Source organism: Trachemys scripta, chromosome 1 (assembly GCF_013100865.1).
Source record: "Trachemys scripta elegans isolate TJP31775 chromosome 1, CAS_Tse_1.0, whole genome shotgun sequence".
Lineage (NCBI taxonomy): Eukaryota > Metazoa > Chordata > Testudines > Emydidae > Trachemys > Trachemys scripta.
The window spans coordinates 146,082,264-146,337,713 of NC_048298.1; the positions used below are offsets into that span (position 1 = coordinate 146,082,264).

The 255,450-nt window shown below is 46.3% G+C and overlaps 3 protein-coding genes across 4 annotated transcripts in view; 1 reads left to right on the forward strand and 2 right to left on the reverse strand.

Annotated features, from left to right (window-relative positions):
- Positions 1 to 180, reverse strand: part of UPK1B (uroplakin 1B) — a 16,596-nt gene extending 16,416 nt beyond the window's left edge. The window contains exon 1 of the mRNA XM_034758582.1: positions 106 to 180. The gene's annotated coding sequence lies outside the window, so the exon portion shown is untranslated. The remainder of the gene's footprint in view (positions 1 to 105) is intronic.
- Positions 181 to 32,169: 31,989 nt separating this feature from the next.
- Positions 32,170 to 36,830, reverse strand: TEX55 (testis expressed 55). The gene is made up of 4 exons (XM_034788985.1): positions 36,738 to 36,830; positions 35,197 to 35,622; positions 33,577 to 33,639; positions 32,170 to 32,582 (listed from the first exon to the last, which is right to left on the reverse strand). The coding sequence occupies exons 1-4, from the start codon at positions 36,753 to 36,755 to the stop codon at positions 32,475 to 32,477; spliced, it is 615 nt and encodes a 204-aa protein (XP_034644876.1). The 5' UTR covers positions 36,756 to 36,830; the 3' UTR covers positions 32,170 to 32,474.
- A 62,805-nt stretch (positions 36,831 to 99,635) lies between these two features.
- IGSF11 (immunoglobulin superfamily member 11) lies at positions 99,636 to 243,565 on the forward strand. 2 transcript variants are annotated; one of them, XR_004648086.1, is made up of 8 exons: positions 99,636 to 99,878; positions 235,274 to 235,437; positions 237,113 to 237,320; positions 238,168 to 238,323; positions 239,472 to 239,594; positions 239,832 to 239,982; positions 240,995 to 241,923; positions 242,093 to 243,565. XR_004648086.1 is itself a non-coding variant. In XM_034788999.1 (7 exons), the coding sequence occupies exons 1-7, from the start codon at positions 99,779 to 99,781 to the stop codon at positions 241,440 to 241,442; spliced, it is 1,350 nt and encodes a 449-aa protein (XP_034644890.1). In that variant the 5' UTR covers positions 99,636 to 99,778; the 3' UTR covers positions 241,443 to 243,565. The 2 variants fall into 2 exon arrangements, 1 of the variants encoding a protein (XP_034644890.1); XM_034788999.1 differs by having other exon boundaries at positions 240,995 to 243,565.
- The last annotated feature ends 11,885 nt before the right edge of the window (positions 243,566 to 255,450 follow it).

Genomic DNA, 255,450 nt, shown 5'->3' on the forward strand with positions numbered 1-255,450 from the left:
TGCTAGAGAACTAAAATAAACCATTAACTATGAAAGCCTCCTTATTTATTGTCACACAGCAGTACCTTGAATATCTCATTAAAAGGAATACAACAATTTACTCACCTTCTTTACTGTGCTGCTATCCCACAGAAACTCAACCACACCTGTAAAGCTAAGCAAGCCCCCGCTGTAGCTCAGCCTGTCTTTAAAGGGCCCTGAGTGCTTGGGAAAAGTGGTTTTGATTGGTGGGGTGTGCAACACATGAGAGGAACCTGTTTCTAGCCAAACCTGTTCCTGGGTTGGGATGGAAGCAGAAGGTGTCTCTTTGATTCTGTGATTGTACTGGAATGTGGTTGTACTGAAAATACACACACTAAAGTGTTTCCATTATTATTGTCTATTGGGGTGGACAGGTGACTCACTCCTATGAGATCTCTGAACTTTAGAAAGGATGGGTGAATAAGTACATAAATGTGAATATTACTGACTGACGAACTGTTGTTTTAATGACTATTCGGTGTCTCCAAAGAAAATGCTCTGACTAGAAAAGACAGAAGAGTTTTTTAACAAATGTCTTCACGTAATCCTGTCCTGAAAAAAGAGGGGTGGGGGAAGAAAGAAAAACCCCACCAAATTGGGCTTGCACCCTGCTCTGTTTCTTTATGGTCCATAAAGAAGGCATGAAAGATAGGTGTGTTTGTTAGATCTTTTTTTACATTAGAAATTCAGGTTTTACCTACCCTAGAAGACTCTAGATGCCAGAAGCTGGGAATGGGCAATAGGGGATGGATCACTGGATGATTACTGTTCATTCCCTCTGGGGCACCTGGCATTGGCCACTGTCGGAAGACAGGATACTGGGCTAGATGGACCTTTGGTCTGACCCAGTAATGGACGTTCTTATGACTCTATGGATGACTAGAGAACTAGTAGGATTATGATATCACACTTGGGCATTGATCCTGCACATGCTTAATATTGCACACGATGAGTAGTACATAAAGTGCATAAAATTAAGTATGTGTGGAAGTCTTTGTAGGATCACTGAGGGGGCGAAAGTTGGTTCACTGGGAGAGGAGAGGGCTGAGGAGCATTTGAGACAAAGGATGTCTTTGTTTAAGATTCAAAAGCCCCTTCCATTCCACTCGGTTAGGGTCTGTGAAAACTCACGGTCTACATTTCTGAGATCGCCAGCTACTGGGATGACTATACTTGACCTTCTTCATATTTTTATGTTAAAAAACAAATGGGGTGGGGGTGGGGGTGGGGGGGGAAGAACCTTAGGGATGGGGGTGCATGGGGTCCTAATCTTTCAGGACCTCTTTATGCATCAAAAAGTGCATAAATGGGCACAAACTAAATTTTTGAATAAATCCTCAGTAAGTCACTTTTAAAGTGCCTTAAGGAATGAGAATTGTGAAAGGTCTTAACATTCTGGGGGCCTCCCCTCCAGATATCTAACCAGGGTCTCTAAACAACCAAAGAAAGCCCAGCTCCTAGAGAATGAAGGCCAGGTTTTTCACAGAGTCCCATGCCTGCTGGACAGGACTTTGGTAGTTTAACCTGGGCTCTGTGGATACCTACCTATTGCTGTCAGGAGAACCACATTAGATTGTCACAAGGCCAAGTGAAGAAGTAACCAGCTGTTCCATACAACCACTGTTCTTGTGACACCTGGGGTAGATTGGATAAGGGGGAACTGGGGAAAAGAAAGCATTAAGGAGAAGTGTCTGTCACTTGTCTTGTTGGGGCGATGAATGTGTGAGGAGATGGGAGTGTTTGGTTGAGATAACAGTCCCCTAGAGGTATGAGGCAAAGTCTGCACTTCATCAGAGAAAGTTTCCCTGGTTAGAGGACACTTTAAGTGGCATTGGGGTTTATGCTGTTACTAAAGAATTCATGGCAAGATTTAAAATATTTACGCTCCCTAGAAGCACAGATTCTAAGCCCAACTGAGTTGATTCATCCCCCTGGTTCTTTTGTAGTACTGGAGAGAAAATGAGTGGCATGCAGTTTACTGGTCTGCTCTGCTCTACTCTACTGGACATGAAAGATCCCTGGGTTACAGGCATGCGTCTTGGCTTCACAGACCTGCCAGGCTATATGTGCCACAGCAGCAGCTAAATGCAGGGGTCCATCTTTTGGCTGCAGTGGTGATAGTTAGGGTTACCATATCTCAAAAATAAAAAAAGAGGACCCTCCACGGGCCCTGGCCCCGCCCATTTCCCCAACCCACTGGCCCCGCCCCAACCCCACCCCTTCCCCACCCTAACTCCGCCCCCTCCTCCCTTCCACTCCCAGCCAGGGGGAAAGGGCTGCCCCAGTGCTACCGGCTTCAGGGTTTGCCGGGCAGCCCCCAGACCCTGCGCCCCCAGCCGGCGCTTCCCCAGCGCAGCTGGAGCCCGGGAGGGGAAGCGCCCAGCCAGGGGCGCAGGGTCTGGAGGCTGCCCAGCAAACCATGAAGCCGGTAGCGCTCGGGCTTTGGGCAGCCCCTATGCCTCCGGACCCTGCGCCCCCAGCAGGGCACGTCCCTTCCCAGGTTCCGGCGGCGCAGGGTCCGGAGGCACGGGGGCTGCCCGAAGCCGGTAGCGCTCGGGCAGCCCGGCTCTTAAACGGAGCCGAAGAGGATCAGAGCCTCCCGGCGCAGTGGCTCTGTGTAACTGACACTGTGTCAAAGAGGAGCAGAGCTGCTGCGGCTGGAGGCTCTGCTCCTCTTGGGCTCTGTGTAACTGACACCGTGAGTTACACAGAGCAGAGCTTCCCGGCGCGGCGGCTCTGCTCCTCCCCAACTCTTTGGCTCTGTTTAAGAGCCAGGCTGCCCGAGTGCTACCCGCTTCGGCCAGCCCCCTTGCCTCCGGACCCCAGCCGCCGGCCGGGCACTTCCCCTCCCGGGCTCCGGCGGCGCAGGGTCTGGAGGCACGGGGCTGCCCGAAGCCGGTAGCGCTCGGGCAGCCCGGCTCTTAAACAGAGCCGAAGAGTCGGGGAGGAGCAGAGCTGCCATTTTCCCGGACATGTTCGGCTTTTTGGCAATCCCCCCCGGACGGGGGTTTGAGTGCCGAAAAGCCGGACATGTCCGGGAAAAAGAGGACGTATGGTAACCCTATCAGATAGTTTGCTACAGACCGAGAGTGTGTGTGTGTGTGTGTGTTGTGTATTTGGTTGTCGTGGTAATAGATACCCCAGCAGCTTTGGCTGGCTGTTGGTTAGTCCTGAGTGTGGAAATAAATGGCTGCTACAAGGTTACAGCTCTCTGCGTCTCCAGTGATTTCTTCCTAAAACTGTTGCCCCCAAGGATATAACAGGGGAATACAGGAGGGACAATAATGAGGATAGAAGGGAAATGGAAGCCCCATCTCTTGCCAGAATGAGGCAGAAAATCTGGCTGGGAGAGCAGGTGAGGAAAGCGCTCGCCTAGGAAAAAAGGAGGAGAGGTCAGCATTGTGGAGAGCTGGGGCCAGCCAGTCACCAGCATGAAGAGAAGCTTTCAAGAAAGTGCTGGTGAGTGTTTGTTGCTTAACATAATCCCCAGTCAAGGGTTTGCAGACTGGTTGTAATCTTAATCCTATCTTGAGTTGGAAATGAGGGGAGAGATGGAATTCAGTCCTTTGCTGTCACTGTTGTTTGTCTAGTGACAGCTTTCTGTCAAACTGGCTTAGCAGGCTGATAGGGAGATGGTTGGGGCAGATCAGGAAAGAATTTTGGTGTCCGAAGAAGGAGCAACAGAATCCTTTTTTTAAAAGCAAAGCTCAGTTTGAGCATGCACAGACACAGGCATGTACATACAAACACATACACACAGGTGAGTGCACATAGAAATATATGCGTGTGCATGCACACACGCAGCCCCCCACATGCACATACTTGCTCAGATCCAGCGATCCACACACATGCATATGCACACACACAGAGATCCATACCATACATACACACACATGCACATACACACACATAGGTAGGTGCACACACAGGCATGCACCTCTGCATGGACTAATACATGTGCGACCCACGGGGTGAAAGTGGGTTGTAGGTTCCCTGCAGTGCCTGGTGCACAGAGGATATGAGTCTGTTACAGTGCCAGCTGGGTAGCGATGGCTCTTTAGCTCAAGCTGCAGCTGCTTGTGTTCTTTCGCGTGGGAGGTCCCTAATTCAATCCCTGGTGTGCTGGCCAAAAAGACAGCCCTCACACGTGCGACACACACACTGCTGTATTCATAGGCACGTAACATATTGACCTTCAAACTGGGAAATCTGCAATTGACTGAGCCCAAGATTGCTCAATGTCCCAGCTCAGTCCCTTGGGGCCACTTTAACTATCTCGTAGCCAATGATTTTAGTTTATTGTTCATTTATTGTGTGATGTGATGGTTAACTAACGTGTTATGTCATATATAATCATTGTATGCGAACTAGATTTAAATGATAGGATTATAGAAGTATAAGATTGATCAGTAGTTAGAAGGGATAATTATGTATTAGCTATGTCAGTAAGCTGGGCTGAAATGCAAGGCCTACAGGCTGAGGCCTCTAAGATTTTAGCTTAGCGCAGGGGTGAAAGTGGGCCGGTACGGTGTACCAGTAAGAAGCCAGTACTGGCCCGTACGCAGCCCACGTTAAAGCGCTGCTACAGCAAAGGTCCCTGCTTAAAGTGTGCTGCCCCTTCCCCCTCCGCCCCCCCGTCGGCGGCCCTGCCAGAAGGGATCCTACTGGCAGGGCTGCCAACGAGGGAGGCAAAAGGGGCAACAACGTTAAAGTGCTGCCGCAGCACTTTAATGTCATTGCCCCTTTTGCCTCTCCCGGGCCATTGACAGGACGGGGCAAAAGGGCAGCTGCTGCGGGACTTGCGATTTAAAGAGCCCTGGGCCCTTTTAAATCGCTACCGCAACCCTGGGTGGTGGGGGCCAGGCGGTGTGAATGGGCTGGCTGGGGGAAGTTGACCTGGCAGCCCCGCCCGAGGGCTTGCCCTTTCCAGGGGCCAGAGCTGCCTCTGGACCGGTAAGAATTTATTATTACTTTCACCTCTGGCTTAGCCATACTAGGCCTTAGGCTTAAGAAATGCTTGACATAAGTAGGGACCAAAGAATGACCCTGTGCCACAAGATTATGGGAAAAGATCTACCAATGGATGATATTACGAGAAATTAACAGCAAGAGTAATTTTTGCTTACACGCATGGGCAGTGGGTATAAGAGGCTTGGGGAAAAATGGGGCAAGAAATGCCAGCTGCAGCGCACCTCCCTTTGGAGGCATGCCAGCCCACCACCTTGGGAGCGCTGCTGGAGGAAGATCCCACGAAGTGGGAGGGCCACTAGTGCCCAGACTGTGGCCCCACCACTCCCGCTCCACCCTGCGGCCCTGCCCCTACTCTGCCTCTTCCCACCCCCGCTCCGCCTCTTCCCTTGAGGCCCCACCCCACCTGCCACCCACTCCTCTCTGCTGCCTCCCCCGAGATCTCCCTTATCCACTGACTACAGCAATACTAGCAAATTTTCAAGATTGGCATATGTGCACAGGTTAGGTGCAGGGTGTGTTGCATGTGGGGGAGGCATGAGGTTGGACTGAACAGTGGTTGTTGAAAAGGGAAGAAAAAAAGTGAAATATTTGAAAATTGTTTTCTTTTTGCAGGGTTTGAAATGGACCCTCCTTTTCTTTTCTTTTTTCCAGTATTTCTCCCCATTTTTGAAAAATTTCCATTTTCAAAAAAGACAGGAAAAGAAAATACGAGTTCAGTCATTTTTGAAAGGAAAAAGTCAAAGGAAAAAATGAAAAATAAAATAAAAGACGGGAAAAGGAAAAACAAGAGAAGAAGACAAAAGGAAAAGATGGGGGGGGGGGAAATGAAAATCTAAAATCTCCAAAACATGGAAAAAATAACTAACAATCTAGATATTTTCATTTCTGATTTGCATCTAAAAAAATTAAAAGGTTAAAAAATATCAAACATTTTTCACAAAAAGGTCATTTAAAAAAAAAAAGCCATTTATCAAACAATAACAACAAAACCAAACAGGAAATCACACCAAGCCTTTTTGTAGAACAAATTTCAACCAGCTCTATTACCTAAGGGTTTGTACGCGGGACATGAATGTGCTGTGTACAGAGCATACTTCTGTATTAGGTGGAAGCAGAAGGAAGTGCCTTGTGAAAGTGAAGTCTGTCACTGAGAGAGGAAACGTACTGTGTGGGCAACAGGATACTGTTAAGAGGTGCCCCAGAACTTGGTATTGCCTGCCTTTTAAAATTTGCTTGGGGAAGGGAGGATATCAGAGAATGTCCTAAACTGAATATCCAGCCAGACTATCACCTTGCTACAGATCAACCCAGGCGGCACTCAATCTGCAAGGAGGCTATGTCTCTTTGGGATTTGTCATGATGATGATGATGATGACTTATAATACTTAGTTCTGCCTTGAGTGCAGGGGACTGGACTAGATGACCTCTTGAGGTCCCTTCCAGTTCTATGATTCTATGACATAGGTGCCAATTCCGTGGCGCCAGTCCTGGAGCACTCACAGAAAAAAATTAACGGTTGCTTAGCACCCACTGGCAGCCAAGCTCCCCTTCCTCCCTCCCACCCACCAGTGGTCTTGCCGATCAACTCCTCCCCTTCCCTTCCAGTCCCTCCCACCTGCTGCGGATCAGCTGTTCTGTGGTGAAAAGGAGGCACTGGTAGGGAGGGGAGGAGCGGGGATGGGGCACGCTCAGGGGAAGGGGTGGAACTGGGTGGGAAGAGGTGGGGAATAGGCAGAGTGGGGGCGGGAAGAAGTGGGGTGGGAGCTTAAGGCCAGGGGTGGGCAAACTACAGCCCACGGGCTGGATCTGGCCCATGAGGGCTTTGAATCCAGCCCGCAGGATTGCCATCCCTGTGGTACCACGGGCCCCACGTCGCTCCAGGAAGCGGCTGGCACCACATCCCTGCGGCCCCTGGGGGCAGGGGCGGGGCAGAGGGCTTAATGCACTGCCCTCACCTGTGGGTATCTCTCCCAAAGCTCCCATTGGCTGGGAACGGGAAACCACGGCCAATGGGAGCTTCAAGGGAGGTACCCACAGGCGAAGGCAGTGCGCTCAGCCCTCTGCCCTCCTCCCCTAGGGGGCCGCAGGGACGTGGTGCTGGCCACTTCCCGGACCAGTGCTGGGCTGGGGCTAGGGCAGGCAGGTAGGGAGTCTGCCCTGGTCCCGGTGTGTGCTGCTGCCATCCCAGAGCCATTCCAGGTAAGCAGCGCCAGGCCAGAGCCCGCACCCTGAACCCCTCCTGCACCCCAACTCCCTGCCCTGAGCCCCCTCATCCACCCCACACCCCTCCTCTGCCCCAACCCCTTGCCCTAAGCCCCTTCCTGCACACCGCACCCCCTCCTGCACCCTGTACTCCCTCCCGCACCCCCAACCCCCTGCTCCAGCTCTACATTCATGGCCCTGCATGCAATTTCCCCACCCACATGTGGCCCTTAGGCCAAAAAGTTTGCCCACCCCTGGCTTAGGAGAAGGGGTGGAATCAATGGGGGCGGTGCCTGGGGCAGAGCAGGGATAGGAAGAGTGGGGGTGGGGGTTTGGGGGAAGGGGTAGAGTTGGGGCGGGACCTGGGGCAGAGTGAGGGTTGAGCACTCTCCGGGGAAATTTGGAAACTGGCGCCTGTGAATGATGATCTGCAGCAAAATGAAGATTACAAACACTACCCGTGCAGTCTAATAGGGTTTATCAATGAGTCGGTCTTGCTATGGAGAGATGGACCCTTCCTCATCCTCCTGCCACCTTTGCTTCCATGCCATGCAGTGGCTTAACATCCAGAGAGTGTGACCTCACAGCAGGAGAATGGAAGCCACTGGCCAAACTAATAAGACCTCATGAGTCTGCCTCACTTCCATGTTAAGAAGAGAAGATGAACCATCACCTCTCCCCCCTGGTGTGGATTACATTTGCAGCTCTGCATGGGAAGATAATAAGGATGATCAGATCTTATCAGGAAGGACCTCCTTTGCCCCAACCCCGCACACAATGGCCCAGGTACATTATAGGTTTATCTTCAACTGCTGAAGCCTTAGGTATTGGCTAACTCAGAGGCAGGATAGGAGACCTCATGGACAAATGGTCTGATGGGGTAAAGGAAATCCTATGTGCCTACGTGTGTAACTCCAGTGATTACTGATCACTTACACAGGTTAAACTGGGCACCATGGCCAGGACTGGCTCCAGGGTTTTTGCCGCCCCAAGCGGCAAAAAGAAAAAAAAAAAAAGCTGCGATCGCAATTGCGATTGGCGACACTCTGGTGGCAGCTCCACCATGCCGCTTTCTTCTTCAGCGGTAATTCGGTAGCAGGTGCTTCCCGCCGAGAGGGACTCGCCTCTGAATTGCTGCGGAACAGCCTGATGTGCCACCCTTCCCCTTGACCGCTCCAAGCACCTGCTTGCTGGGCTGGTGCCTGGAGCCGGCCCTGACCATGGCTGAGTTTTCCTGGGGCTGGGTGTGTGTGTGTGCTTTTTTGCTTTCCTCTGGGGCACTGAACAGAAGTCACCTGTTAGGGCCACCTGATGCTCCAACTAAAATCCACTAGGGAAGATTATGAATTGAGCTGTGTTCTCTCTATAGAGCCTTCTCATCCTCATAGACTAAGGCTTCCCTACAATGCTCTAGCAGGGTAAAGGACTTCAGATATCCGGGGAATAAGGCCAACTTTCTGGGTCACCATGTCACCTAATCGTGTTCTGAAAGATCTGAGAGTTGCAGACTTTGTCAGCAGAGTTAACATGTTGTTAAGTATTTCAATCACCTTCTCCAAAAGGTGGCATTACAAGGGATCCCCAGACTCAAATTCCTTCTCCCCAAGTGGCTCCGGCTCCCTGCTCACATCTCCAGGCGCACTGAGGACAGCTGTATCCAGCCCAGTGCTCACCCTTCCTCCTCTAATCCAATTTCATTTTGAGGCTGCATCTCATGATTGTCCTGCATACACCAGCCAAATGTCATGGCCGTGTGCCAGTTCTTTCCAGAGAAGAGGGGAATTTCTCACAGCTGCCTCTGACTCTCTCATTGCATGTGTGTGTCGAAGGTGAGGATGTGGGTTTTTCTGAGAAAGATGCTTACGGAACCAGCTAGAATTCAAACTCTCCCTGGCCTGGCTCCAGATCATCCTCTAAGCTCATATCCACTCATTCCACTCGTCCTATCCTGGTTTTCTCTCTGGCCTCCTCCCCAAGGCTCTCCGTAGTGGGCAGGGTCATACTTTCACTTGAGTTGCCCCTCCTTTTGGAAAGATCACCACTTCTGTATCTTCTAGCACTGGAGACAGAGAAATAACTGTAGTGCATGGATGATATATGAATGAACACCACCCAGGGAGATCAGGGGAACATGATTCCATCCCTAAAATGTTTACCAAACACTACTGAGTGCAGAGACACAAATAGCATACCATTAGCAATAACTATGAAGCTAATTATACTGAACTGGAATAACCCACTGGATCTAGTTCAGTTTGCAAAAATACATTCTGAAAAGCAGAATTGTATGCAAATACTTAGAATAATATGGAATGCAGTTAATTAGTTCCAAGATCTCAGATACACTTGTGAGGAGGGCTGTACGAAGCTTAGATAAATACACCTTGGTGATTCCATATATCCTGGTATTTTGGACTTGGAGATAGAAAATCCCTCCTGGATGTGGCATTGCATCTTCATTCCTCAGCAGAGCTGAATAATGGAGACTCTCAAGGTTTTGTTTCCTCTCAAAAAAATTCAAACTTTATTTTATGAACTTGTATCAGGATGGTTTCACAGATGGACAATACAGTTGTGTTCATAAATATGATGGGTTTTCAGGGTTGCCAATACTCACAATATTTGGTGTTCAGCTGAAAGCCTCAGCTCCTGGAGTCATGTTATTACACACGAATCTCAGTTGTCGTTCAAAAACTGGAAAATTAACATTCTCCAAAAAATAATTCAGTTTCTAACCCCGAGGGTGGCAGAGGAACATTTGAAAACAGGAATCCTAAAGCCTCCAAAAACAAAAATAAAAAGAGCCCCAAATGTATTCTTCTTAAAATCTGAATCTTTTAAACCAATCTCATGATTTTGGGGGTCTTGGCTCATAATTGTTGAGTGCTTGGGGTTGGCAATACTCAATTTTGCTTTTATTCATTTTTTTTAAATTTTTCCTTTGCCTGCCTCATATTTCCATAAATAATTGTGGCAGTGTGTGTTACTTTTGTTAATATGAAATTTCCCACATTCTAGAGATCATTTTTTAAAATTCAGAGACCAAAAAGCCATAGATAGGGACACCTCAGCAGCAGAGCAGAAAATGAAGAGTTTGATCCTGCTCCATTAAAATCAATGGGGTATTTTCATTTGACTTGAATGGGAGCAGGATCAAGCCTTAAGTCCTGTATTATTACTAACTTAGCATCCAGATTCTCATAGACTCATAGACTTTAAGGTCAGAAGGGACCATTATGATCATCTGGTCTGACCCCTGCACGCTGCAGGCCACAAGACCCTTCCCTGGACTCTGCCGTTGAAGTCCCCAATCCTGTGTTTTAGTGACTTCAATCGGCAGAGACCCTCCTGCTAGCGATCCCTGCCCCATGCTACGGAGGAAGGCGAAAAACCTCCAGAGGCTCAGCCAATCTTCCCTGGAGGAAAATTCCTTCCCGACCCCAAATATGGCGATCAGTAAGACCCCGAGCATGTAGGCAAGAGTCTCCAGCCTGACCCTTGTTCGCCATTATACTATTTACTTACCATTGCTTGGTTTTCCTTGGCTACTATGTTTTACCATTAAACCATTCCCTCCATAAACTTATCTAACTTAATCTTAAAACCAGACAGGTCCGTCGCCCCCACCGTTTCCCTCGGAAGGCCGTTCCAATATTTCACCCCTCTGACGGTCAGAAACCTTCGTCTAATTTCAAGCCTGAACTTCCCCACGGCCAGTTTATATCCATTCGTTCTCGTGTCCACATTAGTACTAAGCTGGAATAATTCCTCTCCCTCCCTTGTATTTATCCCTCTGATATATTTAAAGATAGCAATCATATCCCCCCTCAGTCTTCGCTTTGTCAGACTAAACAACCCAAGCTCCTCTAGTCTCTTTTCATACGACAGGTTTTCCATTCCTCTGATCATCCTAGTGGCCCTTCTCTGTACCCGTTCCAGTTTGAGTTCATCTTTTTTAAACATGGGAGACCAGAACTGCACACAGTACTCCAAATGAGGTCTCACCAGCGCCTTATACAACGGAAGCAGGACCTCCTTATCCCTACTAGATATACCTCGCCTAAAACATCCCAAGACCGCATTGGCTTTTTTCACCGCCACGTCACATTGTCGACTCATAGTCATCCTGCGGTCTACAAGGACCCCTAGGTCCTTCTCCTCTTCCGTTACTTCTAACCAATGCGTCCCCATCTTGTAACTAAAATTGTTATTAGTCATCCCCAAGTGCATCACCTTACACTTTTCACTATTAAATTTCATCCTATTTCTGATACTCCAATTCACAAGCTCATTCAAGTCTCCCTGCAGAATATCCCTATCCTCCTCCGAATTTGCAACTCCTCCCACCTTCGTATCATCCGCAAACTTTATCAGCCCACTCTTGCAATCGGTTCCGAGGTCAGTTATAAATAGATTAAATAAAATGGGTCCCAAAACCGAACCTTGAGGCACTCCACTAGTAACCTCCCTCCAACCCGACAGTTCACCCTTTAATACGACCCACTGCATTCTCCCCATTAACCAATTCCTTATCCACCTCTGGATTTTCATATCGATCCCCATGTTTTCCAGTTTAACCAATAATTCCTCATGGGGTACAGTATCAAACGTTTTACTGAAATCCAGGTATATTAGGTCCACCGCATTTCCCTTATCTAATAAGTCCGTTACTTTCTCAAAGAAGGAGATCAGATTCGTTTGGCACGATCTGCCCTTCGTAAAACCATGTTGTAATTTATCGCAATTGCCATTAACCTCAAGGTCCTCAACTAGTTTCTCTTTCAGAATCTTCTCCAGCACCTTGCACACTACAGATGTTAAACTAACAGGCCTGTAGTTACCCGGATCACTTTTTTTCCCTTTCTTGAAAATAGGAACCACGTTGGCTATTCTCTAGTCTAACGGGACCACCCCCGAGTTTACAGATTCATTAAATATTATCGCTAATGGGCCTGCTATTTCCCGCGCCAATTCCTTCAATATTCTCGGATGAAGATCATCCGGTCCTCCCGACTTAGTCCCATTAAGGCGTTCAAGTTTTGTTTCTACCTCGGATGCGGTAATCCCCCATCCTGTAGGCCCCTCTGTAATGGTGCTAGTATCCCTAATACCTTCATTGGCCTCATTAAACACCGATGCAAAATATTCATTGAGATATTGCGCCATGCCTAGATTATCTTTAATCTCCTCTCCCGCTATAGTCTTCAGCGGTCCCACTTCTTCTTTCTTTGCTTTCTTCCTATTTATATGGCTGTAAAACCTTTTACTATTGCTTTTAATTCCCCTCGCTAGGTCCAACTCTACACAGCCTTTGGCCTTTCTCACTCTATCTCTACATTCTCTGACTTCACTAAGGTAAGTTTCCTTACTCATCCCTCCCCTCTTCCACTCTTTGTACGCTTTCTGTTTTTTCCTAATCGCCCCTTTGAGTCGGTCGCTCATCCAGCTCGGTCTAAATCTCTTGCTTAGTAATCTTTTTCCCTTTTTGGGGATACAGGCCTCTGACAGCTCATGCATCTTTAACTTAAAGTAATCCCAGGCTTCTTCTGCCTTTAGATCCCTTAATACGTTTGCCCAATCCACTTCCCTTACCAGTCCCCTTAATTTGTTAAAATTGGCCTTTTTAAAATTATAAACCCTAGTCTTTGACTTAATTCTGGTACTCCTTCCATTTAGTTTAAACCGAATTAGCTCATGATCACTGGAGCCCAAGTTGTCCCCCACTACCACTTCTTCAACGAGGTCCTCACTACTTACCAGAATCAAATCTAAAATGGCCTCCCCCCTCGTCGGTTCAGCTACCACTTGATGAAGGAATTGATCAGCAAGCACATCTAGGAACATCTGAGCCCTATTATTGCTACTAGCGTTTGTTCCCCAATCTATATCCGGGAAGTTAAAGTCCCCCATAATTACACAGTTTCTATTAGTATTTACTTCCCTTAATACATTAAATAGTTCCTTATCCATATCCTGGGTCGATCCAGGCGGTCTATAGCACACCCCAAGCACTATCCCCGGAGAGGCTCTAGTAGTCCTTTTACCCAGTGTGAGTATCGCCCAGACGGACTCTGTGTTATCTATTCCATCCACTATTATTTCTTTACAGCTTATTTCACTATTGACATACAATGCCACCCCCCCACCTTTACCTTTGTCCCGGTCTTTCCTAAACAGCGCATACCCCTCCATACCTGTGTTCCAGTCGTGACTGCCATTCCACCACGTTTCAGTTATTCCTACGATATCCGGTTTCAGTTCTCGGACCAAGAGCTCCAATTCCTCCATTTTATTACCTAGGCTTCTCGCATTGGTGTATAAACACCCTAATGTATGTCGTTTAGCCTGTCTCCCATTAGTAGCACTGTATGTTGCGAGCCTCCTTGTGTCCGTCCCCCTATCCTTCCTATGTCCAATCTCATCTCCCCAGCTATGTCTCCTCTTATTTCACTCAGCTTTTCAATACTGGAATCTGGCGTGGAGATTAACTGTGCATCTCCCAACCTTCTCCCCAAACTTCCTAGTTTAAAGCTCTTTTGATAAGATGAGCCAGCCTCCCTCCCAGAAGTCTATTTCCTTACCTACTCAGGTGAAGACCATCCCGCAAGAACAGGTGTCTGTCCCCGAAAGCCTCCCAGTGGCCATACATCCCAAAGCCCTCCTTATAGCACCACTCCCTTAGCCAACTATTTATTCTCACAATCCTATCAGCCCTTTGCTGCCCTTCCCTCGGAACAGGCAGAATCCCACTAAAGATAATCTGAGCCTCTATCTCCTTGAGTGTCTTCCCCAGCCTGGCATAATCTCCCTTGATTCTCTCTAACGAGAACCTAGCCGTGTCATTCGTTCCTACATGAAGGATTATCAAGGGGTTCTTACCTGCTCCTTTTAGGATCCTTTTCAACCGCAGGTCCACATCGCGTATCTTTGCGCCCGGTAGACAGCACACCCTTCTGTTCTCCGGGTCCACCCTGGTCACAGGCCTGTCCAGTCTCCTCAGTAAAGAGTCTCCAATTACATACACCTGCCGTCGCCTCGCAACAGTGCGATCTAGTAATCTAGTCTCTGATCCCTCTAGTCCTGACCTGTGTCTGTTCCTATCTTCCCTTATGCTCCCCCTTATGCCTTCCTGTATCCTCTGGTGGCCCATAATTGGTGCTGTCTCCATCAACTCCTCCCCTCTCTCTCTCGGACTAGCTGCTCTTCTCTTCTTCCTCACCCTCCCACCTTCAGTCACCACCTGCTGCCCCTCTACCTCGTTATCCAAACACTCAAACCTATTCCTGAGTTCTATTCCCCCCTCACTGGCCCTCCTTTTCCTTGGCCTGCTTCTCACAGTCACATGCTTCCACTTACCTTGTTCTCCCCCTTCCATTCCCCTCTCGCTGTCATCTGCACTATAGGGCTTAAAAACAAAGAGGAGAAATAAATGGAATACATCTTCCTCTATTTAAATCTCAACTTCAACTGTCTTTTGTTTAGCTAATGAACACTGCTTTGGATGAAGTAGATTGTAGGAAACTAGAAGTGTATTTTATTAATTGAATGGATTACACCATCATGTCAGTTTCCAGTGCTCTCCTATTACTGAGAGTTGAGCAGAGTCAGTTACCAGTACTTTGCCCTTTGATTACAAAGGGCTTTAGATGAACTGCACTAATATTAATCAGTGCTCATAACTCACCCTGTCAGATTTAAACTGGTGCATATTAACAGAAATTAGCTGCAAGGACTGTGGCTCAAAGGTGTTGGGAGCTCCGTAGTGCACAGCAAATGGATGCAGCCAGAGTAAGCAGTTCCCCTCTATTGAACAGGGCAGACAGGATCTGTTTGTGTAGGTTCCCCTTAGCTCCATTAAAATGCAGCTAGACAGTCCAGAGGTACCAGGTATCACAGGGGTAGCTGTGTTAGTCTGGATCTGTAAAAAGCAACAAAGAGTCCTGTGGCAACTTAAAGACTAACAGACGTATTGGAGCATAAGCTTTCGTGGCTGAATACCCACTTCATCAGATGCATGAAGTACCAGGGGTAGGCACTGTGCTTGGTCTCCCTCTATGTGCTGTCATGGAATGATCTGGAGGGACAAGCTGAGGTGCTCTGTATTGGGAATTGGAAGCAGAATAAAGGTGAGTCTGAAGTATGTTCACAGGATTCCGGCATTCCTAAGAAATACGGCAGTCAGGAGCACACTGGGGAGCCTGGATGATAGTGGCTCTAAAAGATATTAAAGAGGAAAGGATTGTTCCTTGATAAACATGGACCAAAGTGGAAATCCCAGGGAGTGTCAGACAAGTCCAAGACACCCCTTAAGGGAGCCTTGGCAAGCAGCCATTCCCTAAAGCATCCAAGAGAACATGCTTATCAGAAGACTGGCTCAGAGCAGATCCTCTGGAAAACAAGTTAGTTTCCTGTGAATGGGAGCCAGACCAAAGGGAAAAGTTAATGGATGGTCAGATGGTGGCTAAGTGTGCCTCAGTGATACACAGCATTATTGCAACAACTCACCCATGCCAGCCTGTTTCTTTTCCTGTAAAGAGAACTAACACCCCTTTGATTAAGAATTTTTCCTGTCCAAACTTACATTGGGATGTGGCAAAGCATTACCAGTTATGATGAAAACCACAGAGCAAGGAAAATGGGTGTCAAGGAGACAGAGCTCTTGTGCTCATGCCTTAGACAGTCCATTTCAGAGTGTGGCATTGGATCCAGTAGAGCTGCTGAAAGGTATCTCAGATGGTCTATACTACAAACTATTGTGTAACTCCGGCCTTGTGGCCTGCAGGGTCTGAAAGGGTTGCAGGTGCCTGGATGGGCCAGCCAGTCAGGGTGTGGTTCCAGCACTCAAATGGCCCTGGAGCTGGAGACGGTTCCAGCTCTGATATTCCAATGGAGATCTATTTTACAGATTAGGGCCAAGCTGTGATATTTGGATCTAGCGATGGCCCTGCTCTAGCCACACAAAAATCTGTTCACAAAAATGACCAATGTGTTGCCCATGCAGCACTGTCCAGACCCATCACGTTGAAAACTGGACTCTTGTTGTGTCACCTCTGCCTCTGGCTCTTAAGGGAACAAAGGGATTTCTTGTTCATGTGAATCGGCACAACCAATTCTCTTTATGTTACATGTGGGGAAAAGACCGCTGTAACTGGTGTGCACTAGCTACTAGTGCATGTTAGCTATTCCACATTGACGCCCAGTGTGGACACTCTTGCTGAGCACTAAGAATGACTTTGTGCGCATTAGCTTAATGCACTTTGGAAGTGTATTAAGCTAAACCACCCGAGGGCACGCTTAGTGCACAGTAAGGATGGCCAGTAAGGGAGTGAGTGCAGAGTAGCTAGTGCACTTTAAATTCACACCCTTGCTTACTGTGCACTGACTTGACAAACTCTGTGCAATTACACATTTGAAGGCTATTTGGGGATACCTCGTTCCCTCAAGCCCTTCTGGTTTGCCTCCCTTAGCATTAGCTGCTTCTCTTCCAGAAAGATGGGTCAGAATGGAAGGGGCCCCTTGCCAGCTACATATGGTTGCCTGTCCCCATCTAATTTCAGATGCACTTATTGGAAGCCAAGTGTAACGAGCATCACTGTAATCTAGCTCGGTGCCTATACCACGCTCTTCTCCACGAGATCTGAGCAGTTCCAGTAATACTAAGCACAACCAGACAGTTGCAGAATGAGAGTCCTGAGGAAATGAATGGGGCCTGTGTTGGCTTGAGCAGAAAGTGGAGCTCTGAGCATTGTGACAATCTGTAAGCTGAAAAATGGGTCTGACTGGGACAAATCCCTCCATGACGCCTTCCACATTGGCAAGAGGGTGGTTGGCAACTCATCTCCACACTGTCATTAGCCGGAGGTTTGGGGGCTGTCCAAAATACTTTTCATGACTTTCCAGAGCAGGTGAAACGGCCCCATTTTAGGAGTTTGACAACCAATCTGAATCTCAGGCCAGGTTCCCTGGGAATTTCATGAGGTTCGTAAACCTTGGAGTAAGCCTGGTGCCAGGTTTTGGGCGAGCCAAGGGTATCATTCTGGTTCCAGGTGGATGACATATGGAACTGCAGTTTGGCCTGCAAGGCCCTGAACGTATTCATTGCATTCCTATTTGTAGCCACGCTGCTGTGCAACTGGATTCAGAGCCAAGCTCACAGCTTGCTTTCATAATCTGAAGAAATCTCCATAAATGTGTACTGCCCCCTAGCGGACACATATGGAAATAGCTAAACTGTCCACAAAGGCCAACAGGTGGAACTTATTAAAAACACCTGAGATACACTGTGTCCCTCTATAAAGAAACAGTTGAGCTTTCACCATCACAACTTTCTCATGTATGGTGCCAAATTCACACCAGCAATATGTTATCAGTGCAGCGGTTCTCAAACTTCATTGTACCTCGATCCCCTTCTAACAACAAAAATTACTACACGACCCCAGGATGGGGGACTGAAGCCTGAACCCCACCGTCCCAGGTGGGGGGTGGGGGTATGGACAGGCAAAGCTGAAGCCCAAGGGCTTCAGCCCCAGGCAGGGGGCCTGTTACCTGAACCTCACCACCCAGTAGCCCTCCACTGGGGTTGGGCCCTGCCCCCCTCTGGAGCTGCAAATGCTGGAGGAGCAGATAGCTGGTGTGAGTTCCCCACCTTCCCGGGGGCTCAGGCATCTGGCTTTAGTCCTGGGGTGGCGGATGGCAGGCTCTGGCAGTACAGTGGCCGGCTCCAGCCAGAGGGTCTGACTGTGGGCCTTCGGCTGCGTAGCAGCGGGCTCCATCCCCCGTTCACAAGGCCTAGCAGGCTCTGTCCCCCAGCACCAGGCTCACCTCCCCCGTCATCTCCCCTGGACCCTGCTTCCTCCCCCAGGCTCACCACTCTCCTCATCACCCCTGCTGCCTCCTTACCCACCTCCCCATCCAAGGCTCAATTTGTCCCCCAGCTAGACAGGACTGAGTAAGTCTGCTGTGAAAAATGATATTTGTATGTTTGTTAATATCGCTTTTCACTGCCTCTCAGCTAGCTAACAAGTCTGCTGCTGTGAAAAGTGATATTAACAAACATACAAATATCACTTTTCACAGAAGTAGACTTACTAGCTAGCAAGTCTAAAAAAAATGCAACCAAAAAAGCAAAAGAAACAATAAAAAAAAGACAAGGACGTGCAAAGCACCTTATTTGTGTTTCTATTCTGTTTAGATCCAGTAAAGAATAGAGACAACTGTATGTTATTTTTATTATTAAATCTGCAATAAAACCCTACATAAATAAATTACTCTAATTTGGACATGTAGATGTGCGTATTTATTTGATTCTCCTAAAGTTAATCAAGTATTTTAGGAAAAATTGTCAGCATGGCCACCAGCAAGAGTTGGTGGCCCACAAAAAGTTTGTTGTGAGAACCCCTGCACTGTGGGGATGTTTGTGCCTTCCTCTGACTCACCTAGCACAGGCCATTGCCAGAGCCAGAATCCCCAAAAAGATGGGCCACAGGTGTCACTTGAACAGTAGAATAGGTCTAATAGGCTGCATGTTCCTATTGCGGATGTGGTTTGTCTAGCCCAGGAAGTGTGTCTGGGACCCTTTTGGTACTGAAGACCCCTGTCCTCTCTTCAGTCCCTTTTTGAAAACTGATGGCTGCCGTGCTGCCTACAGGGAATGTCGTTAGTTTGTATTTAAAAAATCCCTTTGTATTATTCCCCTGCCCTAACCTCTGTCTACCTGTCCGCCTATCCTGAGACTGTGAGCTCCTCAGGGCAAGGACTATCCTTGGAAGTATGGAAACATCTAGCTCTATGTGAATGTTACCAGCACCAGAAAACAATAGTAATAATTTCTATGTGCTCCCCTATCTGTCTGTATCCACCTGGATCTCTTGTTTTATATTTAGATCGCAAGCTCTCTGGGGCAGCTGGTTTTTTTTGTGTTCTGTGTTTGTGCAGCACCCAGCACAGTGGGGCTGTGATCCCCTGGGACTGTCTGTAATACAATTAACAACATTCCTAATAATTTGGAGTGTTTCAGCCCCACTCTTTCATTGTCCAGAAGAGCTGCTATAGCAGAAGTGGGCAAACTACGGCCCACGGGCCACATCCGGCCTGAGGGACCATCCTGCCTGGTCCCTGAGCTCTGGGCCGGGGAGGCTAGCCCCCGGCCCCTCCCCCACTGTTCCCCCTCACCCCCAGCCTCAGCTCGCTCGCCCCGTCGCCGGCACAACGCTCTGGGTGGTGGGGCTGCTAGCTCTTGCCAGGCAGCAGCTGCAGAACCGTGGCCTGACCCGGTGCTCTGTGCTGCGCAGTGGCATGGCTGGCTCCAGCTAGGTGGCACGGCTGCCTGTCCTGGTGCTCTGTGCCGCCAGCCACCGGTGCTCCAGGCAGTGTGGTAAGGGGGCAGGGAGCAGGAGGGGTTGGATAGGGGGCAGGGGAGTTCAGGGTGGTGGTCAGGGGGCGGGGGTGTGGGTAGGGGTTGGGGGCAGTCAGAGGATGGGGAACAAGGGTGTTGAAGGGGGGCTGGAGTCCCGGGGGGCAGTCAGGAAGGAGAGGGGGAGTTGGATGGGGCGGCGGGGGGCAATCAGGGGCAGGGGTTCCAGGGGCGGTCAGGGGACAGGGAGCATGGGGGCATGGATGGAGCAGGGTTCCAGGGAGCACCATCAGGAATGAGAGGTGGGGTTGGATGGGGCAGGAGTCGCAGGGGGGCCGTCAGAGGGCGAGAAGCAGGGGGGGTCAGATAGGGGGCAGGGTCCAGGCCATGCCTGGCTGTTTGGGTAGACCCAGCCTCCCCTAACCAGCCCTCCATACAATTTCAGAAACCCGATGTGGCCCTTGGGCCAAAAAGTTTGCCCGCCCCTGTGTTACGAGTGCTGCAGAGACTAAGGCTATGGCTACACTGCACACCTTACAACGGTGTGGCCGTGCTGATGCAGCTGCGCTGCTGTAAGAGCTCTCCTGGTGACAGAATAAAACCACCCCCAATGAAGGGTGGTAGCTTTGTCGACAGGAGTGCGGCTCCTGCCCACAAAGCCCTGTTCACACCAGCGCTTTTCGTTGGTCAAACTTTTGTCGTTCAAGGGGGTGTTTTTCACACCCTGGAGTGACAAAAGTTTTAACGATGAAAGTGCCAGTGTAGACAAAGCCTTAGAGTGTTGGCTCTACATCTCCCATCTCCTGCTGCCTTGAGGAATGAATGACTAGGAGCAGGAAATTAATTAAGGTCTCGCCACAGGCAGTGCAGGGCAAAAAGCAACCACAAAATGTTTGATTCTTCCCTGGTGTAATTCCACTGCTGCTAATGAAATTACACCAGTAATTACTCTGCCCTTTTATGTTCTGCATTTTCAAGTTACATAGCTTACCCCAGCCTCTCCTGGATCCTGGCTGGAAGTGCCACTGAGGTAGCCTTCTTAGCTTCTGAAGGACAATAAGTGCCTTACATTAGTCACTGGTGAGCCCTCCAGCTGGAGAAGTAGGGTACTAGGTGCTCTGAACATAATCACATCCAGTTCTTAGTGGGATGGACGAGAGCAGCTATCTGTCCATTTATTCATCTACAATATTTCTGGTGCACCCATCATTGCACAGTCAGTTTCAGATTCAAGATGAAGAATGCATTGAAACTGCTCAGAAAAGGCTCCCCTTTCTTATTCCTCCTGCTCTGTCCATAGGTCATTCTTCAGCTTTCGTTACTGAGAGGAGGAGTGATGGATATGGCAATTTCCTGTAATATCTTGGAGGAAATCTTATTGAATGAAGGTTAAGCATCTTTCGAGTCCATTGTATTAAATGCAAAGGGTATGTATTATTGTGGGCCTGGATACTCAAAGGACTATATTGAACAATGTAGCAGATAAGAATAAACTTTTGGGATAACACACTTGAAGTGGATTTCCTGTGAAATAGCTGTAGGGAGGTGAATGCAAATTCTTCTCCCCCCACCCTACCTCTAGTTATGCAAAAACCCAGCTTTTGAAGCTATGTCCTGAGGAGAGAGTGATTGTCTGCTGATAACCTGTTTTAGAGCCCCAACATCAAAGGCCCAAACTGTATAAAAGAGGGATTCACAGATTCATGGGGATGCTTGTTTCGAGCTAACACCTCCCATGAACTTGTAACTACAGAACAACCCTTGGGGTATGAAGGATTGCTCCCTTGCTGGAGCCCTTCTTGGAGTTGGGGGTGATCTCTGGTAAGCATACTAGCCTGTGTGTAGGTTTGGCTATTTTTTTAATGTTTTCTCTGGAATGCTTTCACCTGAGGCCTGGTCTACACTGGGAGGGGGTGGGAGGGATCGATCTAAGTTACGCAACTTCAGCTACGTGAATAACGTAGTTGAAGTCGATGTACTTAGATATACTTACCACGATGTCCTCACTGCACTAGGTCGACTGCTGACGCTCCCCTGCTGATTCCGCTTCCACTTCTCGTTCTGGTGGAGTACTGGAGTCAATGGGAGAGCGCTCGGCGGTCAATCCAGCGCGTAATGGAGACATGCCCTTAGAAATGAATGTGATGCTTAGAAAGGGCTGTGTGGTAACTTCTAACTGTGGGCAATTTCACTGTTTATAGCTGCTGGAGTGCAAGCAAAGGGCAGCCATTGGCCTGCTTAGGCAATCTGTCTTGCTGGGGAACTCACAGTGTGGGCAGGGAACTGTGCAGCCCGGAAAAACCCTGGTCAGGAGGGAAAGAGATGTGGTTCTCTGCCCAAGAGAGGTGATAGCTGAGGGGCCAGGAGCCTAGAGTGGGTACCCTGGCTACAAATGTGGGAATAATACAAGTGCAGTTGCCTTAAATTGTGACAGAAGGCTTTTGAGAAATTATAGAATATCAGGGATGTCATCTAGTCCAACCCCCTGCTCAAAACAGGACCAATCCCCAGACAGATTTTTGCCCCAGATCCCTAAATGGCCCCTTCAAGGATTGAACTCACCACCCTGGGTTTAGCAGGCCAATGCTCAAACCATTGAGCTATCCCTCCCCTCAAAAACTGGGTTTTGCAGCTTGCTCTGAAAATGGTCCAGACAGGGCTCATTCTTGCTTTGCACCCAGGTTAAAATGAAGGTGTAAAAGGGAAAATATTGTGCCTAAAGGAGCTCAGCAGCATTATGGATGGGACATGGGCCCATTGTCCTGCTATATTTTCATTGTAAGCTAACATGCTCTGACTCCACTCCCAATAGGGAATACACACCAAACTTACCCCCACTCTTAGATTTGACTTTAATATTAACTTAAATAGCAAGGTAACACAAAACTCATTCTCCTAGGCTTGGCTGTTGCCACGGTTTTTCCATGCAGGACTTTTCTGTCCCTGATTTTAGTTCCTTCTGTTTCAAATACATTCCTACTCCGGAGTTGGCACAAATAGGATGCCACTGATCTGATAACAGAATAAGACCATGTCTACACTACCATTTTTGTCGGTGTAACATATGTCGCTCAGAGGTGTGAAAAAACACCCCCCGCCCCTGAGTGACATAAGTTATACCAACAGAAGCGCCGGTGTGGACAGCGCTATGTCAGCATGAGAGCTTCTCCTGCTGACATGGCTACCGCCGTGGAGGTGGTTTTATTATGTTGACGGGAGAGTTCTCTCCCATTGGCACAGAGCAACTACATGAGCAATCTTATAGCAGCACAGCTGCATCGGTACATCTGTGCCGCTGTGAGCTTTCTAGTGTAGACATGGCCTGAAAGTCAGCATAAATAATCTGTCTCCAAGGTTCTAGCATCTGACCTCAGGGTGACTCAGTAGAAGAGCTCTGCACAGTCTTATAATATGCCAACCTACCAAACACCTCTATTGCCTTTTCATTATGTCACTGTTGTGTGTGCGCACCCACCCACCCACACACACACACTTTCCCACTTACTGGCTTGAATCTGCAGCCTATACCTATGTTCAGACCTGTGATGGGATGTACCCCCCACCTGCCCTGCAAGAGCTGAATTAGGCCAAATTAGCCAATTAAGCTGCCTAGGCTATATAGAGGGGGCTAATCAGAAGGAAACTCATCTGTGAAGGAACAGCTGAGGCTTCTATAAAACCAGGAGGCCAGCAACAGTGTGGGGAGCAGGATGGAGGAAGCCTGTGGGCCCTCTCCCTGAGGTGGTGAGGCATAGGAAGGAAGGAGTCAGTCAGTCAGTCTGTCTGTCTGTCTGTCTGGAGGTGAGAGCAATAAGGTTGTGTAGATGCAGACCTTAACTGTTCACTACAGAGCAGAGGGTGGGCCTGGGTTCCCCTACCAACCACTACAGAGTGGTATTGCTAAGGGCAATAACTAGGAAGGCTGCTGTAGTCACTGCAGGAGTGACACAGTCAGGACAGTGGGGGTGAGGACTGCCTGTGGAGGGAGACTTTGAAAGACACCCTGGAAGGGAAAACCAAATAGTGATCTGGCTGAAGGACTGAGTCACAAAGAGGACGCTACAGTTCCTGGAGTGACAGAGGGGTTGCAGAGCAATAAAGAGACAGTGATGGAGGGCAACTGCAGGAAGAGGTTGGCCTGTCAGAGCTAATCCCCAGAACAGCCAGGAGGAGGTACCAACCAGTAGTGAGTAGAGTGCTCTGTCACAAGATCCCAAGAGTACTATTCATATGTGTAAGGGCTACTGCACAAGGCCCTAACTTTGGCCCCAAAAGACTAGAGACCTGACTCACCACTGACTAACCAAAGTTTGTTACCTGCGTAACACCTTTGAAATCAGTTGAGTTAGGCCAGCTTTAAGAAGTGTCTGACAGTGATTATTCCATTCCAATGAGTCTTTATCAAGCAGTAATGTACCATGCCATAAGCAGTTGACCATTGATGAGAGAGCCCATCTATACATTCTGCCTGATGTAAAAAGCACAGCAGAGGGTGTGGCTGATCTTTGCAAAAGAACTTTAATCAACAGAGTGATAACATTTCTATGCACACAATCAGAGGCCGTACTCAGACAACACTTCCATCTTGTTGGGGAGTCTGGCTCATTTTAAATCCCATGCAGAGATGTTGCAAAAAATTCTGTTCTTGGCCTCAGATCTAACCAATCAATGTGGAGGCTGATATTTCTTTGTGTGCAGTCCCTACAAGTTCTACTCATCCTTCTATCATTAGCAAGAGTCCGTGGAGCAGCCACTCCTATGACCATGAGTCCCACCAGCTCTGTATCATGCCAGTGCTGAGTGTCATGCCTGTATGTCAGTCAATGGACCTCTCTGTAACAAAGATAAAGCTCATCTGTGCAGGTGACAGAGCTTTCTCGGATGCTGGTCCTAGACAAAAACAACGAAAAGTCCTTGTGGCACCTAACAAATTTATTTGGGCATAAGCTTTTGTGGGATATAACCCACTTCATCAGCTGCATGGAGTGGAGAATACAGTAGGCAGGTATAAATATACAGCCCATTAAAAGATGGGAGTTGCCTTACCAAGTAGGGGGTCAGTGCTAACGAGGTCAATTCAATTAGGGGGGATGTAGCCCATTCCCAACAGTTGACAAGAAGGGTTAAAGCTTATGCCCAAATATATTTGTTAGTCTCTAAGGTGCAACAAGGACTCCTCGTTGTTTTTACTGATACAGACTAACACGGCTACCGCTCTGAAACCTAGTCCTAGACAGTGGTATGAACTACCCCAGGAGATAAGGACAATTGCAAACCTCACCACCTTCCGCTCCAAGTGCAGAGGAGTGTGTACATTAAAACAAAACCAAAAAACCCCTACCCAAACAAGACACTCCATTGCACACACTTCTCTCATTCTCTCTGCAGTGGGAGAACTAACAATCAGACATGCCAAGCCCACAAAAAAACCCAGAGAAATTGGGCTTGTTTTTGGCTTAATTGGCTTGTGAGTTGTTTGTTGCCTAGTTTTTGGCTTGTAGCTTGTTGCTTCTTTTTTTTGATCGGCTCCCGGCAAGCAGGGGCGGGCAAGGGGGGTGGGGAGAGTTGGGGTGCATAGCAGGCCCACCACAGTCCTAGACTGTACGCTGGGGGAATCTAGTCACATAGAGTGGTGGGGTTCTTAGGGATTGGCTTGTTTTGGCCTTGTTTTGAAATGGGATTAACTTGATTTCTGGCTTATTGTGAAAGTCGGAGTGCTAATTTATGGCGTGAAAGTTGGCAACCATGCTAACAATGTGTGACAGATGTTAGTCACGTTGCTTAATACACCACTGGAAAGCACTCAGATACTATGGTGATGAGCACAGTTTAAGAACCTATATAGAATAGTCAGATTTGTATATGAAATAGTCTGAGGGATGGTACCATGTCCCACAGTGAACTGAGAGTTCCTTCAGAGCATTGAAGACAACAAGAAGTTTGCCAGTTGCTATTAGAGACAGTTGTGCCACTCTGTATCCACTTATCAACAGGGAACCATGGCTTAGGGGGAAACATTACAGAACAGGGACAGTCCTTCCAAAGGCAAGACTGCAACTAAGTTTCCATTTTAAACTCCGATTTGCTTCCTCTTCCCCTTGATAGAACCCCCTCCACCCCCACCCCGCAAGGCCTCAAAATATCACCCTCAAAATTATATGGTTATATCTGGGGCTAAGATAGATTTTAATTTTTTTTCTAACTTTGAAGCAAATCGGACAAGGGGGTTCTGATTTATGACATCCTAAATAGAGATGTCCAGGGTTCCACATAATTCTTCTGATAGAAAGGACAGTGATAAAATCTACTTTACTGGACTCCCTTAGCTGATTTCAGAGTAGCAGTCGTGTTAGTCTGTATCCGCAAAAAGAACAGGAGTACTTGTGGCACCTTAGAGACTAACAAATTTATTAGAGCATAAGCTTTCGTGGACTACAGCCCACTTCTTGGGATGCATTTGGTATGCATTTGTTCTTTTTCCCTTAGCTGAGATACCCAGGTCCAAAATATAGTTTTTAAAGTTTGATTTTAAAAGTTATTTAAATTTCATTCTGTAATGCTGTCAGGAAGGTCAGCTCTGGCAATCTGAATACAAGACATCACATGATTGCTGGAGACCTTAACTTCCTTTTTTTTTTTTTTTTTTTAAATGTGAGTCTCCAGCCCTTTCCCTTGCAGAGAGAGAGCTAAAAGTGTAATGTGATCTACTTGGAAGGCTCGTCAAAGGGGGGGGGGGGGGGGATTTTTCTATTGGAAGGTTCACAAGTGGGTCTCCCTATTTCTGTGGGTTGCAGGAGGTTCAGGGGAATGGGGTAACGGCTACCCCCATCAAAGCCCTGTTCTCAGCCAGTCCTTTCTCCTAGTGGACCTCCTGAGAAACAAGAAGGAAGTTTTTCTTAGTTCTACAGTCCTCACCCCAACTCTCTTGCCAGCCATAGGCAGCCAGCTCCAGTCCTTCAAACATCACGCAGTTGAAAGGAATGGGGCTGTATTCCTGTGTACCTCCTGGTCCCTGCAGGAGAGGAGCCTTGTTCCTGTGAACCTACGGAAGTTTGCAAGAGTTCAGCTCCCTCTATGTGCATGTGCACCCATGGGAAGCCTCTCCTCCAAGAATGGGTGGAGCTGTTAGTAGCAGGAGTTGATGCAGTCAGCAGACCAAAGAGGTATTCTTTCCCCTGGACCTCCTAAGGACTGCCAGTTTGAGCCTCCCCTCTTGAAAACTCATAGGATTTTTGGGAACAGGTCAGGGCTCCTCTCCAGCCAACCTTAGGGCCATTTAAAAGAAACTGAGGAAATTCCCCCCACAAAAAACTTCAGTAATGTGAAGTTACGGCTGCAGGCTCATCAGTGGTTTGAGTGCATATGGCCTTTCAGGAATGTTAGAAATTAAAAAACAAACAACAAAACACAATGCTTAATTAAATGTTAGAAACCCAGTCAATTCAGAGTTAAAGTTGCATTTTTTAAGCCAGGTACCCCAGGCATCTTAACTCTGTTTCACAGCAATATCCTGACAAAAGAATCAGAATGACACACTAACTTATCCATCTCAAATAAAGTTTCCCTTGATAGGTAGGCACAAAAAGCTAGAAAACCTCAGTCTTAATCAGACAGTAATGCTGCTGCTTTCCAGCCTTCCTAACAGTCGTACTCAATGCACATCAAAGGGTTTTACAAAAAGTCTTGGTTAGACAAATACCACAAGCCTGAAAACAATCATTCCCCACATTTCATTAAGAGTCCAATTCTCTCAGGTGCTGAGGGCACTCAGGGCCAGATAGGCACCTAATGGGAATTTCAAAAGCACCTAAGTGATTCAATAGGAGTTAAGTACCTAACCTGCTAAGTTTCAGAGTAACAGCCGTGTTAGTCTGTATCCGCAAAAAGAAGAACAGGAGTACTTGTGGCACCTTAGAGACTAACAAATTTATTAGAGCATAAGCTTTCGTGGACTACAGCCCACTTCTTCGGATGCATATAGAATGGAACATATATTGAGGAGATATATATACACACATACAGAGAGCATAAACAGGTGGGAGTTGTCTTACCAACTCTGAGAGGCCAATTAATTAAGAGAAAAAAAACTTTTGAAGTGATAATCAAGCTAGCCCAGTACAGACAGTTTGATAAGAAGTGTGAGAATACTTACAAGGGGAGATAGATTCAATGTTTGTAATGGCTCAGCCATTCCCAGTCCTTATTCAAACCGGAGTTGATTGTGTCTAGTTTGCATATCAATTCTAGCTCAGCAGTCTCTCTTTGGAGTCTGTTTTTGAAGTTTTTCTGTTGTAATATAGCCACCCGCAGGTCTGTCACTGAATGACCAGACAGGTTAAAGTGTTCTCCCACTGGTTTTTGAGTATTTTGATTCCTGATGTCAGATTTGTGTCCATTAATTCTTTTGCGTAGAGACTGTCCGGTTTGGCCAATGTACATGGCAGAGGGGCATTGCTGGCACATGATGGCATATATCACATTGGTAGATGTGCAGGTGAACGAGCCCCTGATGGTATGGCTGATGTGATTAGGTCCTATGATGATGTCACTTGAATAGATATGTGGACAGAGTTGGCATCGGGGTTTGTTACAAGGATAGGTTCCTGGGTTAGTGGTTTTGTTCAGTGATGTGTGGTTGCTGGTGAGTATTTGCTTTAGGTTGGGGGGTTGTCTGTAAGCGAGGACAGGTCTGTCTCCCAAGATCTGTGAGAGTAAAGGATCATCTTTCAGGATAGGTTGTAGATCTCTGATGATGCGCTGGAGAGGTTTTAGTTGGGGGCTGAAGGTGACAGCTAGTGGTGTTCTGTTATTTTCTTTGTTGGGCCTGTCTTGTAGGAGGTGACTTCTGGGTACTCGTCTGGCTCTGTCAATCTGTTTTTTCACTTCAGCAGGTGGGTATTGTAGTTTTAAGAATGCTTGATAGAGATCTTGTAGGTGCTTGTCTCTATCCGAGGGATTGGAGCAAATGCGGTTATATCTTAGAGCTTGGCTGTAGACAATGGATCGTGTGGTGTGTCCTGGATGGAAGCTGGAGGCATGTAGGTAAGTGTAGCGGTCAGTAGGTTTCCGGTATAGGGTGGTATTGATGTGACCATCGCTTATTAGCACAGTAGTGTCCAGGAAATGGACCGCTTGTGTGGATTGATCTAGGCTGAGGTTGATGGTGGGATGGAAATTATTGAAATCATGGTGAAATTCCTCAAGGGCTTCTTTTCCATGGGTCCAGATGATGAAGATGTCATCAATGTAGCGCAAGTAGAGTAGGGGCGTTAGGGGACGAGAGCTAAGGAAGCGTTGTTCTAAGTCAGCCATAAAAATGTTGGCATATTGTGGGGCCATGCGGGTACCCATAGCAGTGCCGCTGACTTGAAGGTATATATTGTCCCCAAATGTGAAATAGTTGTGGGTGAGGACAAAATCACAAAGTTCAGCCACCAGGTTAGCTGTGACATTATCAGGGATACTGTTCCTGATAGCTTGTAGTCCATCTTTGTGTGGAATATTGGTGTAGAGGGCTTCTACGTCCATAGTGGCCAGGATGGTGTTTTCTGGAAGATCACCGATGGATTGTAGTTTCCTCAGGAAGTCAGTGGTGTCTCGAAGATAGCTGGGAGTGCTGGTAGCGTAGGGTCTGAGGACAGAGTCTACATAACCAGACAAGCCTGATGTTAGGGTGCCAATGCCTGAGATGATGGGGCGTCCAGGATATCCAGGTTTATGGATCTTGGGTAGCAAATAGAATACCCCTGGTCGGGGTTCTAGGCATGTGTCTGTACGGATTTGTTCCTGTGCTTTGTCAGGGAGTTTTTTTAGCAGATGGTGTAGTTTCTTTAGGTAATCCTCAGTGGGATCAGAGGATAATGGCCTGTAGAATGTGGTGTTAGAGAGCTGTCTAGCAGCCTCCTGGTCATATTCCAATTTATTCATGATGACGACAGCACCTCCTTTGTCAGCCTTTTTGATTATGATGTCAGGGTTGTTTCTGAGGCTGTAGATGGCGTTGTGTTCAGCATGGCTGAGGTTATGTGGCAAGTGATGTTGCTTTTCCACAATTTCAGCCTTTGCACGTCGACGGAAGCAATCTATGTAGAAATCCAGTCTGTTGTTTCGACCGTCCGGAGGAGTCCATGCAGAATCCTTTTTTTTGTAGTGCTGGTAGGGAGGATTCTGTGGGTTAGTATGCTGTTCAGAGGTATGTTGGAAATATTCTTTGAGTCGGAGACGTCGAAAGTAGGATTCTAGGTCACCGCAGAACTGTATCATATTCATGGGTCTGGAGGGACAAAAGGAGAGGCCCCGAGATAGGACAGACTCTTCTGCTGGGCTAAGAGTATAGCTGGAAAGATTAACAATATTGCTGGGTGGGTTAAGGGAACTACTGTTGTGGCTGCTTGTGGCATGTAGCAGTTTAGATAGTTTAGTGTCCTTTTTCCTTTGTAGAGAGGCAAAGTTTGTCTTGTAAATGGCTTGTCTAGTTTTTGTAAAGTCTATCCATGAGGAAGTTTGTGTGGAAGGTTGGTTTCTTATGAGAGTATCCAGTTCTGAGAGCTCATTCTTAATCTTTCCCTGTTTGCTGTATAGGATGCTGATCAGGTGGTTTCGCAGTTTCTTTGAGAGTGTGTGACACAGTCTCTCAGCATAGTCTGTGTGATATGTAGATTGTAATGGATTTTTTACCTTTAGTCCTTTTGGTATGATGTCCATCTGCTTGCATTTGGAAAGGAAGATGATGTCTGTCTGTATCTGTACGAGTTTTTTCATGAGGTTGATGGATTTCCATTCCATACGGCTAAATGCAGTGCCTTGCATAATGACAGGTTTCAGAGTAACAGCCGTGTTAGTCTGTATCCGCAAAAAGAAGAACAGGAGTACTTGTGGCACCTTAGAGACTAACAAATTTATTAGAGCATAAGCTTTCGTGGACTACAGCCCACTTCTTCGGAGTCCACGAAAGCTTATGCTCTAATAAATTTGTTAGTCTCTAAGGTGCCACAAGTACTCCTGTTCTTCTTTTAACCTGCTAAGGACACTTTAAAAACCCACTGGGTACTTATTAGCATCTTTAAACACCTAAAGACCTGTAAAAATCTGGCCCTCCATGCCTTACAGGATCATGGTCTATTTGTAAAAGAAAGATGGTACTCACATGCCTCTAAAATGGAATACAATAGATTAACTAATAGTTCTGAGTGCTTGGAGATCCTTGAGTGGAAAGGACAGGCATTAGGTAACTATTCAAATACCATTAGATACAGAGCTAGCATGTGACTATATACAAACCTCAAAGACCTAGATCATGATATTAAAGCACTTACCTAAAAAGAGAAAAGGTCAGTGTGGTGCCAAAACAGCATACTAAGTACTGGAGATAGGTATGCATGAAATAAATTATAAAGCCAATGTTCTACAGTGCACATTTTCTATACCTGCAGTGTAAACAGACATTTCTAAGGGGGTGGAGACAGGCACTCATATACTATGGTGATGAGGACCATATCAGTAGGGTGACCATACATCCCATTTTGGCCAGGACAGTCCCTTTTTTAAGCCTTGTCCCGGCCATCCCGACTTTTTTGGAAAAAGTGGACTTTTGTCTCGTTTGGCCTTGCCAACAGAAAACAGGACAAATGCCCACTTGTGTCAAAAAAATGGGGTGCGGAGGAACATGTGTGTGGGGGGAGGGGCGAGTGGCAATGCCAGCCTGGTGCAGGGGGCGGGAGGCAGAGCTCTGGCGTAGGGCCAGGTAGGGCTGAAGCAAGCAGTGACACCAGCCCCATATGGGTTGGGGAGAGCAGGACTTGGGTGAACGACTCAGGCCCTGTGGGGAGGGGAGGAAGGCTCGGGTGAGTTGCTCCAGCCAGCCCTGGGGTGCGGGGTGCTTGGGCCAGCCCTGCACGGTGTCCTGTTTTCCTTTTGGGAAATACGGTCACCCTACGTATAAGTAACTTGAATGATAGATAACAGTAATTTGCGTTACTTGTTTGAGAAGTACCCTTTAATTCTAAATTTCCTGGGTTTCTATCACTTGTTTTTGTTTTTTATTCAACTAGTATTTTTAAGAGGTGATATGCTCTGAAGCCACACATATGTCCCTGCAACCTTAACTTCACCTTCTAGTTGTGTGTGTATAGGAATTGTACATGCCATGACAGAGAGAAGAATACAAAAGGACAGAGTGATCTGAACTCAGCAGGGAGAGCTGAGGGGAAACCGTCCCTTCCAGTGTGGGGCAAGGGAGTTCTGGAAGGGAGAGGGACAGAGAAAGTCCTCTCCCAGTGTGGACACTGGAGTTCCAAACTGTTATACAGTGGATTGTTATATGACAGCTTGGGACAGACCACCCACCAAAACAGAACAGAGAAGGTAGAGACGTGTGTAAGTGTTCAAGGGCTGGTTGGGTCAAGAGCCATTAAGTCTGATTGCTGTGGGTTTGTGCTGTTGTCTGTGCATGTGTGAGATCAGAGCTGTAGGGTCTGTGTGCACAGAAATGTAGCCTCTGTGTGTACAAGCTGTGTAGTGGGTTTGGCAGGAGCGCCGCCAGCTTTTCCGCTGCCCTAGGCGGCGGAAGGTCCCGCCCCGAAATGCCACCCCCCACAGAGGCAGTGGAAGGTCCCGCTGCCGAAATACCGCTGTGGTCGCCACCCCCCAAATCGCAGTGCCCTAGGCGACCGCCTAGGTCGCCTAATGGGTCACGCCGGCCCTGGGGATAGGCAGGAATGTTCAGGGGGTTGTGTGTGTGTTTCTTAGGAGGTTTGTGTATCAATGATAACACGCAGTTGCATAATTTACAAGCAGTTGGAAGCACAGCACCCAGAACAAGAGAGGCCAGGAAGCTCAGTTACCATCAGACCTGTTCAAAACCATTTCCACCAAGCATGAGAGTGCAGTGCTAGCCAGAGGCCCTGTGCTAACAACCATGTTGCCAAGGTCACTGTTGGCCACCAGGAAAGTTCTCTGCTGTGTAGAAGCTGTCACCGGCCAGCTCCTCCTCTTCCTCCTCCTCCATTTCCAGTTGCTTGTTCATCATGGACTGCACCTGTGGAGGAGAAGAAAGTGGTCAAGTCACCCTCCAATGCCATAACACTGGAGCCCAGAGATAGCACCACAACCGCTTCTGCCAGCTCTGAAAACTGAAGTACAGGACAAGACTTGGGTCCCCTTTAAAAACAGTATCAGAGGGGTAGCCGTGTTAGTCTGGATCTGTAAAAAGCGACAAAGAGTCTGACGAAGTGCGTATTCAGCCACGAAAACTTATGCTCCAATACGTCTGTTAGTCTATAAGGTGCCACAGGACTCTGTTGCTTTTAAAAAGCAGTTGGGGGAGGGATAGCTCAGTGGTTTGAGCATTGGCCTGCTAAACCCAGGGTTGTGAGTTCAATCCTTGTGGAGCCATTTAGGGAACTAGAATTAAAATAATAATAAAAAAAAAAAGTCTGGGGATTTATCCTGCTTTGAGCAGCAGGTTGGACTAGGTGATCTCCTGAGGTCCCTTCCAACCCTGATATTCTATGGGGTCTGTTTCCCTGGGAGAGGGGAGTGATGAAAGGGATCCTCTTTCTGCCCTTCCTTCTCTTTTGTCTTTACTGTAATCCCTTCCCATCTCTTGTTGTGCCCCCCAACCCCTCCCCCATTCCCACTGTCTCTCACTCCACAAGCTTTTAGTTCTCTGTATTTTAAAACCCTCCCATTGCTGATAGATCATTCTCTGTCCATGATCTTTCCCTCACAATTCCAGACACTGTCTTGTAAGACCTATGTACCCCACCGTCTCCTGCTGTATCCTTTCCTTCTACACACTGACCCTACCCTCCAGCCTTGTTTCCCCAACCTGCCATGTCCTGCCCCTTTAAAACACACTCAGACCCTGTCATCCAGGCCATTCTTCCCCTGTCCTATCCTCCTCCTTCCAAGTATCAAGACTCATGGCGAGAGGAATATTCATGGCTTCACTGTGGCTCTGGCCTGCTCAGCCACAATTCTGCTGCAGACCTAAAAGACAGGCTCGGTGTGTGTACCCAAACACTCCATACCTGCAGCAACATGAACTGCAGGGGGTCATCGGGCTTCTCATACACCAAGTTTTCAGTGATCTCCTGAGAAAGAAAGTAGGAGTGTTGTTAGATTTTCCTGCTGAAGGCAGGTAATAGGTTCAAGGATGCAGAAAGTTCTGCCGAGGGCAGGGATGCCCTGTCTTTGGGATGAGATTACTGAGTATTTGGGATGTGGTACAGGATGGATGGAAAAATAAAGAGATGTGAACAAGTAACGGGGAGCTTGTAAATACTGGTATTGATAGAAACAGGTAGAGGAACATTTGGAAAATGTGAACAAATACAAATGAGCTGGACAATATGTCATGGGAATCAGATACTAAGTTGACTCAAATGCTGGCAATTATTGTTCAGAACCCATGGGAAATGCTGGAGGCACTAAGGATTGGAATAAAGCTAATATGTTACTGGTCTGCTGAAAAGGAAAGAAGAGTGATCCAGGCAATTAGCTCTGTAAGTCTAACTTCTGTTCCTGGATTTTAATGTGTTCTGTTATTTTTAGCTGTAAACATTTTGGAGCATAACAGGACCATGAGCGATAATGCAGGACCTGGGCTGATAAAGACAAAAAAAAGCTAGCTTTGCTTCCTCTGCGGGTAGCCAAAGGAGATGAAGAACCCGCCTTACTCCCCTTTCAAAAACACTCACTGCCTTCCTTCCCAAGAGCCAGGAGAAGGAGGATACCCTCCCTCCTGGCTCAGTGGGGGCTGGGGCACCAAAGAAAGGAAGGCTAGACTCTTGGCTAAGGCTCTGGACTGTGACTTAGGAGACTTGGATTCAATTTGTGCTTCTTCCCCTGTGATCCTGGGCATGTCACATAGACTTGTTGTACCTCAGTTCCCCATCTATAACATGGATTTAATAATATTTCGTTTCTCCTACCCTTGACAGTCCCTGCCCTAAATCTAGATAGACAGTCACAGGACAAGGCCCTGATCTTGTCTTGGCCCTCCAGGTACTACTGGAGTAATAAATAATAGATTATGCATAAAAGTACTTTCAAATGGCTTCAGTGCAGGGACTTTTGGGGGAGAATGAGAAAGGAGGATGGAGAAACAGAATCCTCCTTGCCTCTCATTTGTGTTGTCACATCAATATAGAGTCTCCATTCTGGTCAATTGTACATAAGCCATTTGCAGGAGTGGAAATGGAGAGCACCAAGGATGTGCTGCCCCCAGCTCCACTAACTGCATACAGCATATATCCCCCCTGCCCTCCTGCCACACTTTGCTTGGATATGGCCCTGCTGCTTGGGGATGGGAATGCCTGTCCGATACATTTTTTTGTCCCAATTCTCTTCCCCTTCCTGCATGCTGTCACCAGAAGATGATGAAATGCTGCATCACCAAATAGGATCATGACCTGGGGTAACAGCTCCTTGCTGGTCAAGTTCTTTCCCATACTTAGATCTGCTTTAATCACTGGAAATGATCAGCCTTCCAATTTCCATGGTTTGGCCATGAGCCAATACGAGGCAAGGAGCGGAGGGAGCCTGTGGACAGACATTTGACTCAGTACAATGCTGACAAGCTAACTTTAGGCTCTGTTTCTCAAGTGAGTTACTGGGAGAAGAGGAGGAGATGGAAAGGAAAAGTTCACCTGAAATATCTGCAGAATGTTATGTTTCTCCATGTACATAAGGGAAACTTCAAAGGGGTCTTCATACACCATAGGCTCTTCAGCTTCTGGTGATTCAACCTCTGCTGCTGATTCAACCACAGGTGCTTCGACTACAGTCTCTGCTGATTCAGCCACAGGTGGCTTGCTCACAAATGGTGACAATTCATACACAGGTACTTTGACCACAGTTGTTGGCAATTCAGCCACAGATGATTCAGTCTCGGACTCTGGCAATTCAACCATGAGTAATCCAGCCACAGACTCTGGCAATTCATCTGTAGGTGACTGGTCCACTGATGTTGGCAATTCGACTATAGGTGACTGGTCCCCAGGTGACTCAATCACTGCTGCTGGTGATTCAACAGGCTCTTGCACTTCAGTCATTCTTACTTCTTCAGGCTCTGGCTAAAACGTTTAACACATTTTAAAAACTATTTTAAATGCATAGAGTTGTGCACTAGACCCATTATGTTACTGCACCCTTTTAGATGAGAGTGGGATGACGTCCAGTATTCCTTTGTAGCTACAGCTCCTACAGCAAGGGCTCCTCCACCATTTGCTATAGCACATATTTCTGGGAGAGGATGGCACTGGTGTAGGCCTCATCTCTTTCTAGTATGAAAAGGGGAATATGAATTTTCTATTCCTCATATAAGAGATGCTACTTTCTGTCTGAGATCCTGGCTCCATAGAAGTCAATGAATGACAAAACTCTCATTGACTTCCATAGGACCAGGATTTCAGTCTTTCTTTTCCAGCTCAGAAAGGTTTAAGCAACATATGGCTCTGTAATCCTACCTTCTCTAAGAGGCTTCTGCTTTAAAAACTCTGCGGCAAACAAGACTATCCACAGAACTGAGAGCTTATACAAAACAGTGCTTTTCATCCTTGGATAGCAGTGTGCTTCAGCAGGGAGTAGAGTCTTGGTGCGGGACTTAGGAGACTCAAGTTCCGCTCACTACTCTGGGTGACTGGAGGCAAGTCACTTGACCTTTCCCTGTCTCAGTTACCCTACTGGTAAAATGAGGATAATTATATTGCCCTGCACCTCTCTTGTGCAGCGTGTTGAGCTCTATGGATGATAAGGGCTAGGTATTGTGACAATGAGTGAATATCACTCTGCCAGTTTTATGGAGGGGAGGGAAATGAATGTACAGAGAGCAACGATTTGCCCAAATTAACACACAGCCAGTCAGTGTGACAGGCTGATAGCTGGTAGCATGGCTCCATGGTGTAGTTTTGGGATTTGCATTTTATCAGACACACATTGTGCAGAGTGCGAGTGTAGAGGGTGCAGCAGATGTGTGTGTGTGTGTGAGGGGGTGATAGGTTGAGCAATGTGGGGGGGCAGAGTGTGTGTGTGGAGGGGGAGATGTAAAGGAGGCAGCAGTATGTGGAGGGGGCCCATGCCAGGGGACACAGTGTGAGTTGGGCACAGTGCCTGGGGGGCGCAGGGGCTGCGGGAGGGTGTCCTACGGGGGGGGGGCTGTCTGGGGAGGCCTAGTCTGCTGGGGTCTCACCTGCCCCGGTCCCTCCATCCCGGAGCAGAAGCGCGTTTCATCGCCCAGCCGCCCCGGCCTCTTCTGTCTCTCGGCGCTCTCCGTATGGTGGGGGGGAGGAGAGAGGGAGGGGGACAGACGCTAGCGGCGGTCGGCATGGGAACAGCAGACCTCTAGCTCCGCCCCCTTTGTCCGCAGAGAGCAGGGGCGGGGCCGAAGCCCGGGGAGGTCACGTGGCTGCCCGGCCTTACGGCTCCTGCCGGCCATCTCGGAATCGGGCGGAAAGGGCTGAGTTCTAGGGCTGGGCGGACACGTGCTGCAGGAGCTGGGCTCGTGCCGGCGCCGGGAGCGGGCAGCCCTGCGCGGCCGGCGGCTACAGCATCCCCCGCAGGGGGCGGGGGGCGAGGGCAGGGTTGTGGCGCGCGCTGGCTGCACGAGGAGTTGGTGCGGGGCGGGATGCCGGGGGTCGCCCGGCGGCTTCGCATCAGCGCCTCGAGATCGGGCAGCGGCCGTGCTGCGGCCGGCCATGGGCTATGCACCCGCCGGGCTCCCAGCGCCTCAGGCTGGAGCCTGGGGTGGTTCTAGTCTGCACGGGCCACCTGCGCAGTGCGAAATAGCTAGAGCGCTGTGTGGGCCCCAGGAGGTGGGTAGCGAGAGAGCTGGGGCAGAGCTTAGGGAAGGGGTCGGCAACTTTTCAGAAGTAGTGAGCCTAGTCTTCATTTAGTCACTCTAATTTAAGGTTTCGCGTACCAGTAATACATTTTAACGGTTTTAGAAGGTTTCTTTCCATAAGTCTATAATATATAACTAAACTATCGTTGTATGTAAAGTAAATAAGATTTTTTAAATGTTTAAGAAGCTTCATTTAAAAATTAAATTAAAATGCAGCGCCCCCCCCGGACCGGTGGGCAGTGTGAGTGCAACTGAAAAATCAACTCATGTGCTGCCTTCGGCACGCGTGCCATAGGTTGCCTACCCCAGCTTAGGGGTTGGCTGGCTCAGACACCGAACCCAGCCTTATCCATTGTGCTGTTGGTATAAATTACTATCTACTTTGTTCACTGACACCTGAGGCTCCATGTGTTGTCACGAATACTGCTCGCTATTCTGGTGGTACTTTTCTCCACAAGGTACGCCCACCGATGAGAGAGCACATACAATTATGCTATTGTATACACATTAATTGTGGCCCTTGGGCTCCTGCAAGGGTAACCGTATTTCTCTAAAGTGAAAACGGGATACCCAGAAGTGACGATGCAAGGGGCCGGCCCAAGCTGCCTGTTATGGCCGAGTTGCCTGGCGTCACTGCTTGTCACTCGCCCTGCTCCGTAGGGCTGATGATGGCCCAAGCCACCTGGTGTCATCACTCGCCCGAGCCATCTCGCATCGGCCGAGACCCGCTCCAAGCCCAGGCCCTGCCGCATGGGGCTCAAGCCACCATCACTGACATCACAACTCTTTAGGCTAAACTGGGAATTTGTCCCATTTGCTCTTGCCGAATGTTCCTCCGTGTCCCCATAAGGCAAGAGCAAACGGGACAAATGCCCAGTTATGCAAAAAAAGTTGTGATGTCTGGGACAGAGCTCAAAAAGGGGACTGTCCTGGCCAAAATGGGAGGAGATATGGTCACCCTAGTTCCTGCCAAAGTGCCCTTTTGTTTGTTCACACATCTCATTGTGGAAGCAGAGCAAGGCCTGACAGGGTTTGGAAGGGAATTTCAGATGCAAACAGTCTTTGTTAGCAAGAGTCAGGCTAACTGTAGCCCTAATAAGGGGAGATTTGTAGAAGCAAGGATTGTGTGAGGCGAGTGGGAAAGAACTGTGTGAGAAGTTGTTACGACCTTGTGTAGGTAATGTGTAGATAATATGGTAGACTAGAGTCTAAATAAGTGAGAAAAATAAGATATCAGGATGACCTATGTATAAACAAAATGCAGCTGTTGCTCATTATTGTCTGTAACAAAAGGTATAAATGCTTGCTGTTTACCTATTGAGAGACCTGCCTAGGAGGGGGAAGACCCTGAGTCCTAGTGCACTCTCTCCCTCTACGCAATTGCAAGAGAAAATAAAGTATCTGTCTTTGCTGTACCGAACCAAAAGAGTGAGAACTCTCTGTTTCTCTGACAATTTGGGGGCTTGTCCGGGATAGCAACACCTGCTGAGACAGTGGCAACTGCTGCGGACCGTTCCCCTTCGAACCCCATGGCGCCACAGTAGAGGTAGGAGACCTTTTGAAATCTCTATTGAGGTATTGGAGGAGGACTGTCTGTGGGGCCGTCTGTCCCTGTTGGGCTTACGCCATCCGAATTTATTGACTGTGCAGCAAGATTAGATGCAGAGCGGTACTGGGGACTATAGTTTGGCCGCCCCCAATAAGGTTAATGCATAAGGGAAATGCATTAGGTATGCACCGGTGCTGAGGGGTTGTTACCGTCTCATAGTGTATTGAGTCCGGACATAAGGTACAGCTGCATCGTGGTATTTAGAAATAGAGGCCTTGGTGTGTGTGTGTGTGTGTGTGTACACCAGTGTGAGTGAAAGTTACCGGAAGACGCCCAGAGTATTCTGCGAAGTCGTTTGGCTCGTGACCAGAATTACTCTAACGCAAGCCCGGTAACTAGAGGATCTATAGAAGAACCGACCCACGGTGGCTGACTTGGCCTGGCATTGTCCGGCGAGGAAGCTGCCTGGGTCTAGGAGTGTGTGTACCCATCTTCCCTCCCCCTTTTTCCTCCTGTGTGAGCCACTGACAGTCTGATCATCTCACTGGATGGAATGAGAGTGAGCGGTGCCGTCTCTCTGAGACTAGCCGATGCCCTTTGCTGAAGGGAGGTGTAGGAGGGTTGTGGCCATCCTCGTTAGCCTCTCCTGTGTGAGTACCCTGTAGGGAGAGATCCTTAGTTTATGGGCTGCTAGCGCGGACAGGGCATCCTCCCTGTGTGTGTGATTGGAAAATGGGTGGGGGACAGTCTAAGCATTCCCTCTCACCCCCTAAGGGCACCCTTGCGTATTATATGTACATACATTATGGTCCTAGAACCTGCAGGTATTTAGACAATTGGAATCTTTACACGTGTGAAAATCCATTTAAACAATGCCCACTAGAAGGTACCTTCAATCTAGATAAGATCATACATCTCAGAGGAGCTTTTAATCACCAAAAAGCCTCTGACACACAGTGGGGGCAATTTGTCTACTGAGGAAAGGAATGGGTTAATTTGAAATTCCCTTCCAATACGTGTCAGGCCTTCTCTGCTTCCACAACCCCCCGTTTTGTACTACTAGTACAACAAACATTCTCAAATCTCTATTTGCATTAAGTCTTGGAATTCAGATTCTACCTCAGATGCTTCAACTTTAGGGGTTTTGATTGGATGTAATGACAATGCATGAATAGCATGGACATGAAAGGTGTTACTATTATTACGTCCTTTACAACAACAATAACATAATCCTAAACTAACTAATAACAACACAAGCAATAACATTCCCATAGTGGTAGTATGATGGGGTTATTGTACAGTTTTAGTCATAAAGAACTATACATCATACTTAGTGCATAAAGTAGACACTCTGTAAGCTGTATGAAAGGCATACTTTTCAACTTGATATATATTTTGAAGCATGTGAATTTGCCCTTGTATTTCAGAGATTCTCTGAACCTCTGGTAACAGTGAAAGCAAATTTTGAAATCGATCACTAAGCTGGTCCAATTAAAGGGTATCTGGAACCTAAGGGCTACTTGCAAAATTTTATCTGCAGGCCAGGAAATAATATGATTGCCTGCAGTGGTAACGAGATTAAAATATATGTCTCGCAATGTGGTGGCTTTAACATACACACAGCTATCATTAGCTTGAAAAAGTACTTCTTTGGGAATTTCACTACTTTCAAGCAATTTAGCAGGTCTGGACCTCTCACCTCCTTTGTCATATAAGTGCTTCAGTACTGTTTCCCCCCTCAATTCTATTGCAAAACTGTAGGTGTAGCTCTCTGCATCCTGTGGGATATTAACTAGGATAGCCCTGTTCTGATCCACATCTCAGGTAATACTGCCTGGAGAACAGCTTCATTTAGTGAATCAGATATGTTTACATAAATCCAAAGCAACTCCGCTGCCTCCAGATTCATACTATTGTATCCAAGAGCACAACTTGGCTCACTATCTTCACTGTGAATAATTCTCTAGATATTTTTAATTGTATTTTGGACACCAGAGGGCAAGGCAAAACCAAAATACTTTACAGTGCAACCCTGAAAGAAATGGTAGAGCAGGGATCAGCAACCTTTCAGAAGTGGTGTGCCGAGTCTTCTTTTATTCATTCTAATTTAAGGTTTCACGTGCCAGTAATACATTTTAACATTTTTAGAAGGTCTCTTTCTATAAGTCTATAATATATAACTCAACTATTGTTGTATGTAAAATAAATAAGTTTTTTAAAATGTTTAAGTAGCTTTATTTAAATTAAATTAAAATGCAGAGCCCCCGGACCAGTGGCCAGGACCTGGGCAGTGTGAGTGCCACTGAAAATCAGCTTACGTGTGCCGCCTTTGGCATGCCATAGGTTGCCTACCCCTGTGGTAGAGCCATCTTTTAGGACTAAATTCTATCTATTCATCCAACCAGGTTCTTATAATAGTACCTCTCATCTTAATACCTGAGCACCTCCGAGTAGTAAAAAAATATGACGACCTCTTTCTCCACCCCTTCCTTGCCAGCGAGTGGAAGTTTGGATTTCTTTATTCTTAGTAGTAGTAGTTCTTTATTAATATTTTTGACTAAAAAGAGTGGGAGTATTGGTGTGGCTGAGGGATCTATTATGGAAGAGCTTGGGTGAAGAGGTGGGCTTTGTATTTAGTGCTGACTGTGGTGACCATTCTTATTTCATCTGGCAGTGTGTTTGGTAGTCCTGATCTAGCTTCTGTGAAGGTTCAGTCTCCCATATTCATGAGCCTTCCCCACTGTTGACATTTTTGTTGTTTCAGACACAATTCCTGCCCTGAAAAGTTCTGTGAAGAAGTAGAAAACATACAATCAATGTTTTTCTTTTAAATTGACTATCCACATCATTAGATGCATGCATCACAGTGGCAGTGGGTCTTTGAGGAGAGAGTTGAAGGAGCAGAATGCAGGGGCTCTTACAGATCAAGATCAGGGAGTGTTCTCTGTAGGGCAGTGTGGAAGAAAGCACAACGGTGTTTGTAAGAGAATTGGGCAAACGAGAGATTGAGGTTAGCATCTGTAGTGGAGAGGGTAGGGGATACAAAGCAATACAATATGTATATAGGTATATATAATATAGTGCACATTTATGTGAAAGAGAGAGTCTCTCTCTCATATATCTCCTCCCCTGCTATACAAGCCCTGACAGTTGACTCATTGCTCTACGAACCTCTTCAGATGGCACAAATAAACAGATTGCCAATTTCTCCCAAAGAACAGATGAAATGAATGGAGATAAAAGCTGTGCTGTGTTACCACAGTAACCAGCCTTCTGAAGTAGTTCAGTTTGTACTCCAGTGTGACAGAGGTGGGATTGGAATACAAGAGGCTGAAGATGTAGCTGCTGGGAGAAAGGGAAAGACCCAGGACTTATAAAGCATGTTTAACTGAGAAACAGAAGTTAAGTTCCGTGCAGTTCAGTTTGGGTGTGTTTTTATATGAGACTGTTGACTTTTTAAATTTTAATATTTTTTTTAAAGCTGGAATTGATTCGGAACATTTCAGCACTGCAGACAACCAAGAGTCTGTCACCACACAGCTCCGCTGTCTGCACTGGCTCCGTGGGGAATACTAGTTCAAATTCCAGGTTTTGATCCTCATCTCCAAAACCTTTTCAGGCAATGGTCTAGGACAGGTTACATGAGGGACTCTCAGACTGTGATCACGATAGCCATGTTCCACTGAAAAAATGGCACTGTGTCCAGGAGATAGAGCGTTTTCGATAACCGGCCTATGAACCTGAAACTCGCTCCTGGAAGACATCAGGGTGAGCATGAACCTAAGCACCTTCAGAGCAAAAGCAAACCCCACTTCTTCAGCTGAGCCTTCTCTCAATAAACCCACCAAAGTCACGTATTTAAAAAGCAAACCAGCAAGTCAAGGTCCTTTGAGGGGAACAGACAGAGAACAAGCTTCTTGATTTTAATTTAATACATTTATAAGACACTTGGGCTGGAATTGCCAAATGAATTAGGTGCCCAACTTGTATTGAATTTAGCTGCCTAACTTCTTTAGTCTTCTTTGAAAATCCCATCCTCAGATACTGTGGTGAAGCATACGGTATAAGAATCTACACAGATAGGTAATCTTAAAATCCAAGGTCTCACTTGCTCTACATAGATGTTACAGATCCTTTTGTGCTTTTATTTAAAAAAAAAAAGTTTCTAACCCTTTTGGTTGCAAAGGAAACCTGACGAATGCAATTTGCTGTCCCGCTTTCAGTCTGCAGAGGAGGAAAGAGCCTGAAACAACAGAGTTGTGAGAGGTGTGAAAGGTTTGCCTTTGTTGCAATAGGACATTCACTCTGAAACCTAAGCTGACAAGATAGGGTCTGTCTGCACTACAAAAACAAATAAAAAAGAAACCAAAACTGCTGCTCCGACTCTCAAGTAAAGTCTACATTAGATTAGAAAAGCTACAGTGGGAGAGTTCAGTGCAGACACTGCAGCGACGAAAGATGTTCTTCCATTGCTGTAGGAAATCCACCTCTTTGAGAGGTGATAGCTAAGTCGATGGAAGAAATCTTCTCTTGACTTAGTGCTGTTTACATGGCCTTAGGCTGGCTTAACTACATCTCTCAGGGGTGTGAATTTTGGCTTGACCTAACTTTCTAGTGTAGAGCAGCACTCAGAGCCCAGGTCTACAGGCTCAGGCTCATAGGACTTGTGCTATGGTGCTGAAAATAGCAGTGTGTAGACATTCCTGCTCAGGCTTGGAAACCCAGTGAATGGAGTGGTTTTCAGAGCCCAAGCTCCAGTCTGAGCTGGAAGGTCTACATAGCTATTTATAGCACCATAGCTTGAGCCTTGTGACCCCAAGTCTGTCAACCCAGGCTCTGAGACTCACTGCTGCGGGCGTTTTTTGCAGTGTAGATGTACTCATAGATGCCCTCATTGTTAACTATTTCTATGATGATCATTTTTGTAATAAAAGTGAAGATCATAATATCTGAGTCACATGGCATGGAGTAGTATCATAGGCACCGATTTCCCCTCTGTCCCCAGGGTGCTTGACTCCCTGCTCTGACCTCGGCCCCGCCCCCACTCCACCCCTTCCATGAGGCCCTGCCCCGCCTCTTCCCACCCCGGCCCCGCCCCCATTCCAACCCCTTCCCCAAAGTCCCTGCCCCAACTCTGCCTCCTCCCTGCCCCTATTCCAACTCTTTCCCCAAATTCCCACCCCAGCCCTGCCTCTTCCCTGCCTCCTCCCCTGAGCGCACCACGTTCCCACTCCTCCCTCCCTCCCGGAGCTTGCTAACACTGCCAAACAGCTGTTTGGTAGCGGCTGGACAGAAAGCGCTGGGAGGTAAGTGGAGGAGCAGGGACGTGGCGTGCTCGGGCGGGAGGAAGAGGTGGGGCGGGGGATGAGGGGAGCTTGGCTGCCAATGAGTGCAGAGCACCCACTAATTTTTCCCCGTGGGTGCTCCAGCCCCCGGAGCACCCACGGAGTTGGCGCTTGTGGGTAGTATCTACGGCAGTTACTACCATAATCGTTTTAGCTGAAATATGCAACTACTCTGGATTTGTGGGTGGATTGGGCAATGGTGGGTGGAGCATACTAGCTCTGTTTCGTCCACAATACGACTCCAGTGTCAGACTCACTGGGTGCAATTTCATCCTCCACCCACTGTTGTGCAGTCCTGAGCAGACCTCTACCACCTGTTGGCCTCAAGCAGAGCCCAGCCTCTGGTAAATCCTGAGCCCCATGTGACACTTTTAGCATGTCTCTTCAACTCAGCCTCATTGGTAAATAACAGATCTCTCTCTTTGCAACATTATGTCTCCTGCAGAGATCTGGCTGCTGGGTCTGGAAAGCTAGGATTTTGTACAAGGAAGCACGATGAATTACTCCATTAAATATACATCACTGCTCTGTTCATTCTTTCAAAAGAACAGATTACAAAAAACAGAAGATGCATTTTAAATGCATTACAATTCTAAGTAAAATAATGTCTTAAATACAATGGTCATGTTACATAAATCATATGGCTTTTCTACTCAGAAAGCAAAACTGTATTATTATATTATTATTTATATCACACCATATGCTAGGTCTGGAACGTAAACACTTTGAAATAGATAAGAAAACACCAGTTGCAGATTAGCAACACTCTCCGTTATTGTGTCCCTATGGAGTCACGGTTTAGCCATGGCCATCCTTCCCACTATTAAGTTGAAACTTAAATAGATTATCAAAGAAATTAGATAACCATTATAGATTCAGTCTCTGTCTCGGAACACTTCTTTAACAGCTGCACCATAGCTCTGCTGCTGGTTTTGTCCTGTCTGTGTACTAAGTCACTGCTAGCATTTATCCTTGTGTGATCACACAGTTGTTATTTAGACAAGTTGGTTGATTTATTTATTATGATCATATTGGCTAGCAAAGTTGCCACCTTTTTGGCTAGCAAATTATGAACAAACTACTCCCTAGTTGCTTTGAAAGTATTTGTTACTGTAAGTATTCAGTGAAGAGTTTGAACAAATCGTTTTCACAAATTGTTTCCTTTGAGTCTCTCTTATTTATGTTGTTGATTTAGTGAGATGTACACAACACAAACCCCAGACATGCCCATCCCAAACCCCAGACATCCTTTACAAAACTGAACATTCATAATATTGACTTTTAAAAATGACATTAAATCACTTGCATCCACTCCAGTACTACACAATCTGAGTCAGATCCAGCCTGAAAACATTCTGAGCCCAGGGGGGCATTAAAAACCCCATCCAGCCCTGATTCCAGCCCTTCCCAAATACTGGATTACGAATGAGTGACTTTGCAGTGTGGCTTTAGAGGGTCAGTGAGAAAAGTAAGAGGAAGGGTGGTCCAATGGGCACTAGCTTATTACTTCCGAGACCTATCTTCAAATCCCGGCTCTATCCCACACTTCTTGTGTGACTTAGGCCCAGATTCTCAAAGGTCTTTTGGTCCCTCTGTCTCAGTGGACTCATAAGCATAGGGCTGGGTCTGGCGGTGTATTCTCCCATACCTTTTGTAGTATGTTCCCCCCCACAATACTCCCCTAAGGTTGCAAGCACATATCATTTGGGTATCTAGCTCCCATTGAGCTCAATGGGAGCTAGGTGCCTAAATGCCTTTGTGGATCTGGGCCTTAATTCCTCTGTTCTTCATCTATACAATGGGGAGAATAGCACTTCCTGACCTCACAGGGATGTTCGGAGGATACGCGTGTTGCAGTCTGTGAGGTGCTCACATACTGTGGTGTTGCTTCAATATAAAATACTATAGACAGAGACCAATGCTGAGCTCCCAAAGGGAGAAAGAGACTGCTCTTGGGTTAGAGACGGGAGAGGTTCAAGGGGGGAGAGAATATAGCTGAAGCCAGGGAGAGGGGAAGGAAAGATTTAGGTCGGGAATGTTACCACATGTGAGATCCCCTGGTAGGCTGGTTCTGAACAGTGTTCCTGAGGCATGCTGCACCTGAGGCATGCTGCACCTGAGGCATACAGCTTTTGAAAGGCTGTAACACGATAAGAACATGATTAAAATAATATTGTCATGGGGGCTGGGGTGGGGGGTATTGCACTGAACTGTTATGTTTTCATACATTGGTGTGACTGTTTATTTGTTGGGGGCAGATGGGGCCTGAGCATGAGTGTGGGGAGAAACCCAACTCTTCTGTCAGGCAGAAAAATATCCACTTGCGGTGTCCCTTCCTGCGCTTCCCACAAGAGAGCAGCATAGGCTCAGAACTGCAGGGTTGGTCTGACAATGTATCCTTGCATAGCTTTTATAGTGCAATTACTCCACAAAAAATCTTTGCTAAGGTTGCAAGCAGATATTGTTCCTTTCAAGAATATTGGTGTGAACAAATAAGCAGAAAACACACTCTAGAAAGAAAGTCAGGAAATGCACACCTAAACTGGACAAAAACATTCCAACCTTTCAAGTGTAGGAATGTGCAGAAGAGGCACCCAAGCTACCTGAGCTCTGACCTTTGAGCAATGCCAGCCTCCCAGTTAACCTGCTTTGCATGTAGAGTATCAAAAATGGGTGCCTCCAAATGTGGCTTCTGCAGCCAAAGAAACTCCTCCAGCCCACAGCATTGGGAATGTTTTTCAATGAATTCCATGAACTTTGTTGGATGGAGAAGGTTGGGAAGCCCTAATAGTTCCCCTTGTCCTCTCCTTCTGCACCCCTGAGCAACTCTTGAGCATCCCCTCACCCCACAAACAGGTCTTTGTGGTGGTACAGTATTGTGTGACATATGTGCATCATCATTCCTTGACTCCCTTCTGCCTTAGTCCTGCAATACCCAGTCTGTGCTTGTGAGTGCAGATTCCGTTGATCTCATGATAGCTAACCAGAGCCAATGTTCCCTAGCAACATTACTAAAGAAAATGTTGTTAACTTTTGTGTTTTCAAAATAATTAAATAAATGTTGGTCCTGGGGACTAGATCTCAGCTAGAGGAGGCCTGTAAAAGTAGGTTTAATCTGTCTTCTTTTCTTCTTTTTTTTCTTTTTTAAATTTTTGCTCCAAAGTGGGGGTGGGAAATTAGAAGACTTTTAACAGCTTCCCCCCCATCACCCCCAAAATGATAAAACTAATGAGCCCTAGGGTTAATTCACTTGAAATTTTCTAGAAAAATTCAACCTTGCCCTCAAATTTAACTTACCAGTTTTGAGGCCCCCCTGACTTTTACTGTGGATTTTTAGGGGGGAGTCATAACTGGGTTTATACTGGAAACTCAGCTGCAACTTAACTATGGAGCAACTACTGTCATTCCATATATTTTCCACTCTTATTCTCAAAGTCCAAAGCAATGAGGCTTTTAAGTTTTCCTTCATGAGACTGCCATGGACCCAAACACATGTCAGATGGTGTGATGTACATGCACCGCTACAGGCTGGGCACCGACTGGCTAAGCAGCAGTTCTGCAGAAAAGGACCCAGGTATTATAGTGAACGAGAAGCTGGATATGAGTCAGCAGTGTGCCCTTGTTGCCAAGAAGGCTAACAGCATATCGGGCTGCATTAGTAGGATCATTGCCAGCAGATTGAGGGAAGTGATTATTCCCTCTATTCGGCACTGGTGAGCCACCCCTGGAGTATTGCGTCCAGTTTTGGACCCCCCACTACAGAAAGGATGTGGACAAATTGGAGAGAGTCCAGCGGAGGGCAATGAAAATGATCAGGGGGCTGGGGAACTGGGCTTGTTTAGTCTGCAGAAGAGAAGAGTGAGGGGGGATCTGATAGCAGCCTTCAACTACCTGAAGGGGGGTTCATAAAGAGGATGGAGCTCGGCTGTTCTCAGTGGCGGCAGATGACAAAACAAGGAACAATGGTCTCAAGTTGCAGTAGGGGAGGTCTAGGTTGGATATTAGGAAAATCTATTTCACTAGGAGGGTGGTGAAGCACTGGAATGGGTTACCTAGGGAGGTGGTGGAATCTCCATCCTTAGAGGCTTTTAAGGCCCGGCTTGACAAAGCCCTGGCTGGGATGATTCAGTTGGGGTTGGTCCTGGTTTGAGCAGGGGATTGGACTAGATGACCTCCTAAAGTCTGTGCCAACCCTAATCTTCTATGATTCTATGGTGTAGAGGGTCTTGAAGGTACAATTTACTCAGTCGCCACCACAACTCTTCCCACCCATTCTTTACAGCAACAGAAGGAACAGGAGGGGGGCTGTGCTGTGTCCTCCCTTGTTGCCTTTAGTGGACTCTCCCCCCATAAAGTCACCATCGGTTGCTGGTGTTTGAATTAAAACAACAATGGGAAGAGGAGCCTAATTTGAAAATCCTGAAGAACAAAGAGCCCTGACCGAGTTCAGGAGGGGTTTAATCTCAGTGAGGGGCCATTTGGGGTGCTGTGCAAGGGATAAGAAAGGGTTTTCAGTAGCTGGATGGTCCGACAAATTCTGACTTACCCTCCTACCCCACTGCTGGGAATGCTCCGTTATCCCTGCACTCCACACCTACCATGAGCTACCTCAGTGTAAGCAGACACAGAACAGGCGGGGCCCATGGGGGCAGGTGGACATGGAGTGGGAGGGACACAGGTAGACAGAGTGGGGAGGGGGGTATGGGGACAGGCGGACAGGAAGGGCCCCTGGCATCCCTTGTCTTTTAAGGTTACATTTTGCTTTCTGCATTGCTTAAAAGCCTCAGAAGCCCTGCACCTGTAGCCCCCACCTGGCAGCTGGCATATATGCCAACCCTAATTTAACACGTGATCTCCAACAGATCAGCCCCAGGGCCACTGGGCTAGCCTACAAAGTATCACATCACTCACTCCAGGAGGGATCTGTCCTCCTCTAAGGATGCGAATGATGCTTCATCTCTGAATTGCTGCTGTACATGTGAAAGATGCAATTAGCTGTTGCAGGCTGGGCCTGTCTCATGCCTTGCCTTGTTTAACAGAGGCTTTAATTAAAGACCCCCTGATGTTAGAAAGCCACATTAATTATTCATCTGAAAACATTTACATAGAATCCCCCGATTCCCTTCTTCAATAAATTATCAACTTCACGTCTCCATAATTTATTGAAATGCCTAAAAATACATTGTCTCAGCCTCCATCACCATCCCCCTTGCTCTGGCTTTGTCTCTTCAGAATGTGATGGGTTTGCTTTCTTAATGGTAAGTTATCCTAGTGCCCAGGAAAGAAGGAGGGAAGGAAGGAAGGAGTAAAAGAAAGAATTGTCTCTATGCAGGGGTTCTGGAGATGGCTGTTATTTTTCATTCTTACATATCTGTCATGAGCTGTGGTTTAAAGCAGATCAGTGACTATGTTTGATAAGGTTAGTGGCCCTAGCCTTAGGCTCCAACTAAGAAGATGCATGTTCAATTCCTGGCTCAGCCACACTTGCTGTGTGACCTTGGTCAAGTCATTTAATCTATCATGTCTTTCAGTTTCCTCTGTGTGAAGTGGGGATACTACTACTTTGATGGTAAGGATAAAATCCATTAGTAACTGTGAGGTACTAGGAGGAAGACCACATAAGTGCCTAATTAGATAGAACGTTAGACCCAGCTTTATAGCAAACCACAGGGAAAGTATTGCTGTTGGAACATCCAAGTGAATGATTCACAGCAAGTAGTTAATCCAACACATTTCATTTTGTGACAGAATGGACTGTCACGTGGGTAGGAGAAAAAGACCTCTGAGAAGCAGGCAATTAGAACCAGGGCCGGCTTCTCAGAGGGCGTTGTCTCCTACCCACGTGACAGTCCATTCTGTCACAAAATGAAATGTGTTGGATTAACTACTTGCTGTGAATCATTCACTTGGATGTTCCAACAGCAATACTTTCCCTGTGGTTTGCTATAAAGCTGGGTCTAACGTTCTATCTAATTAGGCACTTATGTGGTCTTCCTCCTAGTACCTCACAGTTACTAATGGATTTTATCCTTACCATCAAAGTAGTAGTATCCCCACTTCACACAGAGGAAACTGAAAGACATGATAGATTAAATGACTTGACCAAGGTCACACAGCAAGTGTGGCTGAGCCAGGAATTGAACATGCATCTTCTTAGTTGGAGCCTAAGGCTAGGGCCACTAACCTTATCAAACATAGTCACTGATCTGCTTTAAACCACAGCNGCCTCCCCGGAGCCCTTCTCCCGCCCCCACCCCAGCTTACCTGGTGCTGCTGGCCCGCCCCTGCTTCTTTTCAGACTTCCCGCAAATCTCTGATTCGCGGGAAGCAGGGGAGGGGGCGGGGCGTGCAGGGCAGGGGAGGAGGGGGAAATGGGCGGGGTGAACAGCTGCAGCGCGGGGCCCTCTTGGGGCGGGGCCCAATTCAGCCGAATCGGCTGAATCGGCCTAAAGCCGGCCCTGATTAGAACGAGAGTGTAGGTCAGCTAACCCTAATTAACAACTAAGCCTTGCGGAGGCTGCTGGTAGTGGGAGGAGTCAGGGGCCTATATAATTTGGTCCAGTTTGCTTCAGGGTTAGAGTCAATTTCAGGATATAGGGGTGATTCTGCAGGGATGGGCCGATGAAAACTGAGAGTGTGGAGACTAACAAGTAACCCAGGAAGGCTAAAGTGGAGCCCAGGAGCAGGGTAGAATAGAATATTGAAGACCAGGACAAACTCTTGGAAAGGAAGGGAGAGTTTGGATGAGGCCTTCCTTCTTTAGATATTTCAATTTTGGGTTCCTGAAAGAGAAGGCTGTAATTGATCCTGAGAAACATGGAGCATTCAGAACTTACAGCATTTGGATCCAAAAGTAAAATGGATGTAAAACTCTAGTAAAATAATTTTACACTTTTGTTGTAAGAACTGCTACGTTATCTGGTTTCTTTTCTTCTCTTCCCCTCCTCTCCTCATTTCTGTGATGCTTAGTTCATCCTGGCTTACCTGGGAATACTCCTGTGCAGGGCTGGCCTTAGGAAAAATGGCACCTGGGCAAACTTGTATTTTGGCTATGCTGGCCCCTATGGGCACAGTGCCCTCCCATTGGCCCTGGGCCCTGTGGGTACCCCTATTGCTCTTGGTCCCTGTGGGCTCTCCACCCCCCTTTGCCCCATCCCCTGCACTGTGCCCCCTTTGCTCCATCCCCTGCACTCCCTATCCCTGTACCCCCTTACCCCATGCCCTGCACTCCCCTCCTGCACTCTCCTTCTGCGGCCCTAGCCCCTGTACTGTGCTTCCTTCATCCCAACCCCTTCACCTCAACCACTGCACTGTGACTCCTGCATCCCTAACCCCTGCCCTCCCTGCCTCCTAACCCTGCATGGTGCCCGCCCCCTCCATGGCCCTGCCCCGTCAGCCGAGAGCAGTTTCTGATTCTACACCGGCAGCGCACACCTCTGCTTGGCTGCACGGTGCCACCTTGACCACTGGTGCTCTGGGCAGATGCCCGGGTGGTCCACCCCTAAGGCCGACCCTGTATCCTGTGTACAAACTAGCCATGAACAAATTTGCAAAATTTTCAGTTTTGTTCAAAATTATTGACAGTGGTGCTCAATGACTAATTCGTGGTCTGTAAGTTATTTGAACTGTGCATGCCAGAGTTAAATGTGCAAGCAACTACTTGTCCTGTCACTCTTGTTACTAATATGTGTAATTGTAACTTACGTTGGTTACACAAATTACCTAAATTGTACTGTTATTAAGCTGGGCCTGTATGGAGACACCTACAGCCCAAATTACCATAATGAAGGGCTTGTCTACACTTACAGTGCTACAGTGAAGATGCTACCTATGCCGTCGGGAGAGCTTTCCCCTTCAGCATAGGTACTCCAGCGTAGGGGTGTGTGGATTTTTCCATGGCCCTGTGCAATGTTGTTATACCGACATACGTTTGTGGCTATGCTTTTGTCATGGAGATCATGGAAATTAATTTGAATAAAGTCCATGAAATATTAGAAATGGCTGTAAAAAACACATTTGATTGGGCCCCCAAACTGAATGGCATCAGGATGTGGCATATAGGGTTGCAATATGTGGCATATTGGCCCACCTCTATCTATGAAGGGGTGGATAGGCCAAACCCCTGAGGGGCTTTGAACCATGTCCCAGCATCTGGAGTGAGGAGCTGTGGGACAAGAGACACTCTTGCAGGGTGAGTGTGGGGTGAGCTCACTCTCCAACCCTTCCTTCTGTGACTTACTATTTTTCCCCCCTGCGTGTCTGCTGTGGAATTTGCTAAAAATTTCCATGCCAAAATCATAACCTTAAGTTATGCGTGTTACAAATCAAATTTTATATTTGGTTGTAATATTTCCAACTTTGGGTGGGTGAGTGGGTGCAGCACTGGAGGGTTAATGCAGGAATGCCTATTGAGATCTACTGTATAAGTAAAAAACTTGCTTAATAAAAATTAGAAGTTAAGGAAACAGTGCCCATCTGCCATGCTGCATTAGTCCATCATACCACCGCCTATGTTATCTCTCACAGAGGGATTTTAGGGCCACTGGTAAACTGGAGAGGGAGCGTGTGACATACCAGAGTACAATCCAGACCAATGAGCAGCTGTGTCACCCCTGCCCTGCAACTTTAGGTGCCTTACAATGCCTCGTTGAAGGAGCTCTCACCTGGGCCTCTCACAAACAGCCTTCCAGCATTCAAGCCACACCCTGAGTGTCTGTGTAACTGCAGCCTGCCAGCCACACTTGGATTATATTCTGGCTCTCGTCAGCCTGGGTTATGCTGCAGGGTGACCCCAACACACCCCCGTATTAGATGTCCTCCTAGAAATGTATGTCCTGTACTCTCCTGGACAATACAAGCTATATTAAATCTGTTATTTATTTAATAGAAATAATATGCACACAACTTGCCACGCCCAATGGAGTTTCCCAGACACTTCAATTTAAACACACTGGATTAGATAAAACAATAAAACAAGTTTATTAGCTACAAAGAGAGAGATTTTAAGTGAGTACAAGTAATGAGGCATAAAAGTCCGAAATGGTTATATGGAAAATAAAGATAAAATGGTGCCTAACTTAACAAACTACATTAAATTCAAAGCAAAGTTTTCCCATCACATGCTTTCAGCAGTCTTACTGACCAAACTTCTTAGGTCAGGACCCCTTATCCCAGAGTCCAAGGAAGGCTTCCTTTGTTGCTTCAGGTGCAGTGAATGCTATGGGCAGGGAGAGAATGAGGGGTATCTTGAGGTGTTTGTCCCTTCTTTTTATAGTTTCAGTCCCCCTCTTGAAAAACATCTCCAATTGAGAATCAGGAGACAAAAAGTCTATGGGAAGGATGTTCCCTGCTGCCTTTTCTCATCTATTTGTGCATCCTTTTGTCTTCTGTTCCTGCTTGATGACTCTGTTTACTGCTTAAATGCAAATTAAGCAGATCACACATTCCTTTGTTTAGGACAGACTTCAGTTTGGAACATATGTTAATAGTACCATACAGTAGAGTCTTATAACTTGCCACACCTAATTTATCAGGACAATACTGATCAGCAAATTATGAGTTTTCAAATGATATTTTACAAAGCATACTTTGAACAAATATTATTACAATAGTGTGTAGGGTGTGACTACAGGGGTGCATTCTGTCACAGATGGTAAAGTGGAAGATTAGGGAAGCAAAATCTTCAATCTTTTAAAAAATGTAACAGGAGTTCTTGCATCAACTAACTTAGACTGCTTCCATTTGCAAAACATCAGTTTTAGTTATTAAATTAAAAGAGGGTAAATTAACTCCATATGCTGGTGGCCCTTGGAATAGTCCTTGCCCACTGAACTCTTGGGGTTTCCCTCCATTTCCATGAGAAAGAACAACAGTAAAAGCCTTTCACTCCCTGTTAACCTGTAGAATTAATTGCCATAAGATAGCATGGAGTTCAAGAGCTTAGTACTATTTTTTAAAAAAATCTCTCTCTCTATAGATAAAATATCTCTTTCTATAGAGATAAGGTGAGTGAGCTAATATCTTGTATTGGACCAACTTCTGTTGGTGAGAGAGACAAGCTTTTGGACTCTCAGAAATTGGTTCAATGAAAGATATCATCTCACTTTGTCCCTCTAATATCCTGGGACCATCATGGCTATGGCTACAACTACATTGCATAGGATCTCTACAGTTACATTAGCTAGGATATAGATATATGTGAACACAGGGGTCGGCATCCTTTCAGAAGTGGTGTGCCGAGTCTTCATTTATTCACTCTAATGTAAGGTTTCGCGTGCCAGTAATAAATATTAACATTTTTAGAAGGTCTGTTTCTATAAGTCTATAATATATAACTAAACTATTGTTGTATGTAAAGTAAATAAGGTTTTTAAAATGTTTAAGAAGCTTCATTTAAAATTAAATTTAAATGCAGAACCCCCCGGACCGGTGGCCAGGACCCGGGCAATGTGAGTGCCGCTGAAAATCAGCTCACGCGCCGCCTTTGGCACGCGTGCCAGAGGTTGCCCACCCCTGTGTTAATACATAAATAATAGTATATTATTCTGTTAATATGATAAAGGAGCTCAACCTTCATGCTTGAGGCCATATGTCAAACACTAACTTCTAGGCATTACAAAGAAACATCTCCCATGGGCAGATTGTTCCATATGTGTTCTCAACAAAGTTTTGTATACCTTCTTATGAAGCAGCTGATACTGGTTGCTACTGGAGATGGGATACCCAACTAGCTGAACTGCTGGTCTGATCCAGAATGGCAGTTCTCAGTTCCTATCTCTATTATTATTTTCCAGAGAAGGAACATTCTTAGGTGCTATAATCCATTATAAGAACTTCATACCAAAGATGTTGTGGTGGCTAAACAATAAATATTAAGGTACAGAATGGATCAGGTAAGGTAATGCACAGAAAGAACTGACCACCCTTAAAGTTCATACACACTCTTTAAAAATCTAGATGCTTTATCATCCCGCTACTTGCAAATGTGCGATACCTACTGAAGATGGATGAAGTGTCACATCTGACTTCCCAGTGAGTCAGAAATGCTCATGGCTAAAGCTTTCCTTTGCCTAATCAGCTTGCACATAAAGTTTATCTTTCGCAAACCGGTCATATCTAAAGCTTAGAAACACCAATGCTTTGTCATTCAAAATGTTACACCTTAGTGTCAATGATGAAGAAGCAAGCAATAAAGACAAAGAATGTTGATGAGCTTAATTTATTTTCAGAATGGTAAAACCAACCTCTTTCTGAGGGTGCAGGATCATCCTGGATCGCACACATCCTACACTCCATCTTTTCTGACTGAGCCAGATGGTTCACAGGGCTTCCTCTGAAATATCAGGAGTTGAGGAAGGAGCAATGGTCTAATCTGATGTGTTCAGTTGTATATTACTGATAAACTGAGTGTCCTGTGAAGAATGCAGCTGGTCCCATAGTCACCTGCCCTATTTCATGAGAAAGATGGACTGAGCCGTGGGGGAGTGGAGAAGCAGCACGTTTGCTACCTATAAAGAGGTGTTACTTGTCAGCAGTTCCTCACTCTGTCAGGAGGAACACTTTCACTTTTGTAGCTCTGTAGTCGTGGCAATGGCAAATTAGGCCTGTCAGTTTCTGCAGGTCTGAGATTACACAGAGGTGCTCTATGGATGGATGGGCAATGCACAGTCACAGTTCAGGCTAGGAGGTGGGGTCTCCATGTGTATGCAATAGCACTAATGCAGGCATGGCTATTAACCCAATGTCTTCAGAGTGGCTGGACCAGGTGATGGGGGAAGCAGAAGGAGGCCTATGCTGACGATTATTCTTCAAGTGGTACTTTAGCAGCAATGGCTGAGGTTCTGGGTACTCACGATGTTGGGTTGGGTGGGCCTAAAGTTTGATGGTCATCTCCACCTGGACTTCTGAGTGACCATATCTTGTATAGTCTAATCTGCATGAAATTTGCTTGTCGTGTCACTCTAGGGAGAAACATCAGGTTTTTCTGTGCGAAGACCCATGAGGGAGAAGATGGGAATCAGATGAAGGGACAAACTGTAACGTACCCCGACAACCTGCCAGATGCTGTCTTCTTCACTGCCCATCCTAACCTGCTGTGTGCTACTAAGAACCTGAGCAGCAAGAGAGACTGGATGTCCTAGAACTGCCACACTGGACAATCAGGAGAAGCCACAGTTCCTCTGAGCTTCTGAGGTAAATGCCACTCAGTTTCTTTGAACTCATTTTACAGTTCCTCACAGAGACATCAAGTGGCTCAAACTAGAGTTGGTAATAGCAGCCCCAAGATAAATTGGACAAACAAAACAAACAAAAGGAAGATTTTTTTCACACAATGCACGGTCAACCTGTGGAACTCCTTGCCAGAGGATGTTGTGAAGGCCAAGACTATAACAGGGTTCAAAAAAGAACTAAAGTTCAAGGAGGATAGGTCTATCAATGGCTATTAGCCAGGATGGGCAGGGATGGTGTTCCTAGCTTCTGTTTGTGAGAAGCTGGGAATGGGTGACAGGGAAAGGATCACTTGATGATTACCTGTTCTGCTCATTCTCTCTGGGGCACCTGGCGTTGGCCACTGTTGGAAGACAGGATACTGGGCTAGATGGACCTTTGGTCTGACCCAGTATGGCCATTCTTATGGATGGATATGTGAAGGGGTAACTTTTTGGTTCAGATACTGTGATGTTGGGAGTCACAAAGTAGATAACTATTATTCATTATTTATTATTTGTGTTATCATAGTGCCTAGGAGCCTGGTTTGCCCTTGTTCACTTTTTTTTAACTCCTCAGAGAGGCTAGCAATGGCAGTCTTATGGCTTCAAAGAGCTTAGATTTTTCAACACTAGTGGATGGCTTCTTGCTCAAAAACCTTTGCACTGCTTATAGGGTTGCTAGCTGCACTGTTTGACCAGGTCAAGCCCATTTTTCTTAGAAATGGGTCAAAATCAGGACAAACCTCTGGATCCAAATTGATCAGCTTGACCCTATCTCTTATTTCTGGGCTCTCCCAGCAGAACCTGTGCATAGAAGGCTGAAGGACCCATTTTCTCCTCCCATATCTTTCTTTCTATGTGGTTCCTCCGCATCTCCATGCCTCTTACCCCCGTTAAACACACTTTACCACAGCTGATGTGGCATCTGTAGGGAACAGCAGGCTGGCTCCTTCCCGTGCCCTGTCTGCTGATACCCTGCACCTTCCATTATGTCAAGGAGTTGACAACTGGCTGTGACAGATGTGAGAGGGACAAGGAAATGTCACGGGCAGCACTGAGAAACTCATCCAAGATCCTGTTCCATATGGGCAGGTGCAATTCCAGCTGTTCAGCTCTTGGCATAAACTGGATGCAATGCTACTGTCATCATAACTCTGATGCAAGGCAACCAAACCCTGCCTATGAGATCTTGTGACTAGGGAGAAATAGTGGGCTAACAGCATCCCAAAGCACAGCACTGACACTAGAGAATCATGCACTGGTATTTCTTCCCATGACTGTCCTGTTGATATTTGGGAAGAAGCAGGGTGAGAATTAATGAGTGGAGAAGGAAAATGGTTATTACAAATGTTATTTAAAGGTAGGGTGACCAGACAGCAAATGTGAAAAATCAGGACGGGGGTGGGGGGGTAATAGGAGCCTATATAAGAAAAACACCCAAAAATCGGGATTGTCCCTATAAAATTGGGACATCTGGTCACCCTATTTAAAGGTGATTGTGCATTTTTAAAAAGGGCTGATTACAATGCTTCCTTCATGGGTGTGAGCCAAGAGGGTGGTGTCCAGAAGTAAGAAGCAACTCCTTGACAATGGAGGGGAGTTTACCTGGGAGTTATTGGTAACACCCAAGTTACCAGGTATACTTCTGCTGTGGCTAGCAGGGTTACTTGCATCAAGTATCACAACTGAGTATTAAGGATTTTTGCAATACAGAAATGGGACAGAACTCTCTTTCCACTGAGGTTTTAGGATTTTCTTAGTGTCGGAGTACCAAGAACCTAATCCTGCACTCCCAAAGTTCCCACTGATTCCAGTGGGTGCACATTTCCTGAGGGAGATATACGGATTGTGTGTTAATATTATTTACCAGGAATATTTGGGGCTTAGACCCTCTTTAAAAATAAAATTCCAGATCCTTAATGGTGTTACACCAATTTACACTACTGAGAATCTGGCCCTGAATGTCTCTATAGCAAGAATAGAGGAAAGCAACTTAAAACAGCAAATAATCTGTGTACTTGTCAATTCAGAATTAATTGGGACTAAGACAGAGAATACAGGTGACCACTTCTAGTATTACTACATCTGAATGTCAAATGGCAAGAGAAGACCATCTTGATTTCCACCTCCCCATACACACCCAACCTTCCTCCAGGAAAACCTAGCTTTTTCAGAGGCTTTACTGCTGAGAATTGAACAATGCACCCATAAGCTGCTGTGCAAAGACTCCTATTGTCTCCACAGACAAAGCAGCCTTAGCACAAGGATGTGAGCTGTAGAAGCCTAGCATATTACTCCCTGGCTTTCAAGAAGGTCACTTCTCAGAAGCCAGCCCAGCTTCTATGATTCCCACAATAATGATGACAGAAATGGCTACGACCAGCAGCACAAGTGAGACCTGGGGCAGATGTCACCCATTTTGTGTGCTGCAAAGTGCACAAGTATCCTGATCCTGTGTAACACCATTGAAATCAAAACAGGTTTCCTCTAATTGCTGCTACAGAATGTGTTCTGTATCGCACGGACATTTAGCTGATCCAGGAGTGATCAAACTGAGGCAAAAACAGCCTACCTCAAAAGCCCTCTGTTCCAAATGGGAAGGCTTCACCAGTGGACCTCACTGTTTGCAAAGCTCATGAGAAATTAGCCAAGAGAACAGCGTCTAATGTATTCATTATTTATGGAAAGTAATTCAGTCACCTCCAAGCTGATGATGTCATGTGGGGACAGGGGAAATCTGCTGACACAATTCAACATCAGGCATGAGATCAACCCTTAGAAAATGAGTTGTGACACCCAGCTTTCCCTGGCACCAGTGGGGTATTGTTGCTGCATTCCAGAGGGACATAGCAACCTAACGCCATTCCTGTATGAATTGGTGGTTCAACAGATTGCACACAAATTAACCAGGGGTAAAAATGTTACTTACATCCAGGTGCCATTTTCAAAAGTGAGTTAGATGCCTAAATCTCCTGGACTTTCAATGAGACTTGGGCTCCTAAGTGCCCAAGTCATGTTTGAAAATGGCACTTAGGCATTAGTAAAAACGTGATCCAGGTCTGTGTTTTTGTCAACTTTAATTCTGAAGCAAGGTGGCCAAGTGTTGCTTTCCTTGGGAACATCTGAGCCTGAAGAACACTGTGAAAATGAAATGCTGGGTGCTATAAAGGCAGCTGTTATATCATCTCATGTGCATAAGGAACAAACTATGCTCCATTCAATCTAGATTTTTTTTATCTTGGACTAAGAAAACTACCAAACAAAATAACATGAGAGAGATCACACACCGGGGCTCCACACACACCATTCCCTGTCCAGACTTGAACCCAAAATGGTAGCTGCCTCCAGCAGCCCCTGCATATAGACACTTCTATAGTTAAAGGTACGGTACACAGACAGACTGTCTCTAAAGGTACACAATGTGATGATGGGGCGCACAAATCCCACCCTGGACAACAAGGAGTTGAGGAGCTGCTTGGGGCTCAGGCAGCTCCGCCCTGCCACAAGTGGAAGTCATGCTTCTCCTCCAGCCAGTGCTTTAAAAGGGGATCAGAGCAGCTCCCTTGTTGGCAGGGCAGGGGAGAGAACAGACCCTTCCCAAGCCAATGCTGCCTGAAGGCTCCTGCCTGAGGGAAGGGAGGGCCAGATTCTGACATGCCTTGAGGAGGAATCATGTCCCTCTATTTCCTATGGACTCCATTTGTTTGTGTTACTTCCCCTTCCTTTTTGTTAGTGGACTACCCTGGAAGGGGAGAGACTTTAAAGTGACCTGTTCAGAGGGCCAAGTTGCAGGAAGAGGCAGACCATCACAGGGGCCTGATCTACACTATGAGTTTAATTCGAATTTAGCAGCACTAAATCAAATTAACCCTGCACTCGTCCACACAACGAAGCCATTTATTTCGAAATAAAGGGCTCGTAAAATCTATTTCTGTACTCCTCCCCGACGAGCGGAGTAGCGCTGAAATCGATGTTGTCATTTCGAATTAGGGTTAGCGTGGCTGCAATTCGATGGATTGGCCTCTGGGGGTTATCCCACAGTGTACCATTGTGACCGCTCTGGACAGCAATCTAAACTCGGATGCACTGGCCAGGTAGACAGGAAAAGCCCCACGAACATTTGAATTTCATTTCCTGTTTTCCCAGCACAGGAGAGCACAGGTGACCACAGAGAGCTCATCAGCACAGGTAACCATGCAGGCCAATAATCGAAAAAGAGCACCAGCATGGACCGTACGGGAGGTACTGGATCTGATCGCTATATGGGGAGAGGATTCAGTGCTAGCAGAACTTCATTCGAAAAGACGAAATGCCAAAACTTTTGAAAAAATCTCCAAGGGCCTGATGGAGAGAGGCCACAATAGGGGCTCAGAGCAGTGCTGCGTGAAAGTCAAGGAGCTCAGACAAGCCTATCAAAAAACAAAGGAGGCAAACGGTCACTCCGGGTCAGAGCTGCAGACATGCCGCTTCTACGCCGAGCTGCATGCAATTCTGGGGGGGCCGCCACCACTACCCCACCTCTGACCATGGATTCCGAGGCGGGGGTAATCTCATCAGCCACACCTGAGGATTCTGCGGATGGGGAAGAGGAGGAGGACGAGCTTGCGGAGAGCACACAGCACTCCGTTCTCCCCAACAGCCAGGATCTTTTTCTCAGTCTGACTGAAGTACCCTCCCAAGCCAGTACCCAAGACCATGGAAGGGACCTCAGGTGAGTTTATCTTTTAAAATATAAAACATGGTTTAAAAGCAAGCGTTTTTTAATGATTAATTTGCCCTGAGGGCTTGGGATGCATTCGCAGCCAGTACAGCTACTGGAAAAGTCTGTTAATGTGTCTGGGGATGGAGCGGAAATCCTCCAGGGACATCTCCATGAAGCTCTCCTGGAGGAACTCCAAAAGCCTTTGCAGAAGGTTTCTGGGCAATGCAGGCTTATTCCGTCCTCCATGGTAGGACACTTGACCACGCCATGCTAGTAGCAAGTAATCTGGTATCATTGCATGACAAAGCCTGGCAGCGTATGGTCCCGGTGTTTGCTGGAATTCAAGCAACATCCGTTCTTTATCTCGCTGTGTAATCCTCAGGAGAGTGATATCGTTCATGGTAACCTGGTTGAAATACAAGAATTTAATTAAGGGGACAGAGGTGGCCCTTCCTACTGGGCTGTTTGTCTGTGGCTGAAAAGAAATCCTTCCCTGTAGTAAGCCAAGCGCGTGTGTGTGGGAGGGGGATTGGCGCTAAGCTTTTCACATGTGGCTAGCAGGGATCTTCCCTGATACCAGCCACGCGGTGGGGGGAGGGATAAAGCGATCATCCCAGAGAATTGGATTGGAGGGGGGGTTAGTTTGTTTTCTGCTGCTGAAGGTTAACAGGAAAACCGCACCACTCAATGGGCTTTGCTTGGTATGTGGGAAAGGAGGACGCAGAAGCTGAAAGACAATGGCTTACCATGGCCGCATGCAAGCTGAATTCTGTTGCTCGGACCTGCGTCTGTAATCTCTAGCAGCAAAGCCACAGGCATTCAATATTAAGAGGCAAAATGCGACCTTGCACAGAAATCACATGTGCTATGTAATGTGAATAGCGTTGTTCACCGTGAAAGAGGATAAGCATTGTTCTGTAAAATGTATCTTTTTAAAAAATTTCTCTCCTTTTTTCCCTTCCTCCAGCAGCTGCAAATTTTTCAAGCCTCCCTCCTCCGTCCCGAAGGCTATCTCAGATAAGGCGTCGGAAAAAGAGAACGCGAGATGAGATGTTTGCAGAAATCATGGAATCCACCCACAATGAAAGAGCTCATCTGAATGAGTGGAAGGACACGGTTTCAAAGTATAGGAAAGATGCCAGTGAACGTGAGGACAGGAGGTACCAACGTGAGGACAGGAGGGACGCTTGAGATGAGAGGTGGCTGCAGGAAGATCAGAGGAGGCAGGATGCAACACTGGGGCTGCTGTGTGAGCAAACAGACATGTTCCGGCATCTGGTGGAGCTTCAGGAAAGGCAGCAGGATCACAGACTGGCGCTACAGCCCCTGTATAACCCCCCCTCCCCATGTTCCATAACCTCCTCACCCAGACGTGTAAGAACACGGAGGGTGGGGGGGAGGCTCTGTGCACTCTCCCATTCCACCCCAGTGGACAGCCCAAGCAAAAGGCTGTCATTATTTTAACCTTTTTTTTAGTGGCCTTTTCCTTCCCTCCGATCCTCCTCCCAAACCCCACCCGGGCTACCTTGTCAGTTCTCTTCCTCTTTTTATAATCAATTAATAAAGAATACATTATTTTTAAACAATAGTGACTTTATTTCCTTTGAAAGCAAGCTGTGATCGAAGGGGGAGGGTGAGTTGCCTACAGAGAATGAGTCCATAAAGGGGGTGGGTTTTCATCAAGGAGAAACAAACAGAACGTTCACACGGTAGCCTGGCCAGTCATGAAACTGGTTTTCAAAGCTGCTCTGGTGCGCCGCATTCCTGGTGTGCTCTTCTAATCGCCCTGGTGTCTGGCTGCGCGTAATCAGCAGCCAGGCGATTTGCCTCAGCCTCCCACCCCGCCATAAAAGTCTCCCCTTTACTCTCTCAGAGATTGTGGAGCACACAGCAAGCAGCAATAACAATGGGGATATTGGTTTGGCTGAGGTCTGAGCGAGTCAGTAAAGTGTGCCAGCGACCTTTGAAACGTCCAAATGCACATTCCACCACCATTCTGCACTTGCTCAGGCTGTAGTTGAACAGCTCCTGACTCCTGTCCAGGGTGCCAGTGTATGGCTTCATGAGCCATGGCATTAAGGGGTAGGCTGGGTCCCCAAGGATAACTATAGGCATTTCAACATCCCCAACGGTTATTTTCTGGTCCGGGAAGTAAGTCCCTTGATGCAGCCCTTTAAACAGAGTAGTGTTCCTGAAGACGCGAGCGTCATGAACCCTTCCCGGCCAGCCCACGTTGATGTTGGTGAAACGTCCCCTGTGATCCACCAGTGCTTGCAGCACCATTGAAAAGTAACCCTTGCGGTTTATGTACTGGGTACCCTGGTGCTCCAGTGCCAAGACAGGGATATGGATTTCATCTATCGCCCCACCACAGTTAGGGAATCCTATTGCAGCAAAGCCATCCACCATGGCCTGAACATTTCCCAGAGTCACTACCTTTCATAGCAGCAGCTCAATGATTGCTTGGGCTACTTGCATGACAGCAGCCCCCACAGTAGATTTGCCCACTCCAAATTGATTCCCGACTGACCAGTAGCTGTCTGGCGTTGCAAGCTTCCACAGGGCTATTGCCACTCGCTTCTCAACTGTGAGGGCTGCTCTCATTCTGGTATTCTGGCGCTTCAGGGCAGGGGAAAGCAAGTCACAAAGTTCCATGAAAGTGCCCTTACGCATGCAAAAGTTTCGCAGCCACTGGGAATCGTCCCACACCTGCAACACTATGTGGTCCCACCAGTCTGCGCTTGTTTCCCGGGCCCAGAATCGGTGTTCCATGGATAGAACCTGCCCCATCAACAACATGATCTCCAAAGCACTGGGACCCGCGGTTTGAGAGAATTCTGTGTCTGTGTCCATGTCCTCATCACTGTCATCGCCGCGCTGCTGTCGCTGCCTCCTCCTTGCCTCGTTTTTCTGATCCTGGCTCAGCATAAACTGCATGATAATGCACGAGGTGTTTACAATGTTCAAGACTGTTGTCTTGAGCTGAGCAGGCTCCATGTTTGCCGTGGTATGGCGTCTGCTGTGTTCACCCAGGAAAAAAGCCGCGAAACGGTTGTCTGCTGTTGCTTTCATGGAGGGAGGGGTGAGGCTGTACCCAGAACCACCTGTGACAATGTTTTTTGCCCCATCAGGCACTGGAATCTCAACCCAGAATTCCAATGGGCGGGAGAGACTGCGGGAACTATGGGATAGCTATGGGATAACTACCCATAGTGCAACACTCCGGAAATCGATGCTAGCCCCTGTACATGGATGCACACCACCAAATTAATGTGCTTAGTGTGGTTGCATACATTCGACTTTATACAATCTGTTTCCAAAATTCAAATTGTATAAATTCGGATTAATCCTGTAGTGTAGACATACCCAGGGACGGAGCGACCATTGGCAGGAGGGGCCTGATGGGAAGAGAGCTGCTACATCATCTCTGCCACAAGGAGGCACTAACAGTGAGTCAAGCCCATCACAACAGCTACCTGCTACATCAGCCATCCTGGGGGTAAATACGGATGGGTGCTGTGAATCACATCAGGAGCAACAAAGGGAACTTTAACAAACCCTAGAGGAAGTAATGTATTATGGAAATTTAAAAAAATATGCAACCAAACTTGAAAGAGGCAGAGAGCAGGTTTTGGTGTCTGGTACATAGATCACAGCTCACTTGGCAGTCAGCAGTTCCATGCACAATGTGTCTCGTTTATTCAAGACTTGATCAGCTTTGTGCGCTGAGTCCATATCTCAGGAATCTGCTGCATTTCAGTTTCCCCAGATGATTGACGTGTGATGGTGTGATGGCTTTTGATCTTCTGAACAGCATTCTCCACTCCGGGCATGCTCTTGTCAGATACTTTGAATCCTCCTCTGAGCAGCAGTCAAATGGAAATCTTGTGTATCTAAACTTCAGCTAATGCATATTGCACCAGACACACACAGTATGTGTTCACAGGTCTCCAAAAGCAACAGCGGAAGCATGGCCTAACACTTGAGACCATGTCAGAACATGCTGCTTTTACAATCATCCTTTGAGGGGGAGAATCGCTTCCTGGGGGATGGAAGAGCATTAAACGGATGAACAGGAGAAAATGGGGGACATTCAACAAAGAGAGCAATAGCCTCTCTATGTCCCAGTCAGCTGTGAGAGAGGAAGTCCAGCAGAGTTCCAGAACAATATTTTTCAGTTGGCAAACTTGTCTCTGAAACTATACAATTGTTCATTGAACCTGGATCCTGACATGGACATGTTCATTAGCAGTGAGGCAAGCAAGGGCTCAGACTTGGACTCAGTCTTGAATGCCACGAACTGTTTGCAAACATCTCTCTGATCCACGGTGGCTTTCCTGAGACTAGTTATTAACATAATAACCACGCCATAGAATGAAAGCCAGGGCTCATGCAATCGTGACAATGCCATGCTGAGAATTAAAATAAAGACCCATAAGTGCCTGTATAATCTGCTGAAAACTTCTCTGTGAAGTGCCTACTTGATCACATCTCCTCGTCTGCTTCAGGCCCCTGGGTTGGACTGATTGACTGGAGTCCCAAGAATACTGTTGCGAAACAGTTCAGCATTCAAAACTTCCACAACGAGAAGATAAGGAAGCCAGAAAGCAGCCATACTTCTGCTTGGTATCCACTGAGGCATTGTCTTTGTGATTTAAGAATACAGACTATGACAAAGGCAGCAAATAAGACTCAAGCAATTAACACCATGCGTCATACCTTCTATATGCTCTAGGCTATGGCTTTTTGTGGTAATATTGGTACATAGCAGAGATGTATGGATTATTCAGTGTGAATGTTATTCTTTGCAAATTAACGCCCCTTTCTGTTCATTAATTGTTTGGGACCCAGTCATGATCTCTTTGAATGCATCTGTTCATAAGAATTGCACCCAACAGTTATGACAGTTTTCAGACTGTGCCAGTAGGTTGTTTGCAAATGGTATCAACCCACTTAGTGCTAGTTGTTTGTGATTTGTGGTTGGCCTCCTAAGTGGAATTTCTGCTTTCTGACTGGATGACAAGAACTTCTAAAACAGGAAAATAACAAATCACTTCTGACGGTAAACTGTCTGGACAAATAGTTATGAATGCTAAAATTCAGAATGTTCTCAGGATTATCCACCCTGTGATTGTCCGAATACCTGCAAATACCAATAAGACATCTTGACTAAAGCAAATCAAATGCAGGGCTCTGATTCTTGAAACAGGGCTTCTGCTATTCAACCAATACTAGCAATACTAACTTTTTTTTGGCACGGGTGGGGAGGGGTAATCTGTGCAGGATGTAATGACTGAAATGTGTCTACAGTACACTGGTTGCCAATTATTTAGAACAGTTTTCCCCAACAAAACACACTTCCCTTCCCTTGAAATATTAGAACAATTTTTTGAAATCATGTGTTGTCTCCCAGGTACAGGGCCAAAATCAGCCTTGGTGAAAGTGAGCATAACCCCAGTGACATCACTAGAAGTGCATGCTTTTATGTCAGTGCTGAATTTAAGCTACAGCTGAGAACGCTTCTGATTTTATATGGTGGTTTCTGTGACTGCTCGCAGAATAGTTTAGGCAGAAGTATTGACAATAAAGGAAATAGGGTTTTTTTTGTGTGTGTCACTGATTAAAATGCAGCCTTGAACACACTATGACATTCTTGAAAATACTATGAGCCCACTTTAGCCTCTGTTTAAGCAGGTGCAAATACTTTGGCTTCCATGGAGTCCCACCTACTTACACGATTTGTGAATGTGGCACTGTGCTTGTGCATAGCTGAAAATTGTGTCCTGTTTCTGGAACCAAGTGTTCAAGTCCAGAGATAAAGGGCTAGATTCAGTGCTGCAGTGTGTCAACCTGGGATAGCCAACCATGGGGAGGATCTTTACGTAGCATAGAGCCTGCTCCTAGTAACTCTCATCCCGCCCCAGCTGTTGGCATGGGGAATATGGTTGGGGAAAAAGGCAGGTAGATAGAACATCCCAACACTCCAAGACTTGCAGCTGCCATATTGGCTGCTGGAGCAGCCTATAAGCCAGCTAGGAAGTTATACCTGGGGACTGGTCTGGTGTAGGAGACAGCCCAGCATTGGAACAATGCCGAGGCGACTTGTGCTCTTCTTACAGAGTTATGCTCTGCACTCCTCCGCCACAGATCATGATCTAGGTCATTATGTTATAAGAATCATTATAACCTTAAAAAAATCTGAATCCCAAATTCTCCCGTGCATAGGGGCTCTTTACCTTAAAAGACCATTTTGTGTTGCTAACAACACTTCATAGGGAAACTCTGCTGTACTTTTCTCTGTATCAATCTGCGGGGGAGACCTTAATTGTCTGCAGCACCCCCTAGCCATGCATTAATTGCATTATAATCACTGCTTGAGTAGATCTGAGCATTTAAATAAAACAACAACACAATCCTAGCCGTCTGATTTCATTGCCATAGCGTCTCTACCAGCTTGGGGCTGTTGACTGTGCTCCTTCCCCAGGAAGTCACGCCACCATTCTCCCTCCCTTCTCGTCTCCCTCCCCCAGTCGGGGAAAGGCTCCCTGGTTTTTAAGTGGGAGCAGATCATGGCAGATGTATGTTCTCCTCTGGGACTCGACCACCATTTGGTCTAATTACTCCTGACATGTTGCTGTTGCTATTACGGAAGAAATGTCAGGAGAAATTAGACCAAGCGGTTGCGTGAAAAGCAGAGAGAATCCAGTAGAGCGTTTCACTTTCCTGAAGAAGTTCTCAGTGCCAGGCTTTGCTGCTGCTGCTTTTCCAGCAGAGAGGAAGGGAAGGGATCTGAAAGAACGTGAAAGTGAGAGGCTGGTCTGTGTGGACCACCCTTACCATTTTACTGAGAGAGCTGGAAAGCATTTTTGGGTGGTTCTGTTGTTGAAACTAACATGTCAGGAGAGTTTTACAATGGACATCAGCTCTTATGAAATCCTGGCCAGTCTACGGTGTAGTGGAAACAGTGGATATCTTTGAGATTCAATGTTTGGAGCATTGGAATCTGGCTCTAAAATTTTGTGGAGTTTGGAGCAGAGATTTTGGCTCAGCTCGTTATAGATGAAGGAGTCACTTGCATGTTTTGTTTCCAGATCTGAACTTCACTGAAGTTTAGTAAAGGAGTTGGGCTCTAGGGTTTTGTTTCAGGCCACTTCTCTACTTAAAACAGAGAATCATGGAGCAATCCAGCCACTTGATGGTAATGCGCGCTAAGTTCTGTGTATAAATCTTTAGTCACCGGTTTTAGCTGCTTAGCTATGTTACATTTCCTTGTACCACAACATCGTTGAAAAGGCAGGGGAAAATGTTTTGTGTGAGTGCAATATTTAACACATTCACCTTAGCCATCCCTTCCTTTTATAGTTCATTTTCACATGCTTGAATTACAGCGCTAGCTTTAGGATCCTGCAGGAGCCCAGAACTTGCAGCAACATTCAAGAAACTGAAAAGTATAGCTAGAATGAGGCAAATATTGATTTTTTTTCATGAATATTTATTTAAATTTCCAGGTGAATTCTTTTGGAACGTGCTTGCACCCCTCTCCTGTTTAAGTTCTGGAAATAGGTGAGAACTGAGTTTTAGCAACAAAAACATTTGTGGAGAATGAATTTCAAGTGTGTGCCCGCAGGGGTTTTCATAGAAACTAGATTAAAAATTTGCATGCAGAAGAAGTCACACATGAGTTTGCATGTTCACCTGTCAAGTGAGAACATAAACAATATCTGACTGTGACAGAGTAGCAGGTGCTTGGGTGCTAAACAGAGATGCAGAGCTATTCTGCTGACTCATTCTGGAAATCAGATGAGATGGATCATATTAATTCCAACTCAAGAGTTTTTTTCCAAGGCAGAAGGAGCTAGTGGGATCCTGCAGGAATTGGCCAGTGATAGAAAGAAGTTCAGGCTGAGCTGTGTTTGTTATTTGTTTTCAGTAAATGAAACTCCAGGAAGAGGGTACGTTTGGACACTACATACTGTATGTAGGTAGTGTGTAGGATCAAGTTAGGAATGCCATCTGCTTACAGTGACTCTTCACCAGCTAACAGCTTGTCTGCACACATGCTTCCCCTGCTTTAGCTAAATTGATGCAAACCTCTGCATGGGGCTTGAGTTTTTGTTCCCTTGATCATCTTTGATCAGCCTCAATCAGCCTTGTGATCACCCTCTCCCTGTGTGATTAAGGAGGGGGTAGGGCTGACGTAGGAGAGAAGGGCTTAAAAGCCAGAGGCTAAGTGACCCAGGGGAGCTAGCAAACAGGGGAATTTGAGATGGAGTTTGTAGGGGGGTATAATCAGTATGGTTAGGAAAGGCTGTACCGCTAGTGCCAATACTGCTCCTGTCTCCTCCACTTGCACCTGTATCCAGACACTGGCCATAGATCATAGAATAGAACCATAGAACTGGAAGGGACCTCAAGAGGTCATCTAGTCCAGTCCCCTGCACTCATAGGAGGACTAAGTATTATCTAGACCATCCCTGACAGGTGTTTGTCTGACCTGCTCTTAAAAATCTCCAATGATGGAGATTCCAATGCTTAACCACCCTGACAAAAAGTTTTTCTTAATGTCCAACCTAAACCTTCCTTGCTGCAATTTAAACCCATTGCTTCTTGTCCTATCCTCAGAGGCTAAGAAAAACATTTTTTTTCCTCCCTCCTCCTTGTAACAATCTTTTACATACTGGATAGATGCCTCTATCCAGATCCTGGTGTGGATTTGCAGAGACTATGGCCTGCATTTCCCTTTCATAGAAAGCCAGGCTGGGGAGACTGTGCAATACAAAAGATGTCTGCTGGTGGAAGCTCTCAGGAAGCAGGTGGGAGGGTTACAGGAGGAGGTGTCTAGGCTGAGGAGCATCCATGCCCATGAGGAATTCATTGAGAATATTCAGATGGAGACATCCAAGGCTGAGGAAGCTATTCAGCTAGGGAGGATTGCTGTCACATCACCGGGAGAGGCTCTGTCACAGGAAGGACACTGGCTGCTGGCTACTTCGTGCAGCAGGCAGTGCTCCACTCCTGCTCTCAACCCACTGACCTTAGTGATGAAGAACCGTTGCTGTCCTGGCAACAAGGGATGAGGAATCATCCCCCAAAGGTGGAGGAGGAGAAGCTCTGTACCCCAAGGCTGGGAGTATTGTGGCCACCATCCCAAGTGGAAATGTAGGGTAGTGGTGGTTGGTGGTTCTTTTTTGAAGGGTTGGAGGCTCCCAGGGGTCAGCCTCACATGGTATCCTGGGAGGTGTACTGCCTGCCATGGGCCTATATCCAAGATTTTACGGAGGAATTGTTGAGGATCATCAGGCCCTCTGACTACTTCTCCATGCTACTCATTCATGTGGGCAAAATCGATACTGCGAGGTATGACTCTGAACAGATCAGAAGTGACTACAGGGCTCTGTGAGTAAAGGTAGAGGAGTTCGGAGCGCAGGTGGTGGTCTTTTTGATCCTTCTGGTCAAAGGTAGGGGCCCAGGCAAAGACAGATGCATCCTGGAGGTGAAGGCCTGGCTGCGAGGATGGTGTTGCAGGAGGGCTTCGGCTTCCTTGACCATGGGATGCTGTTCCAGGAAGGACTGCTAAGCAGAGATAGGGTCCAACTATTGAGGAAGGCAAAGAGTATCTTTGGATACTGACTGGTGTGGTGGGGGAGTAGGCCAGAACGGCTGCGCAGGCCGGCAGCCAATTAGGGAAGGGCCTACAGAGAGCCAATCAGGGCTAGGCTAGGCCCTATATAAAGGCGGCCCAGGAAGGGAACAGGGAGTCTGTCCCAGACCTTCATGGGGGAAGGTCTGTCTCCAGAGCAGGAGACCAGCACCTCGGACAGAGCACTGCTGGATTATACTAGGGCTCGGGACCAATAAATGCCAGACTGCGGCCCTAATAGAAAGGGCCTAGAGGGTGTGAGGGGCCAGAGGGGAAGTGGCCAGGGACAGTTGGACAAGGGGAGAGAAGGAGGGCAGGGAGGCTGCCACTAGTCGGGACCAGAGTAGTGGGCGGGCCTGGGTCCCCCACCTTCCCCCTTGTACCACACCTGGTGGAGAAGCGGCCAGAGCAGACTGCAACCAGCCTTTGAGCCAAGGGGCTAGACTGTGAGGTTGCAGGTGGCCACTGCTGTTAACCTCCCCCCGCTCCCCCAAAGGGGGTGAGGGTGGACTAAGGGGCACTGCCAGAGGGTAGTGTCCTCAAGAGAACGCCGCTGTGCAGGGAGCAACGTGGGTCCGGACGCCAACGGAAAACAAGAGATGGACCGGACACCTCCAGCAGAGAGCGCTCCAGGACTTTTAAGAGCTAATTCCCAGACTGAACAGAAGGAGGTGCTGCGGTGGTGAGTCCCAACACTGTCACACTGACTAATTGAGTAAGGTTAAAACTAGGTTTGATGGAGGAAGGAGACAAAAACCCACAGGTAAGTCAAGAACATGGAGACCTGGGTGAAGGGTTGGATTCTGGGAGGAGCATGGGCCATTATAGCAGGGATAAAAGAGAGACAAGAGGGAACATAGAAGGGCAATCAAATCAGTATCTTAGATGTCTGTATACTAATGCAAGAAGTATGGGGAATAAACAGTAAGAACTAGAAATACCAGTGAATAATCACAACTATGGCATAGTTGGCATGACAGATAATTCGCATGACTGGAATAATGGTATAGAAGGGTACAGCTTGCTTGGGAAGGACAGGCAGGGAAAAAAGGGAGGAGGTTTTGCCTTGTATACCAAAGATGTATTCACTTGCAGTGAGGTTGAGATGGAAATAGGAGACAGACTTGTTGAAAGTCTCTGGATAAGGATAAAAGGGGTAAAAAAACCAGGGTGATGTCATGGTAGGTGGTCTACTATAGACTACCCATCCAGGAAGAAGAGGTGGATAAGGCTTTTAGTAAACAACTAACAAAACCATACAAAGCACAGGACTTGATGGTAATGGGGGACATTCATAAATAGTTTAGATAATGGCATAGAGTACACTTATCAAGTTTGCGGATGATACCAAGCTGGGGGGGTGGGGGTTTGCAAGTGCTTTGGAGGATAGGATTAAAATTCAAAATGATCTAGGCAAACTGGAGAAATGGTTTGAAGTAAATAGGATGAAATTCAATAAGGAAAAATGCAAAGTACTCCACTTAGGAAGGAACAATCAGTTGTACACATACAAAATAGGAAATGACTGCCTAGGAAGGAGTACTATGGAAAGGGATTGGGGGGGTCAGAGTGGCTCACAGGCTAAATATGAGTCAACAGTGTGTAAGCAGAGTCTGAATGAGCTCTCCCCTGACATCCAGTGGTGAGCTGTGGAAAAGGACTTCAGGAGCTGATCTTGTTTGTATGGACACACCCACCCTGCCTAGGTGCTCAGCATGATGGGATTGTGTGCCCAAATGATCACTTGTGGCTGGTGTTGGATCCCCAGTCTCCTTGTTATTGGGGCAGTAATAAAGGGTTGTTATCCTTGTTGTGTGAAATGAGGGCAGCAGTACTATACCTGGTATACCCCAATGGAGGGACTCACCCTCAACTGAATGGCACTTGCTAGGCAGGGGACATGGATTCCAACAGCCAATGAGTGGAGAGAGGGTGGGCTGGGCCCCGTTTAAGGGTTCTAGATGCCGGTTGACCCTTCCTCTCTCCATGGTATAATAAAAGAGGTAATTTAGACTCATTTGAGAGTCTTCTTATAGGCTGCAGAGCAGAAATCACTGATACCTAGGTCTAAGTATTAGACCTACTTTGGGACAGTGCCTCTATTGTAAGAGACTGACTGGTGTTTACCAGCAGTGAGGCTTCCCCACTAAGAGCTGAAATCACTGAGAGCTTGTTAAGTGGGGGGCCCTAAAGATATCTTGGTGAGTGGTCAGGCTGGTGGAGAGGTGTGGCGAGGAGGCCAGAGCAGAGCTCCACAGAGAGGCATGGCAATTGGCCGTTGGGGTGATGAGCGAGGCACAGTGGAGTGTGTAAGGTGCCTACTTGCCCCTCCTTCTACCTAGGGTGAGAGGTGAACTCTGCAGATGAACCTCTGAACTCTGGGGCTGCACTGGCCAAGGACAGCAACTGTGAGTGAGGTGCAGAGAAGGGACGGGCATGTTAAAGGAACTTTTGGGTTGCTGGACTTAAGAACCTGAGGAGGAAAGGACACTGCCCAACTTATTTGGGGGTGAGTATATTTTTTCTCATGCTTTGTTAATGAACCCTAGTTGCGGTGTTTTCACAAATTAATACTGAATTACTTCCCTCCTTTTATTAAAAGTTTTTTTTTGCTACACTCAGACTCTGTGCTTGTGAGAGGGGAAGTATTGCCTCTTAAAGGCGCCCAGGGGTGGTGTGTAATTGTCCCAGCTCACTGGGTGGGGGCTCGAGCTGGTTTTGTGTTGTATTGTTGAAAAGGAACCCCTAAATACTGAACCCAGCCCTTGTTGTTGCTGGCTCCACCTGGCAGAAGGGTTACAAGTGTAACACCATTGCAAAAAAACCCAAACATAATTCTGTAATGTGTTTGCAGGAGTGTTATAAGCAAGGCACTAGAAATAATTCTTCTGCTCTACTCTGTGCTGATAAGGCCTCAACTGGAGTATTGTGTCCTGTTCTGGGCACCACATTTCAGGAAAGAGGTGGACAATTTGGAGAAAGTCCAGAAGAGAGCAACAAAAATTATGAAAGATCTAGAAAATATGGCCTGTGAGGAAAGATTGAAAAAATTGGGTTTGTTTAGTCAGGAGAGAAGACTGAGAGGGGACATGATACCAATTTTCAGGTAGATAAATGATTGTTCCAAGGAGGAGGGAGCTATATTGTTCTTGTTAACTTCTGACGATAGGACAAGAAGCAATGGGCTTAAATTACAGCAAGGGCAGTCTAGGTCAGATATTAGGAAAAACTTCCTAACTGTCAGAGTGGTTAAGCACTGGAACAAATTGACTAGGGAGGCTGTGGAATCTTCATCATTAGAAGTTTTTAAGAACAGGTTAGACAAACACCTGTCTAGTTATTACTTCGTCCTCCCTTAAGTGGCGGGGACTGGACTAGATGACCTACTAAGGTCCCTTCCAGTCCTACACTTCTATGATTCTATGGGCACTGTGATGGGGCAACCCCGCCCTGCACTAGCCCCAGCAGCGCCAGAGAAGTAGCTCTGTCGGCGGAAGTCCTGCTCCGTGCGTACTGGGCATGTTCCAAATGCTTAGAGAGTATAAAAAGAGGGAACTCAGCTCAGTCTGGGCTGGCGGCCGCAGGAGAAGCACCTATAGGGAGTGCTCCGGCCGACGACCAGCCTGCACTCTTGAAGCTACCGGGAACCAAGGCCTCTCCAGTCCGGTGCGAAGCCCCACTGCAGGAGGAACCAGAGGAGGCAACAGACCCCGAGACTCGCTGAGAGCCAGGGACCTATGGGAGACCCCAACGGCTGAGCTGGTAGGAAGCGACCCGGGAGGAGTGACAGACTGGTATCTCGGCCCCGGTAAGCCTCAGCGTGTTTTGGTAGGACCCCCCCACACACTCTGGCCACTAGGCTGTGCAGCCCTGTGATGCGGGGGTTAAACTCTCACAGGCACTCTTAAATCAGTTTAGAAGTGGCTTAGATCAATTTAGCTTAAATGAGTTCCTTACTGACTTAAACTGGATTTAAGTTATTTTTTCACTGATTTAAGAGCATCCTTATGAAGGAAACTGAAATAAATAGGAAAGGCAAGAATGGAAGGGATAAAAAAAATCAGTTTTTTCCACATTTTCTTTATTGGTACTAAATTAGTAAACATATTTGCTCAGATGGGCCATGGTCTCCATTGGGCAGGGCCGCCGAGAGTGGGTTCAGGCCCTGGTGAAATTTTTTTTTCCGGGCCCCCCAGCAAGGGCGGACCGGCTAAACAGGGCCGACAAGATGCGGGGAAACTGGGTCCCGGGCCCCCTTCCAGACCGCCGGGCCCCAGTAATTTGTACCGGCTTCCCCCCCTTGTCGGCCCTGGGCAGGAAGCCAAATGCTAGTGGAAGTGTCATACAGGAACCATATGGGATTTGCCTCATTGCCAGTGAAGAATACCGTAGGGATTTTATTATGCCATGGTACCTTATTGAGGGAATGAAGTGCTCCTCCCATCCACTGCGGGAGAACAGGACAAAAGAGGGAGGAGTGAGCTGGAACGGAGCTTGTCTGAGTTGGAGGATGGGCTGGCCCCTGCTATATATACCATGGGGATTCTGAATGTATGAATGGGCAGATGCAGTTACCTCTTTGACTTTATGAAATAAAGGTGGGTCCAGATGTCAGTGGCATAATCAGTGCCCCTAGATCAGTGCCCTTAAAGTTGATCGATGATCTTGATGGCACAAGGTATTGGTGATTTCCAGTCACAGAGACGAGGACTCTCAAAGGATACTCAGGCACTCAGCTCCCACTGAATTTTAATGATATCTGGTATCAGAGGGGTAGCTGTGTTAGTCTGGATCTGTAAAAAGCGACAAAGAGTCCTGTGGCACCTTATAGACTAACAGACCTATTGGAGCATGAGCTTTCGTGGGTGAATACCCGAAGTGGGTATTCACCCACGAAAGCTCATGCTCCAACACGAATGATATCTGGGTGTCCAACCCCTCTGGGTTCCTTCAAAAACCACTGCCTTAGTATACACCCTCCAAGAACCCTTCACAGTGTTTGTGTATTTGCTGCAATTTTATTAATTTACAAGGATAACTTCAATTAGGAGAGCTTGTTAATTTGTAAAATTTTACTTATTTACATTGCTTCTTAGACAGGGACCTTCACTGAGCATGATGCTAACAAGCTTAGGCATTACAAACCCTCTTGCTGCTGCTGTTAATGTGCAGGCTGAGAGCAGTAATTAGAGGGAGACATTTTCACCTGGGAGCTGCACTCTAGTTTCCAACCACTGGGCCCAGTTCTGCAAGGCCTGGACCTCCCACTGAAGTCAATGGGAGTTCTGCCTGGGGAGAGCTTTCAGGACTAGATCTCTTGCTTTCTGCTGTAGAAGCCCATTTGAAATCACAATGGCGAAACAAGTGCTTCTTCATTAATCACCGTGTAAATAACAGACACAAGGGAGACAGCGTTTGCCTTAAAATGCAGCATGATGCCTAAAACGTGCACCTCAGCCGCAGACTCTTTATCTGCGTAGTGTGTTTGTTTTCAGTGGGAGATATGGTCATGCACGTGGCTAGGTCAGTACACTCTAGAGCACATCCCATCTAGGAATCTCAAACAACTTTGCAAACTAATTAAGGTTCGTATCACCCCTAAATGGGAGAGGAGTATGATCCTTCATTTTCAGATAGGGAAACCGAGGCACATAGTGGGAAGGTGATTTGTAAAGGCACGCAACAAGTCAGTCACAGAGCTGGAAAGATCCGAGGTCTTGTGAGATCCAGGCCTGTGCCTTAACAACACCGTCCATGCTCTCATCTGCTGCTCATTCATATAGGAGCATCCAAATTAATTCATTGCTAGTGAGTTTTCCTTGCAGTGTTGTTTTATTAGCACATGCTATTAACAGGGCTAGTGTGGGAGGTAGCGGGAGATAAGCACCACTGATGTGCCCAGCATGGTTGGTGCTAGCTGATTCTTCTTGAGGGAATAAACTAGAGATGTGCTGAATGGGTCGATTTTTTTCCTCCCCTGCTGTGGCTTTGTCAATACATCACCATCAGTACTGACTCTTCACGGGGAAACGTTTCTCATTCATTCTGGTTACTGAGTGTTCGCTCAGGGCTTTTGGAGAAACTTCCCTCCCTGCTGTGCAGATGCTCTCAGTGCACACACAGCATGGTTCATGCTGGAACGTTGACAGCTCCTGCCAGCTGGGCAATAGTGGTGTGGCTGGGCTGGGAGCGGTTAAAATAGCACCAGGTTTATTTACAGGTATGGGCCACACAGGGAATGCCTCAGGCTGCAGTGTACAAGAGGCAACATCTAGCTGCTAAAAGCGACAGGTAAGAGAGAAACAAAGGGTTTTTCATATAATGTTTCCATTTTTGCTCTGGTTTGCCTCTGTCATGTGTTTTCTCCATGGTTGGCTGACTGCTGTCTGCGACACTGCATCCAATGCATCCCCTTGCCCCAGCTGCTCCCTGCCCCCTGGAATGCCCTGTTCAATGTGCCCCCCATCCCGGCTACTCCCTGTCCTCTGGGATGCTGTGTCCAACAGGATACCTTCCTCCCCTCCCCCAGGCTGCTCTTTCCTCCCTGCGCTTTCCATCCAACAGGACCCCATCCCAGGCTGCTCTCAGCTCTGGGGATTCTGAGCCCAACAGGGCCCCCTGGGCAGCTCTCTGGTTCCTTAAACTCTGTTCAACACAGGCAAACAAATTTGAAATATTGTCTCTTTAGGGAGCCGGTGCCAAATACAGTAGAGAGCCAACTGCCATGGGGGCAGCCTACAGACATGGAGTGATCCTGGAAACCACATTTTCAATTTCCTTCCAGGGCAAGAGAAAGAGGTTGCTGGGTGGGCAGACAGGGAGAGGGTGGGACAGTGTTTTTGCACAGGGAGGAAGCCCAATTGATGACATTCCAAAATATAACCTCTTGCAAAATATGACATTATTCATAGAATCATAGAATCATAGAATATCAGAGTTGGAAGGGACCTCAAGAGGTCATCTAGTCCAACCCCCTGCTCAAAGCAGGACCAATTCCCAGCTAAATCATCTCAGCCAGGGCTTTGTCAAGCCGGGCCTTAAAAACCTCCAAGGAAGGAGACTCCACCACCTCCCTAGGTAACGCATTCCAGTGTTTCACCACCCTCCTAGTGAAATAGTTTTTCCTGATATCCAACCTGGACCTCCCCCACTGCAACTTGAGACCATTGCTCCTTGTTCTGTCATCTGCCACCACTGAGAACAGCCGAGCTCCATCCTCTTTGGAACCCCCCTTCAGGTAGTTGAAGGCTGCTATCAAATCCCCCCTCATTCTTCTCTTCTGGAGACTAAACAATCCCAGTTCTCTCAGCCTCTCCTCATAAGTCATGTGCTCCAGACCCCTAATCATTTTTGTTGCCCTCCGCTGGACTCTTTCCAATTTTTCCACATCCTTCTTGTAGTGTGGGGCCCAAAACTGGACACAGTATTCCAGATGAGGCCTCACCAATGTCGAATAAAGGGGAACGATCACGTTCCTCGATCTGCTGGCAATGCCCCTACTTATACAGCCCAAAATGCCGTTAGCCTTCTTGGCAACAAGAGCACACTGTTGACTCATATCCAGCTTCTCGTCCACTGTGACCCCTAGGTCCTTTTCAGCAGAACTGCTACCTAGCCATTCGGTCCCTAGTCTGTAGCAGTGCATGGGATTCTTCCGTCCTAAGTGCAGGACTCTGCACTTGTCCTTGTTGAACCTCATCAGGTTTTTTTCTGCCCAATCCTCTAATTTGTCTAGGTCCCTCTGTATCCGATCCCTACCCTCTAGTGTATCTACCACGCCTCCTAGTTTAGTGTCATCTGCAAACTTGCTGAGAGTGCAGTCCACACCATCCTCCAGATCATTAATAAAGATATTAAACAAAACCGGCCCCAGGACCGACCCTTGGGGCACTCCACTTGAAACCGGCTGCCAACTAGACATGGAGCCATTGATCACTACCCGTTGAGCCCGACGATCTAGCCAGCTTTCTATCCACCTTACAGTCCATTCATCCAGCCCATACTTCTTTAACTTGGTGGCAAGAATACTGTGGGAGACCGTATCAAAAGCTTTGCTAAAGTCAAGAAATAACACATCCACTGCTTTCCCCTCATCCACAGAGCCAGTTATCTCATCATAGAAGGCAATTAGGTTAGTCAGGCACGACTTCCCCTTCGTGAATCCATGCTGACTGTTCCTGATCACTTTCCTCTCCTCTAAATGTTTCATAATTGATTCCTTGAGGACCTGCTCCATAATTTTTCCAGGGACTGAGGTGAGGCTGACTGGCCTGTAGTTCCCCGGATCCTCCTTCTTCCCTTTTTTAAAGATGGGCACTACATTAGCCTTTTTCCAGTCATCTGGGACCTCCCCCGATCGCCATGAGTTTTCAAAAATAATGGCTAATGGCTCTGCAATCTCACCCGCCAACTCCTTTAGCACCCTCGGATGCAGCGCATCCGGCCCCATGGACTTGTGCACGTCCAGTTTTTCTAAATAGCCCCGAACCACTTCTTTCTCCACAGAGGGCTGGTCACCTTCTCCCCATTGCAGATTCTTCCTTCACCAAGAGCCATATACCTTCATTAAAACAGACAGAGGGAAGCTTGGGACCACAAATGTCTTTGTACCCACTGGTGCAGGGAAGGGGTTTGTTTCTTTATCGAGCCAACTCCCCAAAATGTAACTCTGAAGCACAGATTTTGCAGATTTCACCCTGGATGGTCAGGCCACAGGTAACTGTGCTAGAAGGTGTTAACGTGCACGCAAGGAGGTTGCTAGGAAACTTGTGTGAGCTAAAGGAAGATATGCCTCTAATAGAGGCAGTGACAGAGCTTAGAAAATAGGTGTTTGCAGCTCTTGCAAAGGTTATTGTATATTCAGTATTTAGTGACGGAAGGGAAGGGCTATGGGGAAGAACATCTGCGATCAGTGTTAGGTCCTCTTTGATGTTAGCCTGCCCTGTTTAAATATGGGTATCCACAAATCATGTGATCTACGTTTCTGCCCTCCTCCATCTTCCCTAATAAGATTCTGCTGCAGCTTCATCCCAGATGGCATTCCCCAGAGACCACTAGCCCACACCGCTAACCTCAGGAAAGGGAAGGAAACCCTTGCACTCTGCACTGGATTGCAGGCACTGAACTCCTCCATTCCACTGGAAACTGGGCACCTGCTGGCTGGTAGCTGGAGGCTGGGTCCTTTCTCAAGCCTGGATCTAAAAGGTGATTTTGTTCCTCCCCTCCCCGCTATGACAATATTCTGAGTGGCTGGTGGCAGCAAGAGGGTTGGCGGTGCCAAACCCCTCTCATTCGTGACTCCAGTGTGGCTCTTGGGCCTTACTTCACATTCGCCAGACATACAGTGATTTGCAGGTTGGTGACTCTCCTTCCTGAGGGGCAATGGAGAGCAAAGATTGCCTGAGGTGGTTTAATGTGGCTATCTTCATTACTTCTTGCAAGTTAATGCGGGACAAGCCTGACTAATATAAAGATAGGAGACCTCTGAGGAAAACCTAGGATGCTGCATTTCCCAAACATTTGAAAGCTAAGGTCTTAAAAGTCTAATGTAATCTTCCATGCCCTTGCCCCCAGCTAAACCTTCATGTCTCCCCTCACAAAGGGGCATACTTCACACTTTGGGAAACACTGCAATAGGTGGTTATGACATGCAGGTTGCAATCCAGACCAGTAAAGGGCTGTGTCGTCCTCCCACCCCCCGAATTTTACTCTTTTGTGTTTTTAGCTTCCCCATTCACTCTGCAGCAACGCTTCTCTTACCTAAGCTAAAGATCCCTGTAGTGCCCAAAAGTACTGTGGGATTTGCTCATCAAGTGGGTTACTACCAGTACAATTGTGACGTGAAAGTGGGGATAGGGATGTGCTGAACCTGTGACATGCGAGGGTGGCAGCTTGGAAGTGCTGCTCGATGCAAACTACTGAGTCCAAGGGCATATACGGGTGGTAGCTTGAAAATGCTGCTTGACCCAATCCGCTGAGTCCAGGGGCACATAAGGGAGGCAGCCTGGAAGTGCTGTTCGACCCAGCCTGCTCAGGCTTACTCTATTCTGGTGTGGTAGCTGTTGCACATAACGGGTTCGTGGGGGGCGGGGGCAGCTTGAAAATGCTGCTTGACCCAGCCCCCTGAGTCCAGAGACATATAACGGATCAGCTTGAAAGTGCTGATTGACCTGGTCAGCTCAGACCTGGACTTGCTCTGTTAGTGTGTGTGTGTGTGTGTGTGTGTGTGTGTGTGTGTGTGTGTGTGTCCATCCAGTTCTGGGGCTGGAGGAACCAAGCCCTAGAGAACCTTGGTCCTGCAGGATGGTTCTATTGGGAGGGGACTTGCAGAAGGGGGAAGTAGAGCTCCATATGAAAACACAAGTGACACAAGCAGTCCACTGATAGAATTACAGACACATACACACACACCCCGCCCAGAAAAGTAACCCTAATAAATGAGCATACCCCAAAGTAACGGGCACATCTGGTAACAACCTGGGAAGTAAGTTTGCTGGAAGGAAGTGCAGGCAGGTGGATTTCAGAATGTAAGCGGTGTGACACTGATCGTGATCGGTAAGGTTTTTTTAATTATATGAATTTCATTATAATCATTAAAAAGAACTACAATATAATTAATTATTCAGCTGGGCGCTATCAATATTTAACCTGCGGCCAGCAGCTGCCCTTGAAGTTCACTGTAACCAGATTTCACCTGTATAAAAAAATGTTAAGGGAGGCCCCATATGGGCTGATTTGCCCCAGGCCCCGCACCCGCCTAGGGATGGCCCTGCCCTGCAAACAGTAACCAAGGCTGCTGGAAGCCAGAGTGTGGATGGTGTTTGCTGACACGCTGCTGGGGTCAGAGCTGCCGGACCAGGTCTGTGGCTTTACACAGACACTCAAGGTGTGACCTGCATGCTGTTTGGTTGTTTGTGAGGAGCTCAGCATGGGAATTACAGCAGCAAAGCACTGTGAGGAACCCCAGGTTGCAGCTTAACCATAAAAGTTATTTATTGAATAATAGTGATAACTATACAAGCAGAGCCTAATCCAACATAACAGTTACATTATTAAAGGTTACAAAAGTCATATATAGAAAACTATACCTGATCAAACAAATCAGGATCAGAAAGTTATACCTGAGGTAGGAAAGAAAACAGGGAGAGAGAGAAAGAGGGGGATGTCACCACTTCTATGAAGCTTGAACTGGTCGGGGTTCCCAGGTGATGGTGGTAGCTCAGGGTCCTGAGTGCTGGAGACAGGCAGAGCCCCCAGCACAATCAGTCAGGAGAAGATGGAGTCTCAGTGGAACTGATGCATAGTTTGGATCTAAGCATCAGAACACTTACTTGAACTTAGGTCGGGTTTTTTGTAGAGAAACAACAATGGTTCAAGGGAGAACACTAGATTTGTTTATGGGTAAACTGATGACTCAAGGGTTTTCTTTAGACTAGGCAATAGGAGCTGATCACTCTTGGCTATGGGTGGTGTTCTTTCCAGGAAGCTCACAATGCAATTAGGCTGCTTCAGTATTTTGGATATCAATCAAGGATTTAGTACTAGAATTGGTCTGATAACTGCTGAGCTGGGTGTGGGCAGATGCATTAAGATCTGGAGCAGAGATCCCCCCAAGATGCAATGCTTCCCTGATTTTCTGGTCCCAGAATTCAGTGCGGTTCTTGCCTTGGAATCTCCATTCTGTATGCTAATGAAGATGCTTCCCTGTCCCATCTTTGATGCAAATGAGGCTAGGGGAGTTGCCTTAATCCTATCACCCTTGTCAGGAGGGGTCTAGGTGTGTCTCCCAACGCCCTTCACTGCTCTCTGCAAGTCTTTTTTTCTGATCAGTTTTGGTTCAAGCAGAGACTGGGAGGGGGGTGTCTTTCATGAGTCAGACAAGCTGGATACTGTGCCCTGGTTCCCCAAGAACACAGAGCTGACTGGTATCAAGGTGCATATGGTCTTACTACCCTCAGTGGATTTTTAAAAAATGTAATTATACATTTGCAACACTGAGAGCCCATGTCCCGGGAACTGGGTGGCTCTTGGAGGACCTATATGTGCCCTGGTGCTGGGGAACCCCAGGACCCTCCAGCATGGAGGAGGGGCTCTAAGATCTGTTTTCTCAGGGGGCTGGGAGGGAGAGGGGAGGTGGAAAAGCAGATGGATGGAGGACCCCAGTCCTGGTGGGTGGTGGAGAAAGCAGAGTTGTGGAACCCCAGGTCCTGGTACTACAGGGGATCCCCAAGACTGGAGAGCTGAAAGGCAAGGAGGACCCTGAGGCAGGGGGGTGATAAGGGCTGTCCCTGGCCTGGAGATGGCATTGGAGGACCGCACCCAGTGCTGGGAGAGGGGAGAAAGGGCAGTGGGAGGGGGAGGTGTGGAGTACTGTGGGGACACCAATGCTGGGCAATGGGCGATGGACGTTGGAGACTATTGGCTGGCACTCACCGGTGCTGGGGCGAGGGGGCCCCCTGTGCTGGTGGAGGGTCCTGCCGGAAAAGGGAAGAGTCCATCGGAGGTGGAAGGGCAGGGTCAGCTTGGGTCAGCCTGCCCTGGCACTAGTTGTTGCAGGGCGCTAGGACTCTGTGGTGGCAGGCGACGTTGGGAGCCAGCAGAGCGGACTGGGGCTGAGTCGCTCGTTGCTGCTGCCACAGAGACTGAGCCCGAGCTTGAGGGGCTGTGGGCAAAAAAAAGAAATAAACACACAGACTGGTGTGTGCGGGCACAGGCCCAACCCCTGCTGCCGGTGCCAGGCCCCCCGCTAACCCCCCAAGCTGCCCTGCCCCCCCCCACTGCATCCCCCTGAAGCATGGGACCCCCAAAGCATGGGGGCTGGGGCGGTTGGCCCGGTCCGTCCTATGGATGGGCGGCTCTGTTGCAGGGTGACCCCAACACACTCCCACTATCGGATTTTCCCCAAAAACATGTGTTCTGCACTGTCCAGCCCTCTCCTGGACAGCCCAGATATATTAGGTCCGATGCCCCTCTAAGAAGATCAACATACAACAGTCTGCTCCGTTAAATGGAGTTCCCCAAATCATTCACAACACTGGATTAGTTTTAATTAAAGAATAGAAAAAGTTTATCTACAAGGAGAGAGATTTTAAGTGAGTACAAGTAACGTGGCATTAAAGTCAGAAATGGTTACAAGAAAGATAAAGATAAAATGCTTTCTAAACTTAAAAGGTGAAGTTCTTATCCAGGTTCCCAGTATCATTGCTGACCAAGTTTCAGGTCAGACTCTCCTCCCAAAGTCAAAAGAAACAGCCTATGGTCGTCTTAGGCGGAAAAGAGAGTGATGGACAGGGACAGATAAATTGGGTTGTTTTCCCCCCTCACTTTTATAGTTCAGTTGCCCTTTGAAATGCATTCCCCTTGAGGGTTTCCTGTAGTTAAAGTTTATTCGAACAGTAAAGAAGGCGACATGTTGTCTGATGGCGAAAGAGGTTCCATGCTATTTCTTCTCACTGGTTTGCTGAAATGCAGATTCTCCTGTCTTCCCCCCTCTTATTGTTTACATCTTAAACATAAATTGAGGCGTAAACACACTAATTGTTTAAGACCTGCTTGAGCAATTCTGCCTCATCGGAACTACATGGGTTTGAACGTGTACCGACAACATCATTCAGGGGGAACTCATAACTCTACATATAATGTTGCTACGCATATTCTACCAAGATATTGTTGACCCGCAAGTTGTTAGTTTTCCAGTGAGACCTCACAAGGCATATTTTGTACCAAGATTACTACAATGGTGTGTAGGGTGTGAATACGGGGTGTATTCTGTCACAGTTGTGCTCTTTCCTCTGCCAAGACATGAGTCAAAGCCGTGGAGCGTGTGGCACGGGGCAGCTGGAATTGCCACCTTTTGGATGAAACATTGATTCATTAAAATTCCCACACTCTGTAAGAGACGGGGTGTTAACTTTGGGATCCTGGCCAACTTCCAACTTACACTCTGCCTTTCTAAAATTCCCCCAGCATTTTCAATTGGATACAATATCCTTCTTCACTGCTTGCCATAGCCTCCTTTTGTTGAGAAAAATGTCAATGAAAAGTTGTACTTGAATATTCTGTCGTCGTTTCCCAACCAACTCTACCATGCCCTGTTCAATGCCTGCTGCATTCCACCCCAGAGGTGGCTGTGCTGCTGCTTGGATGAAGCGATTCCTCTGTGTGAGTGGGTGGGGTAGCGTGGTATAAAGTTTTGATGGGTGTGAGTTTGGGATGGTTGCATTGCTCATGCATGGCGAGGCTATGAATCAGTTATGCAGCTTGTCCTGAATGAGTGCTGATAAACCTTTATCCCAGCTAATCTGGATATGCCACATGTGTTGCCCCCAAACGTTTTAACAATGTTTTGGCAAGCTTAAAACAAATGTTTATTGGGGTTATGTTTTGCATTGCTCTGCCTGTGACCCCAGGTGTCTTAGTTTCTATGAGTCCACCTGTGCAGGGCTCAGAGGCAGGAGCCTCATTTGCTATGGGGCTAGAGGGGCAGTTGCTCCCTCAGACCTTGGTTTGTGCCCCACACCAGACTTTTCATAGGTCTATATACTCCATTATGTTTTCCATTGTTGCCCTCTCCCCCTGACTTTGCAGGATATAAGATGATCTTTGTGCAACTCCTCAGAAAATAGTGATCTTGTTGTCTTGGACTCTTGGACATGGTCATTAGGGAAGCAATAGGGCTCAGATCAATGGGAATTAGGCTCAGATCAATCGGAATGGGAATTCCTCTGAGAAATGAGAGAAGCAGATTGAAAGCAACGAGGAGAGCAACACAAGGATGAATAGCTGATAATGCTCCCAATGACAGTAAACTCCCTCCATGCCACTTGGGTGACTGGGTTTTCTAGATGCTGGTGGTTTTGCTCATGAGAAATATCTGAGTTCCTTCCACTTAGTGAACCTGAACTGGAATCATGATAATATGGGTTAGTTTGTGAACCTGCCTGTAAAGGAAACTGCCTTGCTCAAACAGACTAACGTCCCTGACTAAGGTGGTATGTCAACATTGACGCCATCGCTCTGCAGCGCTTTACGATACACTTTTAGCTGCAACATTTTGCAGGTATACTTCTTCCATCGGTCCACTGGGATCTCCATATTTCACCTCTGGGTGCGTGGGCTGTTGTTCACTGAACAGCTTGTGCTCCCCGTGTTAGATACTTAGGAAGTCTCACTGCATAAATCAGTACAACTTTGTGCCTCTGTCAGGTGTTTGTTTTCCTGTTGGCGTCCCTTGTATTTCAGACCAGATTGCTTCTGAATGCAGAAGGCCACGGTCCTATTCTGTGTGTGTAAATGGGATGCTGGCTTCTTAAAGGGTTGTTATATAGAGCTTGCAAATTAGGGCAGGCATTGGCCCATTGTGTCTGCATCCCAGTCACAGCTTCTACTCGACCCAGCTGTGAAGTCCTGGAGCTTAATTTCTGACATTATATTCACAGCAGGCTTCTGCCTGATTGTGCATGCAGGATTATGAGTTGACTACAGGATAAAGTACATCAGAAACAAGGTTGGGAGGGAGAGAGTTGACAAGTATATGTTTGTCTGACTAGGGCCAGAGTCTGCTCTGTTAGTCTGGACTCTGGCTGGTGTGACTGAGATCAGGCCTATGGTCTCTTTCCAGTGTCAAAGTTTTTCTTTGTGAGATACTTTTTGAAAAGCTTGTTTCATACTTCATTGAAGTTGTCCATCTAGAGAAACCAATTTGCTCTGTGATTCAGAGGTTGCTAGCACTGGAAGGATCTGTTCTTGGAGATCACACCTCCCTGAAACTGCTATATGCTGTAGTGTCTCTGGTGGAACTATAACTGACTACATTCCTATACTTAAAAGAAGGAGTTTGTGATATTTTAAATTAGGAGTTGAAAGGGAGGGGAGTATTGATGTTGGAAAACAGGCTACTGAGCTGCACCCCAATGGATAAAAGACGTATGTGAACTTTAGACCTCGATCCTCATATGTTTCAGCTTAAGTCTTTGCAGAATCAAAGTCCTATTTACCCAGGGGTGAAAGTAACTTACAGGATTTACCAGTACTGCCGGAGTCCTGAGGGGGGCATGGCCTCATCCGGAAAAGGTGTGGCCTCAACCGGAAGAGGCGGGGCCTCTCAGGATTTAAAGGCCCTGGGGCACCGGCTGTGGCTGGGAACCCCAGGGCCTTTAAATCAACCCAGGGCTCCCAGCTGCAGAGGTGGCTGGGAGCCCCCAGGGCTCACGGGCAAATTAAAGGGCCGGGAGCTCCAGCCACTGTGGAGCTCCGAGCCCTTTAAATCCCCACCGCAGCTCCAGCTGGGATTTAAAGGGCTCGGGGCTCCCGCAGCTCCCGCAGTTCCGGTGGCCAGGCTGGTGCCAGGGTCCTTTAAATCCCGGCCCCAGCCTGGCCGCCGGAACTGCAGGCAGGATTTAAAGGGCTCTGGGCTCTCTGCGATGGCGGGGAGCTCCGAGCCCTTTTAATCCCGGCCGCAGAAGCCGGTGCGGTCCGGACAGCATACTGGCTCTTGCCGGTACCCCGGACCGGACCGGCTTACTTTCACCTCTGTATTTACCACATAACAATGCCTCCATTATCCTATAATTCTCTCTTATTCACTATAATTCTGCTGACACTATGACAGAAGTTTTGTTATAGCCATGTTGGTCCCAGAATATGAGAGAGACAAAGTAGGTGAGGTAACATCTTTTATTAGACTGAGCTGAGTTGAAGAGCTCTGTGGAACTCGAAAGCTTGTCTCTTTCACCAGCAGAAGAGACAATAAAATAAATTACCTCACAGTTAGAGAAGTTATTTAGACCTTGTCCACACACACAGAATACCGATTTAAGTAAATGGTCCAACTCCCTAGTGTAAAGAATCTTACATTGATTTAAAAGTGATTTAGTTTGTCAATTCTTTGACTTAAATTAACAATATAAGGCACCTGTGAACTCATTTAAGAGTGTCTATACTGTGCATTATATTAATTTAACTAAATTACTTTATAAACAAATTTAGTTAAACTAATGCAACTTTTGTGGGTAGACAAGGCTTCAGTGGAACTGATCAAATACAATTTTAAAAATTTCTCCATTTTTTAGAAAATTTTATATTCTAACTGTTCGCCCATAAATTTTTCATTTTTGAAACAAGAAATATTTTTTAAATTAATCTTTTGGTCTGCCTAGTTACATAGTGGGATAGTTAAATTTTTTTTTTTTTTTTTTTTGGAAAATACATTTTCAGAAATTTCTTATTTCAAAAACACTAAACAACAATTTTCGTATGAAAATTTTCAGTAACAAAAAGAGCACCCTCCAACCCCCAAAAATCAACTGAAAATTTTGACCAGTTCCATTTCTAAGTAACATCTCATATTTTAGAGGAATTTGGGGGCAGATGACTGTTGTGTTTGGGGTAATAATAATTAAGAGTTCTGAGCTGAATTAGAAAGAATAACATTTATTATTTCATATCTATGTGATAGTGTGATAGCCCTACATGGGACTGAAAGGGTTAAGGTGGCCAGGCAGGCCAATGAACTCCACAGGCTGCACCTGGAGGACGAGCCAAGGAGCAGGGAACTAACTGGAAGCAGGTTTATCTGCTCGAGAACAGGGGCCTGTATAAAGCCAGTAGCTGGTAACAGATGGGCACTGCTAGGAAAGGCTGCAGGAAAGTAGGCAGAAGTCACTCCCTGGGAAGAGGGAGAGGGTTTTGCAGCTGGTACACCCAAAGACAGAAGGGGAACCAGGTGTGATAGAAAGCAGCCCAGGGAAGGAGCAGTGGGGGTTAAGAGAGGAAAGCTCAGAACTGTGGTGCCGAGGTTCCCTGGACTGAAACCTGGAGTAGAGGGTGGGCCCGGGTTCCCCTACCAGCCACTGAGGGAGCGGCACTGAGGCAGTGGAAGGGAAGACTGCCTAGAGCTGCTAGGGAGAAGGGACTTTGATACCCTGGAATGGGAGAACACTGAGTGACCAGCCAGAGGGCTGAGTCACAAAGAGGACACTGCGGTTCCGGGAGCGAGAGAGGGGCTGCAGACCAGAGGGAGAGATTGAGTGATGGAGTGCAAACCACGGAAAGGGAGATCTCGACCTCAGGAGCTAATCCCTAGAGTGATGAGGAGGAGGCATCACAGCAGCTATGAATGACACGCCCCATGACAGACAAACACCCGGAGGCCCCAGTGGAGATCAGGGTCCCATTTTTACAATGCAAAAACTTATAGGAAGAGCTTACAATCTAAGGCCTTGTCTACACTACAGAGCTTTGTCAACAACAGGCAGCTCTTGTCAACAAAACAGTGGATGCGTACACACTACAATACAACTTTTGAGGGCAAAAATGCCCTGTTTTGGTGACAAAATAGAACCACCCCCACAAGGGGCATGAGGCTTTTTGTGCAAAAGTTTTGTTGAGAAAATGCCAGTGTAGACACCATGCTTAATTTTATTGCTTTAATTGGCCTCCAGGAGGTGTCCCATAATGCCCATCCTGACCATTCTGGTCAGCAGTTTGAACTCCAGTGCTCTGCAGCCAGGTAAACAATCATCCACCCCTCCCCCTTTAAAGCCCTGGGAAGTTTTGAAATTCCATTTCCTGTTTGCTCTTCATGGAGAGGTCTCATCACATCTTCCCTGGTGACCATGGCAGGTTATCACAGCAAATGCTCTCCCACTTGGACCTCTGCGGAGCTGCTGGATCTACTCAGTATTTGGGGAATGGAGGCTGTGCAGTCCCAGCTGCGCTTCAGCCATAGGAATTTTGATACCTATGGACCGATTTCTCGAGGCTTGTGCGAAAAGGGGCATGAGCGGGACACAGTGCAGTGCAGAGAGAAGATAAAGCAGCTGAGGCAGGCATACCGTAAGGTGAGGGAGGGAAACCGTCGCTCTGATGCGGCACCCAAGATCTGCTGGTTCCATAAGGAGCTGGATGCTATCCTTGGCTCTGACTCCACCTCCACCACCAAAAGTCCCATAGATACTTCGGCAGGCCTGGAGGTGGTGGAAAGAGGACCTAATCTGGAGGCTGAAGTCATTAATGAAGAGATGGAGCCCATGGCAAGATTGTCCGGTGGGGCAGGCAGGAGGGAACTGTTCACCACTCCGGAGTTGTCTCAGCAGTTGCCCTCCAGTGAGCAAGAAACAGGATAGGAGACACTTGGTAAGTGGTTGTGGTTTAAGTAGTACAGAGGTGGGTTCAGGGTATAGAAATGTACAAGGCTGGCTGTGTTTCTGTGTGCTGGACATTTCCCTGTGCAGCTAATCTGTACAGTGTGTGACAGACCCAGACCAGTGGGGTACAGGAGTCTGGTAGAGGGCAAATATACTGGTCACTGGATGAGTAGTATTTCTGTTCCCTGAGTGACCAGAAAAAGGGGCTGCACTAGAGTAATCAGGAATCTGCTAGAACCAGGTAAGGTAGGCAGGCTAATTAGGACACCTGGAGCCAATTAAGAAGAAGCTGCTAGAATCAATTAAGGCAGGCTACTCAGGGCACCTGGGTTTTAAAAGGAGCTCATTTCAATTTGTGGTGCGAGTGTGAGGAGCTGGGAGCAAGAGGCGTAAGGAGCTGAGAGTGAGAGGGTGTGCTGCTGGAGGATTGTGCGCAGGACCCACCAAGATAGAGGAGGAACTTTGTCACAAGTGGAACAGGGTGTTGATGCATGCTGAGATTTCACAGGAATCCTTCAGAGAGATTCTAAGAAACTTTCCTGGAGGTACTTGGCAATCCAATGCCGAAGGTTCCCTGGCAGAGTTATTTTGTTCCTTCCCCCATTGTAGGAAACTTTCCCACACCATTCAGCAATCACTTGTGCTGGGACCAAAGTGGCACACAAGCAAGCAGCATAGGGACCAGGGTGGAAGCTACAAGCATGTAGTAGTAGTGGTGTCAGTATATTTATGCCTGCATCTGTAATTTTCACTCCATGCATCTGAAGAAGTGGTTTTTTACTCACAAAAGCTTATGCCCAAATAAATCTCTTAGTCTTTAAGGTGCCGCCAGACTCCGCGTTGTTTTTGTGGATACAGACTAACTTGGCTACCCCTTTGATACTTGAAAGCATGTAGCAGATGTACCCTCTGCTTCCCTGCTTACCCTCAGGAGTGAGATATCTGTACAATGACCCCTGCCTATGGGAAAGTGTGGGAGAATTTAGAAGTTTTTCCCTATTTTGCTGCACTGCAACCCTTCCAGAGTGCTCTTTCCCCATGTAGAGCACCCCCCCAGCCTTTGTGTGTTCACCATGCTTTGTGTGTTCGCCGAGATGTGTGTTTGCCAAGAGTCAGTGAGAAAGTGATTGTTGTTACCAGAGGTGTATTTTACTGAAATGTTTCGATGCTGTGTGTGAACTTAACAATCATGCTTCTGTGCATTGTTTCTTGTGCTTCTGCAGATGTGGCCTTGAGGGTCTCCTCCCACCCCCCCGGCAGAGTATCTCCGCCAGAGAAAAAAACGCCCGAGACGGAGCAAAGACGACATGTTCCAGGAGATACTGGAGTTCTCCAATGCAGAGAAAAGGGAACATAGGGAGTGGAGGGAAGCCAAAAGACAGTGCAGAAAAGAAAATCAGTAGTTCATTAATCAGATGATTAAAGTCATGGAGGGACAAACTCAGATGCTGAAGTCCTTTATAATGCTGCAGACTAAGTAGATGCGTGCCCGCCCCCCCTTGCAGCACATACAGAACTCTTTTCCATGCCCCCCCAAACTCCGCCCGCACAGTCCTTTCCACTTTCCAGGAGTTCTCGGTTTCCCTTCACTCCACCCCCTCAGACATTCAAAATGATAGCTGGACCCACACACAGCTCTGAAAGTCTGCCCTTGTGTGTGTGTGTTGTTTCTTGTGCAATAGAGACAAAGTTTAAACATCTTTATTTGTTTCCTACAAATTGAGATAGCAGGCACTACCAATACATACACAGGCCATTTAATCATTTGCTTATTTGAATGTAAGACCTCAAATTTCACCATTGCTTCCTAGGAAAACTACATGTAATGTAACATTGCAGTACCAATCACAGAGATATACATTACTGGTTCTCATTTTCAAAGTGTTGCCTCAAAGCCTCCCAGATTCGAATTGCCCCTCTCATAGCCCTGGTAGCTGGCTGCTCAAAATCAGCAGTCAAGCGGTCTGCCTCAGCACTCTACCCCTGAGTAAATCTTTCACCCGTAGCTTCACAAATATTATGCAACTTACAACATGTGGCTATGACCATGGGAATATTATTCTAATTGAGGTCTAACCAGCCATAAAGGCATCGCCAGTGCACCTTTAATCTGGAAAAGGCACGTTCCACAGTCATCTGGCTCCTACTCAGCCTGTTTTCGAACTGCTCCTTACTGCTATCCAGGTTTCCTGTGTAAGCAGAGCCGTCCCTTAGGTAGGGCAAATCAGGGCAACTGCTCCAGGCCCCGTGATTTGCTGGGCCCTGCGGGCCAGTGCAATTGTCCAGCGTGGTCAGTCCCAGAAAAGATGAATCCATCACTTCCACCCGCGCTGCCCTCCCCCCCCACTCTGGGCCCTGTGCTTTGGGGGATCCCGTGGGCTGGTGCAATTGGCCAGCGTGGTCAGTCCTGGAAGAGACTAATCTGTCACTTCTGCCCCGGGCCCCGCACCACACTAGGGACGGCCCTGTATGTAAGGTTTCATGAGCCATGGTTGTAAAGGGTATGCCGGGTCTCCCAGGATCACTATGGGCATTTCCACAATGTGCTGTAATTCCTTTCTGGAGGGACCATCCTTGAGGACGAGAAAGGACTTGTGTCTCTGTGGACCATTTGGCCCTTGAGCTTTCTGCTGAGACTGACAGGAAAGATGCCCATTGCAGTGGTAGGTTTTGTAGTGTGGACGCTTGTGTGATAGATCAGTGGTTTCAACCTTTTTTCATTTGTGGACCCTTAAAAATTTTCAAATGGAAGTGCAGACCCCTTGGGAAATCTATTGTCTGTATATATAGTTGAATTCTGTTCTGTCAGCTTTCAGTCTTTTGTGGACCCCTTAGACATAATCTGTGGGCTGCCAGGGGTCTGCAGACCACAGATTGAAAACCACTGTACTAGATACTGCACCGAGTCCACCCCACTCATTTCCCATAGAGTAACCATACGGCTATTGGAAAAATTCATTCTTTTCACTTCTAGGAGTTCAACTTATTGCATTAATTTTCTAGCACTGCTTTAGAATTGGCTGGTATGAACTTTCCAGTTTAAAATATGTTTGACTGTGCTTTCAAACATGCAGATAAAGCTGTTAGATAGAACAAGATGTTCTTATTGTGTTACCATAGAGACATCCGTGGTCTGTGAAAGTTTCTTGTTCAAAATCTGATTTTTAAGAGGAGTTGTGGCTTAGCTCTAAAAGCTTGACAGAGAAGGGCTTAAGTCTTGAGCAAGTATTCGTATAAACCAGTTTGGTCTGGGTGTAGTGAAGTGGCTGTCTCCATCCAGATCCTAGTAGACAGGTATTCACAACACAAAACTTGCTATTCCCTAAAAAGGCCAAGGACTGAATGGGCCGGTGAGACTGAATAGACTTAAAACATTAAAAAAAAAATAATAATAAAAAAAAATCAGGAGTTAAAAAAAACAGTTCAAGCTTTTCCTTAAATTTTAGTACTGATTTTTAAAATGGAAGATTTCTCAGATGACTGAACTTTGCTTTTTAAGTGTATGCATTTTTAAGCAGCACTAAATGAAGTTAGTGACACTGAAAGGTGCTGGACTGACAGCTCTGCTCTGGAGACTGAAATCTTATGTTCATCTGCAGAGGCATAATAGTGGCAGCCGTAGCTGTCTTTCAAACCTGACCTGAAGAAGCCACCCTTAGGAGTGAGAGGTTGGTACAGTCTCTGGGTCTATTGACTGCCAACACTAGTGATAGGTTTTGTGAAGTGGAGAAAAAGGTGGTTCACTGCAGCTATGGGAAGTGAAAATAAAGGAAAACAAAATAACAGAGTTAGTTGACAATCTCAGTTCATCAACAAAATCCTCTGACAGGGATAAAGCTGTCTTTGCTTTAGACTAGAGGCTCTGAGCCGCCTATACTAGGAAAAAAGGTGTATTCTTAAATCATGTCATGGACTGGCCAGTCTTTTGAGGCAAGCTGGGCTCAGCCTTGCCCATGACTTAACAGCTATCCTCAACCTCATTGATGAGCTGGCAACACAAGGACTAATCAGTGACCCCAGCTGGAGGTAATGGGACTTAATTAGAAAGATTCCCCCCTCCCCCAGTTGTGGTGGTGATGGTGCAGTAAGGAGGGTACTACCTGAACAGAGCTGGGAATGTAGGAAGGAAGGAAGATTCTGGAAAGAGGAACAAGGGGAGTTCCTTTCTGGGAAAAACCTAAGGGAGTGAGGCTGATTCATCCACGGGGAGTGGGAGCCCTGAGATGTGGCCTATATATAGAGCAGAGATCTCCTCAGAGGTAAACTGCTGGAGTCCCTAGCAAAGGGAAGCAGTGGGGGAATCCTGCTAGGGAAGAAGCAATTCCAGAGAATCTCTGCAGAGGCCAGGAAGCAGGAGATTTCAGTCAAGCCTGAGAGGGGCAGAAGAATTGTTAAGTTTGGACATTGTTTGTGAACCTTAAGTTGGCCCCTTAGTTCCCCTGAAAGGGGAGTGAACTGTTATTTGACCTGGCTGAAGGGTAGAGCCACAGAAGATCTGGAGAGGGAGTCAGGAGAAGATGCTAGCTGGGGCTGGTCATTGCTATCTGGAGGGGTGTGAGGCCAAGTCCCCAGCAACACTGTGTCTGGGCATGAGAGGGCACTTGAGCGTTGAGGAAGATGCTGGCCTGTTTGCTAACCCATTTTAAAACTGTAGTGTGGAAAGGGGAAGTTGTGCTTTAACACCTTGGTTGGCTGACGGGAGCCCCAGGCTCCCTGGAGAATTCACTATGACTAGCCGATATGTTACAATCCAACTCGTCATCCCTATACTGGGACTTAAAAAGGTATTAGTTACCATGTTTTGAAAATCCTCCTTTTATCCTGTTGTGGGCCAGCCCTCTGATTCAGCTTCACCTGCTAGAGAGGATACAGCTCTCTCTCCTCCTGGAGTGGAAGGTGTAAACACAGACCAAAGGAGTTCTTGTTTCAGCACCTTTGGTTTCCTTGTTCCAGATCAGTCCTAGGAGTTTCCCCAGGCAGGGTAGAATAGGAAATGAACACTTTCTCCTTCTCTGATCAGCCCAGATAATTTCCTCTTCTGGTTAAGTATCTGCCTTGGTGAATTTAGGAGTAAACTCTGTGCTTGGCAAGCACAATATAGTTCTCTGTGCTTGGCAAGGCTGGTCTTTTGCCTTTCTCCCTTTGCAGGAATTAACCCCTTTCTTCCTAATCATATGTGGAATATGTATATCCCATCACAAGACCATGGATATGAACCTATGGCATTCTGCTTTATAGATTAATAGCCAACAGGCTATTGCTTGCCACTATGTCTTTGTGTTTTATTGTAGTGTTAACTGAGGGGAGGTACCTGGGTACAAAAGTTGATGTCACTAAGTGGAATGTTAAGTGGATCTGGGTTCGCAAATATCCAAAATGCTACTAACTCAATGGACTTTATCATCTCTGACAAGAGCCCATGTGGCCTGTGGTATCAATAAACAACTGGCCATGGTGTCAGTTATAACCTAAGGATTAACAGTCCCTGTTTGTTTTGATATATGTGATGGATTGTACTGACGCCAAAGCGTGTGGAAAGACTTGAGACTCAGACCTGTCAGGGCAGTTTCTTACACCCAGAGCCAAATCTGAATGCACAATTTAGAGGCAGGTTTGAACATTTGGCCCTCAGTTTTAAGAGGGGCATGTGCCTCCTGGTATTTTAGCTAAAACTTAATTTAGAATTAAAGGCTCTTATTCTTTTAATGAATTCCTAGAATTAAAGGCTTAGTTTGTTCCTAGTGTAACCCCGTTTAATGGGGTTACACCAAGAATGAATGCGGCCCTAGATTTATATGCATCACATCAAGTTGTACATGGCAGAAAGGCACAGAGGTGGTTTGAGATTCTGAACACTAATCACATGGGAACTGGACTGGCACAGTTGGATTAGGTGCTGGGAAGCAGGCTAAACAAACAAAAAAAAAAAAGGCAGCTTTTAAAGGCACGGTCACTTCACGTGTACAGCACCTAGCACAATGGGTACCAATGCGATAGGCCTTGAGACCAGGAATATTTTTCAAAATTAATAAGCCCCCAACATAATAAGCAAGATATTTCAATGGATACAATCATTACCATATCAAGATGAAAGAATCCCAAAATAAGCCTGTTGCTTTACATTTTTACTGTCTATTTCAGTCCATGTATTTATTTTGTTTTTAATTTTGACTCCGAAAAGGGCCAGTGCGTGATCATAGAACAAGTGTATACTAGTTGCCAATGCAGTTTAAAAAAATATTATGACATCATGTAACAGCCATGCTATGTTGTGCATCCCCATGATAAATTTCCCCATTTTGTCAGTAATGTATTTTATCAATCAGAGCTATGTGTATTAAATTCTTCCAGCTGTTATGAATAAATTAGATTTCCATTCTTTGAGCAGCCTGGGTTATGCTACTATAAGACATGTTGTTGCCACCATTGGTTGGTGTTTGCTGGAAAACATAATTCTGTAATTCCAGTATTATGAACTCTTGGAGAGGGACAGATCTCTGTATTAAGAGTTCTAGCAAGACCTTTGAATATTTTGCTCCAGTATTTTTGTAAATCTTGGCAAGGAAAAGAACTATATGGGACAGATTCATAATTGATGGATAGTGGCATCTCCAACATTTGCTGTGGTTAGCTCAATCTATCTTGTATAGACATTAGTGTTCAGCAAAACCTGTTAAAGTTTTTTTTTCCTTGAAAAATTGTAAAAATAATTAAGTGGATGTATTTTTGATATTCTGTCACATTTCTTCCCAAACAGAATTAAAACAGAGCAAGCTGCCAACTCCATTTCCTCAATAACTCTGAGAGAACCAAGTTTCAGTAGACCTTAAAGTTATTAATGATCGATTCAGTAAATTTTATCATTATCTTTATAAGCCAGAAGAAAGCTGGTTTTGCTCAATTTTTGAGCAATGGCACCTTTATTAAATTACTATCTGCCAATGGATAACCCAATAACAGTTCAGGAAACAGAAGAGACAATTCAGGACTTAGCATCTGACAGAGTTCCTGTAACCGGTGGCTTCCCACCTGATTTTTATAAACCATTTGAAGAATAGGTAGCACCTATCCTGGACAGGTTCTTCACTGAACTGTCCCAGAAAAGTATAATTCCCTGATATATGAGAACTACCTTACTTACAGTAATTCTTTAAAAGGATAAAGCAGATAATAATTGTGGATTCTTTTGCCTTAGGTCTTTGCCAAGATCTTACATGCTATGTTTGGCAAAGATATTAGCCACTAAATTCATACAGTACCTGACAGGAAGAGTTACGGCAGTCAGCTGCTGATGCCTGGAGAATTTGTATGCGTAATTCTCCTCCACTCTCAGGAGTGTGCTGTTCCATCAGTGTCAGTGGGGCACTCCCTGATGGGCAAATGGACTTCAAGGGAGCAGTACGTATATACCTCACAGTCACTTGCTCCTACCCCTTCTCTGAGGGATCTAGTTGCAGATGTATTGACTTTTTTTTGTACTTTGTCATCATCAAACAAGGAGCTGGAGCATACTAAGTATTGGGGAAGACTAAATTTCCTTTCCAATAATTCACTAGAGTTCCAGGAACAAGGGGACACCTTTGAAATCCTTCCTGAGCAATTTGCAAACTATTTCGGAGGTGGTGGTGTTGTGGAGTGAGGGTTATTTCTAAATATCTAGCCATTTGTTCCCTATGGCTGTCATTCCAACTTTCTGCATAGCCACAGCTTAATTTATTTTGCCAGCTACTGAAGTAACTAATTAAAGCCATCTTTGCCTTGTCAATATGCCATGCTATGTTGTGGGGGTCAGATGCTAGAAGATGGTTAACTGATAGGCACAGCTCCTACCCACCTGACCAGGAGGAATTGGCTCATTTTAGGCCAGCTGGCAGAAGTGCTGCCCACTAGGATCATGATTAAAGTCATACTTATGAGTACTTTGCAGGAAGTGAATCCAATCAGCCACTGCAGAGGGACCTGCTCATTGACTGAACTGATTCCAGTGGTCTACCTCTCTGCAAGTAGATGACATGGCATGAGCGAAATTGGCATGTACTAAATGCAGTGAGACTGTTTTTTAATCAAACACTTATTTGTCAAGAGGCTAAGGTTGTTCCCAGGTCTCGGCTCTCAGCAGAGGAAAAGGACACTTCAGCACTACCATCAAGTAACGGAAGCTGTTTCTCTTTGCTCAGTTTGTCTATCCATTTCTAATGGCCACGTCCCTGCAATACCTAGGTGCCAGCTTCCCGGGTAAGAGCAGTGTCAGTCTCCCCTGCCCAGGGCCGTGGTGTCTCCACCAGCTTGGTGTTTTTTATGTTACATGGCATTGCTAGCTCAGCATTCCAAATCACTTTATTTTCAGTAATATCTTGGTTGATTATCAGAGGACCCGAACACCTGTGTCTCCCATTGACTTGACTTGGAATTGTTTGTGCACAATATCTCGGAAAATTAGGCCCGTGGCATTGATGCCACTTGAAGTTGGGTAGTGCAGAGACAAGTCCAGTGTAGCCCACCCAACCCACTAATACAGAGATGCAAGCCTTAGAGGCAATAAGTCCCACGATGCAGTCTTCCTTCCAGAACTGCCCAGACTCTAAGAGGGAAATAGCACAGGGGCTAGCTAAGAGTGTAATCGCCACAAGCCACAGCCTCTGCTCAAGTCGGGCCGGCACATCACAAGCCGGGCCCTGTTGTTCCCAGGAGGCCACATGCCTGCTGGGATTAAAAATTTGAGTATTGCAAGCAGGGACAGTGTAGGGCTGGTTTGTAAGAGGCTGCATCTTAGCTTGGACCAAAATGGAGCATCACATATTGGACTGCTTAGTTTCTATGTACTAAAACAAGATGTGGGCATGTGCATTCCGATTGTATGGGCATGATGCTCCATCTTGAACTGAGCCAGGCAGGGAGATGACTTGGATGAAGAGGGAGCATCACCTGCAGGGAGGGACCTCTGCTGGGCACTGGGCTGCCAACAAGGCATGGCACAGCTGGACTAGTTGTCTCTGCAGTGCCCGGATTTCAGTGGCATAAAGCTGGCACGTTGCTGGCTAAGTCACTGGAGGATGCTGGCCAACTTGAGGTGGTGCAGCCGGAGCAGGGCTGAAACCGGCTCGGTTTCGGGCAGCCGCAGAGCGGCCCTTTGGGCTTCTGGCAAGTGCACGGTCGAAGTTTGGACAGCCAGTGTTTTCGGGCTAGAGAGAAGCAGCCCTTGGCTTTCTAGGAGCCAGCTGTGCTGGGTGGCGGGATGGCGGGGGGGGGGGGGGGGGGAGGATAAAGCACCGTGCAGCTCTAAAGCAAGCCCGCCTCTTGGGGGGGGGGGGGGGGGAATGCGCCCTGCAGTTTTATTCCGCTTTTGGTGTGTGCGGTTCTCCAGTTTCTGGGGCAACAGCTCGGGGCCCCGGCCGAGCAGCAGCAGAGTCCCCGGGGGTGTGAGGCAGGCGCTCGGGCGGGGCGTAGCGGAGCCCGGGGCACCTGCGGTGCCGGGCTGGGGCAGGCGGTGCTCGGGCTGGGTGGCATCCCGGTGGCGGGTTGCTGCAGCTCGGCGAGGCCGCCAGGCTGCGCTCTCGGGCCGGTTCGGAGCCTGGCGGCGTCCCCGGGCTGCCGGGGCTCCGGAGCTCCAGAGCCTCCCGGGGAGCGGGCGGTGCAGGCGGGCGGTCCCGGGACAGCGGTTGCCGCGGGAGGAACCGGAGCTGCGGCTGCAGCAGGAGCAGCCCAGGCTGGGAGCTCCGGGCAGCTGAGCGCACCTGGGGCTGGACTTGGGGGCTTGCAGCCGGGCGCGGAGCCGCCGCTGCCCGGGGAGGGGGCGCGAGATGCCGGCTGAGCCCCTCTCCCTGCCCGGCATGACTCCGAGGGGCTCCGGCCGCTGGGGGCTGTGGGTCGGCCCCTTGGCTGCGCTCCTGTCTCTGCGAGGTGAGTGCCGCCCTGGACGGGGAGGGCGGCGGCGGGGGGGCACCGGCCCTCCGACTTCACTCCGAGCCCGGGCGGGACTTGAACTCGCAACTTTCTCGGTGCCCGGGCCGGGCGAGGGGGAAGCGATCGCCCACTAGGCGCTTGGTGCTGGGGTCGGGAGGGTGGCATCGCCGAGCAGGGAACGGGGCAGCGCGCCGGCTGGGCACCCAGGCGCTGTCCACTTCCCCACTGCAAGAGTGAGCTAAGCAAGTTGGCTGGAAGTCCCAGAGAGGGGCTGATCCACCGCCCTCCCCCCCCGGCTTCCCGAGCCCCGGACTATTGCGCCAGGGGGACTCCAGGGGAAGGGGATGCTCCTTGTCAGAGGGAGGGAGACGTTCTGATTTGTGCCCCGTAAACTGCCCAGCCTTGGCTTATTTATAGGGAATGGGAAATGTGCGATTGCTCCTGTAGTCGTTTTTAACGCAGATGGGTCGGATGGAGTTGTTCTATTGCAGCCAGGCATGGAGAGAGGAGTGTGGCCCATGTCCTCTCTCTCTGCTGTGTTCACAGGAGCGTTTTCTGCTGGGCTCTTGAACTTGCTTTAAAGTAACTGTATTTCACTTCATGCTCAATGGCCTTACCCCAGCCTAGCTCAAAGATTGCTTAAAGCTCCAGGATGAAGATCATGATTTACAACTTTGCTCCTCAGGCATAAGGCAACTTTCTACCAGTAGGGTAAAGCTTGTCTGTGAGGGAGAAAGAGCTTGCTCAGGGGGTTGGTCCAAGACTGACAGGAACACCCACACGAGACTAAGGATCATCACAGACCTCACCAGTACCTTCAGCTGCAGGTGCATTTCTCCACCCTGCCTTCTCTAATACAAACACAGAGCAGCATGTACAGTTAACAAGCCAACCCCAACCCATACCCCTACCAAAACGAAATGCTACCTACCCTGCATCCACAGTTCTCCCCTAGAGTAGGGGGTGAGAAGGCTCAAACTGCACACAGGATGTTAGTCACATCATGGAATGCGCCACTGGAAAGTGCTCAGATACTAAGGTGATGGGAACATTATAAGAATCTGTCAATAATGGAATTTTCACACTCATCCCTTGATCAGTTAGTTATGCCCTCTTTTTAGCAGCAGGCAGACTGGAGAGCCTGAATTGTCTCTCCTATGCAATGGTCCTTTCCCTCTCCATAGTTTAGGATCTCTTAAGGTATAGTTCCTCTAAGATATGGGGTACAGTTTTCAAACGTGCTGAAGTGACTTAGATCCCAGAGTCCAATTTTCAAAAGTGATTTAGGCACCTAAATTAGGTTGTTTTGAGCATTTTTTTCCTGTCAGCTTAAAAAAAGAGAGCTTGTATTTCCTTACCCATTTTACTAACAACATTTTAGATGAAATAGGACAGGGATAGTCAATAGGCAGACTGCAGGATAAATCTGGACCATCAGATGCTTTTGAACGGACTCTGAAATCTTTTTATTATTATCATTATCATTATTTTTGTATTTTCTCTGGAGTCTGGAAATTGACTACACTTTGATGAAGGAATTTGGACCTTGACAAAAAATAATTGATTACCCCTGAAATAGGAAGCACTATTCATGCTGTTTGTTTTCTTTTTGAAATTTTCTTCGCTTGGATAATGATGAAAGTGAAAACAACTTCACTGATTAGTTTCTCAATGCTGCAGTGTTTGGGTTACAAACAATAAAATGGTATGATTGTTTAAACAGAAGCTTTCACCCCTCACCCCCAAATTACCAGGGAGGGGGAATAATGAAAACATTTCTATTGATGTGAGATTTTTGAATAAGTTTATTACAAACTCCAATTTTGGGGACAAATTTTAGTTGCACTTCATTATCTCTTTACATGGTAAAGGATCTAACCGATATTTATTCTGGGGCTTTCATTTTATTGTACAATGTTGATAGATACTACTTGGCAGATTACAAATTTACCTTTAAATAAAAGATTTTATTTACAGAACAGTAATTGTTTTCCTGCACCTTCCTCTTTAATTTTTAAAGATGCATCAGTGATCCTCCATTCTCTCAAGTTGGTGGTTTATTTTTGCCTTTGGAAGATGCTTTGAAATGGGTAGTAGTTGTAAGCAACAGTGGTGTAGTAACCTGCATGTTACATAGAAGGAAGAGGTACATCCTTTTTTGGGGGGGGGGGTCCTTTATAGAAGAATAATCTGGTGAAGGTGTAAGTGTCAGGCATATAGCATTACTTATGTTGAATTAAACCCCAATGATTACCATGGTTGTTTTTAAGCCAAATAATGTTTGAAGGAGACCCACAGTGGGTCTCACTTTGGGGTACAACATTGAGATAGGAAGTGTGGTCTTTCTATCAGATGTGTGTTTGGTTTGATGGGTTGCGGGTGAGAAGGCAAGGAGATTGGACCACATTCAAAGCACAGTTGCCAACTTTCATGCTGTAAATTAGCACCCCGATTTTCACAATAAGACAAAAATCAAGCAAATCCCATTTCAAAACAAGGCCCAAACAAGCCAATCCCTAAGAACTCCAACACTCTATGTGACTAGATCCGCCTGGCGTGCAGTCTGGGACTGTGGTGGGCCTGCTGTGCACCCCTGACTCTCTCCCCCACCCTTGTCCCTGTTTGCCAGGAGCCAAGAAAAAAAAAAAAAAAAAAGCAACAAGCTACAAGCCAAACAAGCTACAAGCCAAAAACTAGCCAACAAGCAACTCACAAGCCAATTAAGCCAAAAACAAGCCCAATTTCTGTGCTTTTTTCACGGGTTTGGCATGTCTGATTCAAGGTGATATTTGGACTGAGGAAGGAACCTCCAGGGGTCTCCTTGCACCCAGTCACTTTACATCTATGACATGGTATGGTCAAACTTTTTAGGGAATCGCCTGATGAGAATCTGGTGTCATAGCCCATTTTATTGATGTTGTTTTGTGGAATAGTGGTGATTCTGTTTCATAGGAGCTAGTGTGCAGCTTTATTTAGGCTTATAATACCCATACTGCATGCTCCTCAGGGCAGGGACAGTGTCTTTAGTTTCCCTGTAAAGCATTAAGGGGGATTTATACAAATGTTAATGGACATTCAGCCCCCCTAGTGGAATATATGGAAAGTAGGGAGGGAATTCTGTTTAAAGCTTAAACAAAACCTATGCTTGCAAAGCAATCCCGCTATGTTGCCAGTAATAGCTTATTGCAAATTTTCAAATGTGTTAGAAATCACACATTGGGAACAGCTAAATTGAAGATTCATTTTTAACGAAATGAGGTTTCTATCATGTGATGTCGTCGCAACAGGTGATCGTGTTAACTGTGCACGTGCAGTGGGGGCTCTCGACCGAGGGACTGACAGCACTGCATAGAGTCTGTCAGAGTCCCAGCAACTGCTCTGCAGCACCTCACACAGTACTACACCATTCATCTTGATCTGCAGCACCTTGTGCTCTTTTAGTCCAGTCTTGGACTCCTTTTACGCAGCTCTGGTAGCGCACTTCAGCCCTACCATATAGCACCTGCTTCTATTGCAGGCCTGCTCCCTCTTACTCCCAGCTCTGCTACAGCTCTTGAGTTGTGGTCCGAGGACAGTGCCCCTTGCTCGTCCATCCTTGTGTATCATCTGAACAGGCTGCTGCTTGTGTCGAACTGCATGGCTTCCTGATTGTGTAGATACATTATTTCACTTGCGACCTGACCTGTTCTCTAGAGGTAAACACAAATGCATTAACACACTCTTGGTCTTCTCCAGTGGGCTTCCTCCCCTCTTTTGGAAAATGGGCATAATTGACTTTTCATCTCTTTTCTTTCAGTACTTTTCAAACAGTTTTTCATTTATAGGATGTCTTTGTGGGATCTCAAAGCACCTCAAGACCAACTATATTTAGTTTTTCTGTAACAGTTTGAATATTCCAAGTGTTGCATAAACAGCTTAAGAAACTTGCAAATTATTTCTCCTCTCCCTCCTAAGACGTGAGTGAGTAGCAGTATGCCAAAATTACAGATGGCAATATTGAGGCAAAAGGGGTTTAAGGTCTTGCTCAAGCTCAGTGGCAGAGCCATGAATAGAGGCAAATAGTGCTGGCTCCTTGGTCCGAGTTCTATCCACTAGAGAATGTTAAATGCATGTGGCAATATTTCTAATGGTATTCTTAACCACTAAATTGTGGTGACTCATCTATATTTAGCAGGATGCTACTATCATTGTGCTTTTTTAAAAAAAAAAGTAAAGTGCTTTTAACACAACGTATTTCAAGGAGAAATGCAGACACTGAGACTCTATTCTTTGTAGTTTTCTTCTTGTTGAGCAATAATTCTGCTTTCCTTTTATAACAGTCCAGAGTGAAATTTAGCTTCTGGATGTTAACAGACAGAGGTGTAATGAAGAAAATTCCCTTCTTGTAAATCCTAGTTAGTATTAACATGGCAATTTACAAATATTATCCAATGAGGACGCCCGACACTTTTCTTTGATAAGGGAGGGCACAATCATTAACCCATGTGACGTTGCAGTCTATATGGTTTTACATTATATTCACTCATTGGCATATTTTTATATCTGGAATATGCTTTATGCAAAAGGTCTCTTGTAAGGTATCATTACAAAGCTTATAATCTACTGAGTGTGATTATCCTATTTGTATAAATGTATCACTCTTGTATGTGAAACTAGAAATATGAAATATAACTCTGAGGGCCTATTGTAATTATGCAAAGTGTGAGCCATTAATGGTGGTTTGGAATCTTGATGACTCCCATTAACCAGGACAATTGACTGCAGATGGCTGTGTTTTACCTGTAAGTCTTCCTGTATACGTTTGTGCTGGCAAGTGGGCAATGAAGTCTTGCAGTGACATGTGATCATGCCATCTGAACTGGAATCCATCTTTAACCTGGTGTCTTTCCATTGAGAAGGAGAGGGTGGGAACCCAGAGAGGGACAAAGGATTCCAGCCTTATGCAAAAGATATATAAAGGGGAGGAACAGAACAAAGTGGAGGAGCCATCATGAAGAATCCCCTAGTTACCACCTGAGCTGGAACAAGAGCTGTACCAGGGGAAAGAATTGTGCCCAGGCCTGGAAGGTGTCCAGTTTGAGGAAAAAACTTACTGAAGCATCTCTAAGGGTGAGATGATCTGTATTCAGTTTGATTAGACATAGATTTGCGTGTTTTTTATTTTATTTTGCTTGGTGACTTACTTTGTTCTGTCTGTTACTACTTGGAACCACTTAAATCCTACTTTCTGTATTTAATAAAATCACTTTTTACTTATTAATTGACCCAGAGTATGTATTAATACCTGGGGGAGCAAACGGCCGTGCATATCTCTCTATCAGTGTTACAGAGGGTGAACAATTTATGAGTTTACCCTGCATAAGCTTTATAAAAGGTAAAACAGATTTATTTGGGTTTAGACTCCATTGGGAGTTGGGCATCAGAGTGTTAAAGACAGGAACACTTCTGTGAGCTGCTTTCAGGTAAACCTGCAGCTTTGGGGCAAATAATTCAGACCCTGGTCTGTGTTGGAGCAGTCGGGTGTGTCTGGCTCGGCAAGACAGGGTGCTGGAGTCCTGAGCTGGCAGGAAAAGTAGGAGGAGAGGTAGTCTTGGCACATCGGGTGGCAGCTCCCAAGGGGGTTTCTGTGATCCAACCTGTCACAATCCATTTTACAGATGGGGAAACTGATGCACAGAGCAGGGAAGTGACTTGCTGAGCATCATATAGGGCCTCCTCCAAGCTCTGCTTCTTAGAACTCAGGAGTACCTGATTCCCAGTCAAGTGTTAATAAAGTAGTAATAATATAATAATACCCTGCTCTTCATCAGTGGATCTCAAAGCACTTTACAAAGGGGGTCAGTATCATTATCCCCATTTTACAGATGGGGAAACTGGGGTAGAGAGGGGTGAAGTGATTGTCCGAGGTCACCCAGCAGGCCAGTGGCAGAACTGGACATAGGCCCAAGGTCTCCTGAGTATCTGTTCAGTGTTTTATCCACTGGGCCATATTGCCTTCAGACCACTTCTCCCTTATGGAAGTTTCATGCTCCTAAAGACCATGATAAGAATTTACCATTATTAGTTATGTACAGCGAACTGTCGTCTCTACATAACTGATTTATCTGCTTGGTTTTGGTGGTCACTGTTATGTCCATTCCGGCTCCAGAGTTTACTTAAGTTATTTCTTTTGACTTTTTTTTTTTTTTTTTTGAAGGAAGGTGTAGTTTAAAAATACCCCAAGAAACCTGCCCTCCCTTCATGGCTGGTGATATTTGGAAGCGGTTATCTTGCTTTTTTTTAAGTATTGATTGGTCCAGCATTCCTCATCCTCCTTCCCTTCCTCTATTCAGATTCAGGCATGCAAACACTTCTTACACACATGCCATGTTGCGTGTCCTTCATTATTCATATCTATGTAGATCCCAGCTCCTCACAAAACAAGTGGATGGTGTAGCCTGAAGTCTCTTAATTTTGCATTTAAACCTCCCCACTCACTGAAGGATACAAAGTAGTATCATGTTTTTTTGTTTTTGTTTTTTGTCTTCTTGAGACAATAATGACAAGAGTGTGAGTTGGATTCTACATCTTCTTTTGCATCATCAACGGAAAGTTGATGTCTATATTCTGGTCAGTTACATCCATGCACTGGTTTTCTTCAAAACACAAGAGCTAGAAGTGTAACTTTAAAGAGATGAAAGGGTGCATTTGGAGGCACAATTCTGCAGCAGTGAGCGTAAGAACTGCCATACAAGATCAGAGCAGTGGTCCACAAAGACTAGTCTCCTGTCTCTGACAGTGGCCAATACCAGTCGCTTCAAGGGAAGGTGCAAGAAACCTCAGGCTACGTCCTCACTACGGGGGGGAGGGTCAATTTAAGATACGCAAATAGCGTAGCTGAATTCGACGTATTGGAGCCGACTTATCCCACTGCGAGGACGGCGGCAAATCGACCTCCGCGGCTCCCCCGTTGACGGCGCTTACTCCTACCTCCGCTGGTGGAGTACAAGCGTCGATTCGGGGACTGATTATAATTTGATCCCCAAGAGATCGATTTCTACCCACCAATTCAGGCGGGTAGTGTAGACGTAGCCTCACAGTGGGCAGTTTAGTTAATAACGTGCATTAAGTCAAGAGGTTCCCTGGTGCTGTCTTATTGCTGAGGGCAGCCCAGTCACTGGGCTGTGAATGTAAACACTCCACGTGTAGCTCCTAAAATTTTCTTCTGCCTTGTCAAGGCCACATCATTTTCCTTCAACCCTGTGTTACTTTAAGAAGGGCTCCCGAGTCAAGCAGGCAAGCCACATTTTGAAGTTCTCATGTCTCAAAATAAAGTAAATTATATATTCCTTTTAACAGCAGAAAGGGACCAAGGAGTCCAAAATCCGTTCTTCCCTCAGGGAAGCCATTTCCATCCAGAAAACAACAAGCACAAAAGTCCCTCTTGTTCAAAAGCAAGATTCAGTTACAGCAACTGAAAACAAACTTGCAGACTCTCCAATTATCTCGACTGTTGGAGTAAAATACCTTCCTTTCACTCATACACCCCTCCCACATCAGAGGGCTGGCATGCCGTATCAGAATGGCACAAGGGAGATTTCTTCCTGACCCCCATTAGTTAGAGGTTGACTTATTAGGCTCTCCAGCAGGAAGATTTATTGTGTGTATAATATTCTACCTAACATAACTGTTGTTCTCATTATCCTTATAAATGTGTAATCCATTGTGAATCCTGCTAAGCTCTTGGCCTTAGTGATAACATGTGGTAATAAGTTCCAGAGGTTCATTATGTGCTGTGCATTAGTTTTTCTTTTTTTTTTGTTTGTGTTTTTTTTTAAGTGTTTCATTGAACAGCCCCTTGTCCTTCTGTTATGAGAGTAAATAGAAGCACCTCACCGTTTGTATTCTCTGTACCCCTCAGTATCTTCTCTATCTCCCCTCTAAATTGAATCATCCCAACCTTAACGACATAAGGAAGTTTCTCCTGACCTATATACATTTTTGTTGCCCGTTTTTGAAACTCTTCGGTTTTCGCTATATTTTTTAGGTAAAGCAGCCAGAAGTAAATGCAGTATTCTTGTTGAGAGTATGCGATCAATTTTCATAATCGAATATACTGAAAATAGAAATGCCATCTCATTATTTAGACATCCTAACATTTTGTTTGACTGCTGCTGTGCATTGAACAAATGTTTACCCTGAGCTGTCCACGATGATACCAAGCTAATTTCCCCAAGGGATTACAGTTAAATTAGAACCTACTAATATGTACGAGTAGTTCAAATGATTCCTTTAAGTTTGTATTACCTTCCATTTGCTAACATTGAATTTCATCCTCCATGACCATGCTACTTGTTTGCCTAGCTTTCTTAGACCCCTCTGAAGTTCCTCACAGCCTTCTTTTGTCTCAACTCACCTAAATCATTTTATCGCTGGCAAATTTTGCCACCTCACTGTTCATCCCCCTTTCCCAGGTCATTCATGAACATATTGAATTACACCAGTCCTGGTATGGGGCCTCGCGGCACCCCTGTGATGATCATTTACATTACTGAACAGTGACTGTCAGCCCTACTTTGGTTTTTGTCTCTTTAGTACATTTCTAATACGTGCAAAACATTACCTTTCACCTCATTGCTGAGGGACTTGGTCTCCTTTATCCCTATTTTGTTGACATCTTCAAAGAATTCTAGGAGATGTATGGTTTCCCTTTACAGACACTGTGCTGGCTTGTCCCTATCATGTTCATCTGGGTGCTTTATAATTCTAACTTTAGCTATCATCTCAGCTTGATACTAAAATAAGGCCCATGGGGCTGTAACTCCTGGAATAACCCTAGAACCTTCTTTAAAGATAGGTACACCATTTACTATCTTCCTGTAGCAGCTGACTTGAGCAATAGATTGCATAAGTTTCTTCAGCCCTTTGGGATCAGACTGTCCAGTCCGGATGACTTGTTGCTCATCAGTTTAGCAGTTTGTTCCATCACCTCCTCTTCTCACATCTCGGTCTTTGACACTGTCTCATCGTATTTTCTGAAAAGAGCAGTTAGGAATCTCCCCAGAATCCTGTGTAATAAAGACCAAGGCAAATAAATGATTTAGCTTCTCTGCAATGTCCTTACCCTCCTTAATTGTTCCTTTTACTACCTGATAGTCTATCAGATCCCTTGTTCATAATGAAGGCTTCCTGCTTCTGATATACTTAAAGGATCATTGTTTTCAGTTTTGCTCTCTGTTCTGCTAATTAGCATCTTCTAAAGGATACCTCACTGGCTCAAATAACTTCTTGTACCTTACCATTTAATTGCACAGTGTATTTGCTTGCCTTTCTACACTGTTTTTGTTTAGGGGCATATGTACCTTCTGTGACTGTGTTATGGTTGCTTAAGTAGCCTCTATGCCGAGGGTAATGATGTTAATTTCTCTACTTTGAAGTTGGGTTCTTTTGGATCAGCTTCCTCATTGCTTTTAAAATATCCGTTTTTAAAGGGGCCATGAGGTACCTGTGTAACTTAGTAATAAGTCAACAGTAGCCTCTATTCTTGTGTGCCCTAGAACTAGTTGTTCCAAGAAGCATTGCTTAAGATGTTGAGAGAATGTTTCTCTAACCCTTGTCCCGTTGTGATATTGAACCGGTTAACATGTAGATAGCTGAAGTCACCCACTATTGCTCTTTTGTTAGGCTTTGTTGCTTTTTTTGATCTCTCAACACTATATGCTCCATATCCTTTTCCTGATCAGGGGGTCACTAATAGGACCTTATTCGTATACTTACAGTTTTGGTGGTTTGGGCTTTGTACCCATAAAACTTCTACTCTGTATTCCTCTGCTCTCAGGAATTTCAGCTCACTAGAGTCTATAGAATCTCTCAAGTATAATGCTACTGCATCCACCTCTACACCTCAGTCTGTCCTTCCTGTAGTATTTGTAGCCAGTGTTCCACTGATCGAGCATGTAAGGGTGTAATCAGGAAGGCCAAAGCACAATTGGAATTGCAACTAGCAAGAGATGTGAAGGGTAACAAGAAGAGTTTCTACAGGTATGTTAGCAACAAGAAGAAGGTCAGGGAAAGTGTGGGCCCCTTACTGAATGGGGGAGGCAACCTAGTGATAGATGTTGTGGAAAAAGGTGAAGTACTCAATGTTTGTGGTGGGTTTTTTTTTTTTTTTTGCCTCGGTCTTCACAAACAAGGTCAGCTCCCAGACTGCTGCAATGGGCAGCACAGTATGGGGAGGAGGTGAGCAACCCTCAGTGGCGAAAGAACAGGTTATGGACTATTTAGAAAAGGTGGACAAGCACAAGTCCACGGGGCTGGATGCAATGCATCCAAGGGTGCTGTGGGAGTTGGCTGATCTGATTGCAGAGCCATTGGTCATTATCTTTGAAAACTCATGGTGATTAGGGGAGGTCCCGGACGATTGGAAAAAGGCAAATATAGTGCCATCTTTAAAAAAGGGAAGAAGGAGAATCCGGGGAACTACAGACTTGTCAGCCTGACCTCTGTCCCTGGAAAAATCCTGTAGCAGGTCCTCAAGGAATCCATTTTGAAGCACTTGGAGGAGAAGAAGGTGATCAGGAACAGTGAACATAGATTCACCAAGGGCAAGTCATGCCTGACCAACCTGATTGCCTTCTATGATGAGATAACTGGCTCTGTGGACATGGGGAAAGCGGTGGACATGATATACCTTGACTTTAGCAAAGCTTTTGATTGTCTCCCACAGTGTTCTTGCCAGCAAGTTAAAGTATGGATTGGATGAATGGACTATAAGGTGGATAGAAAGCTGGCTAGGTCGTAGGGCTTAACGGGTAGTGATCAATGGCTCAATGTCTAGTTGGCAGCCGGTATCAAGCGGAGTGCCCTAAAGGTCGGTCCTGGGGCCGGTTTTGTTCAACATCTTCATTAATGATCTGGATGATGGGATGGATTGCACCCTCAGCAAGTACGCAGATGACACTAAGCTGGGGGGAGAGGTAGATACACTGGAGGGTAGGGATAAGGTCCAGGGAGACCTAGACAAATTGGAGGATTGGGCCAAAAGAAATCTGAGGTTCAACAAGGACAAGTACAGAAGCATTCTATGCACTGCTACAGGCTGAGGACCGATTGACTAAGCAGCAGTTCTGCAGAAAAGGACCTGGGGATTACAGTGAATAAGAAGCTGGATATAAGTCAGCAGTGTGCTCCTGTTGCCAAGAAGGCTAACGGCATATTGGGCTGCATTAGTAGAAGCATTGCCAGCAGATCAAGGGAAGTGATGATTACCCTCTATGCAGCACTGGTGAGGCGACATCTGGAGTATTGCTTCCAGTTTTGGGGGCCCCACTACAGAAAGGTTGTAGACAAATTGGACAGAGTCCAGCAGAGGGCAACAAAAATGATTAGGGGACTGGGGCACATGACTTATGAGGAGAGGCTGAGGGAATTGGGTTTATTTAGTCTGCAGCAGAGAAGAGTGAGGGGGGATTTGATAGCAGCCTTCAACTACCTGAAGGGGGGTTCCAAAGAGGATGGAGCTACGCTGTTCTCAGTGGTGGCAGATGACAGAACAAGAAGCAATGGTCTCAAGTTGCAGTGGGGGAGGTCTAGGCTGGATACACTATTTCACTAGGAGGGTCGTGAAGCACTGGAATGGGTTACCTAGGGAGGTGGTGGAATCTCCACCCTTAGAGACTTTTAAGGCCTGGCTTGACAAAGCTCTGGCTGGGATGATTTATTTGGGGTTGGTCCTGCTTTGAGCAGGGGGTTGGACTAGATGACCTCCTGAGGTCTCTTCCAACCCTAATCTTCTATGATTTATTGTTTGTTTTTTATTATTATTTTTGTCATCGCACCACCTCTGTAATATCTATTAAGTCAAAGTTCTCTTCAGCTAGCAGGCATTCTAATTCACCCAGTTTTGGTTTTGAGTTTCTTGCATTGGTATATTAGATTAGTATGGCTATTATTTTAATAAGCCGTGTGCCTGTTTAGATTTAACATATCACTTATTACTTCTTACAGAATTTAACTCTGCTGTTGAGCTGTTTGTCGGTTAATCCTACACTGGAAACAGCGGTCGTTCTGTATTACTGGCATCCCTAGACGATGTTTTAGTCAGAGTTGAATGCCCCTCCACACCTGTCAGCTTTCCAGAGATGGCTGTGTTCTGTAGCAAATTCAGCAGCCACAGGACCCAAAATTGTGTGAAGCCCTGGTCATATGCACCCTCATGCTCTGTGACTAACTTATTTATTTAGCTGTACAATACTCTGCTCTGTGGAAGTCAGCAGTTATATCATGCCGGAGGGGATGGTTTAGAGTAGATCCTAAGAATCAAATGTTAAATACTCAGACTCCCTAGAACCATGGGTTCTGACTCCAGGGCACTCTCTACAGTTTTTTTAGCCTTGTGAAGGAGATAAATGGAGTTCCATGCAGTGTACCGTCTGATGGTCTTTGGGCTGAAGTCTTTAAAAAACAAGGTCCTGACTGCTGTAGGATTGCTTGGATGCAAAAGGTTCCAGGGCTTTACCTTGGTGTTCTTGGCCAAAATGTCCCCTCCTACCCACGTGCAACGTGCTCACTGCTGGGCTGCTGTTCTCCACCCAGAAGTGCTGCATCTCCATGGTGCTGTGTGTACATGGTGTCTGATGCATTTTGTGATTTTTTTTTTTTTTAACCATGGTAAAGCCTGCAATATGTTATTTTAATGAAGCCACTTGTGAGCAGCTATGCCAAGGGCTTCAGGGCAACTCAGGCTGCCTGAATAATCTGAGTGTCCTTTGCCTCACTAGCTGCATTAGCCTCTTTGTTAGTTATGGAGCAATGAGAAGGTATTTCAGAGGGGCTGCAGTTGACCTTCTGGCTAGCTGTCAGGAGCTGGTAGCCAGGAGAGACCAAAGAGAGCTTGGCTACTTGGCAAAGGGACAGAATAGCCTCAGTCCCTGTGCAAATCATCCTGTCTTTGGTTTGGTTTGTCAAGGGCAACCCCTCCCTTTGCCCCTGAAACAGCTGGTGTGCCTGGGGCCCCTATTGCTGGGCTCATCCACAGTCAGGGCCTTCCATTTCCAGGCTGCTGATGTCCATGGTCCAAGCCATAAGTATGTCTTTTTCAGTTGGATGGTGTGGCAGTAATGCTGTATCCACAGGGCTTTTGCTAGTACTCTTGGGGCACACTTTGTCTCTGTCTTTTGTAAGTCCTCGATCTATTCTCTGCTTTTTTTCCCCCCCATTCCATTCTGCCTTCCCTTGTCGCTTTTCCCAGTCACAATTTTAAACCATGTTTTAAGTCTCTATCATGCCAGGTTGTCAGCAATTCTCTGTTTATCCACAGAATAGGTACAGCATGGGCAGCAGTCAAGCGGACTCCCAGGCAGTACTGCCCTGCCAATTTGCTGTAGCCCTGCTCTGGAGGGGTGACCTCTCTGGGCAAGAGGGGAGTTCAGTCTCCACATACTCCTGCTGCATCCTAGATTAAATAGCCCTTCCAGAATCAGCAGTTTCTTGAAGTAACTGACAAGAGGCACTGGATTCTTGCTGAGTCAGTGAGATGTGTGCTTGCCAAGTGACTGCAGCAGAAGGAGGCGGTGGCCAGCCTCCGATAGAGGGAAGCCAGTGTACTGTGGGCTCCTTAGCTGCTTTTGGGCCCTCTTACTCTGCTTATGCAGAAACTGAGCTGTAGCAGCAATGATCTGTGCATGAGGGGACAAGGAGTCTACTGGCTAAAGCACAGGACTGGGAGTCGGGGGGCCTGGGCTGTATTCCTAACTGCCACTACTCACTCGTCGTGCTACCCCTTCTACACGCCGAGCCCAATTACATAATGGCAGAAAGCCTGGTGTAAACGATATCTTGAATATAGCTGGCAAATGAGGGTGTCTGGCAACAATGTGGCATGCAGTGGGCGTGAAAAACGAATGTGTCACCCTGAGGTGGGGAGGGAGGGTGGAAAGTAACAGGAGGATACTTTTTCTTGCCCTTCCTGAGATTCAGAACGTGCTGTAGGTGCTTTCCACAGACCGATCCTTCTCCACCTCTGACCAGCTTACAGCTAGCGCCGGCACTCTCATTGTAGAACTTGGGGGTTTTGCCACTTACTTCAATGGGTGCAGGATGTGTGATTAACAAAAGGGTTTATATCACTGCTGAATGTGTCCCAGAGACTTCCATCGGAGATGCACTGCTTACACTAGCCTTGCTGCAAATTTGAAGTTGGCTCTGTCTCCCTGTCTGTACCATAGGGATAGGGTAATACCTTCCTGCCTCACACAGAGGTACAGAAGTGTTTGTACAGCACTTAAAAACATCAAATATCCCCAGTCAATAAGGCCTGGGTCCTTGTTCCCAAGAGATTTTGGAGGTGGGTGAATGTGCGTTTTTAAAATGTTACATTCATGTAAAGGGCGTACATGCTTTCTGTTGTTGTTAACAGCTTTAGCATATGAATTGAAGAGTACCCGGAAAGAAGGCCCCGCATTTTTTGAAAGCTACCCCACATCAATGTACTAAACCACACAATTTTTTTAAAAGCCACTGATTAAATAGGACATATCCTTTCAATCCACTGTGTTAGGTACCAGGTAAGTAGAGTGCATCAGTACTGTGTTAATGGCTGTCTAACTACACAGGTAGGCTCCCAAGGACACTGTGTGCCATTTGAAAGTGGATGCACCTGTGATGACCTATTGTATCCATTCAGCCCAACACGCTCTGGTGTCCTGGGGCTTTCAGCTGTAACTTTAAGGCCAAGCTGAATTAACTAGAAACTTTAGTTTTACATTTACAGATGTTTAATGCTACTAATACTTTGAACCTCTCTAGTTCCTTCCATTTGAGGGTTTCAAAATACTTTACAAATGTCAGTCAAATATTCCTTTTAATACCCTGGTGAGGTCAGCAATTATTGTCATCCTGGTTCTGTAGCTGGGGAAACTGAGGCACAGAGGGGGAGGAACTGACTTGCCCAGGGTCACACTGGATGAGGGTGGCAGAGCCAAGAATAGATCTTGCATCTCCCAACTCCCAGTCCTGTGCTTTAATCACAACTTCCCATTGATTTGCTTAAGCAGCGCACACCTAATTCTTTCCCTCTTGAGTTTTAATGGCAACATCTAGCGGACAGTTATTGATTTTTGGTATTTATAGAAAACCTGCAATTGCTAAATCAAATCTTGGCATTTTCTTTCCACCAGCCATACCTTTGTCACCTCTAGGCTGGATTACTGCAGTGACCCTTCTTCAGGGTATCCCGTGAGACTGCCTTCTGAATGGGGAGCTGTAAGTGTGTGACAGTTGTGCTCCTTGCCCTCTGCTTACTTCTTTTGACTTCTGGGGCAATTCAAGATACTAAAGCAATGTGTAAAGCCCTACTTGGCATGAGACGCGTATTTTAGAGAAAGCTGCTTTCCTTATGTTCTGCTGAGACATTTGAGATCTGCTGGAGTATCTTGGCTGTCAGAACCTGGTGCTCAGCTTCGGTGGGTCACAGTGTTCTCATGAGAGAGAGAAGCGTCCTGGCTTTGAAAGTCTCTCCCCATTGCTGTCCAGCAGAGTGTTTTAGACTTTCAAGCACACCGGGAAGCTCTCTGTCATCAACCTGAGGCGCATTATTTTGTTTTTTTTCTGTTTGAATGTTGTGCAGGTTAGTTGGATGTCTTAGGCCAGCGCACTGATGCAAAGGACGGGGGGCTCCTCTGTATTAAGTCTGGGCTCTTGAAATGCCAATGACTGTTGTACAAGAGGGTCTCCTCCCTAGCCCTGTATTCCATCTAACCTTCCACTCCTCATCCAACCCTTCTTTTAAAGCTCTTTCAGTGAACCTTCCAGTGCTGACTCCCCTGCCCCAACCGGAGCCTTTCCATGCTATCCACTCCCCAGACCTGCCATCAAAACTATCTGTAAAGCTGGGATTTTCAAAGGCCCCTTAAGGAAATGAGTTTCTAGCTCCCTTAATCTCCTTTGAAAAATTGAGTTTAGATTCATTTAAAAATAAATGAAAAGCAGAGGCACCAACAAGTGTCAACACCACGAAGCCCAGATCCTATTTTTTTTTCACTTTGGCACTGCTATAACTCTCCTCTCCTTCATCCCTCCCTGTGTTCAATGTAATTTCTTGCTGGGATAAATCTGATTTAGATTATAAGCTCTTTGGGCCAGGGGCTGGGAATGGAAATTTCAAAAGAACTTATGGGTAAAATCTTCAAAATCATGTAAGTGGCTTTGGTTCCTAAAGTCCCATTTTCAAAAGTGACTTGGGCACTTAGGAGCCTAATTCTCATTGAAAGTCAATGAGAATTAGGCTACTAAACCACTTAGGCTGCTTAGAGACTTTCACCTATATCTTTTGTCTGTAAAAACCCAGGAAACCTTAAGTACTCTAGAAATATCACAGGATCATAAAACAGTGCCTAGTTACTCCTGGTATGTGTACATGACACCACCTTGTCCAAGGACTATGCCAGGGTGAATCAGAGCTCTGTTTCAAAACTTCTCTTTCACCGACAGAAGTTGGACCAAGAAAGGTATTACCTCACCTACCATGTCTCTCTACTAGCCAGGCGACAGGCATGTGACACAAGGCCTACTGCCATTTCAGAAGAAGTGAAACAGTTGTGTGTTTATTGTATATGGTGTTTAATTGTAAAGATGTCCCATCAGTGGGGTATTCATTCAAGTCACATTTGGGAGGTTATTTTTCACAACTATAAGGTCCAGAATCTTCTTCTTTTTTTTCTTTTTTTAAAGGGAAGCTTAGGATGTGCAGCTACTGAGGAAACTTGCCAGTGAAAAGTTCCTACATGCCCTGTGTGAATGGCCAGGTGGATTTCTTAAGCCCCGATAGGTGCAATGGCAGGCCAGGTGGTGTATTCAAATGCTTTCAGTGGCACTCTGACTTTACTGTCATTCAACTCAATGAGGAAACAGAGGGATAGCTCAGTGGTTTGAGCATGGGCCTGCTAAACCCAGGGTTGTGAGCTCACTCCTTGAGGTAGCCATTTAGGGTGAAAATCTGTCTGGGGATTGGGCCTGCTTTGAGCAGGGGGTTGGATTAGATGACCTCCTGAGGTCCCTTCTAACCCTGATATTCTATGAAACAACCATTCACTTCAATGGGAGCAGAGTCAGGCCAATGCTGAGTGCTTCTCTTCTCTTATCTCTCTCCCCCAATAAATAAATAGTATATGTGTTGTTTGTCTGAAAATATAGAAATTCAGTAATTACTGTAATTTTTCATTAAAGGTGAACAAAAATGCTTTTAAAAAACAAACAAACCCGAACTGTTGAGAGGCCAGACAAGTAACGTGTTTATAATTTAGAAATACATTTTAAAACAAAAGAATTGAAAAACTGTTTCCATCTTTAGTTATATGTGAATATCCCAGTTCACAATTCTGTTTCCTTATCAGGAGTGGTGGTGGTGGGGAGTGGGAGTGGAGAGAAGGGAGTTAGTGTTTTACGTCTGTAATGCCTTTCCTTTGGCTGTCAATATAGATTACAAAACATTCAAGGTTTTAAGCCCTGCTTCTCTTCATGTAAAATAAGTAAGTTTTCTTAATTTAGTGTTCTCATAGGCTAAATGTAAACATCTGTCTGGGATCCAAGAATGTACCCATATTTACAGGATGGGGGACTTCATGCTGGAAAGCAGTGACTCTGAAAAAGATTGTCCACCATGACCCCCAATCAGCTGAACATGAGCTCCCAATGTGATGTGGTGGCCAAAAGAGCTGATGTGATCCTCAGATGCATAAACAGGGGGATCTTGAGTAGGAGTAGTGAGGTTATTTTATTGCTATATTTGGTACTGGTGCCACGGCTGCCGGAATACTGTGTCTATTTCTGCTGCCAACAATTCAAGAATGATGTTGATAAATTGGGGAGGGTTCAGAGAAGAGCCACAAGAATGCTTAAAGGATTAGAAAACATGGCTTCTTGCAATAGATTCAAGGAGCTCAATCTATTTCACTTAACAAAGAGAAGGTTAAGGGGTAACTTGATTACAGTCTATAAGTATTTACATGGGGAACAAATCTGTAACAATGCACTGTTCAGTCTAACAGGGAAAGGTATAACATGATCCAGTGGCTGGAAGTTGAAGCTAGGCAAATTCAGACTGGCAATAAGGCATAATTTTTTAACAGTGAGGGTAATTAACCATTAGAACAATTTACCAAGGGTCATGGTGGATTCTCCATCCCTGACCATTTTTCAATCAAGATTGGTTTTCTAAAAGATCTGCTGTGGGAATTATTCTGGGGAAGTCCTATGGCCTGTGTTATACTGAAGGTCAGACTAGATGATCACAATGGTCCGTTCTGGCCTTGGCATTTATGAATCTGTGAACTTCCTTTTATAGATAAGAAAATTGAGGCACAGAGAGGGGAAGCGACTTGTCCAGGGTGAATCGCGGCAGGGCTAGGAATAGAATCCAGGTCTTTCAGGCCTGCTGTTATCCACTATGCAGTGTTCCCTTTCTTGAGGGCACAACTCACATCTGCTGCTGTTACCCATTTTGAAATGCATGGTAGAACAATTTTGATTTTCGCTACTTTGGCTCATGCCCCACACATCCAACTAGACAGACAATTGAAGAGCCCTTTGAATTCCCTCTTGGTCTGCAGTATTACTGTCACCATGTGGCGATGAAGGCACAATGCAACCCTCTTGTTGCTGGGTTGAGGCACAACTTTTGTCCTGAAGGATAGTTGCAAGAAGGCAACACTCAATGACATCCCGGGCAGTGAGAGGACAGTAGTTCCCCAGCTCTGCTTAGCCATTGGTGGTGTTCTCAACTATTGCAAATGAAACACATAAGAACGGCCATACTGGGTCAGACCAAAGATCTGTCTATCCCAGTATCCTGTCTTCCGACAGTGGCCAATGCCAGGTGCCCCAGAGGGAGTGAACAGAACAGATAATCATCAAGTGATCCATTCCCTGTCGCCCATTCCCAGCTTCTGGCAGAGGCTAGGGACCTTCAAGTTGGCTCATGAGACTCGGCACATCCAGTACCTAGCATCCAGACTCCTTAAAGTTTCATGGAGGATGGACTTGAATCCCTGGGTATTAGCCAAAACCAGAAGGGGAACATTTTCTCATTTGTAGGTGGCTATAATCTTGTGGAAATGTCATTATGTCAGCCAATTGCGCAAGATTTCCATTATTTTTGGGCTTAAATCTCATGAGAACGACTTGTGATATCTCAGTCATGTCAAATCTGAGCTGGTATTCACCCCGGGATTGCCAGGTTAAACCAGTGCAGAGCTGAACATCCTCCCCTCATTCTCACCCCCCCCCTTTTGAAAGCAGAAAGTTTAAAATTTAAAACTAAATTTTAAAACAGGAAAAACTGTTAATGCAGTTTTATGGCTGGATGGTTCAAATCAAGAAGTACTGGGAAATGTGGAAGATAGCAATGCTGGAAACTTATCTCAGTTGCATTATACATACTGTATATTTTATGGCATAAATGGTGGTAGGATTGGAAGTGGGTGAATAATTTATAGCAAATAACTTATTTCATGCATTTCACCTCTATTTCTGTTTGTGAGCAGTTTGTGGCTTTTTCACGTTGAATTATTTGGAATTATTCACCATATAATTTCTGCAAATGTTTGAACTGCAGCTTGTTCATGGGTAGTTTGTTGCAAGTGTTCAAAATTCAAGATGGGTTGGCCAGCAGTGATTTGGACACAGAGGTCACACAGGAGTGTTTTATGTTCCCAGGTTGCATGAATGTAATCCTTTTGAAAGGCTCCCTGGGGCAGTGACCATCCCTTTTTGTATATCTGGAAAGCACCTAACACTTCAAGTGCACCACCAGAAATTATTACCACTGCTACTTATAAATACTGAACTTGTAATTGTGAGTATCCATACTAATAAGTTCAAAATTCACTTTCTGCCAATGTTCCCTAACACAAACATGCTGTTTCCATGAACATACCTGTTGTTAAACTAGGATATTTGCAGAAGTGAACAAAAAAGGATCTAGGATCCATTCAGCAGCCCATCCCTGCTCAGCAAAGCTCTTATGCACATGCTTAGAGTTGAGTATGTGCTTTGGTGCTATGCTGCATAGAGATGGACTGAAGCATGCATTGCTCAATTGGGGACTAAGAGTACAGGTAAAGCAAGTTAATCTTTTTGTATACAAGGATGTACTTGTGGGAATTGTTTGAATGTTTTTTCCCATCTCTAGTTTTGGAGGGGTGCTTGTTCACCCAGAGTTAAGGGTAAAGCTAGCTATATGATATTCCTATTACCGGTGTGATTCACAATGCCCTATAATTTCACCAAAACCAAGCAATCCACCTGAAACTTTACTTGCGACATCTCATCCCTAGGTGGATATTTTTTCTTGTCAGTTGGAGGCAAATAACACACATCTATCTTGAATTCCTTGAATGTTGTTTTTGTACCTATCTGTTGGAGGCTATACATCGTATAAATATATAACTTGAATTGTATATAGTATATCAATTTAGTAATCCCTGTATTATTTTTATGTGTGCATTGCAAAGTGGGTCTAGCTCTAAGGCATATTTTTAAAAAAACGTGTATGGACTGGATGCAGATGGACAGGATGGGCTGTATGTGATTGGCAGGGAACCACACTGGGTGCAGATCATTATGGTCTGGAAGGATCAGGACAAGGAAAGCCACATGTGGGTCCAGTGGAAAGGGAGGAAAGAAGCAAGCCACATGTGAAGGAAGGTGACTTTTTTAGGAGGGAATGGGTCCTGTTCCTGCTTGGCTAGCCAGGTTTAAAATGAGTCCCTGTGCTGCTTGAGATGTCCTGTCACTGAGCAGTTCTTAAACATTCTTTGAAATTGACTTCAAGGGGCTTTGGCTAAGGCTCATAGTTTATACATGTATGTACCAACAAGCTGATTCTGCACAACTGAGGTTAGTAGGAGTTCTGCTGTTGACTTCAGTGTGTGTGTGTGTGTGGGGGGGGGGGGGGTTTGGGATCCCAGTGACCAACCCCAAATATGGGTGATCTGTTAAACCCTGAGCATGTGGGCAAGACCCACCGGCCAGACACCTGGGAAAGAATCTCTGGAGTAACTCAGAGCCCTCCCCATTAGTGTCCCATCACTGGCTGTTGGAGATATTTGCTGCTTGTAGTCGCAGATCAGCTACATGTAGGCAGTCTCATCAGACCACCCTCTTGATAAACTTCTCAAGTTCAGTCTTGAAGCCAGTAGGTTTTTTGCCCCCACTGCTCCCCTTGGAAGGCTATTCCAGAACTTCACTCCTCTGATGGTCAGAAACCTTCATCTCATTTCAAGCCTAAACTTGTTGATGGACAGTTTATACCAATTTGTTCTTGTGTCCACATGGGCACTTAACTTAAATAACTCCTCCGCCTCCCTGGTATTTATCCCTCTGATGTATTTATAGAGAGCAATCATATCTCCTCTCAGCCTTCGTTTGGTTAGGATAAACAAGCCAAGCTCTTTGAGTCTCCTCTCATCAGATAGGTTTTCCATTCCTCAAATCATTCTAGTAGCCCTTCACTGCACCTGTTCCAGTTTGAATTCATCTTTCTTAAACATGGGAGACCAGAACTGCCACAGTATTGCAGATGAGGTCTTACCAGTGCCTTGTATAATGGTAATAACACTTCCCTGTCTCTACTGGAAATACATCACCTGATGCATCATACTGGCAGCTTATAGTCATCGTGTGATCAACCAATACACTGGGATCTTTCTCCTCCTCTGTCACTTCCAACTGGTTTGTCCCCAGTTTATAGCATAAATTCTTGTTGTTAGTCCCTAACTGAATGACTCTGCAGTATTAAATGTCATCCCATTTCTATTACTCCAGTTTACAAGGTCATCCAAATCTTCTTGTATGATAGTCCAGTCCTCCTCCATATTGGCAATAACTCCCTACTTTGTGTCATCTGCAAATTTTATTAGCATATTCCTTCTTTTTGTACCAAGATCGTTAATTAAATTAGAGAAGATGGGTATTAATATAAGAATTGAAAGGTGGATAAAGAACTGGTAAAAGGGGAGACTACAATGGGTCATACTGAAAGGAGAACTGTCAGGCTGGAGGGAGGTTACTAGTGGAGTTCCTCAGGAATCGGTCTTGGAACCAGTCTTATTTAACATTTTTATTAACTTCCCATGTAGAACTGTATCAAATGCCTTACTGAAATCCAGATAGATTAGATCTACTGTGTTTCTCAAAGAGAAAATAACTGATTTTTTTAGACAAAGAAGGAGATCAGGTCAGTCTGGCATGATCTAACTTTTGTAAAAACATGTTGTGTTTTATCTCAATTACCATGTAACTCTATGTCCTTAACTATTTTCACTTTCAAAATGTGTTCCAAGACCTTGCATACAATTGAGATTAAACTAACAGGCCTGTAGTTTCCCAGATCATTTCCCTCTCTCCCCCCCTTCATAAAAATAGGAACTATATTAGCAATTCTCCAATCACAGGGTACGACCCCGAGCTTATAGATTCTTTAAAAATCCTTGCTATTGGGCTTGCAATTTCATGTGCCAGTTCCTTTATTCTTGGATGGAGATTATCCGGGTCCCCCCATTAAGCTGTTTGAGTTTGACTTCCACCTCGGATGTGGTAATTTCTACCTCCATATCCTCATTGCCATTAGCCACCCTGCCACTACCCCTAAACTCGTCATTAGCCTTATTAAAAACTCAGGCAAATTCATTTAGGTGTTGAGCCATGCCTAGATTATTTTTTAATCTCCATCCCTTCTCAGTGTTTAGCTGTCCCACTTCTTCTTTCCTTGCTTTCTTTTTATTTATAGGCTATAGAACCTTTTAGTGTTGGTTTCAATTTCCTTTGCGAAGTCCAACTCTGCTTGGCTTTTGGCAGTTCTCACTTTATCCCTACACTTACTGATCTCCAAAAGACAGTTTCCCTTGCTGATCCATGCCCTCTTCCATGCCTTGCAGGCTTTCTGTTTTCTCTTAATCACCGATTTGAGATGCTTGCTCATCCAGGTTGGTCTACAACTCTTTCCTATGAATTTTTCCCCCTTGCTTGGGATTCAGGCTTCAAATAGTTTCTACAACTTTGATTTAAAGTAATTCCAAGCTTCCTCCACATTCAGATCCTTGATCTTCAGTCCAGTCCACTTCCCTAACTAATTCCTTTAATTTTTCAAACTTTGCCCTTTTGAAATCAAGGACCCTAGTTGCAGATCTATTTTTGTTAATCCTTCTGTTTAGTTTAAACTGAATTAGCTCAGGGTGATCACTTGAAGCAAGGTTGTCCCCAAACCCTGTTCTTCAATGTGGTCCTTACTACTCACCAACACCAAATCCAAAATGGCTTCACTTCTTGTTGGTTTGGTGACTATTTTGCTGAAGAAATCTGTCAGCTAACACGTCCAGGAAAATCTGGACCCTACATTATTAGTAGCTCTTGTCCTCCAGTCTATATCTGAGACGGTAAAGTTTCCCATAATCATTCAATTCCCAGTAGTATTTATTTCATTAAAAACATTAAAGAGGTCTCTCTCCATATCCAGAGCAGATCCTGGTGGTCTGACTGTAGCATGCCCCAAGCACTATCCCAGGGGAGCCTCTAGTACTTTCTTTTCCAAAGTGATTTTGACCCAAACAGCCTCTGTTTTACTCATTCCATCACTTCTAATTTCTTTATAGTCTTATAGTCTAGCTCATCATTAATATACAATGCTACTCCACCACCTTTGCCTTTATTTCTGTCTTTCCCAAACTGCACATACCCTTCAATCCTTGTACTCCAGTCATGACCACTATTACACCGTGTTTGTTATCCCTATAATATCTGGTTTCATTTCCTGCATCAGTAGTTCTAGCTCCTCCATTTTGTTACCCAGGCTCCTTGCACTGGTGTACAAACATCTTAGTTGTTGCTGCTTGGTTTGGCCCAGATTCCTCATCTGATTAGATACTGGCAGCAAAATGATTGTATCACCTATCTAACTGTTAGGGCCAGTACCAATGAAGCTATGTTCCCCTTTGATGTCCGTTCTCCTACTCACTGCTGTTCCTTTCTCCATTGCTGTATTGTCTTTCTTGATTTTTCTCCCGGGCAATGTTAGAATCAGGCGTGGAGATTACATGAGCACTTCCCAAACATCTCCACCAAGTTCCTAGTTTAAAGCTCATAAGCTTATCTCACCTTTGTTCTCCTCCTCTAGGGACAGGTAGATAGATGGCTTTCTTTTGCAGGATTGCTCTTGTAATACAATTATTTTTTTCTGCTCTGCTTTTTGCTGAAGAATGTGGCTGGTGTGTATTTCTCATTTGACTCATCAGATCACTAAAAATAACACTTCACCTCTATAGAGCCTTTAATTCAAGGGCCTCAGTGGTGCCATTGCCTCTGTTTTACAAATGGGGAAACTGAGGCACAGAGCGGCAAAGTGGCTTTCAATGAATCGATGGCAGAAGTGGAAATAGAACCTAGGTCTTCTAATTCCAAGTCTCCTGCTCTAATCACTAGATCTGCCCATTGCCCTTGGTGACGTTTGCTGTATGCAGTACGCAGGGTGAGCTTCGCTGTATGGTGTGGATCCAAGCGGCAGTAAACAGGCTTGTAATTGTTGCCCAAATCAGGCTCCACAGAGATGTTATGCTTGTGTGAAATCTCTGCTTACACGATGTACTTTTTATTAGGAGGGCTTCACTGCACATTTGTTCTGTGTGTTGGTTTTTTTTTTTTCCACATCACCCCTCAAACTGGGGGCATCTTAGTGCTCATGAAAGTGACAGCAGTGACTAGAGTCAGGAGCAATGCAGGCAGGCACTGTACAAGCTTTTCCCTTCACCGCTCTGCTAAATCACCTTCATCTGACCTGCAACACACCCTGCTGTTCCAAGCCTGAAACCCACTCCTCTTCCCTTGGGCTGCCTATGCGCTACAGTCCCGCTCTGCGGCATTCCCTGCTATTCGCCTTCTCAATGGCCTCTGAAGAACAGGCTTGTAGTGGTGCCAGATTGCATGGTTATTTTGTGATCTCCTAGCCCTTGTGGGAGTAGATGGATGATACCAAACACATTTCACTTGGGTCTGCCTAAAATAAATGGTCAGTGCGCCTGGAGTGGATAGGTTTGCTGCTCCTCTGTGTCTGATTTATATTTTTGCCTCAAGGTGAGATGTTCTGTTGTCCACTGTCCGGCTTGCTGTACAGCTCCGGCTTCTACTCCACTGCTCCCGAGTTCTGCATTCGGTCTATGTGACCAGAAAGAGGGGACTTCTCCTGAAGAGATATGAGCACAAGGGGCTGAGGTTCCCCCACGTCCCTTTTCCACACTTGCAGGGTAACCATACACTTTTGTATTGAACAATTGGTTTTCAGATTTCAGGAAAACAAGAAAGAGAGAACAAAAGTCAAGTTTCTCTGAGAGAGTGCATGGCAGAAGTAAGCCTGTGCCTTAAACTGCCTCCCCAGACTCCCAACAGACAGCCAGGAAAACTCCTTATTTTAAAAGGTGCCATCTACAGTAAACAGTCATGTTTCCTTCTTTCCAATGGATGGAAGGTTGTACCAGTCTGATCATATGGTGCTTCTCCGATTACACTTGGGTAAGACACAGCTCTCTATACATCCACGGTATTTCTCCTTGCAGCTCCCAACTCCCAGTCTCCTCCAGAGGCTGCTTCATTTTGTCCTGTTGGGAGGTGTGGACTACACAGAGAAACAAAATAACCTCAGATTTCATCACAAAAGACAGGACTGGAATAGCAGGGGAAGTGGGGAAACTGCAGGGCAGGAGTGAGGGGCACTGGCAGAGCTGTGTGGGGAGCCCAGGACTGGAAGAGCAGGGGGGCTGCAGGGCAGGAGCGAGGGCCATTGGCAGAGCTGTGTGGGGAGCCCAGGACTAGAACAGCAGGGGGGCTGCAGCTCAGGAGAAGTGAGGAGCCCTGGCAAGACCCATTGCCTTTAATATGTCCGTGTAATCCCATTTGACTTCCCAAGCGGTTCTCCAAGAATCCCCACTCAAGGCTATTAAAAGGAGACCTGTAAAAGGGTTTTGTAGTTATTCCCACTTCCTTGAAATTTTGTATCCAGTGTCTCCCTTCCCCTGTCCATCTGGAGGATTTGGCACATTAATCATTTTAAATTTGCCCAGGCTCACTGCTGATAACTGGCTCTTTTTTAACCCCAGTATTGCACATTATGAAACTATAAGGAAATTACTCACATACAAGAAGAATAAACAGAAAATGGTCCTAAGACTCTGTCATGTGCCCTTGCACTTTACACAACACCATCTGCAGGGGAGTAGGAAGCACCGAAGTGGGGTGCCCCATAGGCAGTGATTTCCCCCAAAATGAACAGCTTTGGAGACAGCAGGACCAAGAAGAAATAGCATCCTCCTATTGTTGGCATCTGAAGCTCTCTAACTCAGGCTGTGGCCCTATGTCTGTGTTCTGGGTAGTCAGGGCGGGTTTTGAATGCGACTCTGGTTTCTTTTCCTATTGCTTGTAGACCAGAGGGGTCAAATGGGTTTTTTTTTAATATATTTTTTTAAATGTAGTGATGTCTCCATCCACCAGCAGGAGCCACTGTTAAGTTTGTGAGTTCTGCAGAAATGCTACTACCTCCAGAAGGGATTCTGATAAGAGGAATAGCATCCTCAATCAGGGGAGAGAAGGATTTCTAAAAATGGGATGGGGGGGGCAGGAGTTCTCTTTTTCCCTGAATGCAAAGCCTGGTACATGATACAGGTTAACGTACTAACTGCCCTCCCTGGGCCAGTGTTGGAAACACAGATTGTTTTAACCTCTGGGAAAATCCCTGTTGTGACATGGGCTAATTTATTTGGTCTTGAGTCCTGTGGGATTATGGACCTTTTCAGACCTGAATTGCCACTACCGTACATCAAGCTCACTGTGCCTCTGTTGTAGTTAAACAGGACAAGGGGAAGAAAAAATACACAAATTTCTGCATCCACAGCAGCTGGAGAGAACGTCAAACAGATGGGCTCTTCCACCTCGATTATCCTAACCTCCTAAATATAGACATACTGGCTTTTTTTTAAATATAAATTTAAATTACCCGAGGGGGTGGTGTTAGCACACGCTAGGGCAGTGCTAACGAGTGCAAATAGAAGTCATCTGCTGACAGTCGGAGCCTGGCTCCTGCTGCTGACTCCCGTGCTCGCTCTCTCTTCTACACGCTCCTTCTTTCCGCTAGAGAGTGTATATACCAAGCATCAGCTGAAGCTGTCTTCTCTCCAGACGGGTAAAATATGTAAGAGCAAGCTTTCATATTGCATCATGTCTATGGCCACACACACACACACACTAAGAAAATTGGTAGAAAATTTGTATGTTCTTGCCTCTCCCAGCAGGAGGTGCTGAAGGGAATGGGGCAGGAGTGCTGGCTGTGGGCAGCTCACAGCGATTCCAGGGGTGGCTGCTTCCAGGAGGGGGCACTGTAAGGACGAGCACTGGAGCACTGGTTGTGAGGGGGGCTCACAGCTGCTCCATTACCAGCCTCTCCCAGCAGGAAGCGCCGCAGACAATGGTGTAGGAGCTGTTTTACAATCCCAGGTTGTATTGTAATACAACGGCAAAGTGATCAAGAGAGAGACAGTGCCAGTGGCTGGGTGACTGTTGCAGCTGTGCCTGAGCCCCCTTGTCCTCTTTGTCCTAGAGTGTGTGACACCAGTGAAGAGGCTGTTTTGTGTGTGTGTTGGTTTTGGAATTTTCTCCTAATCTGCTGTGGCTGAGAGCTTAGTTAGGGAAACACTGACTGAGAAGTGGAATCTTCCTAGCTGGAACGCAGCTTTTTGTTCTTAGCTTCATTTGGAACGCTACATTTCTCATCATTTTATTGCATTCGGACTGATCTTAATAAATGTTTTCATCTTTGTGGTCACCCAGGTGTGGGACCAGGAAGGCAGGAAAGGGAAGAGCGAGGTGCCAAATGCAGGGAGTTGTGAACTGAGCACAGGACTGGGGTTCTAATCCGCGCTCTGTTTGTTCACTCTTTCTGTGGCATGCCACTCAGCCCCTAAGGGTACATCTACATTGCAACGTAAGCCCAGGGTGAGTGAGACTCGAGTCAGTTGACCTGTGTTAGAGAACCCTGGGCTTGAGCATCTACGCTGATTCTTAACACTATGGTAAGTATCAGGGGGTAGCCGTGTTAGTCTGTATCTACAAAAACAACAAAGAGTCTGGTGGCACCTTAAAGACTAACAGATTTATTTGGGCATAAGCTTTCGTGAGTAAAAACCTCACTTCTTCGGATGCACACTATGGTAAGACTTTTTTCCTTACCTGGGGCTCTGGTGTTGACACTGAAGCATGCAGACCCAAGTCAAGCCAACTGTATCCCAGACTTCCGAGCACCCTCCCCAAATGTGGTCACTTTAGTGGTTTGACTGTGGTGCACTGTGGAAAACATAACATGCAGGGCGGGCAGTTACAGGATGTTTGAACAGTCTCCCAATGCAACGTGCCGGACAGTCTTTTTGGTTTGTGCACTCCCAGCTGTTGAAGCCAGTAATGTGGAGGAACCTTTTGAAGAACTTCTCTTGGTTGAGTTTTCACTCCTGTGTCATGAGGTGGGCAGAGCTTCCGTGTAGTGCTGGTGAACATCTTAGCAGCATTTTCTCACCACCGAAGGCACCTGACAGCGCTTCGGATGGAGGAGGAGGCAGTGGTGATGGAGGAGTAACCAGCCATGGCAGACTAGCACTGGCTGATGCAGCTTGGTACACTTGATATAGCCGCTGATGCCCTCTACATAGAGCGGCACTTCTGGCACAGGGCCACAAGCACAGACGGGGGGGACCACTTCGTCATGCGGAGCTGGGATGACCAGCAATGGGTCCAGAACTTTTGCATGAAGAAAGCCACATTTCTGGAGCTTTATAAGCTTTATAAGCAGCTTGCCCTGACCCTCCATTGTAAAGTCACATGTCTGAGGTCATCCTTGCTGGCCCAGAAGCAGGTCACCATAACTGTCTGGAAACTGGCCACCTCAGACAGCTAGAGGTCTATCGCTAGCCAGTTTGGTGTTGGAAAGTTGACTGTGGGTAAAGTGGTAGTGGAGGTTTTGGAGGCAATCGGGTGTGTGGTTTACCCCAAGGAGGTGGACATAAAAAATATTCTTCAGGTAATTGCTATCTTTCAGAGAACGGAGGTTCCAAACTGCTCCAGGGCCATTGATGGGACTGATGTGCCCACAGTTTGCCCTCCTCAAGGAGCACATGGGTACATAAACCACAAAGGGTACTACTCCATTGTTATGCAGGCCCTCATGGATCACAGAGGCCGATTTATGGATGCCAACGTGGCCTGCACTCGCGAAGTTCACGATGCTAGGGTTTTTCACCAATCGGGAGTCTACATTTGCAGACAGGCTGTGATACTATTCCCACCACATGACATTATTATAAATGGAGTGCCTTTATTCACCATTATTCTGGGGGGCCCCCGTGTATCCCCTTTTGCCTTGGCTTATGAAACCAAAGCCCCATTTTAGAGGCCCTGGCAAAAGACAGGTTAATTACCCTCTCAGCAGGTGCAGAATGGCTGATGAATGTGCTTTTGGCAGATTGAACTCATGTTGGAGATCTCTACAGATGCATTTGCATGCTGGTTTCATCAATGCTGTGCATTTGACTGTGTCTTGCTGCGTTTTCACAATCTTTGTGAAGCCAGAGGCAAGCCATTTCCCTCTGAATGGGCCTATGACAGCGAGGGGCCACTGTATCAGTACACTCAGCCAGAGAATGCACTGACCACAGCTGGGGCTGGATGTACCCAGAAAACAGATGTCAGGGATGCTTTGTGCCCACATTATGGACTTGCATTGGCCCAGTGGAGGAGGGGGAATAGTACCTCTATGAATGTGCTTGTGAGGGGGAGGGGCTAATTGTTTGGGAGGTGGGGGGGAGTTAGTGTGTGGAGGAGGGCTTGATTGCCATGCAATGTATTTATAATTGACATGACACATGGAATGGGGAGGGGGGAGAGTATTCACAGTATGGATTCATATAAGAAAGTGATTGAAGCGTGAATTGCTATACCTAACTATAGAGGAGTAGTGTTTGCTTCCTAATTGTTCCTGATCATGTATTTAGCTTTATTATTTCATATATTGATTGTATGATGCAATTCAGAATATGGGGATCTTGTAATTTCAATGGATAATATCAATGTTTATTTTAAGCATTTTTTTATTTGTATTGATTTTAAATTTTGACAATTATGGGAAATTATGGGTGGTGGGTCAGACAGTAATTATTTAATGATAGTAGATGTTGAGATTAAAAAAAGTTAAAGCTTTATAACTGTTGAAACACAGTCAATACCACACGTCAAATATACAAAGTAAATATCTTTAAATCAAGATCTCAAGCAGCATTTTTCTTGCTTTGCTGACCTGTAAATTTCGGTTATCGACGGAAGTATTTTTTGTTGCGCTGTGATTACGATGAAATTGACGTTTATCGACACTGATAAAAACTGAATCCCTCCAAGCCTATTTAACAGTGACAGTGGAATGCTCTATGACTGTGTTCCTATGGAGGAGACATCTTTACTCAATGACTGACCATTGTCAATACACGGATGCTTTGCTTACAAACCACCCCTGCCAAAGGATGCTGCATAAACAGTACAGTTTTTAAAAGGAAACAAATTAATGATTAAATAATTAAAAATCTAATAGATTTAAATCTCAGCAGCGTAGATTCAACCCTTCCTCCTTCCAATACAAATAAATCAAGTTCCAAAATTTCACCTATTTCCACTCCTGTCCCCACCACTTTTCTGCCTAGGGCAGAATGCCAGATTGCTATTGTGTCACTTGGAAGTGACTACATATCACAGGTACAGAATGAATATTATTGGTGTAGCAGTTAAGATGGATGGGGGCAGGGACTCTTTCTTTTTTGTTTTTATGTTTGTACAATACCTAGCAAAATGGGGTCCTGGTCTGTGACTGGGGCTCCTACATGCTACCCTAGTACAAGTAATTAATAATTATCGTTAGCCAATCCAGGATAGCATCCATTTTATTTTTATATATATATAAAAAGTGGTGGGGAGGGAAGGAAGAGAAAGGGGAGATAAGTCAGTTGTGGAAAAAAATCTACCCTTAAAAATGTGGGGCTGACAGAACTGGATGTGACAGAGGAATGGGGAGACAGCTTCAATACAAACATCATGTACTGAGCAGCATATGTATATTGCAGAATATGAGGGGATCTCTCTCAGGAATTCAGGTAATGCTAGGTGCCAAAAGCACTTAGTGTGGTTACACGCTTATGTTACCTGCATTGTTAATCTGTTCTCATGACACTCAATCGTCAAGTACTGACATGTAATTGGGATATGGCTTTTATTGGCAGTGACTGAAATATGCTGCTTGGGCTCATTGTTCCTTCACACTTTTGTTTTTATTCTGAATAGTAAAAGTTAAGGACAAAATCATCTCTAGCTTTGCTATGGTCTATATTATGGCTGATGCCATCCAGTCCAGGGACCTTGCAAAGCCATTGAGTGGGAATCCTCCCCATGCAGTTGGGCCAGATATTTCATACTTGCGTGCCTACAGTTGGATACCTAAATCCATATTTAGGCATCTTAAATAAAAAAGCCACCTGTTGTGAATGTGGCTGAAAATTGAATTCAGTGGGAGTTGTAGGTGCTGAATCCTGGTGAAAACCAGACGGCTTTTACTTAAGTGCCTAAACATGGATTTAGGTGCCTAATTTTATGCACCTGAGCTTGCAAGTGTGGTCTTATTAACAAGAAAATCTGCCTCATTGCTTGAAGCCTGGCTCCGCTGCATCTGGCAGGTTTGCAGGCTTTCTCACAGAAATACTTTCTCACATGCATGTATCTGCAAATTGAGTATATTACTTTCCAGGGCTTGGGAGCATAGCAGTTTGTACAGGCCAAGTGAGAGTGAGTGTGGGAGAGCAGAGTTCCCAGAGTATTCTCCTATTAATCACTTGCCTTGTTTAGTATTTTGTGACTCTGCAGCAGGTTGATTTTGAAATGAATTGGAAGCTGTTTCAACACCGTGCTGATAACAGTCTGCCTCAGTCGCTGGCCTTGTGTTTTTCTCCATCCCTCTCTCTGCTTCCATTCTGTGGACAAATTCTGTCATGGAAGGAAGAAACAAATATGTGATGTGTGGTGCCTTATTCCTTCCCCCTACTAGAGCTGGTCCAATTCTGCAAAGAGTGTTCAGTAATTTCTTGTTGGTTTTCTGAAAGACTGTTCTGTTTAACTCTCCTTGTGCCCCTTGTTTTTGCAAACATTTGTGAAAACGGGTTTTGTTACACCTGTGTTTGGGGAATGGCTGCTCACTGTAATAGCATTCACATGTGCACTAGGGTGTTTGTGTGTAAATGAGAGAATTTCCTATTTGACTTTTGTGGCTCCTTAGTCTCTGGATGGAACAGAAACAATACCACATGACCTGGATTATCAGCTATTTGCTGTATGCAATTGGAACAGTTTGTGAATATCACATACATTGAAATGTTCTTGAATAAACCATTTGTCAGAGTTGTGAATAGTGAGCAGATTAATACTAATCAAACTCTGAATGAATCACACGCAGGGGAAAGTGTTAAAACTGACAACACACATTCACAATGAATGATTCAACCAGTGCCTTCTACCAAGCTGTGGCCCTGAGAAAGAGAGCTCCCAAGCACCTCTAGCTGTGTTTGAATTGTTGTTGAAAGCATTAATGGCATTATTGTGAGTGAGAAACCCATGAACAGTGCCAGTAATTCATGGCAGTGGCTACACACCCAGAAAGTGGCTTCAGTGTGCCACACAACACATTCATCTCTTGAAATGTGCAAGTTAAGCTTTACAATCAAAGCCTCCCTTTCCCACCACCATAAGCCTTGAAGACACAAGCAGGCTGTCTGTGCCTCTCTGCTTTATCCTCATGGTCTCCAGAGTGAGACTGTCTCACCTACAAGGGGGAGTCGAATGGGTAACAGACGAGTTTCTGGCCAAGTAAAAGACTTTTCATAGTGGCTGGCTCGCTCTTCCCCACTGCTGCCACCCCCCCACCCCAGTTTCAGCTATGTTTGCCATTGTCTTTTGTGCAGTTGTGAAACTGAGCCAAGCAGAAATGTCAGGAAAAGCTGCTTTCAAGAGTGAGGGATGGAGCTGCGTAGCGGGGCCAGCCCATCATTAACCTCATTTTCCATGCTTGCTTTCCCTGCTCATCACCCTTTGCATGCATAACAATGTGGATTCACAGCAAACTCAAGCAAAGGGCAGAGTTCACTGTCAACTTTTTTCTCATGGCCTGGGCTCATGTCCTGTGGTGACTGAGCTTTTGGAATATGCCCTGGAAGATTACTCCGGAATTTGCCTCTCTATTATCCCCCTGCCCAACCTCAAGCCAAAACCTTTCTCTCCCTTCCCTAACTCAGGAGAGAACATGTGGACTGAACTCCAGATAGTTTTTAACCTTCTCTTCCTTCAGTCTCCTGATCAGGAAATGATCTGAGAGGTTCTTGCAGCAGGAATTTGAGTCTCTCCCTTTGGCTGCCTGTTTTGGTTAGGAGTTCAGTTTTAACATCACTTCATGGTTCCGGTCCCATCCTTCATAGCATCCACCTTCTTTGCAGTCTCTGGTCATCAAGATAAGAGTGAGATGTTATCCATCAAGCAGAGGCAACTTCTGAACTATCCATCTGGGGTAGTGTAGATGAAGAATAGGACAGGTAGAGGTCTGTGTCTGCCTCCTGGACTTCAGACATAACCATTCTACAGGGCACGTATTCACCCCAAGACTAGTGGGAGAGTACTTAGATTACTTAAGATAGATAATGCCATATGGCAGCACAAGGCAAAGCTGTGACACCAAAGCCTTCAGGTTGGCTTGTAAAATTGCCCATGAATAAAGTCTTGATGTCTTTTCTTAATTTATTTAATTTGATGTATTTAATTAGGTCTTATAATGATTTGTTCTGTGGCCATCTTGCCTGGTGCAGTGAATGCTGCTGTCTGAATTGCCCATGTGTAAAGCACTGCATTTTCACAGGCTGGCAACACTTCTTGTCATTGATCACAAGTGCCAAAGCTCTACCTACAATTACACAAGGTGAATTGAATTCACAAGCCATCCTGTTTTGGGGGTGACAGAGATTTCTTGAGAATTGGTAAAGATGGACGTGGCACAAGATTAACAGCCTATCTCCGCCACTGACAGACTCTGCCACCTTGAGCAAGTCATGTCACTGCCCCGTGCCTCAGTTTCCCCATTTGTAAAATGGAGCTAACGATGATCACCTGCATTTGCTATCTGCTTTGAGATCTATGGATAGGAACATATTGTTAAGTGCAGATTATTACTTTATCATGGAACGAGAAAGCCAAGTTCCTGTTAGCTGCATGGGCTTTAACCCTCACTGGAGGGTCTTTACTTCCTCCACCCCCCAAAAGCTTTTAAGACCCTTTCTCCAACTTTGGATGTATACAACCAGTCCTGGAATGTGCATGCTTGAATGTGTCCCTTCCTCCTCCACCTCATTTGCGCCCCCCCCCCCTCCATTTTTCTCTTTGAAACCTCCCAGTACCACTAGGAGGAATTGGTGCTTGTCCTTTCTCAGTGCAGGGCCCTGATTTCCATTTGAATAACAAGCACTCTGCTAAAACTTCCCTGTGGTCGAGGCCAGCACACAAGGAGTTCACTGTTCACAGACTGAATGTTCAGCCAGCCCTGACGTACTCACCATTATCAATGGAGCTTATTCAATACTATTTGTGTGTGTTGTGCTGGCCAGGGTGATGGGCTTGATGAGGGGAGGGGGACTTTGCCACTGTTAAACAGACTCCCCATTCTATGCAAACACTCCAGTAATGTTATGCAACCTCCTCTGTCTCCACTTAGGACTTTATGGTTCATCGCAGGGTGTTTTTAGAGACTGGTTTCACTTGCAGCTGGTTTTCATGTGGTGCGTTGGTTCCTTTCAGCTTTATCCTCTGCATTTGTCAGTGTTCATTTTCAAGGTGCAAAGTGTGTGAGGAAATGGCAATGAATCTTTAGCAGAATCAGTTTTTATTTCACCCTGTTTGCTTTCCCTTTCATTGTTTCTCATGCTCCTTCTCATTCGTTTTTCATCTTTTTATTACTCTTTCTATACCTCTTTTTCTCTCTCTTGTCTTTTCATTCTGCCCTTTCATCTGTCTCACATCCATCTCTCCCTCTCATGCACGCATGTGCATACATGCTTTACACCTACCCCTATTTCTCTCTCTCTCTCTCTCTCTCACACACACACACCCGTCTACCTCAGAGGACTAGCAGGGCGTCTTGTCAGCAGCTAGGTAATAAAATAGAAGGCAGGGGTCAAAGGAAAGGCAATAAGGGTCATTTGCCAAAGGCTTGAACACAGTTTGAGCGTGTGTACCGGGCAGCGTATACAGCACCCAAGATGTGTCCCCTCGTGGACTTGCAGAGATGCCCTCAGGTTAGACACGGACCTGCACTGAATGCCTAATGTTTTCTTCTAAAAAATGTATTTGTACCGCCTGTCGCCCAGTGTCTGGATCAGAAGCAGCTTTTTCTATTCACTCTTGTTGTCAGACACACAGCTGCGTCTCTAGTGTTTCAGTGATAGAGGCAGGGCAAAGGAGGAACATCCCTGTCCCCGGTGTCCTCGGAGGCTGACAGACCAGAGGCCTGGCTGTGGCTTTCCATTGGCAGGGGAAGGGTTGTGTGTGAGCTGGGAGGGAGAGGACAGTGAGGTTAAGATGCCCTGGCGACCCCATGAGTCCTGCTATGTCATGCTAAGCGCTCTGTCACACAACGACCCGGGAGTTGGATGGCTGGGTTCGAAGTGCTGGAATCTCATTATCACAGCCGGATGTGGATGCGGGCTGACAGGCCCTCTAGTAATTTTTTGAGTTTTGTCCTTCAGACGAGGCTGGCTTGGATGTCGTGACGGATTCTTCTGCCGCACTGAAATCGCCTCTCCCAACGAGGCACAGGAAGACTTGGCTACTTCTTCAACTGTGATTACCATCCACAATGTTTTAATTGAATCTGGAGTCCCAAGTGGGCTCGCAGCATTGCTCTGTGCAAAGCTGGCTCTAGCTGCTGTTGTTTGGTATCATTTTTCTTTATGTGGACTAGTGAGAGAATCCACTTCTTTTCAAATGGTGTCACATTAATGACACCAAAATCCTGTGCCTATCAGAGTGTGGGCAGCTGTGGAGCAAGTGTCTCCCCATGCTGCCCTGGAAAGGGTCGCTGGTAGCACAGGAAGGAGGAGAAAGTTGGCCATTCTCAGGACCCATTCAATCCTCTCTCTCCAGACTGCTAGCTGCGATGTGGTTAAGTCTCCTGTGTTACTGAGAGCCTACTCACTCATTACATGTAAGCCACCAGTCTGCTAATGGATTTTACCCACTTTGGGTCACTTCTGACCTTGGCTGGAATTAAAGTAGTAACATATCAAACCCTTCAGCCATTCAACCAGTCCTCCATTCCACTCTCCTAACAGGGGACAGTGGCATTCTATTCCAATTGATATCTACCTGTAAAACCTTGACATGAAAAAAACGAACAAACACCAGCCCAAGCTTTGAGGCCCAACATACCCATGTCTCCGTGCTACCAGCCAATCCCTTAGCAGAGAGCACCTCAGGATCGATAGCCTGGTGGATGATACTGAAGGCTGGAGTGATAGCTGGGCACAACCAGACCAGAAGTGGAGGGCTGGAATATACCGACTGCCCCTCCCCTGCCTACTAACCTATTTTAAAAGGCCCCTATTTGCAAGGTTGTGTGCTGTGGAGCTCTGTGTGTTTGTCTTTGGTTATAGCCATACTACAGAATTCACTCAGATGACTTCTCTCGAGTCAGCCTAGCACGAGAGAGTGTAGACTGGCTACTAGCATTTTAACCTCTGTGTCTTCAGACCTTATTCATTTCAAGTCTAGGTGACGTGGTAATTAAAATGCTGGTGGCCTCTTGCACCTTGTCTACACTAGAGCTTGCTTCCACCAGTGGAGCTGAGCTGGAGGTTTGCAATGGGGTGGGGGGGGGGGAAGCCTAGTGTAGCCAAGGCTTATGACACATGAGGAGCCATATTTCAGCTCCAAACTGCTTAACCTCCCTTTGTAATATCACTGCTTTTGTATCTCTTGGAGGGCAGGGATTCATCTCCAGTCCTATCCTCCGTCCTGCTGAGCCACTCGGCAATGAATCCTACATGCAGCTTCAGTCCTATTCTCATCCCACTCCAGTCAGACCTGTACATCTACTTATCTTGTGAGCTCTTTGAGTCAGGCGTCATCTTTTTGTTCTGTGTTTGTCCAGCACTTGGTCCATGACTGGGGTTCCTAGGTGCTACGGTGCTAGAAATAATCTCTTTCCTCACCTCTCTGTAAGTGTATCATTTATTTAATTGGCTTTTCTATGAGGAGCCTTACAAACATTAATGGGTTTATTCTCACAACCTCCCCCACCCTTTGAGGTATGCTGGTGTCCTGATCCCCTATTAACAGAGGGAGAGTAAACAATTTGCATAAGATCCCTCAGCAAATTGGTGGCAGAGTCAGGGATCTGTCCCAGATCATCTTACTGCCAGTCCAATACTTTAACTGCAAGACCTTTCTTCAGAGGTGAAAGTAAGCCGGTACGGAGGACCGGTAAGAAAAGGTGCAGTAGCATACCAGCAAGAAAAGGGAGCATTCTCTCCCTCTCTGACTCCTCCTCCTGGCTCCAGCAATATTGAGGGTTCAGGGGCCCGGCTCCACGAATGCTCGGGGCTGGATCTCCCCGCTGGCTCCACCTGCTGCCCCCCCGCCCCTCCCCTGAGTGTGGGCTGGCCCCCCTTTGCTGTCCCCGTGCACCTCCCTGGGTCCCGGAGCAGTCTCTCCCCTGAAGCTCCATGCTGCCTGCCTGCATTAACTGCCACCACAGGGTCCTAGTGACCCCACTCCAATACTGCCAGGGCAGGCTGCCTTTCCCCCTCAGACCGTTTCAATTTCCGGTGGGACCCTCCACCAGTACAGCCACCCCACCCCCCGCCTGCAGTCACCGCTCTTGCCCCATGCTGGGCAAGGGGCAGCCCCATCCCCCACCCCCAGTGAGGCTACAGTGAGGGGCAGCAGCAGAGGAGGAGGCACACATGTGATGGCAGCCCCCCCGGCATGGCACCCACCACAGGGGAGGCGAGGGGGATTCCTGGACCTGAGAGGGGCCCTAGGAGTACGTGCAGTGACAGTGTGTGTGTGTGGGGGGGGTGAGTGTGCTGCCTGGGGGGAGAAGGGAGTTCTTACCCCAGAGCTCACTGCTGCCGGCAGGGAGAGGGTTGGGGGGAGTCCTCCTCTCTGGCTCCAGTCCCAGGACAGCCTGCCTGCACCCCAAACTCATCCCCAGCCCTGCCCCACCCCAGAGTCCACACCCCCAGCCAGAGCCCTCATCCCCATGCACCCTAACCCTCTGCCTCAGCCCTGAGTCCCCTCCCACACCCCAAACCCCTCATGCCCTGCCACATCCACATCCAAATCCACCCACAGCCCTCAGCCCTGCACCCCCTCCCTCTGCACCCCCTCCCATCCCCAAACTCCCTCCCAGAGCCTGCACCCTGTACCCCTCCTGCACCCCAGTCCCCTGACCCAGCCCAGGGCCTGCACCCCAGACCTCCTCCCCCACCCAAACTCCCTCACAGAACCTTGGGCAGGTGGGGGGTGGAGTTTGGGGAGGGGGCAGAGTTTGGGCAGGGGCAGGTTCTGGGCCACCAAAAATTCTACAAACCTGTCACCCTTGCTGGCAAGAGCCGGTGCACCATACCGGTGTGGATCGGCTTTCTGAGGCAGCAATTTAAAGGGCTGGAGCCTTTAAATTGCCACCAGCGCCCCGCTGCCTCTACCCCAAGGCTCCGGGGACAATTTAAAGGGCCCGGGCCCTTTAAATAGCCCCCAGAGCCTGCTGGAGCCCTAGGGTAGCGGCGGCAGGGCTCTGGTGGCTATTAAAAGGGTTCAGGACTCCCGCTGCCTCTACCACTGTGGGCCCTTTAAATAGCCACGACCTGCCGCCGCTACCCCAGGGCTCCAGCAGCAGGGCTCCGGAGATGATTTAAAGGGCCCTGGAGGGTATTGGCAGCTGGAGCCCCGTGCCCTGCTGCTGGAGCCCCGGGGCTCTGTTGGCAATTTAAAGGGTCTGGGGCTCCACTGTGGTAGCAGCAGCTAGAGCCCCGGGCCCTTTAAATCACCCCCTTTAAATTGCCCCTGAACCCCAGGGTTCCCAGACACCTCTGCAGCTGGGAGCTCAGGGGGTGATTTAAAGGGCTTAGGGCTCCCAGCTGCTGCTACCACAGCCCTAGCCCCGGGCCCTTTAAATCCTGATTTAAAGGGCCTGGGGATTTAAAGACCCCGCCTCTTCTGGTGGAGGCCATGCCCCTCCCCAGGACTCCGGAGTACCGGCAAGTCCTTTAAGTTACTTTCACCCCTGCCTTTCTTCCTCTCTCTAGCAGCTCCTTGCTAGCCCCTGCTGTAGTTGGGAACTTCATTAGGCTTTAGGTTGTGCACACCTGTAACTTACTGAAAAATTCTCCTTATGGGTTGGCATTTTCCCTGGTTGATCTCAGCCTAGAGGAGAACTGATTCTTTGGAAAAGTTTTGAACAAAACCCCTTCAGCCTTTGTGACAGTTATGTGACAGTGAAGAAGCAAAGTTCTTCTGTGGTAAGGAATTTTGAAGCTCTATTCTCTCTCTCTCTCTTTTTTTTTAAAAAAAATCATCTATAATGCAAAAGTGGCTGAACTTTGACACTGGAAATGTTCAAGTTGGCTTCTCCTTCCAGTGGGCAAGGTCTTCCCATTATTTGCCAAGGTGGGTGGGTGCAGAGAATAGAAACATTTCAGTTAAGTATTTAAAAATCACTTTTGGCACATTCATGCTGGTTTCTTTTGCTGATGTTGGGAGCCATAATACTAACTGGGGCACCAAGGGGCTGATTCTGTGAAGTGCTCAGCACCTCCAACGCCCATTGAAAACACTGGGGCAGATGCTCAGTGGATATAACTGGTCACTGAAGTCAATGGAGTTTTGACAATTTACACCCACTGAGGATCTGCCCCGGGGGAGTTGAGGGTACTCAGCATCTTTCAGGAACAGGCCTTTAATTAGTATTGTAGGCTGGACTTTTCAAAGGGTCCTGAGGGAGTTAGATGTCCCAATCCTGCTGGAATTCAATGAGTTGGGCTCCTCTGAAAAATTCACCTAATATCTATGGGGAAATATCTTCAGTATAAAAACTTTATCTTTAGTCAGGTTTCAGAACACAAACAGATTCTCTGTTGAAATCTTTATGGTGCTGTGGAGTTTATAATCTCCTCAAGAGGAGGGAGCCTTCCTATTGGCTGCTTTATGAACTCTGCAGGTGCCTTCCTTCCTGTGGCGTTTCTGTGAGTGAAATTGGTAGAGCTGGGTTGCTCTACAAGCCAGGTAGCTCCAGTTATAAATTCCTCAAGCCCAATAGCTCTTGATTTCTATTTTTTATTGTTTGTCATGGGAGAAGAGCGTGGGGGGAAGCCAAGGAAATTAATGTTATGGTAATCCAAGCGTCTGTATTTTAAAGTCACAAACGGAAATGTTTCTAACTCAGAAAATGAAATAGTGGAGGTGACACGTTCAAGTTAACGTTACACTCAGAATGGATTGTGTTTTTTATGCGTGTTTTTCTTTGTGTGTATTTTAGTAGAGTGTGGAGTTAGCTTCAGAGTGCGTACCGTGGCTGAGTTAATGTTCCTGTGAGAACCTTCATCTTTTCCTTTCCTGATCAGGAGTGTTTAAATTTAAACATCATCATGTTACTTCAGCTCACTGCATTTCATTTGTATTGACCGATCTGTACATAGAGCCCATTTGCTCATCACCGGGATGCCTCAGGTTTAATTAAAAATAAATGCAAAATTCACAAACGGGCTATAAAGATTGTACAAACACCTTTATATCCTGCCCATAAAATGGTCCTGAGATCAACTGATATTTACTCAAATAGGTCTGATGTACAGTCTTGGATCTTTGAAATTCCAACTCTCCTTCTGAAAGGTAGCATCATTTAAACAGCATCTCCATGTAATTCAGTGAATGCATCCTATGGGCCAGAAAACCCCAGCCAGGGTGTGTGAGGTTATAGGGCTCCACAAGTGTACATTGGTAATTGAACTCAGAATCTAGTGGGCCACATTTCTCTCTCTCTTACACTTTTGTGCCATCTCCATGCATCTCTAGCTAGCTCCACCCCATGTCCATTCCTCACCCAAGGAACATTCAAGGAGATTTCCTCACATTCACTTTTAGACATTACTCTGTTCCAAATGGCCACAGCTCTGACAGGGATAATGTGCCCCGTATTCTCATCTTGGTTTGTGTTTCTAGCAGTGAAGGGTTGCAGCCAAAGGCTAGAGATCTAGGTCCCAAAGTTCTGGACTGTGTGTGTGTGTGTGCATATTAAGGATGGAGGGGGAAGAGGGTCAGTGGCAGAATCTGGATCCAGATCTGAGATTTGTGAGCTGCTCTGAGGTTTTGGTTCAGGACCAGTCTTTCACTTTGATATGTATCAAGAATGATAAGAGTGAATTCTCAGGGACTGGGAGGCTGATGGGGCAGAGTCAGTGAGGTTCACTACGTACGTCTCAAAAGCTGTTGCTCATCTGAGTGCATGGCAGCCTGGACAGTGTAATTCGGGTTTCATCCCCACAAGCACAACAGGTCTGTTTACCTATTAAACCCCAAACCTTAGTGGGAGCTGCAGCAGACAAGCTCCTTGTTTATATTGCCTGCCATGCTGGAAGGGGACAGGAGTCTCCAATGGATTGGCACCACCAAGAATTCAGCAACACAATAAATTTATTTTGGTCGGAGCCATTTCTTGGAGGCGCTTTCCCGTCTGACTCGCAGGGACAACGCTGGCAGGGACAGGACCCAGCAGCCACTGCAGCATCTCAACAAGTGAGGGCTGTGAAGATAATTTGCAGCCAGTCACAGATTAAATGTCTTCCTTCTGCAGGGGTTTAATTAGACTGTGACTCACATTAGCGGAGAGGGCATAGTTACTGTGCCATACGGTGGCTATCACTCAAGCCTGGCCCTGCTGGGTGTGCAGCAGAGGAAACGCCAGCCTGACTCTGCGGACTCCAGAGCTGTGGAAGAGCGACTGCACTCAGTCTCAGGAGTGCTGAATGAAGCACAAAGCTTTGAGCTGGCAAGCTTGCTTCCAGCTTGATCACAGGAAAGTCTGCTAGAATAACGTGGGACCTCCTGGAAGCTGTTCCTCTGGCAGAGTAAAACCCATGGGTATGACCAAAGCTTTAGCATAACTATGAACACAGTTTGGTCCCCCCAGTTCTGCAAGATGGAGCCATGTTTTAACCGCATATAGGCAAAAACAGTGGTACAAATTATAGGTAAGCAGCCCTAACCTGGTTGCTTCTACAGTGTGAAGAGGCCCCACCTCGTCCCCAGTGCCCACATCAAAGAACCCTTGCATATTTTGATACAGCTGCAGTCTGTTGTTTAAATAGGCCCAGGGCTAGCATGGCAGGAGGTGCTGTATGTCAGGAGTGAGGGACATTGGCAGAGCTAGTTGGAATGCAGGACTGAAATAATTTGGGGGCAGAGAGCAGGCCCTGCAGGTCAGGAAAGAGGCATGGGCACGATTGTGTGTGGATATCCCAGGACTGGAATAGTAGGGCATGCTGCTGATCAGGATTAAGAAACATACACAGCTCTGCTTAAGAGAGCACCTCCCTGCACTCTGCCTAGCCAATTTTCATGCGCCAGGGTAAGTGGAAAATGATCCCGAGACAGAATCAGAATCAGAATTGCTGGCTAATAGCTATTGATGGACCTATCCTTCATCTCCATCCCTTAGGAAAGTAGCCGGGATAGGGGATAGAGTATGCACAAAGTCGTAGTGCCCAGGGAAGGAGTGTATTGGTTTAACTTATTCATGAAGTATTGGCAAACAGTGGTTTGAGTGTGTGTACACTCTCTCTCTCTCTCTCTTACTTCTGAGCTGTTAAGCAGACCAGCAAGTATGGTATCTACATACAGAAGAATGGTTCTGTGCTAAAGTAACACTGGCAAGGTGGACACCACACTTTTAATGACTGCAGAGTGGGAATTCATTGACAGATGCTTCTGTAGCATCAGAGGTGGCAGAAGCTAAAGTGGCTGCTCTGTTTAGGTTTCTTTTTTAAAATTTTATTTATTAAAATGCTCTAGAGGCAGGGGAACTCAGCTCATTATTTATAAGTTTCTCTGCTGCCTTGAAATGGGATCTTTTATCAAAGGCACTTTGATAAATGTGGTGGAAACTTGTCTGGTTTCACTGCCACTTCTCTAAAGTGCTTCCTGTATCCTCTGCCGAAATGCTGTTTGGTAAGTTTATATAGCAAGACTCAGGGCAGGCCTATACTACCGCTGCTGGTCGATCTAAGGTACACAATTTGAGTTACATTAGTAGCGTAACTCAAGTTGTCGTAGCTTAGATCTACTTACTGCAAGGTCCACACTACAGCCACACGACGCTCTCCCACCGACATTGCTTCCATCTCTCATTGAGGTGAAGTACAGAAATCAATGGGAGAGTGCTCTCCCATCGATTGAGCGTGTCTTCACTAGACCTGCTAAATTTATTGAAGTCCAAAAACAGCTTTTAACAGCACTAGTGTCTTCTGCAGGTGCAAGGAGAATAGCTGTTTTTAATTACAATTTATTCTACTGGTTCAGTTGAATGACTAGTTCATTCAACATTAAGAAACCAATTGGGAGATGGAAAAAAGATTTTTTTTTCCCCCTTTCCAAACTATGAATAAGAATAAGATGTGAGAGGATCAGCTCTATTAATTCTAAAATCTTGAAGGATACGGTGACCAAAACCAATCAGTTAAATTCTCTAACTACAGATAATACTTCCTTTGTTTAATAAATCAGTTAGTTTTAAAGGCAAAACATGCCTTGATTAACTTTTTTTTAATCTATCCAGCACATTCAAGATATTTTGTATTGATTTAAAAAGCTTATTTTGTGGATTTTAATTGAATTTAAATTTCCATCAAATAGAGCTTGACACAAATTGCACACAAAAAATTAATCATCTACTAAAAGTTATATGATATAATTGCTTAAATACAATGTGTTTAGATATACTATATCCTGCTGGTTAGCCAAAAGGCACACCAATTTTTGTGTAAAGGTATATTTAGTTGCAAATCAACATATTTTAATGGTATCTACCAATGAGTATTAACCTTTCCTTAGGAAAAAAGTTTAAAAGTACAAATGCAAAAACATTATTAAAATTGATGATTTGAATCAGGTTTTCTGCTTGCTGATTTAAATCTGTCCACCCTGGTCCACAGGGAAAACAAAACAGTCAAATCAAAACATAAACGGAGATGTCTTGTGAAAAATCTTCTCTCTTCTCCTTTGGCAATTGGAAGGCTTCTCTGCATTCAGGTTTCTGTTTGTGTGTGTTCAGCTGCTCAGTAGTTTTGGGGGCTGACAGCCATTTACTAGCTAAGAGGGCAAAGGTACAAAACTATTTTCAGCAACATGACTCCATCTCAGCCAATTGGATTGTGGTTGTGAATCCAATTTGGTTGAGACAGGGTCACACAACCTGAAATAGTTTGTGCTGCTGCCTTCACTGGTTCACACAGACATGCATGTACAGTTAAGAACTCTTGATTACATGCTTTGGTACTTGACCTCCTGAACTGAATGGTGCTGTGTAGAATTTCCTCTCTGATTCCTGCTCCTCATTCACCGTTGTTGAGTGGGAAAGTTGCCACCTTTTTCCAGTTTGTCCTGCAGAGCAAACTCATTGTGTCATCAATGTATGTTGCAACCTGATCTCATAGTGCCAGCCCCAAATAATTTTGGCTCTGAGGACTAGTCCATCAGCCCTGTTTATAGGATGCATAGCCACACCACTGAAATTTGGATGAGTCTGCAAAATGGTACTGTCAGATTGATAGTGTGGAAATTAACAGCAGTTTTAAGAATTTGCATTATGGGCTCTCCAGAGTGCATGGGTATTTTGAAAACATAAAATGGCCATACTGGGTCAGACCAATGATCCATCTATCCCAATATCCTGTCTTCCGACAGTAGCCAATGCCAGGTGCTCCAGAGGGAATGGACAGAACAGGCAATCATCAAGTGATCCATCCCATGTCGCCCATTCCCAGCTTCTGGCAAACAGAGGCTAGGGACATCATTCCTGGCTAATAGCTATTGATGGACCTATCCTTCATCTCCATGAACTTATCTAGATCTTTTTTGAACCCTGTTATAGTCTTGACCTTCACAACATCCTCTGGCAAGGAGTTCCACAGTTGACTGTGCATTATGGGAAAAAATACTTTCTTTTGTTTGTTTTAAACCTCCTGCCTATTGATTTCATTTGGTGACCCCTAGTTCTTGTGTTATGAGAGCTAGACCTGCTGTGAGAAGGGTCAGGTAGAAAGGTAGTAAGGTCTACATTAGGGCACCTATCATTGCTGCCACAGCTGGATCTGCACTTATAGTGCCAGTGTCTGGGTTTTATTGCTGCTGGTTGAACTTCCTGGTTCCTAGTAAAGGCTTCTGTTCTCTTTTTAACTTGACCCCCCTGCTGTGCTGTGGGATTGCACTTATGTATTCAGAGACCTCGCCAGTATTCCAAAAGGGTAACATAAGGCTGGCGAAACCATCCTCAGCTGCTTTGGCCATACTTTGTGGTGGATGTTTTGGCTTATTGTGGGGGCTTAAGTATATTAGCGCTCTCTCTCCCTGTATATATAAATATATTCATATGGATAAACTATAGTTCCTGTTTACTACTGGAATGTTATTCACTCTTTGTATGCTGCATCCAGAGCCCCACCTCTCCAGCATTCTTCTTTTGAGAAGGCAGCATCCAAATCCAAGGCCTGTATTTGGCAAGCAGCTGGAAATGAGAGTGTGTAACATTTCAATCTTTCTGTGACCCTGTTGGGGGTTGCCTAGATAGAGGGCTTAGAAATGCTTTGACAGAGCAAGGGGGTTAGGCTTAAAAAATGACACGGTGGCACTTGACCCATACTGATGACTCCTTTTCTTCATTGCGGGAAAGTGGAGGGTTTCTTCCCCCTTAGCTGATTCAGGCTCCTGTAAGCAAGGAGCAGAGGTGGCACCTCCTAGGCCTAGGCTAAACCATGGTATGGCCGGCTCTGATGATTTTCATGGTGAACACTGAAATTTTAGCCAGCCTGGCCATGCCATGAGAGGCTCCAGTGAATTTCCGCCCTGCCTGCGGGAAAACCTGTCTCTCCCACCTCCTGGAGAAGAGCAGCCAATCAAAGCTGCTGCAGAAAGCTGGCCGAGCTCTGCCCCCTCCCTTCAGTAGCTGAGAGGAGTTTTTGGATGGGGAATGGGGGAGAGGGAGCCATTCATAACTCCTGAGGATTCAGTGGTTCTTTATCCCCTCTACACCTTCCCAGGCCTGGTGTTGCAGGGATGAAGAGGAGAGGGGCAAGTCTACTCCTCACCCTCCACTCTCCATTCCTGCAACGCTAAGCCGGGAAGGGAGAGCAGGGATAAATCCCCTTGGAGCTGCAGGGGGAGCAGATGTGGGGCTGGTGGACTGGCGGAAAGCAGAATTGATGTAGGGGTAGAGGGTGCATAATTAATAGTTGGCCTGGGGTTGGGCTGATATGGGGTGGCGCAGAGTTGGGGGAGAGACAGAATTCACTAGAATTGTTGGGTGTGGGGAGAAGCTGGCAGCCCCATTTGCTGTACAGCCACCCATGCAGCGCGGTGGGCAGGGTGTCAAACAGCCAAAAGCAGACCAGAAACCCAGGGTTGGCCTTACCATGAGGCAAACTGAGGCGGCCGCCTCCATGGGGAGTGAGGGGGCGCCACTAGGACCCAGAGTGTAGAACAGGGGTCAGCAACCTTTCAGAAGTGGTGTGCCGAGTCTTCATTTATTCACTCTAATTTAAGGTTTCGCGTGCCAGTAATACATTTTAACGTTTTTAGAAGGTCTCTTTCTATAAGTCTATAATATATAACTAAACTATTGTTGTATGTAAAGTAAATAAGGTTATTAAAATGTTTAAGAAGCTTCATTTAAAATTAAATTAAAATGCAGAGCCCCCCGGACTGGTGGTCAGGACCCGGGCAGTGTGAGTGCCACTGAAAAACAGCTCGCGTGCCGCCTTCGGCATGCGTGCCATAGGTTGCCTATCCCTGGTGTAGAAAATTGTGTCTGCTGCTGGTGCATATGTATTCTCTCTGCTCTAGAAGCACAGAGATGGTGGAGTGCTATGCTGGAGGAAGGAGGGCACAAGAGACATAACAGGCAGGTAGGAGAAAAGGTGAGCGGGAATAACAGAAAGCAGCAGGAGCTGCAGGGACAGAGAGGAGGAGGAGCCTCTTATGTACATCTCTAGCACCTCCAGGAGCCTGGACTGATTAACACCAGCTTCTCAGGGAGCTTCCTGTTTCCTGCTGCTTCCCTGAACTCACTTGAGGAGAACAGGCAGTCAACTGAAGTAGTAGGAGCCAGTTAGGCCCTTAAGACGCTGATATCTTCCCTCACTCAGGCCCTGCTACCAGCCTGCTTATTTGTCCCCTTCAATTGAGTGTTGAGAGCCACTATAGCTGGCACAGAGGAGCAGTCATGAGTGAAAGAAAAAAACGCCCCAGCATTCAGAAAAAGCACGCAAGCAAAGGAAGCTTTTCTATCTAAGCAGGAAGGTGGTCTCCTGAGGTACACAGACACAAATGTTCACAGTGAGCCTTCCAGCCCCAGTGAGGATGTGAGTGGTGAGAAGATGCCTGATCTTCCAGTTAGTCAGAATGCAGGTGACCTGGCAGCTACTGCAGCATCCATATCTGCATCTCAAATGGATGTAACCATGCACATTCCTGAAGAAATCTGTAGATCAGAGAAGTGTGTGGTGGAGGCACAAAAAACAGCTGCTGCTGAGTTTAGTTCCTTAAGTCTAGATGGTCCAGGACTGTGGACCCACTTGAGTAGTAGCCTGAGGGACTTCCTTGTACTGCATGGGCCACAGTAAATGAAAAACTTCATGTTCCCCAAAGACAATGAAAATAGAAGTTTCCATCCAACACATTACTGGCAGGAAATCCCCAATGGTGACAAAATGGAGAGGCCATGACTTATGTATTCAAAAACCCAGAATGCTGCATACTGTTTTTGTTGCAAACTCTTCCAGTCTAATGTTCCAGCCATATTCGGTTCTACAGGAACAAAGGACGGGAAAAATCTGGCTAGAAATCTGGCATGCCATGAGAAGGCAGAAAATAACCAGAGGGCATTCCATAGGTGGAAAGAGCTTGAGATGAGACTAAGGGTAAAGTCCACCATAGATGATCAGCATCAAGAGAAGATTGCATCAGAGTCTCTTTACTGGCAAAATGTTCTGAAAAGGCTCATTGCCATTGTGAGAATGCTTGTTACCCAAAACCTAGCACTGTGTGGCACTTCAGATCAGCTGTATGTGCCAAACAATGGAAAGTTGCTTAAAATTGTGGAGTTCATGGCTGAGTTTGATGCTGTACTCCAGGAGCATCTAAGAAGAGTCACCACCCAAGAAATGTACACACACCACTATCTTGGAAAAATAATTCAAAATGATATCATACAGTTGTTGGCAACAAAAGTCAAACAGAGGATTGTGGCAGATCTGAAGTCAGCAAGATATTACTCTGTTACTCTGGACTGCATACCTGACATCAGCCATATGGAACAAATGACTTTAATGGTGCATTTTGTAACAACAACAGAACCTAGTGAAAATGTCCCTGCAATGGTGACTGTCAGAGAGCATTTTCTAGAATTTATTGACATTGAGGATACTAAAGGAGCTGGTATGACAAATGTGCTTCTTAAAAAGCTGGAAGATATGGGAATTGTGATAGCTGACATGAGAGGTAGGGACTACGATAATGGTGCCAACGTGAGAGGAAAGAACAGAGGAGTGCAGACATGGATCCGAGAGTTAAACCCTTGAGCTTTTTTTTGTCCCATGCAGTTCTCATTCATTGAACTTGGTGGTCAGTGATGCGGCATCAGCTTCTAGTGAGGCTGCTGAATTTTTTAATGAATTCAAAGCATCTATGTAGTTTTCTCTGCATCAATTCATCAATGGCAAATTTTGAAGCAACATCTGGGAACATCCTCTCTGACACTGAAACCACTGAGTGCCACATGATAGGAAAGTCAAGTGGAGGCGATAAAGCCACTTAGGATCTGGGGCAAAACCAGTACTTGGTCCTGCTAGTGAAGGCAGGGGGCTGGACTTGATGACCTTTCAAGGTCCCTTCCAGTTCTAGGAGATGGGATATCTCCATTTATTTATTTATTTCATGCAGCTCAAGGAACACAGCAGTATATTTGGGATGTTGTAAGATATTCCAAAACTCCTCACTATACCTGAAGAAGACCTACACCAGCAATGCAGGGCACTAGAGACAGTGTTGACACATGATGACATGCGCGATATTGATGCGAGTGATTTAGGTGATGAACTGAAAGCCCTTTCAAGATACATTTCAGCAGGATCAACTCCAAAGGCTGTTCTGGAATATATGTGCACAAATAAGATGACCACCCTCTTTCCAAATGCTTTTGTTGTTCTGCGCATACTTCTAACATTTCCTGTAACAGTTGCCAGTGGAGAACAAAACTTCTCCAAGCTGAAGTTAATAAAAACACATCTACGCTCCACAATGACACAGGAGAGGCTGGTCGGCCTTGCAACCATCTCAATTGAACATCCCAGACTGTGGACCTTCAGGAAGCAGTTCAAATCTTTGCAACCAAGAAGGCACAGAAAGCACCACTTTGAATAATCAAACAGATAAAAATGCCAGTGTTTACTATGCAAACAAGAAAAGTTACATTTGCTGTTCAGGTTTCAGAATGGTAGCCGTGTTAGTCTGTATCAGCAAAAAGAACGAGGAGTATGTGGCACCTTAGAGACTAACAAATGTATTTGAGCATAAGCTTTCATCAGGTGTTTGAAAGTTAAGTGTTACTTAAAATTTTTGAACAAGGCATTTTAAGTTGTTAGCTCTCCTTTATTGGGGTAGGTAGCAGAGCAGTACCATGAGGGGAGTAGAACAGGAAGAAGGCAGAATTGAGACCTTTCAAAGCTTTGGCACAAGCAAGGGGGCATGGGGGCATCATTTGAGCTCCCCACCTCAGGTGCCAAAATGTTGTGGGCCGGTCCTGCAGGCATGACTCTATATACACTTTAAAAAGAAACTTGGGGTCAGTCTTGGGATTTCTTGGGATCGGGCTCGTTATTTTTAAACTATTGGGGTTGGCAACACAGAAACTGGCCTTGCAACACTTGGCCAGTTACAGTGGGCATTTTTGTTTTGAAGGGGTCTGGATGTGTTTTGCTTTCCTCAGTAGAGAATTAAACTTCACTCCTATCCCCACACCAATCTCTTATTCCGTAATCCTTAATAAAAGGGGAGAAAAATGAGATGAAGCGATTGCTAGATGGCCATATGGACACAGTTGCTGTGGCCAGGGCCGGCTCCAGGCACCAGCTTACCAAGGCACGTCCAGCTGTTCGGTGGCAATTCAGCGGACGGTCCCTCACTCCTGCTTGGAGCGAAGAACCTCCCGCCGAATTGCCGCCACAGATTGCGATCGCGGCTTTTTTTTGTTTGTTTGTTTGGCTGCTTGGGGCGGCCAAAACCCTGGAGCCGGCCCTGGCTGTGGTCTCCTTCTATCTGGCAGTGCTGTTTTGTTTCCAGGCTCTATGCCTTCCCCCCAGACCTTACTCCTCTGGGGGGTAAGATCTGGTGCAGGTCTGTGTCATTGGGGGGGGGGGTAGGACTAATCTGTTCTGGCACTTTGGGTTTGCCCCGTTGGGCTCTGTGCTCCCTCCATTTTGCGTGGAATGTCTTGTTCAAACAAACCTGACAACTCAAAGTGCTACTCAGCCAAAACCACCAAGTTTTACCTGATTTAGCATCTCATGGTGTCCAACGGGGGCATAACTCGGCCCCAGGTTGACTCAGTGCTGGGCTTGCAGGTTCATTTTTGGATGGAGCTGTCCCTAGTTTCAAATTGGTAACAAAACTCCAAACCAATTGACTTTTATAGCTAATGATTGGTTCGGTTTGGACCAAGCACCTTCCAGCCTCTTCTGCTGTGTCCACTCTGTCCTTTGATTGACAAATGGCTGTCAGTGCACAGATGCAGGTTCCATATGGCTGTCTCACTCTCTCATCATTTGCAAACAGCTGTTGGTTAATCCCTAGGGCAGCCCTGAGGCAGAGAGAAATTATCTGCTCTCCTTTAAGGGTGACCTGAGATCCTCACTTTGACCTGTAGCAGAGGTCCTCCAGGTGCAAGCAAGCCCCCCACCAGGGACAAGGAATGGCCCTGCTGCTGACACCTCTTGAGTCTGCTGTTTATTTTAAGGAGTTATACAGCAACAGCATGTTTCCCGTGGGACCTCAGGAGTAGCAGGCCCTTGGCGTGGGGTTCTCTCTGATGGGAAAAGAGTCTCTCAGCCTCATTGGTAAAATCCAAACCCAAGTCTGCCATTTGAAATGACCATCAACGCCAGCCTCAAATCTGACTCCAAACCCATGACCGTGCACCAGAGTGTGGTCGCCCTGTGAGCCTGCATTGTGTAGGGATGTGCCTCATTCACGTTTTATGTGTGATAAGCCTTTGCCAACCTGTCGCTGGCCACTGTTAATAAAAATGTGCTGGTTTTATTACTCTAGAGACTTTTCTGAAAGGATGTTACGAACCTGAATGAGCTAAGCCTTGCAACAAACCCAGGAGGTCGGTCAGTATGGTACAGATTAGGGAACTGAGGCGCAGAACTGAAGTCACATACCTAAGGTCACACACTGAGGCCATAGCAGAGCACGTAATAAAACCTAGGAGTCCCGCTGCCTCCTGCTATAACCCCCAGGTCACACTTCAGAGCTGGAAATAGAATCCAAGAGTCCAGTCTCTGCTCTGACCTCAAGACCACTCTTCTCCCTTCCCTACCCTGTTCCTACAAGGATGAGTAAATCTGATGTGTTAATGGGTCTCAGGTGGGTTTGTTGCCTCTTAAATTCTGCCTGATTAAAAAGCAGTTAGTCCCCGAGAGTTTGTGCTGCCTCGATTGTTGTGTACTCTGTGTGTATGGAGAGTGACATACCCCCGTGTAGATACTCGCACTACAGAGCCCCTTACTTTACAGCTCTATGCGTAACCACTAGAGAGAAGTCATAATAAAGGAAGCAGAAGCTGAAGCACTATTGATTTTGCATGTGCACATGCACACCCCATGGCAGTAGTGATGACTGGCTGGGGGTCAGGTTTAGTGGGAACTTTATCGGCCCCTCCCTCCACCTGGAATGTATGCAGAGGGAGGGGAAGGGGTTCTCTCCCCTCTTTAGAGCATTCACACTTCCTGAGTGGGCATCAGGGATTTATCAATTCTTCTATTTTGCGCTGCCTTTTCTGTCGTTCAGTCCCCTTCTCACCTGCCTCCATGGCATGTGCAGCAGCTGCACGGGAAGGAGCATTTCCCCTGACACACTGATAGCCATCCACCCAAGATTAGGCTGCAGCCCATGTCTGTCACTCAGCAATGTCTCCTCGCTCCTCTGAGCTGGAGTAGATTTTTTTTTTTTTCTTTCCCAGAGAAACTCAAAAATGGCATCTGATTTAGAGTGATTTCTTTTTTCTTATTATCCAGCTGAGTGCAACCATTGTCTAGTTTCAGTGATGGGAACATTAGGGCATTGGGCTTGGATATTGCATGCGACGCAGAGACAAACTGCCAGCAAAATCTTGTGTAAATTTGGAATAAATAATACATCCAATTCATCTTGTCATGTCACTTACCCTAGGTATCTCTGGAAACCAGAGACTCTGAGAACTCATTTAGGCAGGGGAGAAGTCAAAACCTGTTAGAGACAAAAGGATCTTTCCAGCATAAGGGAATTCCCTTAGCAGATTTTAACATTCTCATCTCACCTGGGCATCATGCATTCTAAATCCATCCTATACATGCTGACTTAGGTCCTAGACTGCACTGGAGACGCTGAGGCTGGATTATGCACTAGGAGGTCTGAAGGTCTAAATTCCGGAGCATTTGCTATTACGTCTCCTACCCTGTGCGTGTGTCCATCCATCCTAGTGCTAGTCAGACTTAAGCACCTCTTTCCTGCCCCTCCCGCCCTTCAATTCCTTTTATTCCCTGCATTTAGTTCTGAATTGCAGCAGCCATGGTATTAAAAAAAGAAATCAATAATCTGGGTTTAGAAACAAGCTTCTAGGACAGGGATAGTCAATATGCCGACTGCAGGACAAATCTGGACTGTCAGATGCTTTTGAACAGACCCTGAAATCTTTTTATTTACTTATTTTGATCATTGTTGTTGTTGTTTGTATTTTCTCTGGAGTCTGGACCTTGACTATACGTTGATGAAGAGATTTGGACCTTGACAAAAATAATTGATTACCCCTGCTCTAGGACATTTAATTAAACCCAGCTCAGTGGACACAACCAGGAAGAGCCCCACATTGTGTGTGTGTGTGTATTGCTGGCTGTAGTGGAATCGAGAGGGGACAAGTGCGTGTGTGAGAGAGAGCATGAGCACAAGATCTGGTTAAATAGATCCTTTATATCCCTGTTCCAAATATAATGTTCTTAAATGTGTAACCCACAGGAAAACAGCAATCCTGTTATGAAATATTCAAAGATGATCTGGAGGCTGGTGGCTGGAAAAGGTCAGCAGCCCAGCTTCACCTGGGCAGTGTGGCGATGGAGCTGGGAGAGAGACTGCTTCTGTGGGCCATGGAAGTACCTCAGACAGGCCTCTGAGGCGGAAAGTTTCTTTGTTGTGACACGCTGTAAAGCTGAGGAATCTCAGTTAACTGAAAATAGGACTAACATGCTGTGATTGGGGACCCTGCTGGAGAGTTTCCAGAGGCTATCGTGGGGGGGAGAGAGGGTGTTTCAGGTGTGTGCATGCCTCTTTGGGTGTGGTTTGGAGGAAAACTATTCCTGTGCCTATGTGTGGTAGGGAGGGTGGTCTGTGCCCATAGGAACAAAGCAATTGCCACACCCACCATCATGCCTCTGATGGTGGCCAGCACTAAATGTTCAGAGGAAGATGCCAGAAACACAGAGATAATGGGATAACCTGCCCCCAGGGAAATTCCCTGCTAACCCATGCTAATAAACTTTTGGTTTAAGCCCTGAAATGTAAGGGTTTATATGCTCCTGCCCAAAACTCTTGTGGGTTTGTTGTTTAACCCTATCTGTGTAACTCTGAATAGTCATAGAAATGTATAATCCTTTACTGAGTCTTACTAAGCTCTTGGCTTCTATATAATGTAGCATTGAGTTCCACAAGTTAATAGTGCACTGTGTGTGTGTGGGGGGGAGAAGTCTTTCCTTTATTCAGTTTTAAATTTGCTGCCATTGTTTCATTGAATGCTTCCTTGTTACTGCAGCATTATGAAACAGAATGAGTAGACGTGCCTTTCTGTGCCACATGTTATCTTGCATTTGTTCACACCCGTGTGTGTCTGGAGGAGGGCAGCATGTGCCCTCCTGCTTGTGAGTGAGCCGTTGCCTGATTCAAACATGTGATGTTGATGTGATCCCACCACTTCTCTCCTCCCTACGGAAGTGCATTGGAAGCAGTTAGGCTCTGTGAATTTCATCTTTGAGCCTCCCTGCCTGGCCCTGACACCTGTATCCACCACGCCTTTTACTCATGCAGCAATTGCCAGTTTGATTTGACAAGGAACTGATTTTATTTTTTCTTCATTTTTGAGGGGAGGGAGGTGGAGGTGCAGAGGTGAATAATTTAGCATGAGCGCAAGTGGCTTTTATCTTCCTCACATCTTGCCCAGTTTTTCTGACTACTCTTTTCCTAAAAATAGCTTGGGAGTTCCCTTTCCTCATTTCTGGAGGGGTCTCTCCTGCCTCCCACTTGGTTCCAGGCACTGGAATCCCTGAAATCTCCTTTATTTCCCAGGCCAGCAGCCAGGAGCCCTCAAAGACACACTCCCTCCCTCAGGGCAGCTGGGGATTGAGTCCTGTGTAGCTAAGTGCCAGTCCCACTAGTAGCTGTAGTAACTGGAGACTTCCCTGCTGCAGTATGTACGTTGGCCTTGTATTATAGTTGCTTGCAAAGTCTGTGCAATTCTCATGTGTGTTTTCTATAAATCCCCCGCTCTTGTTTTCTGACTGAAATAGTCAGTATCTACAAGTCACAAGCAGCCGTTCCCAGGAGGATAAATAAAACCATTGTATGCAACTCTCTAATAACAGGCCAGTGTGCTCACATCCCCGCTTCTGTCAGTTAAGAAGCAACTTCTCTCTTCAATGTCCTGTTGACAGTGAGAAGACAAGGGAGAGGGGAAGAGGTTAATAGTGACATTTGTTTGTAAATTTTATATTTAGCTATTTGTAATACAGTAGATACAGTGGTTGCAGTTACACATTTCAATTGCATTAGATAACTAAATAGCATTTGCAGTATTCTCTATGTTCAGTATAAAGAATATTGCAAATATTGAGGGTTATGTTATCTAGTTATTGGAGACAGAAATGGAAAGATTTTAAGGGTGAGCACTGTATGAGCTATAAACTATTCCCCACTTGCAATCCTACACCTTTCCATGGAATATAACTTTCATATGTAGCGTTCTATTCAGCTACATGTTCCCATTAAATGTGGCAGTCTAACAACTTGACTTGCAGTCAGGAAAACTTGGACTTCTTTAGTTTCTGTGGGGTTGTTATATGTTGAGTGGAATCCAGTTATAAGAACTGGTCTGGACAACTCCAGGTTTGATTGTTCTGTCAGAGCGATTGCTGCATCCAGAACTCTAAAACAGTTAGCTTCTACAGAAATAAAATCCCCACTTTGCAGGGACAAGAGCGAATCATGGCATTTCAGTGCCGCAGCAGGTCATTCAGGTTATAATTGGCTCTAATTAGCACTCCCAGAAGCTGTGACATTCTGTACCTACAGCCAAGTGGCCCACAAAGGTGTGAATCTAGTTTGTAAATATCAAAGAAATGCCTTCCAATCTGCTCCTCAGATTCAAAGGCTGAGTGATAATGTAATGATTAGTACCAAGGGGAAATGTCTTCTGGCAGCTGGCTTTTGGAATCCTATCCAGTGCAAGTGGTGGTCACACAAAACACAGTCATTAAAGAATGTTACATTCTCAGGCTCTTTTAATAACAGTAAAGGACAATCTGATGATGAGGTCAGGAAAAAACCTCTGGTGAATTAACATGGAGCGCTGATATTTAAGTGCTTTTTCAGCTTCTTGTTGCCAGGAATAAGTCTCAGTTCTGGGGAGGGTTAGATCAAGTGTCTCTCCTCAATCAGATTTAATTCCACTCCATCTGTTGTCTGCATCTCATGTTGTTCCTTGCTCAGTTATGGCATCTTGTTTGGGCTCAGGGAGCTGTTATTGGGGTTTGGAGTAGACTAAGGGCTTGTCTACACAGCACTGCAGTGCTCTACACAGGGATTGGGGAAAACCCTGGTTATCTACATTAGCTGCATTTTGGTCCTCAAGTTCATACTTGGTAACACCAGAATTGAATGGTGATTCCCTTGTGCCAGGGGGGTTGCTGATGGAATGTGACTAAGTGGGTGAGTGGTGAAGGTTTTATATATCCCAGCTGACTTCATCTTTAGCACCATTTCCTAAAGGGTGAAGTGACATCAGGAATGTACTTCCCTGTCCTCAGCCCCCTTTGAGTGATGGAGAAGGGTGAAGTTGATGGGGGTCAAGGGTTTGCATTGATATTTGAATAATGAAGTATGCTGTTCACTCTGCTTTCCTTTCTTGAGCACAGCCATAATGCTGAGGTGGGGTAGAACTCTGCATCAGCTGACCCCTTGCTGGCTTAAAGGAGCTACCTGTGGTGGCCATTAAAATTATGCCTCCCCCCCGGCTTTTCCCCCCATCTTCATTTTGTCCAGTCCCCCCTCAAATGCTAGCACAGCAAGAGGGCACCCGGAGCCTTGGCAAGATGCCTTTCCGGACAGGATGAAACCATCCAAGCGGGTGCAGGTTGGAGCAGAGGACAAAAGAGAAGCTATTCCCATAGCTGCTGGGGATAATAGGAATAATTGCCTCATTATTTCCTAAAGCAGCCGCAGTTCAAGAATAGCTTGTGTGTAACAATGTCTCTTTTGTAAATCATGCTCTGGGCACCTTTTTTGGAAGCAGGGAACAGAGACCCAGAGCACTGTCCGCCCCAGCAGTTCATGTTCAGCCTTCCTCCCTTTGATGTTGGTCTACTGGGTTTTTTTTTTTCTTTAGATAGTCCTGTTACATAGTGCTTTTCAGCTATAGCTCTCAGAGCAGTTTGCCTAAATGCAGCTAAGCACAGTTATCCCCATTTTGCAGCTCGTGAAACTGAAGCACAGAGAAGGAAAGCGATTTGCCCAAGATCATACAGCAAGTTAATTGGAGACCAGGAGCCCTGATTCCCAGGCCTCTGTTCTCTCCACACTGCCTCTTTTATTTTATTTTATTTTATTTTTTTAATGCCCTGCACAAGAGAGCCATGCAGCTCTGTGGGGGCAGGGAGTGTATATTGTTCTGTGTTTGTACAGTGCCTACCACAATGAGGTCCTGGTCCATGACTATGGCTCTTAAGTTCTACCAAAAAGCAAATAATATATAATAATAATTGTTCCATTTTGAGCTAGAAAATAGGCTTGGAAGGCTGTTTGGATTGGTTTCTATTTACACTGTAAATATCAGAGTTCAATCTTTCCTAGTTTTTGTTGGAGGTTTCCTTGGAGGACTGGAGAACTGAAGCAGGAACTTAACTCAGCCTTCATTGGAAAGGGGAAAAGCCTTAAATCTTTGTCAAAGAGGACATTTCTCTCAAGTGTTTTGTCAGGCAAATGAGCTGAATAAATATTGCCACTAACCCAGAAGTCTGTTTCAAACAGTCTGACTACTAACCCCTCCCCCGGCAGTTGCTCATCAGTCTCATCAGGCACCATTGCTAGTTTGCCAGATAAATTAGTGTTTTTCCAGAGAAGTCAAGAGCTGATATTTTTAATGTGCTTGCAAAAAAGGGAGTGTTTTTAAACCAAACCCTTCCAGGCCACACCTGTATACGTCACAAAGAAGCAAAACTAGGTATAAACCCCATTTGATTTTTTTAATTGCAGGTCATCTTTAAGGCTTCTTTTGCTAGAAGGCCCTTGTGCCTCAAAGGAGCTGTGGTGCAAGAAGGGGCTGGAGGGGACTTGCTGATGTTCACTGAAGGAAGTCAAATGGTCTGTCAGATTGTGTGGAGTGGGGAGTTCTATTCCTGGCTCTGCCACTGACTCACTGTGTAGAGCCTTGGGCAAATGCCCCTCTCTGTGCCTCAGTTTCCCCATTAATAAAATGGGGACAGTGATAATTATCTACCATACAGGGAGATGGTGTGAGGGTTAATTAGTGAATGTATAGAGCTTGGCATATGTAAAGTGCTGTGCAAATGCTAAGCATCCATCTCCTCCATGTAGCCACCACCAAAAATCCTGGGAGAGAAGAAGGAAAACTCTCCCTCCTCACAGCACATCTGCAAACAGTTCTGAATTCACCCTCTGCCGTTCCTCCCTGAGCCTCCATCTCGATAGACACTTAGATTGTCTGTCCCCCCACACCGTCACCTCCTTGATGAGCAAGGGCTTAAAAGGGAAGAGCTCTCTGAAATCCCAGCCATAACCTCAGGAAGTGCAGGCTACAGCCAAGCAATAAGACGTCTGTCTTTGTAACACCATCTGTCTCTTCTAACTTTCTGTAATCCTCCTGCTGCTGGATTAGAAGTTACCAATGGACAGGGCTGGATTGAATCCAGGGCAGGGTATCTTCTTAGAGCCGACTTGGAAGGGGAAATTCTCGTTGAAACGCCCTTCCTCATCAGAGTTAAAAAACGGATAAATCGTCTGGATAGGTGGGGAGGGGTTTCCCACCCATTCCAGACACTCCTTTCCTAAGGCTCTGTTCAGATGCAGTGGGGCAGAAGAGTGGTGTGTGTGGCTGGGAAGGGAGTTGTGGGAATACATTTGTGATGGTCCTGGTTTGTACAGGTCAGTCCTCAAGCCCAGAATGATGAAATACGCGTATGGCCCTTCGTTTCTGGTTTTTATTTTATTTAATATTCCCTGGGAATTTATCGGTGTTTATTACTACAACAACAAAAACAGCTGAAAATTGGTGCAAAAAATAATTCTATTATATTTCTGGGTAAATATCAGGGTTTGTTTTGGTGGCTGGAAGGACAGCTTTTCTTTTTCTACCCATTTTAGTGTGTCAAATCTTTAAACCTTTATCTAACAGCTTGAAATGTATACGTGGTGGGCATGAGATTCATCAGTACATTCTGATTTGCACGCACTTCGCTGCTTGCATGTGTGCCTGTGTGTGTGTTTGAGTGTATCTTCTAGACTAATACATTACTTCAACAGGCAGCTTTGCATATACATGCAGACTAATGTATTATCGTAATACATCTATCTCATGCAGTGTATTGTATTTTCCTAATAAAACCAAGTTATTTTTTATGTATTTGAATGATACAAAAGTAGGGTGAAAATCAGAAAAAAATGAATAATACTTTTTGTAAAACCTGGGATTTTTTCAGTCAAAATCAGTTTAAAGTGAAAACGAAGAGGTGCTTATATATATGATATTGTGATATGAAGTTGCAGGTCTGTGTCAGTATGACAACTTGGCAGGTTTGCATTGTATCACTGCACAGATGCAATAACACACGCATCACAGTGCAGCATTCCAGCCTTGCAACACAATTATTTGTCTGGCAACAGAAATAAGAGGTGTGCCTTGTTCGAGATGGCCCCAGATTTCTGTTCCACTGTGTAGATGGTCTCAGACTATGATCCACAGAGCCCCGCTTGATGGTCTGCAGAATAAAATAGTTTGGGAATGCAGTAGTGAGGGGACTGGGAGGTTGAGTCATGGGGAGGGGGTGTCTTTGCCTTATGAAATGGAATCCAAAATAGGTTATATTTACCCAGTTCATCACTGGACTATGTCAAACCTAATGAGCTAATAGAGAAGCTCCTCTAGCAGGTTACATGAATCCCAGAGAGGCTCCTCCAGCTAGTCAGAGGATCTCCCCATTTCCCTGTTTTATATTGAGAAGTGATAAGATTATTGGCAATAACACTTCACTTCTCCATTCCCTTCCATATGAGGATCTCAAAGCACTTCGCAGACATTTAAGCCTCTCAACCCCCCAGCGTGGCATGGAAAGAATTATTTTATAGGTAGAGAAATGGAGACAAAGTGACTTGCTTATGGTCATTCAGTGAGTCAGTGACAGAACTGGGAATAGTATCCAGGAGCCCTCATTCGAAGTCCTGTGCTCTAACCCCAGGATCATCTTTTCCTCCCCTATCACCTGGGGGACATATCCCACACTGCAGTTTTGTTGGGAGAGTTCAGTGGCTATTTACGTTAGGAGACAGCATGGTAACCTCTGTGTGTGCTTAGCCACCTTATAGGCAAAGACGCGCTGTGTTTAACCCTTCTTATTGATATAATATCCCCTTTGATTGCATGTAAGCAATTTGCTTAACATCCCCGTTTAAAATCAACCTTCATTTCCTGTGGATGATTCACAACCCGCCACCCCTGTGTTAGCACGTCTGTGCATGATTACATGCTCTGGACTGAACTCAAACTTTGCCTGGCATTCCCTTTAGCTCATCTCCTCGTGGCTCTGTGTTTCCCTTTCTGTGTTTCCTAGCCAGGAATGGTGTGGGGAGGAACGGATCAGAGTAGGAAGTGAAGGACCTGGGGTGCCAGCCATAGTCAGGCAGGGTCTAGTCCTGTGCGGTGTTGGATGAGAGAGAATGCTGCACTGTCGCTGTTCCTGTCCCCTGCAGTGAGCTGACCATCTGTTTACATTAATGGGCTAAAGATTAGTAGAAGGGTTAACTCATCACCATAATTAGCCTAGATCTCTCCCCTAGGGCTGCGGCATTATTTTTTCTTTTTCTTTTTCCTGCCTCCTTCCTGCTCAGATGAACAGAATCCCAGTGCTGTGAAATTCGGAGGGTTCTCTGCATGAACATTGGAACTGCAGCTAGTGCAGGGAAAATCTTTTAAGTTTGAAATAATCCAGAGCTCTTGAAGCATTGATTGTGAGAGATCACAAGGGGATGATGTGTCCAGAAATGAGGGCTGGAGATTTCCTGTTAAACAGAAAAAAAGGGGCCAGGCTGCCGTGCGGCCCAGGCAGGAGTGTGCCAAAAGATAGATGTCCCAATCCCTCAGGAGGCACAAGGTATTATCCCCACAGGGCTCCCCGTTGGTGGCCCCAGAGCACAAGGAATAAGCATTGTGCTAGCATTCCATTCCATTCCATTCCATTCCATTCCATCCTGTTGCTGATGGAGTTCATTCACTGAGGAAAAAGGATTGGCAGCATTGTCTGAACCAGCCTGGGCTGCATTTCCTTCATACACCAATGAATATGTCATACAGAACTCGGGGGCAGAGGCTGGAGTGGGGTTGCAGAAAGTTGTAGGGGAAAGGTAAATGTGCTAGTGATGTTCAAAACTGGAAACCAAACAGTCCTTGCAGTTACTATCCAGAAAGCTTGAACTTGAGTCCCTCCTTTAAGTAAAGGAGCAGATAGTTATGGAAAGAGGAATCCCACAGTCATCTTGAGGAAAACAGAACCATGAGTGATAAGATGTATGAGTTAAGAAAGCGCCATTCTTGCTAGATAGACCTGATCCTGTTTATAATTAAATTAGTATACAGCATTGGGGAGACCATTCCCAGCATACTGCATTCAGCTCTAGGCATTTCACTGTCACAAAGAGATTGACAAATTGGAAGGAGTTCAAAGAAGAACAAAAACAATTAAGGAGTTGGAGGAGACGGAGATAGGAAGAAAGGTTAAAATAACTAAATATGTGTGTGTTGCCTAAACAGTGATTAAAGGGGGAACATAACTGTCTAGAAGTAATTTGAAGGGTTTCAACACCAGTGAGTGGGAGGAGTTGCTTAGGATGGGATCAGGAGATATAAATAAGATTGAAGGGATGAAATTAAGAAAGAGAAATGTAGGCTGAATATAAAGAATAATGTCTAATGATGAGATTTCTTGGAATAGCTTCTGAAAGGAAGTGGTAGAAGCCCTATTGTTTGGGGCATTCAAAATTAGATGGGGCAAAACACTGGAGGGACCAACTTTGCACAGCCAGAAGATGGGCTACATATGCCCAAATGAGTCTTTTTATGTGCAGCTTCTCTCGCTCTGTGTATGTGAGATTTTATATATTATATATGAAAACAAGATGGAGTCAGGTAAAGGGATAACTGACAGCACTGTTCACGTTGAAAGAAATTTCTGGATAACACTTTGCCCCTGAAATGTCTCCAAAAATTAATCTACTTTTACATTTTAGTATCATGTAAATCTTACCATCAGAGTGGCAAGGTTTATAGAAGAGTGGAGAGATACAGACTGCAGCTACCCCACCTTGGGCTGTGCTCTTGCCATGTCTTTTAAATTAAGCTGGGTGAGGCTGGGCCAGTAAGAGGATGGGAGACAGTTCTGTACTAAGGATGTTCTGGGACTGGTTCAAAGACTCAAATATGGCTTCCCCCCACTGCAAAAAAACCCCACAGTCACCACTAAGTAGTTTTACAAAGGGACCTTCTTAGCCTTCTATGAAGCAATCACATAAATTAGCTCATCTCAGTCTATCCACCTTGCCTCCAAGTTTTCTATAAAAATAACTACCAGATCGCGTAACCTTTCCTGCCTTCTGCACATTCTTAGATAATTGTGAATAACTTTATCTTGTTGCAACTCCTTTCATTAGCAATCAGGGTTACAGGAAGACAGCAAAAAATGTGGTTTCTGTGTTAGAGAAACTCCCATCTAAAGACCATTTTGTAAATGTAGCTAAGGAGATCAGTGGGCACCTTCATTTGCAAGCCATCCTTCAGATTCACCTGCAAAAATGTACACAAGAGCTCAATCTCCTACGCAAAACTCTGAGTTTAAATCCTAAGGGTTTCAGCTTGTTAAGTTTTGAGCATGCCTCGTTAAGTCTTCGCTGATGAAAATTTTTTCTGTTTGTTGCCCATCAAAAAAGCAGACCTTTCTGACACCATTGTACTTACACATCCTATTGTCCAGGTGTGTCAATATTTTGTCTAAGATGGGCTTGAAAACCTCACATTCAAAACATTTTTAGGATCTGTTGACCTTTCACCCTTTTGCAGATTTGCCTGACGTTACTTTCCTCCTTCAAGAGAGTTTTTTTTTTCTTTGAACTGCATGTATATTCTTAAGGTTTCAGGCTGTGAAGCAACAGCTTCCTTACGTGTAATGAACCCAGAAGAGTGTAATTCCTATAATGCATCTCAAAGGCTACCAAATAAATTGTGAGCCATTTGAATGTCAAGACTGAATGGATACTGCAATTCTGTGCTCACAACATTAACTTTTGATACGATAGTACATCATATCATGGCCAAAACAAGAAACAAAAACTCTGAAATGTTCATTTGCAAGCCATCAGTTTCCAGCTTAAGTTCTGGTCTAAAACTGGGTGAAGCTCTGATCTCATCTAAAGTATCAAGAACACCATCTTCAACTTGAGTTCATAGTGATGGATTGCCTTTATCCTTGCTGTCCATCTTGTCATGCTATGGTATTTTAATGTAATGCTAGTATGCTTTTTCAACGCATCCTGCTGACTAGTAGAGGCAGAAAACAGGATATATGATCTTTGAGCAATTCCAAAAAATAGAACAAAATGGGGAATAGCCATTGCAGCAGCTTCTCCAACAAAAGTCACTGAGTGGGCAGTGCATTGAACGAAATATGCATACCGATTTGATTTTGAACACCTTTCTATGATGCATGTTAGCTCCATGGACATAGCTTTGTCCCCTACAATCAGCCATTTCTAGACCATCTATTTTCAGCCTCTGTAAAATAACCTCTGTAATACCTTCCCTTGTTTTGGTGTGGATATCAGTGAAATCTATAAAGTGCTAAATGGGGCCTTCCATGGTCCATATGGGGAACTAAATGGATCCCCAAACACACCATTTGGGGGTCTAAATGGAGAAGACTTGGGTCCCCCAACAAAAGAAAAGAGTGAGACGTAAAAACCAAAACCCCCACATGAGGCCCTTCTATGGGCCCAAGTCAGGTTCCACTGGAGCTGTTTGAACCCTCTTTGCACAGCCCTGATGAGAGAACGCCAAGGAAAATCCAATTGGTGGTGGTCTTCCCTCGGAAGCAGTGCTGAGCCAATGCCCAGCAGATTGTGAGGACACTGTGTTGCTGTAGGTGCTGTCTTTCAAATAAAGTTTAAAAATTGCAGTCCTAGCTACTTGTGGTTATTGAAGACCACATTGCCCCACTCAGCAATGTGTCATAGACCCTACGGTGCTATCGGAGGGAGATTCTCCTTTAGCTCAAGTGGTCAGCATCTGTGCTTTTGGAGGAGGGTCTAAATTCAATCTCTGCTGTCTGTCTCAGTGAAGTTCTGAGTAGCCAGAATATGCAATATAATGACAGCCAGAAAGCCTGTGGTAGCTATGTACATGTTACCATACTATTACTCTTATTGTTGCTATGAATCAAAGTAAAACATCCACTGTCCTGACAGGTGGATGAATTGTCTGCCTTGAATCCCTCCAATGATGGCCATTTTGAACCCTTTCTTTGCACCTTCTTCCATTGCCTACAAATGTATTCTTCCCCCTTCCCCCCGTAAATATTTCATTTCTGTATTCCTCTCTGTGGTCTAAATCCAATTCCCGTACCTCTCCCTCCTTTTTGTTTGTTTGCCAGAAAGCGTGCAGAGTGCTGGCTGAGGGAAAGCACTGTCTGGAGGGGTTCCCATGTGGGAATCTCACCTCATTAATCCCTGAAGACAAATGCATTTAACACTGTCCTTGGACATATACAACTTTCTCATTTTGTATCTTATCCTCTCTCTCTCTCTCTCTCTCTCCTGTTCCCTTCTCTTCCTGCACTTCCTTCTTCTTCTTTCTCTGCTTCTCCCCCCCCCCACCTCCCGCATTGCTGTAACAGATTCCTGTTTTGTACCTCAGATGTCTGAAGGCCATGGCATGGGGTACCAACGCTGCTAAAGCTGTGACACAGTGGCTGTGCTCTGTCAGTTCTCTTACCTGGGGCAGCCATCCCTATCAACTTAATAGAAAGTGACTGCGCTGAAGCCCCTGCAAGAACCTACCTTACTGTAAATTGGAGACATTTACAGCTAAAGATTTGCCTTTAACTTTGTTTTCTTTCTTGCACAGAAACATTCCTTTTTTGTGTGGTGTGGGGTTTATTTCTGATGCTGTCATGGTTAATAGGCCCCAAGATGAACTTACCCTAAAAATAACTATTTATATAACTAACAAAGCTCCTATGAAATCTGATAGTGGGGTGGAAGTTTCAGTGTCTGGGGACATTTCAGTGTCCATGTAGGTGCCTCACCTGGCAAAACAGCCAAAGGCCTCCTACCCATCATGGTGACCATGGGCTTCTCTGAGATTGTCTCCTAACCCACTCATGTAGGCAGGTGCACCCTGGACCTCTTCTTTGGTTTAGGATTAGACCTCTTTTTGACAGGCCACTTCCACCTCAAAAACAGATGTTAAAGGGATGCCGCCTTGCTTGTTCAGTGAACCAACAATACTAATTCATTTCCAGAAGCGCTTGTCCTGGAAAATTTTCTAGAAATTCCTGGAACAGAAACCACCCATCTGAAAGACCAGGGCACCAGCTAGCAGAACATTGCAGCCAGCTGCCAATTGAAACCACTGATGAATTAGCCACAAATGACCCTTGACCCTGCACCTGTCCTCTCGCAGGTAACTGTGGCTCATTGACAAAGTGCACCAGAAGGCAGGAAACTAGAGCATCTATGGTGCAAAACCCATTCATCCACAGTCCTTGAACAGTTCAAGGTCCATATGCTTCAGCCCTAAAGGAAGTTAAAAGAATCTTCCTCTCTGATAGAACTACATCAGGTAATTCTCAGCTTGCAGAGAGGCTCTATGGAATCTACTAGCTAGTCATCGTGGAGTTGGTTTATTGGCCTGGAATGCCTACACCTGACCTGTCCCTGGACCAAGGCCCTCTTGCCGCAAAAAGCCTACTTTAGAGAGAAAAGTAATGGGAGATCGAGAGAGCCACTCCACAGCCAGAATGACACCCATTCCATCTGCCTTTACAGAGTGTGAATGGGTTACCTCATTATAAGGCCTGCAAGTTGTTGAGGAATGCTCGAGCTGCCATTTGTAGGATGACCCCTTGCCTGTTACCGCTGGTGAAGTCTAGTGAGAAATGGCGTGCATGAGAACACTTCAGCATATATGATATCAACTTTGCCCCCTTCAATGAAGTCAGACTACCAGATACCCAAAGGAACAAAGAGACTTGAAAAGGTCTATGCTTAATACTAACAACCTTACCAATTACTGTCCAGTTTCCAACATTCCCTTTGTTGGCGAAGGAGGTGGCATCTAAACTCCAGGAAGTCCTCTCTTCTTATCCCCTGGTGTTCTTGGCATTCAGGTTTCTGGCCAGGTCAGAGAATAAGGATGGCCCTGAAAAATGATGTTTTCATGGTCTGACACAGGAAATGAATCTCCTCCCTCTGTGGCTTTTGATGCTATTGGTCATAAGGTGATAATGACACACGTACAAGGTCTTGCAGGACTAAATGGAGCAACAGTTTGCATGATCCACTCATTCCTGTCTGAAAGGTCACATGGAGTTATGATAGGCACATGCTCTCTGTGACTCAGGTCACTGCTGTGCAGAGTTCCACCAAGCTCTATACTCTTTCCCTTGAGGCCATTCAGTGTTGGTGAGATGCCAAGGACTCATGCCATCAGTACTTGGATGACATTCTCTGTACATCTCCCTCTCAAGGAACGGTCTTGTGTGCTCCAAGGTCTGTATTCATCCTCACACACACATGTCCTCCCAGGAAGTGGGGCAACTCCCAATCAGCAACATGTCCCTATCATCATCATATTCATAAGAATGGCCAAACTGGCTCAGACCAAAGGTCCATCAAGCCCAGTATCCTGTCTTCTGACAGTGGCCAATGCCAGGTGCCCCAGAGGGGATGAACAGAACAGGTAATCATCAAGTGATCCATCCCCTGCCGCCCACTCCGAGCCTCTGGCAAACAAAAGCTAGGGACACCATCCCTGGCCTTCCTGGTTAATAGTCACTGATGGACCTATCCTCCATTAATTTATCTAGTTCTTTTTTGAAGCCTGTTAAAGTCTTGGCCTTCACAAAATCCTCTGGCAAAGAGTTCCACAGGTTGACTGCATTGCGTGAAAAAATACTTCCTTTTGTTTGTTTTAAACCTGTTGCCTATTAATTTCATTTGGTGACCCAAAGTTCTTGTGTTGTGAGAAGGAGTAAATAACACTTCCTTATTCACTTGCTCCACACCAGTCATGATTTTATAGACCTCTATCATATCCCCCTCTCGTCGTCTCTTTTCCAAGTTGAAAAGTCCCAGTCTTATTAATCTCTCCTCATACAGAAGCTGTTCCAAACCCCTAATCATTTTTGTTTCTCTTTTCTGAACCTTTTCCAGTTCCAGTATATCTTTTTTGAAATGGGGGACAACATCTGCACACAGTATTCAAGATGTGGGCATACCATGGATTTATATAGAGGCAATATGATATTTTGTGTCTTATTATCTATCCCTTTCTTAATGATTCCTAACATTCTGTTCACATTTTTTGACTGCCGCTGCACATTGAGTGGATGTTTTCAGAGAACTATCCACAATGATTCCAAGATCTCTCTCTTGAGTGGTAACAGCTAATTTAGAGCTCATCACTTTATATGTATAGTTGGGATGATGTTTTCCAATGTGCATTACTTTACATTTATCAGCATTGAATTTCATCTGCCATTTTGTTGCCCAGTCACCCAGTTTTGTGAGCTCCTTTTGTAGCTCTTTGCAGTCTTCCCCTCAGTGCTCCGGCTTTCTCTCTATTCCAGCCAATTTCCAAAGTGGGGAGGAGGTGGGGGAAGGGGAATTTTGTATGTGTAGGTAGATTGCTAGGAATGTTGATGGATGGAAGGTGGATAGGCAGGGTGAGTTGCTTGTGAGATGCTGCTTCTAATGGGGCAGCCACTGTCAGTCTCCTGCCATCTCTGATTTGCTTGTCTGCAATGTAAACAGTATGGAGTAACCTTATTGGAAAGAAAGCAACAGCGAGGAAATTGAAACTTCTGGAAGTGTACTAGTGAGTGAAGGCTCATCATAAAATAGCCTGAGGCCAGATCAGAATTTTTTCCTGCTTGCCTTTCAGGGAAGAGACACTGCGGATCTTGATCAGTGTTGTTGGGCATGTAAAACGCGGTGTTGCACAGATGGACCGGATGCTGGCCCAGGGAAATACTATGCTCATGTGAGCTTTAGTTTGAATGTGTGTCTTCAGAAAAGCAAAGGTTTGGCTTTTTGGAGCAGATCTGTGTTGTGCAAGCTTCTCTTTACTAGGCCGGCACACCCCAAATCCTCACCTGCAACACTCACTGTTGTTCTGGACCTGGGGGCGTTGCCAATGCACCTCAATCTTGACTGGTAGCACCATTTGCTATTGTTGTTGTGGGCCCCTGTACAGCTCTGCCAGTGCACTTCAGTTCTGACCTGCAGTCTTTACTGCTATTCCAGTCCTGGGCTTTGCCTCCCCACTCCCCAGTTCTGCCGACGCACCTCGCTCCTGACATGCAGCACCCCCTGCTATTCCAGTGCTGCCTCCTGCCCCTCCAAGCTTTGCTGATGCACCTTAATCCTGGCCTGCAACACTCTCCTTGCTTTTCCAAATTGTGGAATAATTTTATGATGTGGATTAATATCCCCCTAGTGACTAGGCTGCAGTCAGCAAACTCATTTCCAGTGTTGCTCCAAGCAAGAACCTGAATGGAGATCTTAAAAAGTGAAAGGCTACTACTATTTATTTTATTTTATTACATTCTGAGCACCAGCTGTGTGTGTGAATCCTACTAATATAGAGGAGGAAATGGTCCGAACCCAAGCAGCTTCCAACCTACAGTAACTATAACGCAGATGAAACAATATAAGTTGGAAGCTCATCATTAAAGCCATGTAGGTTTTTAAGATATAAATATGTAGGCAATATCTGGGGGGGAGAGGGGGGGCAGTAAAAATGACCAGCTGCAGGGTAGCAGTGAGATTTGAGGAGAGGTTTTTGGAAGTGGAGAGGGTTGGGATACAAGTGCCTTCTCCATGCTCCTTCATAGCGGTTGTGGCTGGTTGTTTCATTGGAGCAACTTGGTTTCACTGGTATAGAAGTGCCTGCTTTGACTGAATAGCCGAGATGTGGCAGAAACATGGTGCCTGTTGCAGTGTTACTCCGTAGGCTTCTTAAGCCCTGGGTCTCCCCTGGAAGTGGAAGGGCTCTGCTCCAGAGGGAACTCTTCAGAGATACAGCGCACTGAATAACTGAAGGCGGGGCCCTGTCCAGCCACTTATCATTAATCTATGTCCTATGGCTGTGAAGCTGAGAAATGCTGATTATATCCACCCCCCTACACCAAAGAGAGGAATCATGTGCTCCCGAGCAATCCTGCGGTATTCCCTGGGGATGTACAAGCTCTAGATCAAACAGGGCTCTAAAGTCTATGCTTCTTCACTCACGGGTACTTTCTCTCTTTCATGCATGCTCTCTGGGTCTATTTATCCTGTGGGGTCTCATGTGTTTGCTCTACCGTATGTTTGCTTCAGAAAGGAGTCTAGAGAAGACAGTCCCTTACAATAAAACTGATAAACTGCTAAGGAGAGAAATGCAGTCTCAATAACTGGAATGGAGGTGAATCTGCTGACCTAGCACCAGGAGGCAGGAGGGAAAGGGCAGTGTATTAATTATTTCACTGAAGTATTGTTGAACAGATCCTGATTTTTCTTAGCGGTGTTTCAGTTACTTGACTTGTGATAACAACTTTCCAATTATAATAAGCTTGAGGAAATATAGGCCTATTCATTAAATCACAGGGCTGGGAGTCAGGATTCCTGGGTTCTATTCCTTGCTGTTCCACTGACTCGCTGTGAGAATTTGGGTGGGGCACGTCATCGTTCTGTGCCTCAGTTTCTCTGTCTTCAAGGTAGGAATAATACTTATCTCCCTCATACAGAGGTGTACAAAGATTTGTCACTGTTTTTGTAATGTTCCTGGATCGAAGGCACTAAAGGAAGGGCAAAGTAGTAGTATTTTTATTTTACTTTTTTAACTTTTATACATTTTTCTAACCGACTGCCCAAATTATATAGGGCTCCTGTTTGACATCACTGAAATGCAGCTACCTCTGGAGTATCACAGCAGCGTTTTAACAGCCACACAGCAACCGTTCAGGTCAGGAAGTGAAGTACTCATATCTGTGGCTGAAGCCATTGGAATCAGAGTTTACAGACCACTGTCATGTAAAGGGGGCGTAGCCCTTTAGTAACCCTGCCTCATGCAAGAGGCCAGGAAATGAACAGCAATCTCTTCCCAGGTTTCACACCTCTATTACAGGGTGTCAGAAAAAAACTTAATCTTGGCAAAAATGGAGCATGTGATGCTACCTGAGTCCCTCAGTCTAGAAGGAGATCTTGACAGAGAATTGGAGGAGGTGGTTGCTGGGCTTCCAAATTTTCCTGGAAACAAGTGCTGCCCCAGAGAAGTGGGAGAGGATGAAATCCTCCACTCTGCTCCATGTGGCAGGCTCAGCAGCAAAGGGCATTGCAAACTGCTGAAACAATCATTGAACATTTCAAGTGTGCCGTGATCCAACCAAGAATGTGACGTGGGGAAAACACTTTCTTTAAAGGAAACATGCTGTCAGGTGAGATCACTGACAGTTGTGTTACAGACCTTTGCCATCAAACTGAATCATGTGAATTTGAATGCAGATGGATTAATCAGCAATCCTGTTCTTTGTGGTGTAACTGATAACCAGGTCACAACAAGGGTACCGTGAGAAATAGACTTGATTTTTGCAACGTACAGTGGATATTTGCAGGGATAGTGAAAACTGTGCTTCCCAAATGAAAGTGTTAGCAGGCAGTGAAAGAAGAGAAGTGCATCTAATTAAAAATGTATGTCAAGGAATAAAGACGGAATCAAAGGGTAAATGAATGGTAGAGACCAGATTTGTTTGCAGTAAATGCGGAGGCAATCACAACACAATGCAAAGCTATCCAGCACAACTGGTGCAGTTTCATGCATGCAATGAAAGCAACCATTTAGTTTCTCGTGCACAACACAAATTGCAAAGAAATACAAAAGAAAAATACATTCTTCTTCGAGTGCTTGCTCATATCGATTCCAATTAGGTGTGCGTGCGCCACATACACGATCATCGGAAGATTTTTACCCTAGCAACACTTGGTGGGTCGGCTGAGGCGCCCCCTGGAGTGGCACCCTTACGGGGCCGGATATATGCCCCTGCCAATCCAGTGCCGCCTCGGTTCCTTCTTACCACCCGTGATGGTCGTTGGAACTGTGGAGTGCGGCATTGCTGATCTCCACTTCCCTAACTCTTTACTCATTTTTTCCCCCTCTAGTTAGATGTATTATAGTTCTTAGTAGTTTCTAGTTGTACTTAGTTAGTTTTATATAATAGTTGGAGGAAAGGGGGGTTTCTCTCCTCCCTCCTTCCCAGTGCCCAGGCTTATGCCTAGGTCTCCGGGTTTCAAGCCCTGCTCGGCCTGCCTTAAGCCGATGCCTACGGGAGACCCCCATGACTCCTGTCTGAAGTGCCTGGGGGAATCCCATCAACCAGATAAGTGCCGCATCTGTAAGGCACTCAAGCCGCGGACAAAAAAGGAGTGGGACTTTCGTTTAAAACCGCTCATAATGGAAGCGGCATTTAGCCTGGTGCCCTCAGCACCGCGCAAAGACCAGGCGCTGTCGGTCTGAAGCTCGCCTCCAGCACCGGACGTCTCCGGCACCAGTACAGACACGACACCGCTTGCTGTCCCTGGGGCCCAAGAACAAACCACCTGCTGCTCCTGCACAGTTGCAGGCACCGCCTATGCCCCTATTGGAGCAACGCCCCGTGCCAGACTGCCCCACGAAGGCTCCAACTCCGGCACCGTTGATTCCAGCACCGCAAGCGCTGTTGGGTCCGGTGCACACAAGCTCCCCGGTGCACACTGTGGTTGAGCTCGGTCTGCCGTCCACTCCAGAGACCTCCACCGCTCGCGACCCGATCGCGCTGACTGAGCCAGGACCGTCTCACCCTCCGGCACCGCCGGTGCAGATTCTCCCATCGATAGGGAAGCCCTCCTTCATGCGCCCTCCATCGCAGAGCGAGATGGGACGGCACCGATCTCGGTCCCACTCCAGGTCGCTGTCCCGATCCCGTTGATGGTCTCGGACTCGGCACTGCTCGCAGTCCCGGCACCGATCTCCATCTCGGTGCTGGTCGCACTCGTGGTGCTGCTCCGCCTCACGAAGGTCTCCCTCCCGGTATGATCGGTACCATTCCAGCTCCCGGCACCGATCCTCTCGCAGCCGATCCCGGCACTGCCCGGCCCCTAGGTCTTTGTCGAGATCTAGATTGGCCTCCCAGCACCAATATGACCATCGGTCCTGATCCCAATCGCGGTACCTCTCAAGATCCTGGCACCGGTCTCCAGCTCCCAGGTGCGGAGTGACAGTGCGGGATGGTGCGACTCAGCATGTGCGTTCGGCACCGCCTTGGACTTCACGACCAAATTCGACATCATCCCAAGCGGGGAGCAGCTACCACATCCAGGGCCAAGACGCAGACGGTGCTAGCCAGGGGCAAGATGAAGGACAGGGCAGGATCCTGACCATGGACCCCCGCAATGGTCCATGACTTGGCTGGTGTCCCAACTATGCACCTTACTGCCCACTCTACTTGGGCTCAAGCTTCGTCCTCCGCCTTCCTAGTTCATGTGCCCATACAGGAGATCTGTAGGGCAGCAACTTGGTCATCAGTACATACCTTCACTTCCCACTATGCCATAGTGCAGCAGTCCAGGGGCGATGCTGCATTCGGTTCAGGGGTCCTCCATCCCGCGACTTCTAACTCCGACCCCACCGCCTAGGTAAGGCTTGGGAGTCACCTAATTGGAATCGATATGAACAAGCATTCGAAGAAGAAAAGACGCTTACTCACCTTTGTAACTGTTGTTCTTTGAGATGTGTTGCTCATATCCATTCCAAACCCGCTCTCCTTCCCTCTGTCGGAGTAGCCAGCAAGAAGGAACTGAGGGGGCGCTGGTTCGGCAGGGATATATATCCAGCGCCGTAAGGACTCCACTCCAGGGGGCGCCTCAGCCAACCCACCAAGTGTTGCTAGGGTAAAAATTCTCCGACGATCGTGCACGTGGCGTGTGCACACCTAATTGGAATGAATATGAGCAACACATCTCGAAGAACAACAGTTACAAAGGCGAGTATACGTCTTTTCATGGTCATACAGCTGGAGGACAAAACTCTGATGATGACACATACATCAGTAACTGTGAGATATTTTTAAAAAAATCTCTCTGCCATCTTGTCAAGTTCAGCTTCTACTTTTTCTCATGCTTGTAGTGCATGCATTGTATGGCATCATGGTGGCATTGATGTCCATGTGATGCATGTATGATGATATATCCTCAAATGAATCACAGTCTGTTAAACATCTCATCAAATTCCTTAAGAATATCTGTGTGTTCTGCTCTGCAGACAAATTATGCACCATTGGACCATCTGCATTTGCAGAGGTCTCAAGTCTGAGCACATGTGAGAATTCCTGTTCTAGTATTTCAAATGCTTCTGAGTGATATCTCTACTTATACACACATGGCAGTGTAGCTTTGCTAGATGCGTTTATTTTGTGCCCGTTACATGAAACAACTTAGGTTACTGAGCAAATACAACAATTGAATTCTCAATGTGGGCACCAAGCAAGTTAAAGATTTGTATAAATCCATAACATTTGAGTCAGGCCCTCAAATGTGAGTGCTACTGCTACTCCATGAGAACAGTTGAGGAGATTGTGCTTGGACTTAATGATTAAATATTTTCAGTTTTGTGCACAAGCCAAAGGTTTTGGCAGGTTCAACTCAGTTAGACACCTCAAATTCTCTGTGCCTTCAAGTCCCCTTTTGATAGACATGGGTTTAAGTGACTTTCTTTCACGATTGCTTCTGTACCTGAGGTCTGCCAAAGATCTTTCTCCCAGAACTTTGAGGATTTAGATGGGGATGCCAGATGCATTAATAACAGGTAAAGAACTGCAGTCTGTAAGTAGTGCATTTTGGCAATTTTGTTCAGAGATTCTCAGGAAGAAGAACAAAGAACATAGTGACAACTTCCAGCAAGCTTCTTGAGCCAAAGCCAATTAAGCCTGAAGTAGTTACAAAAGAGCTATATACCAGGAAACTAGAATAGAAGAAATCCTACAACAAGAATGCCAAAAATTTACCCCTCTTGGAAGTGGGAGAGAATGTTAGATTACAGACAAAGTGGTTGAGAATCGGTTAAAGGTAAGAGCTATATAATCCACACCAAAGTCATGAACATTTCTGAGTGTCTGTCCTACAGGAAGAACAGAAGACTATTAAACAAATGCAAGGTGGGCAATGCCTCTCTGTTCCTTGAGGAGGACATCCAGAATCTTTCAGATCGAAGTAACTTGGACACACAGTGGAAAACACCAGGGGCAGCAAACAGAGATTGCAAGTGGCCAATCCATCTCAGTGGCTGAATGGGTCCCTGCAAAAGGAACTGTTTTGAGACCAGTGACTATGTGAACAGAAAGCCATTAGGCTCTAGAGATGGTAGTTACTGACAGATATCTAATACTATGATCTCTGTCCTCAAAGTCTGTATTTCTGTGTCTTATTAATTACTATGTGGGTGTTATTTTTAGGTTATGATTTATTTGCATTTGATTTTTAAAAGAACTTGTAGCTACTGGCGAGAGTGGCTAATACGAATATCTGCTGTGTGACAGGGGCATTAACTTTTTGTAACCCATATCATGTGACTGAGGCTAGTACTTTAAGGTTAGTCTCATAGCAGCTTTCACGTGTGTCCCACGTGTGTTACACTGTCCAGTCAGAACTGCAGAGGGGATTTAGATAGGGAAAATGTAATCATCTGAGTTGGAATGCAGCCATGAGACGGACTTTAACACCTCTAATCTTATAAAAAGTACCATGGGATCTTTAACAACCACAAGTGATCGCGCCCCTCATCTGAAAGGCAGCAGCTCTGGCAGCCCAGTGCTCCTTGACACCTGTTGGTTAGGCTGTTGGCTTAGTATTGACTTGGGAAAGAGTGCCACCTACTGAATCACCAAACTCACTTCCTGCAGCATCTCTCTCTTCCTCCCCTCCCCTCCCCAAAAGGTTTCCAAGCTAGGGTGACCAGATGTCCTGTTTTTATAGGGACAATCCCGTTTTTTGGGACTTTTTCTTATATAGGCGCCTATTACCCCTCACCCCCTGTCCCGTTTTTTCACAGTTGCTATCTGGTCAGCCTACTCCAAGCCAAGTACTAACTGGGCCCTACCAGCTTCTTATAGGCCTGATCCAAAGACCAGAAGAGTCTGTCCATTGACTTCAGTGAGCAGGCCCTGTATAAGGTCTGAGTGTATCAAGGCTTGAGGTAGGGTGGCAGCAGGTTTTTGGTGTTTATAGCCAATTAAAAACAATCAACCCCCCCACTTTTGGGATCTTTCTGTTTTAGGGCGGAATGGGGAGAGACTGAGTGATAGAGGAGGGAGAGATGTTGCAAGGCATAGTGGGAGCCTGGAGGGTAGTGGTGGAGATGGGAAGCCTCCCAAAGGTAAAGAATTAATCATCTTGATAATAGCTTTGGACAGTGGGAGGGCAGAGCATTGCAAGAATTCAACCATAATGGCTGGGTATCTTCTTGCGAGGCCCATTGGTGGAGACTACGTTTCCCTAACTCAATCTGAACTCTTTGGGCTCCAGTAAACAGGGACATGGGATTGGGATACACAGTATGGGATGCTGTAGGCAGTTTGGGTGGTTTTGATTCAAACTGACGGTTGGCTACTGGTATGTCGCTATTGTCCTACATGAAGGAAGCTGTGAGTTCTGGCACTAAGTTTTGTGTTCAGCCTTCAGCAATGTGCCCCCCATCCGTCTGACACGCACATGCACCTGAGCCAGGCAGTTTGCTTTCAGCCACCCTGTGACCTGCTGGGATAGTGCTAGTGAAGCTGCTTCACCAAGGATCGCTTCCCAGAGCAACGTGGTGGAAACTCGGCTGACTATGCACCCAGGAGATGAGATCCTGGAGGGAGATGAGCTAATGGCTTTAGTTGGCAATGCATTCTTAATACCTGTGTAGCTCCATAGGCAGAGTTGCCTGAGGAAAGATGAAAAATTAATGGGGGAGATTTTCACCCTAGCTGGCTCACATGCCATTTTAATCCTGCTGCCAACATGATGGGCATTTTCTGCCTGAGAAGAAGGACCACAGCTAAATCCAAGTTGCTAGGATTAGTGATGGTGTCTGAATCAACACTCCAGATGCAACACACCTCTACTTTGGGGGAGTCTGAAGCCAAGCTTTGTCCCTATGATGGCCTGAACCAACCCCTCCAGCATATCTGGATCCTAGCTTTGCCGTCTGAGTCCATCTCTAAAACAAACTACCATGTGGGAGAGGTGGAGGGGGCATAGGTGTCATGGGGAAAGTGTATTTTATTTCAGATGGCTAAGACCTGCTTGTACTAATTTAACTCAAGATACGATTTGCTTAAACCCAGAAAACTTTTGTCAACACCTGTAAACTGGTTTAAACTAGGCTTTTATTGGTTTAGTTTGCACCTGGGAAGGCTGATCTACACAAGAAAGTGGCAGTGATTTACCTACAAGTGATTTAAAATAAATCAGTGTCGTCAAACTGGCGCAAAAGTCTGTGTGCCTGCTCTAATTTCCATTTAAACCAATATTATTTTGGTTTAGTGTAAATCAGTTAGGCACAGATTTACTCTTAAGTGTGGTCGACAAACAGAGTTGCACTGGTTTCAGTGGTAGCCTTGTTAGTCTGTATCAGGAAAAAAAAAAACGAGGAGTCCTTGTGGCACCTTAGAAACGAACTCAACTAAAGGTGTGATGTGAAACCTGTGCAACTGAGTGCCTCTTCTGTTCTTACCTCATGTCAGCTAACCTATGGTATCTCTCTTGAGCTAATATCCTTAGGAAGACAGGACAAGGTAATATCTTTGATTGGACCAACTTCTGCTGGTGAAAGAGGCAAGCTTACACTGAGCTCTCCTTCACCGCAAACTGCTTATGAAGATAAGGCAGTTTGTAGTTTTCACATTAGGTATTAGGTGGCTAAGGTTTGACTAGAGGGGAGCCCTGCCTGCCCTTTTCCTCATCACTCTTCATTGAAATTGGTGTACAATTGACTTAGTGCTTAATTTTCAGGTGCTGTTGGCACTTGGTTTACACCTGCCATGCTGGGTGTTGTGCAGGAAGGCAGTATCCCCTCAGCTGCATCTCCAGCATATGCAAACTCCAGCTATCAGGGAAAGGAAAGAAGCTAAAATGACAAGTCAGAAATCTTTTTGAAGGCTAGTAAATCTTTTGCCTTCCTTTACCGCCTCTAACCCAACCTTTTGCAGGCCCTCAAGATTTTTATAGGTACTAGGAAAAATAGTTGGGGGTGGGAGCTGTTTACTCCACCAGCATCTCCAAATTTTTATGATCTCCCAGAGCCTGAATTTATATTGCGCGTGCCCCATTCTAACAGTGGGCGCTACAGGTACTGAGCATTGCTGAAAATCAGGCCTGCAAATTGTCGGAGAAAAACAGAGTTCTCACTCTCAGGTTCGGTGCAGCAAGTCAGATACTTTATTATCTCTAGCAATTGCGTGGCTAGGAGCAGGAGATGAGTCTGTGGTCTAAAGCTTGGCTAGGCATCAGAGTCAGCTATTTCTAGGGAGAGGAATGAGTGTGCTAGATGCAACCAAAGCTTAAAGAATAATAGGCAAATGAAACCATATTCAAGATAAACCCAAGTTGTAACATTCAGGTTCAACTCCAAGTGAAGCTCAGTGGGATCTGCAGTGGGAACAATGGGCCAACATGCCTGTATGCTCACAATATTAAACAAGGTATTGCACTGCACAGTCTGCAAACATTCCCAACTTGATTGCAACAGGTTTTTGGTAAGCAAGGCAAACTGGGTCTTCCTCCTTCCAGACCTACCAGGCTTTTAAAACAGTCACTTTTGGGTTAAAGATTAAACCTAAGATGATTAAATGATTTCTATTTAAAGCAAAAAATATTACTTTTCCCGGGTTACATAACTCACAAGCAGATGAATGCAGAGTCTGCAAAATTATTGCAAACACAATATCACCTAGGGGGCTGCCAAGCAAGCATGCTACCGATCAGAATTATGAATAGCTGGAAACTGTGCAGGGGGTTGAAACAAAACCTCCACCCCGTCCGTTATTACAGCATCAGCGCCACTACATTGCAGAATACTTGTGCAGATCTGCTCAGTTAGGCAATGTTCCTTGGGATGCCATGTCCTTACCATTTTCCCAGTTTCTGTGAGAGAGGGTGGATAGCTGGAGAATTTTGTATCTTATTGGCGGAAACTGGAAAGGCCAGAGAGGTTAAGTGCCCCCCGTTTCTGCCTACTTATGCAGTGCAACACAAACTGTTGTGTTGCATGGCCAGTGGGTAGTAAAAGCAGAGCAGGATGTAGCTGCAAAAAGCTTTAGAGAAATCTGGTTCAAATCAATATCCAGAAAGCTCTTGCAATGGAAAGACTTTGCAGAGGGAAAGAGGTGAAGCTGGGTTACCCATCTTGACTGCTTTCCTAAAAGAGAAAACAAACTCCTCTAGAAGAAGGGAGTATGTTGAAGGCAAGACAATACAAGCCAAGGGGAATTGTGGGAAGGCATTGAAAGACTATCCGCATCCAAACTGTTTAGCCTGCGTCCACACTGCAAAGTGAGCAGGTTACGAACCCGAGTGAAAGTGGCATCTGGGCTCTAACCCATACCCCCAGCCAGGCCAGCTGGCTTGGACTTAAACATCTCCTAGCCCAAGCCAGAGATTTTTATGTGTGGATAGTAGTCTGGTGAGAGGTGACACCTGGCTCAGCAGGGAAGACATACCCTTGCTGGGGAGGAAGGAAACAAACTGTGTCCTCGCTATAGTGAGTGTGTCTCACATTTCTGCTTGTGACTGTGCTAAGGGGGAGATTGGATATGGGGAACTCGTGAAGTTTTACTCTCCAAACTATAAGTCACAGGGACCTATTTTTTAAAAAGCAAATGGCAGAAGCAAAGCGAGTGGGATCTTTGTGCTAGTGTCACGCTGAAAGTCAGCTTGCCGTGCTGCGCTCACAGGCTGCCACTCAGGCCCCTAATGCACTGAAACCGAAAACAGAGGAGTCCAAATTACAGCCATACGATGCTGTTGGGTTGCACGTCTGTGCTCATAAGAGCTCCCAGCCCTGTGAATGTTAGACACGGGCTCACAGAGATGAAGGAAGTGAAGGCTGAGGCTTCAGCCTGTGCGTGGCAGACAGGGAGATGGAACGAAGGCTGCTGGGCTCCATCAGCCCTAATGTGGGCTACTCAGGAGACCCACTACTCAGCTGTTGCCTTGCATGGCCCCCTCCTTGCAGGCCAGAGAGAGATAGCCAGCTCTTTTCTGCCTTTGCCTCATGCCAAGGCTGTTTGTCTCCCTCCTGGGTGGAAATTCCCAGGAAGGCTACTGGTATTGTGGTTTAGGGAGAATTGGGGTCATAACCTGAATAGAGACATCGATTTGCCATATTGGATGAAACCATTGGGTCATCTATTTCAGCGTCCTGCCTCCAGCAAAGTGACTAATACGAGCCACTGATATGAGCCATGTATCTTGTTTTGCAGGAGGGCTTCCTTTCCATCCCATAATACACCTGCTTAGCTGTGCATGGGGGAGGAACGTTTCCTGCAGTGATTTTTGGAACCACTTGAGAGACTCAGGTGTACTGCTATTAAATCGCCCCTCCACATCCACAAAAACATCCTTCCTGCACTCAACCCTACCAACCCGTGCTGCAAAGCCAGTCTGCTGCCCCTTTCTTTTCTTACATTGCAGTATCAGTGCATCAAAGGTGGGCAGGAGTTTATCGGTGGAGTTGAGGATGTTTGGGTGATTTATCAGCACTACACATGAGTCTCCCAAACTGCTGCACAGATCTAAAGGATAAACACATTCCTCCTTAGGGACTTTGGTTTCTGTCGATATCCCACAATGCTGACCTCTGATGGATGTGCCCTTGGAGAATAAAACTGGATTGTTAGAGTAAAGACTCACACACACCATTCGTGGGGCATGTCTTTGTCAGTTGTATCCAAGCAGATCTACAGTTTCACGTGTACAGGATGACCGTATATCCAAACTCCAAATCAGGACCCATCGTCCTGTTCTCCTGCCCACATATCCTCTTGTCTCGGCACACCAACTCGCCTCTCCTTCCCCACCCTCCCCGTCTAGGTATCCTCTCCCCCTTATTCTTCCATCTCTCCTTCTCCTTTTCCAGACTTCTTCTTTCATAACCGCCTGCTTGTTTGGGCTCAGGTTGTCCTGGCATTCCTGCTTGCTGCCGAAGCCCTAGAGATCCCACTCTGTTCCAAAATCTCAGCATTCATTAAAAAAAAAATGGTTTCTCTCCCTTGTGTTTGCAAAGAATGCCTCAGAAATGTGACCTGAACATTAGAGATGCAGTGCAGGCGGCCTGAAACAATAGTTCAGGGAAGCGTGAGCTGCCCCATTCACCTCAAACCAAGAATGTAATTGTCGGCATTGTTAACTGTTTCACTGCTGATCATTTGAGCAAAACAACCGGCTATTGTGATAATCCCTTAGTTCTTATTTGCCTCCCACATCTCACCAAGGGGCCAAAAGCCCCAACTGTCCCACATTCAGCTGCCAAAACCTCCAACTCCACGCCCCCCCCCCCCCAACAACTCCTACGACTCAGATGTTTGTTGTCCATACACAAATCTGTGGCTGGGTGGAAACTGAAAATGGGGAGGGTGAGCATAAAACACATTGGATTTAACATAACTAACTAACTAACAGGGATACCGCTGTCCTGAGTGTATGATTCATGTTCTTATTTGATTCACTAAAAAGCTCCATTTTTTAATCTAACTGGTGCTGCTGCAGCATTCCCGGCAGAGTTGCACAGAATCCAGGCACCTTGCTGCAGAATTTAGCCCCCGCTTGCAGTGGAGTACTTGGGAATTTACTGATCAGATTTAGTGCCTCTTGGCTGTGAGATTGCTGAAACACTGGAAGGAGTTTTGGTGTAGGCACTATTTCAGGACTATAACGTTCTGGGGTCTTATCGAAACATCGGCCATAATTCTTCTGAGTTCAATAAAAACCATCTGGGACGTGGGCTCTTTTCCTCCAAACCAGGACAACCCTGGGCAACTGAAATTCCTGCTCATTCTACTCCGCTTGGAATGCATTTAAAGAATCCTGCATTACTGATCTGGATCTCTTTAGGTCCCTGTTTCTCTTGTCATCACTTTACCCTTTTTATTTCAGATGTGCCGCTTAGCTGGTATCGTTTATGCTTTTCTCCAGTGATAGTGTAATGGGAGGTGTGCCACATTTGTAAAGCTTTTTAAATAAAGCCTTTACATACAGTTGTGTGTTTCTCCACTGAATCATGCACGTTTTGCTCTCCCTTGCTCAGATGCTATACTTTGAACATGGTGTTTGAAGTAGCCTCTCTCTCTGTGGCTTCAAGGCTTTTTACTAGCCCTTCAGTCTCCTATTTCGACACTTGTCTCATATTTCTTTGTCACTGTGTACACATAAGGAGATTGCCCTCTGTATCAAACCTGCACTGGCCACTGCACTTCGCAGCAGCTACGCTTCCCTGCTGTGGTGACTCGACCTAGAATTGTTTCTTCCTTGTAGGTCCCAGAGCAAACTTTTCTAAAACTCAGCTGTTGGTGGTCTCATTAAGTTTCTATCCTAATGAGACATACAGTCAGTTCACAGCGCTGTTGGACCAAGTGACTTCACAGTTTGGATGAGACCCGTGCTAGTGAAAAGATTAAACACTGGCCCCAGTTCAGAACTTTATATAGGGGTCTAGACCATAACCCCAGATCCAAACACCCCTTCAATGTAAGGCTCAAAATCTAGTTCTGAATCCAACCTTTCCCAAAGTCTGGGGTGTCTGGATTCGATATTCTAACCGGATAGATTTCTGCCCGGTGGCCATTCATCCACCCTGCCTAACCCTTCCAAAATATCAGTGGTCTGTTTCCCTTTTGTGTCATGCGCCCGCACCCCACCCTTGCTTTGTGACCTGCTCTTCATGGCAGAGTGGAGCATTGTGAGAGGTTTATGTTAATCACCCTGTATTTTATTCTCCTGTGGTCTGAATGAGAAATGTCTTGTCTGCTGAAGCTGTTTTTTAAAGTGTAAATTTGGGCTCACAAAGACTAAGTGACTTAGCTCAGTGATACAGAACAACGGAAGGTGCATTTCCCCCCCACCCCATTTGGTAGCTCTGCCTCTGTTCTCTCCCCCTTTTAAACTCCCCCCCCCATCATATCGCTCCCACTCCAGAGCATTCAGACATGGGACTAGTGCCCTGATCATTCATTCTTCCCATAGCTCTCTACCCTGTTCCGCTTTGTGGCCACACGCAGCCCCACCTTTTGCTCTACTCAGGGGGTTTCACACATTGTCCCACACTGGGAGCTCTAGGAGTGTAGTGACTCTGTTTTCTAATGGCCTGGAGACCCAGAGTAGCACTTCCCCAGAAACCTGGTCTCCAGTGGCTGAGGCAGTGGACATGCTGAAGACAGAGTACGAAGCAGGCAAATCCAGTGCCGATCCACACGCACGCTGCTACCTGCAAATGCATTGAAAGGGCTTCCGGCAGAAGTCAGGCAGTCTCTTTAAAAAAAAAAAATCCTGTTTCACCCTCTCACCACTTTGGGAAGTATGAGGTGAAATCTGGATAGTGTCTGTTAATGGTCATTTCTCTAAACCCTAGCTGCCATCTTTGCTCTTGGGGGGGGCGGGGGGGGGTTATCCATGTGTTTTTTTATCTCTGCTTGCTGAATTGAGTGTCTTTATATGGCTCTCTGTTTTCATCCCTACGAGGGTCTTGTCTAGTCACTCCCTCCCACCGTACCTGTTTATATTCAGCTCTTGGGCATGGATTTGTAGAGGCTTCCAAGTGCGAGTTGCTTCCAATTTCCACCTGTTGTGAAGATTCCACCTGTCCTGGAAGAAGGGCTCATTTAACAGTTTGCTGAGGTACACAGTTAATCCCTGGAGTCTTGAGCTGCTCCTGTTTAAAGATCTGTCTGGTTTTCTGCTCCCAGATCTTGTCTCAGGAGGCTAGAATTACCGAAGATGGCAAGAGGGGGTGGGGAATGTGTCTATTCTGAGGAGCAGTGTTTGGTTACCATCTCCTGCTTAGTCTGAATCCTTAGCATTCCAAAGACACTCGGGTAATATTAGATCTAGGAGGGACCCCCACCCTTCCCACCTCCCGCTCAGAGTGGCTAGTGAAAGAGCTGTGAAGAGATGAGGGAGGAAGGACCTACAGTACTGGATTACCATGCATTTGTTTCAGACAAGGATCATGGGGACCATCATCGGGCATGAAGGGAAATGACTCCTTGGCTCACTTGAACAGTGAGGTCTTCCGATCTCCGCTCTGCATTCCAGTGGTGCTTTGTGGGCGCTCATGACTGTGCACAAAGAACCCAGTCTTAACGTAGGCAACAAGTCCTGAGGCAGTGGCCCTTCATCAGTAGGCTTTTGCAGGCTTGAGTTTTACAACAGCTGCTCTTTATAGTGCTAACTGTTGAGAAACAGAGGTGGGCCATCAAGGAGAGTGTGTGTGTGGGGGGGTGTATATAAAGCTTTTTGTCCATACATCTTCTTCTTTTGCTTTCTCAACTTGAAAGACCTGTTGGCCTACAGGAATGTGCACAGATCCATTTTCCAGATAGATCATTGAGGTTCAGCACAATTAAGTGACTTGCCAAAGGATATGTAAGAAGTTTGTGGCAGAGCAAGGAAGAGGACCTTGATTTTTGAGGACAAGATAGACCCGCTGACCACTAGACCAGGGGTGGCCAACCTGAGCCTGAGAAGGAGCCAGAATTTACCAATGTACATTGCCAAACAGCCACAGTAATACGTTAACAGCCCCTCACCATCTCTCCCCACCCCGCCTGCTCCCAGTGCCTCCTGCCCATCGGCAGCCTCACTGATCAGCACCTCCTCCCTCCCTGCACCTCCCAATCAACTGTTTTGTGGTGTACAGGAGGCTCTGAGGGGAGGAGCGAGGGCACGGTAGGCTCAGGGAGGGGGTGGGAAGGGGTGGAGTGGGTGCAGGGCCTGTGGCAGAGCCGGGGTTGAGCAGTGAGCACCCCCCCCCCGGCACATTGGAAAGTTGGCGCCTGTAGCTCCAGCCCCGGAGTCGGTGCTATACAAGGAGCCGCATATTAGCTTCTGAAGAGCTGCATGTGGCTGCAGAGCCACAAGTTGGCCACCCTGCACTAGACCATGATACATCTTACATAGATTGCTTCAGTGCTACATACCCAGGCAAGATGTAAAGTTGTACTGACCTGGCACTGTAAAGTGCTTTGATGTCTATAGATGATAAAACACTAGATAAGTGCAAAATGTTAATCAATATACTCCTCCCCTCCCTCCAGTAACGTCCAAGAGTCAGTCTTTTCTCTCTGACTTAATGTCTATAAGACCCTCATCTGGTCTACTGCAACTTTCTCCTCTTGGGCTCTCTTGATGCCCGTCTCATCCCCCGTTCAAAAATGCATCATTTTTCCAACCATGTCAGCCTGCTCTTTGAGTTCCTCCACTGGCTCGCCTTCCTCCACTGCATCAAACTTCTGCCCCTACCTTTAAACCTTTCACAAGTTAGCCCCACCCAGCTCATTTGCTCTTATATCTTCTGGTATTTTCCTCCTCCCTCTACTACTCTGCCTATGAGACCCTCTATGAGCTATTTGTCTGACCCACAAGCACCTCCACAGTTTCTTCTATACTGTCCTGGAGCCATCTTGCTGTGCGCATATCTGCCCTTCTTTTCTGTTTCTATAGAACAGTTTCCCTCATCCTCCCTCCCCCATTTCCTTCTATCATTTGCTACACCCCTTTGTCATGTCCTGTCTTAAATTAGATTGTAAGATCTCCTGGGCACAGATTGTCTTTCACTCTCTACAGTGCCCATACAATGGTGCCCTGATCTCAGTTGAGACCTGTAAGCACTATTGTAATACAATATATCATCATCGTATTTTTGGGGCCGTGTAAGATTCCTGATGTCCTAAACTAGCAATTTCCTCGCTTTCCTGTGCGTGGGTTTTATAAGTGATGTGACAGGTAAGTATATTGTAGTCACTTAGCAACCAGAACTGGCTTTTGAAACCATTTTTTTTTCACATTTGTTTTAAAATTAACTTCTACATGCTCAACACATCATTTTAGAGCATGCGGGGTTGTAGTTTAAAGCTGCCCTATTGGCTTTTGCGTATACTCTGTGTGGACCTGACTTTTAGAGGTGCTGCAACTCTGATTCTAGTCAGTGGGACCTACTGGGGCTCAGCACCCCCTGAAAAATCAGCTCCCCTATCGTCCATACAAACACAAATTGCTTCCCGTGCATCCCCAGGAGCTAGAAGTTCAAACTGCTCTTAACTCAACAGCCAAAACTTCCAGATTTGTCCCTGGCAACTCCTGTAATGCAGTCCTGAGTGATCAATGCAAAAATCTTTGGCATGTGAAAACTAAAAGTGTGAGGACAGCATAAAATAAATTGAATTGTAAAATAACAGAGGCAATTCTGCTGATTGCCTTATTCAGCTTCACATTTATTTAATTAAAAAACCTACATTTTATAATTAAAGTGCAGCTCTTGCAGAATTTTCAGGCTGCGGCAGCAGTGTGCCAAAGAAACTAGGACTTGTGCCCTAGACCCGCTTGCTGTAGGAGACACAGGGCTTGGGCACTGGGGCCCAACCTGTGAACATATGCTAGCAGGAATAATGCTTACTGCCCACAGTAGTGCCACTGAAGGACGATCAGGAAGTCAGTGGGACTCACCCTAGACAGCATTTGGCCCATGGGAATGATATTCACTTCCAACATTGATTCCTGTACAGTCCATCAGTGAGATTAGGGTGGCTGAGAGACAGAGCATGTTTAGATTTTGAAAAGCAGAACAGTGCCCCCTAATGCTATTTGGTGCTGCTGGTGGTGGAAAGCATCCAGAATACAAAGGGCAGCTGCACAGCACCCTCTGAAGCCCTGATGTGCTGTTGAGAAATGACAGAACACTGGGAAGAAAGGGGCCTTTTTTGTCTTTTTGTAGACCTGAAGTACTGAGAGGAATAGAAAGTGTCTTGTGACTGGTAAATTGAACCACTGTGACTCAGCTGATCAAGAAGCTGTGGTGTGTGAGACCCACATTGCAGTCTGACCCCAGGCTGTTCGACAGATATTTCTGATCAAATACATGGTTTTGCCTCTCTGCTACTTGGATGTGCTTTGTCCGGAGAATCTTTACTGCACACAGTGCAGTGTTACTGAGCTGGTAGGAAGAGCCCTACGAATAGGCCTTATACATCTGGGTGACTTACACCATCCTGTCTGGAAGAAAACCTTTCCTGAAGCTTGCAATAGTTGAGTTTGGGGCCAAAAATCATACCCCAAGCCCTCCCCTTTAGCTGTACTCTCTCCTGCATGATCCAGTAGTTTGGGCTGCTGCATTATCAATATTGTCCTTTCTACCTCCTCCCCCCATGCTTTAGAAACAGGTGACCAAATTGAACATCATATTGATTTCAAGGGTGTCCAAAACACCCCATCTTGCTAGGAGTCCTGTCTTTCATCTTAATTTCTATCCATGTTTTAAAAAATTTAATTAACATTAAGTAATGATTCAATACTGACTGGTACTTGTATTAGAGATGAGCCTGAACCTCTTCGCTCTAAAGGGAGGATTAGAAATCAGGACCTGGATCTGACTTCTGTGGCTTGAGTCCATTTCTTGCCAGAGATTTGCTAGTTGTTTGGTTCTTCGCCAATAACTACCTGGAGTTTGAGCTCTGTGGTCACATGGGAAACTTTTGGGCTGCAGTTTAACGCTCTGCGGGCCCTATTTTTGGCACACTTCTTTAACTGGAACCCAATTGCTCTTTTTTCCCCAACCTGCTGAGATCTGGGCTGTGGTGCAGAAAGCGACTGTCTTAAAAACTCACTGCATTGCTGGTAGTGGTTGTTTAAAGTTGGGGTGGGTGCAGGGTGTTCTCTAGCTTGGGACAGGGATGTGGATGCTAGAGTTCTCTCTGCCTTTCTCTTGTGTGGGATGACCTCTCCATGGTCCAGGAAGGAGATTGGTGTAGGCAGGGCAGCTGGTTCCAGCTAATGGAGTTCTCTATGTTCCTGACCCGAGGGCAGTTGGGTAGGAAGCTTGGCTGGGAATGGCTCATCATAAGACTGTCATCCGTCTGTTAAAGTCAATACCAATTACAAGACTATTAATTAAAAAAATGTGACTGATGCCTACAATGAATGTAACCCTCTATTTTCCATGTAAGCACGTTGCACACATCCAGTAAGACTTAGGGAACTCTGCATGCACTGATTGTTAAAGGGGCAGCATAGTCTTTGAAGTGTTAAGGCTAGTTTTGTTCTGTTCTGGCTCCTCCATCCGCTCAAACCTCCACAGACACACACACAGACACAGTCCAATTTGAGATTCCTTATTTCCTAATCTCCTGCTGGCTGGGAAGATCTCAGACTTGGGGTTGTCTTTTATCTTGCCCATCACGAAAGTGTGAAAGGCATGAATGGCAAATCCATTGTTGTCACATCTCATTCTCTGGAAGGCTTGTCTCTTATTCAGCCTCAATGTTCCCAGGCTTAATCTGGGGGAAAATGGAGATTATGGTACTTCCCTTCCTTTTAAAGCACTTTAAGATCTATGGATGAAAAGCAGCTAGCTAAGCTATGTATATCAGTACCATTGTGTGTGCACACTAGCCTGGAGCTAATTTCCCGACTGACTGTTCCATTGTGACTATTCTGAAGAGGTAATTCCTGACTGAGAGGCTTCCATGGAAATATATGGGAGTGGGTTCTGGAGTGACTGCTTGGTTGGCCCAACACCATGAAGGGATTTCCAGGCTGATTGATGGTTGCCTCTCCACTTTCCTGGCGAGGGGGTGGGTGTGGATGGGAGGAAGAGAGGGACTGCATGTGTAAACATGACATTATAATTTTCCTACCAAGGGTTATCTTTACCTGATAGCACCCAGTCCTGTCTGCATTAGTTGGTTTCCCTTCCTCATTTTGGGAATCTGGAAAGAGCTGCCTGGCTTTGCTTTGTGATTTACCAGCCAGACTTGCTGCACTGCTCCCAAGCGAGTCCACCCTGTCCGAGCACACATATGCTCCCTGCCTCGCTAACAAACCCAGGTAACCTTGGAGTGCCATGTAAACTTGGCAAAGAAGAGCGTGATTCCCCTGTGTTAGTTGGCAACTTGGATAGCGTTGGGGGCATGAATCCTTCTCAGAGATGCACGTAGACTCGGTTCCATCACTGCTGGGCAGGACAGATGTGACTCAACGTGCACCAGTGATGCAGACAATCTGTATCTGGCCAGATGCCGGGTCTTTGAATGTTCATTGGGGGGGGGGGGGAGGGGGGGGGGAGGGAGGATGTGCCTTCTCCTTGGGGGGGGGGGGGGGGGGGAAGGGGGGGGGGGGGGGGGCTGTGACGGAGAAGCCTGTTTGTCAGTAGGTTCTTGCCCTGTTTGATGGCAGAGATGGAACAGAATGGGACTGATGCACAGAAGCCCTGCTGGAGCTGTTTGTCCTTTTACTGCATCTGTTGGATTTTTGCGTGTTGTTTTGTTTTTCTATACTGTGTGTGGTTTTTTGGTAATAATCCCCTCCAAGGTTACAGCGATATCATTGGTCAGGCAAGCCGACAGAGCGCTTTCTTCCTATGGGATTACATAAGAGAACACAGGCTTTATTACCATTTTAGGGAGTATTAGCATTGTGGATTATTTCCATAGAGACTCAGCGGCAGCCTTCACTCCTCACTCACTCTTCTTCCCTCCCCCACCACTTAAAAATAATATTTATCTATTAAACAAACACTAGAAGTGACCCATGACCCAGAAACTGGCTGACGAACGGCACACATGGAGGGGTTGAATCTAGGCAGCGCGTCTCACAAACCCATGAATGGAAGGAAAAGCTGTGAAGGGAGAATGCGGAACAGCAAGAAACAATAGCATCTCCTCTAGTCCTGCTTTTTGGATCTAGGAGAAAACAGTGAGGATTGGGATTTGAGATTCTGGGGTCTAATCCTGTCTTTGCCACTGGGTGATCTTGTGCAAGTTGAGTGACCACTCACTGCCTCAGTTTCCCCATCTTTAAAATGGGGATAATAATTATTGCCCAGCTTCTTTGTGCTATGCATCCCACTCGACCAAAATGAGGACGCCCAGATTGTGGCAAAGCAGAGCAACGAGTCCCCTGTCACCATCCCACTGCCCGCATGAAGTGCATCTGCCTAACTGACCATCTGCATAGGCAAAGGTGTAGGGTGGTTATGTTCAGAAACTAGGCACCTGAAATTGTACATGCATCACTTTGAAAAACTACTCCTGCCTTTGACTGATATTGCAAACTCCTTGGGCAGGGACCTAGTTCAGGAATGAACTTGGTGGGGCCTATTATGTCTTTCCCATTTCTAGCTTATCCGGTTTTGCAGGTGAACCTGGACGGGGGAATAACTGCACCCTGTAAAGTAGCTCTGTATTCTGAATGGCAGAGACATTCTCCTTGGCATGTGATGAGCATGATGAGATAGTTGTTTCTTATCACATCTTTGAACCAATGAAGTCTGGAAGGTGTTAACTTTGTCGCTGCTGCAGCACAGCGTAACAGCATTCTGCCTGGAGCGTCACCACCTCAGTGCAGTGTACCTGGTTGAAAAGGCAGCCCTTGCTGTATGTCTTTGCCCCATCAGCTTGCTAGGTGAGGCAGCCCTCAAGAGTCCCCGCCCATGATTGTCTGCCAAATCCATTCACATGATCGTGCTCAGCTACGAATGGAACTGGTGTATGTGATTGATGAGATAGATGATATCATGTGTCTTCAGACCGGGATTGGGATCAGAGCAATGGGGCTAGGCAAGGGAAGTGCCCCACCTCTGCATCTGGGGCTCTCTTGTGTTGCCTGACACTGGATGTTGTGCCTTTAAGGGACTGGGAGTTGTGCAATTAGAACTTCTTCACTTAATGTTAATCTGTTTGTAAGCTTAGTATTCCTGCTGGAGGTATTGGATTATGTTTTATTTTGTTTGTTTGGACCTACCTAGGTAATAGCTATCCCATGTGCCCCACAGTCATTTGTCATGACCATCTCTGAGGGTTAGCCTGACTGGAGGAACAGAAGACCCTAAACAAATCCATGGAGGAGACTGCCTCTCAGTTTCTTGAAGGCATTCGCTGTCTAGGGTCACGGACAGTGCGTGTGTGCTGATGGAAGTAGCACATGCCCACCCAGTCGCCAATAATGGAAAACACCAGGAGCTTCAGGTGGTAGATCCACCTCAGTGGCCGAACAGACCCTTGTAGAAGAAACTGTTCCTGCAGGAGGAACAAGAAGTGGCCATGTGATCAGAAAGCCCCTGAGGTTCAGTCATTCACAGATGACATGTCAAGAGCTAGAATAGGATATTGTGGTGATCATGAGGGGGATGTTGCTCAGTTCTGGGGTTAGGGGTTGGGAGTGGCTGAACAGTCTTCTCGTGATAGAAACCATTAGAGATCCTTTTTTCTAGCTACATTTTTATTTTGTTTTTTATTGAGAAGAACGGGTTTTCTTGTTTAGTATTTTTGGTGCTTGAGACATTGGCCTCTTGTGGGGTGGGAGGGGAAAGGCAGCACCTAACTTGCTTACCAGGAGATGATGGTCCTCTTGATGAGCTTCTAGCTATTGAGGCACATGTATTGTTTATAAATGTAGTGTCAGGTGGCTAATGGCCACGCTTTCTGACAATTGGAAATTGTAAAATTTGAGCTTTACTTGTAGGCTGAACCCATCCCAGCTCTGGGTTCTCGGCTGCCATTTGAAAAATAAGTATCAATACATTTAATTTTTCTTGTGCATCAGGAAAATAATCTCTGTTGCTGCAGATAAGTGAATCCCGACAAAAGTGGTTCTCAGGGACTCAAAACTGTTGTCTTTGTGGCCTGCCTTGACTTTCTGTTCCCTCTCTAGTCTCTTACCTGTGATCTTCATGGCTGCATCTCACTAACAGACCTGAGAGGATGGGCATTGTTGTGAGGGCCTATGAAATCCTGCAAAGCCTGAGTTTCAACCCAAACATTTGAGATTATTGATCTGAGGTTATGCAGGTACCTGGTGCAGATACACCAGGCTACAACTTGCACAAAGGTTTCAACTGGGTTCCTGGAAATGTTAGCCAAGAACATGGGCCGACAACCATAAAGTGCCATAGGATTTCTAGGATTCTTCTCTAAATGGAGAAGATTGGCCCATGGTTTTAAAGACTAGACCCAAAAGCCTTGCTGATGCTAAGCATCATGTATGAGCCCTCAGTAAAGGGACCCGTCTCCTCCTGATCCAAGTGTTCTAGTCTGTCTGCCTGTAGCAATGCTGAAACTGCTCCTGGGGAGTACCTAGTGGGAAGTGATTCAGGAGGGAGTGAAAGTCAATATGTAATTGGACTAATGAGATCCATGTGAATAGCAATAGCACATTTGGTTACTGCCCACACATTGTACACTGCTGATCTTCTATCTTGGAAAGATGAAAGGCTGAGTCGACGCTGCAAGGATTCAGACCTGTTGGAATATCAAGCCATGGCTCCTGGCGGTAGCAAACCCTGCCCAGCAATCTGAGATCTCTATATTACCAGGGCGAAAACAGAGGGAGTTAGGGGAAGATTTTTTTTTTTTAAGAGTAAAGACCGTGATGTTTTAGATCTAGTTAGTCATGCGTGGGAAAGGCTTGCTTCAACGTTCCTGACTCAGGACTCTGGAACAACTAGGGAATCCCTCCCATGTCTCATGCTAGACTCAGGGCAGGGAGGGGCTGTGGGCATTTTAGTGTCAGGTAGATATAATAAAGCTACTGTCCTTTAATACAAACTCTTGGTCCATCATTTAAAGGCCCTTGATGACTTGGGACATGATCACAAGCATTCCTACCTTATCCCCATGGATTTAAAAAAAACCTCCAGCCATGTGTAGGCAGGAACCATAAAAACGAACTATATTTCTCATCTAAACACACCCACGTGTGCTCTTACAGGCCCCTCGGGGAAGGACACACAGCCGCACGCTGGAACTTCTGTGATCAGTATCTATTAATCACAGCTATTATTAATGTGCAGTTACAGTCAAAAACAGTGACTGTGGAAATGGGACCTTCTTCCTCAACAGATCTGTTCTCTCCATGTCTACACTACAGCCTATGTCAGTAAAACGTATGTCACTCGGGTATGAATATTCCACCCCCTGAGCGGCATATGTTTTGGTGGCATAAGTCCTCATGTGTACAGCTCTATGTTGGCGGGAGAGCTTCTCACGCCGACATAGCTTCTACTGCTTATGGAAGTGGCTTTTTTAATGTCGATGGGTGAGCGCTCTCTCTCCCATAGGCACAGAGCATCTTCACCAGACGATATCGGTACAGTTGTGCCACTGCAGCACTGTACGTATAGACATGGTCTTAGTGTTTTCAAATCAGACCTGTTCACTGATACAAGCAATACAGCTATGGGAATCTTTTCCGCCTCGCACATCCTAACAACAGTTAGCTAGACCACATTCCTGCCCCGTTGCCATTCTTCCACCCTGCCTAACTCTCCCAGAATGTCTGTGGTCTGTCTCCCATTTGTGGAATGCAGCCCCACACCACCCTTGCTTTGTGACCTGTTTTTCATGGCAGAGAGGAGCATTGTGAAGATTTATGTTAATCACCCTGTACATCCTAACACAACCGTTAGCTAGAGTTTGATTACAGGCTCTTTAATATCAGCCATGGTGGAAGAGGCAGAAAGAATGCATCTTGGCTTTCAAATAAATCTTGAGTACTTTATAGCTTCAGAGTGCTTTGCAAATGTAATGTACCACAGTCCATTACCGGATATGTGCAGTGATAATGGTCGCTATTGGTGATTGAACCCAGGGCCTTTGGTACCAAAAGCAGAAGCTACCATCACTTGAGCTAAAGATGTGCCTTGAGCCTTGCTGCTGAATGCTGTGTCTGTAAGCATGCAGCACAAAATGCCACTTGAATGCCTGTGCACCTCAGCATTTAAGCCACTAGCATAATGCTTGTCTCTTTCTCATAGCTGGCCCTAGAGGCTACACCAGTCAGCTGGAGAACTGTAACTCCTTTAACTCACCTGTCAGGGGATTGTGCTTTTGAAACTGTAGGTCCCATGTTTGAATCCTATTGACGACCTTGGTGTCTGTGTATCTCTCATAGGCATTTCTATGCCCCAATATCTGAGCACCTCACCATCATTAATGGATTTATCTCCACAAAACCCTGTGAGGTAGAGCAGTGCTATTACCTCCATTGTACAGATGGGGAACTGAGGCACAGAGAGGCTAAGGGACTTGCCCCAGGTCATCCAGGAAGTGCATGGTAGAAAAGAGTAGTGAACCCAGCTCTAAGTGCCAACCCAACACCCTAACCACTGGACTGTCCCTTCTATCGTTAGCCTTTGATTGTCAGCTACTGCGGTGCATTACAGAAACCTTCATGTTCTCAGATCCCAGTTTGTCTCCACTTTTGATCAGTGAATCAAGCAAATTTAATAGGGAACTGTGGAGAAGGAATAATTAATAACAATTATTTGTGTTGTAACAGGCTTTCAACCAATGCTCTCTCAGAGCTGGGCAAACAGGAATTAATTCAGCCTTACAATCCCCCCTTGGGGGGAAGCAAAGTATTATTATCCACATTAAGAGTCTCTCTGTATGATTATGATAATTATAGTACAGCACTTAGGTGTTGTTCTAGGCACTATATAAGATGGTAAATACATAATATTTGACAGCTAGAAACAAAGGAATTTCCATTACAGATCACACTAGTAGTCCAACTAGGCCAGTATTCTGTCTCCCACAAAGCTCGGCACCAGATGCTTCAGAGGAAGAGGCAAGAAATCTCCTAGCAGACAATTTATGAACAACCTGCCCAGAGCCACAGAGAGGTGAAGCGACTGGCCCAAGGTAACACAGTGAGCCTCTGACAGAGCTGGATGTATACAATGATGTAGGGTGCCTGTCCTATGACCTAACAGAAAAGACCTTTCTCCATTCCCTACACAATCACTCTTCTGATGTTTAAAGCCCCAGATGTACATTTGCCGAAAGGTTTTGTTGCCAGAGTCTGAGAGCACTTTGAATCAAGACACTGAGACTTGCCTCTGAGGCACCAAACCATCAGCTTGACTGCTCCTACCTGCACTACCTGCTCCTACCTGCACTACTTTACTGCACATCCAGAGACCACACACCGAGCTCCCCAAATCCTGCCTATCATGGATCGGATTTGGTTTAAAACCAAGGATGGATTTTCTGGGTCAGGCTTTTCTTCCTTTGTCCCAAGGCCTGGTCAGAAATGTGGAGGGGAGACCCCCCAGATATTATAAAGGGGGAGGCCCTTCCTGCCTGCCATGATGCCCCATGATCCAGCGAGATCTCCTTTTCTGCCACTCTATGTTCGTTCCCTGGGAGACCAGAACACAAGGACAGGTCATGGATTCTGAGTTGCTTTATTAGTACAGTCTAAGCAGTTAGTGGCTTTGTTTTGTGTGCAGTAGCCCTCCTCTTCCTCTTGCTCTAAGCCTTGGGAAAAGGGTCACAGCCCAGATGAATTGGGTAGGTTATGTCGGTAGGCACTGAAGAGCTATATCTGGACAAATTTGGGGCTGCCCTAGATCCTGGCATCTGAGACCTCCAGCAGGGTTTTTCCCACCCTAACTCCTCAGATACACCCATGGAATAAAGCAATGTTTGGCTTTTCTGAGGACAACTGGCTGGGCACGGCAGTGTCTGAAATAAATATAGTTTTGGAGGAGAATTCATTTTCCCTGAATTAATGCAGCCTGACACAGAGCACAGGAGCATGTGCCATCTGGTCAGATCTGACTTGATTTTCTGAACAAGGGGGAGGGTAAGTGATACTTTTATGAAGTGGAGTGGCAGCACAGGCAGAAACAGTAATCCCTTGGTATGGAAACTGCGAGATGCTAATCTGAAATTAAAATGGGTAAACACACCCAGTAAGGTCAAGAAGGTCAAAATGTTGATCTCTGAGGAAATGAACCTTTTTTCTTTTTTTTTTTTATCTCCAGAAATCCTGGGCATAACTATCTAGTCCATCAGTTTAATAGGCAGCCGTGTGTAGCGAGCTGTTCTTTTATTTCAGAACCAACTTGTTCATTGTATGCATAGAGTGTAATGTCATTTCCCCTCTTCTACTCCAAAGACGTGTGTTTTCTCTGCAGAGGATCGCCTTGTTTATATACCATCCTCACACACTCACACACATGCCCTCCGCCTCAAGCCCTCTGCTGAAGTTGCCAGCTGATTGAGGACATGTAAATTGGGCCAGAGGATGTCCCTCTCATTCAGCAGCACTAGCAGCCCACGTAGCAAGAAATCAGGAGTCTAATTCGGTTCTCCTATGTAGTCATGCAGAGCATGTAATGAAATGGCTAAATTCCTCCAACCCTTTCCACGGGGTGGGGTCGGGGGGAATCGAAACTCTTCAGCTTGGTGCCATAACATAAGCCCTAATCCTGCTCAAGCTGAAGGCAATTCTCATTTAGCTCCAGCAGTGGGGACTTGTGTTTTTTGAAGCTGAAGGATCTGAGTTATACTCCCACTTCTGCTGCGGTGAAGTTCCTAATGGCTGTGTTATGCGTCGCAATGACAAACGTGAAATCCTAGTTGGCCATGATTTTGTTATAAGCACGGATCACAGGGGCAGCCCAGCTATTGAAGATTTAGTGAATAATGGTTTAGTGACCAGAGCCTATATAAGAAAGGGACAGAAAGAGGCTATCCCTCTTTCCAAGGAAAATAACAGGTGGAATGGCCCAGCTATTAGCAACTGTGCAACCACTGCCCTGGCGCACGGAACAGCTCCCATCAAATTGAAATGTTTAGGGTGAGGAGGCAATCAATAACACATCTGACCTGCAAGGCCATGACTAGAGAAGAGGTGAATTGGAGAGGTGATCAAAAGCATCTGTCATGGGCAGTAAAATAGTTGCTTGTACAGGGGGGTTCCCTCATAATGGATGTAATACAGAAGCCCCTCTACCTCCTTTACCCTCCAAGAGGCTAGCAGAGGAGAGTTGCCCAGGGATAAAACCTGACATGATCCCTAAAGTTAAGCTTGGAATGAAAAGTGTAACAAAGCTTTTTGCTGTTGTCAGAAGTCAGTCTTTTATTCTCTATATGGGCCCAGCCACTATAATGGGCAATATGACTCCTTCATACACATAAAGCCAGTACATTACAATAGCTGTCAGTTGACATCAGTGGTTCAAGGTGAGTTGGGTCTGTAGGAGGAATAAGCTGAAGGGTGCTGTTTTATACAATTGCTTTTTAAAATTAGCAGTGAACGTTGCTGCTATTCTGCACCGGGGGGAGAGGGAGGGAGGATTCCCTCCCCCCACCAGTAACTGTTCATTTGTTACTAACCACAATGACCCTGGTGTAAAGCAAGGATAGAATCACACCATGTTATGTGTCTTAGGTTGCTCCACTCATTCTTGGGTGCAGTAAATCTTACCTCCCCCACTGGGGAGAGGAGAGCGGCTTGTGAGGCTTGAATGACTGTTTGTAAGGAGTATTGTTGTAGCCGTGTGGGTCCCAGGACATGAGAGACACAAGGTGGATGAGGTAATATGTTTTATTGAACCGACTGCTGTTGGTGAGAGAGAGAAACTTTTGAGCTTACACAGAGCACTTCTTCAGGTCTGGGAAACTACCTCAGAGTGTCACAGCTAAATACAAGGTGGAACTGATTGTTCATCATAAGTAGTTAACACGTTACAAACCTGGGATGAAGGATACTATAGAAGAGCACAATGTTATAAAGATGTGCCCTCAAGCCATGGTTTGGGCTCAGCTCATTGCTGAGAGATTCCAGCTGTGAACTCTGCCTCTGCACCCCTCCACAGTCCAGGGGCGTTAGGCTTTGGGGATTTGGTTCAGCTGTGTTTCTACAGAGCCTCAATCCCCACCTCACGCCCTTTCCCCCAGGTCCCTCCTCATAAATTCACTTCACTTCCCAGAAATGGGAGAAATCAACAACTCATTCTCCTCCTCTACTCCACCTCCTTTACTACCAGCCTCATTTGCAAATCTGGAGCAGAACATCTGATAAAATCGTGCAGAGGTCTTTTATTAATGTTCAGCTAGGAGCTGACCAGATGCCCCGGCCTGTGAAATAATCACCATCTGTTGATTGCAATTGTAATTGCAAGGCAAAAGCCAAAAGCCTGGAAGGTTTTTTCAGTGATGTAGTCAAAGAACTGCTGCTTGACTTTTCTGAATTAAAACAAAAGCCTCCTTTTCTGACCTGCTTTGGGTCAAGGCTTTAAAAAGCACACCATACGCTCTGATGCCTGTGAATAACTTTCCGATTTTTTACCTCCTCCTGGAGTTGCTTAGCTTGCACCAGCCTCTCTTTCTTTTTGTTGTGTTGTGGATGGAGTGCAGTATCACTGTGTGCTGTGAAAGAACCAATGCGTTTCACCCTTGCGCTGGCTGTACTTTAGCGCAAAGCGAGTTTCTCTCTGCAGTCGTGCTCACCGTATAGGTATCTTCCATCTCTAACATCTGTGGTTCTGAAAACCTCAGTGGTGAAAACTGGAGGTGCAGTGTGGGGTTGTTTTGTTTTTTTAGTATGTCGAAGGCAAAGGATCTTTCTCAACAGATGATTAATGATAAGAGTGTAGGACAAGGTTTGGGCCTATTTAAACTGTATGAAGAGAGCATGCTGCGCTATGGGGGATCTAATCTGGTGTCCTGCCTCCGTTTGATTCTTAGGAGGCCAGTGACAAGGTCATTTTGTGCAGTGTTGTATCTACTGGGCCATGATTCAGAGATTCCTTTCTGCCTTCCCATCCCACACATGTGATCAGTGGACAGCTGGAAGCATGAGTGGTCTGGGGGCAGGGACTTATTACTGTATGTTTGTACAATGCCAAGCACAATGGGTCTCCGACCTTGTTGGCCTCTAGGCACTACCATAATATAAATGTTTATAATAACGATCATACTGAAAAATGGTGCTTGATGACCATTAATATCTTCTCTTAATTCAATACACGTCTGTTAATGGTCATAAGATTATCCAGAGCTACTGAAAAAGCCAGCCTCGCTGTTTGCCTCTGCAGCAGTCTGAATTCCACAGGGGGGACTACATGCTCCGTGAAGTGTCTGCTTTTCTTAAAAACAAGGAACAAATCAAACAAACAAAAAATCCCCCACTGCTAAGCCTTTTTTGGTGTACGAAAGAATCAAATAAATTGGAGAGACGTAGATGACCTAGTTCCTGTTTGTGATCTCACTCTTATCAATTTTATACTAGTGTAGCCCCATTGACTTCAGGGGAGTTACTGCTAATTTACACAGATGTAAGAGCAGAATCAGGGCCAACATATTGCAGTCTGATTTTCCTGTCTTAGTTTAATCCCATTACGCCTAGTTCTTACCCAGCTACCACTCTAAACAATCCCTCCCACTCTGTAATATTGACATGCTTCAAACAGCTTTGCATAGCTATTATGCTCTGAGTCCTTCCTTAGTAAAGCGATGCACATTTAACCATTTTTTGTCTTTCCTCATAAATCTCTCCAATTCCCTGATCAATTTTGCTGCTCTTCTATGAATTCCTTCCAGTTTGCCATTCATTGTGGGTAACGGGATGAGCAAAACTGAATTCCTAGGGCGGTTGCACCAGAGGGGTGCAGGAACGGTCTATTATCTCCCTATGCCATGATGTGATCCCTCCGTGTACACAGCGCACAGCCCCAAACTGCATGAACTTCTTTTGCTTCAATGTCACAAGCTTGTTTTTTATTTGCTGCTCTCTGTTCACCCTGATCTCTTTTAACATGATTGCTTTCCTGTTTTCTCCCTCCCGTTCAGTATCTGTGTTCTGGATTATTGTTCTCCAAGGGTATCAGCTGCATTTTCCCAAGATGAATCTCATTTTGTTGTGTTCAGTCCATGTTTCTAGTGTGTCTAGTTTCTTTTGCATTATGGCCCCTCTCCTGCAAAGATTTATGTATGTGCTTATTGCAGTTACTCAGATGCTCACGTTATTCACATGCGTAAAGTTATGGATGTACATTTGCACTTGCTTACAGTTAAAGATGTCTTTGCAGCATGAGGGCCTGTTTCTCTTTCCACCCTGGCATTTTAATGCCTTCCACTTGAGCGTCATCTGCAAATTCACTGACCTGCTGTGACTTCCTTTTGACTTTCCTTCCTTCCACTGGTTTAATAGATGGGACCTGTGGTACCCTATTAGACACCTCACCCCCAAACGATACTTTATTTACAGTCCTTCCACCAGTTTTCAATCCACTGGACAGTGTTCTGTCCAGGAGGATGCAGCATCATATGCATCACTAAAATCCCCAAACAGCCCATTTCCACTTTCCCTTCATATGCTAACTGTATTATTGTACCAAAAATATGGTTCTCTTCTCTAGGTGCTTAATGATCTTTTTTCTCTTTAATATGTGTTCTATTATTTTACTAGGAATAGAAACTAGACTTACCGTAAAATAATTGCTAGGATCACTTTTCTTTGAAAATCAGTATGACATTTGCTGTTCAGTCTTCTGGAAATGCCCTACCTCTTTGTGGGTTTTCAGATTTATATGTCGGAGATACAGTAAGTTTGTTAGCTAGTTCCCTTAACACCAGTCTAGGACTCCAATCCTGCAGATACTTAAACACGTGCTTAACTTTACACTTTGTGAGTAGTGCATCGAAGTGAAAGAGACTGTTCACACTGAATGAAGTTAAGCAGGGGCATCCATCTTTGCAAGATCAGGTCCTAGGATGTTGTTTACTGTATCAGGACTAGCTGATTTGTAAATGTTCCAAGTGTTTCCTTATTTGCTGTTTTTCAGTAGCGATGTCTGACAAGCTTTTCCTCCCTTCCTTTCTAGTCCAAATTTCTTCTTCCTTTTTCTTCTTATAAAGACAGATTTAAAAAAGCTGCTCAACCATTTTCAAATCATTAATTTCATCCCCATCCTCCATCTATTAATGAACCTACCTTCTTTCAGGCACATCTTTCCCCCCTAATGAATTTGTAAATCCCTTCTTATTTCCTTTAGCGCCTTAGGCAGCATAAACTCATTTGCTTTTTTTTTTTTTTTTCCTTCCTTCTTCTGCCCTTATCTTTTCCCTGCAGCCTTAACTGACTTGGTGTATTCTTGTTTGGTCCCAGTCTCCCTTCCAATTTCCATTTCCAGTAAGGATTTTTTAAAAACGATTCTTTATGACAAGGTGTGGATTAGAACTCACGGCCGTATAGCACAATGAAGTATAAGTGCGTTATTCAGAAGTCTTGTGTGGTGGCGTCTCTTCAGGGACAATTTATATTAGCAACAGTTATCTGGCTGCAATGCTAGAGTAGCTCCACTCCTAGAGTGCCCTCTCCATTTACAAAGCTCAGCCCATTGTCTGGGTAGACGGAACGCCAGCCATCTCAGAAGGGGGAAACACTCGAGTACATTAGTGCTCCTCTTCTTTCTCTTTCGTTTCTGAACCGCTTCATCCTCTATCTTACGAGATGTATTAGCAGTTTATGCTAGATTTGAACTGTGAAAGCTTCTCTTCTTTCCTTTGTATGCACTTTAAAACCCAGCTAGTTCTGAAGCTAGTGTAGGAGATCAGTAGTATCCTTCCTGGTTAAGAGGAGACCATAGAATCCAAACAAATAAGAATTAGCCAGTGAGTGTTTCAACCAGTTGTTGTTCAGAGGAAGGTTGAATGTTGGGAGGAACAGTGTGGGAGAAGCCCAGGATTGAATGAATAGATTCCCTTAATACAGGGTCGGTGTGTGAGATAGTTCCTTCTCCTAGTGATTTTCTCCTTGTAGACTTTCTTTAGGTACAGATTCACTATGTTGTCACACTGTGTAACACAAGCATGGCATTAGTACCCCACCGGTGTGCAAGGAAGCTGTGATCATCACATTTAACATCAGACAGGTGGCAAATCCTTGTGGACTTTAAGGCCAGAAGGAACCATTGTCATCATCTAGTCTGATCTCCTGCACGTCGCAGACCACAGATCCTCACTCACCCACTCCTGTAATAGACCCCTAACCTCTGGCTGAGTTCCTGAAGTCCTCAAATCATGATTTAAAGAATTCAAGTTACAGAGAATCCACAATTTACCCTAGCTCAAACTAGCAAGTGACGTGTGCCCCATGCTACAGAGGAAGGCAACCTCCCACCCCCCCCCATACCTCCCCAGTGTATCTGCCAATATGACCAAGGGGAAAATTCCTTCCTAGCACCAAAAACAGCGATCAGTTAGACCCTGAGCATGTTGGTGACACCCACCAGCCAGACACCTGGGAAAGAATTCTCTGTTGTAGCTGAGAGCCTTATCCATCTAGTGTCCCGTCTCCAGTCATTGGAGATATTTGCTGCTAGAAGTCGCAGGTGGGCCACATGCCATTGTAGGCAGTTTCATCATACCATCCCCTCCAAAACCTTATCAAACGCAGTCTTAAAACAAGTTAGGTTTTTTGCTCCCACTGCTCTCATTGGAAGGCTGTTCTAGGACTTCACTCATCTTTCCACAGCATATTTGGTGGAGAAAGGTTGAGAAGGGTCTGTAAGAGGAGTTGCCTTGTGAAGTCCAGATATGCATAAAATATGGAGATTGAATTCTGAGTGCTCATCAGAAGAGGGTGATATTTGGCCATTAAGTACAGGATAGTCTTGTAGCCAAAGCACATGCCTGTGACTTACAGTATCTGGGGTCTGTTCTCAGCTTTGTCATTGACCTGCTGAGAGACCTTTGGTGAGTCACTTCTCCTCTTTCCTTTGCCATCTCTAAAATACGGATAATGATGCTCACCGAGGCGCTGCAAGGTTTGGTTCCTGAATGGCTGTGACGGGCTCTGAGCTCCTGGAATAGAATGGCACAATGTACCTTTATTACAGGCATTCCTTAGGAGCACTTTGCTGGAGCAGGGCGAGAGGGGGCAAGGCCTAACGTTCAGCAATTCATTATTTTCTGTTGCGTCTGAGTGATTCTCTAATGGGTTGTTTTCACCCGCCTTCTCCCTCCCCTGTCACTGTGTTGTAGCTGTTGCTATGCAGAGGGTTATGGATAAGTAAAGCATAATGAGGTCACAAATTCTCATGCTCATCTGAGACCAAAATAATACCACCCACCGCTACCCTCTTCTCCTTGCATCTCTCTCCTCCCGAAAGTGGACAACCACAAACAGGCTCATGCAACCTGCAGAGCAGTGGCAGGGGGTCCCAAAGCTATGTGGGTTTTTTTAAAAGGACGTAGTAACTCATGCTGCCCTCTCATATTCTTCTCAGGTGTCTGGCATGGGAAAGCATTGGGCCTGATCCAAGCTGTGGGTATTCACTCATGGAAATGTATTTCTGTGAGGCTTTTGTTTACATGGGGGAGAGAGAAGCTTAGAGAAGAAACCTGGCACAGAGCAGTTGGGATTCGGTTAATCTGCTTACAAATACATTAATCGGAGGATCAGATGCTGTCAACAATACTCCTTTTCCCCCTTGCTCTCTTTCCCTCCTTCTGTGTCATCCCCCCTCTGTCTGTTCCTACTCCTCACTCCCTGACCCTGAAAGTCAGTGGGTAATGAAGCACAAGGAGATTAAAACAAAATTAACAACTAAAATATAAATCCTGGATCTAAATGAAAATTAAAAATGGGTCTTTGGCTGTTTATTTAAGATTCTAAAAATAGCTCCAAGTCTCAGCCAAATTGAAGGTAGCAAGACTTTCCTTGGAAATCACCAGAATAATGGGGAGTTCACAGCAGATAATCATATAACTGCTGTCCACCCTGTTCCCCCACTGAGAGTGGCACTGCAGAATAAACTCATTGGGTCACTGCATTGGGTCGTAGCACCATCCTGGCACAATGTCATCATGCAGCTACATTGTGTTGTTACTAGAGAAGGGTCCACTCAAAACCCACAGCTCCTATTGACTGCAACTGGACTTTTGGGTGCTCAGCATCTCAGAAAACCGGGCCCTAGTGGTTTAAAGTTAGGCACCCAAAATTTGAGGAAAATTTAGTAGACGTTTTTGGAAAAATTGGGCTTTAACCTCTTGGTACTTCAGTTTCTATATCTGTACAGCGGAGGTAATGGTACTGATTTAGCACACAGGAGTGTTGCCTCTGTGGATAATGAGCTACCTGGCTGCTTCAGTGGTGTATTATTAGTAGCACATTCCATGGCATCTCACTACCTCTCCAGGGGGCCTCATGCAGATTTGGAAGAGGAGGGGGGACAGGATGGATTCCTGTGGCAACATGTAGTTGAGGCTTTTGGAGGAAAAGGATCAGTTGCTTACCTCACCGCTTTGTGGGTCCTTTTGGAGAAAAATGATTGGAGTCATTGTAATAGTGTCTGTCTGCCCCAGCCATGTGAGAGAAGTATGACAATAATCATTGTGGTTCTCTTTGTGGGATGCTGCAGAGAGATTTAGAAGTAGGAGAATTGTGGCCTCTACCATCTCCAGAAAGAGGTGGTGCGTTAGTGTTTCTTGGGCCATCCTCATTCCATGCCCAGTTGGGAAGCGAACAGCATGTTGGCTGACATTGCACATTGTTGAAGCTTGCCTGCCACCGCTTTGTCAATGATTTTGTCTGGGAATGGGAGGTTGGAGATGGTGAAAAGATTGGAGAGGTTTTCTGCATCCAAGGCTGGTTTTGTGTGGATCAGGCAATGATTTTCATGGAGGTGGGCACGTTTATGTCTCTGAAGAAGGTATTGACTATTCCTGTTAGCAGTGGATACAGTTGTTCTTCATTGGCTTTCATCAGCCAGGAGAGGCATAGATCTATTTTGTAGGTGGTGGCTCAAATATTTATCAGGGCTTCTAGAGTTTCATCACATGTGATAAAGCCAAACTCCACTAGGAGTAGTGGGTGATTAATTTCACCTGGTCTGGTTTAGTGTTTTCTGCCCCAATTAGTTCCCCTCGTATTAGGTTAATCTTTTCTGCAAAGTATGATGAGAGCTCTCCACGTACTCTGGTCCAGTGTTTGGATTGTGCAACCTGGGCCAATGAGCTGGTTTGCTTTTGGAATAGCTGTGATTTTGTGGCTGGGATGATGGAGAAGGAGAAGATTCCCTTTGCTTGTGCTACTGTGATGGCCCAGTCCTGCAGGATTTCTTTGTGCTGTTGACAGTTGGATTTGGCACATTGATATCCTAGTTTTCTGTCTATGTACTATGACAGAGATAGGTTTCAGAGGGGTAGCCGTGTTGGTCTGTATCAGCAAAAACAACAAGGAGTCCTTGTGGCACCTTAGAGACTAACAAATTTATTTGGGCATAAGCTTTCGTGTACTAAAACCCACTTCATCGGATGTGTTAGTCTCTAAGGTATGACCGACATAGTTTGGCACTAAATCATGGTGATCATCTCAATTGATGCAGAAGAAGGAAGGCAAACTGGGGCCAAGACCTTGATGATTGTGGCCAGCAAGCCAAACTACTCTGCCAGCTTGATGGTACATTGATGTTGTAAATGGGTATTTCCCAGTTTTTCTAAGACATGCAGAAAGCTGCATAGATTCAGGAGCAAGCCAGTTTGTCATTTCACTTCTCCAGTGGGATGGAGGGAAGGCCATTCCCTTCACCTGGATGAGGTGGTGTTAGGACCAGGAGAGCAGAAGATTCCTTATGTTCTCAAAGTCCATGTGTAGGCTGAAGATTGGGTCTAGTGTATGTCCAGGCAAGTGTGTGGGCTTGGAGAAGGCCTGAAAAACACCCTTCATTACCATGGTGCACAGGAAATCAAACACAGGGTATCCTTGGAAGTTGCAAAGTTGCATAGATGCTGAGGACACCTGGGGAAGAGGAAAAGGAGAAATTCCCCTGAGGAACCATTTGTTCCTTCTGCTCCCCTGAGCTCTGAGAAAAATAATGATCTCAATCTCCAGAGTTCTTACTGGCTAATAACGATATCCTGGGCTAATGAGTCATGTGCTGGGAACCGTTGGGCCTTGGGACACAGCAATGGCAGGGTGCACAGTTACTGCCTACTTAGTACCTAGGGAATGAGAAGCCCCCTCCAGGTCCCATTGTAATATTATTCAGACGACCCCCTGGGTGGGGAACAGGCTCCCCTGAGCCTCATCACAGATCCTTGGGTTCAAATCTGAAGCTCACTGCTAGGCCAGGCAGGCAAGCTGAGCAGCCTCTCCAGGATGCACCCATCACGGAGCCTTTTACCCAAGCAGGAGTCTGAAGCCAGACCCAGCTCTTTGCCTTGTGGGGAGAGGGGAAGAGATGAATGAAAGAGAGAAGGGCAGAGCATGAGCAATGGAAAGGTCAGGTTCCAGGAACCAGTGTATGATCCCAGCACTACGTTGGGCAGCAGGTCTGTTACTTTGGCAGGGTCTTCATCTGGAAGCCATTAGGAATCTTAAGTTCCTTCTGCCCTTCATCTCACAGGTTTGCTGCTGTGGACATCAGGAGCTGTGGAGGATTTGAGCTTCACTGAGACCTTGGTGTGTGGGTGGGAGGAGTGGGAGTGGATATCATGTCCTGAAGCTAACCAAGATCTTTGGTTCACTTGTGTTTGAATAATTGAGATTTGAATGTTGGTACATGGAAATTACAATGGCCTGCAGAGCTTGTAAGCTTGTGTCAGCCAAACAGATCTAAATTTGTTCTCTGATTTTTAAATTTAGTTCTGTTTTTTTTAAAATCCCAGACAAACTGAATTTTTGAAATTATGATTAATGCAACGGTAAGGTTGCAAAATCAAGTGCTCAAAACTCAAGAAATCCCAAGAGAGAAAAGCTCCTTCCATAATGTTAATTTGGCCATGTGGCACACATGCAACATTATCTTCTTCTTAAATGTTTTTTTTTAATTAATTTATCACAAAAAACAACACAGCAAAATCCATTGTAGCGAGCAAGCTATTACTACTGACATACAGACAAAGGAATGCATGCGTATGTATCTATTGCTTTCTGCTTTTAATTGTTGTTTTTCTTTAAACAGATGGTATTTTGAAGTCCTGTTTTCTATATTTAAATGTACAGTTCCATGTTTCATTCTCCGCTATTGATGCATAATTATAAATGGTACAGGATGTACAGTGTGGCTGAGTTAATATTACAGGGGAACACTTAACCTTAAGAATCTCCTGACCCTTGATGTAACATTAAAGTTGCATCCATGTTAGTTCCCTGCAGTCACACATTAAACATATTTGCTTTTGCTTATTTAAGGCTCAGTCCAAATCCCAGTGAAGTCAACAGAAGGACCGCACCCCCGACTTCATTTGGAGTTCCATTGGGTCATTAAACTTTACATTGTGTTAGGGGAGGGCAGGGGCTAGAGTAAGGGGCACTGTGCTCCCCTATCCTCCCCTTTCTCCTTAAATCAGAGAGAGAGCTCACCTTCCTCTTCCTTTCCTCAGATCCCTCCATATCTTCATTGGGTGGTGAAGTTTACAGGAACCAAAGTTTCCTACCAATCGGAGTAGCAGCCACCCCCACCTGGAATCCCCTATTTGCATCTTCATTCTTTCTTCTCTAGGAAGATATATCCCTGTGATGGTTCTCCGTCTTCTGCTTCCTCCAGTTGTCCCAACCCTGCAGGGGAAATGGGAGACCCTGCCACCAGATTCCTCTATTGTGGTCAGAATTAATGAAAACAGAACAGTTCAACATTGCATGTACACCCCCACACCCTCCCACCCCTCCCCACACATGTACGTCTGGCTGGCCATGCACCTGTTTGGGGACATGGACTCTTTCCAGATAGATGTATTCTTTGGTCTCCATTCGATACCCCATGCCATCTCCCCCGCACCCCACCCCCAGACAAGATGATGCATTGTCAATTCACTACATGACATCGATACCCATGACAACATAATAACCACCAGAATGGGTGAGATTGCCCTCCTACACTGGTCTGCTTTAACCACTGGTGTTCTGATCTAGTAATTTCAGGGGCCTCATCATCCCATCAAGCTAGAGGTGCTGATCCCATGACCTCCCATAGGCCTGCATCTTAGCATAAGTCCAGAAATCTAGAGGTGCTGAGGCAATAACTTCACAAAGTCCTATGCCTTGGCTTTAGCCCAACAAGCAACAAGTGCTGAGCAAAAGACCTCACAGGAGCTGTGTGTAGACATTCCAGCTAGGTTATGATGCTGAGCTAGCAAATTTACAAATTCCTACATCTTGGCTTCAGCCCAGCAAGCTAGAGGAACTGACTCAATGAACCCCACGGGCATGTGCCTTGATATCAGCCCAGCATACTAAACTTCTCTGCCACTGACCTCACACAGGACGGAGCTTGATATCAGATCATCAAGTGAGCGGTGCTGAATCAGTGAGCTCACAAAAACCTATGACTTACCCACATCGCAAATGGTACATTTGCTGAGTAGATCTGGTCCAAATTTTTCATTCAAAAATATCTGTTGATGAAAATTGGCTTTTTTTTTTTTTACTAATTTGGAGAAAAAGGGGAAACAAGATGAAAGCCAAAAACATCTTTTGTTTTTTCATCAAAATTTTTTCGCAGAAAACTTGTTTGCTTTTCTTTTCAGTTCCCTTTTCTTTTCTTTTCCTTCCCTTTGCTCTTCCTCTCTATTTACCTGTATCCCTCTTTTCCATTCTCTTGCTTTCCTTTCTTCATAGCAGTCACTTGCTCCTTTCACGGAAAGAGAAATGGCTCATCAGCCACCTGAGGACTTACCTGCAGAACGTTTTTTAGAAAACAAAGCAATTCCCCTATTTTGACCAGTTCTAGTGCTGAGCCTGAAGCCCATCATGTAGACTTGTGCTCTGCTCTCATTCCTGTCGACTACAGCTGCTATGCCGGTGACCTCATTGAGGCCTGAGCCTTGACATCCGCCAGCAAGAGGGAACTCCTGAGTGAGAGAGCTTACGGAGGCCTGTGATATGTCATCAGCCCAGCAAGCTGGAGCTACTGAGCAGGGGGTAAAGCACAGCTCCCCCTCCTCTTCCTCTCCTGGGCTTGTGGGAACTTCCCCTCTTCCTGCCTCTTCACTGGCTGGAAAGACAAGGACAGGTCAAGAGGAAGATCTGAAGCAGGAGCAGCAGGAGGGGATGAAGTCTGGCTGGGGAGGCTAAGGGACTCCAAGCCTTCTTGTCAGTAACTGGAGATGGGAGAAAAAAAATTGTCCAGGCTCGGAATCCCTTATCCGCCTCCTAGAAGAAGAACTGTCCCCTGCTGTCTTCCACTCTCTCCCAGTGGGCAGAGGGAGAAAGAGGAAGAACCTGTTGCCACCAATGCTCTCTCCCCTCCAGGGGAAAAGGAAACTTTGCCACTGGCTTCCCGGCTCCTAGGCAGACTCCAAAGGCAAACAGGACCGCCCTGGTGAGTTCCCTCTCCCTGCCCAGCATGCTGTCGTGGGGTGGATGGTGAGCTGAAACAGGCAGTTGGGAGCACAAGGGATATTCCCCTACATGGTTCCAGGCTGCACACACACTTGTGTATGGTGGGCTCTGGGCCTGTTTGGGGACATGGACTCGTTTCAGACGCATTTATTCCCTAGCCTCTATTATCGTCCCCATGCCTTGTCCCCTCAAGCAAGCTGAGGCAGTGCTAATTCACCGCATCCATGGCGCTTTCTCTATTTACCTGTATAGCACTTATTTCATTCTCTCTTTCCTTCTTCCTTAGTGGTCACTTTCTCCCTTCACAGGGAAATAAATGCTCATCAGTCTCCTGAGGACTTACCTGCCACATCTTGTGGTCTCCATTTGTCTCCTTCTCCCCTCATTGTTCCTTAGCTGCTGGTTTAATGGCTCACCAGTAGCCGGCTTCGACTAAGTCAAGTGGACTCTTGGTTAACCCATCCTTTTGGAGTGTTCACTGGCCAATCAGAGCATGCACCCGCAGGCCCCGGCAACCTTGTTTCTAACCTGAAACAGCTCGGGGCTCAGATGCTGACATTTTCACTTGTGTTCTAGCATGCCGATGCCTGGGGCTTACAGAAATGTTCATTAATTAATCCCTTGAGCCTCAGTGCCTGCAGGCTGTGTTGTGTGTATACATCCATCCGGCAGAGAGAGAGACACACATATGACACTAGAGCATATGCTGTACAGCCTGCCATTTCTAACACTCATTTACACAATGGGTCATCCCGTAAGGGCTCAGCCCCCTGTGTGAGCCAGGAGGGGGTGGCATGTCCTGAGGGGCTAAGAGATGCAATAGGGTGTGACAGGGTTTGCACCATAAATTTAAATTTTGAATGTTAACATTTGACACTAAAGCTCGATGCAGCTTTTGGGAAGTTCCTTGCGGAGAAACCTGTCACAAATCCAAGCAACTGAAAAGTAGGGGGAAAGCTACCTTGCCACCTCCTGTGTTTTGCACCTTGAAGAATGTAAAACATCGAATCAGAGTTATGTGGCCTTGTTGGCTTCACTGAGCACTGCTCCTCTATCACCCCAGGAGGCAGGCGTGCCTGGCAGGGAACTGAGCACTGCCAGGTTGCCATTTTCCCTTCTCCATCCCTCGCTTGGGTCGATACACTCCCAGCCTTAGACTCACTGCACCTTGGACAAATCAGGTAAGTGCGCCATTTCCTGCAGAATAATACTCCCTTAGCTCACGTGGGTGTTGGAAGTGGCTCAGATACTAATGGAGAAAGGAGGTGGCATATCAGTACCTTGAAAAGATAGGTTTATGTTAAAGATGGACTCGTACACTAGATTGCATGTACATTTCTAATTGCCACTATTTTAATTTTTTTCAATTTGCACTTATAATGGGTATTTGTAGATTTTTGCTTCGTCCTTCCTGTTTTCTCTCTGATTTGATCATGAAATGAAGCTGTCACAGCCTTCCATCTGGGGCCTCTCCTATGGGTGCCTGAGCCGGGTGAGACGTGATATCACGAACTCAGCACTATGACTTCACTGCATGATGAAGCAGCGGAGGAGAAAAGCTGGGAAAGGAGCCAGGCTTTGATTTCACTACAAAGATAATTATTACCACCATTAGCAAATACAGCAGGAAAAGTTATGATAAACAAGGGAGATACAAGCGGGATTTGTGTGTGTGTGTTTAATCTCTTCTATTTTTTTTCTCCCAGTCTGAAAATACCTCTTTTAAACGAGGGATGGGTTGCATTGTTTTCTTTGAAAGTTCAATATGCGCTGTGCAACTGAGGCCAGACTACAGCAGAATTTAATTTTATATTCTAGGCATCACAAAGCACTTTGCAAAGCAACCAGACCAGATTCTCCTCTGTACCCTAGCCCCTTTCATGCTTTGACAGCACAAAAGGGAAAAGAAAGCTACTGGATCTCCCCAGCTTGGGGACTCCATGGGAGAAGGTGTAACTGACTTCTGTGTGTCTTCCTCATCCACAATCCCGACAGTGCCCAGAATAGGGGACATGTAGAGCATGGGCCCTGTGCTACTGTGCCATGGGTGTTCAGGTTACAGCAGCCCGGAGGTGACAGTTTCAAGTGAAAGTTTTGGAAAGTAATGACCATGTGTGAATGAAAAAAGGTTAGGATAGAAACTGTTTAGTGACTGCTACTGGGTCTCCTATAAAATATCTTTATATGTTTCCCATGGAACATTTAGAAAGAACCACGCTCTTCTCCCACTTCATGTTGGAGTCACAGTGCCACAGTCTGGTTACAGAAACCCTCCCTGTTTTGCAGTCACAAGGACGCAGCCTATAGTAATAGCTCAGTTGATTGCAGGAGGCTCCCCACTTGTCGCTGTTCAGGGTGCCTTGGTCATAGACCCCCTCTGTGCTTTTTAATGTCAGCTACATTTCTTTCTTGTTGGGACCAACAAACTCAACATTAGAGAGGGGGCTGAGCTTCAGAGTTTGGCTACAAGCTTCCCCAAGCTTTGCGGGAGATCCAGCACTTTGGTTTGGGCCTATATGTTTTCAATGTGTGTGGACAGTGGGGCTCAAATGGGATTGTTTCCAAAAGGCCTGAGTTACAACAGAGAATTCTTTCCCAGGTGTCTGGCTGGTGGGTCTTGTCCACATACTCAGGTCTAACTGATTGCCATATTTGGGTTGGGAAGGAATTTTCACCTGGGTCAGATTGGCAAGAGACCCTGGGGAGTTTTCGCCTTCCTCTGAAGCATGGGACACAGGTCACTTGCTGGTTGGAAGCAGTGTAAATGGAGAATTCTCTGTAACTTAAAGTCTTAAACCATGATTTGAAGATTTCAGTAACTCAGCTAGAGGTTAGGGGTCTATTACAGGAGTGGGTGGGTGAGGTGCTGTGACCTGCACTATGCAGGAGGTCAGACTAGATGATCATGATGGTCCCTTCTGACCTTAAAGTCTATGAGTCTGTGATTCCCACTGTGTGACAGGTTGGGTCAACCAGTCATCTAGGACCTACACTCCGCCTCTCCTAAACATATATGCATAGCAGCATAGGGGTTTTGTTTTGTATGTGCCATTTGTTCCAATCAAGACAGCCTGTGCTTTGCTTCAGGACTCACTCCCCATGGACTTCTGATGCGTCTGAAGGCTGCTCTGAGAGTGGGATGGGCTCCCTTTGAATTTGGAGACACACAGATCTCAAACAGAGAGGCCTAGAGACCTGGACTTTTCCAGTTCCGTGGAGTCAGTGGCATGACTTGTATTTTTGTTCCCTTTCTTTGAGTTACTGATGATGGTGAGCACACGCCATTGGCCACAGAGGGAGGAAAGGGGTTGGGGGAGACTTGAGCTTGCAGAGTGCCGCTGATCTGAGTTTTTAATAATGCATTTCACTTGTAAATGTTCCAAACTGTAAGATTTTTTGAATTAATTTTTAATCCAAAGTTTAACATTAAAGTGTCTTGAATTTCAAAAGGGATTTTACCCCCAAAAGGCACAGGGGGGTTTAGGTCTGCTTCAGTGGGCTTCTCACTTTTTTGTTTTTTGGCATGTGTAAAAGGGAAAGCAAAACAAAGAAAAACCTAGTATCCAGACTGTAGGTGGGGGATTTTCAGGCTGTTGTTAAACCCCAGTCTGATCTGGCTCATTTATATTAATGTTCCTCTGTGTCTGCTTGGGGTCTGGCGGGGTGATTACATCTGAAAAGCTACTCCAACTGTACAGAAAAAAATAACCGGTCCCAGTGGTGCAGCTCCCCATCCTTTATTACATGGGCATAAGCAGCTCCTCAAGTGTGTCATATAAGGGAAATTTACAACGCTCACCCAGATGTAAAAGACAAGGAAGGAACCTCTCCAGTTTAGCCTGTAGAAGATTTAATTTTATAGCTTTAGCATCTCATGTAAAGGAATTCTAATGGATCCAGAAAGGGAGAAGGAGAAGACAGGTTGCCAATCCGACAGCACTGTTAGGTTTGGTTAGCCTGGGTCAACTCCCAGGAAAGGGGGGAGTAAAGAGGGAGACATGTGCTATGTGTATTAGTGACAGTCTCTGGCCGTGATAATGTTAATTAAAGGCCCCTTGCCACAACTCAGGCAGACTGTAACAATGATCCATGTTGTCCCAACACCCCATAGAAAGGTTCCGAGTCTCTTGTGAGGGTTTGCAACTTTTCCCACATCAGTGCTCCAGAATCCCTCCTCATCAATGAATCCATCCCAGGGATTACATGATGCTCAGTAGGTTTGGGAGCTGAGTCATTTGGGGGAGTTTTTGTTGGTGTTATAGTGTGTCGATCTCCAGCAAAGCGGAACATACTCAGTAAAGCTGCTGGTTTTACCTTGAAAATAAATTTGTACATTAATTGAAAACCGTTGCCCATAAGACATTGCACTGCTCTAGGAGGGGTGGTGAGTAGATGGGCCATGAGACTGGCATTCGAGCGAGTGGGTTCTATTCCCCTCTCTGCTAGTGGCTCATCTGCTGTGTGATGTTAAAAAAGACATATGGTCTCTGCCTCAATTTTCTCCCTCTGCAAGTTGGAACACTGATGCATAGCTGATACCCACCTTAAGAAAGGGTTTTGTGATCTTCAGGGGAAACTCTATATAGGTTACATTTTTCAAAAATGGCTACTGACTTAGGGCGCCCAACTTGGGCTGGGTTTTCAGAGATGCTGAGCACCTACAGGTCAGTTGGAGTTGGGGGTGCTCAGCATCTCTGAAAACCAAGCCCAAGGTGCTTTGGGTTAGGCAACCCAAAACAGACACCCCAAATCAGCTGTCTCTTTTGACAGTTATGGCCTAAGACTCTTGGAATTCAGTTTGCCCTACGACTTGTGTTGTCATTTACACCAGTGCAAATTGGGTGTAAAACACGACTATTGTGATCTGGAGGTGTTTTACGTGCACTTTGCATTAACTTTGCAGTGGTGTAAACACTTACACAAAATACAGGGCAACAGGGAATAGGGATCTTAATATATGATCAAGAAAGGCCCATCTGGACTTTTAAGTAGGGAATCTTAATCTTCCCTACTTTCTATCTTGCTGAAGGAACAGAATGTGAGGAGAAACTGTCATCTAGCTGAAAGAGAACAGTGTATAAAAAGACATATATTTCTATTGCTTGTTTGTGGATGTGTGCATGTATATTCTAGTTGGAGCACTAGCAACGTCCGCAGTTAAGTTTACCTAAATGTTTCCATTCTAATCTAAGCTCCACTTTTGAGTCTCTCATAACCAGATAAGGTCAGAAATGGCAGTGTCTGTTCTGTTGGAAATTCTAGCATTTCAAAAAAAATGTTTCATTCCAAATTGGTACAAAAAAGTAAAATATTGAAATTTCCCACAGAACACAAATTCTGAAAAAAATATGTTCAGAACCATCGAAACATTTTGTTTCAATAACATAAACATGTTTTGATCATTTCAAAACATAATACAACATAAAATATTAAATATAATTGCATAATATATTAACAATATTTGTTATAAAGTCTAAAAGAAATTAATCAAAACATTAAAGTCCAAACTAAATGTTTTTACCTTCTCAAAACAAGATGTCTTGACATGATCATAATTAATGAACATCAAAATGATTCATTTTGACTTTTTCCTATCAAAAATTTCATCAAAGTGAACGTGTTCCTGCAAAACATTTTGATTTCAGTGAAACTGTGTTTCCAATGGAAAACTGTTTTGTTGAAAAATTTTTCAACCAGCCCTACTCAGAATCTCCTGAAACATCCCTTTACTGAATTGATATGCTCCAGGTCTAGTCTGGCTGATGGGGACTTATTTATTTATTTATTTTTAATTTAAGGTTTAATTTTAAGGTTTTAAATTTTTTTAATTGTAAGTTTTGTGGGAGGGTTTTAAAATTTCAGCAAAAGTGGTTGAGTGCACTTTTGGATTCTTTTGGACAGTGTTAGATCCAAATGAGCTGGCAATAAAAAGAGGAATCATATAATATGTTTACATTGCTTACCGAAAAGTCTTGCCTTTGAGTATCCTAGTGAAAACTGGTTTTGGTTTGGTTGCATTAGGACCCTTTGAAAACTGCTCTTTGTGATTGCACAATCATTTTTTAACAGCATTAACAGTTTTTCAGCAAAAGGACGGAAGGCTGTGCCATGCACACATGTGCTGCTCACTTAGGGCTCCATCCTGACCATTCAAATCAATGGGAGTTTCGTAATTGAAATGTATGGGAGCAGAGTCAGACTCTTACACCCCAACTGAGCAAGCTAAAGCACATACTTTAACTTTTCACATGAGAAATAGTCCCATTGACTTTGTTGCCTTCAGGACCGGCTCTAGGCACCAGCAAAGCAAGCACGTGCTTGGGGCAGCACAATTCCAGGGGTGGCATTCTGGCCATTCTTTTTTTTTTTTTTTTTGTGCTTGGGCAGTTGCGCTCTCGGAGCTTGGGGTGGCAAATGTTTTGCTTGGGGCGGCAAAAACCCTAGAGCCGGCCCTGGTTGCCTTCAATGGGACTACTCACAGCACAGAATGTTAGCCATGTGCTTAAGTACCTGGCGGCATGGGGTCCTGTGTAGGCAATAAGACCATCGTGTAAGGTGCAGATTAAGTGAAACAGGACTCCTTTCTGAATTGCTGTGCAATAAGATGCTCCAATTGCTGTGGGAGCTGGATGAGCAAGCATCTCAAACAGATGATTAAGAGCAAGCAGAAACCCTACAAGAAATGGAAGATGGGATGGATCAGTAAGGAAAACTACCTCTTGGAGATCAGAAAGTATAGGGATAAAGTGAGAACTGCCAAAAGCCAAGCAGAGTTGGACCTTAAAGGTTCTGTAGCCATACAAATAAAAAGAAAACAAGGATAGAAGTTGGACTGCTAAGCACTGAGGATGGGATGGCAATTAAAGATAATGTAGGCCTGACCCAACACCTAAACAAATACTTTGCCTCCGTTTTTAATGAGGCTAATGAAGAGCTGAGGGGTAGTGGCAGGGTGGCTAACGGCAATGAGGCTATGGAGTTAGAAATTGAAGCCCAATAGCAAGGACTTTTAAGGAATCTGTAAACTTGGGGGTTGTATCCTATGACTGGAGAATTGCTAATATAGTTCCTATTTTTAAGAAAGGGGGAAAAAATGATCTGGGAAACTACAGGTGTGTTAGTTTGACTTGAATTGTATGCAAGGTCTTGGAACAAATTTTGAAAGAGAAAGTAGTTAAGAACATAGAGGTACATGGTAATTGGGATAAAATACAAGATGGTTTTACAAAAGGTAGATCGTACGAGACCAGCCTGATCTCCTTCTTTGAGAAGATAACTGGTTTTTTAAACAAAGAGAAATGCAGTAAATCTATTCTATCTGGATTTCAGAAAGGCATTTGATAGTTCCACTTGGGAAATTGTTAGTTAAATTGGAGAGGATGGGGTTTAAGATGAGAATTGAAAAGTGGATGAAGAGCTGGCTAAAGGGGAGACTACAACGGGTGACACTGAAAAGTGAATGTTCAGGCTGGAGGGAGGTTACTAGTGAAATTCCTCAGGGATCGGACTTGAGACCAATCTTATTTACCCTTTTTATTACTGACCTTGACACAAATAGTGGGATTGTGCTAATAAAGTTTGTGGATGACACAAAGTTGGGAGGTATTGCCAGGACTATCATAAAAGAAGATCTGGACGACCTTGTAAACTGAAGTAATAGAAATGGAATGAAATTTAATAGTGCAAAGTTATGCATTTAGGGACTAATAAGAATTTTTGCTATAAACTGGGGATGTGTCAGTTGGAAGTCACAGAGAAGGAGAAAGACCTGGGTTTATTGGTTGATCACAGGATCACTATGAGCCACCAATATGATGTGGCCATGAAAAAGGCTAATGCAATCCTAGGTTGTATCAGGCAAGGTATTTCTAGTAGAGACAGGGAAGTGTTAGTACCATTATAAAAGGCACTGGTGAGACCTTATCTGGAATACTGTGTGTAATTCTGGTCTCCCATGTTTAAGAAAGATGAATTAAAGCTGGAACAGGTGCAGAGAAGGGCTACTAGGATGATCAGAGGAATGGAAAACCTGCCTTATGAGAGGAGACTCAAAGAGCTTGGCTTGTTTAGTCTAACCAAACGAAGGCTGAGGGGAAATATGATTGCTCTCCATAAATACATCAGAGGGATAAATACCTGGAAGGGAGAGGAGTTATTTGCGTTAAGCACCAATGATAACACAAGAACAAATGGATATAAACTGGCCATCAACAAGTTTAGGCTTGAAATTAGAGGAAGATTTCTAACCATTTGAGGAATGAAGTTATGGAACAGTCTACCAAGGGGAGCAGTGGGGACAAAAATCCTAACTGGCTTCAAGACTGAGCATGATCCCATTTATGGAGGGGCTGGTATGATGAGATTGACTACACTGACATGTTGCTGGTCTTTGACTGTTAGCAGCAAATATCCCCAGTGACTGGAGATGGGACACTAGACGGGGAGGGCTCTGAGTTACTACAGATAATTCTTTCCCAGGTGTCTGGCTGGTGGATCCTGCCCACATGCCTAAGGGTATGTCTACACTACGAAATTAGGTCGAATTTATAGAAGCCGGTTTTATAGAAATCGGTTGTATACAGCCGATTGTGTGTGTCCCCACATAAAATGCTCTAAGTGCTCTAGTCGGCGGACCACGTCCACAGTACCGAGGCTAGCGTCGACTTCCGGAGCATTGCACTATGGGAAGCTATCCCACAGTTCCCGCAGTCTCCGCCGCCCATTGGAATTCTGGGTTGAGATCCCAATGCCTGAATGATGCAAAACAGTGTCGCGGGGGGTTCTGGGTACATGTCGTCAGGCCACTCCCCGTCCGTCAGAGCACCGGCAGACAATAGATTCGTGCCTTTTTACCTGGGTTACCTGTGCAGACAACATACCACAGCAAGCATGGAGCCCGCTCAGATCAGCTCACCGTCACCATATGTCATCTGGGTGCTGGCAGACGTGGTACTGCATTGCTACACAGCAGCAGCTGCTAACTGCCTTTTGGCGGTAGATGGTGCAGCATGACTGGTAGCTGGCAGCCGTAGGGCTGCATTGCACCAGCCCCTTGCCTTTTGGTAGAAGATGGTATATTACGACTGGTATCCATTGTCATCGTACTGCACTGGCTATCAGTCATGCTGCACCGTCAGCTGCGCGTGGTGTTCATAGTGCTCATAATTGCCGTGGTGATCTGAGCGGGCTCCATGATCCCAGTGCTAGCAATGGTGCCTGGTCTGAAAAAAGGCGCGAAACTAGTATCTGACGGACCAGGGGAAGGAGGGAGGGAGAGAGGGAGGGGCGAGTGACGACATGGCGTACAGGTACAGGGAATTAAAATCAAGAAAGGTGGCTGTGCATCAGCGAGAAACACAAACAACTGTCACGCAGAATGGCCCCCCCCAAAGATTGAACTCAAAACCCTGGGTTTAGCAGGCCATTGATTTCATGGAGGGAGAGGGAAGCTAATGAATACAGAACAAATCTATTTTTTACATCTTAAGCTGGCCATTGTCCTGGAGTATATGCAGAGCCAGGACATGCCAAAGCAAAACCAGGACCAGCCGAGGAGGCGATTGCAGCGCGGCGACGAGAGTGATGAGGAAATTGACGTGGACATAGACCTCTCACAAGGCACAGGCCCCAGCAATGTGGAAATCATGGTGTTACTGGGGCAGGTTCATGCTGTGGAACGCCGATTCTGGGCCCAGGAAACAAGCACAGACTGGTGGGACCGCATCGTGCTGCAGGTGTGGGACGATTCCCAGTGGCTGCGAAACTTTCGCATGCGTAATGGCACTTTCATGGAACTTTGTGACTTGCTTTCCCCTGCCCTGAAGCACCAGAATACCAGGATGAGAGCAGCCCTCACAGTTGAGAAGCGAGTGGCGATAGCCCTGTGGAAGCTTGCAATGCCAGACAGCTACCTGTCAGTCGGGAATCAATTTGGAGTGGGCAAATCTACTGTGGGGGCTGCTGTGATCCAAGTTGCCAGGGCAATGAAAGACCTGGTGATATCAAGGGTAGTGACTCTGGGAAACGTGCAGGCCATAGTGGATGGCTTTGCTGCAATGGCATTCCCAAACTGTGGTGGGGCCATAGACGGAACCCATATCCCTATCTTGGTACCGGAGCACCAAGCCACCGAGTACATAAACCGCAAGGGGTATTTTTCAATGCTGCTGCAAGCACTGGTGGATCACAAGGGACGTTTCACCAACATCAACATGGGATGGCCGGGAAAGGTACATGATGCTCGCGTCTTCAGGCACTCTGCTCTGTTTCGAAAGCTGGAGGAAGGGACTTTCTTCCCGGACCAGAAAGTAACCGTTGGGGATGTTGAAATGCCTATCGTGCTCCTTGGGGACCCAGCCTACCCCTTAATGCCATGGCTTATGAAGCCGTACACAGGCAGCCTGGACAGGAGTCAGGACCTGTTCAACTACAGGCTGAGCAAGTGCCGAATGGTGGTGGAATGTGCATTTGGACATTTAAAAGCGCACTGGCGCAGCTTACTGACTCGCTCAGACCTCAGCGAAAAGAATATCCCCATTGTTATTGCTGCTTGCTGTGCGCTCCACAATATCTGTGAGAGTAAGGGGGAGACATTTATGGTGGGGTGGGAGGTTGAGGCAAATCGCCTGGCCGCTGATTACGCGCAGCCAGACACCAGGGCGGTTAGAGGAGCACAGCAGGGCGCGGTGCGCATCAGAGAAGCTTTGAAAACAAGTTTTGTGACTGGCCAGGCTATGGTGTGAAACTTCTGTTTGTTTCTCCTTGATGAACCCTCCACCCCTCCCACCCGGTTCACTCTACTTCCCTGTAAACTAACCACTCCAACCTCCCCTCCCCACTTCGAGCACCGCTTGCAGAAGCAATAAATCATTGTTACTTCACATTCATGCATTCTTTATTAATTCATCACACAACTAGGGGGATAATTGCCCAGGTAGCCCGGGATGGGTGGGGGAGGAGGGAAGGAAAAGGACACACTGCAGTTTAAAACTTTAACTCTTATTGAAGGGCAGCCTTCTGATGCTCGGGCAATCATCTGGGGTGGAGTGACTGGGTGGCCGGAGGCCCCCACACCGTGTTCTTGGGCGTCTTGGTGAGGAGGCTATGGAACTTGGGGAGGAGGGCTGTTGGTTACACAGGGACTGTAGTGGCGGTCTCTGCTCCTGCTGCCTTTCCTGCAGCTCAGCCATACGCTGGAGCATATCAGTTTGATGCTCCAGCAGCCGGAGCATCGACTCTTGCCTTCTGTCTGCAAGCTGATCCCACCTATCATCTTCAGCCCTCCACTTGCTCTCTTCAGCCCGCGATTCAGCCCACCACCTCTCCTCTCGTTCATATTGTGCTTTTCTGTAGTCTGACATTGATTGCCTCCACGCATTCTGCTGTGCTCTGTAAGCATGGGAGGACATCTGGAGCTCCGTGAACATATCTTCCTGCGTCCTCCGTTTTCTCTTTCTAATCTTCACTAGCCTCTGTGAAGGAGAAACATTTGCAGCTGGTGGAGGAGAAGGGAGAGGTGGTTAAAAAAGACACATTTTAGAGAACAATGGATACACTCTTTCACGTTAAATTTTGCTGTTCACATTACACAGCACATGTGCTTTCGTTACAAGGTTGCATTTTTCCTCTTATAGTGAGGGCCTGCCGGTTTGGTGTGAGAGATCACTCACGCAGTGCCAGGCAACAGATTTCGGCTTGCAGGCAGCCATGGTAAGCCACAGTCTTTTGGCTTTTTTAACCTTCTTAACATGTGGGAATGGTTTCAAATAGCAGCGCCCTCATTTCTCATATCAAGCATGAATTGGGTTGGCCATTTAAAATGGGTTTGCAATGTAAAAGGAGGGACTGCGGTTTCCGGGTTAACATGCAGCACAAACCCAACTAACCCCCCTCCCCTCCCACACCCAATTCTCTGGGATGATCACTTCACCCCTCCCCCCCACCGTGTAGCTAACAGTGGGGAACATTTCTGTTCAGCAGAGCAGGAACGGGCACCTCTGAATGTCCCCTTAATAAAATCGCCCCATTTCAACCAGGTGACCGTGAATGATATCACTCTCCTGAGGATAACAAAGAGCGATAAGGAATGGATGTTGTCTGCATGCCAGCAAACACCGGGACCATACGCTGCCATGCTTTGTTATGCAATGATTCCAGACTACATGCTACTGGCCTGGCATGGTAAAGTGTCCTACCATGGCGGACGGGATAAGGCAGCCCTCCCCAGAAACCTTTTGCAAAGGCTTTGGGAGTACATGAAGGAGAGCTTTCTGGAGATGTCCCTGGAGGATTTCCGCTCCATCCCCATACACGTTAACAGACTTTTCCAGTAGCTGTACTGGCCGCGATTGCCAGGGCAAATTAATCATTAATCATTAAACACGCTTGCTTTTAAACCATGTGTAATATTTACAAAGATACACTCACCAGAGGTCCCCTGTGTGCCCTCAGGGTCTGGAAGCATGCCTTGGGTGAGTTCGGGGGTTACTGGTTCCAGGTCCAGGGTGATAAACATATCCTGGCTGTTGGGGAAACCGTTTTTTCCGCTTCCTTGCTGCTGTGAGCTATCTACATTACCTCCATCCTCATCTTCCTCGTACCCCGAACCCACTTCCCTGTATGTTTTTCCAGTGAGGGAGTCATAGCACACGGTTGGGGTAGTGGTGGCTGCACTCCCTAGAATGGCATGCAGCTCCGCGTAGAAGCGGCAAGTTTGCGGCTCTGCCCCGGACCTTCCGTTTGCTTCTCTGGCTTTGTGGTAGGCTTGCCGTAGCTCCTTAATTTTCACGTGGCACTGCTGTGCGTCCCTGTTATGGCCTCTGTCCTTCATGGCCTTGGAAACCTTTTATAATATTTTGCCATTTCGTTTACTGCTTCAGAGTTCAGCTAGCACTGATTCATCTCCCCATATGGTGAGCAGATCCTGTACCTCCCGTTCGGTCCATGATGGAGCTCTTTTGCGATCCTGGGACTCCATCACGGTTACCTGTGCTGATGAGCTCTGCGTGGTCACCTGTGCTCTCCGCACTGAGCAAACAGGAAATGAAATTCAAACGTTCGCGGGCCTTTTCCTGTCTACCTGGTCAGTGCATCTGAGTTGAGAGTGCTGTCCAGAGTGGTCACAATGAAGCACTGTGGGATAGCTCCCGGAGGCCAATAACGTCGAATTCCGTCCACACTACCCCAATTCCGACCCGCTAAGGCCGATTTTATCGCTAATCCCCTCGTCGGAGGTGGGGTAAAGAAACCGGTTTAAAGGACTCTTTAAGTTGAAAGAAAGGGCTTTGTCATGTGAACGTGTCCAGGCTTAATTCGATTTAATGCTGCTAAAGTCGACCTAAACTCATAGGGTAGATCTGATTGGGGGGAGGGATAGCTCAGTGGTTTGAGCATTGGCCTACTAAACTCAGGGTTGAGAGTTCAATCCTTGAGGGTGCCACTTAGGGATCTGCAGTAAAATCAGTACTTGGTCCTGCTAGTGAAGGTAGGGGCTGGACTCTATGACCTTGCAGGGGCTGGACTCAATGACCTTTCAGGGTCCCTTCCAGTTCTATGATATAGGTATATCTCCATATATTATATTATTTTATTATTGCTATATTTGGGGCTGGGAAGAAAGTTCCCTCCACATCAGATTGGCAGAGACCCTGGGGGAAGCGGGGAGTTCACCTTGCTCTGCAGCATGGGACATGGGTCACTTGTGGGTTTAAACTAGTGCAAATGGTGGATTATCTGTAACTTGAAGTCTCTAAACCATGATTTGAGGACTTCAGACTCAGCCAGAGGTTATGGGTCTGTTACAGGAGTGGGTGGGTGAGGTTCTGCGGCTTGTGCAGGGGATCAGATCACAATGATCTCTTCTGATCTTACAGTCTGAGCTCAGGATCTTTGCAGAAGAGCAAGACAAGGTATTTCCTGTCGCACAGGGCTCCAGAATGCTACAGGAAAAGGGAGTTTCGAATAGGGGCCATTGAACTGGGGCAAAGAGTGGGAAGAGGGAGAGAGCTTGGCATTTTTATTATTATCATTAGTTGGAGGTTGAGGGAGGCCTGAGAGTCTGCTAAGGTGTGTATTAAGGGCCTGATCCAACTGCCATTGAAATAAATGGAAAGATCCCCACTAACTTTGAAGAGAGTTGGCCCAGCTCCCTAACTTTGAAGGAGATCCTTTAGAGTGGTGCATTATAAGCAGCGTGATCCCTGTGGAGGTGGGAACACTACACCTGTAGGCCATGGAGTCATGGCTTATATGGGTAGTGGTCCTGGTGGCACAGCTCCTGTGGTGAGTGCCAGACCCCCAGGTTGACATAGCACAGCCCCTTGGCAGGGGGGAGGGGGTGCCAGACCCCTAGGCTGGGGTGACATGGCCATTAGTGGGGTGCCAGACCCCTAGGCTGGAGTGGCACGGCCCCTGTGTAGGTGGGGTATCAGCCTCTTAGTTATCAAATAAACTTAACCCTAAAAATCTGAAAGCATGACGGTATTTCCTTTTTTGGCATTATAAAGGGGACCCAAATCCACCTTCTAGCAGGACTATGGTTCCCACTGTAACTCTGGAAAGGCCACCACCTCTCCTCATTAAAACAGCGTGCAGCTGTAGAGCCGAGAGTGGCCCCTGGCTCCACAGCTCCAGAAACATTGGCCTCCATCTACCACTTCAGCTAAAGGAAGCTGTGTCTGGGGAATGTCCCGACTCCAAAGAGCTTGATTTCTCAAACCAAGCCTTCCATTAATGTTAACTGTCGTACTGTCTATACACAGACCCGCACCCCACTGCATGCAGTCTGTGGGCCCGTGTGTGAGAGAATACATCACCATCAGGGCGCGCAAATGGTGTGTGTTTCCATTGGCTTGTTACCTCGTTATTTCTGCAACATGCATCTGCATCAGCACAAACACAGCCTGGGCTTTGCTGCCAGGTCTGGCAGATTGTCCCTGGCACAGAGCAGCACCACCTGAGGCCTGCTGCAGATCCCCTTGGGGGCCACCTTGGTGTCTAGGTGCTGGATTGTTTTGAGATTTGGAAAAGTGGGGGCATCTCTCTTTTACATATGTCTGGGGGAGTGCGTGTGCGCATCATACACAACTTGTGTTTAATCAGGGCTGGATCGTTCCAGGCCGTGTGCTGCCGTCTCTACTCCCGTCAGAAAAAGAGTGACTCTCCCTTTCCCTCCCCCTTGGATTCTTGGCAGGGCGAGGGAGAGATCTCTCTGCTTTGGACACGAATAATTCAGTCCTAGGTCCCGAGCATTTGTGTTCAAGGTGAACTACAGATTCATTGCGACAGGCTGGTTTAAAAGGCAGTGACACCCTGCTCCAGTCTCTGTGAATCCCCAGGGACAGCAGAAGGTGCAGGAGATGAAAGCATTTTTATTTTGGGAGCAGCAGGGGGACTTCCCTGAAGCTGTGTCTAGTCCCAAGGTCTCTGTTTCTGCAGGCTTTTTGGGGCCTCTGCAGCATTAAAGATTCCAGCAATGAGAGGCGAGGATCCAATCTCTGCCTTTCAGAAAGGTGTGTGTCGGTGTTGGGGATGGGAGTGAGGTTGGAGCAATACATTCAAACTCTGTGGTGCCCGATCTTTGGTGCATTTTCTAGCAGTGTTAAAAATTGCTGATGATCCAGTCCTCCCTCCCGCCTGCTTTCCTACCCATCTGCCCCAGTGTGCCTTGCCCCAATATGCATGATACCCCGGGCCATGTATTCTATTCCCCCACCCCCACCCCCAAAGCTGTGAACCGCCCCTCCCCCAGTGCCTGTTCCTTGTGCCTGCTGGCCCCTTTCCTTCCCACCCTGATATATTATTGATCAGGTTTGAGCTTTGCGTTGTTTTCCCTTATTAAGCAGTTTATCATCATGTCGCCTTTTCAGGGGAGGAGGAAGAAATTTATTCTTTTGACCATAAATCATTTACAAGGCTGCTGGGCCATTAATGTATTTTTCATGGCTTGGCAAACAGCAAATAGAAACAAGCGCCGAGGCAGAGCCTCACTGACCTGTTTCAATTCCCTGTTCCTAACTCCGACCGCTCTTCCCTGATCCCGGGAGCGGATGTGTTCTACTGCAGAGATACTGGTGGATTTCTTCCCTTTCCCCCCACCCCCCGCCCCCTGGAGGTGCTGCTCTGCTGTGTCAGCAATGGCACATGCTGCCGACTGCACTTGGCACCAATCCACAGCGCGGTGTGCATCTCTGCTGACTTGGCTTTGTCAAGAGAATTTTAACAGGGAAATTGGGGGGGGGCGGGAAACGAAGTGGCAGCATCTCTATCTTCAGATTCCAAGTGGAGCATGAATTAGGCTCCTGTACTGTGTAAGAATGTCCTGCATTCCTACACAGGTCTCGTGTAGGAGAATCTCAGGATACTTGATGCACTGTGTCCTGGACTGTATCTGCAAAGGGGCAAGGCTAGCTGTGTGGGATGAGGTCTACCTGTTGGAGATGTTCACAGGGATGATGTCTATCCAAACCAGGGTTTCCCAAACTTTTGAGAACAGAGTCCCCCTTCAGAAAAATTAAACCAATTACACTGCTGCCGCTTCCCACCTTGTGCTGTTAGGGCTCCACATCTTAATATATACAGCTTCCATTCTGCTGCACCCCCAGGCTAGTCCTTCATGGCCCTCCCCACTTCAGGAAACACTGATATACATCTTTCTAATGACATATTCCCTCCTCTCTAATATGCTGTGAAAAGCAGTGAAATAGTTAACAATAGTGGCCTTTAGCACCTGAGTCAGCACCAACTGAAATGAATAGGGGCTGTTCCCACTTCAGAGCTACTGTTTCAGGCTCTCTGCAAACTCAGGCAGACATCTCTGCATTGGTTACACTCTTTTCACATTTTCAAGGTTTCCTTCACCACCATAACGTCATTGTTTAAAATGAAAGCTGAAGCTGGAGAGCAATTGAGAGGTCTGTCCGTGGATCCAGCTAGTCCTTTGATCTCCCCCTGGGGTGCTCCCCACACCTCTATGGGCACTTGGAAGGAGATATAGACATGTAGACTGCTCTGCAACTCCCATCCATGACAGCTATCCTGGCTCCCTATAGCCATATCTCTACCCCACCCAGACACCCCTCTAGGCCAGTCACCCACTGGCCGTGCCTTTGCACACCAGAGTGCTGGGAGTCAGACTGTCATTGCCTCTTGTTTTGGTGCACTACTGGGAATAGGGAAAGGTGTCACTAACTGAAACAAAACTCCTATGTCCTGCAGCTCCTCTGTAGAGGCAGATGACATTTAGATACAAAGAAAAGGCATGGTCTGGGGTGAATGGTAGCTGTTGCCACACGGTACAACATTAAGGACAGTGCATGAAGGCAATTAAAACTGCAGGGGAGATCTAGGTAGGCAGCCTGTATTTTCCCAAGCTGAGCTTGGGGTCACAAGGATGACACCCTTATGTATGAAATGCAATGAGGTCTTTAACAGATACATGTAGAAAGGCCTTGGCTTGACTTGTGATTCAGGAGACTTCGCCTCCAGCAATGGTGCCTCCCTGTCACCATACTGGGGCAGTTGTTCAGTGCTAGCCCAGGAGGGAAGAGCGCCCCCTACTGAAGCACCAGCAGTACTTCCTGCAGCAGCTAGACATTTCCTGGGAGCGAGGCCTCCCATCTAAGTGCCAGTCGTGTCCTCTTCACAGAGCCAAGGGGATCACTTACTGAGGTAGGCTTCCTTGTGTGCCTCTTTCCCCTGTCACTATTTCACCCTGCTAGGGGAGGGGATGAAACAGTGACCTCGAAGGTTGACACACTGGGATCACGGGCCTTGTTGTCTCCCCAGGGAGCAGAAGAAGCAAACTATTGAGCAAACTATTGAGGGGGGAGGGATAGCTCAGGGGTTTGAGCATTGGCCTGCTAAACCCAGGGTTGTGAGTTCAATCCTTGAGGGGGCCACTTAGGGATCTGGGGCAAAATCAGTACTTGGTACTGCTAGTGAAAGCAGGGGGTTGGACACAATGACCTTTCAGGGTCCCTTCCAGCTCTATGAGATAGGTATATCTCCATATATTATTACTCGAACGGGTTCCTGATCCCACAGGGGCTCCCTATGCCCTTGCTCAGCAAACACAATAAAGAACCCCCCTAACCCATCAGTACAGCTGCTACCAAATTTCTCTGCAGCCAGATGCAAGCTCTGGGAATTCAAGGACTGTCAGATCAGAACAGAGCAGTCTCTGACATCGGCCAATGCAGCATGTATCAGAAGGAAGCGTTAAACCTCCCATAATGTACCTAATTGTGCAACACTATACCATGGAGAGGGGATTAACGTATGCCCCAGAGCATGGAGATTGATTAGTTTTATCCTAGCTAATGTCATTGTAGCTGCTATTTTTATTCCTGTCAATGTCCCTTCCTATTTTTGTAATCTCGCTAGATAATACAATGCAACTTTATTTGTTTCACCAGTTTGCATACAAAGAGCATCCTAACTGGAGAGACACAAGGAGACCTGCTCCAGGGGGCATGTGCTGCAAAGGAGAAGGCTCTTGTGGCAGCCGTAGTCAGATTGCATGGAGAGGCAGAAAGGAAGCCAGTGCTATAGAGTGGGGAGGGGAGAAGAGAGAGAGGATGGAGGTTCATGAGGTTGGTTGGAGAGCGCTGAAAAACAAGGAACATGATGTCATGTCTGGAACCCATTTCTAGTCCGCATATTGCTGAAAATAAGACAAAAATATTCACCTCCTTTTGTCCCTAGTCAGAAGCTTTTATTAGGATTTTTTTCAAGTCAGGTAAGATCATTCAGCAAGTACAATTGCTGTGGGGAGGAACTGGGATGGAAAGAAAGCCATCTGGCAAAATCTCACCTTTTTTCTTCTTGCCTTAAACTCTGGTTCCCGTCCCTTATGTCCGCTGCAGGAGAAAGGAGATACACTCCACGGAATCGTGGTTCCAGGCCTCCTCCCAGCAGTGGGGGAGAAACTTACTTCTATGGCGGGGAGAAGGCAGGAATGCTGGCTTATCACTGTTCACCAGGCCAGCAGCTGAGTACAGGGCAGGGTGGGTCAGCAAGGGTTTTTCATCAGCAAGTTCCTCTGATGTCTGTCTGTCTAGTCCAGATGTGGGCTATAAATGAAAAGGGTCAGATGGGATCAGCATAGATGTGCAGGTAATAGATTTCTCTGATCAGCCGGCAGAGCAATCAGCAAGGCATGCCACGGGCCAGGGCTCAAGACCCCAAAACAGCTGATTGCTCTATGTGAATTAGTGTGTTAATTGTCCTACCTTCTTATTGAATGGGATGGGGGATGCTCCCTGCGGGAGAAGGTGTTTATTCAATGGGGTGTATGGCTCCTCCTGCTGGGACGGATGAGTCTGTTTGTTCAATTGGCTATGTGCCAAAGGGATGGATTTCTGACCATTTCTCTAGGTATGAAGGTGCTTACAAGTTAACTCTGGTTTTTACCTGTGTTTAACGGAATGGGGGGAAAACATTGAATGAAGATTTAGTCTGTTAAGAGCTATATAAATTTTTAACACACATGTCACTGAGATCTTGCATTTCTGGGATCAGTATTAAGTTTTTCCTGCTCTTTACTCCCGTTAGCCCTGCAGAGCCAGCACAGTCAATGGAGAGGGAGCTGGAGTCTATGCCTTCCTGTCCATCATTGACGGTATGGTTAGCTACAGCATTGCTGGAGCCAGAAAGAATGGAGCTGGGGCCTTGATACAGGACAGCATCCCTGTTCAGGAAGTGGGGATGGACAAACCTGTATTGGGTTCTTGATTCCCAGATCCCAGTGTGAGCTTGTCATGTGTGACTCAATCACAAGTTTCTCCAAGAGCAAAGCGGGTGAAGCCAACCTGGCTTATTTCTGCCCTGGTTTGTAGACCCGGGTGATGAACTGTCATCAGCGAATTCTCAGCTGCGAGTGGGGATACAGGAGGGATTTGGGTGGGAGTGGGGAAGGAGCTGGGTCAGCAGTGTGCCTGGCGCTTAGGTACACATGCCCAGATGCTACAGGGATTGGAGCCCTCCAAATGCGATGGGTAAGACTGACAGATAGATGCTTTTCTTGGGTGTACCCAGTTGGGTCAGCAGACTTCCTGACAGGGTTCCCTATGGCACCTGCCTACGCTGTGTGCCCCTGATAATGGATCAAATGTGGTGTAAGCGGGTGCCATACACTCTCAGAACCGTGTTTGTGTGCCCTGGGCCTTCTCTCATCTTACTAGCGATCCCAGGTCTCAGTGATTGTCTCCACTGGAAGTCTGCCCCTGGGCAGCCTTCCCATTTGTGTCTGTGCCTGTGAGTATGATGTGCCGGTCACTGGCGTGTTCCATCATGACCAAATGTAGGCCTGGTCCCCGACTCCCCTGCCTTGCGGAGCAATGACTTCACAGGCTGTGGTCCCCATTCAGTCACCCCACTGGACTGGGATATGCTGGACTAGTCATACATTGGATCCAACCCCCACTCCATTGCACTTCCTCACCACCCTGGACTCACAAAGGGGCTGTGGTCACTCAGGAGCTGCCGCGGGATGCCATCCTGGGCAAGTACTGCTTTTAGTTTGGCCATCACTGAGCTGGCAGTCTACACACCACCAATGAGAACAGGCAAGATCAATATTCTGTCCAATCAGTGCCCAGCCTCTTCCATGGCAAGTCTGAGCTGTCGTGTGGCTGCAAGCAGTTCTTTTGGATGCTGTAACTGTTCTGGGCACATGCCAACCAGCCTTCTGCTAGCCTCTCACGATTCCTGAGTGTGCTAGCCATCCTTGCTCTCTGGCCTTGGTGATCCTCAGAGAGTGGAAACACTTTATTTCTCTGGCACTCAGGAACGGCTATCTTTCCCCCTACCAACTGGATTGCTGCATGGCAGTGCAGTTGCTCCTTCATAGGCCAGAAGGGATTAGCGGCAGGGACAACATCCCTCTTGTGTCTTGGCCGTCCTTTCTGTATCAATGTCATTAGTACTTGGAACTGCGAGTCTCCTCTAGTGGCTTCTTAAGTGGATGCTGTGCTAGCAGGTCCTGCAGCCAAAGTGCTCGTTGCATATATCACTCTCTCCTATGCATGTGATTCTCCCGTTCTTGGAGAGGGACCTACTGTTACTCTGGCACCATATCCGCTTGCTAGTCAGCTCACCTGGGGTGGATAGCGTGGTGAGACCATGCCTCTGGAGCAATAGAAGCATTCTCTTTTAATCTCTCTTTTTCAGCACTGAAGACAGTTTTATCCAGGTCATTTCACCTACCGTGGGGTCAAACTCACAGCGACTTGTTTTTACTTTAATCTCAGTAAAAGACAGTTCTGTCGTTTCTCCCTCTGGCTAGGATCCCAGAATTTATACCACTTGAGCACCACATTTCTACATGGGTTACAGAATTTTCTGAACACACTTTGTATGTGTTCTCTGGGCCCTCATTCCTGGTGAAACCAAAAGTGTTCCATGCCTTGAAGGTGTCTTCCGCACCTTTTCTGGGGCTTTTCCACTGCTCCAGACGCTGCCAGGTAGAGCTTGAAGCATTGCTCCCACTATCTCTGCTTTAGGTAGAGGTGGTGGTGTTGGACTGATTCAGTTTCTCTGTTACTTCCTTCCTTTCCTATCCATCCTCCTTTCCCTACTGATGGAGGCACAGGAGCACTTCTCTGACACTATTTCACATCCCTGGTTTGGTATTGAACATTGAGGCAATGCCAGAGTAACAAGGTCCTAGAAGTACAAGGTCCCAGAAATATGAATACTTAATGAGGGGCACAGGCAGCGCTGTGTGGGGAGCCCAGGACTGGAATAGCAGGGGGGCTGCAGGGCAGGAGTGAGGGGCAGTGGCAGAGCTGTGTGGGGAGCCCAGGACTGGAATAGCAGGGGGGCTGCAGGGCAGGAGCGAGGGGCATTGGCAGAGCTGTGTGGGGAGCCCAGGACTGGAATAGCAGAGGGGCTGCAGGGCAGGAGTGAGGAACACTGGCTGAGCTTTGTGGGATAACCATTGCCAAGGATAACAAGGAGTCCCATCCCTTCTCCAGAGCAGGTGTCTGTTCATTGTCTGCTTTGATAACTCAGGGTGTGTCTACACTGCAAAAACAAGGATATTCTTAACTTGGGTTAGCTAACCCACGTTAGTGAACTTGGGTTAGCTCTATAATTGATGGTGAAAGGTGATTATGGGCTGCACTACAAACACATAGAAACTTTAGCTCAACTTCTCTCTTCCCCTCCCTAGCAAACATTATAGATATTCATTGAACTGCTGCATTTTTGTACTCCGCAAAAGGTTCCAATAAACAGACCGTGATTGCAGCTTACTCAGAGATCACTTTGCCTGCACCTCACCCTGTTCCAGCCAGTTGCAGGTCCTGGTGGGAGTATCTGCCAGGGCTCTTCAAGACACGCTCTACTACATCCTCTGAGATGTGTGCAGGTGCCATGTGTCTGACCGGCCTTATTTGCACCTGATTGTTTCTGAGCCCAGTACTGGCTAGAGATCCACATGTGGGAGCTAATAGAGTAGTAGCATCTGCCTCTTCCTTACTCCAGGACAAGCAGGGAGCCTGAGGCCAGCTGTGGGGCTAGATCCCACAGGTGTGAGTATGAACCATGTGGCATGAATGTTGTACAGTGGCCCCATAACTGATAAAGAAGGTAGCTGAGGATAGCACGTGGAAAGCTGAGGGAATCCCATCAAAGATAAAATCAAAATGATCCAATGCCAACAATTATTTTGTTAACCAGGTCCTAGAAATACAAGTGCTTAAGAATACTCGAGTGGTAATTTCTCAAGGTCCCCTTGTAACCAAAACATCAATCTGCCAGCTGGTTCCCCTAGAAGTTGGTGACACAGAAACACCCCGGTGCTTCAGGACCAAAATGTAAAGCAAAGTGCAGTCTCTTGTGCACAGGCTGTGGGCTGGATTCACCTCTCACTTACACCGGTTTGTATCAGTCTAACTCCACTGACACCAGTGTAAGTCAGGAGACCCTTGTGAATATCCAGTGTGCACCTATGGGCATTGAAGTCCAAAGCTCGGAGAGGCTACTGTACCTGGAATCGATTCCAGGTGATTGTTGCTTACAGGGGAGAGGTGGTTGCCTCTGACAGGCAGTTTAAGCTTGTTGAATGCTTGGGGATGCTCATTTACTAAAGGGAGAACCTTTAACACAGCTTTCACTGAGTTCTCTCTTGCTTTATGTTCTGGTGTATAATTCGATATATTAGGCTGGGATTTTTGAAGGAGTCTAAGGGGTTTAGCTGCCCAAATGGGACACCTAACTCCCTTAGGTTGCTTTGAAAATCCAAACCTTAATATTTATGTTAAGTGCAAAATCTACATCCTCCTGGTTAGATAATGGGCTAAGTTCATGTCAATGTGGGAACGAGACACTTGCAACTCCTGTTTTTTTAAACATTTAAACATGTAACCCTTCACATTATAGTAATGGGAGTGCATCTGCATGCATGCCTGTGTTTGTGTGTCAGCACATGCATCTGGCTGTGTTGGGGCATGTGTATTATCGTGTTTGCATGTATCTTTGTGTTGGTGTGTCTGTGCGTGTCTACCGATGGGGTGTATGCGTCTCCATGTGTGGATATTTATAATAATAATTTTTATTTGTCTGAGATATAAATAAAAGGGACTTTTGCTAAAACGAGGAGCCTGTAAAGAGCATTTGATCTTTGCTGTTTCTGCTCTACATTAGACTGTCTCTCTGGCAGAGGAGTCACTTTGTAGTAATGACCCCCTGGTGCTGTGTGTGTGCTGGTCTCTCTGTTTACATTGGTGCAGGATAACTCTGCACACACACAGACTCCCGCTCCCCTGTCACCTTTGTTAAGTTTGCTTGTCAGAAGCTGTTGTGTGTGTTTTCCCCAGCTGTAGCCCTGCAGGTGCCACTTAGTTTAGCAACATGAATCTTTGTCTTTTATCTGCCTCCTGCATCATGGGCACCCAGGGCCAAAGAGCAGCTGACAGCATTGGAACACTCCGGGCGATGGCAGCTCCTGAAATATGGGGCAAGGTGGCAAAGTGAGAGTGGAGCAGCTCAGCGAGGAGGGAAGGTATCGGGCCATGCATTGAATTCATATACTGCACATCCAGGTTCAGAGGTGTACCCTCGGCGAATGAAATGTGCTTGGGTCTCCGCTATCCCCTAGTGCCCTCTTCTAAAACCTACCACACAGTTTAGCCGCACTGATTGACAGTGTCCTGGAATAGCTAGGAGTGTTGCACTTCAGCATTGCAGTTGTTTGGAAGAATAGTCAGGGACTGGAATACCAGAGGGGTGGGGGCTGCAGGGCAGGAACGAGGGGCATTGGCAGAGCTGTGTGTGGGAGCCCAGGACTGGAATAGTAGGAGAGGCTGCAGATCAAGAGTGAGGGGCATTGGCAGAGCTGCATGGGATAACCAATGCCAGGGATAACAAGGAGCCCCGTTCCTCCTACACAGTCGGTACCTGTTCCATGGCTGCTTTGGTAACTCAGGGTTTGCCTACACTGCCAAAACAGGCATATTCGTAACTTGGGTTAGCTAACGCACGTTAGTTAACTTGGGTTCAAAGAGTAGTGGAGTCATGGCAACTCAGCTTTTAACTCAGATTAGCAGCTTGAGTTAAAGGCTTTAGGGAAGCCTCGGGTTGAACTCGCGCTGCCAGTCTGAGTTAAAAGCCAAGTTGCCGTGTCTTTGCTGCTATTTTAACCTGGGTTAGCACACCTTTTTGCAGTGTAGACGTTGGAGTGCGGTGGTTGCTTTGCTTCCCATTTGGGTGGTCATTATTCCAAGTCAGGCTCACATTCAGAGCTGGATGAATAATCCCCATTTTCTTTCTTTTTGTGAATTGTTCACAAACCGATTGGGAAATTCTTCTAGTGGCATTTTGGCTACTAGTGTTGCGTGGCCATCACTGAGCAAGTCAGGAATCCAAAAGGATCCTAAGTTTGCATTTTGCCTTAGTGGTTTGAAGGCAGAGACCCTGTACTGAGGGGAGGTCATGCCTGCTAGCTCTTCAAACTATTTCTGCTAACTGCCAGCATCCCCTGATAGTAGCTTGCTGGCTTGAACTTAAGCCAGCTGTTTCTTCCCACAGCTCCAAGTTCTCTCTGATAGTAGGACAAGAGCTGGCCGAAATGTTTCAGCAGGAAATTCTGAAATTCTAAATAAAAAACATCATTCTGAAACAGGCAGACAAATAACATTTTGAAATTTCCTGCAGAAGGGGAATTCGAAAATGTCACTCTGACCTTTTAAAAACATTTCTGAGACCCCCAGAGCTGCCTGGAGCCCCAGGAACTGGACAATTTGGGGAACCAGGGAGCGGGAGATGCCAAGGAACTGAAAGCCAAGGATCCTATGACTTCCAAGCTCCTTGTTCCCCATTAGCCCACCAGCCAGGCTGCCAAGGAGGCTGAGTGGGCAAGATGGCAGGAAACCAGGCAGGTGTCGAAATCTGTCTGTTTTCCATTGATACTTTGTAGAAATCAACACTTTCCCCCAGAATATTGATTTCAACCCACATGGGCACCTCTGAACAGAAAAATGTTCCATTGAAAAATTTCTGACCACCTTTCATTAGGACAGAAGGTGACAGGACTATCCATAGTCAGGAGATGTATAGCTGGTAATGCCTTACTGTGCCCCCTAGAGGCCTCATGTATATGTTAAACATGAGAGGGACTGGGTGACATTTAAAGTGATGCGAGTTGGTGGTTTCAACCCAATATTGAGATTTTGTGGGAGGGGAAAAAAAACTCTTTAAAAAACTTAATTTTAATAGAAATCGTTGCAGCGTTTTCTTGTTAATTTTCATATGGACAGAGTTTGGCTGTATGGATTTAAATCTCTCCCTGCATGGTTTGCAACCCAAACATTGCATCCCTGAGCCAGGGCATGAGAGCTGGAAACTGAAAACGACTGGGAGTCAAAGTGAGGCTGGTCAGGCTACTTGCATTATCCAGGCTGAATAAAATGCAAAAAAAGTAAGCGGCATGAATGCTGGAAAGTCATTTTGCTTCAATCTGTTCTTTCAGCGTCAGGAGCCATAATAATCACATAGAAAGAAGTTGGGATTTAAAAACAGATATTATTTGAACCCTTTTAAATGTAAAACAATCACAAAAACTTTCCTGTTCATACTGGATTTTGTTGGAGAAAAAATGGAGGGCTAATTGCATGTCTCCTTTTAACAGGGTTGTTGCTCTCTCTCTCTCTTTTCTCTACCTCCTTGTTAAAACCCTTGTACCTGGTTTCCCTTCTTGGGCAGTTTCAGAGCTGCTCACTTTCTCGATGTTAGGTGGGTTTTCAAATGTTGCTCATTATCTGTAGGACAGCTTAGCTTCTCTTGCAGATTTTTCCCTGTCTTCAAAATGGGCCCCGTTATTTTTAAAGGGACTGAAGCCACAATGTCCTCAGTTAAGATGGCCGTCATTTCACCTTTGCCTTCTGCAATGGCTCTGGGGAGAATGGCTCCATTTTGCAAAGCACTGGGGGACGACGTCGCCCTTTTTGGCCTGTGGTGGTTGGAAAGGGACTGCTACCCCTGAATCAATGCTGGTGCCATTCCGCACTCATGTACAGTGCTGCATGAAAAGGGTGGCATTGCAAGAACACAGGGAAGTGGGTGGATGTTTGAACTTTGTGTCACTTTCTTTACAGGTCTGGTGAGCCCTCTAGAGGTGTCAGTGAGCTCAGGGAGTATCCAGGTTGCTCGGGGACAGACGGCAATCCTGCCCTGTACCTTCACCACTAGCGCTGCCCTCACTAACCTTAATGTCATCTGGATGGTCATTCCACTCTCCAATGCCAACCAGCCAGAACAGGTACCAGTCTTCATTGGAATATGGAGCTGTCTGTGTCTTTTTCTTCCCTTGTCCCATCAACACCACTTGGGCAGGGGTGCATGTGTTGGCTGTGGGCTGTCTGATCACCCTTCTGGATTCTAGTGCAGAAAAACTGTGCAGTAGCTGGATTTCAGCATTAGTGTCACCAGCTCATGACTCAGGATAGGACATCCCAGAAGACACAGCATTCCTGTTGCCCCGGCTCTGGAAGGGCCCAGCAGTGGAGCAGTAGGGTGATGGAGGTCAGGACTGAGGTTCTTTAGCAGAATTTATAGTACCTCAGTTGTCATCCCATCTAGCTCTGTTGCCTTTTGTAACCAATATTGACTCTGTCCTTTTACATCTTTCTGTTACCCTCCGATTGTTACCCTGTGTCCCAACATGTCTTCCCATGTTGCTGTATGTGCCCTATGTTCCTTACTCTTGCCTTGTGTTTCTATTTCTTTCCCTGCTACCTTATTCGGCACCTAACCTGTATCCTGTCTCCTAAGTTGTTCTGTTTTGCTTACACACTGGGCAGGTGTCCAGTGTAGCGTGAGCTGCTATGGATTCTAGGTATTCTGTGGGTAGGATGGGGCACTAGGAGAATGGCCCAGCTTGGGGCACTCTGTGGTGTGGGAGGTGGGGGCTTGGAGGTGTCTCTGGAGAATCTGGAAGCAGTTGAGGCTGAAGCTAAAAGGATGATTGATCCCTTTGTACAGGGGTTCTGCAGTATTTCCATACTGCAGAACACTTCTTAAGAGACAGATGTTCTCATGGACCCACTTGTCCTCCTAACACCCCACTGCTTGTTGCCTGTGAGGGTTTCATTTTGAAGGACATCAGGAGGGCCTCCATATCTCTGTGGTGGCCCAGGGACCATAGTCTGAGAACCATTGGGCCTTATGCTCAGACTGCTAGAAAACATTAGGAAACCTTGTTCTGAAATTCACTTGTCCCAGGCCAGCTTGCCTCCCTAGGCACTTGAGGTTCAGTTGTGAATTTTGGAATCCACCAGTGAAGCGCGTTTGGTTTTCAGCAGCTCATGTTGTTGTTCCAGCTGTGTAAGCAGTCGGTGACTAGTGACTGTACCCCTTTGTTATTTCCTGGGACCTGGTGGTCTGGTGGTGAAGATCATTGCAATGAACGGAACGGGCAGTTTCAAATCATGTTAGGGCATCTCCACCAAGGGGAGAACTAAAGTGACCCTGGCTGCTCACCCCCCAGTGCCTGTTTCCAACAAAACACTCAGGGCTGCAGCTCAGGGAGCCATGGAGATTCATTCTCTCAGAGTCCATCCCGCCTGGTGGAAACTGACCATTGCATGAATGAGGAGGAGGAGGCAGACATCCCAGATCCAGTCAGAAAAATAGACTTGGGAACCTGGCATGTTGCATCTGAGAAGAGAGCCTGTCGCAGTGTGTTACTGACACACACCCTCTGCCTCTGAGGCCACTGCTGAGTTTCCGTGTTATCACAGAGCAATCCTCCCTTAGAGACAGGATGCTACTGTCAATTGGCATTCTCCACATGGGAGCTACTGTCAATTGGCATTCAGTTTCACTAAGGTCCATTAGGAGCTGGCCCTTTCTGATTTGCCCCTCATTGTAATACATATTTTACTTCTTCACAGCAGCCAGTACAGAGAGATGTCCAATCCTTCTTTCTTTTCTAGGTTATTCTCTACCAAGGGGGGCAGATCTTTGGTGGTGCACCCCAGTTCTATGGGCGAGTGGGGTTTGCAGGGACAATGCCAACCACCAGTGCCTCCATCTTCATCAACAACACCCAGCTTTCGGACACTGGCACGTACCAGTGTTTGGTCAACAACCTTCCAGACCGAGGTGGCAGGAACATTGGAGTCATTGGACTCACCGTCTTGGGTGTGTGAATTGGGAATGGGAGACAAGGGAGTTCTGTGTGTGTGTGTATGTGTGGGGGGTGGGATATGCATTGGGGAACAAGACAGTCTGGGTGTTTGTTGGGGGACCTGGAAACATTGGGGGTAGGTTGTGAGGTGGGGCTGATGGCTGTACTGGAGAGTGTGGGAAGATATCTTGTGGATGTGTACATATTGGGGGACAAAGGGCTCTTGGGGCTATGATGTGAGGTGCTTTGGGGAATGTATTGAGGGGATGAGGGTGTCTTGTGGGTAGGTAAATTAAAGAGGCCATGACAGTTTCCTACATAACAACAAGAAAATGGAACAGACCTGTGGTCCTTAACTCTGGTTTCCTTCCCCTAAAAGTGACCTGTACAGAGTGCTTCATAGTAGGTTGTAGCTCCCCCAGTAATGCACTTGGCCAATATGCCATTACTGTTTCATGGGGGCAAATGTTTTCCTGTCCTCAGCCCATAACCAGCATATGCTGTGGAGCAGGAGGATTTAATGAAGGAAGGATTTATCATGTGATCCCAGCTAGGGAACTGCATATGCTCTTCTTCTCAGGGATGGGTCAAATGCAAAGTGGCCAGGATAAAGTTACACTTTCATTTTTCGTGCCAGAGTCTTAGTGGGGCTTCTGTATCTGTGGCTTCAGTGTCAGTCTCCCCCCTTCCCATTCTTCCCTTTCACTGCCTTGCAGCTGCACGCTGTTGCTCACATCCGTGACCCTGTTTTCTTGGACCTGGGGGCACACTCACAGGCAGCGGGTGAGCAGCAAGAACCCAAATCCTTTGTTGGATATGCCTCCTGACGTGCTGTTGCTTTCCCCTCTGCTCTCATTGTAGTTCCTCCTTCTGCTCCGCTCTGCAGAATTCAGGGGTCCCTGGATGTCGGCAGCGATATTACCCTGACCTGCAACTCAGAAGAAGGCATTCCTCGGCCGACATACCTCTGGGAGAAGTTGGACAATGCTCCCAGGCTACCCCCGACTGCCACGCAAGGTGCTCGCTGTATTGTTTATCTTCCTCTTCCCCAGGTGGCTAATTTGGCTTGGTTTTGTCTGTGCTGCCAGTGATGACACAACTTATCGAGATTACCCCGAGTCATCGTATAGTCACTTATTTGTAAAGAAGGTACCATGTGGGGAATAAAAGGGTGACTTGACAGCTGTAGTGTCTTGGGTGCCCTCTAGTGGCCATTCTCTCTATAGTGTTTCTTCATATAGGAAATGCCTCTTGGGCTACAACTGCTCAACAAAAAAAGTTGTGGCCAAAATGTTCACACGTTACTATTGATTTGGGGGGCCTCACAGATTTAAATGCATTTCAAAGCAAACTCAAATAGCCAAGGACTGGAAATTGTGGAAAGGTAGCCTTAGGATCACCCAAAGAATTTTGCAACCTCTTGAATCTGAGGACTTACCCCTATTCCCCAGTGTGGTGCCGAGGGGTGCTGTGCTTCTGGATCAGCTGTCCTCCAGATGTGAAATAAAGCTAAGGCCCTGATCACTTTTGGTTCTGAAACAATCCCATGGTACCACTTGTGAGACTTAGAAGTTTGTCTTGGTGTACTGGCCAAATGGCAACCCGCCTACTTCTAGTCTTCTACCTTAACTTACTCCAGAGTTTCAATTGGTATGGGATCCTTTGATTTTTGTATAAAACAGGCATGAGGGGCATTGGCATTGGCTGTGTGGGGAGCCCAGGACTGGAATAGCTGGGGGTTGCAGGGTAGGAGTGAGGGGCATTGGCATTGGCTGAGTGGGGAGCCCAGGACTGGACTAGCAGGGGGGGCTGCAGGGCAGGATTGAATTTTATGGGAAGAGCTGTGTTGCACATCCCTTGCTTGTATTTTGCCTGGCTCTCTTCTCATGCACAATATCAGCCCCAAGCTTTCATGTAGAAAAATTCATTTATAAAAAGAAAAAGAAACATCTACTGTAAGCTCCTTAAGACCTAATCATTTGTGTGTGTGTGTGTGTGTGAGAGAGAGAGAAAGAGAGAGAGAGATGCTTCCATCTGAAGGTTATTTCCTAATTTATTTATGTCTTAAGAGTCTCACACCAGATTCCCTATTTGCTGGATTTGCCTTTTCATGGTTTTCTGGAGAGGTTATGTATAAATCCTTCTTTTTCTTCCTGCTTGTCTAGACCAAGTCCAGGGCACAGTCACCCTCCGGAATATCAGCACTGTGTCCTCCGGTCTTTACCAGTGCGTGGCTTCTAATGCTATCGGAACCAGCACCTGCCTTCTGGACTTGCAAGTCATTGCACGTAAGTACATTCCAATGGGAGGTTTGACCATGCAGTTTAGCTCTGCTCTGGTAACCATTGTAACCATGTATACCCTGAGCCATCACACCTCTACAGGGTAGGACCTTAGTGCCCACGACTGTGGGGATGGAGACCCGTCTGGGCCACCACGTTCTTCCCTAGCTCCAACCAGTAGAGCTCCAGGTTGCACCCTAACCCTGATTTTGTCCTTCCCTTTTTGTTCCATGTCCCCCACAGCTCATCCCCGGAGCGTTGGCCTGATTGCTGGAGCTGTTGCCACGGGTGCAGTTGTGCTCATTGTTTGCATTGTCTTGGTGGCTGTGGCACTGGTTTACTGGAAGAACAAACACAAGGAGGAAGAAGAGGAGGAGATTCCCAATGAGATAAGGTTGGGCTCAGGGCAGACAGATGGCAATGAACCTCCAGTCACAGCTGGCTCTGAGTGATCTTCGCTCCCCCCTGCTGATCCCATTGATGTTCACTGGGGCTGCCAAGAGCACCTGCATCCAGAAAATGGAGGCAAATGCTAGAGAGAGCAAATTTCTGGATGGGCAGAGGAGGTTGGAGTTCTTGTAGGTGAGGCGATGGGGGTGGGAGATCTTTGCATACCCTGTCTTTACACAAGGGGGATGGAGGCTGACAGCAATGGCTATGTGGGGAGAGAGATTTCAAAACTGAAGGGATGAATGTGGGTGTAAGATGAGTGAGGAATCCCACGCCACGGTACCAAACATCAATGGGGGAGGGCTCTGGGGATAGAGGAGAGACTCTGTCCCTGGTTAGCATCCTCACCCCGCAAACACACAGCTGCTTCCCGTGGGATCTTTGCCTCAGTGGCACGATGCTAGCAGGTGGGACAATTAATAAGAACTAAGATGAGAGTCATGACGGATGACGTGTGATCAGGACAGGATGGTGCCCTTGGTTACTGCATCTGTCACCTGGCACCTTTGATCACCGCTGCCATTACAGCTGGGTGAGTAACGGATTTTTTGGTTAGTTAGCAATTGTGAAAAAAACCCGGCTTGTTTCAGGCCCCCGGCCACAAAACTGTTTGAAATTTTTTAGCAAATTAAAAAAAAATTCATTTTGGGTCAAACAAAACATTTCATTTTGATTTTGAGCATTTTTACAAGTTTTAAAATAAAATTAAAGGAAATTTTGAAACAAGAATTCCTTTTAGAACTGTTTATTTCCTTGTATTTTTTTTTTTGCAAAACAGTTCAGTGAAATCAACATGAATTCATATAAGATTTCAGTGTCACTGAATCAGTATTTGTTGCCAAAATATTTTTTGTGTGAAAAACTGCCCAGTTCTGTCACCTGCTCCTCTGTGGAGGGAGGTCAAGGGCATGAGTGGGTTACAGACAGGATTCTGATCTCCTGCCCTCTCTCTTTAGGGAGGACGACCTGCCACCCAAATGCTCTTCGGCCACAAAAGCGTTCCATGGTGATGCGTCCTCCTCGGAGAATGACACCCTCACCTCCTCTAACACCTACAACAGCCGCTACTGGAACGACCCCAAAGCCAATCATGCCACAGACTCCTTCACCCGCTTCAGCAATAACAACGACGTGCGCCAGCCCTTCTCCCGCTCCGGGAGCACCAACGCTCGCCCTGTCTATGCCAACGGAGGCCACCCATCCCCAGCTCCATCCAAGACGCTGGTGGTGACGGCCAGCACGGCACCGTCCCCACAGGAGGTGGCCAGGAGCAATGGCTCAGTCAGCCGCAAGCCAAGGCCTCAGCACACACGCTCCTATGCCGTGAGCCAGGCGACGTTGGAGAGGATAGGGGCTGTGCCTGTCATGGTGCCAGCCCAGAGCCGGGCAGGCTCCCTGGTGTAGGAAGTGAGAGCGGGTGTAAGGAAAGCAAGAAGCTATTGTACCAGATGAGGTGAAGATCTGGCCAAGAGACCCTCCTCTTCCTCCCTGAAATGGGATGAAGGGGGAGACGTGCTTCTGCCTGGTGCCCGCCCCCCTTCACTAGACTTTAACCTACCAATGAGATGGTCCTTTCTTCGCCACGCCACCCTCGGGATCTCAGGGGGCTCCTCCACACCAGCTGGATCTCTCAGATGTGCCAAGGCTATGGGAGGGGCCCCAAGGGTGCCAGGCCCTTGCAGGGGATGCTCGTTTGTTTCTAATCTCCACCTGATGTGGGGTTTGGGGTTTTTTGATTTCCAAGGAGTGGCCGAGTTAGATGGGGTTCGTGAGGAGAGCCGGAAGGGGCAGGGGAAGGGGAAGGAGGGGCCTTCCGTGGAAGGACATCAGCTCTACTGCGCACGTGCCCACCGCCAGGCCAAGAATGGGCAATGGAATCAGAGAGGTGAGCGAGGAGACGCTGGCCATGCCAGACCGATTTCAAAGGGCAAAGGCAGAGAGAGAGACCCACCAGCCAGAGCAGAGCAGAAGGGGCGGGGGATGGGTTTGGACGTTCGTCTATTTATTTATTTCTGTTTCCTTCTCTCTTCACACTGGACGGTTTCCTGCACTAGTTCTGGATGCTTCTGGAGCCCCATTCGCCTCCTTGGAAACCGCTGCCATCAGGGCCTCGTTCCCCAAGAAGCCGCTTGGAAGGAGGATGTGTGGCTGCTGCAGCAGGAGTTTTCTCAGAGGCGTAAAGGAATCGAGTGGGGGTGGGAAGCAGCAGACAGCTCCTGCCGGGCTGGCCAAAAGCCTCCGTGGCTGAAGAGCCGCACTGTTTCTAGGCGTGTGGCTTAAATTCCCAATGAGCTGGGCTTAGCTTTGGCCTTTGCATGGCAGGTTCTCCCTACTGGGCTGTTCGGGGCTGGCCTGCATGGTCCTAGCACGGTGCTTGTTGAACTGGGGAGGCCCTGGCACTGAGGCATCATATTTACTCCTCCCTTGCTGGATGCTGGGATTGTCGGGGTTTGGTTTTAAATACTGCTCTTTAGAAAGAGTGAAAGCAGGGGGCTCATTGAGGAGGCAGGCCCATGGGGTGGGTGTCCTAGCTGTCTGCTCCATTCCCTCCATGCCATGTGACCGGGTCTCTGAGGCACCTCACACTGGCAGATGTGCATGGTGCTCTGTTGCCTCCAGGCCACACCTCACATACAGCCAAGTTTTTCTCTTGTGACTAAATAGCCTTAATCGAAGCTGAGGGTCTAAACCATTTGAGGGTCTTGCTGTTACAAGGGGGCTGGAGCCCAAGGGGCTGGATCCCACTGCCTCAAGGAGGGTGAAGCCGCATTCTGACATCCACAGGCACCTCCTTCGTAATGCTGACACTGACATACTTAAAGGGAACACCTCCCTCCACCACCACTAGAGCACCAGAGGCTCCCCCCTTGGCCCTAGGAAAGGGAGGCTGCTGTCCCTATCCTTGACCCTACATTGGAAGAGGGTGCTGTACAAATCTACCACTATCATCCTCTTCCTCCTCCCTCCTCCCCTGCTTTCCCTTCCATATGGCACAGATGCTGCAGGGGCCATCTCTTTCATGATCACACAGACACTGCTGGGAGGCTCCTGGACTCCATGTGAGCACAGCCATTGCGCTGAGGGCTGCCTGGACTGCACGGGTTTGAAGCTTGGCTGAGATTTTGTGCCTTCTTTGCTTAAAGAAAAACAAAAACCAACCACCCCATTTGCCCCCACCCCCAACTCTGCCCACAGATATTGCAAACCTCCCAGGCAGACAGCTGCCTGGTTTACACACCTTTCAGGGGGAGCAATCTCTTTCCTAGTGTGCTGTCTGTCTCTCCCTTGACTGCTTGGAGGGGAAGAGCAGCTTTGAAAATCCTAATGTGAAAAAAAATCCCAACAGATTCTCTCTGTTTTTGCAACAACTCCTCTGTGAAGTTTAAAGGGATGCTGCCCCTTGGCAGCCCTGCTTCAGGGTTGGGAAAATTCTGGGAAAATACCCTTCATGAGACTGTTCACTCCTCTTTCTTTATTCTTTCTAATTGTCTAAAATTCAATAAAATTTTATTCATATAAAAAGGGAACATTTTTTGCTGGCTTCTTTCTTTCACCCTAGTTCTTTACATTTCTATCTGCTATTGTTGAAACTCTCCCCTGAAGGTGACCTGCCATGACCATATGACAATTCTTGCCCCTTATTAGCACATTCATTGGTAACAAACACTTTAGTTAAGGTTGCAAAATGGCTTCAGTTATAGCTTCCTGGTTTTGCTTGCTCATAGCTCTCTGTCACATTCTCCCTGGGGATGTAATTTACCAAGCCTGTGCGCTCCCTCTCTCGGCCCAAAGGTGAGTTTTATTTTCTTGCTGGTCAGAGGGAAATTGCTTCTGCTGAGTTGTGTTAATGGGAAAAAGGGTTTTAAAAATTGTCCCACCTTTTCTCACACACATTGCAGCACAGCTGATCTTCATAACCTGAAGCCTGGCATGTTCCTAGTCCTCACTGAGACTGACTAAGGTCCTGAGCCAGAAACTTCCATAACTTCAAAGGGCTTTAGATCAGGCTTCAAGTTTGATGTTTGGGGGAAAACCTGTTTGGAAATTAACTGAAGTTCTGACCATGTGAACCAGGCCCGGGAAATATTCACTGCCAGAGTGTATGAGGTTTTCTGTTTTCAATACATGCTGATTATAGCCAACTGGTACCTGTTAACTTGCTCAGTTCCAGGTATAGCTATCTCAGCATGGTTGCTCTGCTACGTTCGGTTTGGTCTTTCCTATTTTTTCCTTAAAAAAAACAATTCATAAAACTGAATTCAGTATGAATAAGAGTAAGAGTCCAAAAGCACTATTAACTCAGCCATGCTGCCTATGTGTCTGTTCGGGACTTCGTTTCAATGTCCAGCTTAAAATATTTGTGTTTGTGTTGTTAGCTATAGCCCCCACATCATATAGGGTGTATGCATTACACTTGCTCTTGGAAGCTTAACTTTTGCATTTACTAACTTAATTGTGCAACCCTGGTGTTACATTAATCCAGGAGTTTTTCCATTTTATTCCTATTACAGCCCTTTAAGTATTATGCTGTATTAGCCATTCCCCACCATCAGCTCACCCTGGGTCAAATTCTGTAGATGACACCGAGCCCCCAGCATAGCTCCTTGTAGTGTCTGGACTTGAGTAGCCATAGTACAAGTATATGCGGTTAAGTAGAGAAGGCAAAGGACTACAGAAAGGCACAGACCTCTCAGTTGCTCTCCTTAATCTCAGCTTTCATTTTAAATGAAATATCTGGTTGTTATGGTTGCAGAGAAAACCTTGAAAACATGACTTGAGTATAACCTATGCAGCACTACATGGCTGAGTTTGCAGAGAGCCTGAAATAATAGCTCGGAGGTGGGAACTGCCTCTTCTTTTCACTATATGCTAAGTCAGATACCACTAACGATACTTAAAATGTCAACATGGTGAGTTAGTTCACTGCTCATCACAGCATGTAAAAGCTTCCAGTGTTTCCCACGTGGGGAACAGCACACGAGACTTGCTGCAGATGAGAGGGGTATGGAAGATGTAAACATTAAGATGTTCAAACTTTTAATGAAACATGGCAGCAGGGGCCCCAGTGATTTCATTTTCCTGAATGGGGGCTCAATTTCAAAAGTTTGGGAAACACTGGTCTGCACATCTTATTCTCGGTTTACTTCCTTTGTGTACCAGAATCATGACTGAGACTCTTCCAGAGGTGGGAACGTGGCTGCAGAAGCAGCAGGGGGAGCACTCGCACTGAATTGTGGTGTGGTCTGCCAAAACGATGGCCTTTTAACAAAATATTTATTAAAAAATTGAAGCTTGAAGAAAGTTAGGGCTGGATCCTCTATTTTCATATTGACTAACAACATACCCCACAAGCAGTCCATTAATTGATTTCACCACACTATTGCAGGAGGAAAATCCTCTCCATTGTGACACAATCTGGCCAGTAGGAGTTGAAGGGACATCCCTCACCAGACAGACTTGAGCGTGTCCAATTTTTCAGGAGTTTTCCACTGAATGAGCCTGTAGATGGGCATAGGAAATGGTTGTCCTCACTCATTAAATTTGAGATTTTGGGAATTTCTCATCCCAAATTGGGATGAGAAATAAAAAAATCTCACAAAAGGGTCATGAACTGAAAATCTGAAGGAAAAAGAGATTCAGGTCAATTGCACTTGTTTTGATCTTTTCTATTTTGTTTAAATTTTATCCATGTTAAAATAGTTTTTTTATTAAAATAATCTTAGATTTCAAACTGAACAGTCATTTTAAACCAGGAAACAAAGCTTTCATTTAGAAAAGTGTCAAAATTGGACATTTTGACAATTTCCAAACTTGAGTCAAACTTTGATCCTTCATCAAAACCACAATGCTTTGCTGGAATCAGCATTTCTTTTATGGAAAATAACATTTTGTTGAACAGTGCCCAACCAGCTGGACATGCCCCATCCATAATTAGCCAGCCACCACCAAAATCAGAGTGAGGACATAACAGGAGGTGTGAGGGTTTTCCATCACTGCAATGCTCTTGCCTTGTGGGGGATGCCTACACTGAGGGTCATCGGTACCAACAGCTATTGTTTCAGGCTGTGTTTGTTAATCCGGAGTTGTGCCCTGATGGCCATCCTAGCCTGGGCACGAGAGAGGAAATGTAAATAACTGAGCCAGCACTTAAGTCTGAGGAGATGGGATGGAAAGCCAAAGCCCTGGCATTCTAGCGCCATTTTCAAATGGCGTCCTCCCCTGCAAATGCTGATTCTGGTGGCAGGCACTTGTCTGTGGGGAAGACACTGCAAAGGGCTATGAGCTGTGTGTCTTACCCTATTCACCTCAGGCAGGCCCAGGCAGTCACTCCCCACAAGGGGAGAGCTCCCTGGCACTCCAATCGCCCAGAGCTGCTGCCTAATTCTTGCTTTCATCTGGCCTGCGGAAAGGTTTCTCCAGGTCACACTGCACAGCAGAGGCTAGGAGTGGGAAGAAAGATGCCTTGCTTGAAAGCATAGGACACATTGCTAAGGCTGTTAATGGGCTCGAAGAGAAGTCTCTCTTTGGGGCGCTGACACATCCAGCTGGTGATAATGAAAAGCCCTAATCATCTTTAATATTAGGTCCTGGTCCTGCAAGCAGTGCTTGCTATTGTGAGTAGAATCCCTGACAGGTACAGGACCTCCCGTGAGTGTCAGGATTGGGCCCATGATAAGGTGGCTAATGAAAATAGTACGTATTTTGTTTTCCACCCCCCAATAACGAGCTTGAATGAGAACATAGGTTGGCAGGATTTTAATCTACCCTGAAAAAAAAACAAAAAGCAGTGAGGAGAGGCGATTAAGACATGGCTTGTATGGAGAGCTGGCAGAGGATTCTTTGGCATTTTATACAGGCAAGTCAGCTTCTGGATTTGGACTTACTAACTCATGCTTGAGAAGGGACAAGAGCAACATTTACTTGCAACCAGTTTCTAACTGATACAGTCTTATGGGAGAGCTGTTGTCGCACAGCCTGCAACACATGAGCTGAAGGGCCTACCTGCCACATTAAAGCCAAGAGCCCCAGCTGTTTAGTTCGATTGTATGTATTTCAGTCGTTACATTTCACAGAACTGGGCCTGAGCTGCTGAGTCTGGAGCCAGACTTCTCCTCATAGTAACAATGACAGTACACACTTGCCCTTATATAGCACTTTGCCTTGGAGGATTTCAAAGTGCTGTGCCAAGCTGGGTAACTAAGTATTACCATCCTAATGTCACAAATGAGGAAACAGGCACAGAGAGCTAGTGTGATTTGGGTCACTGACTTTTCAGTGGCATCACTCTAATTTAGAGTCCAGAATGCCCCCTTTCAGGGCCATGCACCGTGGGTGCACCCCCTCCCACTATTGGCATGCCCCACTATACAGGGACTTTTGAGGGAATGCAACATAGGGCCACTTATGCCTGGCCATATTATCACCTTGGGGCCCATGCAAAGCCCATCTATACCAATGCAGCAGTGATTGAAGTCATAGCTAGAAGTGGCTGTATCGAAAGGCTAGTGCAGTATTAGACAGTCAAAGCCACAGAATTAGGGATAGAAACCATCATAGAAATGTGCTAAGAGAATTGTTGGGACTTGATTCTTTCACCCATGATGTAACACTGAGGACAGAGAGACAAGACTGTCCTGTAACACCCAGCACAATAAAAATGTGTATTCTTGGCCAGTGAAATGCTGATCTGGCCACCGGAAGGAAATTTGTCAGGCACACACGGAAAATATCCCAGAGTGCTTTGGGATGAAAGGCCTTATAGAAATGCAAGACATTATAGCATTTCAGAAATGTGTTGCTTGCGGGCCTGAATGTAAGTCAGGACTTCTTGGTCCTATTACTGTCTAAGGAATTGACTCAATGTCACTTGGGCAAGTCAATCACTTCTCTGTGCCTCAGTTTTTCCACCTCTAATGTGATTAATGGGCTCTAAAAGTGAATAATCACACGGGCTGTGAGGACTATTCTACAGTCTTCATACAAGGGCTTGGAGTGTGAGCGATGTTGCCATCAGATGCGGATCTGAGCTGCCCACAGATTGGGGATGTCTGGATGTAGGTGTTGGGTTGGCTCATAGCTATTAGGTTTCCTTCCCGGAAATAGTGAGGAGGATGAAATCATATGAAGGACAAAGCTGGCAGAGAAAGCTCAATGCAGGGTTGGTGGGGCTAGGATATGAAAAGGGAGGCAGACAGACAGAAGCGACAGTCTGCTTTCTGGATCCATTCGTTGGAGGAGAGGGGTGAGTCCGTACTATACGTACACACAGTCACTAGAGAGATCAGGAAGAAAGCAGGCAAACCTGTGACTCACATGAGTTTGAGGCATTTGCCAAGTCCAATCAGCTATAGTGGGTTATTTTCCAAACTAACCTGTTGCAAATCCATTGTCATGAGAGATGGTGCTGTGGAATGACAATATGGATGAAAGACAGGTGTGCTTGTCTGGAACAGGCCATTCCTTCTTGGTTACTAGGAAGTTGAGTGCATGCTGCGGTCCAAGGAACATTGTGTCATTAAGGTTTATTCTCCCTCTTTCAGGATTTGGGTCACAGATCTAGCCTCTTCAGCAGCTCTAGGATGACACCTGCTGGAAGTATGAGGAATTGTATCAGATGCAGGTTCCCCACCAAGGCAGTGTGTCTGTACCGGTACTAGGCTTGCTCATTGCCATTGCCAGCTTTCCTCATCATTTTAAAAGGATGCAGAATGTTGCTCAGTTTCACTTCCTATCCTAGCTATTCCCACTGGGCACGTTAAGCAGAGATGAGTTTGAGGTCCAAATCTGAACGCCCCAAACTTTTACACTGATTATTATTTCATACCTGCACATAGTGCTATGGTCCCTGGTGATTTACATAGGGGATTGAGTATGTGGTTCCCCCCACACCCTGAGCAAACAATGGCCTGGTCTCAGCTTCACAGCTGGTCCCTTTCTCTGTAATGGGCTAACTGAAAGCCCCGAGCCGAACATCCCCAACCTTTATTGATGATCAGGCCTGGAGCACATGCTGAACGTTGCAGCTTGGAGTTGATCACTAATTCTAAGAATACCAATTTCTAAGGGGCAGGATAAAGAAAACCTAGCTGGCACAGATACCCGCCGCCAGTCTCTGTGTTGCTCAGCAGTCACGTATCAATCCATGGCTGGGAAACTAAGGTGGGAAAGAGCACCCAGTGGGTATGGCTGTGGAATGCTTGTTCTAGAAGTAAAGGACAGGGACCAGCCACCTTACAATGCACATCTGCTAAACCACCCACTGTTGGCAGGAGACTCTTGGTTTTAGGTGCAACGTAGGGAGGCAGTGTGGCCTAGTGGATGGAGCACTGGACTGGGACTCAGGAGAACACTGGCCAGGGGCCTGCTGGGTGACCTTGGGCAAATCATGATCCCTCTCTGTGCCTCAGTTTCCCTATCTTTAAAATTGGGGTGATGATACTCAATTCCTTTGTTAAGCACTTTGAGTATCTACGGATGAAAAGCACTATATAAGAGCTAGGTACTGTTACTAACCAGTGTTTCTGGCTTCAAGGGTTGATGATTTTTTTCTACTTCTGCCCTACTCCTTTAGTTTGGGGAGGCAGGTGCTTTCTCTGCTCTCCTACTCTGCCTGAATCTTTCACATCTGCCATGGGAGATGTGTAGCGGACTCAGAGCAAATGAAGAGGCTAACCTGCTTGCCTGCCAGCTGCTCTAGTTCAGGGTGGCTTCCCCTTTATAACTCTTAAGAGACTTGGTGAGGAGGCTGTGTCCAGAGCTGGATCCAGATCAACTGGAAACCAGAACAGGACTGGAGTGCTGGTTCAGATTTAAAAGAGTCAGACTCTTAAACTCTCCTTATGAGATGCTGGTCTCCAAAGGCAGAAATCTTAAGATCAAGTGCATTTGAACTGGCATCAGAAAATATATTTCTTTAGGTTTTGAATCAGACCAGGAATCAATATTGCATATCTTTCTCTCATATCCAGGGCCTGCTAGGTTTGATCTCGAATGTTTATGGATTGATTTCCTAATAGATAAAGCACAAGATGGAGTACTAGTTGGTTTCTGCTACAGCCCACCAAGTCACATTAGGGAACAGGATGACCACTTGCTTATGCACCTATCTACAATGTGTAGGAAAAAAGCTGTGTGATCATGGGGGACTTCAATTTGAGTGACATATGCGGCGGTCTCATGCTGCCAGTACTAAAACATCCTTTGAACTTCTATTCATAATAGATGACAATTTCCTAACTCAAAAAGTGTTGGAACCAACACAGGGGAATTCTATATCAGACATTTTCCTAACAGATAAAGAGGAACTGATCACAGAACTAAAAATTAATGGTAGCTTAGGTACAAGAGATTATGACTTGATCACATTTATAACATGCAAGCAGAATGAAATCCAGATCAGTAATTACACACACACACTGCTTTAATAGGGCCAGTTGCACAAAGCTGAAAACAATTATGAACCAAATCAGCTGTGAGGAAGAATTTAATCAGAAAAATGTGAATGATCATTAGGAATCCTTTAAGAACACTTTACTAGATGCCCAAAAAGTCACGATTGAGGAAGAAGGCTGTGCTGGTTTAAAAAAAAAAACTGCTTGGTTTATAGGGGAAAGTGAAAGCAGCTATAAAAAATACAAATGGAAGAAGGGGAAGTTGATAGTAATGAATATAAATCAGAAGTTAGGAATTGTAGAAAATTGATAAGGGCAGCAAAGAGACACAAGGAGAAATATATGGTCAGCAGAGTTAAGGACAATAAGGAGGATATTTTAAAACATATTAGGAACAAAAAGTATCCTGATAATGTAACTGGTCCATTACTAGATGGAAATGGTAGAATCATCATCAATAATGCAGAAAAGGCAGAAGTGTTCAATAAATTTCTGTTCTGTATTTGTGGAAAAACAGATGCTATAGTCTCCTCGTATGGTGCTGATAACACTTTCTATTCCAACAGTATCTCAAGAAAATGTTAAACAGAAGCTACTAAAGACATTTTAAAATCAGCAGGTCCAGATAAAACTCCTGGATGCAAATTAAAGAGCAGTCTGAGTAGCTTTCTAGACCATTAATGTTGATTTTCACTAAGTCTTGGAGCACTGAGAAAGTTCCAGAAGCCTGGAAGAAAGCTAATGTGTCAATTTTTAAAAAGGGTAAATGGGATGATACGAGTAATTATAGGCCTGTCAGTCTGACATTGATCCTAGGCAAGATAATGGAGCAGCTGATACAGGACTTGATTAATTAAGAACTAAAGGAGGGCACTATAATTAATGCAAATCAACAAGGGTTTATGGAAAATAAATCCTGTCAAACTAACTTGATTTTTTTTTTTTTTTTGGCTGAGATTACAAGTTCAGTTGATAAATGTAATTGTGTTGATGTAATATTCTTAGATGTCTGTAAAGTGTTTGACCTGATACTACACAACATTTTGATTAAAAAAACCCCTAGAATATAAAATTAACATGACACATTAAATGGATTAAATAGTGGCCAACTGATAGGTCTCAAAAGGTAACTGTAAACAGGGAATCGGGTGCATTCCACAGAGATTGGTGCTCGTCCCTACACTATTTAACATTTTTATTAAAGACCTGGAATTCAACATAAAATCCCCACTGATAAAGTTGTCAGATGAGACAAAAATTGTGGGAGTGGTAAATAATAAAGAGGACGGGTCGCTGATGCAGAGGATCTGGATCATTTGTAAGCTGGGCACAAGCAAACATTATGTTTTTTAATAGGGCTAAATGTAAAGGTATACATCCATGAACAAAGAATCTAGACCATACTTCCAGGATGGGGACTCTGTCCTGGGAAACAGGAACTCCAAAGATTTGGTGGGTCATGGTGCATAATCAGCTGACCATGAGCTTCCAGTATGATGCTGTGGCCAAAAGGGCTAATACAATCCTGAGATGCATAAACAGGGGAATCTTGAGTAGAATTAAAGAGATTTTTACCTCTATATTTGGCACTGGTACAACCACTTTTAGAACTCTGTGTCCACTTCTGGTGTCCACAATTCAAGAAAGAGGTTGGTAAATTGGAGAGGGTTCAGAGAAGAGCCAGAAGAATGATTAAAGGATTAGAAAACATGGCTTCTAGCAATAGACTCAGGGAATTCAATCTATTTCGCTTAACAAAGAAGGTTAAGGGATGATGACTGCTGTCTGTAAGTAATTACACAGGGAACATATATTTAATGATGAGCTCCTCAGTCCAGCAGAAAAGGCTCTAACATGATCCAATGGCTGGATGTTGAAGCTAGACAAAGCCAGACAGGAAATAAGGTGTACATTTTGAGTGGTGAGTAATTAACCATTGGAACAACTTACCAAGCGTTGTGGTGGATTCTCTCTCACTGACAATTTTTAAATCAAGATTGGATTTTTTTCTTCGAGATCTGCTCTAGGAATTATTTTGGAGGAGAAGTTCTATGGGCTGTGTTATACATGATCAAAATGGTCCCTTCTGGCCTTGGAATCTATGAATACAGGCCCAACCCAAACTCCCACCTGTGAACACCCTGTGCTTGAGGGGTATTTGAAATCTGAGCTTGAGTTTAAATCTGAATTTGCAAATAGCCCCAATCTTAATAATGGACCAAACCAAAAAAGAAAAATCAGACCCAAATGATGTGTTTGAAACTTTGTGATCTGAATTTAGGCCCCAGCATCATCTCTATTCATGCCAGTAAAGCCAGAGGTATATGACAGACATGCTCTCAGTGGTGGTCTGAGAGTTAGGCTGTGTTTTACAATAAGTGTAGTGCACAGCCTTAGTGACTTACCAAAGCCACAAAGTTTGTGTATCTAACTGACCTTCTCTATGAATGGACTTGTGAGCCAGATGACTTCCCCTTCTCCCCCCACTGTGTAATGTTACAATGCCTGTCAGTTATGTTGTATGCCTGAGAATTAGCACCAAGGCCTGGATTTAATAAAACTGAGCATTTGGAATTGGAGCTGGACATATTATCCTTTGCCTAGATTTTTTTTTTCCCAAAGAAGTTTTGCTGTTCATGAATTATTCACAAACAGGCCACACTTTACTAATTCATTTGTTTTCTGCAAGGGTTCAGGGAAGAGTCTGTGAGAACAAAGGTGAGTTGCTGGATTGTTTGCAAACTGGGCACGGAGACAGAGGGCAGGGCAACAGCAGCTGAACTAGCACTCTGGTCACTGAAGCTGCAGTTAGTTTCCTGGGATTAGACCAGACTATGAAAGCTGTGCCTAATTGAGAGACTGGGGATGGGCTGGAGAGAGCTACAAGGCTAATTAACCCATTCACCCAGAAATGAGGAAAGGCACAGTAAAGAAGTGTTGGGAGTTGGTCTCAGAGTTAGTCCTAAGCGAATTCTGTAAGGGGGAGATCTCCCACCACTCCTATCTTTGGTCCCAAACTCAGCTTGGCTATGAAATACCAAACCCAGCTGTTCATTACATACCTTACACAGGAACAGATTAGACCCACTGGGAGCCCTGCTCTCATCCCATAGGATACAAGTAACTTCCAGTAAAATCAACAGGAGCTACTCACATTCTGCAAGAGGCAAAATCAGGCCCCAGGCAGCTGGTTCCTAACCAAAGAGCAGCAATGTGTGCTCTCCATGGCCACAGTTAGACTTTGTAGTAAAACACACCCTGCGTGCGCTCTTGCACTCTTTCCCCTACCACATCCCACCCCACCCCCTTAGACTTAAGAGGAGATTGCAGCTTTCTTCTCTGAAGCAGAAGGGTGAAATAACACATATGTTCTTGGGGAAGTGGGCTAGAAAGGGGCTTCATTCTCATATACAAGTTCTATATGCATTGATCTAGGGGGAGAATATAGACCCCCTGCCATTCAGAGGCTCATGGATTAACAATCATACTTTAGCACTGCTTTTCAGCTCCAGAGCTGAAATTGTTTTATAATTTCTTCCCCCTTATTTCCATTTTATTGATGGGGAAACTGAGTCACCAAGATGAAGTGCTTGTGCAAGGTCACCAGCAAGTCAGGAATTAAAACAACTGCACCAGTGACACATGAACTAAGTACACCAGCTTTCCACAGCCTGAAGTAGAGCCCCAACATGTGGGGATATAACCCACATGTGACCAGAGGCTTACAGGGTTGGGAGTTGAAATGGGTTTCTGACATGCCCAGTCACTAGGACTAAAGGAGAATGGCTGTTTCGAGCAGCAGAACCAGGACTGCTATTGGTTCTGCGTCAGCCACAGGGTTTACCAATCTTCGATGAAATCGTGTGCATGCAGACATCCGTCTTTACTGGGGTTCGCCGTCCCGGGCCAATGGGGGCAGCGGAAAGTGGCGTGGGCAAGGGATGTGCTGGCTGCGGCTTCCCGCCACCCCCATTGGCCCAGACAGCGAACCGCAGCCAGTGGGGGGTGCGATCAGCAGAACCTGCTGCATCAGCAGGTAAATAAACTGGCCCGGCCCGCTAGGGTACTTACCCTGGTGAGTTGCGTGCCAAACATTGCCAACCCCTGCTCTAGCACCTGGTTTTCTCCAGTTCCCCTTTTCCTCCCCCAGTTCTCTTATCTTTGTGCTGAGCCCAGAGGAGCCCAAAGATCCTTCTCACCAATACCAGTCCCAAGGGCAAACTGATGTTGGGGAATGATGGTCTTGTGGCTGTCCAAAGGCCTTCTGGAAGCACAGGAGCTATTCCTGGTGCTAGCCAACAGAGGTGGTTTTAGGGTTAGAGGGGCCCTCCTGTGAGAACTACAGATGAAACCCCCCTGCGTTTAAAACACTAAGGACAAGAGTGCCAGCCCCCCAAAAATCTGAAAGATCCTTCCCCCAAAGGAGTCAATTCTGTCCTCAATCAATAAAGCAACCATTTCTTGCCACCTCTCAAATAAATCCATTATAACTGCCACTTCCTCAGCACATCATGTGTGCTTTGTGGGGCTCTGCTACTACTGCCTTTTTCCTGGGTACCAGGACACCTCAATCTCCCACTCCTGATATGCTCCTCACTTGTTCTCACCCCTCACCCCATCCTGTGCAAGCCCTGGCTCTCTGCTCCCTCACCCCCACCATTCAGCCTCTTGACGGTCAAGGAGCAGTGTGAGACAGGGCTCACTCACTACTCTGGGACCTCCTGTTGTCCATCCTGGGAATTAGTTTTACCAGTTGGTGCACCTTCTTCAGGTGGTGCTTCTCCCATTGTCCCCTCACCAGGGCCGGCTCCAGGCATCAGACACCCAAGCACATGCTTGGGGCGGCACCTGGTAAGGGGCGGCGGGGGGAGCGCGGCGTGGCATTCCATGGGGGGTGGGGGGCGCTCCGGCGGCGCGGCGCTGGGGGAGCGGGCTCCGGTTGCACGGGGCTCGGCGAGGGGGTTCTGGCGGCGCTCGGCGGGGGCGGGCTCCAGCGGCGCGGCGCTCGGCGGGGGGTTCCG

Excerpts from the sequence above, each read along its gene's own strand:
- TEX55 (XM_034788985.1), bottom strand. Across the intron at positions 33,640-35,196 it reads ACATTCTGCAGATATTTCAG|GAGATCACTGAAAACTTGGT; the intron begins GTGAACTTTTCC and ends TTTCTTTCTCAG. Across the intron at positions 32,583-33,576 it reads TGCAGTTCATGTTGCTGCAG|GTGCAGTCCATGATGAACAA; the intron begins GTATGGAGTGTT and ends TCTCCTCCACAG.
- IGSF11 (XM_034788999.1), top strand. The coding sequence starts at position 99,779 with ATGCCGGCTGAGCCCCTCTCCCTGCCCGGCATGACTCCGAGGGGCTCC. Across the intron at positions 99,879-235,273 it reads TGCGCTCCTGTCTCTGCGAG|GTCTGGTGAGCCCTCTAGAG; the intron begins GTGAGTGCCGCC and ends CTTTCTTTACAG. Across the intron at positions 237,321-238,167 it reads CATTGGACTCACCGTCTTGG|TTCCTCCTTCTGCTCCGCTC; the intron begins GTGTGTGAATTG and ends CTCTCATTGTAG.